General features: G+C 41.2%; 1 protein-coding gene across 2 annotated transcripts; it reads left to right on the forward strand.

Annotated features, from left to right (window-relative positions):
• Nucleotides 1-14622: 14622 nt before the first annotated feature.
• On the forward strand, nucleotides 14623-243422 carry LOC126458270 (solute carrier family 23 member 1). Of its 2 annotated transcripts, XM_050095196.1 has the most exons (14): nucleotides 14623-14740; nucleotides 156311-156454; nucleotides 162827-162984; nucleotides 182275-182480; nucleotides 198219-198345; nucleotides 202811-202931; nucleotides 208033-208174; nucleotides 217987-218100; nucleotides 222956-223095; nucleotides 223183-223330; nucleotides 234859-234938; nucleotides 235565-235706; nucleotides 235799-235919; nucleotides 243063-243422. In XM_050095196.1, exons 1-14 carry the CDS (start codon nucleotides 14636-14638, stop codon nucleotides 243145-243147), a joined length of 1833 nt encoding a protein of 610 aa, XP_049951153.1. In that variant the 5' UTR covers nucleotides 14623-14635; the 3' UTR covers nucleotides 243148-243422. The 2 variants fall into 2 exon arrangements, 1 of the variants encoding a protein (XP_049951153.1); XR_007585605.1 differs by lacking the exons at nucleotides 235799-235919; nucleotides 243063-243422 and adding an exon at nucleotides 231099-231253 and having other exon boundaries at nucleotides 235565-235580.
• The last annotated feature ends 371 nt before the right edge of the window (nucleotides 243423-243793 follow it).

A 243793-nucleotide genomic window follows, 5' to 3' on the forward strand; every position in this document is an offset into this window, starting at 1 on the left:
CATCTATGTCTGTGGAGAAAGCTAATAATCATCGAAGTCAAGTCAGAGCTATAAGCTGGATGTTCAAAAACTTCCCACATAGACTACCGAAGCAAATTCTTTGTCTACGCAGCAGAATACGGAAATAACACAATACTGCTTGACAACAATCCACGTCGTTGGTTTTGAACGGTACGGCGTAGTCGGTGAAAGCTCTGGGTGGGCAATAGGACGCAGCATTTATGACCTCTCTTCTGCACATAAAGTCGATGAGTGGGCCGCCCTTTAGATCCCAAAACACTGAGGCCATATCCTTTTTGGAGCTTGGATTTTTATTTCGGTACGTTGGAGGGGGGTGGGGGGGACGATCTTGAATGATGCCATTCACATTCCATTGACTGGCGCACTGTTTCCGGACTTTTATGTGAAATCCAGGTCTCGTCACCATAACAACTGATAAGTAAGTAAGGGCCCAGTATCACTGCTTAACACATGTATTGATTATTACAACTGTTTCGGAAGATTTCCATTTTCAAGTCCCTGTGTATACAAAGTTCAAGAACTACAACGTACAATTTTCTATAGGAATTTTAGACTTAATTTTTTATAAGTGAAGAATTTCGTGAATTACTGAAGCATAATAAACTGCAGTCATAATTTTCACTAACACGAATTACACAAAGAACTATGTTGTAATTAATTTTTATATTTCTAAATTATGTAAGTAAGAGGTGTGTCTGTAACTGTTGACTGTCCTCGTTATAATTCACGTGAAATTGAAGACATGCGCGGAAAAACGTGCTAACCCTCAAATGATAAAACTTAAAGATAAGTGTTGTCATCTGTTGCTGGGTAGGGGGACTATCAAAATTGACATTGGATGTTTAGTGGTGGCGCCAATTTCAATTTTGATAGTTCCCGTACGCGGCAACAGATGGCAACACGTCTCTCTTAAGATTTACATTTGAAGGTTAGCCCTTTTTTTCGCGCATGTCTTCAATCCTAAAATATCGATTTCAAGTCGATCTGTGCTGTTTTATATAGTGTGGTGTAAGATTTTGATTTCAAATTGTAAATATTTACTGTAATTTCTTGACAGTTCACGCCATAGATGTTTTACATTTACATAGTAACTAACTATGGCCAGGGGAGATTATATCTTTATGTATTTCATGTATGTGTAGCCTATCTTTAGTTCTCAACTTATGTGACCTTTGTTCTGACGTATAAATAAATCTGGTGTGTCTGTTATTGCTACATGCGGTGCAAAAACTCCTCGGCAACCTTGTCGTTTCGAGTGAGATAAGTTGGTGCAGCTCCCATTCGTAGTTTTTTTTTTCCTTGTTCACCTATCAAACGCCGAGAAACCCACCTGGCACACACGTATCCTCATTCCACTAACAATATGTTAATTAAGTAATCGTATAATATGAGGAAATCACAAACTCTATTCCGTTTACCTGAATCCTTGATTTGAGTTCGTCAGTTATAACTGACAGTCGGCGTGATTGTTCGTATATGCATTCTTCCACGATTAATCTTGATGCACCATTTTATAACTGAAGCTATATTCATCACATTTCCCTAAACGTCGGTTATCTGTATGTAAATTTCTATAGTACATGCTCTTTTGTTTTAATTTACTAATTTTGAACCGCAAGGTTCGATGTGTGATTGTGTATAGGGAAGATACACTTCTTTGCCAAGATCGCTAATAATAACTTGTATTCTCGACAAATCGTTTCGGTAGTCAGTGTTACCATCTTCAGATCTCGACGGACAGGTAATTGCATATTTCTTGAAACAGCACTAAAAGATCTGTTTCTCATGAATTGGCGTACGTGAAAGACTAAAAGACTGATGCAATGGGATCTATTTTACGAAATATAGAATAACTTGTCCGTCGAGATCTGCAGACGGTAACATCGAGTACCGAAACCGGCTATCGATAATACAAGATATTATTAGCGATCTTGGCAAAGAAGTTTATCTTCTCTAATACACATATACTCTTTCTTGCGCCAGCGGTTAAAAAGCTCTGTGACACGGCGGTTGGGGTGGGGGAGAACTGCGCCTTGCATCAGATCGTCTTTTTTTTTTAGGTACTGGGAGATGAAGAAGCTTGCACAGGATAGGGTAGCATGGAGAGCTGCATCAAACCAGTCTCAGGACTGAAGACCACAACAACAACAACAACTTTTAAAATCATCCTAGTAGAACTTTGTCTCGGATTTCATCTGAGGCGCTGCCGTACTGCGTGCCGCGATGATTGAAGGGTGTTGTCTGTGGGTCAGACGCGCGATTAGTGTCAATTGGAGTAGTTACAGCTGTTCGATTCCGGCCCAGGCTAACCGTTCTCCAGACATAAACGCCGAACACACTTGATCTTCACGCACAGTACTTTTCCATAATTAGCGTAGAAAGCACTAAATCTCTATGTTTTAGCGCTTTCAGTATTCACGTTACTTCAGAATTGTTAGTCGTTGTCTAAGTATTCTGGGATGTAAATAATGCTAACTGTGCATTGCACTTGTTTCATTCAGGTCGGCTAGTAATCATTATAAGAATATACGTCTGGTTTACCAAAATTGTCGCCCTATTGATCTGCCGATCGTATTTCTATTGAAATATTTCCAACTTCCCTGTGATTGTCAAAATATTCCCTGTTTTTGGGTTCTTTGCCTCAGTCTGTGTAAACGCCTTACGGAATCGCTTTGTTGTCCATTTGACTGTCTGTGCGGCTGTCCGACAGTTAAGAACCCTGTTTCTCAGAAATCAACCGGCGTATCGATTTCAAATTATGACACATATTAAGGTCTCTGGTCCCTTGGTGGAGTAAAAATTTTAAGTTTCTAAGTCAGTTTAAGCAAAAGACGCGGCCATTTATGTCACATATTTTGATACTCGAAAACTCACTTATCGGAACCTATAGGGTTTTTATTGTATTGTATTGAACTGGGGACCGAGAAACGACGGAGAGGCTTCGTCCCCGCCGTAGCCGCAGTGGTACTCAACCCCACAACAGGCTACAGCAGTCCACTCATCCCACCGCCGCCCTCACACCCAACCCAGGGCTATTGTGCGGTTCGGCCCCCAGTGGAATAGGCATACAAACTCCATCGACATAACGTTTTGTAAGTAGGCTGTTTAGGTTTTTATGTTGGTAACGCCATGTAGCGCTCTATATGAAAATCACTGACTGTGCTGCGTGAAGGCTGTGGTTGGTTTGCATTGTTGGAGTAATATTCGCCGTTTTAGTGTTGGGCAGTTGGCTGTTAACAGCGCGCAGCGTTGCGCAGTTGGAGGTGAGCCGCCAGCAGTGGTGGATGTGGGGAGAGAAAAGGCGGTGTTTTGAGAGCGGATGATGTGGACGTGTGTCCATCAGAGACAGTAAATTTGTAAGACTGGATGTCATGAACTGCTATATATATTATGGCTTTTGAACACTATTAAGGTAAATACATTGTTTGTTCTCTACCAAAATCTTTCATTTGCTAACTATGCCCATCAGTAGTTAGTGCCTTCAGTAGTTTGAATCTTTTATTTAGCTGGCATCAGTGGCGCTCGCTGTATTGCAGTAGTTCGAGTAACGAAGATTTTTGTGAGGTAAGTGATTTGTGAAAGGTATAGGTTAATGTTAGTCAGGGCCATTCTTTTGTAGGGATTATTGAAAGTCAGATTGCGTTGCGCTAAAAGTATTGTGTCAGTTTAGTGTTGATCAGAATAGGTAAAGAGCGAAATGTCTGAGTACGTTCAGTTCTGCTCAGCTGTTTGAAAATCAAATAATGTAAGAGGTTTATGAGCACAGTAATTCATTAAGTTTTCTAAGGGAACGTTTCATAGTTTCATTTATTGTTGTTGTTGTTGTTGTTGAAGGTAGGCGACATGCTACGCAGGCAGGAGAACTGTACAGAGAGCGATAAGCTGACAAGAACCCACCTTCCCGACGGATGTTTTCTCGTCTTTATAAAAGACATCATATTTACGCCAATGACTGTAACAATTTCTTTATTTCACGATTGCAATTTCGGCCTTAGGCCATTATCAAGTGTAGATTTTTGTGGCTTTAAGCCATGTCAACTTAAAATGAGCTGACACATTTATATGTCGTTTTCATTACTATTAAATACATTCGTGATGCTGTTACATATAGCGAACAGCGTCACGAATGTATTTAATAGTAATGACAACGATATATAAATGTGTCAGCTTATTTTAAGGTGACATGGCTTAAAACCACAAAAATCTGCAGTTGATAATGGCCTAAGGCCGAAACTGCAATCGTGAAATAAAGGAAGTGTTACAGTCACTGGCGTAAATATGATGTCGTTTAAAAAGTTCTTCATGACTGTGAATCCCAGGTATAACAGTTAATTTTCTCATCTTGTTGCGACGCTTCAGGGAACGGGAAGTTTCAACCCACGACAACGCAGTCGTCGTAGCACTCGCAAAGACGAAGCTGCCGAAGTTACTGTTCTCGCTTCCGTCGCTATGAATCCACAAGTAAGCACACGACAGCTTGAACTCGAGATTTGGCATTCCTAATACCAGTTTACATCGTATTCTTACACGTCGCCGCTTCCACCCTTACCATGTACACCTACATCAAGAATTGCATGGGAATGATTTCCAGAATCATGTACAGTTCTGTCAGTGAGCACAGCAGCAAATCCTCGCCAATCCGAACGTCTTCTCCAATGTTCTATTTACTGATGAATGTTCCTTCTCAAACAAAGGACAGGTAAATACAAGGAACATGCATTATTGGTCCAGGGACAGCCCACGATGGCTTAGACAGGTGGAACATCAGCGTCAGTGGAGAGTTAACGTCTGGTGTGGGATGCTTGGTACTACAATTATTGGCCCTAAATGCGACAGTATATGCCAGCTTCCTCAGACGAATTCTTCCTCCTCTTCTGGATGAAGTGCCGCTACGAACCAGAATGCTTACGTGGTATCAACACAATGGATGTTCAGCACATAATGCCTTGCGTGCACGTCGTGTTCTGAACCGAAGGTATCCTGCCTGATGGATTGGTCGAGTAGGAACAGTTACTTGGCCTGATTGGTCTCCGATTTAAATCCTCTGGACTTTCTTCTTTGGGGATGCATTAAAGACGTTGTCTATCGCGATATTCCAACAACTCCAGAGAACATGCGGGAACATATCGTGCTTGCTCGTAATTCTCTTTAGCAGGCAACATTGGAAGCAGTAAATAATTCTTTCATTCAACGAGTGCACCAGTGTATCGGTGTCTAGGGTCACCACTTTGAGCACCTTTGAATGTTCTACTCCTGGGTAATAGTACAGGAGAGTCAAAGTCAATTTTGTGTTATGTTTTTACTTAGTTTTCACTTGTTTTCTGACAACTCCAGCAAGTGGACGAGTTTGTGATCCCGGGCTCAAAGTCAATATTGTGTTATGTAATTAGTAACACTGTGTTTCAGTGAATGGTACACAGTGATACATTTTTGAATAGATCTTTAGGAGAGGAAATGAATTACCGAATAAAAAAATGCAGGGTACCATTTAAATAAATCATATAGCTGTTTTTTTACAAAGATTTTACAAAAATTTTACAAAGATATGTCTTTGCAAAAAAAAACAAGGCTACAACAAAGGCAATCATGCTGATTGATGTCCCCTGACGGCTAAAGAACATTTGCTTGAAACATTTTGTAATTTGCATCTGGACAAACAGTTATCTAGGGTGGTCAAGATAAATGGAACCCTCAGTGCGTGAGTCCTACTCACATTGCCCAATTTTTTTTCTATCAGAGCCCCGCCTCATTGCGACTGCGCTGGTTTACTGCATTTCATTTGAATTGTCTGTTAAAGAGAGGAAACGTTTTATGCATTCCACTCCGATTAGGTTTCTTAATTTCAGAATCGTTGCCTTATTTTTTCATCTCTTAAGCCTACTCTCACACGGTCAAAGCTAGATGTGAATAATTAATAATCTATAAAACTGAGTTCCAGTGTGAAGAAATAAAACAGCTTACTGACGATGTCACAATAGCTGCAGCAAAACATGTCAGGATGAACTTAAATACGTAAACCTTTGTTTAGCGTAAGGCGAACACAATATCCTACCCATCGTTACAGACAAATACGGAGAAAGCTGTGTGCACTAGTACAGACGTTCAATATTAAATTTGTACGGCAGTGACAGCTAACATGATTTCAGAAATCGTTGATAAAAGCTTTTACAGTTGCAGTGAAACTCATTTTGCCTCACATTCTCACTCAAATTGTATGCTCGCAAACCTTCTTCAGTAGCTATGTGTAGACATTGAGGTTCCTTGCTCTTGATCCTGCTCATCTGATCGACTTAGCTCGCTGTTCTTCCTCTTGTTTTCTTGCGTCGTATTTCTACTTGTAAGATGATATTTTCAATATTATTTCGGTCTCCTGTTATCGTGGAAAGGTAAACAGACGGGTCTTTGGTTTGACAGTAATAATAGCTGCTCTTATGATCTCCCACAACTGCAACAGTAACCTTTTTTTCGATGCAAGACAACCAAAACTTTCTATATACTGCCTAGGTAGGCGACGTCAAGGTAACGCTCTTGGGGTGTGTCGCTCGCTAAGGGACAGACGGTTCGAACCCTATTTGCAGAAATAATTTGAATTGTCAATCCTTCTCCGTAAAGGAGAGGAGAGATAGCACCGTAACGTATCGATCACCAGATTGCGCGCAGTGTAATCGGGCGGATCTACCAAGCTTTGGCGCTGCACTAGGTACTGGTTGGGAGGACAAGGCTATGTGCCGGATACCGGGTTTCACCCTCTCTCCTCTCTCTGATCACTAACTGGGACACAGCACTGCACTACAAACGCACCCTACGTAATCAACCGCCCCAAACATTCTTGCTTGCGGCGACTAACACAGAAGTTGCCGAAATCTCAACTAGGAAGCTTTACACTTGACCTCGAATCTTGTGAAATAATAGTAATAACAGATTTTTAATGAGATATCAAAAGGAAATATATTCCTGTAAATGTGTGATTTACAGAAAAGAAACATCTAAAAATACTGAAGGTGTATTTCGTAACATTTGTTATTGTTCTGTCTTCTTCAGTTTCACCATGTGTCCACTGTACACCATCTACTAATAATCATTTGTGTCTAAACTCCTGTCTCCTCCATAACGACCTGCCGTAATTGCGCCTAAAAACTTGTTTCTGGAGTCTGCTCTTTCATACACAGTAATTTTGATTGAGACATTCTGACAAAGAAACAGCACTCCAATAGACAATTTTAGTTGCTATTACTTGTACAGCTCTATCCGCCGGTGTAAACGTCCACAAACTATTATCTTACAAATTACTCCTCCGTCTCATGGAAAAATAATGATAATGACATAACATTCTAGGTGAAGTGACATAATACAAGGTACAGAGTTCTGTTGCGATCATTTTGTGGACTATGTTTTTGTTCTTCGAGTTGCGACGCAAACCGTTGCTAGCGGCTGCATGGTGAAAGGCGAGAAACGAACCTGTTTTTCCCAAGTGAGGGCTAATTTTCAGTAACTGCTTCCTTAGTGAGGCGCCGATATCAATTCTTCGCGTCTCACAGTTCAGGGAACTAGCTTCAGTGAGGAAAATCGTTGGACAGTTTGACGTGTTACGTCACGCGTAATAACATCATTTATAACGCAATGAAAATTTCTCACAGAGGTTTCTGTCTTTTCCTTTCTTGCAAGAAAACAGGAAGATAATAAACTTACTGATGACGACATGGTTACTACCGTAACCGTCTCTGGTAGATAAAATCGGGCTCCCCTCACTTTTTTTTTATTAATACACAATGTTGCATATCGAACACTGTGTTTCAATTAAAAGTGCTGTTTACGCCCATACCATACTCTTATAATATTTTTCGATCATTTCTGTCCAACGTTACGAAATTATTCTTGAGCCACCACAGTTTTTATGTCAATTTAAGAATTATTTTAAAGATATTTGCATGTACAGCTGAAAGGATACTTTTTGCGAGTACATTAGTGTGCTGCTGTACTCACACAACTCTTGCATTGACACGTACACACATTTTTTTCCATTAACGTTTGTGATTCAAGGACATCTCGTAGAGTTTCCTTCACTATGGATTCAAAAGTCTTACTCATAACCGTCGCTTAATATAAGTATGATTCGTAATGAGGTCACGAAATATCGGGTAACATCGGACACGTAAGCTTTTGCGAAACTGTAAAAACTTCTTGAAAGTTGTACTGGAACGTCTTCACACTACATAACACGATGATACGTATCTTAATTCAATTATAATATATCAATTATAAAATTGTTTCATTTGATGCAGATGTTACTGAGGAACTACCGTTTGCTGAGTCCCAGAGTTTATTTGGTCACATTTTCCATAAGAACTTGTTTTGTGTACTATTTAGGGAGCAATGCGTAAGTTAACAACGGATTTTTCAAAAGTCAAGAAACGTGGCATCAGTTTAGGCTCTGTCCTTGTCTACCTTCGTCGTTTTCTATGCAAAGATGTGCCGTTTCTGATTCCTGAAGTACAGCATTTAACAATTTCCGCAAACTGATCTGCATTTGAACGAGAAAAAAAACACAATATCTACCGATTAGTGAACAGATCAAACAGACGTTTCCATGATCATCAATTGCGTCATATTCACAATAGGCAAATGTTTGAAACAACCGAGAGCCTTTTTATTCAATATGGATTAAATGGTATAAATCGCACATAGCAATCACTGAAGTGGCCGTTTACAGCTGCTCGCACTCTGTGAAAGTACAACACTTAACCCTATAAATTTCAGAACGTGCCTCTGTCACTAAGTAATTGTGCTAGTGACGGTGTCAGGATATGAGAGTCTAACTTTACGACAGAAATAACACGAAAAACTGCTAGTAATTGCAAAAAACGCATAAAACCAGACTTTTAAATGCGTTATCGTTGAGCGCTTCCTGGAGTGAATAATCAAGAACCATGAAACATAGTGCTGCACAGTCAACACAATTCAGGGCGACCATATAAAAATTGGTGCACAATGTGTTTATGGCACTTCGTGAAGTAATCTAAGCAACAAAGAGACCATTCGATTGCATCAGACAGAATATGGAGTAACAGTTCGTACCACACGAACTCATGAGGTGGTCAGTGAGAACAGGACAGATAGCGAAGGCAGTAACGTTTCCCGGCCTCTATGGTCGACTGTTCTCTCTCCCCGTGATTTTTACCTGTGAGATAAGTTGAAGGGCCGGGTGTGCTCAAATAATCCCCACACACTGGAAGAGCCTCAGCAGTACACTGCAACCACTTCTGCTACCATCCCCAAGGGAGATGTGCTAGGTGCCTCACAGTTTCACGAACCGTAGACAGTGCTGCATCGACGTCAACTGGGGTCATTCCCAGCATCTACTCTAAAGAACAATAACCCTGTTCATTAACATTACTTACGAAGATATGAACAGCAGAGCGTTCTTTTTAAATAGCATCCTATATTTTATTCGGCAGCCCACATACTCACCTCAAGACCTAGTGACAGAAACCAAATGGGAACACAAGGAAAATGTCACAAGTCACTAAGTTAACCGTCTTTTTAGCAAAACAATAATTACAATAAAACGTTTAAGAGATATGCACTGAGGTGACAAAAGTCACGTGATACCTCCTAATATCGAATCGGATCTTCTTTTGCCTGCTGTTGTGCACGAACTTGACGTGGCATGGACTCACCAAGTCGCTCGAAGACCCCTGCAGGAATGTTGAGCCATGCTCCCTGTATAGCCGTCCATAATTTTGAAAATATTGCTGGTGCAGGATTTTGCGCACGACCTCCCCTCTCGATCGGAACTTATCTAACGACGTAAATTTTCTCCAGTCGTCTAGGGTCCAACCGATATGATCACGAACGAATAAGCAGGCGATGTTGTGCTCTTAGCAAAGGCACTCGCACCAATCGTTTGCTGTCGTAGCCCATTAACGACAAATTTCGCCGTAATGTCCTAATGGATACATTCGTCGTACCTCCAATATCGATTTCTGCGGTTATTCCACGGAGTGTTGCTTGTCCGTTAGCACTGAGAACTCTACGCAAACGCCGCTGCTCTCTGTCGTTAAGTGAAGGCCGTCGGCCACTGCGTTGTCTGTGGTGAGAGGTAATGGCTGAAATTTGGTATTCTCGGCATACTCTTGACACTGTGGATCTCGGAATTTTGAATTCCCTAGCGATTTCCGAAATGGAATGTCCCATTCGTCTGGCTTCAACAACCATTCCGCGTTCAAATCTTGTTAATTCTCGCCGTGCGGCCATAATCGCGCTCGAAACCTTTTCACATGAATGACCTGAGTACAAATGACGGCTTTGTCAACGCACTGCACGCGATACCATAGCCATTTGTATGTGTGCGTATCGCTGTCCCTTGACTTTTGTCACCTCGGTGTATTGTGGACAGTAGATTGATTAAAAACTGCATCATAATTACTTTTCTTTCATTGGGGTTGAAGGTAGGCGAAATAATAAACAGGGGAGCCCACAGCGGCTGTGGCTACTCATCGGCTAACTTGGATTCTCCATGAATGAGTAGCATTTCTACATCCTCTTAGCTGGTGTACATCATGTAGATATTCAAGCTAAGACTGTTGTGTCCTAGAACAGGGAAATCAAAGTCAGTTTTGTGTTAAGGTTTTAGTAACGTTGTGTTCGAGTGAATGGTGCACTGTCATCCCTGCCTGATCAATTCTCTAGAAGAAGAAGTGGATTATCGATTAAAAAATACAGTATGTTACTTAAAGAGACGTTAAGCTATTCATATCTTTGTGAGGAAAAAAGTCACATGATAGATAATAACCCTCGTTAATGTGCCCCTGGGAGCTCAACACCATTCAATTCTTTTTTTGAGGTGTTACATATAGTGACGTAAGAGGCATGTGACCATTTTATTCATACGGGGATACCTTATACATTGCTGCTATGGTCGCTGGATACAAATTTAATTTGGGTTGTAGAACGCATTGAGCGCTAGCTTATGCTGCTATTCACATCACCTGTTGGCTACGTTTGTAACTTTGTACGTAACCTCATATTCTCTCAATCAGTTGTGCTCTGGTGTTGCTACCTGTACATGACATCACACCATGTGAGTGAAGCATCCTACCTCCTTTGGTATGTTCATTTTTTGTCAATTTTATTATTTGGTCGGCTGGTCCCGGCGGAGGTTCGAGTCCTCCCTCGGGCATGGGTGTGTGTGTGTTTGTCCTTAGGATAATTTAGGTTAAGTAGCGTGTAAGCTTAGGGACTGATGACCTTAGCAATTAAGTCCCATAAGATCTCACACACATTTGAACATTTTTTTATTATTTGGTAATTACTTTAAAAAAAAGCTGTGTTCCTCATACCATCTGAAACATTTCTATAGATATTCTGAAGATGAGTTTGCTCTAAACGTGTCCATAAAGTTCAGTTGCTGAACTCAGTTTTATTATTTGGTAATTACTTTAAAAGAAAGCTGTGTTACTCATGCCTTCAATAAAATTTTACAGATATTGTGAAGGTGAGTTTACTCGAAACGCGTTAATACAGCTGACTTGTTGAATATCAAGTGACTACATTTTTTTCTTCAGTGACCATAACAGCAGTGTATCTAAAATCTCTACTTTCAGTTATGTTTTATCATGTATGCAAGGAAGAAACTCTGTCTTTGCAACTGAATGTTTTTATTTGTGTGCACCAAGTATGTTTCGTCTATTTATGTTAAGCATCTTAAGTGATTTGTAATGTAAACAAAATTATTTAATTACACATATTTTGATATGAGATCTCTAGTAACTCTTGGCAGCGCAATTAAATTATCGATTTATAAATTTTTTTGTAATCTATATTTGTGTTTACTGTAATTTAGAACTAACTGCTTATAAACTTATAAGTGATAAGCAAGCACACAATACAATGTATGGAAATTCGTTTAATCAAGAGAGCCTCGAAACTTCTTTTGTTGGCGACACTTCATGTCCACATGCACAAATAAGCAACAACAGTAATGCAGGGCACAGGAATGATTCTACTTAAAGGAATAAACACACCACAAACCTATAACAGTCTGGGTGAAAACAATGGCAGATATGGAAATGTCCTTTTCATATACCCATCTGTTCCTCTGTTTGTATTAGGTGGACATAGTACAGGTTTCTTCCAATTGATAGGTCACATTTAAACATTTCACTGCATATAATCTATACTGCAGTACTTTGCACAAGTTATTGTTCACATGCTTTAAGGCTGATTGAAGGAGCACGGGAGCTGTAGAGGCTGAGATTAGAGCGGGTTGTTGAGATTGGGACCAGGGTTGGAGGGGGGGTGGACGATGTGGCGCTGTTTGTGTGTGTGTGTGTGTGTGTGTGTGTGTGTGTGTGTGTGTGTGTGTGTGTGAAATTTTTGTTTGTTGCTATTTTTATGGTAGACTGTGAATTGATTCGAATATTATTGTTGTTCTTTTTCCGTTATTGCTGTTTTGGTTATTGAGCATATTTTCATATTTATTTACAGCCTTTGTGACAAAACAAGATTGGGCCACACCACCCTACTTTATCTACAAAAACATAATTTGTAAGTTAAAGCATATATATATATATATATATATATATATATATATATATATATATATATATATATATATATATATGCTATTACTCTTATTCACACTTTAATGTTAGTACTAATATAGTTAAAAATATTAATTAATTATTTTGTGTGAAGAAAACTTATGTTAAAGTAACACCTTCCACATCATTACGAAATGTTGTATTCATGATCATCTATGGAACAAGTATTAATGTACAAGTATGTATGTATGTGAGCACATGTTGCACAAAATTTTCCCTTCAAAACCTTATTAGTCAGGTTAAGCTATTTACTGTTCTGAGTTTGTTGCAATAATTAATTTCAGTAGAAATACAGTAGTTCAAAAGTTATAGCAGCTATAACGGTTCATACAGACAGCTATCCATAAAAACATTGTGAGCTAATGCGTTAAATCTAATGAAAAGACCGCATTCACCACAAAGAGTTATTTCCACTGATATCAGTTATCTAATTATGTTTCTCCAAACTTAATTAGTTTATCAGGTGTTGTTAATTAAATATTTCAACTAGTCCAAACTTTCGAAACAGATTATGACCAAAGTACTGTAGCATTCCAGGATCTGGCCACATACTTCCGTTAATCTGAAGTTTCTGCATCCAGTGACGCCAATATTATGTGACAACCTTCACTAATAAAGAATTAAGTAATTTTCAGTAACTACATTGCATCATTCTATGTGTAATCCAGTGCGTCGCAGTGCGTATACAAATTTGGTTCTGTACATTCTAATAGCTACTGCTCGTATCCAATATTCGTTAAACCAAATTTGATTATAGTTTCAGCTACCAATTAGGAATGAAGGGAGTTTCAAACCATCACTGAACAACCAATTTGCTCAATATTCTAACGCGAGTCTTAAAGACCAAAGCTGGCGCCATTTGAGTGAAATCTACTTTGAGTACACGTTAGTAAACGTTCACTTTTGGCTTTGACTTATTTCGGTCAGTATGCGTTGAGTCTCAGCTTTGCTTTCACAAATCTTAGCATTGCATCGATCACGCCATTGGTTTACGTTTGTTATTCCTTCGGCACCACGGTTCCGTTAGAGAAAAGCATGCATTACGATTTGTATTCGGGTTCATTTACATCAGCCTCTGGAACCGTTAAATTACAATAGAATATTGCATAAGCAATAGTTTGTGATCTCATCTGCAGGTAGTGAGCAGTATCATTTAGAATGCGAGTAAAACTCTTGAGTATATGTATAGTTATTGCCACTGTATATTGTCGGAAGATTATTTAATACTTCACTTGCTTGTAAGATACTTCAGAACTGCTCAGATGGTTGTTAATGAGCTGCTATTGCGACTGTTAGTAAGAATTTGTAATAGTAACTTTTGTAAAGACTAGCAGACAACGTGACATTTAATGTTCTTTCGCGTGATTCTCAAATGTCCGTTTCCCTTACCTGTTAGATTCAGACTGTATGAGACCTGGTCATCATCTATAGGAAATCAGTGACATTCATAAAAGTAGAAAGAACTTTCAGCCTTAAACTATAATCCAATCGTTTGACTTTTCATGTAGTTGGACATAGAATTCTGTCACGTAAGTTTCCTCGTGGTGAACCAACGTGTGTGTCCGCAACTACCGAGTGCGGATGCTCCTACAGGTAAGTGCCGAAATGTGACGCCTTCTGTGTGAAATATCCTTCCTGTAGTGTGAGAATCCGCTTTCTTTTGTTATAGCAGCTGAGGAAAAATGGCTGCAGATATTAGTAATACAAACTAAATTCGTTCGATACTTTTTTTTATTTTGCTTCTGGACAAAAAAGTTATTTATGGTGGTCAAGATCGATGAGACACAGCTTGTGCTATCCACATGAGAGAAATCGGCTGCGCCAAGGTACGAAGCTCCCTACGAAACTGTAGATCGTAGCATGCGAAAATGCGGCGAGGTCACGGTCGCCCTTGACCCGTCGAAGTTCTCCAGGCTGGCGCCCCTCTTTGTCCCGTGCGGCCAATGACGTAGCAGCCAGCCGGTCTCGGCAGCCACCGCTGGCTCGCCATTCAGTGCGGCCCGGCGACCGGTATGGCAACATCAGCATCGCGCTCCAGCCAGACCGGCACCGGCGTGGACGCCGACCCGGCGGTCCGCAGCCCACTCCTCGCCGCTCACCGACACACACACGCGCAGGTAGGGCCGAACGCTTTAGTCATTGGAGTGCAACGGGATCTCAGGAGCAGGACAGCAGCCTACACACGTTTCGTTCGGCTCTGGCTCGGCTGTACGACTTATTCTGGATCCAGTGCTCCGTACTACAGAAATTCGTTGTGAAAGTCACTGTTTTCCTCAGTATCACTCGACAATCGCTACACTGTAGCTCTTTGCCAGCATAATACGAATGAAGGCGCTCAAGATTTATCGGGGGAAGATGGATATATTACCGCCCAAACTGACTAAAATAATCAAAAATATTTGTCAGGAAATTAGGAGAAACTGACTGCCTTCCAGAGCAAGAGCTACACGTACAAAAGAATTTCCGATTGTGTGTCTCCTGATGAACCATTCGTGGGTACATACTTCTGTTGTGCTTCTCGTGTCCGAGACTCATTTCCAGGGTTTTGACATCTGTGGTCTGCTTATTTCTTAAAATGAAGTTATTCCTGTGCCATACACCCACTGTATCTGTTTATTTGTGCACACGGATATCAAGCGTAACCACCATACGACGTTTCGAGACTGTCTTGCTTAAATCAATTTCCATATATGTTTCTGTGGGCTTGATTATCATGTATGTGTATCCACTTGTGTGTATCTGTGCCAAAAGTCATGTCTCCTCTTCATTTGTATTCATTCTAAGTCAAAACGCTCTGCTTATGTAATTTTATTAGTGGCATCATGAGTGGTATATATGCAGTCTTCATGGGTAGCGTCTTCGTCTCGTAGCAACGTTTCGATGGAATGCATCTCCACCATCTTCAGGCGAATTGGTGGAGACGCATTCCATCGAAACGTTGCTACGAGACGACGACGCTACTCGGCTGACAACCCGTGAAGACTTCATGTACGAAATTCGCCGAGAATGCCTGCACTCACATGCATCATGAGTGGTGTCCGAGATGTTCAAATGGCTCTGAGCACTATGGGACTTAACATCTGAGGTCATCAGTCCCCTAGAACTTAGAACTACTTAAACCTAACTAACCTAAGGACATCACATACATCCATGCCCGAGGCAGGATTCGAACCTGCGACCGTAGCGGTCGTGCGTTTCCAGACTGAAGCGCCTAGAACCGCTCGGCCACTCCGGCCGCCATCCGAGATGTACTCATAGTCTGCGTTGGAGCTCCAAGTCCGTACTTTTTACAGTGCCGAGTTCGATCGCTTATGTCTTACTGGAAATTAAATGCACATTCATCATCGTCTTTGGATCTGTACAAGAGCAAGATTTATGTGCAGTGTGATAAGTTTCTGTGCAGTTTTAACGTTCCTGCCATAGGATGGAATAGCAGGCCACATGTCGCAAGGTCATGTCTTGCACGACACTTAGCAAAAAAAAAAAAAAAAAAAAACTGTTTTTTCCCTTATAAATCATGTTCATTGTGTTTACACACGCAGCACGCACTAGCGTTATTTCCGGTGCAAACGAAACAAACAAGACGTGTAGGATCCGATACCGCATTGTGGTAGGAAGGTTAATTGAAAAGAAGGCACTGTCTATTTTGAAACTGGCTAGAGCGCCGTTAGTGTCGCAAAAGTAGTCAGGGAATCTGACATAGTATCACACTTTGAGGACTGTGTACAGTAGGAAAAGTATATTCTTTTGAGTAGTGATAGTATTAGTGATTCTGAACAAAAAACTTCGTACGTACATTTGCTCTATTCCGAATGGTTTCCGACATAGAACACATTTAATTTACATTTTTATTTATTTTCTGTATTATTCAAACATTGTAATTGTTTACAACTTACCACAGTGGTGTGGAGAAAGTTGAGACGAATAATTTGATACAGCACGCTTGTTGACCATCAAGTCGGGAAACTACAGTCAGTTCCACAAGAAAGCGAACGACATAATTGTAAATCTAACGTCCGCAGCGACATCTCTGGTAGTTGTCTCGAATCTGTGATCAATGCGCTTTTGCACAAGCAGTGTGAGAGTTGAAGACAATGTTCCTTGTAAGTCATCCAAAGGGACTAAAGCTATCATATGGAGCTTCTGCTAAAATTCTTAGAAAGTCAAAGACATTCGTTGCGAAATGGGTCAAACGATATTTAGTGGTGGATGATTAACCGGAGAGAGGGTTATGTTCCCAAGATATAACAGATAATGGCGGCGATCGGATTAACTATTAGGTAATTGTCGAATTAGCAAAGCAGGTATTTATATTTAAACATATATTTATTAAAGTGTTTTATTTTATACAGATAACGACGTACATTTTCTTATGGAACTGACTGTACCTCAAAGTGGCCTGCAAAAACTATCGAAGCTACAGCGCATGCGCGTCGCTCGAGATTTTCGGTATTGTCACGTTCTCTTGGGTCCTAGAGAAAAGATGAATAGGGCCTTTTCTGTAGGAATTTTAGTGCAGTTTTCGTTGGAGGGTGCGGTTTGAGAGTTATTCCAGAAAAACGTACAAAAGTGATATTAAATGTGTTCTATCTCGAAAACCATTCGGAATATGGCATATGTCTCATATGTAGATTTTTCTTCACAATCACTAACACTTTTGAACAATAATTTCTGTAGCTACCACGTTTCTCGAGATGTTAGTCTTATTTATATGCACTTTCTCCGTAACTTTTACTGTCTTGTTTCGCACTTATATACAATACCCACACAAAATCAACTTCATTGATATACGGCAGTGATGCAGCGCAGAATTCACCCTGTTGTCGACTTAAAGAGTACAAAAGGGGTCTGGTAGTTGTATTTCTTGAAGTAATTCAATCCACAGCCACACTCGATCTATCGTGGATAAATTACTGTTAATAGGTCTGTTTCTAGGACACTGCCGCCTTTTGTCCGAGTCATTCCTGTTTCGTTTGCAGACAGATCTCACTTATGCAGTTATCCAAAGCTGACACACAGCCGTCTGAACGCTCTTCTAGGGTACGCCATCGTCTGGACTCTTCGCTTAACGATCTAATTCCAGTTTGTGTACCACGTAGGTCAAAAACAATTTTAAGTATAAAAGTATCAAAGTTCCTTCTGCCATTGTAGCAGCAGTAACCGATCCAACAACTGCGCCGCACACTTATTGTCTTATATAGACGTTGCAGACCGCAGCGCCCTGTTCTGCCTTTTTACGTATCTCAGTATCCGTGCATGCCTACACCAGTTTCTTTGGCGCATCAGTGTATTGGAAAGTACACAATGCAAGGCTTATTGCACTGACAAGTCTAGCACATTAACAAGATTTGACATTGCCGTGAATTAACGTTAAGTTCGATAAGCAAACAATATAACTAACGTTAAACAGTAAGCAATGTGTGACAACTTGCAACAATGTTTTGAGTTCCCACTGCAGCGGATCTGCTCCACAGAAAAATTCACAAATCCGATTCGTTTATTACGACATGAAGTTGTAATTTGGGAGCGTATGAAGAATGGTGGGCTATGTTGTATTAGAATGTGGGAATGACATTGTTAAACAGTGGAATGTAATTTAAGAGGTACGACTGGAGCAGACGAAAATTTAGGCTACGGGCGATCCGGTAGCCTGAACGTTTAAAGCGGATTGCAGTATTTTAGTACCCGCGAATGTATTTGTGAATGCGGATCTCACTTCTCTTACCCGCACACACCTCTATCTACAGTACTTCAGAAAGCTACTTGTAACTGCGAACGGAGCGCTGGAAATGTGTGTGTGTATTCGGCCGGCAAGTGTCCTTATCTCCTACTTTGCCGTTATGATCCTTACGTGGGCACACGAGGCTCATTTCAAACTTCCTGGCCCGAGCGCATGAGCATCTGTCAGCAGTGGAACGATTTCCTCGCGCTAAGCGTAGGTTGTGAACCAAACTTCCGACTGTCTCAGTGGCATGATAATTTGTGTTTTGAGTGTTATATTCTGATCTGAGACGGCGATCACATGGTCTTATATATCAAAAATAAAATTCACAACGCTCTAGTTGCGAAGCTTAGTGTCACGATCAACCTGGTAACTGCTACAGACTAAAGGTTCGCTATTGACAACATTTTGTAAGAATATTGACGCAAAATATGTGAAGATACTGCAAATGAAGTAAACATAGCTGTCTGTTCAGAATCGTAACGAAGAAACTACAAAAAAGAAAAGTCGCTGCATAATGGATTTCTCGTTATCTGATGAAGAACATACCGCAGGAGAATACAGAAATTGCTTCATCGGTACGAGACAGAGGAAGATCAGTTTTTACAGAGGATTATTGCTGTAGTTGAACAATGGATTGGAGATTTCGAGCCAGAAGTGAAATCACAGTTCTCCCAGTGCAAAAATTTAACTCTCCCTATTTAAAAAAAAAAAAAAAAAGGAGAGAGTTCCGTCGCCAATAGTCCAAAGTCAAACTTATGACTTTATGGCTTATGACAAGAATGAAGTAATAGCAACAGTGCTCTAGGGAACCACTACCACAGAGCGATACAACATCGACTTTCTGCGAAATGATTTGCGGCCAAACATTCGCCAAAGAAGGTCCGACACTTAAGTAGCTGTTGTGCTCTTTCTGCATGACAACACGTGACCGCATACTGCCTGACCCCTACAGAGTTTTGGAGATTTTGGATGGGAAATTCTTTCCCGATCTACCCTACAGTCCAGACATGAGCCCAAGGAATCACTCCAAGGGAAACGTTTTCGCACCACTTAGGATGCTTCTGAACACAGTGGCCAAATAACCAGACAGATCAACAAAGATGGCCTCCTAACGAGAATACAAGACCTGCCGAAATGACGGGCCACTGTTACTGAGAAGAATGGAGGTTAAACTGAAGCCTGTAAAGTCGTCCTATGACAAAAACTTTTTTGAACCATAATTTTACGGTGTGAAGAATTTTTCAAATGACCATCGTGTGATGAAGGCAGTAGTTTAATTTGATAATCTCTATCTTTCAGCCAGCCCCGGTGGCCCAGCGGTTCTAGGCGCTTCAGTCCGGATCCGCGCTACTGCTTAGGTCGCAGGTTCGAATCCTGCCTCGGGCATGGATGTATGTGTTGTCTTTAGGTTAGTAAGGTTTAAGTAGTTGTAAGTTCTAGGGGTCTGATGACCTCAGATGTTAAGCCCCATACTACTCTGAGCCATTGAGTCTCGCTTTCATGTTGCAGGTGCATTTCACGAACATTCCCTCCCCTAAAAAATTCCGTTTAAGACCTCTGAATACCCTGGTACTGACAATGGGCTACTTACAAATGGAGCATTAAGGCTCTGTATTCCTTAGATTTCATCATTTAATACATCCCAGTGAAGCTACCAAACGCTCAAGCTTTCCCAAGGAAAAGTCATATAAGAGTCTTGTACGCGGTATCCTTTCCACAAGCACTAAACTTTCTGTCCATTGGTCAGAAATTCAATGTACTTCAACAGAAACGGCAATAAAAACGAGTGACGGATGAGAGTCCGTTGTCATTTGCTATGGTGTTTGTTAGTTTTCATTACTGCTATTATTACTCTTGCTTGTGTCCTAATGGTCCACACTATCGACCACAAGTGGCAGTTCCAGAGTTTTGTTTTGGCTTTCGTTAGTCTCCATGTTACTTTCGTTATCTCACAATTGGCTCTTTTTCGCTCGTCAGACCAAGCCGATCTAGTCTTCTAGTGTTTTCCTGCCAGGCCAAGTGTCCAGTCGTCATTTCCTGCCTACAAACTGTTCTGTTTGTTATTTCACGTTGTGTAGTGCCTGTTTCTCTCATGTCTTCGCTTAAGTGCACCGATTCATGTTATTGTTTCAGTTATAGCTTTACTGCGTTAATCGTAGAATTCCACAACCTCACCAGTTTGTCAGGTTTGCTTCATTATTATAATATGCTTATAAAATTTTAACCTACACATATTCATGTCTGAATATGTCGCTATTCTTTTCAAGTCAGTCTCCACGTTCTATCTTCAGTATAGCTTGGACCTAAACTTTTTCTAATGTCTTTTCGTTCTCTCTGTTTAGATTTCTTTAGTGTCCTCTTTCCTGTTTAAAATGAATGTTGCATCCCCATAAAGACGTTGTTGTTTGATGACTGTGCTCAGCGTCTCAGTTCTGCGTACATTTTTTTGTTATAGATATCTTTTGTGCGTCTGTTTGCTTTATGTGGCAACGAATTTCGTAGCTAATCCCTCCCCGCCCAATCTCCTGAAGGATTTAACCGAAATATTTGAACTGAGAAATGGTCTCAATTTTTCCGTATTTAAGCTTTTCGAATTTTGTGTGTCAGGTTGTTGCGCGACATATACTTTGTTTCGTCAGTTTATATTTGGAGACCTACTCTTTCTGCTATTTCTCTGAGAATTTGATATTTATTTTTATGCTGTTTATATGTTCTGGTATAAAATCGCCATGTTGTCTCCAAAAGCTAAGCCGTCTATCCTAGCATTGGTTCTTCCTTGTTAATTTTTATTAAAAGTAAAGATCATTTTTGTGTTTTTCCTGAGAAATGTGTTCCAAAGCTACATCTTTTTATTATTGCTATTTGGCCTCGTCGTTGAGCTTCCTTAAACCATACAAGAAGACGCAAAAGCAACCCTCTATCCCTTCCACTCCCCTTTACGAGCCTGGTATATTATGCGTCTTTCTCTACTCTCCGCGCATTGACAGAACATCATAATGTACGAATAATAAATAAATACGGTGCAGCTACAATGACTCATTGCATTTTAAAATTGTCGAAAGCGGTACACGCGTTGAAACCTGAACATAAAACGAACTGGGGACGTTCTGCATTTCACGTAAGGCACAACACAAGTTAACTCAGCTGCGGTTGCGTTACTGAAAAGGCTTGTTTCCTGTCGTAATGATGTTGACCTGTTTCCCAGTTAAGCGTTCAGAAGATAGAGCAGCATCTTTCTCCGACGAATGAGAGTACTGTGGAATTATCGCCAGTCACGGAGCGCAAAGGGAATACCTTGTGGCAACAAAAACTTTCTGGCGGGACTGGGGGAGGGGAGACAGAGAGAGAGAGAGAGAGAGAGAGAGAGAGAGTGAGTGAGTGAGAGAGAGGGAGCCAATCTCGCAAAAACAAAGAAAAGCACGTACTTCGAATTCCAGCAAGCCGCGCTGGTTTGCTAACGTCGGTAGCAGTCCACCTTTACAGCTAAAGACAGAACTATGTCGTGCGTTAGCAGCTACGGAACTCTGGACCTTACAGTCAGTATGACATTTGGCGACGAAGCAACAATTCAGCCATTAGAATTGACCTGACCGCACAAAACTATTGTCTAAAGTAGTGAACCGCCCCTTGTAGTTGAAGTACTTGAACGAGTTTTAGTGGAAGTAAATTTATTCTGTAAAACATCGCAGATAAATTAGTCTGCGACATTTGTTTCAGCAATTGCTAACATCTAGTCATTACTTCGAGCTTGAACGTAGTTCTAGTTTCCCTAAATCGTTTATAGCAAATTACTGAATGGTTCCTTTGAAAAGGATGGCATAGATCTCTTTCACACATCTGTATCTACATAGAGACTCCGCAACGCACCACACGGTGTACCACCCGACAATAATTCTAGCATATGAACTATTTTCATCTGAAAATATAAAATTGACACGATCGATTGCATTTAGAAATTGAGTTAACAAAGCACAGCATGCTAAAACGCGCGCATTCCAGTCTGTATCCGATAACTCGTATACGAAAGTAGGTCGAAAAGGTCTGAGGTTAAGGTCTTTTTTTCTTGTGATCTCGGCTTCACGAGCGACTGCCACCTGCCCGCGGCTTATTGTCCACTGTGCGGCAGCCACGCGCCTCATGGTTCTTGTTCATCTGAAGCCGGTTGTTATTGAAATAATAAAACTATTTACAACTTATGCGGATTGTTATATGATCCCACGATGTTCAGTTGTGGATGTCCTGTTAACGAAATATTACCAACAAGTGTCTAGCCAATTGTTAAATCGATTACTGCTGTTGCAATGGCAGGTTATCAAGATTAAAGAGAGTTTGAATGTGGTGTTATAGTCCACGCACGAGCGGTGGGACACAGCATCTTCGAGGTAAAGATGAAGTGCGGACTTCCCCGTACGACTATTTCACGAGTCTGCCCTGAATATCAGGAATCGGTAAAACATCAAATGTCTGACTTCGCTGCGGCCGGAAAAAGATCCTGCAAGAACGGGACGAACGACGACTGAAGAGAATCGTTCAGCCTGACGGAAGCGCTACTCTTCGGCAAATTTCTGCAGATTTCAATTCTGGGTCATCAGAAAGTGTCAGTGTGCGAACCATTCCACGAAAAATCATCGAAGGCCCACTCCTACACCCTTGATGACTGCACGACACAAAGCTTAACGCCTAGCCTGGGCCCGTCAACACCGACATTCGACTGTTATTGATTGGAAACATGTTGCCTGGTTGGACTAGTCTCGTTTCAAATTCTATCGAGCGGATGGACGTTCACAGGTATGGGCACAATCTCATGGTTCCATGGACCCTGCATTTTAGCAGGGGACTGTTCAAGCTGGTGGAGGCTCTGTAATGATGTGGTGCGTGTGCAGTTCGAGTGATATGGGACCCCTGATACATCTAGATACGACCCTGACAGATGACACGGTCGTAAGCATCCCGTCTGGTCACCTGCCTCCATTCATACCCATTGTGTATTCCGACGGACTTGGGCGATTCCAGCAGGATAATGCGACACCCCACACGTCCATTAACGCTACAGAGCTGCTCCAGGAACACTGTTCTGAGTTTAAACACTTCCGCTGGCCACCAAACTCCCCAGACATGAATATTATTGAGCGTATCTGGGATGTCTTGCAACGTGCTGTTCGGAAGAGATCTCCACCCCCTCGTATTCGTACGGATTTATGGACAGCCCTGCAGGATTCATGGTATGAATTCCCTCCATTACTACTTCAGACATCATTTGAGTCCGTGTTGCGGCACTTAAGCGTGCTCGCGTGTGCCCTACACGATTTAGGCAGAGATACCAGTTTCTTTGGCTCTTCAGTGTATAAATCGTCTTGCTGCGGTCACCTCAGAACGGAGATACGTATTTGGGAGGATAAGGGGGTGTTGCATGCTGTTTCTCTTTCAAGTCCTTCGATTTACTAATGCTGCTTCGTTTCTGTATGAGTTGTAAGTAACCTTTCGATCTCTGTATTTTATTCCCACTACGACGAGAATTTTAAAGAGCTGGCGTCAACTCAGCGTTGTACTGTCAAAAGCTTTCTCTAAATCTACAAATTCAATAGACGTAGGTTTGCGTTTCTTAAACCTGTCGCCGGCCGCTGAGGCCGAGCGGTTCTAGGCGCTTAAGTCCGGAACCGCCCTGCTGCTACGGTCGCAGGTTCGAATCCTGCCTCGGGATAGATGTGTGTGATGTCCTTAGGGTAGTTAGGTTTAAGTAGTTCTAAGTCTAGGGGACTGATGACCTCAGATGTTAAGTCCCATAGTGCTTAGAGCCATTTTTTAAACCTGTCTTCTAAGGCAAGTTTTAGCATCAGTATTGTCTTGCGTGCTGCTATATTTCTTCGGAATAGAAACTCATTTTCTTCGAGGTCAGACACGAGTTTTTCCATTCTTTGATAAATATTTCTTGTTAGTGTTTTGCGACCATGATTTGCTAAACTGGTGGTTCGGTAGTAATCACACCTGCCTTCTTTGGGACTGGTCTTATTACATTTTTCATGAAGTCTGCTCCCATATCACCTAAGAATTTAATCACAAATTCTTCCCACTATATTCTACATGCCAAGCAGAGTAAAATTTTATTCTTGGTTGTTCATCCTGGCGTTGCAATTTCAAGTTCATATCAGATTGCTGATCGTCGCAACATTACCTGCGTGACGCAGAACAACAACGACTGCTAAGATATGCTTGACGGGAAGGCTGGCTTGTCTTGTGAGAGAGCAACGGCCGCTAGCTGAGCAGGGGAGGTGTTCGCATGCCAGCTCCCACGCCGCGTCAGCAGCTGACCGTGGCGTCTGGCTGACCAGCGACGTCAGCAGCACCACATGGCGTTACGCTACCTGCTCCTTCGTCACGGTCTCATGTACAGAGCTCTCCTGTTAGAGCTGTCGGATTTGAAAGTGCCGTATTTTGTAACTCATTACTCATCCAGTACTAACTGATACAGTAAAAGAACCAAAGACTTTCCAAGCCTTTTTCATACACTACAGGTTTTAAGGCCATAGAACTATGGTATTTTCTGAACGTACTTTTGGCCAAAAAGTGAGTCTAGTAGCTGGAGTCGGAAGTTTTTGTTACCCCTGCCTTTTTAGTTCTTCTGGTGATATTTCCACAGAAACTTCCATATTTCTTTATTTCTAACCGAGATAACGAAATATTTTCATAAAAACTTTCATTCCTATTTCGCTCCTTAAGGTTGAATCCCCAAAAATACTGAAACATGATATTATGTAAAATAAAATTTGTCATAGATCTATCCTTAAAATCCCTGCAGTAGTTCTTTAATAATTTACTTTCAAAAAAGTGTCATCTTCTATTTCACCTCCTTAGGGGTTGGTGAAAGATGTATTTTTTTTTCTGACCGAGAACCCAAATACCAATTTCGGTAGTTCTAACTTCGAAATTGCCTCAATAGCGATACACGCTATCAAAAACTAAATTTTTATTCTTAGTGGTTTGGACTGGGCTTTTATGAGTCAGTCAGTCACGGGCCATTTCCGATGTCAGAATACACGCTGTGTTTATCAGTCAAGAAAGGTACCCAAGTTCGAGCTGTGGCACTGTACAAAATTTTACCATCACGTACAGTGAACTTCATTATGTTTAGCGCTTGGCATGACGTTGTAGTCTTGGTCATGCAATCCCGATCTCGCCGTCATATGTTCGCAGATAGTAATCAAGAAACTTTGAAGCTCTGTCAGACGACGAGAGAGTGCGTGGGCAACGACTACGCCTCAGCTGATTAACACAGGGAGGACCAGACTTTGTGGGCCTATTGGACAGACTACCGGTCAGTTTACACACGAAGACGGCGTACCCAGCAATGATCCTTCCGATCGTTCAGTCATTGGTGAGATTTATACTGCAAATTAAAAAGAAAGAAGACCATTAGTGGCATGAAATAAGTTTTGAAAGCTATTTTGCCACCAAAAAGAACACTACTGTTTCTTATTCTAACACCCTATCCTTGTCCGTCCACGGTAGCTGAGTGGTTTCGGTCAGAGTGTTTAGCTACCCTCTGTAATAAAAAAGCTGAGTGAACGGATCAACGAACAACCTGAACGGGTGTTAGCGGACATCCGCCATGAACGAATACAACGACCAATATAGAACAATATGAGATTAAAAAAAATAAATAAATAAATAAATAATAAAAAAAGTGGTCAGCGCGATAGAATGTCAATCCTAAGGGCCCGGGTTCGATTCCTGGCTGGGTCGAAGATTTTCTCCGTTCAGGGACTGGATGTTGTGTTGTCCTAGTCTTCATCATTCCATACTCCTCGACGCGCAAGTCGCCGAAGTGGCGTCAAATCGATAAGACTTGCGCCCGGCGAACGGTCTGCCCGACAGGAGGTCCTAGTCACACGACATTCACATTTTTACCGTATCCTTGATGCCGAAGCCGTCGCAAACACTATGGAAACTGAAACACTCCGACGTAGTATTTACCTTCTCTGTCTCCGCCATCGTGCACATTACCGCACAGAGGTGACACTCGGTTCTGTAGAAATTTTCTACATTTCTGTGGATTATCCGCAAGACTACCTTTCCTTTCCTCTCGTGAAAGATATGCCTCGTACATCTCATAACCTCTATTGCTCTTTTACACAGCCCACGAGAAAGCCAATATAATAATCAGAATTGTTTCACAATCAGTATCGAGTATTCTTATACTTTCATTGCACGTATTTCACTAGAAAAATAATAAATGGTGTACAGGTTTTGAGCCTCCATCTCCTGGATCAAATAATAAGCCTGTGTCATCCGTCACTGAGTCAGGTATGGAACATTGTTAACGGGGAAACGTCCGTCGTATGAAGACGTGAAGCTGTGCAGACACTTCGACCTTCACTATGAAATACAAGAGGGACTACACTTCACTATTTCAGTGGTTCTCGCGACATTCAGGAAAATAAGTCACTACGTTCGACAGGAAGAAGGAAGGAATGTTACTACTGTTTAACGGCTCGCCGGCGATGAGACCGTTATTCTTTACGTACAAAGTGATCTAACGGACGTGGTGAGGAGCAGCCTGCGACTGTTTGCTGATGACACTGTGGTGCACGGGAAATTGTCATCGTTGAGTGATTGTAAATGGAACTTCTGTTTGCTGTGATGGATGGCAACTTAACCCAAATGCAGAAATATGTTATTTAATGCAGATTACGCGGTAAAGCGATGTTCTAATGTTCTAAAACAGTATTAGTGGTGTGCTGCTGACATGGTCATGTCGATTAACTATCTAAGCGTAACGTTACAAAGCTGTATGAGATGGAACGAGCACTTAAGGTCGGTAGTGGGAAGGAGATTGGCTGACCACGGTTTATCGGTAGAATTGTAAGTAAGTGTAGCTCAGCCATAAAGGAGGCCGTGCATGGAAGACTAGTGCGACTCTTTCTTGAGTACTGGTTGAGTGGTTGGAATCCGCTCGAGTCAAAGAAAGATACCGAAGCAATTTGAAGGTTCGATTGACACGTCGGTAGTACAGAGATGCTTCGTGAACTCAAATGGGAACCCTGGAGCGAAGACTACGCTCTTTACGCGAAATACTACTGAGAAAATTTAGAGAGCGACCGGCCTTCGCGGCTGAATGCAGAACCATTGTACTGCCCAAAACGTACATTTTGTGTAAGGACCACGAGACTAGGTAAGAGAAATAAGGGCTCTTATGGAGGTACATAGGCACTATGCGACTTAACTTCGGAGGTCATCAGTCGCCTAGAACTTAGAACTAATTAAACCTAACTAACCTAAGGACATCACACACATCCATGCCCGAGGCAGGAATCGAACCTGCGACGGTAGCGGTCGTTCGGCTCCAGACTGTAGCGCCCAGAACCGCACGGCCACTCCGGCCGGCTGAACAGAACCCTACGTGGAAACAGTGGGCGTGTCGATGCAGCGGTGCAGGAACGACGTGCAGTAGGCACGCGTTGAGGAAAATCGTCTGGATCCATAGCGTGTACCCTTTTTAAGAGGTACAGATGTAATTCTATCGTCCCAGACGATACTGTGACAAACATCCACTGCATGTGCAGCTGTTCGAGTACTCGTTGAAGGGTTTTCTTCAACAAGATGCAGTACATCTTCTTCAAATTAGGACGTGAGGTGTTGCCGTGGAACACCATTGTCCTGCCTCCTCGTAGTGAAGGTACCTGTTTCTCGGAGCCGCTGCGTAATTTGAGCAAAACGTTTCTATGGTGACATGCTACGTTGCATGAAAAGTACGTGATGCAGCTGACTCAAAGCTTTTCCATGTCATTGAGCTTCATCATGCACAAGAAGCATGTCTGTGTATTCCGAAAACGTCTACCGTACCATGTTTACCGTGTTGGAGACGCACAGGCATCGAATAGATGTCGGAGCAAGGAAGACGTTAAGGGACGTCAGGTGACCGTCTGACGTAGTACACGTCATCCTGTCTACCCTACTGAATACCAGGACAAGCAACTCAGACATCCCTCTTTCCCTCAGCAGACGTAGCCGCGTTACACATCTGAACTGAAACCGTAAGTTTTCGGACACGGGTTCCTGTTCAGAATATTATGTACCTCTTCCTCTCCACAAGTCCTACATGATTGTAACGCGAATTTCGGAACACTCTGTATACAGGGTGTCTCTCCTAAGAGTCATCAGACGCATTTGGTCTCGCGTTTCGCTAGATATTTGCAGCCCCGCCCTACCTCACGCTGACTGCTACTGCCACGCAGGTGCGCGCTGCTCCGTCGCTGCTGAAGTGCTGATTATTTTCCGTGTTTTACTGTTCCCCTTGATACATACCGATAAAGCGAATATCGTACTATTCTGAGACCACTCTGTCGAATGTACACGTAAAATATCGCTCTAGAAGTCATTTTATTTGTAATGACAAACAAACCGACGTTTTCCGTCGACGCTGGGTGTCGTAACAAAGACGTGATGACCAATTTTTATTTGGGCTGACCCCAGCCAGACGTCACAAAATCGAAACTGCAAATACCGGGCGAAACACCAGACAAAATGCATTTGACGACTCTTGGGAGAGAGAGCCGGTACAAAGAGGGTAAGAGTGGTCCTGTCATACTTCCCTGGGGCACTCTCGACGACACCCTTGTTCGTGATGAACAATCGCCGTCGAGGACGACGTACTGGGTTTTGTTGCTAAAGAAGTCGGTCCTCTCACATATCTGGGAACCTCGTAGCTTCGTTAACACTCTGCAGTGGGGAATAGTGTCAAATACCTCTCAGAAATCTAGAAATATGGAATAGGGCTTCATCTGTGGTTCCTAGATTATCATGTGAGAAAAGGATTATATGCAGAGTTTCGCACGAGCGATGCTTCGTAAATCCGCGCTGATTTGTGAACAAAAGTTTTCCGTCTCAAGGAAATCTATTACATTTTAACTGAGAATATGTCAAAGAATTCTGCTGCAAAACCAATGATAAGGACATTGGACTGTAATTACGGTGCTCCGTTCTTTTACGCTTCTTATGTACCGGAGCAAGGGGAAATTACAGCCGTAATTTTTCCCGAGGACATGCAGCTTTACTGTATCATTAAATGATGATGGCGTCCTCTTGGGTAAAATATTCCGGAGGTAAAATAGTCCCCCATTCGGATCTCCGGGCGGGGACTACTCAAGAGGACGTCGTTATCAGGAGAAAGAAAACTGGCGTTCTACGGATCGGAGCGTGGAATGTCAGATCCCTTAATCGGGCAGGTAGGTTAGAAAATTTAAAAAGGGAAATGGATAGGTTAAAGTTAGATATAGTGGGATTAGTGAAGTTCGGTGGCAGGAGGAACAAGACTTTTGGTCAGGTGATTACAGGGTTACAAATACAAAATCAAATAGGGGTAATGCAGGAGTAGGTTTAAAAATGAATAAAAAAATAGGAGTGCGGGTTAGCTACTACAAACAGCATAGTGAACGCATTATTGTGGCCAAGATAGACACAAAGCCCATGCCTACTACAGTAGTACAAGTTTATATGCCAACTAGCTCTGCAGATGATGAAGAAATAGATGAAATGTATGACGAGATAAAAGAAATTATTCAGGTAGTGAAGGGAGACGAAAATTTAATAGTCATGGGTGACTGGAATTCGTCAGTAGGAAAAGGGAGAGAAGGAAACATAGTAGGTGAATATGGATTGGGGGGAAGAAATGAAAGAGGAAGCCGCCTTGTAGAATTTTGCACAGAGCATAACTTAATCATAGCTAACACTTGGTTCAAGAATCATAAAAGAAGGTTGTATACGTGGAAGAATCCTGGAGATACTAGTAGGTATCAGATAGATTATATAATGGTAAGACAGAGATTTAGGAACCAGGTTTTAAATTGTAAGACATTTCCAGGGGCAGATGTGGACTCTGACCACAATCTATTGGTTATGACCTGTAGATTAAAACCGAAGAAACTGCAAAAAGGTGGGAATTTAAGGAGATGTGACCTGGATAAACTGAAAGAACCTGAGATTGTACAGAGTTTCAGGGAGAGCATAAGGGAACAATTGACAGGAATGGGGGAAAGAAATACAGTAGAAGAAGAATGGGTAGCTTTGAGGGATGAAGTAGTGAAGGCAGCAGAGGATCAAGTAGGTAAAAAGGCGAGGGCTAATAGAAATCCTTGGGTAACAGAAGAAATATTGAATTTAATTGATGAAAGGAGAAAATATAAAAATGCAGTAAATGAAGCAGGCAAAAAGGAATACAAACGTCTCAAAAATGAGATCGACAGGAAGTGCAAAATGGCTAAGCAGGGATGGCTAGAGGACAAATGTAAGGATGTAGAGGCTTGTCTCACTAGGGGTAAGATAGATACTGCCTACAGAAAAATTTAAGAGACCTTTGGAGAGAAGAGAACCACTTGTATGAATATCAAGAGCTCAGATGGCAACCCAGTTCTGAGCAAAGAAGGGAAGGCAGAAAGGTGGAAGGAGTATAAAGAGGGTTTATACAAGGGCGATGTACTTGAGGACAATATTATGGAAATGGAAGAGGATGTAGATGAAGACGAAATGGGAGATAAGATACTGCGTGAAGAGTTTGACAGAGCACTGAAAGACCTGAGTCGAAACAAGGCCCCGGGTGTAGACAACATTCCATTAGAACTACTGACGGCCTTGGGAGAGCCAGTAATGACAAAACTCTACCATCTGGTGAGCAAGATGTATGAGACAGGTGAAATACCCTCAGACTTCAAGAAGAATATAATAATTCCAATCCCAAAGAAAGCAGGTGTTGACAGATGTAAAAATTACCGAACTATCAGTTTAATAAGTCACAGGTGCAAAATACTAACGCGAATTCTGTACAGAGGAATGGAAAAACTGGTAGAAACGGACCTCGGGGAAGATCAGTTAGGATTCCGTAGAAATGTTGGAACACGTGAGGCAATAATAACCTTACGACTTATCTTAGAAGAAAGATTAAGAAAAGGCAAACCTACGTTTCTAGCATTTGTAGACTTAGAGAAAGCTTTTGACAATGTTAACTGGAATACTCTCTTTCAAATTCTGAAGGTGGCAGGTATAAAATACAGGGAGCGAAAGGCTACTTACAATTTGTACAGAAATCAGATGGCAGTTATAAGAGTCGAGGGGCATGAAAGGGAAGCAGTGGTTGGGAAAGGAGTGAGACAGGGTTGTAGCCTCTCCCCGATGTTATTCAATCTGTATATTGAGCAAGCAGTAAAGGAAACAAAAGAAAAATTTGGAGTAGGTATTAAAATCCATGGAGAAGAAATAAAAACTTTGAGGTTCGCCGATGACATTGTAATTCTGTCAGAGACAGCAAAGGATTTGGAAGAGCAGTTGAACGGAATGGACAGTGTCTTGAAAGGAGGATATAAGATGAACATCAACAAAAGCAAAACGAGGATAATGGAATGTAGTCAAATTAAATCGGGTGATGCTGAGGGAATTAGATTAGGAAATGAGACACTTAAAGTAGTAAAGGAGTTTTGCTATTTAGGGAGTAAAATAACTGATGATGGTCGAAGTAGAGAGAATATAAAATGTAGACTGGCAATGGCAAGGAAATCGTTTCTGAAAAGGAGAAATTTGTTAACATCGAATATAGATTTAAGTGTCAGGAAGTCGTTTCTGAAAGTATTTGTATGGAGTGTAGCCATGTATGGAAGTGAAACATGGACGATAACTAGTTTGGACAAGAAGAGAATAGAAGCTTTCGAAATGTGGTGCTACGGAAGAATGCTGAAGATAAGGTGGGTAGATCACGTAACTAATGAGGAGGTATTGAATAGGATTGGGGAGAAGAGAAGTTTGTGGCACAGTTTGACTAGAAGAAGGGATCGGTTGGTAGGACATGTTTTGAGGCATCAAGGGCTCACAAATTTAGCATTGGAGGGCAGCATGGAGGGTAAAAATCGTAGAGGGAGACCAAGAGATGAATACACTAAGCAGATTCAGAAGGATGTAGGTTGCAGTAGGTACTGGGAGATGAAGAAGCTTGCACAGGATAGAGTAGCATGGAGAGCTGCATCAAACCAGTCTCAGGACTGAAGACCACAACAACAACAACATGTACCGGAGTCACCTGTGTCTTTTTCCAGTCGCTTGGGACTTTGCGCTGAGCGAGAGATTCGCGATAAATGCAAAGTAAGTAAGGGGCCAACACCTTAGAGTATTCTCTGCTAAACCGAACTGGGATTCCGTACGTTTTCTATCCAGCTGCGTGAGTGCTCCAAGGACCAGTCCTATCCCCAGTGCTACAGGGTGACAGTAATTGAACTATATGAAAAAGAAACGTAAATTAGTTACAAACTACGGCGTGCACACACTTTATTCAACATGTGATAGTCACTACAGGTTTTCGGATTTAGGTTATAACACATTCAGCATGCCTGCCATCCTTGGCGATGTGGCTCAGACGAACAGCGAAGTTCTGCATGACCCGCTGAAGTGTCGGAACATCGATGCTGTCGATGGCCTCCCGAATGGCTGTTTTCAGCTCAGCTGTGGTTTTGTGGTTATTGCTGTACACTTTGTCTTTAATATAGCCCCCACGAAAAGGAGTCGCATGTGTTCATATCCGGAGAATATGGCGGCCAATCGAGGCCCATGCCAGTAGCATCTGGGAACCCCAGAGCCAGAATGCGGTACCCAAAGTGATCCTACAGGACATCAAACACTCTCCCGCTTCGATGTGGTCGAGCTCCGTCTTGCATGAACCACACCTTGTCAAAATCAGAGTAGCTTTGGATAAAGGGGTTGAAATCATCTTCCAAAATCTTCTCGTACTGTTCCGCAGTCACCGTGATATCAAAGAACATTACACCGATTATTCCGTGGCTGGACACTGCACACCACACAGTCACCGGTTGCGGGTGAAGAGGCTTCTCGATTGCAAAATGCGGATTCTCAGTCCCCCAAATGTGCCAATTTTGCTAATTGATGAACCCATCCAAATGAAAGTGGGCTTTGTCGCTAAACCAAACCAAACAGCGCCCCATACTAATTCCCACCATTCCCCAATGCCAACCTTGCAGTTTGAACGTCCTAAGGCAAACAGTTCAGGAGTGATGACGATTTTATTTCATATAGTTCAATAATTGTCTTCCTGTATATACCCTACACTCAGTCGGCATGCCTAAAACACACCTTCCCACCACCAGCCCTACTTCCAAAGATCACATTTTTCCATATAAAAAAAAATTCTCGTCATGATGCAACCTATGCTACTTAGCAGTCGATCACGCCAAAAACAAGGCAATAATAATTTGATAAAGCAATTCCGCGTTCCTGACACGCAACTAATCATACGAAATTATATCATCCAAGTTTACTAAAACAACAGAATAGATGGGGCTAACGTGCAACTACATAAACGGAAAATCCCATTTACGAATAATCCACAAAAAAGCCTACAATGGACTAAAAGTACTAATGCTCCCAAAATGAGTATTATACCTTTCCACTGTCATTTGCACCTTCCAAATTCTTATCTGATCAATCATTATCTTCGGTAACTTTGCTTGGATTTCTGTTCCTCTTAAACTTTATCAATCCCTACTAGTCTTTGAAAATCACAATCACTGTCTTATTTCCTTGTCTGTATTTTGTCCACTTGTGGAGCGGCGGGTTTAAATTATTATTATTAATGATTGTGATGGTTGTTGTTGTTCGCCGTCTTTCTCACGTGAGCCTGGCAGCTAATTTTATGGTCAGCAGAAAGCAATGGAGAACATACTGACCTAAGTTTCCAGTCTGCACGGCCACATTCTACTCCATCCCACTGAAAGAAATGTTTCTATTCACTTTCTACTTAGCGGTATCAGGACTATGATTATAAATGGAGGTATAAAGCTCTAGTTCACACATATATTGAGTAAAGTAACTCACGTACAACACTTTTAATGTCACTATGTTCAATTGACAGTAAATCTCTCTATTCTAACCATCACTTTTATCAGTTCAGAGGCGATATCTACGGTACGTTTCTACCAAATAGTCATTTGCCCTGACTACTAATACTCAAATAAATGTTCAAAATAAATGCTCGGCACAAACATGAAATAATAGTCACCAATTGCCATGCAGATTAGTAATTATCACGGACAGCACACTAACAGTTACTTTAGCAAAATCTAAGCGATACAGGACGCTGTACAGTCCTCGCGAATTCACTCTCAGTTATAACAGAAAATACCCGTCTTGTCACAGCCCGTCTCTGACGTCATCCGATGCAGAGCGCGATCCGGCATTTAACACACGTGAATCTACCAGTGGCTGAATGCGAAGTGAACCTGTTTCCAGCCTCTCGGGCTTTATTTATATATGTGCCGCAGCTGACGGCCGAGGAAACATCTGTTGTTATCTGCCTTCTGCACACGGCAGCAGCCTCAGAACGACCGCTTTCTCGGACACATAATCTTTAATAACAAAGTTATGAATTAATTTAGCATCTTCTTAATTTTTATGTGTATTCTGGTAAATTGGCTGAAGGCACAGAAAAAGTTTCAGCTCGCTTGAATAAAAACTTTGCCTTCTAGAATTTTTGTAGTGGAACTAACGGTAGATCGTTACCTCTGAACTATACCTGTAATAGAACTTGTATTGGATGTTATTACTATTACGGTTCTAAAATTTGGTATGGTTCTATTATTTAGTAGATTTTATCATGTGCTGAAACCAAAATTTTCTATCATTAAAATTGCAGATACTTTATCTACTACATATGGATATATTTTAGGTATAAATTTGGCTTTCCTTAAATTACTCCAAAACTATGGGTTAGCTTAACGTGGTCTCTTAGTTATTATTTTCAGGGTGAACCGGAGCATAAAATAAATTTATACGTTTCTAATTCCAATATTTAGCGCCATCACTTAAAAAAAAACGTGAATTCAGGCTGTAATTTTAATTCTTTTGCTTTGAAAATTGCAGCACTTATTTCTGACCTCCATAGGCACGTACTGACAAAATTTTAGCTTTCTAGCTTTATTATTTAGCGCCACTTATTTTTCTTAAGACTGCATTTTTATGGAAACTATTGGTTTAACTACATTAAGACTTGATATTTAAAACGTTATTACAATGAAATACATGTTGACAGATTATGAAATGGGAACTTTGACTTTTAATTTTTATACTTAATTATGGTGCAATACTTGTGCGCTAAGGGCAGACGCGTTAAGGTGACGTGGTGCTACCAGCAGTGAACTGGGGTAAGTACCGACACACTCGTTCGCTTCTGTATTTCATACACGATACAGCGCTTGTTTGCTTCACACTACATACATCTTTTACTAGGTGATTAAGTTTCTATCCTTTCTTAAATACCTAAAAGCCCTCTGGAAATCTTAAACTTGTCAGCTTGATCAGCAGAATATCATTATGTCCCCATACTCCACGCAACCACGACCATAGTCTACACCTCAACCAACACATCCCACCTTTTCATTACTTCCCCGCACTTGACTTCCTTTCGTTTCCCAAGTTAACACGAACCATAACCGATTTTCTATCCTTAAATCTGTATATAAATGTATCATTCCTACTGCCTACATTCCCCCTTTCCTCTCTCTTCCATAAATAAATATACCTCCAAGTCTCACTCCACGCATTCAACTCCCATGGCATATCTCCAACATCCACACACAACTTCCTTTCTCACCCTCTCAGCTACCCACCTTACTTCATAAGTCCTACACTTGCTTCATTGACTCACTATAGGCAACTTTCTCTTTAGATTAGCAGGAGGTTTAGCCCGCAGAGCCACCAGGCCGCATCCGAAGTCGCGGTGCGCAGTGGTCATAATGTTTCGGCTTGTGAGTGTACGAGGGCTATTAAGAAAGTAACGTCCGATCGTGCACGAAATGGGTGACCGCAGATGGGTTCGACAGTCTTCATTGTGCCCATCGATCGCGTCACGTCGCTCTTTTCGGTTCTGAGTGCACAGTGAGCACATAAAGACGCCTAGAAAACAGTGTCTTCCACCAAGTATGCGGGCCTGGTGAGAGATTTCGCCTGACGTCATGCAGCCCACATAACGTAACTGTCAAGCGTTTCCTTTTTCATGACAATTCTCCGCCGCACTCTGCAGAGGCAGTGTAGATGCTCCTGCAGTGTTTTCGATGGGAAGTGTTTATCACCCACAATACAACCCTTAATTGGCTGTCCTTGAGTTTCATCTCTGCTCATATGAATCATTGGCTATGAAGACAACATTTTGGCACAGAAGACGAGATACAGTTCAGCGTAAAGAATAGAAGGAAAGCACAGGCGCCTGCCTTCTATGACTAGGGTACTGGAAAATTAGTACGACGCTACGACAAATGTCAAAAGTCGAACTAGCTGCAAGGCGTAGCTAACTGTTGCAAATAATACATTTTTGATTTTCACAGTGCTTTCCATATCGCAACCGATCGTGCCTTACTTTCTGAATAGCCCACGTAATCTGTAGACAGTAGTGGCCCTAGAACACTCCGTTGGGGGTACTCCCGAAATTACCTGTACATCTGTCGATTTTGTTCCGTTACCAACGACGTGTTGAGTTCTGTCTGCCGTGATGTCACGAATCCAGTCACATATCACCCGATACTCGATAAGCTCGTATTTTGTTCGCTAAACGACAGTGGGGAACTGTACTGAATGCTTTCCGGAAGTCAAGTAATACGGCATCAACGTAGGCGACTTTTCTACGGCGATCTGGACGTCGTGTGCGAACAGAACGAGCTGAGTTTCGCAAAATCTCTGTCTGCAACCCATATTAATTTTTAGTGACCATAGTTTCGTTTTCCAACAAAGTCATAAAGGCTAAGAAAAAACCCATGTTCCATAATTCTACAACGGACCTACAGAGATAAAGGTCTCTTTATGGGCGTCTGTTCGATAGCCTTTCTTGGAAATGGGGATGACCTGCGCTTTGTCCAATCGCTAGGTACTCTTCGTTGTCCAAGTGACCTATCGTAACCTACTGCTAGACGGCAGTAAATTCTTTCGCATGATGTCTGTAGAAACCCTCAGGTATTCCATCAAGTCGTGCATTTTCCCATTGGTGAGCGATTTTACTTGATTTTCCATTCCATGCACGCTTATCTCAATATCTGCCCTTTCGGCATTCGTGCGAAATTTGCAAGTAGGAATCAGTCTTCTGCTGTGAAACAATTTCGGAAAACCGAATTCAGTATTTCGCCCTTCACTCCGCCCTCTTCTCTCGGTGCCAGTTTGATCACTGAGTCATTGAATAAATGATTTCGACCCCCCTCCTGTCTTTCCATAAGACCAAATCTCATTAGGAATTTTAGTCAGATCATTTGTCAAAACTTTACTTTGAAATTGATTGAACGTTTCTCGCATCACCTTTCTCAAGTTCATTTTAGCTCCATTCGGCTTGTGTTCCCCTACCAGGTTTTAAAAACAATCACCGTCCTAACAGGCCTCGAAAGCCCAACGGTACCGACCGGCCGCCGCGTCATCGTCAGCCCACAGGTATCACCGGATGCGGATGTAGAGGGGCATTTGGTCAGCACAGCACTCTCCCCACTGTTGTTAGTTTTCGTGAACGGTGCCGCTACATCTCAGTCAAGTTGACCCTCAATTGGCCTCAGAAGGGCTGAGTGCATCCCGCTTGCCAACAGCACTTGGCAGACCCGGATGGTGGCCCATCCAAGTGCTAGACAAACCTGACGGGGCATAATGTCGGTGATCTGACGGGAACCGGTGCTACCATAGCGGCAAGGCCGTTGCCCCTACCAGGTTTTTTCTTCGCTGAAATCGGAGATGATGCTCTGTTTCCTTTTGCAGCAACTTTTTAACGCTCTTATTGAACCATATTGCTCAGCACGTACTTTTCTGAGATACTGTACAATGTTTTTGAATTTTGCGCTTGTTCTCCACAGAGCGGAATATCTGATGATGAATAAACTGATACGCTGCTATTTGTCTTCTGTTACTCTTGCCACCCAAAATTATTTTCCCACCATTTTTTTTTAACGTCCGTTGTAATACCAGCAGCAACTGATGTTACTAAGGTTACGATCACTGTTTCCCCCTTTGGCGTTCACTGTTTCTCATAGGTTAGGTGTTCTAATTGCTAGGAGGTCTAAGACATTGCCCTCGTGCGTTCGTCATTTAACTACCTGCTCGAAGTAATTTTCAGACAAGGCGTTCAGGACAATCTCCCACGAATCCCTTTCTCGGGCACCAGTTCACGGCACTCACTTCCAGTGGCCATGGAATAGAAGGTCCAAGGATTACTATTAACTGATACAGCTCATATAACGAATCATTACCGGTGGTGCCTTTGGGAACTAACCACGTGAGTTGCGAAGAAAGAGCATATGCGGGAATGGGAGTGTGTTAGCATGCTGAGTGCGGTAGATATTGACTTTGTGCACTACTGCGCTTGGTATGGCACAGTGCTGTTACTACTCACTAGATAATCATTCGATACATCTCAGCGAACGAAATTTGAATAGATATAAAGAAGATTTAACCTGTGGTGGCAGCTGTTCATTTCTCAGGACAAGTTTACGCCACATCTCACGATATTTTCCCCAATGTGCTTGCTTTCTCAAGCAGCAGCTTCCACAGGCTGATATCTTCAAGCTCCAGCCGTCCCGTCGTTTCTTGTTACACTCGCCAAGGCATCGCTAGCGGCACAGCCAACACGCAACTCGTGCAACTGCTCAAGGACGAAGCAATTGGGCGCTATGTTTTCATTTTATGACATCTCAAAAGTCACGGCTCTTCATAGAATCACTTGGCCGAACTATGGTTACTACAGCAGCTCAGTAAAGTCGCAGAGTAATGAAAAACATTTATCTCTTCCGTACATACCTGAAAATGTTACAGAAACAATAGTTTTTGAATCTTGCTGAGCAACTGTGTTGACAATAAAACGACCCTGCAGTATGTACCAAGACTCCAATAACGTAAACTGAAATTACTTCTTATTTAATCTTGAGTATATAGCGCTCTTAACACGCCATTAAAATACGAGACAGTTGCTTAATGACGCTGCCATAGAAACATCTACTTCGCCTTTGAATGAGTTCAGAAGAAAGTGGCAAATAAATATAAATGTAACATCTTCGCAGGAATCAAATTTATTTTATGTTTGACTACTGCCAACATTATGTCAAATTATTCCAATTTTCCAACAGATTTATTAATTTAAAGTAAAAATTCACTACAGTCGACATAATCGTCTTGAGAGATTCAGCAGCTGATAATTAAGATAATTCTCATTTATCGTTCCGTCTCAGCTGCACATTTTTAATTAGGTTACATGTTTCGATCACTCTTGATTATCTTCATATCCAAAACAAAACAAAACTAAATATGTATCACCTAATATTTTACAATAAGTAGAAAAGTCAAGAATTATGCATATACGCAGAATTTATCTAAGTAGTTACGGCAGCAACCCGTCTTGTTTACTCAGAGCCACATATCGGAGTATTATGTTTTGTAACTGCGATAATTTTAAATAGGTATATGCTGGAGTTAGGGGGAGCGTGGAAGGAGGGGATGGAAGAAGGGGAAATGGAGTGAGATTGATTGGGAGGGAGGAAGGAAAGCACGGAATGGGTGGTGAGGATGTCATGCTAAAATTGTAAAACGTGTAATTATGTAAAAATTCTCGTTGAAAGACTAACTGTGTAGAGCATGGGTATGTAAAATGTAAACGGCATAAAATAGTGAAATGGTAAAAAGTTGCGAAGGGGAGTTGTCTTTTCTAGTTATTGTAAAATATTAGATGGTGCACAGTTAGTTTTACTTCGTTTTACATCTGAAAATGATCCACAGTAATCGAAACATGTAATCTAATTAAAAATGTACAACTGAGACGGAACAATAAATAATTACCTTAAAGTAAAATTAAAAGCTCCGGCATAAATTAACACTTACAGCGAAGCAGTAACATGCGAGGGATTATTTTCAGAATCCCACTTGGCAAAAATTTACATACAGTTTGTCCTTCCTGCGATACTAAATTTTGTTACTCGTTTTTTTTTTTTTTTTTTCGTGTTCTCACAGCAGACTAGCATCTCCTTCCTTATCTTGAGTACAAAGAAAAAAGCGCACGAATAAAACTGTTGCGTGCATTGAACTGTGATGACGGCACTGTAAATCGTTAAACGACACAAGGTAGACGCACAGAGTCTCCCGAGCATTGTATACGTGAGAAATGATTAGCTCATCTTCACATCCGTAGTCAGTCAAAGCTGAATCCTGAGTGCGGTTCGCGAGGGAGGATCACACGGAAGTTTTGGCAAGTCATACGGGTTTCCCTTTGCACACCTCTAACCAGTTGTGAAGAGCGACTTGCTTATCGGCACCGTTTTAGATTACACTGGATGTACTTTTTGCTCCATAGATCCGTAGGAGGAGATCCTCGAGGATGTAGGACATATCAGCAAACAAAAATGCACAATACATATTTACAAAAAAACAAAAAAAGACAGAAATGTTCCACCCACAGGTACTTAATGAATGGTCGTCAAGGATGGTGAATAATCAAAAAAACTTAAATACACTGAAGAGCCAAAGAAGCTGGTACACCTGCCTAATATTGTGTAGGGCCTCCACGAACACGCACAACTGCCGCAACACGACGTGGCATGGGCTCGACTAATGTCTGAATCAGTGCTGGAGGGAAATGACACCATGAATCCTGCAGGGCTGTCCATAAATCAGTAAGAGTGAGAAGGCGTGGAAGTTTCTTCTGAACAGCACGTTGCAAGGCATCCCAGATATGCTCAATCATGTTCATGTCTGGGGAGTTTGGTGGCCTGCGGAAATGTTTAAACACAGAACAGTGTGTCTGCAGCCACTCTGTAGCAATTCTAGACGTGATAATTGACAATACGTTAACTATTGTGAAATACAGAAGTCTCGCAAGCAATGGGCAACAGACCAATAAGAAGTTTCTTCAGTATATACAATTCGCAATACAAGTGAAACAATACAAGTCCTAAGTCACTGCTGAGCGTTCGCAGAACGGCTCGTCTTCCTCTGGGCCATGGCCAGGTGGGGCAGCGCTTACGTCCTCTCTTCGCGTAGATGGCGCTACTGTCTCGTTGTCGTCCTAGAGAGAGTTCGGTCAGCGTACTATTGGTTGACGTCGTCTCATAGCCCTCTCTCCTCTAACATTCTTGCCCGTCGTGTCGGCGCTTGATTTTACGCCAGAACATTCCTCCTCCTCCCTCCCCCCCGAAAGCGATGGACGGTCGTCGTGCAGGGAAAGCGACAACGGTGGGGGAGGGGGGGGAGAGGGGGGCAGGAGTGTTGATGCTGCGCTGGACTAGAAGCTGTGGCTGCGGGGGTCGTCAGGCTTCCGGTCGTACCCCGCCATCCGGCTTTCGCTCAGGCAAAAACGTCCCCCGGAAAACGACTAGAAGGGTACGCGTCCACCTCCTGAGGCCCATGCAACATGTCGAAGGCGTCGGCTGTTGCGGCGTGGACGCGTCCAGCTCCATCGGTAGGACGAGAGGAGGTGGAGGCGGCGTAGGCTCTGTCTCCACAGGGCCGTCCCGCGGTATCGTGATGACACCCTCTGGCAGCTGCTGTGGCTGCACTACCCTCGGGGTCCGTGAATCTAGGGGGAGAGACACCGAAGGATCGCCGTGACATGACAGTGACGAGTTTGATTGTGATGTCGGCGCTGCAATCCGTCGGGGCCTGAAATGAGATACATGCATGCGACAAGTCGACGAACGAACTCGCCTCGCGCCCACCGTCTGCTGCCGCTAAAAACCCTGTAAACACAATATCATGTGGCGCCGGATGCTGAGGAGGGTGGAGCAGGTGGAGCAGTGTCCGATGGCGGCGGCCGTGAAGCAATTCCTCCAGCGATGGTCCATCTCATGGGTGTGAACGATAGGAGGCGAGAAACAGTTGCAATACTTGATCCCTGGTGTGTGGGCCATCTGCTGCTTGAAGGTTTTGACAAAATTTCCGCTTCGGAGAAGAAAATGATCCTGAATGTGTAGAAGACAGAATGTGATTTACATCAAACAATAATATCAGGAATTGTTGCTAAAACTCCATATTCCACTGGGGTCAGGGGCTCGTCCGTATAACTTCTTCGCCAACATAAAGCTAATCTGACCTTGAAATCACAAAAAAAGAACTCAATATGTTGACTTCGACAGAAATGCCTTGAGGAGGAAAGTGCACCAGTCTTTCCTTCGCAATGAGCTGCCTACCATTAACGAAGATCCTTATCTGCTGTACTTCAAAAGAACAACATTTCACTCTTTATTGAAGGAGATAAATTTCAGGTACATTAATCGCTGACGTAAAAGCGTGCTAAGCGACATAGAAGAGATCATTCTATGGAGGAGGCGTTATTTAAGGACAATAAGGTCAGCACGCCAGAAAGGTAGGAAAATTTATAACTTGGACTAGACCTGGCAAAATGCAGGCCATACGCGTAATAAAATTTGGATACATGATTCACTATTATCAGCTAAGGAAACCTTTCTGTCTGGGATGTCTTCAGGAAACAAAGTACCATCTGGGGAAGTAAAGCGACTGATAATAACGCATACTGGGAGCGAGGCAGGTTTTGTGGACGAGTGTTTGTGGACTTCAGAGCCGAAAAAGACAGGTGACTATCACGAGGAAATGAACGCCAAATCTCTCGAACCTTGGTTTTTCAAAGTTCTTCCTCGTCTTGAGGATCATTATTGTATATGATAATGCAACATATTATGACATCTCCCTTACTTTATGAATGCATATGATTTATTTACCGGTGCGTCAATATAATTACTTATATGTTTGCACCTGGAGTGGACGTAAGTAAGGGCGATGCATAACGAAGTACTTTTGTTGTACTTATCTTGTAATTTGCCTGAGTCAGGTAGCTGGTGATTCCTTCTAATTAATACTCCAGGTCATACAATTTGCGGAGGTTTATTTGTTGATGATAACATTTTTCCAACGTCCTAGCAGAATACATCAAACTTCACATATAGTCTCTTTGACACTCAAACAGCTGAAAGATTGACTTATTGACCGAAAAGACTTCACTACAAAGTACGCCCCTAGGCGAACTGACGCTGCTTTGCCGCGTTTGCTTATATATATTCCAAACAATGAGTGTTCATTACTTCAATTATTACACCATCGTGAAATTAATAGTTACAATTAAAAGTTACAAATATACAAAAGGTTGACAATCAGATTACTTACAGTATAAAATATTAGTTCATTACAGATGAGTTTTAGGTTAGAAATTGTACAATTTAAGATTGAAAATTAAATATGGCTTTTTTACAATAATGCAGTTCATTAATTTAATAAATACAAATCAATTATCGATCGGAAAATATTGCTAACATTTACGTAATATACACACAAGTTGTTTAACCACTTTAATGGCTCATAACTTTGAAATATGCATCCAAACGTAAGTAATGGAGTTAATTACATGTGCTAACAATGATTAATCAATTATTTTAGTAATGGTATTAATTCCGGTTTACAAATTTGGGTTTGAAATTACATATCACTTAAAATTACGTGAAATTAAATTTGGTTCTTGTTTTTTGATCGATTTACAGTAACGTTTTACAAACTAAACTTTCGAGATCTAATTGCAGTTAATTAACGAAAGTAATAACGATACTAACACTTATAACTATTCTAATCAAATGAATTACATCCTGATTATTATAGTTCTGAGTAAATGTTGGTGGTTCATAGTGATTATTATGTTACATATTTACATATTATTTAATTATTCGTAAATTTTGTTTAAATGGTTCAAATGGCTCTGAGCACTGTGGGACTTAACATCGGAGGTCATCAGCCCCTAGAACTTAGAACTACTTAAACCTAACTAACCTAAGGATATCATACACATCCATGCCCGAGGCAGGATTCGAACCTGCGACGTAGCAGTCGCGCGCTTCCGGACTGAAGCGCCTAGAACCGCTCGGCCACCGCGGCCGGCTTTGTTTAAATATCATTCATAGTATTATATAGTACAATTACATAACAGGAAAAGGTGCTATAGTGGCATGATTTTTATTCTTTGTGTAACTGAAAGTACCGATACCCGGCTACAAATTCCGGGGTATAGTTATGGTATGTTTCTGAGTGCTTCCAATTTTTCGAATCAGGTACTGTTCCTTGTGGAGACACAATGTGTCCTAAGAACTTGACTCTTTCTTGCCAAATTTTGACAAACGGCGTCTAGCGCAGCGATAAATACTCCTGCACTGGCATTCAGTCCGAATGATAGTACTCGAAACTGACAGCTTCTCCCTTCAAATATAAATACTGTATATTCACGTGAACAGTCTGCGAGCTCGACTTGCCAAAATTAACATTTTAAACAGACTGCAATGAGACATTTAACTCCAAAGAATATCTGAAATTGTTCCTCTAAACTTTAATAATGATTTTATTTGTATCCCGTGCGTCCAACATAAATCTCACACTACGCCCCTGGTTTTGAAACCACTAGCAGAGAGTACTACATGGTGTGAAAGGGGGTTCTACAATCTCCCATTCTACGATTCATCTTATTTCTTTGATAACTTCCTCACGCCGGGCCCACGGAATAAATAGAGTGGCAGTATGCCGCGCGTGCTCTAACTCCCGTTTTATGGATATAGCCCTTTATGACACCAAGTTTTTCGTTGAATACTTTAGTGTACCTATAGAACAGATCCGTTAATTCAGTTTGTTGCTCAAAATGTCGACTCTGCAGTTTTTTCTTAAATTGATCCTTCCGTGCCTGCACATCACTATCTTTTCTTATCTGAACTCATGTCCTCTGAAAAGCAAGGAAACTTGGTGTATTTAGACATCACCTCAGTACCTACGAATCTTATCCTGACTCCATAACACAACCCACCGTGTCCTGCTTTACTCTTTGTAAGTGGTAAGATTATTACTTTCCTACCTACGTGTGATATACATTGTGCATTTGTCTCCTGCAGAAAATCTGTCCCCAATATGCAGCTCACTAATAAATTCTCACTGACCAGGAACGTGCTTGATATAGCTCCATTACCTGTCTCGACTAAAACTTGAGTCTGCACACGGAAAATTTTAGACTTGTTGCCCACAGCCCCTAATGTTTTACAGATTTAGACAGGAAGGGTATATGGTGTGTATGTTTCTGAAATCTTTTTACGTAGTTCAAAGGACATGGCATTTGTAGCGGCTCCAGATGTCTGTAATGACAGTAGTTTTGGTATGCCTCCCACTGTAGTATCAGTATTCGGACTTTCACATTATTCAGTTTCGTTACATAATTCTTCTCCGGTATCCATTCCGTTTTCCGTGTCACGGAGCTTGCCCCCTACTCCTTCCGTGACCGTCATCCGAGGGCACAATGTGGTCGGAGTTGTCGCACCCGAGGTGCTGGGTATGTTATCCTCCGCCACTTCGATCAGTCTGACAGGCGCGTGTTGTCGCCATTTCTGATCCCCCGTATAGTTGGGTGCAGGCGCGTTCTGCCTCGCATTCGCATTACCAGCTGACGTGAGCGTACAGTGTTCCCCACGTATTGTTGCCAGTCACTTCGCTGACTATTTTGCCATTGATTCTGATGATTATTTCCGTACTGGAAATGACCAGGATCGTATCTAGTATCTTGCTACCTGCGTTTACTAAAAGATGACGAATTTCCGCCATCTGTTATTTTCACCATTATGATGCTGTGTCGACACTTTATTGTTCTTTCAATTATGGTTTGTAATTATTATGTGATTGTTACTGTTCGTAACATGTCCACCACTTCTGTAACCATTACTCGATTTCGTTTCTTCATGTAGTACATCAACTGAGTCAAGAGTTGACACAAAAGGATTTACAGCAGAGCCATGTACATGTATTAATTTCTCTTTAATATGTGTTGGCAATTTGGATTTTAAGAGCCACATTACTTCTTGTTGCGACATGGGCTCATCCCAATACCGGGTTTTAATAATATATTTTTCAAAATATTTCCGGTGGGTCAATTTTTGCTGTTATGTGGTTCAGGGTAGTACACCCTCTCGTCGCAGTCGTTCTTAATCTCTGTTTGTCCAATATTTAATCATAAACGCTTTTTCGAAATGTGTATATGTTTGACAGAAATCTACTATGTCATTTGCCCACAATACAAATGGTTCAAATGGCTCTGAGCACTATGGGACTCAACTGCTGAGGTTATTAGTCCCCTACAACTTAGAACTAGTTAAACCTAACTAACCTAAGGACATCACAAACATCCATGCCCAAGGCAGGATTCGAACCTGCGACCGTAGCGGTCTTGCGGTTCCAGACTGCAGCGCCTTTAACCGCACGGCCACTTCGGCCGGCCCCCACAATACACCATCCCCTTAAAGATACATGTGGACTCGAATTGACTTTTTTGCATTACACCCGGAAAACTTTCTATAAAAATCACTCGGTGTGGGCCATTTTTGTCTGGTGTGAATGTCTGAGATTGTCTGAACTTTTCTCAGCAAGTATGGACGATAGAGTGTTTGCCGCCCCCACGTCACGAGCTATGCTATTTCACAGCTGCTTATCTTCGCTGCACGCAGCGAAACAGTATGTGTTTCAACAGTGCTGTACGTAACAGGCTTGGTAACTTTAACCATATTCTTTACTGCTGAAAGTTCCTATTCGATTATCTCCACTTCTTCAATTACCTTATCATGTTATTGCGACTTTGTGTTATCTACTTCGGTTAGTTCCTTTACATTCTAACAAACCTTCGTTTGTAGTTCGCTGTACTAGCAGCGGTAGCTCCTTTTACAAACACTCCCTCACCCGATCATCCTTCTGGTTCGAGCAGCGGACAAAGGCAAGGATAATCGTTTTACTTTTGTCTTCAAATTTTCCTTGAATCTAGTTGTCTTTCTCTAAATCAAGGTTTTGCACTTGTCCAGCAATCTGCTGAACAGTGTCTTCCATTGTTCCCTGCGCAGTTCTGATTTTTTCGACCTGCCGAGACAAATTATGTACAGTCGCCAGCAAATCTTTTTATGCTTTCTTTAGTTCGGTAAATTCCGTTCTAATACTCTGAAAGTTTTGTTTTAAGTGAAAATTAATTCTTGTACCTAATTCAGATGTTACAGGTTCAAACTTCGTATTCATAGCTGAATTTTACTGTGCAGTTAGTTTTGTATACAATTCAATGCCATACGTTCAAAGTTTGCATACAGTTGCTTTGTTTGGTTAAAAGTGATGTCTTAAAAAATTTACGAAAATTAGTAACCGACCCGGGTACCGTTTGAGCGTTTCGCTTGGATTCTGCCAGCATTTCTTTTCCAGTTACGACAGAATTCAAATTTTTGATTGATGTGCCCATTATTTCTTCTGCATCAACCTCCGATGCTACAACGATATTGTCCGTGGTAATTGTTTCTTTTGGTTTTCATATTTTTCGCATTTTTAGTTAAACAAACAGGTTTTATTGAAATCGAATATCTACTGTTGCCTTAACGGTCCTGCTAAAGTAATATTTATCATCTGTCTTGATTTAATATTTATTAGCGGGCAGTGTATTATCAGACAATCTAGCAGCGCTTTGCCATTTGTGCTACAGTTCGGCCAAGTTGCCGACTTCGATTTTGGCAGAAAATTCCTATCTATCATGGGTTCAAAAAGCTTGAAAATTAATCGACGCTAATGTGGAACACGATTCTTCAGTTTATACTCCATATCCGGACGATGCAGACAGAGATAAGCGAAAACAGTGATTTCCTTACCTTTCGTTGCTTACAGCAGCCAAGCAGTACGGGATTTATATCTTTCGAAACTTTTGAAAGAATTCTTTTCTTTTTAGTTGTTTTCTGCGTTTTATCTCCTTTTTCGTTCTTTATCTGTTGTTGCACTCTCTCTCATGCGATTGTTGCACATAGAAAACAAAACACAAATTTTAAGTATACAGTAATAAAAGACATAAAATTACCTTTTAAATAAAAAGTAATAGGTCCCGCCACAGTCGTCACTCTACTGTTTGGCTCGTATGCTGCAATATCTGTAGTTCCCACCTCTTTACTAATTGAAATTCACATTAAGGTGGATAGCCAACAAAAGATTTAAAAAATAATGTTCCCCGCTGCATTTGCTACAGTCGGATGTGCAATGGCTTGTACATGCTTTTAATTATTTTAATAAAGATTTTATTTTCTTGAAATTCTTTCTAGCGTATATTCATATTCATAGCTAGGTTCGTCGTTGTCTGGTATCGATTCGTTTTGAAATTGCATACACACGCCGTTACAAAATGATAAACTGTGGAAAAGAAATTGATCTGAAAAGCAGTCGGACTTCTTTTACAAAATATGGCATGTTCTATTTCGTTAATACTAAGAAACTGAAAATGGACCAAAATGACGCTCAACAATGTCTTCGTTAAAATTTACGAATCGATACGTTTTGTGAAAGACGACCACATTTACATTTATTCAAAAAAGGGAGGCCAACTTTAAATCAGTAACACGACACATATTTTAAAAAATCCATTATTATTTCAATAAAACTAATCACTTACACAAAAGATGACACCAAAGACAGTACAAGAACCTGATCAGCTTTACAGCCAGAGTCGGAGACACATCAACATTGATAGTGTTATCGGTTTTATTTGTGTGTAGTACAGTTACATGTACTCTGATTCTCTATTATCTCTTTCAGTTTATTACATTGACTATTGTCGTATGATGAGTGTGTGTGCAAGTCACACAGCATCATCATTATTCACACGGTAATGTTAAGCCCTCATTTACTATTCACTCGCCGCTATACGAAAATATAAGCTAATATAACTACTTAGAATACTTACATTATGAAAACTACAGCAATTTATGTTGTGTCTTCGTTGTAGGAGTGACTAAGATATACGACTGAGGGTAGATACAGAATTATTTCAATAGTGCGTAGCTTTGACATTTAAACGTATACTGTATTAGCAATGAGTGCCTCTGCCTAAGCAGTTTTCGGTCCAGCGCACAATCAGATCACTTCATACACTAAATTTTTCGAAAAACCATTGTTGCGATATTGCGTTTATCGCTCATTTTTGTGAATTGGTAAGGTGACAATAGTTGGGGTCAGGAACGATGGCGATCGAGTTTAGGAGTTTAGGCTTGTACTGCACACCTATGTCACGCATTTTCCGGAAGCCAATGAGCATTCAGTAGCATTGTGAGCGCCCTGCTGTTAATGCCGTAGCTAATGCGAGCAGCCGCGCGGGGTAGCCACGTGGTCAAGGGCGCCTTACCACGGTTCTCGCGGCTCCTCCCGTCGCAGGTTCGAGTCCTCCCTCGGACATGGGTGTGTGTGTTGTCCTTAGCTTAAGTTAGTTTAAGTTACATTAAGTAGTGGTCAGTACGACGAAAAATCAGTTCAAAGTTGCAAATTACACTATTTTTATTCACTTGATGACTAGTTTCGGGCCGAGACCCATTTTCAGATCGTTGTAACAGTCAAACATTGTATTTCTGAAGATGTGAAATGTTGCACATTTTGACATGGTTTTCACATTTTCGGAAATACCATTTTTTACTATGTTACGATGATTTGAACATGGGTCTCGGTCCGAAACTAGTCTTAGAGTGAATAAAAAAGTGAAATTTGCGATACTGGACTGGTTTTTCGTTTTACTGACTAACAGATGTTGCTGACCCACAGATATTCCTGCACGTCGGAAGCTGGCAATACTTCTTCAGTTTGCAATTTGCAGCTTGTCCTGCGTTTTAATATTTACAGGAAGCCAAAATTCCAGAATAACACGCAACCTACGGCGTCATCGCCAATCCTACATTCTGTCTTGAGAATGGATAACTCGTTTGGTAGCAACGTGAGGCGTACATTTCGTTATACAGTCCCAGTTGTTCTTGACATAGTCAGCAAATGAGAGCAGCTAGTTGTTGAACATTTTGTAGGAGGCGCCGCGCGTCTGTTACAAATGACGTTACTAAAACCAGCAAACAGTTCGAGAGTTGTTGTGAATAGAATCTCGTGCATCAAATCGTTCCGTTTCAAATAAAAGGAAAAACGTGAAAAATATCGTATTCCACTTTTCAAAGTTTGCAAGTTAAAGTGCGAGAGTAAATTTTTACGTATCTGGTCATTAATTCTTATGTAATGTAATTAATGTTGCAGTAAAGTCCAATGATAGAGAAAGAAACAAAACATACTGTACTCACACGCAGCATTCAGTATTCGATGTTTCTTCCATTGCTGATGCCTAACCTGTTCTACTACTACAACAGCACTTACCAACTTAGCTAGTTGGAAACATAATTTATATAGTAATGATCAGAGTAGCTCTAAATTATCGTGGCACTTTCGCGTAGTAAATGGTAGAAAGTGGATGACATTATTTCATATTTTACTGCTTTAGCCAGCACATCTATTGCATTCATCCAGAAATAAATTTATGTTCGAAATTGTGTCTACAGTCGGCATTAATTTTCTTTATACTGGCTATTGCACAATAATACTGATCGTTTGTGTATTATATTAAAGAAGACCACAGCGCTTTAAAAATACTGACGCTCGCTCAGTATACTGTACCGTGTAAGGGCGATATTGTGCAATACACGGTAGTTCCTGCCGAGACTTCGTGATTTGCGCACATACAGATAACTGATACAGCGACGCAATACGAATGAATACATCAGGGAAAAGTGATGAAAAAAGACTCATCTAATGAAGTGCATTCAGGGGAGTAATTATATTACATATTTAAGACTTATTCAGTAATTCAGTGTCGAAACGTTCGATAAAAGTGTTTGAATGCAGGGAAACAACACTGCAACTGCTTATTTATTCGTTTCAAAAGACTGGATTATTTATTCTAGAAATACATAACGATACTACCTACCGATTCTCCACAATAACGTATCTTACTCTTTTCGGGTTATAGATTGCTCCCAGCATTGTGGAAAATGAAATCCGACGAGAAGAAAACAGTATGTTTCCTGTGTAATTGAGGTGTAACTAAGTTCACCAAATCGTTAAAAGATTCTTCGTTGATACATAAAATATTCCGATAGTCATCTGGTTCTGCTGTTTTCTTGGTGTGGTAGTATGGCGTGAGTAAAACGCCTTCCAAGCCAGTTTTTCGCCTATCGCTGCTTCCTCTAGCTTTCCTTTTCACAGCACGTAGCGCCTGCATGCGAGTTCTATATCGACAACCGACATGTACGAAGGCAGAGTTCTAACTGACGCGTCCCGAGCATAAATATTGCGCAGTAATGCTGTGCCGTTCTTGGCCTCGCACTTTCGCGCAGTAAATATTTGGCGAACGAGATGCCCTTGTGGGAGTGGTCAAGAGATCAAGCCTTACCTCCGGCAATGTAGCCACTACACGTGTGTTTTGTGGGTCATAACAAACATTAGCCTCGCTACATTTAAGAATGGCTCCTACAATGATCCTTCACAAACTGATGTTTGACCTCTAGGATTGAGACCGACACAAAAAAAGAAAATAATGGCCTGCAAATGTATGGCTTACGTCATTTCACAACTGGGGGAACTAGGAACCCAAGAAAAGTGCACACACTGTACTGCGGCCCAACTACAACCCTCAGTATATGTAATGCTTACAGTAGTGGAAATCAGTACAAAGGCAGGGTTCCTATGACAGTTACAGTACGTTGTTCGCAGCATATTGTATCGAATTAATTATGAAAGTAGTAGATACATATAAGACATAAGGAATCATGATGGAATTACGTCGTTTCTTTCCTGGGTGGAAAGTGGTATAAAGAACTCACTGTCTTGCTGTGTTATTGCATTTTTTTCATTCTTCCTAATTACCTCAAAAATTCTCTTCACCATTTATTTTGATAGGGTTTGTAGTTCTTGCAGCAAAATTGTGGCCCACTCTTCTCGTATAGCATTTATCAGCTCACATTCAGCCTCAGACTGCCTACCATTGCGATAAGCACGCCTTGCAAGTATTCCCCAAAGGTTTCTAAGGTGTTCATAACCGGGCTACCTGCAGGTCAGGGCGAACCACTTTTTGCTCGTAGCACAGATGCATTGTTTTGTAGAAACATTAGGCTTTCGCTCCCTCGGCTCTCATATATTCTAATCAGTTCAGTCTCTAGCATCCCAGTGAGTTCATCGTAGTATTCAGCCAACCAATACGTGATTTACCTTTATTACTGCAGAAGGCTACCCAAATAATAACACTTCCACCACCAAAATTTCTGCTCATTCTTACCTGCTGATCTGTTCTCAGATCATGCCAATAGTACTGAAATCCATCCGCCCCATACAAATTAAACTTCTTGTCGTCACTTAAGATCACTTTATCCTTTTCTAAGTCCATGACATTTTTTTCAGCACACTCCAATCCATTCTGTTTATGTTCATGTGTTAGAGCACCTTTCTGCAGTCGTTTCTTGAATGCAACAGTCTGTCACTTGAAAAAAATTTCTGCTTAGCCCTTATCGTCTGCCCGACCTAACGAAATGATCTATCACTGTGCTCGAGCATTTCAACTTCTTGGCTATTTGACGATTAGAGAGTCCCATTTCCATTTAACCACCGATTTTTGCTTTTTTCATCTCATTATAGCTATTTTCCGCGGGGCTTTGTCACAATCATTGTTTATTTACGCAACACGGAGTGTCGCTAGTTGTTTCGGCAGTAGAGGGACATATGCACACAGTAACACCACAAAGAGCCGACTGACTTTATACTGTGTCCCACCGTCTACTCTCTGAATCGATATCTTGTTATATGCTTTGAAACTGGCATCAAATGCGATACCATTTGACTACATTGGACAATATACTATGGGGAACTCATACTATTGCATATACACTGTGCACAACTATTTCAGCCGATGATGTTAATTATCCTACAATTTACCTTTATACTGATTTCCACTACTTTATTTAGGAACGACCTACATTAGACAGTGCTTTTTACTGTTCATTTGGGTCATTCATCACGAATGAGAAAATATAGCAAATTAAGCGGAAATGAAAGACTTCTATGAGCACTCTCCTCACGAGGGCCATGAATCAAATAATAGCTTCAACGAAAAATATGGAAGAAATAAGTGGAAGAGATAATATTACGAGATGAATAACACATTACGCATAAATGTGCTGTTGTCAAACTCATAAAAAACAAAAACTATGTTAAATGTTTTTTATTCCAGTCTCTGATCACAATATCAATTCTTTAGACGATGACCGGGTTTAGTCCGTAATGACCATCCTCAGATCTTTTTTACACCATGTCCTAAAGTGATAAGGCCATAATATGTTAAATGAATAAATGTAATGAATGATATACTTACTTTTCTTGCAACAAAGAAGATAAACTGACTGCAAATACATTTAAAAATAGGTGTGACGAAAAAATATCTTGATATGATCTCGTTGACTTTCACGGCTAGTTTATTTTAGGATGGGCCAAAAAAAATAATCAAATTCCTTTTTCCAAACCGTAATAGTGTGGAAAAGACGAACTAGAGATATGAACTAAACAGAAAAAAGAAATCAAATCGATTAATTTATTCCGGTTGCGTATGCAATTTAAAATTTTCGAAAAATTGCAAAAATTCAAACTTTTACGATAATTTTTAATTTTTTCAACTTCCCACCATCTGAATATAACAACTCAAATTGCTATTTATTGGAACCACACAAAATGTTGTTAAAATACGAGTGTTGGGGCAAAAGTCATCGTAACTATTTCATTTCTTGCAGATGCTTGAGCGGATGACAAACTTCTATTTGTCGCGTGTAAGTGTTGCATGCATATTGTGTATTCACAACAGATGGCCTGTGATTTCTGGTAGGAGCACAGAGTATGGCGTGAAATCTGTTTTGTGGTGAAGGGAATGGAAGTAACCCATGTCGAGCAGCCCGCATACATCCAAATAATTGCTCTTCGAGAAAGAAATGCAAGAGTGTAACAGCGAACTGGTGGACGCCCCTGTGGTTAATTTGCTCCCATACCGTACAGTAGCATGGTGGGTAGGAAAGTTTCAGGAAGGACGTGAGGCAACCCGTGATCAGCAACACTCGGGAAGACCTAGGGAGGGGGAGGGGGAAGTGTCCCTTCAATAATATTTAAAAATCAGGCCAATTTTATGAGTCTTGGTTGAGGAAAATTGAGACCACTGAACGAATGTATCCAAGCTTCATTAATTACACATATTAAAAGCTCTTGTGCAGTAAGAATTATTGGCGTTCAGAATTTATACGGTAAATCACATCCACTTATCACAAAAAAGACAATATTACAAGTTTTAATGAATTTTGCTGTCCCGCGCCCGGGTTCCCGGGTTCGATTCACGGCGGGGTCAGGGATTTTCTCTGCCTCGTGATGACTGGATGTTGTATGATGTCCTTAGGTTAGTTAGGTTTAAGTAGTTCTAAGTTCTAGGGGACTGATGACCATGGATGTTAAGTCTCATAGTGCTCAGAGCCATTTGAACCATTTGAATTTTGCTTGGGCACGACTACGATGATGAGTCTGCTTGGTTTTTAGTTGTAAGTCTGTATGAGGGATGGCCAAGAGGTAGACGGCTAAAAGTCGAAAGCCACACGCTCAAATTGGCACTCTTTAGTTTTAAGTGCCATTGAAATACGTGGTCTGAGGCATTCAGAATGATCCAAAAAGTGGTTTTAGGCCTTACTTTCTTCAACTTTTTTCAAGATGATCTCCCGTTTAGACCCCATTGCGAGCTATAACCTATCTATTGAGTCATATCCGCTCCCCCCCCCCCAAAAAAAAGTGTGCTGGTGACGACCAGGAGTGTGCGAACCAACGTGGCACGTGCTATCATCGAGCAACTCCTGAAGGAAAACAGACGATGGACGCCACTGCAGTTGGAGAGGGCAAGTGGCATCGAGAACCGCACCATTCACAGGATATTACGGACGGAAGTTCGACAGCGGACACGACATACAATAGCAACTGCAACTGTGCAGAATTGTAGCGCGGTGGGTACCGCACGAACTGACTGCAGTTCGACGGTAGACGTGATAAGCAATACGCGCGGATCACCTAGCCACGCTGGCAAGAGCACGGCGACCAATTCCTGTAACGAATCATTACCATCGATGATTTTTAGGCCAGGGAATACGAACCGTAATTCAAACATCAGTCTACGAAGTGTAAACATTTCGCTCCATGAACTGTACACTAACGTAATGCGAGGGTTGGATCTTAAATAGTGGCAACTATTTATTCCTGACCGATACAAAAGAGTTACGTGTTTGCACCTGTTAATGTCCTCCAAAGTAGTTACCAGCGCTGTGTAGAACCAGTTGCCAGCGATGTGCAGAGCCTAAAAAATGGTTCAAATGGCTCTGAGCACTATGGGACTTAACAGCTGCGGTTATCAGTCCCCTAGAACTTAGAACTACTTAAACGCAACTAACCTAAGGACATCACACACTTCCATGCCCGAGGCAGGATTCGAACCTGCGACCGTAGCAGTCGCGCTGTTAGCAGAGCCTGTCCATTTGATGGTGCGTAACAGTAACACGTGCAAATATGTAACTCTTTTGTATCGGTTGTGAATAAATAGTTGCCACTATTTAAGTTTCAACCTTCGTAAATATGTGACACTCAATATTCGCGTGTTCTTCAATGTCCACCCATGTAGTCTCCACCTTGTCCTTCCATCTGTCTTTGTCGCCTTTTTAACCGGTATGGTATGTGTAAGAAGAAAAAAAGTTGCAGTGACTTTTGCCCCAATCCTCACATTATTTGAATTTGTCAACATCTTTCGATCGCCCTTGAAAGTTCGTAGTAAAACGGAAAAAGGTTAAACTAAAAGAAGATACTTCACAATTAAGGGATAAAATTGTTAACAAATAACAGGAGTTTTTCTCCTTTCAAAATAACTTATCTTAGAAACTCAGTAGCATTGTTAGGCAACAATTGTTTTTATTTTAAATATAGAAAGAGCTATGGTTTTTTTACCAGAGAAAAGTCCAGCAAAACAACGATGAACCTCTTCGCTTTATTATTTATTCCAAGCCGAAGGTACTTGGTAAACGTGCTTCCTTGCTGAAACTGGACTTCGCCAATCTTGACAGTAGCGTCGTTCTAATGAAACTGTCCCTAGACTCAGCTCCGCAAACCATTCCCGGTGCTTTCGTCAAGAGTTTCGCACACTTTCGAACGCCTGTGTGTGAACCGGGAATTTTTTAATCATCGTATCTTAAGTTGGACAGAGGCACGTTGAGTATGTCATTTAATCTCACCGTCACTGATTTCTCTCAATAATGGGGGAAAATATAAATCACAGTCCATCTAATTGATCATTTCTGGGGAGTCTTGACCTTGGAAATTGAGTTTTGGTGACATGAATGTTCTGACAGTTTTCCTCTCTCTATTTAACTGTATCGCCTCTAAAATTCGTGAAAGACCGACGTCTCTGATTTGTTTTATCTTGTGTCATGGCCATGACGAACACTGAAATGTTCTGGCTGGGCAAAAAAGATTATTGCGATCGACTACGGGTCAATAATAAGTCAATCTTCTCTAAGGTATCGTGAAACCTGTACTGACTGATACAAAGATTTTCGGCCGTCTGTAAAGTATTTACTTGTTTTAATATTACACCAAATAAATACAACTCGTTCTTGAAGTTGGGATGTGAGACTTTCTACGCGCAAGTTCAATCTAAGAGTTCTATCTGCTGCTGGCAATCACCTGGAGTGTGACAAAGCACTATACTCACGCACAGCCAGATCTTCTCTGCAGCTTCCTGGCTTAATTGCCATGGAAACAGCGAGTAGATATTGTCAGTCCTTACATAGTATATTTCTGTCTGTTTTGGAGATCTGGAAATCGGTACTCTTGAAGCCAGTAACTGGACATTTTTCGCAGTCACTCAAGTTTCACCCACAGGCGTTCTTAAAGTTTTCTGACCTCTTCATACTGGTCCGCCATTCAGGTAACGAAATAGATGACGGGATGGCAGCTCATTAAAATGAAGAAAACAAACCACCTATTGTATTGATTTTCCCCAATGTACAGTATTTCGATACGAAAAATCAAACCGTTTTTCTGACCTGCGCCCAACCGGTCAGAGAAGAAATAATAGAAGTGACGATGTTTTTAGTACTTCCAAAAGGAGTAGCATGGCTGATTTAGACTGACGCAGGTTTTTGAATTAGGCAATAATGCTCTTCTTTTTTAACTCTATGATATATTTTCGAATGAGCTAAATCTATCATCAACTTATTGCCTCTGCACGTATCCAAATTATACCTTGCAGCGGTAGTTCGTCAGGTCCACTGCGTTGTCCAGTTGTAAAATGTTGTTTTTCCGTCCTTATCACTAACACGCAATGAATCAGAATCAGTAATTAATCCAAAGTCGTGCTAAACATTGGATGTAACTGCAGTAGTAGCGCGATCTAAGAGTCCACAACAATCAATTTCTAATGCAGTAAGTTTGAGCTGCATTCTCATCTGCCAGTTAGAGGAAACTTAATTTGCCACTTTAAAATTTGTCGCTATTTCTATCTTCAGCAGAAGGCTGTTTCTCTTCAATTTCAACAACATTCACATCAGAATGTGAGCAAGACGGTTTCGAAACATCATTCAATGTCAAGTGTCTGTTAAGTGCTTATCTTTCTAATGTTTTATTACGTGTTTTTTTCTGACAAGTCTACTCCTCCAGTTTTCCCTGTTCCGAATTCTTTGTGAGTTTATAAACCTTTGCACAGCAACCGGCATTTTCTTTGACATTTCACAGTCACGTTTGAAAGTAATACCGCATTTACATAAATTAAGGGTTTTGATACAAATACAATTTACAACAGTGGTCCATCTGTGAGCTGCTGAGTCAAAAATCAACGAATATTTTTGCTTAAATTCGTCAATTTTTCGTCAAAAAAATTTTTTATGCTTATCTCTTTGGTATGATTTTCGTAGACGATACTTATCATACATGCATGTGTAGTACGAGTCTGCTCCTTGTAATGGAAAGTATGTTTACTTTCTGAAATATTTATTATTATACTAACTAGCTATAGCTGGCCACGATTTGCAGTGGTTCAGTATGCTTAAACGGAAAAGAAAGAGATGAGAAAGCACACATTTCTCAAAAATATGGGAATTGGATATACGTCCTAATCTCCTTTTTCTCTCCTGTCTCTGTCCATTTTCCCGTCCCCCTTCCTTCGTCCGTCTTCTCTTTCTTCCCCCCCTCTGTGTCCATTACCTCCTCCCACTCTCTCTGTCCATCTTCTCCTCCAACCCGTCACTCCATCTCCTCCTGCCCACTCTCTGTTCATCACTTACCCCTCCCTTTCTCTATCCATCTTCTCCTCCCCATCTCCTCCTTTCAGTTTTCTATGTCCTTTTCCTCCCAACCATCTGTCCATCTCCTCTTCCCCCCTCTCTCTGACCTTGAGCCCTGTTTATTGTTGTTGCAAATTCAGATTCTACGTGGTAGTATTCTAATCATAAGCCAATAAGCCTTAAATACAACTTTCTTGTTTGCTAACAACGTTTCACTATTGCACACTTTATAACGGTTCCCTATCATTGCCGGTCGGAGTGGCCGTGCGGTTCTAGGCGCTACAGTCTGGAGCCAAGCGACCGCTGCGATCGCAGGTTCGAATCCTGCCTCGGGCATGGACGTGTGTGATGTCCTTAGGTTAGTTAGGTTTAATTAGTTCTAAGTTCTAGGCGACTGATGACCTCAGAAGTTAAGTCGCATAGTGCTCAGGGCCATTTGAACCATCCCTATCATTAAATCTATGTATTACTCATGCGTGTTTAAAAATAGGTAAATAAAAACAAGCGCGTATACCGCTGGAAGGTTGTCTCAGAATTTCAAAGCAATAGGTCAAAAACTTCCGGACGTTAACGATTTTGAACAAACCAACATTTACATTTTTGTAACGTTTCCCCTTTTACTGCGTTTGTATTACGTATATACTAGATGTCATTCCAGTAGGTAGGCAGAAAGACATGAGTATTTGAATGCAACTTTGTGTCAAAATTTCAAAGCAATCCATGAAGAACTTTCTGAGGTTTGAGATTTTGAAGAAACGAGATTTACGTTTGTACTTATACAGAAAACGTAGATGTTCCCAGTCGCCAGTATCCGAAAGTTCTTGACCGACTATTTTGAAATTTTGACACAACGTTGCGTTTGAACACGCATGTGGTTTTATATGCCTACTGTTTAATATATGTGATGTATAAATTTTTATAAATTTAATAATAGGGAAACGTTGTTACTAAAATTTCAGAAAGTTACTTATATACATATTGTGTCATACGAGGTCTGTTCAGAAACTTCCGAAACTTCGTCCACAAAATTTTTCTACGCTTACCGTTCACTTATTGTGCATGGTCTCCTTCGAAATACTCTCCTCCACAACTGACATATAGCTCCCAACGCCGTTTCCTCTTACAGAAACAGTCTTCGTACGTCTGTTGCTGGATCGCGCGAAGCGCCATCTGCGAATTTTCTTTTATTTCGTCTATCGTTGCAGATCTTCGTCCTCTCAACGGAGTTTTCTACTTCGGAAATAAAAAAAAAAAAAAAATCCGCAGGGACCATGTCTGGAGAGTATGGACGATGAGGTACCACAGTGATTTCGTTTTCTGTGCAATACCCAGGCACTAACAGAGAAGAATGTGCGGGTGTCTTATCGTGATGTAAGAGCCATGAAGGCGTCGCGACACGTCCCGATAGTACCATCGATCAACAGTTTGTTCCTGTGGCAAGAATTCATGATGAACTAATCCTTCAAAGTCAAAGAAACTATTAGCATGGCTTTGACATTGACCTGACGAGCTTTTTGGTCTTGGAGAACCTTGCCAGATCCACTGTGAAGATTGAACCTTGGTCTCAACATCATAACCGTAGACCACCGTCTCATCATTGCCAGTTATGATTCTCTTTGTCCGCATTTGCGCGATCCAAAAGTTCTTCACAGATTGCGAGGCGAAGGTTTTTCTCGTCTTGACTCATGAGCCGTGGGACGAACTTGGTGGTAACACAATGCATTCCAAGATGCTGTGACAGGATTTCATGGCATGATCCAACTGAAATTCTACATTCTTCTGCAGCCTCTCGGACAGCCAGTATTCAATTGGCATGCACAGTTTCGTTGACGTTCCTGAAATGAGCGTCGTCGGTAGATGTCCAAGGGCCTTCTGACTGAGGGTCACCTTTAACTTCCTAAACTGTGTGGATCATTCGTAACACCGAGTGCATCTTAAGCACTCATCATCGTAGCCTTCCTGCATCATTTGGCGTGTCTCTGTAAAGATTTTGTTGAGCTTTACGCAAAATTTAATGCAGACGCGTTGCTCTTCTAATTCTGCCATCTCTAAATTTGCAAATTGTGCGACACAAGGTACTACTACAGCACCGATCAATATCTAACAGACATACAACGATGAAACCTGCGGCAGTTATACATTAAACAAAGGCGTGTGCAGGGATGCCAACAGCATTTCGCTTCAAAACACCAATGGCGCGTAATTACGAATGTTCCGGAATTTTTTGAACAGACGTCGTATATTAAAGAAATAAGTTTTGTATTGTTATTTTTATTGTATTTCAGTGTTTTATAGACAAGATCAGCATGCGCTGAAATGTTTATTGAAACTAAACTCGCCTTGTGTATATGTGCCTGTGTGTTCCGTCGTGTGATTTCTTGTTGCGTACTCTTGAGTCCGTTGAAAGTCGCCGTGTTCATTTGCAGGTTCGTTCGCCGAGCTCCCCAGCGTCTCTCCAACACCACGTCGACGTAGTGTAGCTGAAACTTTCTATAGTAATTGGAATGACTAGGAAGAGTAATATTTACGTTCAGTCTCACCTAATTATTTATCAGAGATGAGAACTCGTTTATTTCTTCCTTGAATACAACTGTTATTCTTACTATCGAATTGTAATATGTTATACCTACAATTATAAATTCCCTTCATCTTTATAGGAGCAAGAACAAAATCAACGTCGCAGATAACAAAAATCAGAGATAATGCAACGATAATGTCCGCTTTCTTATGCAAGGAGTAACTTCTTTGCTTCCTACACATAGCACAGTATCCGACACAGTTATTTCTCTAATAAAATGTGATATTACAGTAGCTAAATACACGCCTGTATTAGAATGCAACGTTGTGTCAAAATTTCAAAGCGATTGGTCGATAACTTTCGAAGAGAACGATTCTGAACACATAAATATTTACATTTTTATTTATATAGATAATAATACTGTAACACCGTTGTGTCTGTATACTGATCATGTTTGGCAAAAACTGATTTCAGGTGATTTTGGGAGTCTAACACAATACAATAACACTGTTTTTAGCAGAAGTATTTTCAAAAGTATACACGAGTGACAGAATTAAATGCTGCAATCTTATCTTTACAAATTCAAAATAACATCGAACTTATTTCGCTAGGATACACGAATTTACTGATTTCACTTTGTGTATTGAAAATGTATCGAAATTGCTTTGAGTCTTTCGGTACGTTTTATTTATATTTGTGTTATTCGCTAGGAAAAACGAATTTATTGAGTTTTCTTTATGATTTGGGCACCTAATTATTATACTTTGATTTAATTCTGTTTGCAAATAGAAATGCCAAGAAAAACGTCTTTCTCATTACACTAGAATGGATGATGCACTAAGGACTGTGTGGTCTCTAGAATCCAATCAAGACTGTGAGGTGAGACTTGAAGTGTCTTGAGAACATCAGGCTTTAGCTCTCTCATTGGAAACTCCTTCCAAATGTGAGACATGAAGTAACTCTGACATGGAGCGTCGTGCATTATCTCGCTCCTCACTATAAGTAATAAACAAGTCGTCCGGCCATAGATACTTAGTGCCACCTGTACAAAGCTTGGGCGGGTCACTAGTAATACATAAGTTACAACCTGACAACAAGTGATAATTTCTACGCTAATTGGGCGAGTGATTAAAATACACATAAAACGTGAGGAACAAGAGCCGACTGACAGCACAATGGCGCCGAACGATGGATTGAGAGTAAAGGTAAGGGTCACCACTTCCTTGACTTAACCCATTGTGCATGGGTGTGAGGTTCTGCTTATATTTCCCGGGAATTTGTTAAAATTGACAGCTGCTGTGTGAGCAGAAAACATCGGCTGATTTAAGCCACTCTTTTTTCTAGTTCTTTATCGGTTCGCATAATAATCGACTAGAAATATTACATTTATGTACTTTGTGGTAACTTAAATAGTACCGACAGTTACCTTAGTAAAAATGTGGTTATTTTGCCAATTTCCGCAAACGTAGAGCGCATACGCGACCAGAAGGTCTGAATCGATTTGATGCCTTTCACCTTTCTTTTAATTTGCATCTTTTATGCAATATTAAGATTTGGAGGAAAAAGGATTAGTATCTAGTATACGTACCTTGTTCAGATAGTGATGGTGACACTGAGGTTTAAATCTCCATTAACGGTAGTACACTTTATTTGTTCACTGCCACAGTGATGTAAAAAGAAAATAATGAAAAATTCTTACCACAAATGTTGACAACTGCTATCGGTTGAGGGGTTGAAAACTCACCTGCCTGTAATTCTGCAGTTTTACCACAGACACATTATTTCTGAGGTGTGATTGTGCTTTACAAAAAGACAACGATTTCAAATTAATCGCCGTTAAATCGAACTAATATTGCAACCGAAAATCTGCGTTTTCACTTCTCTTCCTCAATCGGGATACAATGAAAATAAATTAACTTCAGTTTAGCTGCTTTGTGAAGTTACAGCCTTCTCAATCAGAGTGCTCAAATGAATAAGAGACTTCGCATATTAGTTGCGAAAACTGACATTTCCCGAATACAAGAAAGAAAAAATAACTGCTATACTTCACCAACTACCTAAACAAGCACAAAACACTTGACTACAAGAATTATCTTACTGTAAACTGAATTTGAACAGATGAGTCTGTTTCTTTGCCAAACATTGGCTCCACAGCAACGACTGTACGTTAATGAAACATTCATTGACGAAAGTCAGTTAAATATATTATAAATAGATAACATTAATACACTCTTTTAGAAAAAACTTGGTGATGGTTCCCTTACCACCGTTCACCGTAATATTTGGATGTATACAAATTTACATATACGCTGACGGAAAAAAAACTTCAATACTAACAAAGAGTTGTGCTACATAAACGTAAGTTGGAAGGCGCGTTTCTACTTCTGAAAGATGATGTCTGTTCAAATTTTGTGCCAGTCGCGTAAGACTGGCGCTAGTAGCGCCACAGTGAAGATGCAAATCAGGTTTGCTTTAAATTACACGCTGTAACGGTCGTGAGCTATTTACCTTTGAGATTGGACGTCGCAAGTTGATGTTAGTCAAGAATTCCTTCAAAGGCATCATTATCAACATTTCACTGAGTTTGAACGATGTCGTGTAATAGGGCTACGAGAAGCTGGATGTTCCTCCTGTGATATTGCAGAAAGATTTGGCAAGAAAGCGCCACCGTACATGATTGCTGGCAATGGTGGTCACGTGAATGTACGGCCTCAAGAAGACCGGGCTCCGGACGGACACGTGGCACTGCCGTGAGGGAAGGCCGTCGTGTTTGGCGTGCGCCTCTGGTGCATCATACTGCATCTGCAGCAGAAATATAAGCAGCAGTTGGCACCACAGTGACACAATGAACTGTTACAAATCGGTTACTTCAAGGACAGCTCCTACCCATCCGTCCAATAGCGTGCATTCCACCGGCCTCAAACCATCGCCATTTGCGACTTCAGTGGTGTCATGCCAGATGTCATTGGAGGGCAGAGTGGAAGTCTGTTGTGTTTTCTGATGTAAGCTGGTTCTACCTTGGAGCTAGTTATGGCCGTGTGCTAGTTAGAAGGAGGCCAGTTGAGGGCATGCAACCAGCCAGTCTGTGTGCTAGACACGCTGGACCTACACCTGGAGCTATGGTCTGGGGTACGATTTCGCATGGCAGCAGGAGCACTCTCGTGGTTATCCCCTGAGACTAAAGAGTTGCACGTCATTCTGATGATTCGGGCTGTTGTGTTGCCATTCAAGAACAGCATTCCAGTGAGTGTTTTCCAACAGGACAAAGCTCGCACAAATACCGCTGTTGTAATCCAACATGCTCTACATAGTTTCGACATGTTGCTTTGTCCTGCTCCATCATCAGGTCTGTCTCCAATCGAGCAAATTTGGGACATCATGGGACAACAACTCCAGCGTCATCCGCGAACAGAATTGACCATCTTTGTATTGACCGACCAAGTGCAACAAGCAACGAACTCCAGCCCAGAAACTGACATCTTGTACCCGTAAGAAACAATGCGCGCACGTTTGCATGCTTGCATACAACATTTTTATGGTCGAAGCAGTTATTAATGTACCGGGATTTCACATTTACAGTGGCTTATCTCGCGGTTACATTAACTTGTGGTCTTACAATGTTAATCACTTAAATATGTTACTTAGACAAATGTATTCCCGTAATCACATTGCATAGATGCTACACACATCAAAAAAAGTTTTGTATCACCCCGGTTCCCAGAACTCCTTAAGATGGACGTTGACTGTGGATATTATATCACAGACACAGTCCCTTTGACTGTTCAGAGATGTCACTAAACCCGCCCAAAGATGTAAACAACCATGCATGAGCAGCGCCCATTAGACCGAGGGGTCCGACAGCCGATCAGTTCCAGTCATTCCACCAGGAAGGAGGTACACGGCTCGTGTTGTCTGTAGTTCAACCATGCTTAGACGGTCAGTACCGCGGTTCGATCGCGTCCGCATTGTTACTTTGTGCCGGGGAGGCTTTCAACAATTGAAGTGTCCAGGAGTCTCGGAGTGAACCAAACCGTTATGTTGTTCAGACAAGAAGGAGATACAGAGAGACAGGAACTGTCGATGACACACCTCGCTCAGGCCGCCCAAGGGCTACTATTGCAGTGGATGGCCGCTACCTACGGTTTATGGCTCGGAGGAACCCTGACAGCAACGCCACCATGTTGAATAATGCTTTTCGTGCAGCCACAGGACGTCGTGTTACGACTCAAACTGTGCGCAATAGGCTGCATGATGCGCAACTTCACTCCCGACGTCCATGGTGAGGTCCATCTTTGCAACCACGTCACCATGTAGCGCGGTACAGATGGATCGCGTATTATGTTCTCTTCACTGATGAGTGTCGCATATGCCTTAACTCGGAGATGTATTTGGAGGCAACTCGGTCAGGATGAACGCCTTAGACACACTGTCTAGCGAGTGCAACAAGGTCGAGGTTGCCTGGTGCTTTGTGGATGGCATTATGTGGGGCCGACGTACGCCGCTGGTGGTCATGGAAGGCGCCGTAACGGCTGTACGATACGTGAATGCCATCTTCCGACCGATAGAGCAACCATATCGGCAGCATATTGGCGAGGCATTCGTTTTCATGGACGACAATTCGTGCCCCCATCGTGCACATCTTGCGTACGACTTCGTTCAGGATAACGAAATCGCTCGACTAGAGTGGCCAGCATGTTCTCCAGACATGAACCCTATCGAACATGCCTGGGATAGATTGAAAAGGGTTTTTTATGGACGTCGTGACCCACTAACCACTCTGAGGGATCTACGCCGAATCGCCGTTGAGGAGTGGGGCAGTCTGGACCAACAGTGCGTTGATGAACTTGTGGATAGTATGCCACGACGAATACAGGCATGCATCAATGCAAGAGGACGTACTACTAGGTATTAGAGGTACCGGTGTGTACAGCAAACTGTACCACCACCTCTGAAGATCTCGCTGTATGGTGGTACAACATGTAATGTGTGGTTTTCTTGAGGAATAAAAAGGGCGGAATCCATGTTTTTGTTTATCTCTATTCCAGTTTTCTTTACAGGTTCCGGAACTCTTGGAACCGAGGTGATGCAGCACTTTTCTTGATGTGTGTATAATTAGGCCTGTTGTAGTTTCTGCTTCAGGTAACTGAATTTGGTTGGTTACACCACTGTTTTTTTTCAGATTTGAAGATGGCAATGGCCAAAACTGGTAATTGTGAATTGTAGAATTTATGTGATCAAGACTAATGTTTACAAATAAAGTGACATAACATGATCGCCGACTCATTTACAGACTTTATGTCTTCAATTGATCAGTCACATATCTGGCATCCTACTAGGTAAACTCGTATGCTAAATACAGCGACGAAACGTTTCTGCTGTCTCCCGGAAGCCAGGGAACACAGCATCCACCTAGCGCCATTTCCTCCTACTGCACTCTTACCGAGCGTGTAAGTTTCCTAAAACCTGTGTTTGCGGAATCCATGTTGATTTTTATAGAGGAGAGCATGAAACATGTTCCAATATTCTAAAACATACGTCAGCAATACAGGACTTATTATGCATGTCAGACGACCCGTCTTTAAAACGGGAATGATGTGCAGCTTTTCCAGTCCCCTTGCACTCTCGGCCGCTCCAGCGGCCTGTGTGTTCTGTAGAATCTCATAGTTATCCGGTGCTGATATCTTTTCTGTGTTGAGCAAGTTTAGTTGATTTTCTATTCCGCGATTGAAAGAAGGAATCGAATTCAGTACTTCAGCCTTCTTTCTGTCGTGTTTCGTTCCGCTGCCAGTTTTATCACTGAACGACTGAAGAGATGATTTCGGCCCACTTACTGATATTACGAAAAACAATAAGTTAAGCTTTGTAGTCAGATTGGCTGGAAAAATTTTACTGATAAGTTCAGTTGTAAGTAGGCTGTTTAGGTTTTTATGTTGCGAACGCCACGTTGTGCTCTGTATGACAATCGCTGACTGCGCGTATGCAGTCTGTGGCTGGTTGGACTCATTGTTGGAATATTCGCTTGTGTAGTGTTGGGCTGTTGGATGTGAACAGAGCTTAGCGTTGGGCAGGTGGAGGTGAGCCGCCAGCAGTGGTAAATGTGGGGAGAGTTTTGAGAGGTTAGTATTTGTGGACGATCTGGACGTGTGTGCGTCAGAAAAAGGAAATTTGTTTAATTGGATGTCACAAAATTATATATATATATATATATATATATATATATATATATATATATATAAAGACTTTTGAACGCTATTAAGGTAAATACATTGTTCGTTCACCATCAAAATCTTTCATTTGGTAACTATGCCTATCAATAGTTAGTGCCTTCAGTAGTTAGAAACTTTTATTTAGCTGGCAGTATTGGCGCTCGCTGTATTACAGTAGTTCGAGTCACAAAGATTTTTGTAAGGTAAGTGATTCATGAAAGGTATAAGTTATTGTTAGTCAGGGCCATTCTTTTGTGGGGTTTATTGAAAGTCAGATTGTGTTGCGCTAAAATACTGTGTGTCCTTTAGCGATGATCAGAATAAGTAAAGAGAAAACAGTACGTTCAGTTTTACTCAGCTATTTCAGTATCAAATAACGTAGAAGTTTACCGGCACAGTCATTCTTTACATACAAAGGGGAAGTTTCATATGTCGAACGAATTTCCTTTTTCTGACGGACACACATCCAGATCGCATAGTAACCTCTCAAAACTCTGGCATCTCCCCACATCCACCACTGCTGGCGGCTCACCTCCAACTGCCCAACGCTACGCGCTGTTCACATCCTACAGCCCAACACTACACAAGCGAATATTCCAACGAGCCACAGACTGCACACAGCGCAGTCAGCGATTTTCATACACAGCACTAAGTGGCGTTACCAACATAAAACCCTAAACAGCCTACTTACACAGTGATGCTTCTCGCTTGACTCATCGTGGGGCCATTTTGACTACGTTCAGCTTTTGTTTCACAGCGATACTTAGACATCATTTGATCTTTGATTTAGTTGCAACTTTATAATGCGGCTATTGAACCTCGGAGAATATTTCCCATCCCTTAAAGGCTTAAAACCTTGCTCAGCAGAGATTTGTCTAGTGCATATTGAACAATGTCTTTCTTCGTCCTCAGAAATTGATATTTGATGCTGACTACCCAGATATTCTGTAGTTTGAATCCCGTCGGTCTCGCTAAGCTAAAATACGAGGGGCATTCAATAAGTAATGCTACACATTTTTTCTCTGCGAATTTTGGTCGAAAAAAGGCGGAATTTGTAGTGGGACCGTGAAATATTCCTGCTTCAGACCCTATAGTTTCATGTAGTTCTGATAGGAGGTGGTGCTATATGTAGCCTTCAAAATGGCGTATGTAACGGAGGTGCGTTTGGAGCATGGAGCTATCACTGAGTTTCTTTTGGAGGAAAGGCAGCGCTTTCAGCATGTCTACGGAGACTGAGCAGCGATGTGGCCGAGCGGTTCTAGGCAATTCAGTCGGGAACCGCGCTGCTGCTACGGTTGCAGGTTCGAATCTTGCCTCGGGCATGGATGTGTGTGATGTCCTTAGATTAGTTAGGTTTAAGTAGTTCTAAGTCTAGGGGACTGATGACCTCAGATGTTAAGTCCCATAGTGCTTAGAGCCATTTTTTTTAAATTTAGTGGCGAACAAAAACACGGTGAGTCGTTGAGCGAGGCGTCTGTCATCATCGCATCAGGATCGCACAAACCTGTCCCATCTCCTGCGTGCCACCTGGCCACACACAACTGTGACTGTTACATTGTTGGAACGTGCGGACACCCTCACTCGGAGTGATCGACGTATCACTATCAAAGACCTCTCTGCAAAACTGGACAACTCTGTTGGTCGTGCTGACACACTTTTCCATCAGTTGGGGTACTCAAAGGTGTGTGCCCGCTGGGATCCTCGCCGCCAAATCAGAAGATCGTAAAGAGCAAAGAAGGACCATCTGTGCGGAATTGCTTGCGCTTTACGAGGCTGATGGTTACAAGTTTCCGTCGAACAACGCGACATTTGATGAAGCATGGATTCACCGGAAACAAAACGGCAATCCATGGAGTGACGCCTCACCAGCTCTGCTCCGAATAAAAAGTTCAAAGTCGCACCCACAGCCGGTAGTCATGGCGAGGGTCTTCTGGGACTCTGAAGGGGTTGTTCTGTTTGATGACTACCGTCATGATGCAACGATCTACTCTGAAGTGTGTTGTGCAGTCCTCACGAAAACGAACAAACGACTTCTACGTATTCGCCTCCACAAAAATGCAAACTAACTTTTCATTCTCCACAAAAACGCCAGGCCTCAAACAAGTCTGCGCAGCCGAGAGGATCTCAGAAAATTTCATTTCACTGTTCTTCCTCATCCACCCTACAGCCCGGATCTCGCACCTTCCGACTTCCATTTCTTTGGCCCAATGAAGGATGCACTCCGCGGGAAGCAGCACATGGATGAATGGAAGGTTATTGATGTAGCAAGACGTTGGCTCCGACGTCGAAGAGTAGAGTGGTACAATTCGGGCAATCAAGCCATCCCAGTAAGGTGGTTCAAACGGTTCACATGGCTCTGAGCACTATGGCACTTAACATCTGAGATCACCAGTCCCCTAGAACTTAGAACTACTTAAACCTAACTAACCTAAGGACATCACACACATTCGTGCCCGAGGCAGGATTCGAACTTGCGACTGTAACAGTCACGCGGTTCTGGACTGAAGCGCCTAGAAGCGCTCGGCCACCGCGGCCAGCAGTAAGGTGGTGTAAGGCCGTCGCGCTGAGCGGAGATTGTGCAGTAAAATGGAGGTTTTTAACCAAAAGAGTGGGAAGCGACACTGTGTATTGGAATTCTGAATAAAACTAACCTGTTTTTTTTTTCATTGCTTCTTGAACGCTCCCCGTATTTTTCTGCCTTTCTTCAGTTTCTTTGTTATGTCTGTAGTCACTGACGCTATAATAGCCTCATGATAAGTGATACCTGTATCTACACGACTGGCCATTAAAATCGCTACACCACGAAGATGACGTGCTACAGACGCGAAATTTAACCGACAGGAAGATGATGCTGTGATGGCACCGGTGGCGACACCTACAACGTGCTGATATGAGGACAGTTTCCAACCGATTTCTCATACACAAACAGCAGTTGACCGGCGTTGCCTGGAGAAACGTTGTTGTTTTGCCTCGTGTAAGGAGCAGAAATACGTACCATCACGTTTCCGACTTTGATAAATACACGCTTCCAATGTGCGTTCACCGTGATGTCGCCAAACACGGATACGAGCATCATGATGCTGTAAACAGAACCTGCGAAAAAATCGCCTATCGCCTATCGCGATTGCGGTTTATCGTATCGCGACGTTGCTGCTCGCGTTGGTCGAGATCCAATGACTGTAAGCAGAATATGGAATCCGTGGGTTCAGGAGGGTAATACGGAACGCCGTGCTGAATCCCAACGGCCTCGTATCACTAGCAGTCGAGATGACAGGCATCTTATCCGCATGGATGTAACGGAACGTGCAGCTACGTCTCGATCCCTGAGTCAACAGATGGGGACGTTTGCAAGGCAACAACCATCTGCACGAACAGTTCGACGACATATGCAGCAGCATGGACTATCAGCTCGGAGACCATGGCTGCGGTTACCCTTGACGCTGCATCACAGACGGAGCGCCTGCGATGGTGTACTCAATGACGAACCTGGGTGCACGAATGGCCAAACGTCATTTTTTCGGATGAATCCAGGTTCTGTTTACAGCATCATGATGCTCGTATCCGTGTTTGGCGACATCACGGTGAACGCACATTGGAAGCGTGTATTCGTCATCGCCATACTGGCGTATCACCCGGCGTGATGGTACGGGGTGCCACTGGTTACACGTCTCGGTCACCTGTTGTTCGCATTGACGGCACTTTGAACAGTGGACGTTACATTTCAGATGTATTACGACCCGTGGCTCTACCCTTCATTCAGTCCATGCGAAACCCTATATTTCAGCAGGATAATGCACGACCTCATGTTACAGATGCTGTACGGGCCTTTCTGGATGCAGAAAATGTTCGACTGCTGCCCTGGCCATCACATTCTCCAGATCTCTCACCAATTGAAAACGTCTGGTGAATGGTGACCGAGCAACTGGCTCGTCACAATACGCCAGTCACTACTCTTGATGAACAGTGGTATCGTGTTGAAGCTGCATGGGCAGGTGTACCTGTACACGCCATCCAAGCTCTGTTTGACTCAATGCCCAGGCGTATCAAGGCCGTTATTACGGCCAGAGGTGGTTGTTCTATGTACGAATTTCTCAGGATATATGCACCCAAACTACGTGAAATTGTAATCACATGTCAGTTATAGTATAATATATTTGTTCAATGAATACCCGTTTATCATCTGCATTTCTTCTTGGTGTAGCAATTTTAATGGCCAGTAGTGTACAGTAACTGTTTTAAAAAGTTCGTTTCTGGGACGTCTAAGACGTTCACCTCGCGTCGCAGCTCTCTGTCTGCTAGAAGTAATTTTCAGATAGTACATTTAGAACGACTCACATTAATCCCTGTCTCCGGCACCAGTTTTAATTGTGTGATTCACCCATTCTGTAAACTAGCAAACTGCAGTTAGAAAACGTACACGCCCTATTCTCCAAGTCCTCTCTGGACCGCTCTGTCAGTACAGCTCCTGCGGCAAATACGCTACAAAAGCACCTGGTTAACATATATCACCGACCTTTGTATTCCAATCTTAATTCAGGATATCACTGCCGTTTACTTTCGATTTCCGCCAGGTGTATGTTCCTAATAGAGTGCAACATGGATTTTACCACAATTAAAAATCGAGCTTAGTTTGGTACTTTACTATTGATTCTGCGGCAGTTCACAAATGCCAAGATAATATTTCCTCCTTCTGATGTGCAAGAACGAAAGTTCTCCTCCGCGAGTAACGTGGTGGCTAATCTTTCTCCGGTTACGGCAAGTAATTAAATAACGACGATGTGAGGATCACCAGTCTCTGTACCAGAGGTGTACACATTCCGCTTTTAACCTGCCTAAGCATGCCTTTTCGCTAGGCAGGCAAGGTGCAGCGGAACGGCTGGCTGTTTTTCGCCGGCCGTTGTGGTCTAGCGGTTCTAGGCGCTCAGTCCGGAACCGCGCGACTGCTACGGTCGCAGGTTCGAATCCTGCCTCGGCCATGGATGTGTGTGATGTCATTAGGTTAGTTAGGTTTAAGTAGTTCTAAGTTCTAGGGGACTGATGACCACAGATGTTAAGTCCCATAGTGCTCAGAGCCATTTGAACCATTTGAATTTGGCTGTTTTTCTCTCATCCAAGTCAAGCTGTATCCAGCCCAAACACACTGAAGGGATGTTCCCAGAATGAGATTTTCACTCTGCAGCGGAGTGTGCGCTGATATGAAACTTCCTGGCAGATTAAAACTGTGTGCCCGACCGAGACTCGAACTCGGGACCTTTTGCCTTTCGCGGGCAAGTGCTCTACCATCTGAGCTACCGAAGCACGACTTACGCCCGGTACTCACAGGCTTTACTTCTGCCAGTATCTCGTCTCCTACCTTCCAAACTTTACAGAAGCTCTCCTGCGAACCTTGCAGGACAGCTTCTGTAAAGTTTGGAAGGTAGGAGACGAGATACTGGCAGAAGTAAAGCTGTGAGTACCGGGCGTGATTCGTGCTTCGGTAGCTCAGATGGTAGAGCACTTGCCCGCGAAAGGCAAAAGGTCCCGAGTTCGAGTCTCGGTCGAGCACACAGTTTTAATCTGCCAGGAAGTTTCACACTGAAGGGATCTTGCTTGCTTGCTACGACACGTGACAGTTTATTCCGTACGCTTTCATTATATAATGTTGTGAGTAGGGTTCGAAAGTTGATGAAAAGTATCACAAGACGAATCTAAACGAAGTATATGTTCCTTATGGGCCACTGTAGGACAGAAAAATTGTCAATTTATTCCTTTTCGGCGTATTTTGGACTTATTCATTTATTTCGATATGAACGGTTTCTTCTGTTCCTTCACTCTCTTTCGACTAGTACTAGCTATTCTCAATTCGAGCCACATGAACAACATGCTGAGAGAAAGGAAGTTCAGGGTCAAATTAAATGGTGAAACCAGCACGTGCCATTCCCTAAAAAGTGGTCTTCCACAAGGATCAGTCTTAGCTCCCAGGCTCTTCAACATCTATATAGCAGATTTGCCTGATCTGCACTCTCGTAAATTTGCCTACGCAGATGATTTAGCTATTACACCGCAAAGTAACTCGTTTGAAAACCTGGAATCAACAGTAAATGAAGATATAGCTACACTGAAAAAATACTATGACACATTGCATCTAAAAATCAATGTGACAAAAACAGTAAGCACAGTCATGCATCTAAACAACAAGGAAGCGAGAAGGGAACTGCGCCTGGTTATAAATGGTAAAGCTGTCAGCCACGAGAATTTCCCAAAATATTTCGGTATTAAACTAGATCGCAGCATGACTTTCAGACAACACCTAACAGATACTGCCCAAAAGCTAAAGACGAGAAATAACCTGCTCAACAGACTGGCAGGCACCACTTGGGGTTGTGATGCTGCCATTCTACGAACTGCTGCACTGGCACTGGTGTATAGCACTGCAGAATACTGTGCCCCAGTCTGGAGCAGAAGCCCGCATGCCAAAAAAGTGGATGTACAACTAAATGCCACTCTGAGAACCGTCAGCGGCACTCTCAGGCCAACCCCCGTCGAGTGGCTTCCGGTGCTGGTAAACATCGCTCCTGCTTCCATACGTAGAGAGAAAGGAACCCAGGACATAGTAGAAAAAATTGAAGCAAACCCAATGCTACCCATACATGCCGACATGGGAGGACCCACGAGACTCAAGTCCAGGAAACCTATCGCCTGGAGCAGAACATTGGGCACAGAGGGTCTCGATGCTGAATGGAAGAATGCATAGCAGGGTCTGAGAAGAGGCGTCGTGGAAAACCATCACCTAATCCACGACCCAACCAAAAGGGTTAAAAGCTTCAATCTCAACAGGAAACATTGGTCGGCTCTAAACAGGTTTCGCACGGGAGTTGGACGATGCAGACAGCAAACAACCAAATGGGGCTATACCGACGATTCGTGTTGTGACTGTGGCGAGGTACAAACAATGGACCACTTCTGGTTTGTAACATTCGTAGCATCAGAGATGGCTCTCTGATGTCGCTCCACAAGTTAAAGGACAGTGATTTTTGTTCCATTTAATGTAATAATGTAGTTTCCCTGACATAATTATAATGTAATAACTGATATAATTTGTTTCCACATTGTAAGTTCCAACGTTTATTGTGATTTATATTAATCTTATCTGTTCTTTGTAAAATGTATCTGGCAGATCGAACGAGAAATAATAATCAATTCAAGCGATCATCAGGTCACCTCTCACACATGTTTTCCGTAGTAACGAGAAGCATCTATGAAACTCGAGATCCTTTGCACCTAAGAACCTGAAAATGTTTATTATTCTGGAAAGCCAACTAAAGTAAGGTTTTGGAAGTCTAGTTTCTGTAACCATAGTGTGTTTCAGCCAAATCTGACCCCAGTTATATAACTTTTAATTACTTTTTGCAGCTTACATATTGCGAGTTCGCAGAATTCTTTTAAGTGGACAAAATAATTCATTCATTTTAGCGAACATGAAGTTTGTTTTTGATATTACGTTAATCTAAAAAGTACTTGTCTGAAAGAAGGAACTTCTCTTTTATACTAAACTTTCTTTACACTACGTTGCATACCACAAGAATGTGATTTTTAATATCCACTGAGCCATTTTTTTTTCTTTTTTCAGTCTATGTAGTGCTAAATGGCCTCAAGTCCTTAGCACACTTTTTCACACACACTTGTCAGCCACTAATCTTTGTGTCTTTCAAAATATTTATGTAGTGAGGAAACTACTCGTCGAAGTTACAAATATGTCGTAACATACTCAAGGTTCCCGAACGAGTGTTTAGTAGCTTTTACACTATTGGCGTTGCGAGACACCTACTAAGCACACGAAAACTTTTCGCCCACCCGTACCTGGGCTCTGTTCCGAAACTAGTATATATCCTCTTCTACTTAATCTGTCCTGAATCTTCTTTCAGTTGGTTTGTTCATTTTGCTGCTCCGCCTTTAAGATAAATGAACTACAGTGAAACTACCTACGCAATCATATACCTGGCTAGTCTCGTTGGATTGATAGTGCAACCTGTTTGTCAGATGTGGCAGGCTGAATGCGTCCCATGAAGCTTGCCGGTTTTGCGTACCTTAAAGTTGGCCTGCTTCGCTTCAGCCACTGTGCTTCAGCACTCTTGTATCTCCCTTGGGGCAGGTTGAGCTGCTGTAATGGTTGTGGCGGAGATAGGGGAGGCAGACTGGCAGGAGAATTTCTACACCTCTAATCTGTGCACGTCACACATACTGTGATACTCAGATAGACGCTTCCTCTACGTCTACATCTACATCTACATAGATATTCTGCAAATTGCGCTTAAGTGCCTGGCAAAGGGTTCACCGAACCACGTTCGCAATAATTCTCTGTCATTCCAGTCTCGAACAGTACCCGTAAAAAAACGAACACCAGTATCTTCCCGTCGGTGTTCTGATTTCGCTTATTTTATTGTGATGATCATTTCTCCTTGTGTAGGTCGGCGTCAGAAAAATATTTCCGAACTCGGAGGGGAAACGTGACGGTTGAAACTTCATGAGAAGATCCCGTCGCAACGAGAAACGTCTTTGTGTCAACTCCAAATCCTGTATCATGTCCGTGACATTCTGCCTCCTATTTCTCGATAATACAGAAGATGCTGCCCTTCTCTGAACTTTCTGGACGTACTCTGTCAGTCCTGTCTGGCAAGGATCTCACACCTCGCAGCAGTACTCCAAAAAGAGGACGGACAAACGTTGTGTAGGAAGTCTCTATAGTGGGTCTGTTGCATCTTCTAACTTTACGCCAGTAAAATGCAATGATTAGATCGCCTTCCCCACAGCATTTTCTATATGTTCTTCCCAATTTCAATTGTTCTTAATTGTAATTTTTATGTATTTAGTTGAATTTACCGCCTTTAGATTTGACGTATAACCGACGTTTAATAAATTCTTTTCAGCACTCATGCGGATGACCTCACTCTTTTCATTATTTAGGGTCAACTCCCAATTTTCACACCATACAGAAATCTTTTCTAAATTGTTTTGCAATTTGTTTGATCTTCTGCTGACTTTACAAGACGATAAACGACAGCATCATCTGCAAACAACCTAAGACTGCTGCTCAGAATGTCTCCTAAATAGTTTATATAGATAAGGAACAGCAGAGGGTCTATAACACTACCTTGGGGAACGCCAGAAATCATTTCTGTTTTTCCCAATGACCGTGCGTCAGTTACTACGAACTGTAACCTCTCTGACAGGAAATTACGAATACAGTCATGTAGCTGAGACGTTATTCCATAAGCACGGAATTTGATTACAAGCCGCTTGTGAGGTACGGTGTCGAAAGCCTTCTGGAAATCTAGAAATACGGAATTCATTTGAAATCCCTAATTTCGTTCTCTTGGTCGTTTTCTGTGTACTTAGTAATACAACAATGTCAAAAGTCACAGCAGCTTCAGGAACAGAAAAAATAAAATATAAAATAGGCATAAATATTTTTACACAGCTGTGTTATTTGTGTCACAGTGTAAAACTTTAGTCACATTATATTTTATCTTTCACTCATTTGTGTAGAGGAAGCTTTCTTATGGGCATGCTGTAATGGACACAACTGTCACACAGTTGAAGTTCGTATGCAAAATGAGATAAATGCAACCATTATGCTGGTCTTGTCACCGTACCACATTAACATACATTAGCTTCACATAAACTACACACGATGTGGTCAGCATGTTAAAGCTGTAGGATTTTTGTACGTGAAGGATGCACGTTAGTTTACGATACAGGTGTTTCAGAGTCGGCGCTGTCAGTCATGCTCGAGGAAGCTGCGTTATGACGCCGTGCAGTTGTTGTGTATGAGTTCATCATGGTGCGGTGGACAGCATCATTCTGCCTCCAGGAAGTTTACTCGCTTACAGTGGCTGGACAATAATATGAAAATACCGTGAGAAACGCATGGTTGAACGTAAACGCAGATGTTAGACAAACCTGCAGCTTGCACAGTTGTATTTGACGACGAACGGTCCCTGTGCAATTGTCGCGTCCAGCGAGCGGTCTACGCTCTCAATGACACTGGATACTGGAGAAGTCCGTCCAGTCAGCTAACAGAGAGACGGCTAACTGGATGTTTGAATTATGGAACTCGATCGGAAAATAATCTAGCAAAGACAAGACTTGAATAATTACAATATTTAATTGCTCATCTGAGCAAGAATAGGAAAACGACTTCAATGGAAGTACATACTCCTGATTTCAAAATGCCATGGAGGTATGCGGCTAAGTATATGCACGAGCAGAGCCAGAGCGAGTACTACAAGTCCAGGTCCCGGGCATTTACTTATTTTTATCATTTAACACTGACCTACGGAATTTTCTCTGAAAAAGAGAACACAAGTTTAACCTATTTATTTGTTACCCGCATTATACAGGCCCAACGCAATCTGACTGCTATAGAGCCAACATAACTTCCAATAATTAACGCAAAAGAATGGCCCTGAATTGCAAGAAATCCTAACAATAATAAAACTCCAAAAAAATATGAAATTAAAGAAACATGAAACTACCCCCAATTCTGTTAATTGCTAAATTCATTTCAATCACGAACCCCATATTATTTTATAAGTCAGTTACCTCATAGAAAATCTTCATAGCCAGCCGGTGTGGCCGAGCGGTTCTAGGCGCTTCAGTCTGGAACCGCGCGACCGCTACGGTCGTAGGTTCGAATCCTGCCTCGGGCATGGATGTCTGTGATGTCCTTAGGTTAGTTAGGTTTAAGTAGTTCTAAGTTCTAGGGGACTGATGACCTCGGATGTTAAGTCCCATAGTGCTCAGAGCCATTTGAACCAAAATCTTCACAACACGAATTACAGCAATTACAGCAAGCAGCAACTACAGCCAGCTAAATAAAAAGATTGTAACTACTATAGGCTCTGACTACTAGGAGGCATGTGGTTAGCAAAAGAAAGATCCTGTTGGAGAGCAAACAACGTATTTAGGAAATTTTACCTTATTCATGTGACACCCAGTTTTAAAAAATATATAGTTGTCAATAATTCCACAACCCAAACATTACCAACAACATCCACCCTCATTTTACATTTCCTTGCGTCTCATTTTACAATGCATGTCCTATCAACACCGAGTCTCAACTAATAAAAAAACATGTCCATACACTTCTCTATCCTCTCGCTAACTGCTAGTCCGTCCAACCACAGAATCTCTTGCCGAGGGCGCAGAGCGCTGTCAGCGATATTAACACAGTCTATAGCGCTGCCAACGTACAAACAGGCTACTTACAAGAAGTCCCTGCTTGACTGCTGTCTGTACTGAACTCTTACATGGCGGCGGCGGCGCGTAATATGTCTGAACAATTGTATGCGTAATTTCAAGGTGTAGAAGACTGTGCCTAACGTCTTCCGTCTAAGATAGGGTTTGAACATGAGGGTTTCCTTACATGTGTTCTCTTTTTTGGATTTTGTGTTTGGTATGTTTTTGTATGTCGTCCTACTATGAAGTGCATGTTATGATCGGAATTGGCGAGTAATAATATTTCTAGGGTGCTTGTAGTTGATATGATTTGCGTCTGTACGCAGAGATGAGACGAGATGAAATGGATATGTGACTGTTTTGTTGTCTAGTGATTGTGTGTGCTTTTGTGTGACTGGCGTGATGGATGGCATGTTTGTGTCTTGGGGTATGTGTGTGTTGGGAACTAACCAGGGTGTATCTGTTATAACCGTAAGTGCTTTATTTTGGAGCACTTGCAGTTTGTGGCGGTGAGTGTCAGACCTCACAGCCAGATAATATAACAGGAAAGACTATCGCCTTCCAAATTAGTAGTTTGGCTTCGGTTGTCAGCCTGTTGCCCTTGAGCAGTGGGTATAACTGCTGTAGTCTACCCAAACCCTGATTATATGCATCGCTAATGTGTGGACACCAAAGGAGTTTGTCATCAATATAGCGGCCTAAATATTTTACCGATTCGCACCAGGGGAGATCCCTCCCATCTAGAGAGAGCTGACGGGTTGGTGGTCTCCTCCTGGTAGTCTACATGATGGCGTTGCATTTTTCGGCATTTATTTTGGTCTTCCAAAGGTTGCATCATTGAGTAATTTGCTCAAGGTGTCGTTGCAGGCGCATGACGATGTAATTGGGGTTTCAGTGACTGGCATAGACATCTGTATCATTCGCAAAGAGTGCGCGATGAGTGCTGTCTAGCTTAGGGATATCGTTTGCATATATGCTACACACACACACTAAATAAGTTTTGCATCACCCCAGTCCCCAGAACTCCTGAAGATGTACGTTGACTGTGGGTATTGTATCACAAACACAGTCTCTTTGACTGTTCAGAGATGTCACTAAACCCGCCCAAAGATGTAAACAACCATGCACGAGGAGCGCCTATTAGAAGGAGGGGGTCCGACAGCCGATCAGTTCCAGTCATTCCATCAGAAATGAGGTACACAGCTCGTGTTGTCTGTAGTTCAACCATGCCTAGACGGTCAATTCCGCGGTTCGATCGTGTCCACATTGTTACTTTGTGCCACGGAGTCTCTCAACATGGGAAGTTTCCAGGCGTCTCGGAGTGAACCAAAGCGATGTTGTTCGGACATGAAGGAGATACAGACAGACAGGAACTCTCGATGATATACCTCGCTCAGGCGGCCCAAGGGCTACTACTGGAGTGGATGACCGCTACCTACGGATTATGGCTCGGAGGAACCCTGACAGCAACGCCACCATGTTCAATAATGCTTTTCGCGCAGCCACAGGACGTCGTATTACGACTCACTTTGCGCAAAACGCTGCATGATGCGGAACTTCACTCCTGACTTCCATGGCGAGGTCCATCTTTGCAACCACGACACCATGCAGTGCGGTACAAATGGCCCAAACAAGATGCCGAATGGACCGCTCATCACGTTCTATTCACTGATGAGTGTGTCATATGCCTTCAACCGGACAATCGTCGGTAACGTGTTTGGAGGCAACCCGAACAGGCTGAACGCCTTAGACACACAGTCCAGCGAGTGCAGCAAGGTGGAGGTTCCCTGATGTTTTGTGGTGGCATTATGTGGGGTCGACGTACGGCGCTGGTGATCATGGAAGGCGCTGTAACGGCTGTATGATACGTGAATGCCTCCCTCCGACCGATAGTGTAACTATATCGATAGCATATTGGCGAGGCATTCGTTTTCATGAACGACAGTTCGCACCCCCATCGTATACATCCTGTGAATGACTTCTTTCAGGATAACGACATCGCTCGACCAGAGTGGCCAGATGTTCTCCAGACATGAAACCTATCGAACATGCCTGGGATAGATTGAAAAGGGCTGTTTATGGACGATGTGACCCACTAACCACTCTGAGGGATCTACGCTGAATCGCCGTTGAGCAGTGGGGCAATCTGGACCAACAGTGGCTTGATGAACTTGTGGATAGTATGCCACTACGAATACAGGCATGCATCAGTGCTACCGGGTATTAGAGGTACCGGTGTGTACAGCAATCTGGACCACCACCTCTGAAGGTCTCGCTGTATGGTGGTACAACATGCAATGTGTGGTTTTCATGAGCAATAAAAAGGGCGGAAATGATGATTATGTTGGTCTCTATTCCAATTTTCTGTACAAGTTCCGGAACTCTTGGAACCGAGATGATGCAAAACTTCCTTTGACGTGTGTGTATAGTAAAGGGTCCAGGACAGATCCCTGAGGAACCTCCGCTTCTACAGGTCTACATTGCTTTTACTCTTTTCTAAACTAACAAAAAACTTCCTGTTATCTAAAAAGAATGCCAGAGTTTTGATTATGTGGAGTGGACACTGTCTCTCATACGGGCTACGCCGCTTCCGCCTTTATACTCTGCGACAGGCCACGCCGTCCCGTCCACTTTGGCCCTTCTGGGCACCGTCCTGCAGGGCCTCCTGTGTGACAATATGTGGTCACCACCAACGCTCTCCAACACTTCGCGGCTCTCAAAGTGAGCTCAGGTGGTGCCTTGTGAGGCTATGTAACATTTCCGGCCAACACCCATACCAACGTCCTTCCTGTGGCGTCTCCTTTGTACTCTGAGGTCTGTCTAGAAAACTTGTACGTTGCTGCTGTTCCGTTGCCTTTCAGTCCTTTCAGTTTTGAAATATGCAATATACACTCCTGGAAATTGAAATAAGAACACCGTGAATTCATTGTCCCAGGAAGGGGAAACTTTATTGACACATTTCTGGGGTCAGATACATCACATGATCACACTGACAGAACCACAGGCACATAGACACAGGCAACAGAGCATGCACAATGTCGGCACTAGTACAGTGTATATCCACCTTTCGCAGCAATGCAGGCTGCTATTCTCCCATGGAGACGATCGTAGAGATGCTGGATGTAGTCCTGTGGAACGGCTTGCCATGCCATTTCCACCTGGCGCCTCAGTTGGACCAGCGTTGGTGCTGGTCGTGCAGACCGCGTGAGACGACGCTTCATCCAGTCCCAAACATGCTCAATGGGGGACAGATCCGGAGATCTTGCTGGCCAGGGTAGTTGACTTACACCTTCTAGAGCACGTTGGGTGGCACGGGATACATGCGGACGTGCATTGTCCTGTTGGAACAGCAAGTTCCCTTGCCGGTCTAGGAATGGTAGAACGATGGATTCGATGACGTTTTGGATGTACCGTGCACTATTCAGTGTCCCCTCGACGATCACCAGTGGTGTACGGCCAGTGTAGGAGATCGCTCCCCACACCATGATGCCGGGTGTTGGTCCTGTGTGCCTCGGTCGTATGCAGTCCTGATTGTGGCGCTCACCTGCACGGCGCCAAACACGCATACGACCATCATTGGCACCAAGGCAGAAGCGACTCTCATCGCTGAAGACGACACGTCTCCATTCGTCCCTCCATTCACGCCTGTCGCGACACCACTGGAGGCGGGCTGCACGAAGTTGGGGCGTGAGCGGAAGACGGCCTAACGGTGTGCGGGATCGTAGCCCAGCTTCATGGAGACGTTTGCGAATGGTCCTCTCCGATACCCCAGGAGCAACAGTGTCCCTAATTTGCTGGGAAGTGGCGGTGCGGTCCCCTACGGCACTGCGTAGGATCCTACGGTCTTGGCGTGCATCCGTGCGTCGCTGCGGTCCGGTCCCTGGTCGACGGGCACGTGCACCTTCCGCCGACCACTGGCGACAACATCGATGTACTGTGGAGACCTCACGCCCCATGTGTTGAGCAATTCGGCGGTACGTCCACCCGGCCTCCCGCATGCCCACTATACGCCCTCGCTCAAAGTCCGTCAACTGCACATACGGTTCACGTCCACGCTGTCGCGGCATGCTACCAGTGTTGAAGACTGCGATGGAGCTCCGTATGCCAAGGCAAACTGGCTGACACTGACGGCGGCGGTGCACAAATGCTGCGCAGCTAGCGCCATTCGACGGCCAACACCGCGGTTCCTGGTGTGTCCGCTGTGCCGTGCGTGTGATCATTGCTTGTACAGCCCTCTCGCAGCGTCCGGAGCAAGTATGGTGGGTCTGACACACCGGTGTCAATGTGTTCTTTTTTCCATTTCCAGGAGTGTAGTATTCTCAATACGGTGCACGTGTCACTCGTGGGCAGAACAGTATTTTGTGTAGCTGCGAGTGTATTACGTCGGAGCTAAGTGAATTCTAACTGTTGGTGATCGTGTGGTTGGTTCCTCTGTAACCAAGGCAGCGAAGTACTTGTTGTTTCAAGAGGCACCGAATCGAAGATTTATACCGCATACAGGGAAAGGAAAAAGACATCATCTGCTAAATCAGAATGCGGACGAACGTGTGTGTCGAGTGATCGTGACGAACGGTCATTGGAGAGGATTGTGACGAAAAATACGAGGACGACAGCTGCAAAAGTCACTGCAGAACTTAATGTCGCACTCGCGAATCCCGTCAGCACGAAAACAAGTCGAATGGAGCTTTATAAGCAAGGAATTGCAGGGCGAACTGGAATTCCAAAACCACTCGTCACTGATGGTAATGCCCCTAACAGGGAAAACGTGGTGCTGAAGGCATATAACGTGGATTACAGAGCAGTGGAAGAATGTCATTTGGTCGCATGAATCTTGTTTGGCACTGTTTCTAACTTCTGGCCGAATTTACGGCCCAACAGTGAAATTTGGCGGGGGCTCGGTGATAATTTGGGCAGCCATATCGTTATACTCCATGGGCGACATCATTATTTTGCAAAGTCACGTGACCACCAAGTTTTATGTGACCTACAACGTTTGATCCCCAAAGGACGCGTTGTGTTATAAGACGACAGGTCCCCAATTCTCACAGCTCACATCGTCCAGGACTGGTTTTGGGAGGACGAGGATGAATTGTTGCATCTCCCTGGCCACCAGAGTCACCAGATCTCACTGTTGTTGAATCTTTGTTGTCTATTTGGCAAAGAAGGGTGCATGATCGCTATCCACCTCCATCATAGTTATCTGAACTTGTCACTATTTTGCAGAAAGAATGGTATACCCTTTAAAACCATGCAGGACCTGTATTCATCTATTCCGAGACCACTAGAAGCTGTTTTGCAAGCAAATGGGTTTCCTTCACTTTATTAGGCTTGGTAATGTGTTGCGTTTTTGGTTTTTCCATACTTTCGCCAACCCTCCACACCACCTTCTAGGAACCATGGCCTGCCCCGAAGCGACGTATAATGTAATTCAGCCTGCAAAAGCTCTTTAAAAGAGCACGTGTTGGGACGCGCGGTTTGAGGCTTGATGTCACGGACTGCGCGGCCCCTCCCACCGGAAGTTGGAGTCCTCCCTCGGACATGGGTGTGTGTGTTGTTCTTAGCATAAGTTAGTTTAAGTAGTAGGTAAGTATAGAGACCGTTGATCTCTCCCTTAGGAATTCACACACATTTTATACGTGTTGGCAGGGTGCATAAAACGTTCTTTTTTTTCTGCTGTAAACAGAGTTCATTATAACGGGCCTGACTGAAGCTATTGAATGAAACAAGTTCCGGCCTAAAATGTCTGTGCTATATTCTCGTTTTAGCGATATTCATGCTAACGGGCATCAAGTTCGCCCTAATACACAGACCTTGACTTAAATACTTATACTCATTATTATTTGTGTTATCATGTTCACTCACGTAGCACATTCTCTCAGTAATAGGCTGTGTACATACAGAACTTGCCACCTGCTGTCCCAAGAATCGCAGCTTTTACTAGTCAACGAATAGTTTGAAAGTTCAGTCGACGGTTATCAGTGTCGGTACATCCGCTCAATACCGAACAGTTCAATAATATTCAATAATATGAAATTTCAGAACTTCGAGAGCGTATCACGGCATGCAGAATTTTTTCATCTCAACGAAAGAAATTCACAAAATTCTCTACAATCCTCAAAACATTGTTTACGCCAGAGACCGTCATTTTTCTGAACACTCTCCTCCTTACCAGCAGTAATTTACAACATTTTTTTCCAAAATACAAAACTAAGTCCCCATGCTATTGAAGCTGAATTATAACTCATCGTGACGAGCGTGCACAAATCTTTCCCCGTGCCTGAACGTGCCATTCTCAATTCTGATAGGCTGGAACATACTGCAGCCAATCAGCTTCACAGCTCTTCGCTGACAGCACAGAAATTTCCCTCCTTGGCCAACTTCGTACGTTCCAAAAAAAAAAAATCCCATCTTTACTAGTCTTCACGACAGAAGTAAAGATTTTGCTTCCAGAATCGTTAAACTGGCTGCAGTGCATTAACCATGCCATGCCATGTATCTGATTCACTGCTCGACTACACTTCGACTCGCATTCGGGAGGACGACGCTTCAAATCCACATTTGGCCATCCAAATTTTGGTTGTCCTTGCTTTCCTTAAATCACTTAAGGGAAATGGCGGGATGGTTCCATTGAAAGGCCATGGCCCATTACCTTCTCCGTTCTTCCCTAATCCGAGCTTGTGCTCCGTCTCTAATGACCTCGTTGTCGACTGGACCTTAAACACTAGTCTCGTCCTTCTCTTCCTCCTCCTCCTCCTCCTCAGTTACATAACATGATTCACAGGTTCATTCGTTAATTATTAACGAAGTTCAAGGTTCATACGCCCGATAGATGCTCCATTCTCACCCCCCACTTACTCTAACAGGATAAAAAATTAAAATAATAATATCAAACAACTGAATATAGTAGTTACTACTTCAGAAGTGAGACCTTACGCAGCTTTCACTGTTACAAACAAAATACTGTCTAATTAACTATTACTCAACCACTTTATTATTGCACTTGGTTGTTATCGAAAGCTGGCCGGAGTGGCCGTGCGGTTCTAGGCGCTACAGTCTGGAGCTGAGAGACCGCTACGGTCGCAGGTTCGAATCCTGCCTCGGGCATGGATGTGTGTCTTAGGTTAGTTAGGTTTAATTAGTTCTAAGTTCTAGGGGACTGATGACCTCGGATGTTAAGTCCCATAATGCTCAGAGCCATTTGAACCATTTGAACACCCCCATAAACAAACGCTTTTCATAGTAGGTGGATTGTGCTGCCACCTACTGCAAGGTACTCCGTGTCAGCGACCTCAGTAGTCATTACACGTCGTGAAAAAGCGGAAGGGGTGCTCCGTGGAACTCATGGACATCGAATGTGGTCAGGTGACTGGGTGTCACTTGCGTCACACGTCTGTACGCGAGATTTCCACACTCCTAAACATCCCTAAGTCCACTGTTTCCGGTGTGATATTGAAGTGGAAACGTGACGGGACACGTACAGCGCAAAAGCGTACAGGCCGACCTCGTCTGTTGACTGATCGCCGACAGTTGAAGAGGACCGTAATGTGTAATAGGCAGATATCTATCCACACCACCACACGGGAATTCCAGACTGCATCAGGATCCACTGCAAGTATTATGACAGTTAGGTGGGAGGTGAGAAAACTTGGATTTCATGGTCGAGTGGCTGCTCATCAGCCACAAATCACGCCGGTAAATGCCAAACGACGCCTCGCTTGGTGTAAGGAGAGTAAACATTGGACGATTGAACAGTGCAAAAACGTTGTGTAGACTGACGAATCACAGTACACAATGTGGCGATCCGATGGCAGGGTGTGGCGAATAGCCAGTGAACGTCATCTGCCAGCGTGTGTAGTGCAAGAGTAAAGTTCGGAGGCGGTGGTGTTATGGTGTGGTCGTGTTTTTCATGGAGGGGGCTTGCACCCCTTGTTGTTTTGCGTGGCACTATCACAGCACAGGTCTACATTGATGTTTTAAGCATCTTATTGCTTCCGAATGTTGAAGAGCAATTCGGGGATGGCGATTGCATCTTTCAACATGATCGAGCACCTGTTGATAACGCACGGCCTGTGGCGGAGTGGCTACACGTCAATAACATTCCTATAATGGACTGGCCTGCACAGGGCACTGACCTGGACCCTATAGAACACCTTTGGGATTTTTCGGAATGCCGACTTTGTGCCAGGCCTCACTGACCGACATCGATACCTCTTCTCAGTGCAGCACTCCGTGAAGAATGGGCTGCCATTCCCCAAGAAACCTTCCAGCACCTGATTGAACGTATGCCTGCGAGAGTGGAAACTGTCATCAAGGCTAAGGGTGGGCCAACACCATATCCAATTCCAGCATTACCAGTGGAGGGCGCCACGAACTTGTAAGTCATTTTCAGCGAGGTGTCCGGGTACTTTTGATCACGTAGTGTACTACTAACCCCGATTACGCGCAGACTCACGATAAGCCGACTTGAGCGCCTTATTCCCACTTTCAATAATACTGCGGTCGACTGACATGTAGCAACGAAGTGTTTAGTTCAGATGAGTATTTGCGGAATTACACTGCCCAATAAAAAAATAGAAGCACCCAGAAGAAATTTTCGGGTATCAGTCTAACTTCGTAAACGTGCACATCATCGGCATGTATGTAACTGATCATAGTTGGGATTCTCTGTGAACAACCACCAGAGTACATTTCTTGTTTAGTTTTGTTACCAGGCCTGGTAGGGTATAAAAGGGGCGTGAACAGCGTCAGATGTTGAGTGATCGCTATGAAGGAGATGCCACATACTCGAGCGAGACAGCGTTACCAGTACCTGACAGAGTCTGAGACCGGCTTCGTTGTGAGTTAGCGTAGGCCGGCTAGTCGAATCGTGTAATATCCAGATACGTGGAGCTTTCGAATATGACAGTGGCATGAGAATGTGAGGGCAGGCATACCTGTTGTCAAGCTTCCGGTCAATCACGTCTGACAACCACAGGAGAAGATCACCGTATTGTGAACTATGCACGGAGAGCAAGTAATGGATTCCCTGCAATACTCGGTGTCGTTCTGTACTATTAGTGGGAGACTAGCGGCAAACGGACTAGGGAATTACCGTCCCAGGTGTAGGCTGCCTTTCCACCACGACACAAACGGCCGCTTTTTGAGTGGTGCCGTGGCCAGGAATCATGGACTGTTGATGAATGGTGTTGCACTGTGGTCAGCGATGAATCGCAGTTCAACACTATCCTGGATGACCATCGTCAGCGACCTGCAGGAAGGTCCTGTTGTTACAATATTTTGGAGGGGGAGAGCGATATCACTCCTGATGTCATGATGTGGGAAGCCGTCGGGTATAACTTCAGGTCACGGCTGATAGTGACTGACGGAACTCTGACGGCACAACGGTATGTCATGAACATCCTCCGTACTAATGTGTTACCTCTCATCTGACAGTATCGTGGTGCCATTTTTCATCAAGACGATGGTCGTCCCAACATGGCACGTGTCTCTATGAACTGCCTGCCTGATGTCGAGGTACTACCATAGTCAGCAGGATCCCCAGATCTGTCCCTGATGGAACGCATCTGGGACCATCTAACATGACATCCCAGTGCCAGTATCCAGCACATCAACGACCAGTTACATCTGTTGGTCGTCTTGTCTCAGGGGAGGATACAGCTGATGAATGACACATTTCCCAGCTGAATCAATACAGGCATTCCATACAGGCATTCCGGCCAGAGGGGGTGCAACGTCGTACCGATAAGTGGAATCATGCTACGAAGTTGTTTGTAAATATGACCCGATACTGTATTCACATCACATACCCTTTCACCTCGCAAAAAGTTTCATTTCGTTTCCCCCTCCCTTTTGTTTGATGTATTTGTCACGCAGTGTATTTGTACCGTGGAACGGAAAGAGATAAACGGTTGACTACTCTTATTCTGAAACAGCGCATACGAGGATGATTCAAATGAAAACCTTAAAAGTTCCATAAAATTTCGAAAAGTTGCGTGATGGAGTTGGTAGGTGGCAACTGCGTCCCGTGAGGTTCAGAAAGTGACCAATAGGTGGCAGAGTGATGCTACAACGCAGGAGAAGGCAGCAGCATCCACGACTAGATGGCCACTCCACAATCAACATGCACTGCGATTGAGCAGCGATCTGTGATGTGCTTTTTGTGTAGTGAAGCTGTCAAAACAATCGAAATTCATTGCAGAATGACAGCGGCGTACGGGGATTCGTGTTTGTCGTTGCAGCAACTGTACAACTGTTGTAGGAAGTTCAAAAGCGGTTTAGTTCTGTGGAAGATGCTCCAAGATAAGGGCAGGCTCACCGCATAGTGGCAGACGAGTACATTGGGTTAATGGAGGAGCTTCTAAAGGAGAACAGATATGTAACTCTGAACGAAGTAGCCACAAATTTGAAGATTAGTATTGGTTCCACGCAGAATATTGTTCACAATGTACTGCACTTAACTAAGATGTATGCAAGATGCGTGCCACGTCAGTTGACTGCCTGTGAAGAAAATTTGCATCAATTCCACGTTGAAGGTGATGCATTTCGGGGAATAACTGTTACAGCTGGTGAGACTTGGATGCACTATCAACACCCAGAAAGAAAAAGTCAAGCAAGGAAGAGCGCCACAGCTCATCGCCAAAACTCAAAAAATTCCGCACTCAACCGTTTGCTGGTTAAGTCGTGCTCATTCTCTTCTGGAATGCAAATTGAGTAATTTTGGGGCATTACACGGATAGCAGAGTGACAGCAACCAGTACTTTTTATTCAGACGTGTTGAAAACCCAAATTCGCCCTGATATCATGAGTAAACAATACGAATTCTGACTTCCGGAGTATTGCTACAGCATGACAACGTCCGACGGCATACAGCCCATAAAATGATTGAGACCATTCAGGAAATTAAATTTGAGTGGTTGGTATGTCCTCCTTATTTACCAGACCTCGCTCCTAGTGACTTTAATCTATTCGGTGGCCTCAAAGAAACAATGGGAGGCAGGCATGTTATAAGTGATGGTTCAAAAGGTTTAAATGGCTATGAGCACTATGGGACTTAACATCTGAGGTCATCAGTCCCCTAGAACTTAGAACTACTTAAACCTAACTAACCTAAGGACATCACACACATCCATGCCCTAGGCAGTATTGGAACCTGCGACCGTAGCGGTCGCTTGGTTCCAGACTGTAGCGCCTAGAACCACTCGGCTACCTTAGAAGTGATGAAGAGGTGAAAACTGCGGTGCACCACTGGTTACACAGACGCTACCAAATCAATTCTTTCATCGTGGTATCTATGCACTTCCAGAGTGGAGGAATACGTACATTCAACGTCAGGGAGACTACGTCGAAAAATGACATTTAAGTTTTTTGTTCATTGTTACTATTAAAAATACTGTAGCACTTTTAAGGGGACTTGTACGTGAATAACGGTCAAAAAATCTATTTTTTTTAATTTTTGTCTTAAAACATTCTATGCAATTTTCTGAACGAGAAAAAGTTTACTTCCAGAAAAATGGACCACAGAAAGTACCAAAATTAGAGGAATTTGAAAGTGACTGCACGCACCACGACGTCCCCTTGGCTCACAATCAGCTCTGTTAAAAATATAGTTTTCCTCTCATTTGTTTCGTTTTTATGACTTTGCAGTCCCTTGAGCTGGTTAACCTGTGAAAGCTTTACAGTAGCTTTCTTTTGTTTAAAAAGAGGGTTTAGTCATTTTTTGCTGCTGTTTTGGCGGGAATATTTTGTTTACAGGGAAGTAGTTGTGTGCGTGAGTTTCTTATTCCACTTGAAAGCAATGGGAAGAATTAAGAAGTTCGGTGTTAAGCAATGTAAATTTTAAGGAAATCGGTCAACCATTCGGATTAACTCTGCTAATACTGAAATACAGCGTGATACAACGCTTGAATCAGCTTTAACTCTGCTAATACTGAAATACAGCGTGATACAACACTTGAATCAGCTTTAACTACTCCAAGTGCTTCGAAGCTAAAACTGAAATGTTTGGACAATGCTTTTGACAGTATTAATGCTGATAATATAGAGACGCCAATTATTGATCCAGGTTGTGTTATTGTTGAACTCTCTGTTCTATATGACCTAATTAGTAAAGATTTGCTCTGTAAGGAATGTGGCAATAGTGGTGTTAAAGTAGTTGAAGAGATATGTGCTAGAAGAGGTTGTGCATCAATTGTTTGTTTGTAATTTTTGTGATTTAGGCGAATGTGGTTATACTTGTGGTGTAACTAAACAGAGAATGTATGACACAAATATTAAACTTGCTTATGCTATAAGGTGTAAAGGCAAAGGGTACAGAAGTGCACAAATTTTCTATGCACTTATGGACTAACCTCCCCTTACCGGTTTTGACAGGTACAATAAAATTATTCTACAGACTGTAGAAGAAGTAGCAAACGATAGTATGAAAAATGTTGTTCGGGGAAGTGTAGACATGAAACAGCAATATATGTATATCTGCAGTCCTGGATGCATCCTGGCAACAAAGAGCCCGTAGTACTCTAAACGGTGTTGTGACAGCTACTTCCTTGGACAATGGTAAAGTCATTGATGTGGAATGTATGACCAAGTACTGTCATCGCTGTACTAGTGGAACTGTAAATCATAACCGTTTGATTAATTGTTGTGGTTATTGTGGAGGGATGGAATCTGAAAGTGTTGTGAAGATATTTCACTGGTAGTGGAGAAATATGGTGTGACACATACATGAAGACTCAAAAGGGTACCAAAAAGTTTGTGAATCCAGATCATATGCTGACACAAAAATTGAAAAAATGGAATGTGTTAGACATGTCCAGAAAAGGTTATGGACAAGATTAAGGAACTTGTAGAGGAGTTTGACGGGAAAGAAATTAGGTGATATAAGTGCATCAGCAGATGTTGTCGGCTTACAGACGAAGAAATAGGTTGCAGTATTATTATGGACAAGCTATAAGACAAAATAAAAATGACCTTGAGGGAATGAAAAAGGCAGTAAGGACTACTTTCTTTATAAATCCTCCACACATGACAACCCATGTCATGCGCCCTCCCCACCTGGCAGTGATTGATGATGTGGCTGTCAAAGGGCTGTTACTCAAGGTGAGACCTACAACCATAAGCATTCTTTGCCTTTTGCTATAATGGAAATTATGAAACTTACATATATAGGGATCTTGGTGACACAAGATTATTAGAGAAATGTTTACATGGTAGGACTGAAAATCAAAGTCAAATGTTCAAATGGCTGTGGGCACTATGGGACTTAACATACACTCCTGGAAATTGAAATAAGAACACCGTGAATTCATTGTCCCAGGAAGGGGAAACTTTATTGACACATTCCTGGGGTCAGATACATCACATGATCACACTGACAGAACCACAGGCACATAGACACAGGCAACAGAGCATGCACAATGTCGGCACTAGTACAGTGTATATCCACCTTTCGCAGCAATGCAGGTTGCTATTCTCCCATGGAGACGATCGTAGAGATGCTGGATGTAGCCCTGTGGAACAGCTTGCCATGCCATTTCCACCTGGCGCCTCAGTTGGACCAGCGTTCGTGCTGGACGTGCAGACCGCGTGAGACGACACTTCATCCAGTTCCAAACATGCTCAATGGGGGATGGATCCGGAGATCTTGCTGGCCAGGGTAGTTGACTTACACCTTCTAGAGCACGTTGGGTGGCACGGGATACATGCGGACGTGCATTGTCCTGTTGGAACAGCAAGTTCCCTTGCCGGTCTAGGAATGGTAGAACGATGGGTTCGATGACGGTTTGGATGTACCGTGCACTATTCAGTGTCCCCTCGACGATCACCAGTGGTGTACGGCCAGTGTAGGAGATCGCTCCCCACACCATGATGCCGGGTGTTGGCCCTGTGTGCCTCGGTCGTATGCAGTCCTGATTGTGGCGCTCACCTGCACGGCGCCAAACACGCATACGACCATCATTGGCACCAAGGCAGAAGCGACTCTCATCGCTGAAGACGACACGTCTCCATTCGTCCCTCCATTCACGCCTGTCGCGACACCACTGGAGGCGGGCTGCACGATGTTGGGGCGTGAGCGGAAGACGGCCTAACGGTGTGCGGGACCGTAGTCCAGCTTCATGGAGACGGTTGCGAATGGTCCTCGCCGATACCCCAGGAGCAACAGTGTCCCTAATTTGCTGGGAAGTGGCGGTGCGGTCCCCTACGGCACTGCGTTGGATCCTACGGTCTTGGCGTGCATCCGTGCGTCGCTGCGGTCCGGTCCCAGGTCGACGGGCACGTGCACCTTCCGCCGACCACTGGCGACCACATCGATGTACTGTGGAGACCTCACGTCCCACGTGTTGAGCAATTCGGCGGTACGTCCACCCGGCCTCCCGCATGCCCACTATACGCCCTCGCTCAAAGTCCGTCAACTGCACATACGGTTCACGTCCACGCTGTCGCGGCATGCTACCAGTGTTAAAGACTGCGATGGAGCTCCGTATGCCACGGCAAACTGGCTGACACTGACGGCGGCGGTGCACAAATGCTGCGCAGCTAGCGCCATTCGACGGCCAACACCGCGGTTCCTGGTGTGTCCGCTGTGCCGTGCGTGTGATCATTGCTTGTACAGCCCTCTCGCAGCGTCCGGAGCAAGTATGGTGGGTCTGACACACCGGTGTCAATGTGTTCTTTTTTCCATTTCCAGGAGTGTATATGGCTCTGAGTACTATGGGACTTAACATCTGTGGTCGTCAGTCCCCTAGAACTTAGAACTACTTAAACCTAACTAACCTAAGGACACCACGCACATCCATGCCCGAGGCAGGATTTGAACCTGCGACCGTAGCGGTGACGCGGTTCCAGACTGATGCGCCTAGAACCGCATGGCCACACTGGCTGGCTGGGACTTAACAGCTGAGGTCATCAGTCCCCTAGACTTAGAACTACTTAAACCTAACTAACCTGAGGACATCACACACAACCATGCCTGAGGCAGGATTCGAACCTGGGACTGAAGTGCCTAGAACCGCTCGGCCACAGCGGCCGGCGACTCAAAATCCAAATGAAAGTTTCAACAATCGTATACGGGAACAGATACCAGAAAGAGTTCTAGTAGGACTAAATACTTTGAAAATAGGTGTACTAGATGCTGTTCTGTGTTTCTCTGACGGTGAAGTGTCAAGGCTTAATGTTACAGAACTGATGGGAGTGCCTGGTGGACTAAATATGCATAGAGCTCTAATAGCCATTGACCAAAAGAGATTCTTCGAAGCAGAAAAATCAGTGTTGGAAGCCACCAAAGAAGGAAGAATAAGTAGAAGTGTGAAAAAGAGAAGGACGGAAGAACAACACAGGAAACAAGATGAATATGGATCGGGGATGCATTAGTGCCGTGCAAGTTTAATACAGAAAAAGCAAGTTTCAAATTTAACTTGAATTTCCCGAAAGTTAAATTATTTCATATTCTGGTACACTTTGGCTAAAAACTATTAAAGATCGAGAGCTGAACTTTTGTATGTTGTCATAAAACACGCTTAACTACAAAGTAGACTGCTCTTGTGACTTAACTTTGAAAATAAAATGCTTATTTGAAAAAAAACCTAAATTCATTTCCAAAAATTTTTTTATGATCATACTTAAAAGCTTTATATACCTCAATCCGTGACAGCGCTATCTTTTCAGTAGTCTGCTTTAAAGATAATAATGTAAAGACCTTACAGGAAAAAAATAAACCTTCTACTTTGTTCCTAATTTGAGTAATGTGTATCTATGATACACATAAATAATTAGAGTGGTTTATTTCACTTACAACAAAAAGATACAATTTTAAAAAAGTGTGAGAGCTAAAGCTGTGGTTTATACATAAAATCGTTCCCAAAAGATGTCTTAAAAGATGGTAAGCATTATATAGGCTTACAAATCTTATTGAATTATAACAGTGGCAGTTTTTCAAGGTTTCCCCTGGAATTCACGGAGCAGTACCCTTAAGGTTTTCGTTTGAATCACACTCGTAAAATATTGCCTCGACTGGTGTATATCGCTACATCACAATGGCATGAGTCGAGGACTCGGCTGTGTACCGTAACGCAATAGTTTCGGTTATCGACTCGGTTGTGAATCCCCTTGCAGTGACACCAGTATCTGTACGCGTGACCACCCTCTCTAGAGGTTTCTCAGGTGACAGCCCGACTGCACGGAAATTAGTCTTAATGTTTAGGCTAACGACGTGCGGGAGGTACTATATTGCTCGTCAGCGAGTTTGGCAGCTAATGGCGCGCGACGCGCACGCGCCGGCGGTGTGTTTGCCGGGGAATTAAGAGCCGGGGGACCTTGCTGCAGCGCGCCGGCGGGAGAGACCAGGGCGGCGTTCATTCAGTAGTGACGGAGCGGCGAGGCGGCAGCGATGCAACTCCAGGGCAGCACCGAGGCGGTACGTAGCCGGCGAGCGCCTACGTCACACCGCGCACGAACTCCACTCGTCTGCTCTCCAGTGCACGGCTAACGAAGAGGAGGAAATTTGTGAAAGTACACTTTCTAGAGGGTTTCAGAAATGTGAATCTACAATTTGGCAGTGCTGTTGTTGTTGTGGTCTTCAGTCCTGAGACTGGTTTGATGCAGCTCTCCATGCTACTCTATCCTGTGCAAGGTTCTTCATCTCCCAGTACCTACTGCAACCTACATCCTTCTGAATCTGCTTAGTGTATTCATCTCTTGGTCTTCCTCTGCGATTTTTACCCTCCACGCTGCCCTCCAGTACTAAATTGGTGATCCCTTGATGCCTCGGAACATGCCCTACCAACCGATCCCTTGCTCTAGTCAAGTTGTGCCACAAATTTCACTTCTCTCCAATTCTTTTCAATACCTCCTCATTATTTATGTGATCTACCCATCTAATCTTCAGCATTCTTCTGTAGCACCACATTTCGAAAGCTTCTATTCTCTTCTTGTCTAAACTATTTACCGTCTATGTTTTACTTCCATACATGGCTACCCTCCATACAAATACTTTCAGGAACGACTTCCCGACACTTAAATCAGTACTCGATGTTAACAAATTTCTCTTCTTCAGAAACGCCTTCCTTGCCATTGCCAGTCTACATTTTGTTTACTCTCTACTTCGAACCATCATCAGTTATTTTCCTTCCCAAAAAGCAAAACTCCTTTAGTACTTTAAGCGTCTCATTTCCTAATCTAATTCCCGCAGCATCACCCGACTTAATTCGACTACATTCCATTATCCTCGTTTTTCTTTTGCTGATGTTCATCTTATATCCTCCCTTCAAGACACTGTCCATTCCGTTCAACTGCTGTTCCAAGTCCTTTGCTGTCTCTGACAGAATTACAATGTTATCGGCGAACCTCAAAGTTTTTATTTCTTCTCCATGGATTTTAATTCCGACTCCAAATTTTTCTTTTGTTTCCTTTACTGCTTGCTCAATATACAGATTGAATAACATCGGGGAGAGGCTACAACCCTGTCTCACTCCCTTCCCAACCACTGCTTCCCTTTCGTACACCTCGACTCTTATAACTGCCCTCTGGTTGCTGTACAAATTGTAAATAGCATTTCACTCCCTGTATTTTACCCCTGCCACCTTCAGAATTTGGAAAAGAGTATTCCAGTCAACATTGTCAAAAGCTTTCTCTAAGTCTACAAATGCTAGAAACATAGGTTGGACGTTCCTTAATCTATTTTCTAAGATAAGTTGCAGAGTCAAAAATGGTTCAAATGGCTCTGAGCACTATGGGACTTAACAACTGTGGTCATCAGTCCCCTAGAACTTAGAACTACTTAAACCTAACTAACCTAAAAACATCACACACATCCATGCCCGAGGCAGGATTCGAACCTGCGACCGTAGCAGTCACGCGGTTCCGGACTGCGCGCCTAGAACCGCGAGACCATCGCGGCCGGCTGCAGGGTCAGTACTGCCTCACGTGTTCCAACATTTTTACGGAGTCCAAACTGATCTTCCCCGAGGTCGGCCTCTACCAGTTTTTCCATTCATCTGTAAAGAATTCGCGTTAGTATTTTGCAGCAGTGACTTATTAAACTGATAGTTCGGTAATTTTCACATCTTTCAACACCTGCTTTCTTTGGGATTGGAATTATTATATTCTTTTTGAAGTCTGAGGGTATTTCGCCTGGCTCATACATCTTGCTCACCAGATGGTAGAGTTTTGTCAGGACTGGCTCTCGCAAGGCTGTCAGTAGTTCTAATGGAATGTTGTCTACTCCCGGGGCCTTGTTTCGACTTACGTCTTTCAGTGCTCTGTCAAACTCTTCAAGCAGTATAATACCTCCCATTTCATCATCATCTACATTCTCTTCCATTTCTATAATATTGTCCTTAAGACTTGGCGGTGCTAACAAGATTATATTTATCAGCGGGCAAAGTGACGAGGAAAAACCGTCATGATATGATATTAAATTGCGCTTACGTGTATAACTATTTATTACAAGGCGTGCACATCAGTCATCACGAATTCTGAGAAAGACAGCTTGAAATTTCACAAAACCTGCAATTTATTTCATTGTTTACGCGACACTAGTTTTCAGTCAGAGGGCTCGTCTGACACCATACGATCGCTTCATAAGTATAACCTACACAAGCTTCTTCGTCTCTGAATATCTACTGGAACCCACATCAACTTCCATCATTTTACTGTAGTTTAGCCTTGATATCACACAATTTATAGCCCCAAATTTCCTACCATAACCTAACTGACTACTCCTCGATGATGCAAGATGTGTCCCATCAACCGATATCTTCTTGTAATCAGGTTGTGACGTGAATTTCCTGTTTCCTCAGTTCGTTTCAGCACCACCTCAATAAAAAATGTTTCAAATGGCTCTGAGCACTATGGGACTTAACTTCTGAGGTCACCAGTCCCCTAGAACGTAGAACTACTTAAACCTAACTAACCGAAGGACATCACACACATCCATGCCTGAGGCAGGATTCGGACCTGCGGCCGTAGCAGTCGCGCGGTTCCGGACTGAAGCGCCTAGAACCGCTCGGTCACCGCGGGCGGCTCCTCCTCCATATTTACTCAGTGTACTCATATAATCTTAAGCATTCTTCTGTGACACTACATTTCAAAAGCTTCTGTTACATCACTGTCTGGGTTGTTTATCGTTATTTCCGCTAACATATAATATTCACTCTAAGACAAAAAGAAAAAAAAGAAAGAAAAAAATGCGCCTTGAAGGAATTGTCATAATGTGACGGAAATCAGTAAATGTGATGTACATGTACAGAGAAATGGAAATGATCGTATGGCGTCAGTGGCCGGGAGATCCCAGATGGGAAGTTCGGCCGCCAAGTGCACGTCTTATTGAGTGCGACGCCACATTGGGTGACTTGCGCGTCGACAATGGGGATGAAATGATGATGAGGACAGCACAACACCTAGTCCCTGAGGGGAGAAAATCTCCCACCCCAGCCTGGAATGAACCCAGGCCCCCGTGCGTGGCATTCCAACGCGCTGACCATTCAGCTAATGGGGCGGACTATGTACAGCGAAATAAACGACTACAATAGAAAAATTGGATCATTTATTCGAGAGAGAGCTTCACAAGTTGGTCAAGTCAATAACGCGTTGGTTCAACTCCGTCCCTAATGGAATGAGTTATTCAGCTTGGCATTCATTGATACAGTCGTTCGATGTCCTTCTGAGGGATATCGTGCCAAATTCCTCCCAAATGGCGCCTGAGTTCATCAAAAACCCGGGATGGTTAGAGTGCCCTGCCCATAAAGTTCCAAACGTACTCAGTTCGGGAGAGATCCGATGACCTTGCTGGCCAAGCCAATGTTTGGCACGAACGAAGACGAGCAGTGGAAATCCTCGCCGTGTACGGGAGAGCATTATCTGCCGAAAAGTGCGCTCAGTGTGGTTTGCCACGAAGGGCAATAGAACTAGCATAGAATATCGCCCACATACGGCTGTGCTGTTAGGGTGCCGGGGTCCTGGTACGGAAAGGAATGGCACCCCAGTCCAGGACTCCTCGTTGTCGGGCCATACGTTGGGCGACAGTCGACCTCGAATGCCACCACTCTACCGCTTGTCTTCGTGCTTGGCAACCCTACCTTGGCAGCAAGGTCGCCGGATCTCTCCCCAATTCAGAGCGTTTGGAGCATTATGGGCAGCGCCCTCCAACCATCTCGCGAGTTTGATGATATAACGCGCCAATGGGACAGAATTTGGCACGCTGTCCCTCAGGAAGACACTCAACAAATCTATCAGTGAATCCCAAGCCGAATAGCTGCTTGCCTAAAGGCCAGAGGTGGACCAACACGTTATTGACTTGCCCAGTTTGTGAAGCTCTTTCTCTTGAATAAATCATCCAGTTTTCCTGTCCGCCCCGATAGCTGAGTGGTCAGCATGACGGATTGCCGTCCTACGGGCCCGGGTTCGATTCCCGGCTGGGTCGGAGATTTTCTCCGCTCAAGGACTGGGTGTTGTGCTGTCTTCATTATCATTTCATCCCCATCTGGCGCGCAGATCGCCTAATGTGGCGACGAATGTAATAAGACCTGCACGCAGGCGGCCGGACCTGCTCCACAAGGGGCCTCCCGGCCAATGACACCAAACGCTCATTTCCGTTTCATCCAGTTTTCCTGAAATTGTAATCATCTGATTGTCTATACATGTACATCACATCTACCTCTTTCCGCCCCATTCGGATAATTGCTTCGTGATTCGTCGTTTCTTTAGAGCATATTTTAGTAAAATCTGTATTACATTTTCCTCAACAGAGCTGAGTAGCATGGCTTATTCTTTCTCTTAATAACTACTTCCTCCAATCCAGAAAAACAAAAACTAAATGTTGTGGAAAAAAACAGCGTCTGCGCGTTGTCATGGAAAACATTCAGAAAAAGATTTCCTGGCTAAGAAATCTACGTTTGATGCTAACAAATATCTCTTTTTTCCGAAACGTTGTTCTTACTACTGACAGTTTATTTCGGCCACATACATTTTGCTACACAGATAGCGAAACCCATCTACTGCTTTTAGTTTCTCGTCTCCTAATCTATTTCCCTCACCCCCGCCTCATTTTATGCTTCCTCTAAACCTGCAAATGCTATGAACGTACGTTGTTTGCCTGTCTTCAGTCTCCTAAGGTAAGTCGTACGGGCAGTAGTGTCTAGCGCGCTTCTACATTTCCACAATGTTTTTTAGAATGAGAAAATATGACTTGTGATGATTCGATCTGTGCAAACGGTAGCAGAAAACAACAGAACCAAAGTTGCGGATAGCGCTCCTCCTGCTTCGGTCAGTCAAAAAAGCATTCGGATAACGTCTGGTAAACCCAAAATCTTACAGCAGCTCTAATTCTCCATCACGATATTCGAATGATCTATGGACAATTGCGGGTTATTTCTGCACTCTCTCTCAAGAAGTGAACTCGTCGATTGTCAGATGCGACTATAAGGGAACACGTAAGTTTCCTCCTAAACTTATTTACATGACCATGATCAAATAACTCACGCATTATTTCCGGTTGTTCATTGCATCTTTCAAGCCAACAATGCACACACTCACACGACTAGAAATGTCCAAGATAGGTTCAACGAGAGTATAACAATAAAGAAATAAAACGTCTTCCCTGCTGTCTACTGTCACCAGATTTAAATATTATAGATTCTCGTTATTTGTATTTCGGACACTAGAGGCTGTTTCTTTCCGTGACCATATATTTGACATGTCATATATCGTAATATCCCCAAGAAAGGAACAGAAAATCCCCTTCACAAGGAATTTGTTCTTGAAATGCTTGCGAGGATTGTTCGTAACGCTCACGTCCTAACCACAGAAGTGACTTTGAATTTAATAGTCTATCGGAGCATATTTGGCACAATTTTTTTTTTCTTACAGCTAGTGTCAAAACGCTGCCAGTTAAAGAGAATGACAACACAGCTAAGTGCGGGTGTAAATTATGAAGACTTGTCGTTTCGCATATTATCACGCGACTGGGATTAGCATACGCATTACGGATACGAACTTCAGCTCTTAAAGAGCGACGGCGCAGCTAATGTGTTAGCATCTTGCGGCATAACAGTATAACCGTTAGTCAGGGGTTTTTCAGCACAAAACACTACTGCTATCGGTCTGGATGTTTGGTGTCTTTGTGTGAAACCAAGGCAGAATGACCTGGCATTCTCATGAGACAGGGAACTAACTACAAATTTATTGGGAGACAGAACTTGCTACGGTATTCAGTCCCCGTGGAAAAAAAAAAGGCTGAAGGTACAACGAATTATGCACTTTCGGTGTAAAACACACCGTGGCACTATAGATAAAGAAACGGTAAATGAAACATATGAAGCTTCAGTCACTCTTATCGAAAGACCTCCAACAAAACCCAAATAAAACCTTGGTATGTGTGAAGACTGACAGTGGCTCCAAAGTTATCCAACAGACATTCATGGAAGAGAAAAGAACTGAAATTGAAGCTAACAAAATAGAAATTCTGAACTCTGTTATCAAATGTTTCTTCAAGGAGTACTGTCTCGGTTCAATTCTCGCAACATTACAAAGATGAGTGATTTACGTATTAGTGTCAGAGGCCCTGAGAAACAACTGAAATGGCTAAATTTGAACAAAGTTCCGGGACTCGATGTAATCCCTGTCAGATTCCGTGCAGAATTTTCGGCTAGGTTAGACTCTATTTTAATCGTAATGTACCAACGATCCCTCGAACAAGATGTGTACCTAGTAGTTAGAATAAAGCGTAGAGTAGCACAAAAATAGCGTCCAGTATCTTTTACATCTGCCTGCTGTAGAATCCTAAAAAATATTGTCCAGCCAAACGTAAAGAGATACTTGGAACAATATGATCTTCTCCACGTCGAATAGAGTAGATTCCGAAAACGTCGATCATGCGTAACTCAATTTACTGAAAGCCATAGATCAAGGCAGACACGTAGATGCGTATTTTTTTGCCTTCCGAAAAGCTTTTGTCTCAGTAGTATTCAAACGTTCATTAACAAAACGAAACTTGTAACTGGATTGGGTAATTGTTGGCAGAGAGGACGCAGCATGTTATGTTGGCTATAGAATCGTCAACAGACTTAGAAGTAATTTGTGATGTGTCCCAGGAAGTAATCCGTGCTGTCCACGTTGTATATTAAAGACCTGCGAGACAATTTTAATAATAACCTACAAATTGATGCAGGTGGTACAGCCATCTTTAATGAAATGCTATCCAAAAAAATCTGTATAGATATGTAATCAGATCTTGATAAAATTTCGAAGTGGTGCAAAGACTGACAACTTGCTTTTCATATTTAGAAATGTAAAACTGTGCTCTCCACAAAAGGAGAAAACATAATAACCTGTGACTATAATACCAACGATCTACAGTTGGACTCAATCAGCGCCTACAAAAACCTGACTTGTGGCAGTCTGTAAGGATATGAAATGGAATGGTCACAGGCTCAGTAATAGGCAAAGCAGGTGGCAGACTTTGGTTCATTGGTAGGATACTGGAAAAGTGCACTTGTGCGTCCCATCCTAGAATACTGCTAAAGAGTTATGCATAAAAAGGACAAATGGAGGACAGTGAACGTAAAGACAGCCAACACGAATGTTCACAGGTTTATTTAACACTCAGGAGAAACTCAAAGATATTCTGGGAAAAACTGAACTGCCGGTTACCTGAAGACAGGCTTAAACTACCCCGTTATAGCCTACTTATCCCGTGATAGCTTAGTTGCAAAGTTTCCAGGAACGGGCTTTAATCGAGAAATCCAGAAATATACTACAATTCCCTTCGTATCACACCCGTAGGTACCACGAAGACGATATCAGACTACACTACTAGCCATTGAAATTGCTACACCAAGAAGAAATGCAGATGATAAACGGGTATTCATTGGGCAAATATATTTTACCAGAACTGACATGTGATTACATTTTCACGCAATTTGGGTGCATAGATCCTGAGAAATCAGTACCCAGTACAACCACCTCTGTCCGTAATAACGGCCTCGACACGCCTGGGCATTTAGTCAAACAGAGCTTGGATGGCGTGTACAGGTACAGCTGCCCATGCAGCTTCAACACAATACCACAGTTCATCAAGAGTACTGACTGGCATATTGTGACGAGCCAGGTGCTCGGCCACCATAGAACAGACGTTTTCATTTGGTGAGAGATCTGGAGAATGTGCTGGCCAGGACAGCAGTCGAACATTTTCTGTATCCAGAAAGGCCCGTACGGGACCTGCAACATGCGGTCGTGCATTATCCTGCTGAAATGTAGGGTTTCGCAGGGATGGAATGAAGGGTAAAGCCACGGGTCGTAACACATCTGAAATGTAACGTCCACTGTTCCGAGTGCCGTCAATGCGAATAAGGGGTGACCGAGACGTGTAACCAATGGCACCCCATACCATCACGCCGGGTGATACGCCAGTGTGGCGATGACGAATACACGCTTACAATGTGCGTTCACCACGATGTCGCCAAACACTGATGCGACCATCATGATGCTGTAAACAGAACCTGGATTCATCCGAAAAAAGACGTTTTTGCCATTCGTGCACCCAGGTTCGTCGTTTAGTACACCATCGCAGGCGCTCATGTCTGTGATCCAGCGTCAAGGGTAACCGCAGCCATGGTCTCCGAGCTGATAGTCCATACTGCTGCAAACGTCGTCGAACTGTTCGTGCAGATGATTGTTGTCTTGCAAATGTCCCCATCTGTTGACTCAGGGATCGAGACGTGGCTGCACGATCCGTTATAGCCATGAGGATAAGATGCCTGTCATCTCGACTGCTAGTGATAAGTGGCCGTTGGGATCCAGCACGGCGTTCCGTATTACCCTCGTGAACCCACCGATTCCATATTCTAACAGTCATTGGATCTCGACCAACAAGAACAGCAATGTCGCGATACGATAAACCGCAATCGTGATGGGCTACAATCCCATCTGTATCAAAGTCGGAAACGTGATGGTACGCATTTCTCCTCCTTACACGAGGCATCACAACAACGTTTCACCAGGCAATGCCGGTCATCTGCTGTTTATGAATGAAAAATCGGTTGGAAACTTTCCTCATGTCAGCACGTTGTAGGTGTCGCCACCGGCGCCAACTTTGTGTGAATGCTCTGAAAAGCTAATCATTTGCATATCACAGCATCTTCTTCCCGTCGGTTAAATTTCGCGTCTGTAGCACGTCATCTTCGTGGTGTAGCAATTTTAATGGCCAGTAGTGTAATTACAGCTCTCACAGGGGCGCCTGCGCATTCTTCCCATACTGAATACGCGAATGGAGGGGGACGAGCTCTAATAAGTCGCACAATGGGAAGTGCCCTCTGCGATGCACTTGCGACTCACAGTGGTTTTTGCGGAGTATATACGTAGACGTAGATGTGATACTTCCGACTGAAAAGTGGAGGGTAGCAAACGCTATGGACCGATGAGCTGTGCTCACTCATGTCAATTTCAGTGACAAGGTTCCGTGACAAAAAATAATTTGGCACCCTTCTGGTAACATTTCGTAGACGACGCTTTGTCGGCAGATACATCGAATGCGATAATAATGATAGTGAAATGTAGATAAATCTGTGGAATAAATCAGTGTTCTCTTATGTGTCATGGTATCAGAAGACCAGTTTCAGACACCAATGTTACGACCCGAGCTGGCGGTTTGGTGTCATCAGGTTTTCGAACAGTGAGCGGAGGTGAGTGATCCTTTAGAGCGCCGGGACGGTAATGAAACTTTATTGAATTAACAATCGTTTATTGGTTCAAATGCCTCTGAGCGCTATGGGGCTTAACTTCTGAGGTCATCAGTCCCCTAGAACTTAGAACTACTTAAACCTAACTAACCTAAGGACATCACACACATCCATGCCCGAGGCAGGATTCGAACCTGCGGCCGTAGCGGTCGCGCAGTTCCAGACTAAAGCGCCTAAAACCGCTCGGCCACCTCGGCCGGCTAATCGTTTATTGTCGAGAGTTTTGCAATCACTCCATCTTCTTTCCGGAGCTGTCTACCGGCAACCGTGCAGAGTCCACTCTGCTTGAAAGGTGTACGTGGCAGGTCTAGCGTTGCCTGTGGTCAGTGCTACGGCCCAGTCGCTGGAGGATGCGGCGGTCGTGCGTCCCCGCAGCCTGGCTAGCCCTGGGACGTCTGCCACATCCTCAGCGCTCTCGATGAGTGAAGCTGCGCTTAGACTCCGCCCCAGAAATCTGCATGCCTCTGTGGTCGGTTGTCGAGATGGCGTGTGGGTGGAAGACCCAGCAGAAACATGAAGGACAGCCCAGCATAAAGCCAGTAAGGCGGTGCCTGGACTGCCCCAGAGGTGGCGACAACAGAGTGTTCAGCACCGAAGTTGAACAGCTTTCAGTAGGGTAGATCGGTCTGTCGTCCACAGAAGATCGGACCGGCTCCCATCCTCAGTCACCTTGTGACGGGGAGAAAGGCGGCTTACCGATCAGAAGTTCCCTTCCGCACTTCCGCAACTGAACGTCTGCAGCAATGGACTCCAAGTTGGCGACAGCTTATAGACACTTATTGACTGTACCAGAGCATCCAGTAATAGAGTTGGCCTTCCACCGGTATCCGTAATACAGATGGAATGACCTAACTCTGAGAACGAGCTTGAGGAGGGCGGGGTTTTTTATAGCAGGCAATAATATGAACCCCCCCCCCCCCACAATGGTGACCGAATGTACTCCCATTTTCTGAGCCTGTCAGTGCTCTCAGTTGCTCCAGCGTTTAACTTCAGGATTTCAAAGCGTTCCTTTATGCAATGTTTGCATCTTGAAAGACGTTCTTGTGACATCTCTAAATGAAGTTACTGCATTTAGCCTTGTTGCAGTAGCACGCTCTTTCTTTTCCGCACTGTTGTTGAAGTGCTGTATCAGTTGTTTTCGGATTCCGTCTCTCATGGTATAATGAAATGAGCTCACAGCTTGTTTGTACTTCGGGCCACGCGTTTTCACATTCAGTTACGACTCTATTGTGTAACCGGCCGACGTACCCCACTTAGCCATCTCCGTCGGTTCTTAACAAAATTTTATCCCTATCCTTCGTCTGCGCGTCTGACTGCATGCAGTGGTGCCAGGTTTGATTCCCGGCAGGGACGGAGATTTTCTCTGCTCAGAGACCGGGCGTTGTGTTGTCCTCATCGTCATTTCATAATCATCGCCACGCAAGTCACCCAGCATGGCGTCACCTGAAAATATTTGCAACTCGGCGGCCGGATTTTCCCAGGTGGGGACTCCCGGCCATCAATGCCCATACTTACTATTCCTGCCCTTACTTACTATTCTATTGTGCAACAGTTCTATCCTGAAAGTGGTGGCCAACTGTAGATATAGCGAATACTACTGGAGATTTAAATTTTATGCCGAGGTAAATCACTAGCTACAGCCAAATGAGTGAAGTGCAATGGAGGAGAAAATTCTCAGAGCGAGGTAGTGGTCAGCGTCATTACTCTTATTACCCATCAGCTTACGTGACGAGATATCTGGCGTGTAATTCAGAGTAGAAACACGAATTTGTAGCATCGTTACCAGAACTACACTCCTGGAAATGGAAAAAAGAACACATTGACACCGGTGTGTCAGACCCACCATACTTGCTCCGGACACTGCGAGAGGGCTGTACAAGCAATGATCACACGCACGGCACAGCGGACACACCAGGAACCGCGGTGTTGGCCGTCGAATGGCGCTAGCTGCGCAGCATTTGTGCACCGCCGCCGTCAGTGTCAGCCAGTTTGCCGTGGCATACGGAGCTCCATCGCAGTCTTTAACACTGGTAGCATGCCGCGACAGCGTGGACGTGAACCGTATGTGCAGTTGACGGACTTTGAGCGAGGGCGTATAGTGGGCATGCGGGAGGCCGGGTGGACGTACCGCCGAATTGCTCAACACGTGGGGCGTGAGGTCTCCACAGTACATCGATGTTGTCGCCAGTGGTCGGCGGAAGGTGCACGTGCCCGTCGACCTGGGACCGGACCGCAGCGACGCACGGATGCACGCCAAGACCGTAGGATCCTACGCAGTGCCGTAGGGGACCGCACCGCCACTTCCCAGCAAATTAGGGACACTGTTGCTCCTGGGGTATCGGCGAGGACCATTCGCAACCGTCTCCATGAAGCTGGGCTACGGTCCCGCACGCCGTTAGGCCGTCTTCCGCTCACGCCCCAACGTCGTGCAGCCCGCCTCCAGTGGTGTCGCGACAGGCGTGAATGGAGGGACGAATGGAGACGTGTCGTCTTCAGCGATGAGAGTCGCTTCTGCCTTGGTGCCAATGATGGTCGTATGCGTGTTTGGCGCCGTGCAGGTGAGCGCCACAATCAGGACTGCATACGACCGAGGCACACAGGGCCAACACCCGGCATCATGGTGTGGGGAGCGATCTCCTACACTGGCCGTACACCACTGGTGATCGTCGAGGGGACACTGAATAGTGCACGGTACATCCAAACCGTCATCGAACCCATCGTTCTACCATTCCTAGACCGGCAGGGGAACTTGCTGTTCCAACAGGACAATGCACGTCCACATGTATCCCGTGCCACCCAACGTGCTCTAGAAGGTGTAAGTCAACTACCCTGGCCAGCAAGATCTCCGGATCTGTCCCCCATTGAGCATGTTTGGGACTGGATGAAGCGTCGTCTCACGCGGTCTGCATGTCCAGCACGAACGCTGGTCCAACTGAGGCGCCAGGTGGAAATGGCATGGCAAGCCGTTCCACAGGACTACATCCAGCATCTCTACGATCGTCTCCATGGGAGAATAGCAGCCTGCATTGCTGCGAAAGGGTGATATACACTGTACTAGTGCCGACATTGTGCATGCTCTGTTGCCTGTGTCTATGTACCTGTGGTTCTGTCAGTGTGATCATGTGATGTATCTGACCCCAGGAATGCGTCAATAAAGTTTCCCCTTCCTCGAACAATGAATTCACGGTGTTCTTATTTCAATTTCCAGGAGTGTATTTTCTGGTTTGAAGCCTAATGGAAAGCTTAACCTATAAATGAAGATGACGATGCAACGATCCCGGCTGTAGATTTTATCACCTGCGTTATCGCTTGGAAAATTATTGTAGAACTCCATAAATAGGTTAGGCTTCTTCACAGTATTTATGTTTGTTTGCAGTTGAGGATAGTCAAATGGCTCTGAGCACTATGCGACTTAACTTCTGAGGTCATCAGTCGCCTAGAACTTAGAACTAATTAAACCTAACTAACCTAAGGACATCACACACATCCATGCCCGAGGCCGGATTCGAACCTGCGACCGTAGCGGTCGCTCGGTTCCAGACTGCAGCGCCTAGAACCGCACGGCCACTCCGGCCGGCGAGGGTATTCAGCCGCCAAATAATTATTAAAATTCATGGTGAAACCTTCAGCTGTCATTTATTTTGCAGAATTCGCTACTAGTTTAGGTCAATGACCATTATCAGGCTTAGGTGGCATAAACGGCAGAAAAGTTATGCCATAATTTGAAGAGAAGTAATTTTCACTTTTAAGCCCACCATTGCACGCAAAAAATTTCTCACAATAATAACTGTGTACGATAAACTTTCGTCAAGAAGCAAGTCCGCATCGACGGCTAGTAACACATTACTAGCTGTCGATGTGGACTAGCTTCTTGACGAAAGTTTATCGTACACAGTTATTATTGTGAGAAATTTTTTACGTCCAACGGTGGGCTTAAAAGAGCAAATTACTTTTGTTCAAATTATGGTATACCTTTCCTGCCCTCTATATCAGCTAAGCTGACATTGACCGAAACTAGTAGCGAACTGTGCAAAATAAACGACAGCTGTAGGTTTCATCATGAATTTTAACAATTCTTCACAGTAAGCAGCTAGTGAAATAGATCAGTAACTACGTCACGTACATACGTATGATTGTTCTGTAGGATTCCGTACCTTAGTCGGTAAAAATGGAATCCTTATACGATCACTCCGTTGTCCGCCTATCCATCTGTCTGACTGTCCGGCTGTTTAAGATCCGTTTTTCACAGGACCGGGTGGACGTATCAAGTTGAAATTTATGTCAAATACTAAAGTATACGGCCTCTTGGAGGTGCAAATAATTTAAGATTCTAAGTCAGCCCGAGCAAAAGATACTACTATATATGTCATTTTGATACTCGCAAACTCACTCATTTAAACCTATAAATGAACTGCACATACACATGTCAGGCCTGGTGGTCCTGCGCTCTGTGTCCGTTCTTTCCTGCCGCTTCAAGGACAAAAAAAGCGTAGTGTGTAGAGGCATCATGTCATAGTGCAGAGATTAGGTCGCTATAGGGTTCGACTCCTGTTATATCTAATCATTTTTCTTCACCTTCCTGACAATTTTTTTTTTTTAAAGAAGTAGCTCAGTGAGTCAACGCAATGCCGCTGGGAACGGACATGCGGACAGGAGGATGTTCGAGTCGCATTCACGCCCAAACTCTTTTTTTTTTCTTTCAGTTAAAGTACAAACAAAAAAGCGGCCAGACGCAAGCCTGAAAACGCAGAGGTCACAGAATCGTATCTTGGTCGGTCCATGGGTCTTTCAGTCTTCGTTTTAACCTAACCTTCACCTCTTAACGATGTGAGGCGTCCCCAGAAACAACGCGTTGTTCGGATTCCGCGTTAAACTGTAGGTCCCCTTCCCCCAGCTCGATAACTGGAGAAGGTCAGGGACAGGCAAGTCGCGGAAGTGGCGTCCAATAGAGCAAAACGAAACAATCGTTACCTGTATATATAACTAAGTTTGTACGGAACTGTCAGAGCGCGATTCGTGTTCACACTTGTCCAACTCTTCCTTTTTTTAACGTTAGAAGTACTCCCTCATATACATTGTAATAAGGTATGTGCCGTGTAGGGAGTAGTAGCCGTAGAGCAATACAACAGTTACATTAAGTACATTCATACACATTCATGCTTGTTACGAGGTAAGAGAAAATGATAATATACTAGTAACTGCAGAAACATCCACGTTAGTGTCTCAGAATTAATCGCACTTATCAAGAGTAATTATATTCCACATAGTACTAGGTACAGAAATATTGTTGAAAACTTAAATGAATAACAGCGAAATCTTAAGTTCCGATTCGAATATATTACATTGAGGTCACAAAAGGCATACCGACACGCTAATATCGTGTTGAACTTGGCGTAGCATGGAATTAACAAGTCGTTGGAAAACCCCTCCAGAAGTGTTGAGCTGTGCTATCTCTATAACCATCCATAATTGCGAAAATGTTCCCGGCGTAGGTGTTCCGCAAAAAGTGACCTTTCGATTACGTCCCTTAAATATTCGATGGGATTCATGTCGGGCGATCCCGGTGGCCAGAATGTTTTTCAATCCAATCGCGAATAATTATGCTCATATAATTTCTGTCGTTCTTTCGGAACCTGAAGTCCATGAATGGCCACAAATAGTCTCAACGTAGCCGAACATAACCATTTCCAGTCAATGATTGGTTCAGCTGGATCGGAGTACCCAGTCCATTCTATACAAAAACAGCCCACATCATTATGTAGCTACCATCAGCTTACACAGTGCCTTGTTCACATCTTGGCTCCATGGCTTCGTAGGGTCTGCACTACACTCGAACCCTACTGTCAGCTCTCACCAACTGAAATCGGGACTCATCTGTCCAGACCACGGTTTTCCAGTCGTCTATGGTCCAACCGATGTGGTCACGAGCCCAGGAAAGGCGCAGTAGACGATGTCGTGCTGTTGGCAAAGGCACTCGCTTCGGTCGTCTGCTGCCAAATGTCAGATTTCGTCGCAGTGTCCTAGCGGATACGTTCGTCGTATGTGCAACATTGATCTCTGCGGTTATTTCACTCAGTGTTGCTTGTCTGCTAGCACTGACAACTCTACAGAAACACTGCTGATCTCGGCCGTTAAGTGAAAGCCTTCATCCACGTGTTGTCAGTGGTAAGAGACAATGCCTGAAATTTAGTATTCTCGGCACACTCTTGACACTGTGGATCTCGGAATATCGAATTCCCAAACGATTTCCGAATGGAATGTCCCATGGGTTTAGCTTCACCTCTCATTCCGAGTTCAAATTCTCTGTTAATTCTCGCCGTGCAACCATAATCACGTCGGGAATCTTTTCACATAAATCGCCTGAATATAAATGACAGCTCCGCCAATGCACTGCCCTTTTATACCTTTTGTACTCGATATTACCGCCATCTGTGTATGTGCACATCGCTGTCTCACGACTTTTTCCACCTCAGCTTTTATTGCCACGATCAATTTGGGCGTCGATGGTGCCGCCGTGTTTATTGCCGAAATCTTTCGTGAGGTTAGTACAGGTTGCAAATGCGATATAATTTTGGTGAGCATGAGCGTCAAAGATGAGACAAACGATGTAATAGGATGCTCATATGACTACGGGCTTTGGGAGCTGTAGGGGCACAAAAATACAGTGCTAAATTACCTCATTTGCTGTGTTTTTGGAGGGTGATTTACGGTTTCCTATTATCCACTCGTGGTCTCACGCGACAAGACAGGAGGAGAAATGCCAGTGAGAATGTCCTAGATGTTTTACCCGAAAATTGAGTTAAGAGTTAGGCAACTGACTCGTACAGGGGGTAGACACAAATTTGGAACACCAAAAACACAACCATTACGATGACTAATACAGTGTAGGAAAATTGTTGGTATTCAAAACACCTTCCACTTGTCTCGAAATGCACAAATACAGATTCTTTATGATTTTCAGGTGAATCTTATACCACTCTTCCTGTAGAATAGTGACAAGTTAGGTAACGATGATGGAGATGAACAGCAACCACGCACACTACTCTCCAGAGTGTACCACAAAGCAGAGATCTGGTGACTGTTGTCACCGAGGGAGATGTGACAGTTCATCCTCATGCTCACAACATCAGTCCTGGACGAGGCAAGCTGTGTGAACGGGGACCCAGTCGCCTTGGAACACAGCATCACCTGTTGGGGAACAAACATTGTATCATGGGATGGACCTGATCGGCCAATTTGCCGACTTCTGCATTCAAATACATACACCGAAAGCCACCGTATACTGCAGGGCGGAGGGTACCTTGCACCACTACTAGGCACTTCCTTCTGCTGTTCCACTACCAAATAGAGCGAGGCAAAAACGACCGTCTAAAAGCCTCCGTATGAGCCCTAATTTCTCGTATCTTATCTTCGTGGTCCTTACGCAAAATGTACGTTGGTGGCAATAGAATCGTTCAGCAGTCGGCCTCAAACGCCGCTTCTCTACATTTTCGCAATAGTACCTTGCGAAAAGAGCATTATTTTCCTCCAGTGATTTTCATTTCTTTTCCGAAGCATCTCCATAATACTTGCGTACCGTTCGAACCTATCGGCAAAAAATCTAGCAGCTTGCCTCTGAATTGATTCGATGTCTTCCTTTAATCCCACCTGGTAGGGGTTCCAAACACTAGAACAGTACTCACGAACGGGACGCACTAGCTTCTATACGCCGTTTCCTATATGGATGACCTTCACTTTCCCAAAATTCTCCCGATGAAACGAAGTCGTGCCTTCGCCTTCGTTATTACCAAGCTGACGTGCTCACTGCGTTTCATATCGCTTTGCCACAGTATGCCTAGATATTTAATCGATGTGACCGTGTCACGTTGCACACCGCTAATGCTTTATTCGAACGTTGCTCATTTTCGTACTCACGTTTATTAACTTACGTTTTTCGACATTTAGAGCAAGCTGTCGTTCATCATACCAACTAGAATTTTGTCTAAGTCATACTGTACACTCCTATACTCACTCAATGACGACACCTCCCGCACAGCGCAGCGTCATCAGCAAATATCCGTAGATTGGTGTTCAGCCTGTCCGTCAGGTCATTTATGTGTATAGAGAATACACTTTCCTGGGGCGCTCCTGGCGATACCCATGTGTCTGATGAACACTCGCCGTCGAGGACAACATACCGGGTTCTGTTACTTAAAAAGTCTTCGAGCCACTCACAGAACAGTGAACCTAAACCGTATGATGAGACCTTCGTCAAGAGTCTCCAGTGAGGCGTCGTGTCAAACGCGTTCCGGAAATCTAGGAATATGGAAAATGCCTGTTGCCCTCCATCCATGGTTTGTAGAGTAACATGTGAGAAAATGCCAAGCTGAGTTTCGCTCAATCGATGCTTTCTAAATCAGTGCACAAGAAAATTTATTATATACGGTCCCTGAATGTGTTCAAGGACTCTGCATCAAACCGATGTCAAGGTATTGGTCAATAATTTTGCGAATGTGCTCTTTTATATACAGGAGTAACTTTCGCTTTTTTCCAGTCTCTTGGAGCTTTTCTCTGGGCAACAGATTCGTGATCAGTGCAGGCTAAGTAAGTGGCCGATGCGGCACTCTGTAAAACCGAATTGGGATTCCATCTGGACCTAGTGGCTTATTTGTTTTCAACTCTTTCAACTGCTTCTTTACGCAGTGGATTCCTATTTCTATGTCCTCTGTGCGTGTGACTGTGGAGCAGTTAAACGATGGTCTATTTGTACAATCTATAAGCCCGAATGAATTCTAAAACGTGGAATTTAAAACTTCAGCTTTCCTTTTGCTGTATTCAATTGCCACCTCAGACTGGTCACGAGTGACTGGATAGAAGCCTTCTACGCGCTTAAAGTGGTTTTGCGTATGAACCTAATTTTCTCGCGTACATACTTTGGTAGTAATACTGCATTGCTGAGTAGCCATGGGGCCAATGGAATACCACAGCTTGGCTGCCCAAATCATCACCGAACCCTCGCCCTGTTTCACTCCCTGGATGTAAACTCTGCGAAGAGTTGGAAACAGTGTGAAATGTCCGCCAGATCATTTACGTATATAGAAAATAAAAGCAGTCCTATCACTTTTCCCTGGCGCCCTCCTGACAATCCCTTCCACAGCTGAATGGTAGTTTTTACATTTTTGATATGGTGGACCTGTGTTTAATTACTTGGGACAGCACCAGTTTCAACTGACATGGTCGTCACTAAAATGGCGTCAGATGAGAATATTTGCAGCGACCTGTCGGCCATTCCGGATCTATTACTTAATTATTATCAGCTGAAAAAGAACCACTTCGCTTAGTCTTTATTTTCATTTGCTTTCTAAGAAAACTGCAGATCACTCAGAAAAATCGTAAAAATGTACATTCGAAATCGTATAAATGTTAGTATTTCACACTCAAAAATACTCTCTAATGCCGAAAAATACTATTAAGTACTTTTAAATCCACTTAAGTTATGCAACAATACCTTAATCTGAAATAAAGTACTCCATTACTCACTTATTCATTTCTGAGTAGAACACCAAGAACATTCCACAATATTCGAGATTCAAAAGCATAAATATTCGAAAATATTAAAGAAAATTATTGAACTTTCTAGAAGTTGTAACACTTCCCTGATTTGTCGCTACTGAATTTCTTGCCGCCGCAGAACTGACAGACTTGATCCATTTTGCGAGTGACAACGTGTTTTAGTCTGTTGTACTCTTTAATAGGATCACAACGTAATGCTTCACCTGCAAACTTCAATCTCTGCTTCTTCTGCTTTGTACTTCTCATGCCTTTATGTTTTGTTCATGCATTTGTGATCGTTATCCTTCACGAATGTCACTTACTGTAGTAAAAAAAACCCTAACTCTAGTTAGTTCATTTTGTAATCTTGTTTCTTCATCAGTTTCTCGGTGGTTTCTGAGTGTCTCCCTCGATCTTCTTCTCGTGGTTCACCTGTTTTAATCTGGTGAAGCTAAAGGTGCTTCTTCATTCTTATCTGTTTCATTTGTTCGTTGTTCTTTCTGTTTCCTTCTTTTCGCTTCATCACTGACAAGAGTTTCCCCTCTTTTTATAAAGGCTTAATGTTAAACGTTAATATTACTTAACACACTAAAATTCCACTTAATACACTGTTCACTACCTTAATCAATTCACTTTCACTTAATTTTCTCTAACTTTCTGTCACTTTCACTTATCCTTTATCCACTCTAATCTATTTCCAAAAGTATACTGACGGATGTCTCTCGCCATCGCCTATAAATATCATTCTGAGCTAGGACGTATCCCAACCCATAACAGCATAATGGAACATTTTAGAACACTGTAAGACATTCTGGAACGTTTTAGAAGACTCTCAAACTTTCCGGAAGATTCAGTAACATTCTGCAATTCAACATTTGCGAATATTCTACAAGGATTTAGCAGTCGATTCCCATTTGTTTCACTGTCTTCCCATGAAAAGTCCATTGGTGTGATGTTCACTTTTGACACACACATCTTAGAACCCAATCCCTGCAGATCCAAAATGTAATCTTCACGATTGAGGGATAGGGGGCTACCATACCATATAACACCCATAGAGCTGTGGGAGTTGATTGTGGAGTTATAGCGGCACGCACAGAAAATTCAAGTTTACTTTTATTATACAGGGTGTTACCAAAGACCCCACAAACTTCGAGGCGTTTAGACGATATCTTGAGGAACAAATTGAGGATAGGAACCCATGACGTGAAACGTCGCCCAACGACGCTGCAGAGCGTCAAAGTTATATGCGCCAGCGCGTGCCGTTATGCCACCCCTACGGCAGCAACATGTGACTTTTTTACGCAGGCGGACCGTAGGCGGAATGTCTCGCAGTAGACCTGTGTTGTTTGTTATTCAGTGATCACTACTGGTTACAACGGTCACCAGTGGACAAAGTGGAGGATGCTGCTGTGTAGACAGGCCTTATCCACTATGAATGCGATGCTTTGTTATGCTTTGTTGCTCGTTGATAATGGTTTCAGTCATTGGTTTTCATCCGCAGTGTATTTATCTCGTGGCACCCTCCAAAATCTCCAGTGTTTTTCGGTGTACAAGATGTAACAAAAGGATACCGACAGCGTCCAAATTATAGGGCATAATGTCTGCCTATGCAATACCTGTCACCGTCTGCTTCCCTGGAATTTCCAGTAATCAGTTGCATTGAATGAATAATGGCAGAGTTTTCGACAAGTAAAGGAAATAAGAACGCAAAGGAAAGAGGAGGAAATACAATTCTCTCGGCTGCCAGTGGGGTTAGCTGTCCCTACAGTTTTGTTGTGAATTGCGTGGATGCATTTAGCGCCATCTAATGCACTGAATGCAGTCAGAAACATTGCGAGACGTTCCGCCTGCAGTCCGTCAGTAAACGAAGTCACGTTTGCTGCTGCAGGGGTGGTCTAGCGGTAGGCGCCGGCGTCTATAATTTTGACGTTCTACACCATCGTTGGATGACGTTTCTGGACACGGATTCCTGTCGTCACCCCTCGAAGCTCATCAGTATTTTTTTGTAACCCCCCTTATATAAGGCGTGATCAAAAATTTTCCTTTTGAAGGCTGTACAGTCCAGTATTGAATGTTAACCAGGCAAAATCGCCATGAGCACTGAGGCGATCATCCTACCGATGAGTGGTAAAACACTGTGTCCTGCTGTGTGAAGAAGTCTGTAACTGCCTGCTGCACGTCTTCATCCGACAGGAACCATCAACCCTTCGAGCCCATTTTTAAGAGACCAAAAGCATGATAATCGCGTGGAGAAAGACCAGGACTACAGGGAGCATGCTCGTGTGTCTCCCGCTTGAGATGGATGACGCTGACATCCCAGATCGACCTGCGTTTTGTGTCTAATCGCGACCGACAATCAACTTCGTGCATCATTCCCCAGTGGTGGTTTCCAATAGACATGTCGCGCCCCGCACACATTCTTCATGTCACCGACGTTTGTCTTCCGTCAGTCAAGAAAAGGGTAACAGCACATTGGTCCTATTTGGATGCATTTGACAATAATGTCGCCATAGTTCGTTTTGGCATTCTACAAGACATGAATGCCCCTCTGATCCCATACTTCATGTCGGTGCTTACATACCCGCATCGGAGTCGGCTACATACGCTGCTGCAACGCCCTTAAACGGAAACTTTTTGATTGTCCCCTATATAATCATTTATTTACCTATAAATATTACAACAAAATTTTGGTATATTACACAAGGTGAATCACAGTTAACAGTTATGATACAGATGAAAATATACCATAAGGAATCAAAAACTTTCCAGTAAACAGGGATACACAGAGAAGCCGTTTGCAAGATAACTATAAATCTTGATTAAATGCCTCCTACGACTTCAGTATGAAATATTGTCCTAATTAGCAGAAATGTATTTGGAAAGTTAACTTTTCAATTAAGTTCCCATGTAACTGTGCTCAAATTTGACGTAAGCCTATATGCTGTAAGTGACCCACCACCTACAGCGTTTCTCGGAGACTGTCTGCATAGGGGAAATACATGCACAACTCATTGTGCCAGAAACAATCGGTAAATGGAACAAGCATGATGCGGCACCGGCACACTCCGTTTCTGATGTGAGACCGCATCTAATGCGCCAGTGTTGTCCAAGATATATTGTTCCAGAATACAAGGTCACCTGACCTCAGTTCCCTGAATTTTCTGCCTGGGATCACGTAAAAGGTGAAGTGTAGAACATTCCCGTTAATGCAGGTAAAGACCTGGAATAGCAAACTGTACAGGCTTGTCGAGTTTACAAGATGTACGGGAGTGTTTGAACGAATTACTAACTCACTGGAGGGACGAGCGTGGTATCACCTGGCCCGCCCGGTTAGCTGTGCGATCTAACGCTCTGCTTTCCGGGCGGGAAGGCGCGCCGATCCCCGGCACGAATCCGCCCGGCGAATTAGTGTCGAGGTCGGGTGTACCGATCAGTCTGTGGATGGTTTTTTAAGGCGGTTTTCCATCTGCCTCGGCGAATGCGGGCTGGTTCCCCTTATTCCGCTTCAGTTACACTATGTCGGCGATTGCTGCGCAAACACTGTCTCCACTTACGCGTGCACCGTAATTACTCTATCACGCAAACATTTGGGGTTACACTCGTCTGGTGTGAGAGGTTCCCGAGGGTCCACTGGAGGCCGAACCGCACAATAACCCTGGGTTCGGTGTGGGTCGGCGGTGGTTTGAGTGGACTGCTGTAACCTGTTGTGGGGTTATGAACCAGTGAGGGCTACGGCGGGGACGAAGCCTCTCCGTCATTTCTAGATCCCCAGTTCAATACAATACAATACGATACAATGCAATGGTATCACCTTGAAATGTGAGGACTGCACGTTGAACACGTTCTTTAATGGATGCGAGTGTACAATAAACTATAACATGTAACGTGGTGAAGTAGCAATGTAATTCTTGTTAAATGCCTTGGGTATAATTTAACTCCAATTACCTGGAAACTTACACGAAAAGGCTACATTTCAAATGCAATTATACGAATCAGTTCGTTTGCGGACCCATGTTTCATGACATGTTTTGCTTATATTGTCGTATATTTTCACCAGTGTCAGTTTTTGCTACTCATTTTTATACACCCTGAATATAAATTTGGCGTCTGGCGTCCCGCCCAGCTTGGAGCCGTATACCAAGGGGGACGGGCGGGGGGAGGGGTATTTTATGCCAACCCTCAAAAAATTAAAGAAGATAAGTTTACCGTTACTAATGATTTAATGATGGATCCGCCTTTTCACAAGAACGCAAATTATTGTTCCGTTTGGTCATTCAAAAATGTTTCATCACAGTTGTATCTTCGGCGTTTCTTTTATTATTTTCCTGAAATACATAGATACAGGTCATTGTTAGATTGAAGAATATGACACATCAGATTTTGTTGTATTTTAAATTGTATGTGCACTTTATGTTTTATTTTATATTGTGTGTGTCCTGTGGGCCCCAATCAAAATCAACCCCACGTCTAAATTAGTACACCATGTCGACTACAAACATGAAGGATGTTAAAAAATTGTCTACATTGTATTTTTGTTTAATATACAAACTTTAAAGTGCATTCTCTGATAGAATTCGTGGTATAATTTGAAAAATTGGATAATAGACAAAAAGTTCAATGCATGCATTTTTCTAACATCCTTCATGTTTGCAGATGACATGATGTACTAATTTAGGCCTGTGAATGATTTTGATTGGCAGCCACAGGACACATACAATGTAAAATAAAAGGTAAAGTGCACTCACGATTTAAATGACTACATTATCTGGTGTATCACATTTCTTATCCTAAAAAAACTGTATTCATGTAGTACAGGAACGTAACAGAAAACCCACCAACGATGTCACAACTTTGCGAAACATGTTTGGGTGATAAAAGAAAACAATAACTTGTGTACTTGCGAAAAGGCGGACCTATACTTAATTCATTACTACGAAAGTGGGTCAAATGAAAACCTTAAATATTTTTTTAAATATTATTTATTGTGCAGAAGTGGTACAAAGCTTTTCAACATAATCTCCCCCACGCTCAATGCAAGTCCTCTAGCGCTTAAAAAGTGCCTAAATTCCTTTAGAAAAAAACTATTTTGGTAGTCCACGCAACCACGCAACCTCTTCATCAGAACGGAACTTGTTTCCTCCCATTGCGTCTTTGAGTGGTTCAAACATATGGAAATCACTTGGGGCAAGGTCTGGTGAGTATGGTGGATGAGGAAGACACTCAAAATGCATGTCTGTGATTGTTGCAACTGTTGTACGGGCAGTGTGGGGCCTTTCAGTGCCATGTTGCAAAAGGACACCTGCTGACAGCAATCCACGTTGCTTTGATTTGATTGCAGGCCGCAGATGATTTTTTAGGAGTTCTGTGTATGATGCACTGGCGACATGTAATGCTCGAAAATGATGCCTTTTTCGTCCCAAAAGAGAGTCAGCATAACTTTCCCTGCTGATGGTTCTGTTCGAAACTTCTTTGGTTTTGGCGATGAGGAATGGCGCCATTCCTTGCTCGCTCTCTTCGTTTCCCGTTGGTGGAAGTGAACCCAGGTTTCATCCTCAGTAACGATACTTGCAAGGAAACCATCACCTTCTCGTTCAAAGCGCCGAAGAAGTTCTTCACAAGCATCAACATGTCGTTCTCTCATTTCAGGAGTCAGCTGCCGTGGCACCCATCTTGCAGACACTTTGTGAAACTGGAGCACATCATGCACAGTGTGGTGTGCTGACCGATGACTAATCTGTAAAAATGCTGCAATGTCATTCAGTGTCACTCGGCGGTTTTCCTTCACTATGGCTTCAACTGCTGCAATGTTCTGTGGAGTCACAACTCGTGCCTGAGCTGGACGAGGAGCATCTTCCACTGAAGTCACACCATTTGCGAACTTCCTACTCCATTCGTAGACTTGTTGCTGTGACAAACATGCATCACCGTACTGAACCTTCATTCGTCGATGAATTTCAATAGGTTTCACACCTTTACTACCCAAAGCCCGAAAAACAGAACGCTGTTCTTCCCCGGTGCAGGTCGCAAGTGGGGCGGCCATCTTTATACTGATACTGCGACGGTATGTGTGCATCTGCACTATGCTGCCACCTACAGGCCATTCTGCACGCTGTTTGTAGCACGCTTACAAACTTACAAGATAACGGCGTGAAATTTCGATTTGTTACTACAAATTTAAGGTTTTCATTTGACTCACCCTCGTATTTTTCCGCAAGAACGGGAAATGAGCTCAAAACTCCAATGTGATAGTTCATTTATTGTTGACTTATTTACTCAAAGACCAAAAAACAAGGCAACTTGAAGGAATTACCCGAATTGAACCGAGATCGGCAGATGTGTCGTGCACATGCAGACAAAGAAATGATTACAGTTCAGAAAAAATGTATGATTTATTCAAGAGAAAGAGCTTCACAAATTGAGAAAGTCAATAATGCGTTAGTCTACCTCTGGCTCTTACGCAAGCAGCTATTCGGGTTGGCGCTGATTGATAGTGTTAGATGTCCGCCTGAGGGCTATCGTGCCAAATTTTGATCAACTGGCGCTTTAGATCGTCAAAAATCCTGAGCTGGTTGGAGGCTCTGTCCACAAAGATCCAAACGTTCTCAACTGGGGAGAAATCCGGCGACCTTGCCGGCCAAGGGGTTTAGCAAGCATGAAGACAAGCAATAGAAATCTTCGCCGCGTGTGGGAGGGCACTGTCTTGCCGAAATGTATGCCCAGGATGGCTTCGCATGGAGGGCAACAAAACGAGGTGTAGAATATAGACCTTCCACTATGTTGTAAGAGTGCAGCAGATACAACCAAACGGGTCCTGCTAGAAAATGAAGTGGCATCCCAAACTCTGGTTCTCTGGCAGCTTGACGAGCAACAGTCAGGTTCATACAATGCATGCTTTCACGACCGGTACTCACTTCACTTACAACTTCCGGACTAATAGGCCGCGGTTGATGCATAAAATTTCCCTAACGCGTCATCTCCGACTACGGTAGGCACCTCCAGAAGTAAAGCGGTGAACTGAAACCAGAACTCGCGGGAGGGCCGAATAGTATAGAGGGCACCACAGTACATCACATGACGTCAGCTGCGAGATTATTTCTGGTACTGCGAACATTCTCGAGTGAAAGTAACCGATCGTCATTCTCACGGTGCAACGTTGACATCCACATTTTATCTAATTTAGCACCCTCCTCTTTTATGTTAAAATTGTTTCGATGTTTAAAAATCTCAATAGTCTCCCCATACATGCGCGCATGTTAATACGATTGTTTAGGTATGACGTTCGTGTCACTGAATTTTATTTCATGATCACCCTCTTAGTAAACAAGTTCCGTTAGTACATCGGCCGTAGTGGAACATACACTCCTGGAAATTGAAATAAGAACACCGTGAATTCATTGTCCCAGGAAGGGGAAACTTTATTGACACGTTCCTGGGGTCAGATACATCACATGATCACACTGACAGAACCACAGGCACATAGACACAGGCAACAGAGCATGCACAATGTCGGCACTAGTACAGTGTATATCCACCTTTCGCAGCAATGCAGGCTGCTATTCTCCCATGGAGACGATCGTAGAGATGCTGGATGTAGTCCTGTGGAACGGCTTGCCATGCCATTTCCACCTGGCGCCTCAGTTGGACCACCGTTCGTGCTGGACGTGCAGACCGCGTGAGACGACGCTTCATCCAGTCCCAAACATGCTCAATGGGGGACAGATCCGGAGACCTTGCTGGCCAGGGTAGTTGACTTACACCTTCTAGAGCACGTTGGGTGGCACGGGATACATGCGGACGTGCATTGTCCTGTTGGAACAGCAAGCTCCCTTGCCGGTCTAGGAATGGTAGAACGATGGGTTCGATGACGGTTTGGATGTACCGTGCACTATTCAGTGTCCCCTCGACGATCACCAGTGGTGTACGGCCAGTGTAGGAGATCGCTCCCCACACCATGATGCCGGGTGTTGGCCCTGTGTGCCTCGGTCGTATGCAGTCCTGATTGTGGCGCTCACCTGCACGGCGCCAAACACGCATACGACCATCATTGGCACCAAGGCAGAAGCGACTCTCATCGCTGAAGACGACACGTCTCCATTCGTCCCTCCATTCACGCCTGTCGCGACACCACTGGAGGCGGGCTGCACGATGTTGGGGCGTGAGCGGAAGACGGCCTAACGGTGTGCGGGACCGTAGCCGTGCTTCATGGAGACGGTTGCGAATGGTCCTCGCCGATACCCCAGGAGCAACAGTGTCCTTAATTTGCTGGGAAGTGGCGGTGCGGTCCCCTACGGCACTGCGTAGGATCCTACGGTCTTGGCGTGCATCCGTGCGTCGCTGCGGTCCGGTCCCAGGTCGACGGGCACGTGCACCTTCCGCCGACCACTGGCGACAACATCGATGTACTGTGGAGACCTCACGCCCCACGTGTTGAGCAATTCGGCGGTACGTCCACCCGGCCTCCGCATGCCCACTATACGCCCTCGCTCAAAGTCTGTCAACTGCACATACGGTTCACGTCCACGCTGTCGCGGCATGCTACCAGTGTTAAAGACTGCGATGGAGCTCCGTATGCCACGGCAAACTGGCTGACACTGACTGCGGCGGTGCACAAATGCTGCGCAGCTAGCGCCATTCGACGGCCAACAACGCGGTTCCTGGTGTGTCCGCTGTGCCGTGCGTGTGATCATTGCTTGTACAGCCCTCTCGCAGTGTCCGGAGCAAGTATGGTGGGTCTGACACACCGGTGTCAATGTGTTCTTTTTTCCATTTCCAGGAGTGTATTTACCAACCGCGACGCCCTCACAGCACAGCAGAACGTCGACGATATTCTGCGCCCCGTTTTGTTGCCTTTCAAGGCAAGCTATCCTGGGGCTTACATTTGGGCTAGATAATGCCCGCTTGCACACTGCGAGAATTTCTACTGCTTGTCTTATTGTTTGCAGAACTCCAGCTTGACTAGCAACGTCGCTGGGTCTCTCCCCAACTAAGGACGTTTGGAGCATTATATGCAGGACCCGACAAGCATCTAGGGATTTCCACGCCATTCCGATAATTCCTTTGTGGAGCATCGTTTTTTTCCTCCCTAGAGTGTATATGGTATTTACAACACAGTTTTTAAAGAGGTACTGATGTGTAAATCGGTCTAGAAACTGAAAACGTCTTTTAGAACACTCTTAGCAATACCAACTTTCAGTAACATGTACTACCAAAGAGGGTGGGGGGAAGGTACTTCATGACAACCGCAGAAAAACAAAAAAGTTTTAAAGTGACATTGATATGTTAGTATGGTCCTGAAACTGAAAATATTAAATATGACAATGGTCGGTTACGTTTACCTGAAAAAACGTGTGTGGAATCTGGTGGAAGACTTCATTAAAAACGAGAAATACTTAAAGCCCTATCCCAGCATAAGATCAGGTTGACAGATAACGCGTCCCGAAATGAGACAGTATTCTCTACATTACAAGACCCTGTTTGTACGATACATAACCTTAGAACGAACTAAAGCACCCTCACAGGTCCAAAGATCGCCCGCGCGATACCACAGTCGATAGTCAGCGAAATTACTATGACGCGGCGTAATTTTCAGAAGGTGGGCATAAAGTACACCCGTCCTTCCCTCCCTGATGATTCGGGATTAAACCGGCTCTGGTTAGGCTACTCCACTCGCGAAACGCTCATCACTTAGTTTTATTGCCAATTGTTTTGCGGCTGCTAACAAATGCTGTCGGGTCAGCGTCCTCGTCCCTGAGCAGAGGTTTAGCGTTGTTCTCGAGACGCTTGTGCTAAGCTCTGAATGGAGCTGTCAAGGCTACCACGTATGTCGGCAACACTTAGTTGGTTTGCCCAAGCTCAGCGTGAACCGAACCGCTGCAGCACCAAGTAAACAGTTCAGATGTCTCTTTTCAGATGCAGACTCTCGCGCCAGGACACTCACTCGTCAGTGTGCCCTGCAATGAACAGAAGTTAAAGATGAATTGCGTTCAGCACAATTACATGATAATCTAGCTGAGGCATTTGACTGTATGTATCACAGTATTCTAGGTAAATTGAAGTTATATGGAATTGATGGTTCAGCCAATCAATGGATAATGTCATAGCTAACCATAAGACTGCAGAAAGTTGTACTTAATAATTCAACAAATATAATTTCGGGACGTAATTCTGACTGGGGAGAGATCATTTATGGGGTTCCCCAAGAGTCAATCCTAGGCCCTATATTGTTCTTCATATATGCAAACGATCTTCCGTCTAAAACACAACAAGCAGAGTTAGTTCTTTTTGCATACGACACTAGTATTGTAGTCAGTCTGGGTATAGATATAGAAACAGAAGAAATGGTAAACAATATTCTTAAAAGTATCATTGACTGGTTTTCTATGGCTGGTCTCACGCTCAGTTTTAAAAAGACACAAAATGCTCAGTTCTGCACATCTAGGGGTACTGCACCTATGGTAAGTGTAATACATAGTGAGGATATAATAAGTAGAGTGGGAACTTTAAATTATTTAGGTGTTCATATTGATGAGAATTTATGAACTGGAAAAAGCGTATTTTGGAACTACAGGAACAACTCAGTTCAGCCAAGTTTGCACTTAGAATCATTGCAAATCATGGGGAGAGATAAATCAGTAAGTGTTGCATATTTTCGTTCAATAACGTCATATGGAATAATGTTCTGGGGTAACTCATCCTTAAGGGAGCAAGTCTTTGTTGCCCAAAAACGTGCTTTAAGAATAACATGTGGTGCTCACCCACGATCTTCTTGCAGACATCTATTTAAGGAGTTGAGCACTCTGACTTCTGCTTCACAATATATTCACTCCCTCATGAAGTTTGTTGTGAATAGTCCACTACAGTTCAAAAGGAAGAATGATGTATATTATAATACTAGAAGGAAAAATGGCATTCATTACCCCACATCAAGGTTGTCTGTAGCACAAAAAGGAGTGCACAATGCTGCAAAAATAATTTTTGATCACTTATCGAGTCATATAAAATGTCTAACAAACAGCAGAGTAATATTTAAAAACAAACTGAGAAAGTTTCTCCTTGACAACTCCTTCTATTCCGTAGAAGAATTTCTATTATTGTAAATTGTAAGTTTGGGGAGCAGGAATTACTCTCATCTGTATATTTAAAAACAACAAATTTAGAAATATTCATCATATAGCCATATTTACATATTAATTATGAAGTTACGATGTGAATGTAAAGTTTCTCATAATTATTGCGCAAAATGATCCACGGGATATGAAACCAATTAACTAACTAATTACTGCGTAGACTTTACCTCCATGCCTAGGAACTAAGCTGACTTTTATATTCTGCTGGAAAGCACTTTGACAGCGAGATAGGTAGAATCCTTACGAATTCAAATGGAAAAACAATAAACTTAGCCATTTGCTCTAAAACTTACTTGATTACCGACATTCCGGAGTTCGTGACCCTGCTATTATAATGACAAGAATGATCATGAGCGTTTCTTTCACTCTACAGCGGATTGCGTGCTGTGTTCGTCTTAGCGGCAGATTAAAACGGTTTTTGGAAATTAAGACAAAAGTGCCGGCGGAACTAAAGCTGTGTAGGGGGGTCATGAGTCGTACTTAAATAGTTCCACGAGGAGCAAGGCTAGGCCTACGATTTCTGATCTGGCACTGTACATCTACATACACTACTGGCCATTAAAATTGCTACACCACGAAGATCACGTGCTACAGACGCGAAATTTAACCGGCATGAAGAAGATGCTGTGATATGCTAATGAGTAGCTTCTCAGAGCATTCACACAAGGTTGGCGCCTGTGGCGACACCTACAACGTGCTGGCATGAGGAAAGTTTCCAACCGGTTTCTCTTACACAAACAGTAGTTGACCGGCGTTGCCTGGTGAAACGATGTTGTGTTGTTGTGATGCCTCGTGTAAGGACGAGAAATGCGTACCATCACGTTTCCGACTTTGATAAAGGTCGGATTATAGCCTATCGCGATTGCGGTTTATCGTATCACGACATTACTGCTCGCGTTGGTCGAGATCCAATGACCGTTCGCAGAATATGGAATCGGTGGGTTCAGGAGGGTAATACGGAACGCCGTGCTGGATCCCAACGGCCTCGTATCACTAGCAGTCGAGGTGACAGGCATCTTATCCGCATGGCTGTAATGGATCGTGCACTCACGTCTCGATCCCTGAGTCAACAGATGGGGACGTCTGCAAGACAACAACCATCTGCACGAACAGTTCGGCGACGTTTGCAGCAGTATGGACTATCAGCTCGGACACCATGGTTGCGGTTACCCTTGATGCTGCATCACAGACAGGAGCGCCTGCGATGGTGTACTCAACGACGAATCCGGGTGCACGAATGGCAAAACGTCATTTTTTCAGGTGAATCCAGCTTCTGTTTACAGCATCATGATGGTCGCATCCGTGTTTGGCGACATCGCGGTGAACGTACATTGGAAGCGTGTATTCGTCATCGCCATTCTGGCGTATCACCCGGCGTGATGGCATGGGGTGCCATTGGTTACTCGTCTCGGTCACCTCTTGTTCGCATTGACGGCGCTTTGAACAGTGGACGTTACATTTCAGATGTGTTACGACCCGTGGCTCTACCCTCCATTCGATCCCTGCAAAACCCTACATTTCAGCAGGATAATGCAAGACCGCATGTTGCAGGTCCTGTACGGGCCTTTCTGGATACAGAAAATGTTCGACTGCTGCCCTGTCCAGCACAATCTCCAAATCTCTCACTAATTGAAAACGTCTGGTCAATGGTGGCCGAGCAACTGGCTAGTCACAATACGCCAGTCACTACTCTTGATGAACTGTGGTATCGTGTTGAAGCTGCATGGGCAGCTGTACCTGTACACGCCATCCAAGCTCTCTTTGACAATGCCCAGGCGTATCAAGGCCGTTATTACGGCCAGAGGTGGTTGTACTGGGTACTGATTTCTCAGGATCTATGCATCCAAATTGCGTGAAAATGTAATCACATGTCAGTTCTAGAATAATATATTTGTCCAATGAATACCTGTTTATCATCTGCATTTCTTCTTGGTGTAGCAATTTTAATGGCCAGTACTGTACATACTCGGCGAGCTACAATGCGCCGCATGGCGGAATGTGCCTCGTACGATTAATAGTCATTCCGTTTCCCGTTTCACTTGCAAATGGAACGAGAGAAAAACTGTGGTGTCACCGCCAGACACCACATTTGCTAGGTGGTAACCTTTAAATCGGCCGCGGTCCGTTAGTATACGTCGGACCTGCGTGTCGCCACTGTCAGTGATTGCAGACCGAGCGCCGCCACACGGCAGGTCTAGAGAGACGTCCTAGCACTCGCCCCAGTTGTACAGCCGACTTTGCTAGCGATGGTTCACTGACAAATTACGCTCTCATTTGCCGAGACGATAGTTAGCATAGCCTTCAGCTACGTCATTTGCTACGACCTAGCAAGGCGCCATTATCATTTGCTATTTATCTTGTGATGCATGTACCGTCAGACCGATGTTCAACAATTATGGATTAAAGTTAAGTATTCCAGAAGCTCCGTACTTTTTTGACTAGACTCAACTCCTTTAACTGTTCCAGACCTCACGCCAGCCTGCGTGAGCTTAAACGCGTGACTTTCGGCTTCACCTCCTAGTGGCTTGGCTGTCTTGCAAGTCACAACAAAAACCACTATCTATATGCCTCCGCACAAGCCCAAATTTCTGTTATCTTGTCTCCGTGATCCTGAAACGAAACATACGTTGGCGGCGTTGGAATCGTTCTGCAATCTGCCGCAAATTCCGGTTCACTAAATTTTCTCAGTCATGTGTCGGAAAGAGAACGTCGTCTTCAGTCCAGGGATTTCCACCTGAGTTCACGGAGCAGTTCCGTAATACCTGCTTGTAGATCGAGCCTACTGGTAACAAAGCTAGCAGCACGCATCTAAATTGCTTCGGTGTTGTTGTTGCTGTGGTCTTCAGTCCTGAGACTGGTTTGATGCAGCTCTCCATGCTAATCTATCCTGTGCAAGCTCCTTCATCTCCCAGTACCTACTGCAACCTACATCCTTCTGAATCTGCTTAGTGTATTCATCTCTTGGTCTCCCTCTACGATTTTTACCCTCCACGCTGCCCTCCAATACTAAACTGGTGATCCTTGATGCCTCAGGACATGTCCTACCGACCGTTCCCTTCTTCTAGTCAAGTTGTGCCACAAACTTCTCTTCTCCCCAATCCTATTCAATACCTCCTCATTAGTTACGTGATCTATCCACCTAATCTTCAACATTCTTCTGTAGCACCACATTTCGAAAGTTTCTATTCTCTTCTTGTCCATACTATTTATTGTCCATGTTTCACTTCCATACATGGCTACACTCCATACAAATACTTTCAGAAACGACTTCCTGACACTTAAATCTATACTCGATGTTAACAAATTTCTCTTCTTCAGAAACGCTTTCCTTGCCATTGCCAGTCTACATTTTATATCCTCTCTACTTCGACCATCATCAGTTATTTTGCTCCCCAAATAGCAAAACTACTTTACTGCTTTAAGTGTCTCATTTCCTAATCTAATTCCCTCAGCATCACCCGACTTAATTCGACTACATTCCATTATCCTCGTTTTACTTTTGTTGATGCTCATCTTATATCCTCCTTTCAAGACACTGTCCATTCCGTTCAACTGCTCTTCCAAGTCCTTTGCTGTCTCTGACAGAATTACAATGTCATCGGCGAACCTCAAAGTTCATTTTAATCCGACCTTGTGTGGATCCGATACCGTCCTGTATCAATCGAAAATGGGTCACACTAGTGATTTATACGCAGTCTTCTTTACAGATGAGCTACACTTTCCTAGAATAGTCGGCCGTTCGCCTCCCTTACTAGCGACGTTACGTGTTCGCTACATTTCACATCGCTTCGCAACGTTACGCCTGGATATTGAGTCAACGCGACTGTGTCAAGCGGCAAACCACTAGCATGGTATTTGATCATCATATCATTGTTTTTCCTTCTTACCTGCATCAGTTTACATTTTTCCACATTTAGAGCAAGCTGCCAAGAAATGCATCCTGTATCCTCGTACAGTCACTCGACGGAGACACTTTCCGTAACTACAGCGTCGTCAGCAAACAGCCGCAGATCGCTACCTACCCAATCCGACAGGTCGTTTGTGTCTATGGAGAACAACAGCGGTCGTATCACTCTTTCCTGGGGCACTCCTGATGATACCTCTGAGTCTGATGATAACTCCCTCCAGAACAACATAGGGTGAAGTTGGGTCAAATAGACACCTTAAGAGAATTTTTTGAAATAACTATTAAAAAATTGAATTTCAAATTTTTATTTTACATCTCTATCACACTTATACCTTAGGTCAAAACAATAGAAGTTTAATTATTTAACTAACTTTTGCTTTCAGCCCAGAAAAACTGAAATAAGTCGGTAGTGCACTGATGTCCATTTGACCCTAACTATAGTGAGAAACGGACACCTGACTTTCTAGTCACTCTCATCATTGGAACAATTCTAGCAGACAAAATAGTGATCATTTCCGTCTGAAACACACACAACATGAAACCAAAAAGAGCAATCTGACCGCTGCACCCAATTTTCGCCGTGTTTGTATAGTTTTTACACACATTGCACATATCATTCTTACTAGTATCACATTTTATATTTTTCTCTATCTTCTTGTTGCCGCCCTGGCATTTTTCTCTTTTAGATCAGTAATAAAAGATGAATCTGTCAAAATGAATGATGTTCCCATCTTTTGTTTGTTGTTGACACATCATGAAGCTGATGGTACAGGAGTGAGGTCTTTGAAACGTCTTCTCCCATTCGCAGTGTCTTTGGTGACCTCTGTTGTTGGCTAAGCCGGTAGTTCCTCCACTTGATTATTTCCTGGTACAACTGTCACTTATGGATCTGCCGTCTGATTCTCAGGATTTGGTACAGTGGAATCAGTGGGGTCTTCATGCACAGTTGCGGTTGCAAACTCTTGCTCAGTCAAGCGATTCGCCTTGAAGGGATGAATGCCACATGCATTGAAGCCATTTACAGCATTCCTAATTGTAGTTGTTCTGTTCTGTGCTTCAGCAAAAATAGCTCCAAATGCCACTTTATTAATTCCTTTCCCCGGGTTTCTTTTGACGTACACTCTGCAGCCATCATTGTAAGATGTCTAGCGGAGCGAAGAAAGAGACGTCAGGGGGCTTTAGCCCGTGAGTACTGTGTGAGGGCAAACACAACAGATGCACACTGTTGGCTACAGCCTTCTCAAGGGTTGGCGGATCTGAACTATGCGTGCCGTGGCCATCCAAAATGGGAACGACAGGTCCAATAGGCTTCACATTAATAAAATGGTTTGAGCACTGAGGGAACTATCCACATTTCACGTAGCGTCTCTCTGACAGCACTACTTTTGTACGAGGAGGTATATCTAGTTGGTAACTGTTCTTGTATCCCTTGCAGGTTGTAGACAGAAGGTTGATGACATAATTATGGAGGTTTGGGTCTGGCTGTGATGCGTGCTCGGGTAGCCAAATGATAAGGCGACCGCTCGCGATAAGCGGGAAATCCTAGGTCGAGTTCCGGTCCGGCACAAATTTTCATTGTCGTCATTCCACTATACGGCTCATGGTTGTCCATATTCGCAACTGCGAATACATTTAATGTATTTCATAATGGCTGTAGTCGCCGCAGTGCCGGTTCCTTTGGATGTGTATGCATGTCTCAAGAAACTTTGCCTCGTAATTCGTAATAACACAGGCACTGACAATCGTATTTATGCAAAGACACCAGGCAAGCTGCTTTCTAGTTCAATAATGACTACTGACATTTATTAAAATTAAAATTAGTTGTCAGTTAAAGATATTTGCGAGCCTACCGTAATAGCTTTGTTCAGAAAAATATAAAGTATCCATTGGCCCCCCACGAACAAGTGTCCACCTGCCCCCCACCCAGCACTATTTCAGTTAGTTTCGTAAAAATCCAACAGATGGCAAAACCAAAGCATTTCGTCATATTGGCACGTAGAGGGACGTGGGAGCATTCTACACGCCAAAGTAGAAACTCCATTAATTCATTGAAATACAAACAGTCCTTATATCCCAAACAATATTCTGAACAAAATAATTGCCTCCACATTAAATATTAGACTCTGGTATGCAAAACACAGCAGCCATCCGACTCACATGAACACTATTGCCAACTTCAACGAGATGATACCACACGTTTACTTACGTTGTATCCATTTGCCCCAATATCCTGCCCCAAGTGGGCTCTGTTACTTAAAAAGTCTTCTAATTACCAGACCTAAACTTGGTAGTGGCACCCCTCCCCTCCCCCAGCCCACTTGTGCGTTTGAGAAAAAAATCGATTTTTCAAAAACATATTCATTTTGTAGCACACATCTTTCTCAAGAGTTGATATATAAAACATGTATGTTCGAGGAAATGATGTTATTTGGTCTTAAGTGTGCCAAGGCGCAGTGCAATAATTCTTCACACAGCATTCTTCTATAGCACGTCACTATATTTTGCTATGTGGAATTCAAACGCGTATATTTTGTAATGGAAGCCATGAAACGTATATTCAGGACAGTCGGAATTAAAACACTCTGTGGTGCCTCTCCTGCTTCCAGTCGGCCAGTTTGACATCCTACCCGCATTAAAAAAAACTCACAATTAGTACTGGGTGGGATTATTTGTAACGGGGAGAATAAGAACTCTTTGTTGCCTATTTTGTGTGAGATAAAATTAAATGTAAGGAACATAAAACCAGTAAAGACAAGAGACAAACAAGACAGTACACTTTTCTTCTGTCCTTAGGTCCCAACATTTTTTTTCTCTATTATGTTGCTACAGCTTTACACAGCGTGCTTTCCTTTCTGCGAAAGAATTTAACACCTAATCAAAGTTCGTCAAACGTTTTGCTACACGAAAAATCAAAATTGCGTCGTTTAATACTGGAAAACTTGTTAATACGAGTAGTACCCAAGACTGGTGTGGATTCTCGATATGATTACGTCTAATTTGTCACTGTTTGTAAGATAAAACGAAACAGGCCTTTCTAATATTGTAGCAGTTGTAACACACGCCAAATAAGTGAGACTGTTTTGGCACAAATGGTCATTTTTATGCACCTCATTTACATAAATAATGCGACAGAATATAATTCACAGAGTACAAGTATCAAATGCGTATTAGGCCCACTACAGGCAAAAAGTTTAATGTTAGAAAATAGTTTCACATTTCATTCATACGCTTCAGTTTCTCATGCATGAGATCAAAAATAAGAGTACGAAATTTTTACATAAATCTGGAATCGTTATGTTCTTCCATATAATTTGTGTGATGTCCCCGTTTCTTCTCCTTCCTCATACTAACAAACAATCTCGTCATCACTAATTCGATAACTACTTGGTCCATTGTCAAAACCTATTCTCCGGTTAACTTCACTAACTCTGCAAAAAAAATTTCTGTCAAAATTTCATTTTACTGGATACACTGAGAAGATAATATGTAATCTCTCTTATCTCTTATTCCTGTTAGCCATTTCCACTCTGGTAGTCTGAACCTATGGCTTCCGCTAATGATTAGAACAACGCTGATCATTCGCACACCCAATCAACAACATAAACAAATAGCGATTGGCATTCACCCGTTCGGGTTTATTCGGTTCAGCCCACGTATAGCTCCTTCCCTTTTGTTTACGGGAAAGTCTTTTATACCGCCGGCCGCTGTGGTCGAGCGGTTCTAGGCGCTTCAGTCCGGAACCACGCGGCTGCTACGGTCGCAGGTTCGAATCCTGCCTCAGGCAAGGATGTGTGTGATATCCGTAGGTTAGTTAGGTTTAAGTAGTTGTAAGTCTAGGGGGCTGATGACCTCAGATGTTAAGTCCCATAGTGCTTAGAGCCATTTGAACCATTTTTGAAGTCTTTTATTTCTAGATGCGACGGGGATTCCCCTGGCAGAAATATCACGTACGTTATGCACGCATTCAAAAATCAATTTACGATTCGTTCAGACATCAACTTCGAATGTATTCAAAATGTTCAAGGACCAACAGGGATTATTTTCAAAATCACATAAATAATCGATATACCAATGTGCGCTGGATGTTACGCGCTTAATGAAACAAGGTAATTTTCTTCAAGAATATGATTTTGGCCCCCCGCTGAAATTGCCTCTCGGGCAGATACCCCACTTTGCTCCCCCAACAGCCAGCCGGTGTGGACGAGCGGTTCTAGGCGCTACAGTCTGAAACCGCGTGACCGCTACGGTCGCAGGTTCGAATCCTGCCTCGGTCATGGATGTGTGTGATGTCCTTAGGTTAGTTAGGTTTAAGTAGTTCTAAGTTCTAGGGGACTAATGACCTCAGAAGTTAAGTCCCATATTACTCAGAGCCATTTTTTGCTCCCCCAACATCCGAGCCTGCTAGCTACCGCATATATCTGTGAACCTATTCTGTATGCTCGGACATTCATTAACGGTCAGCAGCGGGGCACTGCGTCAAACACTTTACGGAAATGTAGGAATATGGAATCAGCCTGTTGCCCGTCACTCGCGGTTCACAGGATATCCTGCGAGAAAAGGAAAGGCTGAGTTTTGCATGAGCGAAACTTTCTAAATTGTTGTTGATTTATGGACAGAAGCTTTTCTGTCTCAGGCAAATTTATGACATTCGAACTTCAAATATCCTCCACAATTCTGCAGCAAAATTATGGCAAGTTAGTTTAAATCTAACAGTAAGAATGTTGATTCTATAACGCCCTCCTTCCTTACAGTATGAATATAACTGTTACTTGATCTTTCAAGTTTTCTCGGCATGAATGGTTAATGGAGTACTTCCGGCTGTACTGCCGAGCTGTTGTTTCCATTTTGTGTACAATATTTCGACGACCAATCCAACCGTCTTCGTCAGGAGCTGCGAGATTTGCTGTACTGTCTAACTCGCCGCCTGTACTCCAACCAGATTGTGAACTATTGTTGATCTCTATTTATGCTTGACTGTGAGTTCCATTCCCGACGTCCGCTACGTTGTTTGACACTTTCATTCTTCAGAGTGGAATGCAAATTCTCTCAGCATTTCCCAACTGTGGTGGATGTGATGGCCGGCGAGGTCTTACAAGGAAACCACGCCTATTCCTCGTTTTGGATTTCGTCCAAATTGCTGGATGTCCGGGTGTTGGCCAGAAATGAAAGCGACGTAAGTAGGAGCTCCAGACTGCCGACCGTTTAGAGAAAAACATCATTTTTGGTGCGCGCCGGTAGAGACATGAGCCATTTAACTCCTAATATCGTGTCGGACCTCGTTTTGCCCGGCATAGTGCAGCAACTCGACGTGGCGTGGACTCAGCAAATCATTGGAAGTCCCGTGCAGAAATATTGAGCCATGCTACCTCTATAACTGTCCATAATTGTGAAAGTATTGCTGGTGCAGTAGTTTGTGCACGAACTGACCTCTCGACTACGTCCCATGAATGTTCGATGGGATGCATGTCGGGCGATCCGAGTGGCCAAACTATTCGCTCGAACTGTGCAGCATCACGAACAATTGCGACCCAATGACATCACGCGTTGTCATCCATAAACATTCCATTGTTGTTTGAAACATGAAGTCCATAAACGGCTGCAAATGCTTTTCAAGTAGCCGAATATAACCATTTCCAAACGATGATCGGTTCATTCCATGAAAACACTACCCGTAGTTTTATGGAGCCACCACCAGCTTGCACAGTGCCTTGTTGACAACCTGGATAAATGACTTCGTGGGGTTTGCGTCACACACTAACCCTACAAACAGCTCTCAACAACTGAAATCAAGACTCATCTGGCGAGGCTACGATTTTCCAGTCGTCTAGAGTCCAAATGGTCATGAGCCCAGAGCAGGCTTGGAGGCGTGTCGCGTCTGTCGTCTTCTGTCGTAGCCCATTAACGCAAGTTTCGACACACTGTCCTAAGGGATACGTTCGGCGTACATCCTACATTGATTTCGGTTATTTCAGGCAGTGTTGCTTGTTTGTTAACACTGACAACTCTACGCAAATGTCACTGGTCTCGGTCGTTAAGTGAAGGCTGTCAGCCACTGTGTTGTCACTGGTGACTAAAATTTGGTATTCTCGACACAATGTTGACACTGTGGGTCTACGAATATTGAATGCCCTAATAGAATGTCCCATGGGACTATACTGGTGCTTCCCAACCTTTCTTAGACGATGACCATTACTCCTGACTGCAGTCAAGCATTAGCTATTACCCCCCCCCCCTCCCGCCCCCCTACCCCACATTGTCACCAAATGTAGCACCTAGCTGTAGAATGATATACTTTTCTTGGAACACTTTTATTTTTAAAATTATGAAAGATGAATGATTTTTTATTTGTGTGTCTGGGGGGGGGGGGGGGGGGGGTAGAATAAATAACGAAGGAATCCGTGGTGTATAGCAAGTGCGCTATCCACAACTCTTATCGGATAAGAACACTAACTATCCACAATGGGGATAGACACTAGTTACAGAACATACTTCCCCTGTATTACTGCTCTCCGTTGTGGCACTTGCTTGACCTGCACATTGCAATCCCATTTAAAGTCAACAAAGTTAATACGTGTGCACTATGTTTACTGTTCGTAAATTACTTGATTGCTGCAGTCCTTACTTCTGAACTGGCAGGTATTGGATTACTTCAGGCTGTTAATGCTTTGTGTCTCATCACAGCCACTATTAGTAGTAGTAGTACTGATAATAATAATAATAATAATAATAATGTTAACAGTACAATAGTAACACTTCTGTAGTTACTGCTACGTCGTGCCCTCAATTAACTGATTTATCTGTTACGAAGCGAGTAGTAAAGCAATTTCTGGATCATTGCAGGTACTATCTACAACCTGGAGAAGACATTTTCTTGAGATATTTAGCATTTGTTACGTGTGAGACTCATTTTTATCATCAGCGATGTACGGGCCAAAGTACAACATATGTGTCTAGTGGATGGTCTACGTGAGGAACATGTAACCTCCACCACATTAATGCTACTAATTGAGAAAAAGTAATTATTGGTCCCTATGTAAGCAATCTTAGAGTCTCCCAAAACTGGGTTAGTAACGATCTCTTGAAAAAAATTTAGTTTCGTTACTGAAACAGAATCGAATCGTTTGGTTTTTACCCATCAGAAAATGTCATTGTACACCTCAGGTACATGTCGCTATTCCGTTGTCACGGTATGACAGCGTAGTATCCAGGCAGAGTTCGGAGCAGTGGAAAGAGTAGAGAACGGTAATTTGACGGTCATAGAATATAGTCTGGCTGGGAAAACCAATCTTTCTTTTTTACTTTCTTTTTAACATTGCAAATATATCGAAATATGAGTAAAATAGCCCATTCGTGTAAAGCACATTATGCTATAACCCTTCCTGCAAAACAATCTACGTATGCTTGCAAGAGAGCATTGATTTTTGGAACAAGGATTCAAAAAACGATGGATGAGTACCCGGGAAAATATAGGAATGCCGCCATTACTTCATCAAATCTGGGTAATTCACGACAGCCTTATAGTCAAAATTTTTGACTAATGTGATGAAGCCCTACGTGCAGAAGAACAAATTTCCTCTGTTAATGGACTCATGGGGAGGATAAACAAATCCACAAGTATACGCCGAAATATTTCGAGATGTTGAAGGACTGCCATTGTGCAGTACTCAAGTGATTCTTCCAAAACCCATTCCGAGGTTTACTTTTATGGTCTTATTGACAGTTTGACCAAAAAGATTCAAAATTACGTTTATTCCATCTCGAAGATGAAGAATCACATCCAGAGAAGATCGCATCAAACTACATTCTGTTGTACTTCACCAGCTATTATCGCCAATATTCGGAGTAATTTACTGCCAAATTGTGCGATGAGGGAGAACCTATTATGAATATAAACCAAGTTTGATTTTCTGTAGATACTTTAAAAACCAGATAGTTGTAAAAATGCGTTGTTTATAAAGTGTACAAATGGTTCAAATGGCTCTGAGCACTATGGGACTTAATTTCTGAGGTCATCAGTCCCCTAGAACTTCTTAAACCTAACTAACCTAAGGACACCACACACATCCATGCCCGAGGCAGGATTCGAACCTGAGACCGTAGCGGTCGCGCGGTTCCAGACTGTAGCGCCTGGAACCGCTCGGCCACTCCGGCCAGCTAAAGTGTGCAAGATGACGAGAAAATTACTGCTTCCCCTGTTTTTATTGGAAAAATCACGCCTGGAACGTGTAAATCAACTGTAAAATCATAAAAGTAAATTTATGTACAAAGTTCTTGTGAACGCCAAACAATCCCTTTCTGGTAATTTATTTGCAATGCCACATTTCCCTATGCCTTTGCTTTTCATAAATTTTATGAAAACATTTAATAAATAACATGTATTGAGTATTACTTCGGTTTATCTGCAGTGTAAGTAACGTTAAAAAGAAAAAAAAGTTGTTTCCCCTGAGAAACTTGAACCAGCGACCCTGGGAATACCGTTTTCTACTCTTACAGCTGCCTGGAAACTACGGTAACATACATGACTCGTGTCTCACTCGACCCCACGCCAAAAATGTTACTTTTTTCTAAACGCTCAGCCGTCTGGAGCTTCTGTCACTTTCATGCCTGGCCGAGTTCTACACATACCACAAATTTGGATGAAATCAGTGGTGACGTGCAGGCGTAGCACCCTATTAGTAAATGGAGTGCTGGACCCCAAGCCTTATTTGAATTGAAATCTCCATCCCTATTTATTAGTTTTTCCGACTTAATTTGTTTCTTTGTATATCTCCGTTATCAGAGAGTCGTTTTAGAGTTATAATTCTCTTGATTTATAACTATACAATTTTCAGGTAAAAGTGCAACTTATAATTAAGAGGAGGTAGGATACAATAGATTTTTTGTTTATAACGGTAAATTTTGCGATAGACTCCTGTTCGATGGCAGTGCGGCTAAGGCAGTAACCACAAACATTAAACATTTATTAACACGTACAGAACACAGAAGAAGATATTGTCGAGATTTGTCTCCACTCATAAAGAAGTTCTCTCACTATCACTTTCATGGAAAAGTTGCAAGAAACAAAGAGAACAAGTCAACCACTGAGGCTGAACAGAAGCGCCTCTGACGACTGCTGCGCAAACCTTTTGACAGCTGCGAAACGCGGACACAGTAATGAAAATGTTCAAATATGTTTGAATTCCTAAGGGACCAAACTGCTGAGGCCATCGGTCCCTAGACTTACACACTACTTAAACGAACTTATACTAAGAACAACACACACACACCCATGCCCGAGGGAGGACTCGAACCTTCGGCGGGAGTGGCCGCACAGTCCGTAACATGGTGCATCAAACCGCGCGGCCATTCCGCGTGGCAACTCAGTAGTCGACGATCTTGGCTGCTACATCAGCCCTCTAGGCAGAAGCGAAGTGTCGTCCAAAAATCTTCCAGGAAAGTCCGCTCGACGCCTGGAATCTGTTCTTCGTTCAGGTAACGAGTCAGCCCGAGGCTGAGATTGGTTTTGCAGTGCGAGTTTAGTGTCGTGACACATCAGCGCAGCCTTTAAAGAATAGTGCCTGTGGTGTAGTCCAAAGAGTGAAGTGCCAAGACAAGGTTGGTAGCTCGCAACGGAATCACAAGTAAGTCGCTGCCAGAAGCAACAATGAATGAAAGATGAGCATTGTCTCTCTACCGAACCAGCTGTGCAACAATTGTATGAGACGGAATGCTGCAAAAATTTTTATTGTCTGCTCTACTCTGTAAGAAAAGGCTAGTATCATCTTCTATATTAACCTATACCTAAATATTCAGTAACCGTAATAAATGCTCATGACATTCCTATGGTCATGGATTGTAACAAAGTTAAGTATTTTATCTTGTTCAAGCTGTAATAAAGCGATCTGATATTTTATGTCTGCAGTATCACCATCGGCCCCTTATAACAATACCTCCACTAACAGTTAATTAGTTCAAAATTTATCATGTCGCACACACAAAGTATGATCTTTTTACTGCGCAACTAAAAGGTTTTTAATGTGACAGGTATTGCTACATCAATTGATTACAGTCATTGAAGAAAATTAACAATAATATCACTTATCTTGTATTTTTAATCCAACGACGATCTCGCTCTGGCTTTGGCTCGAAATTGAAAATGTTATCTAGGTAGCATGACTATCACTGTTGGTGCGAAAGGCACTTGGATGTTAATTAGGTCGACTTGAATAACTTTCAAATGGCTCTGAGCACTATGGGACTTAACATCTATGGTCATCAGTCCCCTAGAACTTAGAACTACTTAAACCTAACTAACCTAAGGACATCACACAACACCCAGCCATCACGAGGCAGAGAAAATCCCTGACCTCGCCGGGAATCGAACCCGGGAACCCGGGCGTGGGAACTTGAATAACTCACGAAGACAATCTTTCATGATTAATTTGATGATTTATGTTTTTCATTGTAATGTGCTTCATACTTTTTTAAACAATGGTTACTTGAAAATAATTTTTGACACTCACTTTTCACAAAAATTCACAGTTATTAAACTTTTTATACTTTCGCATGTTCAAAACATTACTTTATCATACAATTTCGCAGCCGTTACTGCTCTTAATAAAACTCACAACATTTTTCATTGTCCACAACTCAGCACATCTTTTCATTTCCAACACAAAGTCAAGACTGTTCATATTCAACACAAAAACTTGACTACCCTGTACGCTTCCGCGCCAAAAGCCAAAAGTCAGCATCATAAATAGCAATAAGTACAAAGATATTCACACTAGATATTATATCGATTTCAACATCTCAAAATATCGACGTACATACATATAACAATGAAACCAAATTTGAATAGAGTGAAATATATGAGACATTACGTAGAAAAATATTCATTATCTACGGTATCGAAAAATAGGGTTGGCAGGTGGTAATGGTTTCGCAAATAAAGAAGCATTACACCCTCCAGGAGTAAAACTAAGAACCCACTACAGTACTGACGAGTGTTATTTCGTCTGGTACAACGTTCGATCATGCCGTTGCTCGCTGGGCGGTAACTGGTTGCCTTATGAGAGAGAGCGTCGCAGAACTCAATGAGTTGAGTAAAATAAGCCAAACTCAGTTATCGGCTGCAGTGGACAGCTGAAGCATGAAACCCAATGTGGCACAAAAGGCAAACGCTAGCGTTTCCCCAATATGTTATAGACAGTTATAACTTCTGACCACGAGGTGAAACAATTAGTTGCTGTCAGTATACAGTGTTGACGTTTGAACAGTCGAAGTGGACCTGCTACATCGATACGCACAGGCGTGAAGAGTGTTGTTATGTCTGGAAAATATCCAACTGGCACACACACACACTCACACACGCGCGCGCGCGCCAGGCCCGACAAAACGTTTTGAAACCATGAGACAGACTATGAGACAGACTATGGTTTTGATATCTGGGTGAGACAGGCTGTGGATTTGGTTGAAAATCAGATGGTACATTATTTCTAACACTAACAGCGGAATCCTGTAAAGTGAAAGATTGCAGAGGATTGGCATATCAGTCTCTGTGACAGTGTGTCACCCAGTTCATAGGCCAGTATTCTGGTTGCACATCAACTCTGCAATACTAGTTTCGTTGTGCTGGTTGGTGGCTAGTTTCTCTTATTCGAGTGGACAACAATGAGGTTGTGAGCTCCATGCAGGTGTCGTATATCCTTAGCATCGGGAGCTGACATCCTTCGATGCCTGCCGTGTGGCATCGACTGTGGTCTGTAAACGCTGTAACTTGGCGCCCTGTGATATCTTCAAAGTACCTCACAACCTTGTAAATGGCAAGGAGTTCTCAGTCTAAGGTCGACCATTTGCCTTGAGGGGATGTAGGTTTCTGGGAGAGGAATTGGAGGGCTTGTACCTCCCGAGCCACTACTTGTTGCAGAACTGTGCCAATCGCAGTGTTGTCTGCGGTAACTGTGAGCTGCTTTTCTGGCATTGGGTGTGTCAACGCGATTGTGTGTGCAAGCCAGTCCTTAGCGAGGTCGAAAGCATCCTTCATCTTTGCAGTCCACTCAGTCTTCAATTTCCCTTGCTTGTTAGACCATGCTACTGCATTGCGAGTGGTGCTTGTAAAGCCATGGTTTGTGGCAAGTGCTGTTGGTAATGACTCAGATTTCCTAAGAAGTAATGGCACTTGTGATATTTCAGGGGAAGGAGAAGTTGTTTGACAGTGTGGCTCAGTCCAGGGTTGATCTGACCCCTGTGGCACTAACTATATATCCGAGGAAGATAAATTCTGGTTTTTGTAACTGCGATTTGTCCTTATTGTTCACCACACTTCCATTATTTAGGGTAGTGAGAACTTGTTCAGGATGTCGATTGTGGCCTTTGGGCATAGAAGTTGTCTGATAGTGTCGGCTCAGTCTGGGGTAGGTCTGATCCCTCCCCAAGGAAGATAACTTCTGGTTTCCATAACTAAGATTTTTTCTTGTTTCCCACCACACTTCCGTCATTCACGGCAGTGAGAACTTGTTCAAGGTATCATTTATGATCATCAGGCATAGCTGAAAAAGTGAGTATGTCATGTAAATAGGTGCAGCAAAAAATGAAATGAAAAAGTATCCTGACAAGTCTGATTTGCGTTTCTCAACCTGTGTGACTTAAAAAGATATTCAAAGATACTGAATGGTGTGATAATTGCAGTTTTTGCAATATCGTCTTTGGGCTTGGGGAACTGAAGGTAAACTTTTTTACAGTCACCCACACTGAATATAGTAGTGCTTGCTCGTGACTCTGAGAAATCTAGTATGTTGGGTACCCCCGTAGCTGCTGTACACTGTATGGGTGTTGAGAACTGTGTAGTCACCACAGGGTCTCAAAGTTCCAACTTGTTTTTATACTGATTTGATCAGTGACGCCATCAGACCATTGGGTGGACGAACTATGCCTGCCTGTAGTAGTTTGTAAGCCATCGCCTTAGTGATGCGTGAGCTAGCTAGGCCTGTTGGTGTGGCTTGTGATGTACTGGCAGCCTGGTGGTTGTTAAGAAGTGATGCACTGTGCCATTATTTAGTGCACAAGTTTGTGCTTGTGTACAAGAGTGAGGAGAGAGGGCAGTGAGGCTTACATCCAAGGCACTGTGCATCAAGAGAGAGAGTGCTGTACTAAATTTTGAGTTGCACTGTGTGCCCAGGGTCTTTGGCCATGCTGGTGTTGGTGTGTGGTCGGAGGGACATGGTCGGTCGGCGAGGGTGAGGCCGTGTGCACTTCCTTACACTCATCAGAGCGGCAGGAGTGTGAGATGACCTTAAGATGCTCGTGCGCTAGTGTGAGTGCAACGGATGAGCCCTTGATGCGTTGTAGGAGATATCACTCTCAGTGTGGATTGTGTTGGAAGCTGCACAACAATTTTAATAATGCTGATGTGCTAACAGCAGTTTTTCTGCTGTCATGACACACTCCCGAGTGTGTTAACGCGTGAAAAATTATCGTTCTGATGCCCAGATGGGCAGCGTATTGTGCCGTGTAGGAATGGGATTGTCAGTGGAAATAGCCCTGGGATAAGCAGCCTGTAACATGGTGCAGCAACAAAGCATGTTGTATTTCCAGAGAGAGATGAAAGTGATGCAAGAGGTCAGTTCCCACTACCGATTCCCTTATGTGGTTGGTTCTGAGCGCTATGGGACTTAACATCTGTGGTCATCAGTCCCCTAGAACTTAAAACTACTTAAACCTAACTAACCTAAGGACATCACACACATCCATGCCCGAGGCAGGATTCGAACCTGTGACCGTAGCAGTCGTGCGGTTCCGGACTGCGCGCTTAGAACCGCTAGACCACCGCGGCTGGTGATTCCCTTATGTCTGTGACATAAAATGTCCATGTGAGTTGATGATGACAGTTATAAGGTGCTTGTGGTAGATCTGTGCACCATTATCTTTGAATTACTAGCCATGAGAAATTGTAGCACTGATGTTTTGTCGAAAGTCGATATGCTCTACAGTGGTGCTGAGCTGACGGATTTGATTTAGGTTAGTGTTTTTTAACGTCCCGTCGACAACGAGGTCATTAGAGACGAAGCACAAGCTCGGGTTAGGGAAGGATGGCGAAGGAAATCGGCCGTGCCCTTTCAAAGGAACCATCCCGGCATTTGCCTGAAAAGATTTAGGGAAATCACGGAAAACCTAAATCAGGATGGCTGGAGACGGGATTGAACCGTCGGCCTCCCGAATGTGAGTCCAGTGTGCTAACCACTGCGCCACCTCGCTCGGTGACGGATTTGATGTCCAGCAAAAAGTGACTGTGCAGGTGCTGGGTGTGTGGGTGTGCAGTCAAGGGGGCATGTGTTTGAGTCACCCGTAATGACTGTCAGTGACTTGACATCTGTGCACGAGCTGATGCACCTATGAGAGCCTATGTCTTAAGTTTGGTGACGTGCACGCAGAACGACAGCTGCATTCACCATTGACAAACCGTGCATGGAACCAGCGGTTAGTGACCTTGAGACAATGACAGCAGTCAGTGTTGTGTTGTCCATTGTGGGAATGCTTCCTCACATAAAGCCTGCCAGTCAGTTCCTGGGTTTGACCGAGTGAGGTGACACAGTGTTAGCTTATTGGACTTGTTTTCGGGAGGATGACAAATCAAACTTGTGTCTGACCAGCCAGATTAAGGCAAATGCTGGGGTAGTTCCTTTGAAAGGGCATGATCGATTTCCTTCTCCATCCTTAACACCATTCAAGCTTGTGCTCCATCTCTAATGACCTCCATGTCAATGGGAGCATTAAACCCTATCTTCCTTCCTTCTTCCTTGAATTTACAGGCTTGAGCTGGTGAAATCACTGCCGGCCATCCAAGGCTCTGCTTGGGGGAATCCAAAGCAGGAGGCAAGCAGCCGAGTGGTAGCATGCTGTGATGGTACTGTGTCCTTTCACTTTATATGGTGTCTGTGTTGTAGAATGTCAACATTCTGTTTTTTCAGTGGTTCAGTTTTATGTGTTATCTTTGCCAGTTTTAATTATGACTGAAATTTGGCGTTCCAGAGCTTCCAAAAGGTGGTATGTGGCATGAGATTAATGTCCAGTGTAGATCGGTGTCATAACCAAAGCTGGGATGGTGTTCTGTCGTCAACATGTTCGTCATAGATAGCGTGTATCATTGTTGCTTGGGTGTCCAAGAAAGCTGTTTTAGCAGTGCAGATTTAGCTGTGTCACATCTGTTGTAGGTAGGCGGCACTACAGTGTCATCACTGGTTATTTCGGCGTATTCTGCCAGATGTTAAATCAAGGTGTGAATCAGATATTATCTAAAATGTTTAATGACTCAAATATACACTGCCTGGTGGTAAACTATGATGGTGGGTTGTTCAGTTTGGAATGGTGGCAGTTTAGGTTGGGAGCTGAGTCTGTGAGGTAGATACTGGCTGTACTAAAGCACAGTTACAGTTGGCCAAGCTGGTATTGACAATGAGACAATGAGAGAATGTGCTGAAATGGCAGTGTGGTAAGGAATATGGTTCCCAGTACACTGCCATGTCTTACAGGCTGTGTAGGAATGTGTCAAATGTATGGATGCCAGGTCACATTATACACCATTGGTGTCATGGTTGAGTCATATGGCATAGTCCAGTTTGAAATAAGTACCATTTGCTGACTGTGTGTGCAATATTGAGTTGGCAATAGATTACTGTTCAAAGTTCAGCAACAAATTGTCTGTTGCCTGTCACTATCATGGTGTAGTAGAAGTTCTGTTGTTCAATAACATATCACTCACACTCATGTACACCCATGTTTTATCACAGGTCAATGACCTGTACAATGATTGTACTGTTGGTACATTTCGCTTGGTTTAATTCCAGATGTAGTGTTCCTCAGAGCTCTGTTCACAATAAAGGATGGTCACATTGTTAAGGCACATTAAGACCATTCTTACGAAAACTTGCACAACACATTTTGCGGTTGAGACGGGATCACCAGTACAGAATTATTCCCTACTAGGTGGTGGGGGAAGTGATTAACTGCACATTTATTTTATTATTTTATTCAAGAAGCGTGATACATAACATGTGCACAATGTATCACGACTAGGAACACACAGAAGTCTTCAGCTCATCCACAGATATTCCTCTCCTCACTCGCCAGCGATATGTGTCGCCGTGGATACTCCCACAAACTTTATAGCATGTACAATATGAAACATATCTGCAATAATGTATAATCAGTTTGAAGACAGCCTAGACAAGTCAGTGCTTGCAACAGCGGCAGGGGCTCCCATACGATAGTTTATAGCAGTGTGAAGGAGGAAGAGGGGTGGGGGGGTGCTAGACCTGGGAGGTATGGAGTATATTTAATATTTTGGAAGACAAATGGTGACTTTTAAGTAGCCATAAAAAGTTCAAGTTTTGTTCCTGGTAAAAACCTGTGTAATGTTGTAGTTGTGGTCTTCAGTCCTGAGACTGGTTTGATGCAGCTCTCCATGCTAATCTATCCTGTGCAAGCTCCTTCATCTCCCAGTACCTACTGCAACCTACATCCTTCTGAATCTGCTTAGTGTATTCATCTCTTGGTCTCCCTCTATGATTTTTACCCTCCACACTGCCCTCCAATGCTAAATTGTGATCCCTTGATGCCTCAGGACATGTCCTACCAACCGATCCCTTCTTCTAGTCAAGTTGTGCCACAAAATTCTCTTCTCCCCAATCCTATTCAATACCTCCTCATCAGTTATGTGATCTACCCACCTAATCTTCAACATTCTTCTGTAGCACCACATTTCGAAAGCTTCTATTCTCTCCTTGTCCAAACTACTTATTGTCCATGTTTCACTTCCATACATGGCTACACTCCATACAAATACTTTCAGAAACGACTTCCTGACACTTAAATCTATACTCGATGTTAACAAATTTCTCTTCTTCAGAAACGCTTTCCTTGCCATTGCCAGTCTACATTTTATATCCTCTCTACTTCGACCATCATCAGTTATTTTGCTCCCCAAATAGCAAAACTCATTTACTACTTTCAGTGTCCCATTTTCTAATCTAATTCCCTCAGCATAACCCGACTTAATTCGACTACATTCCATTATCCTTGTTTTGATTTTGTTGATGTTAATCTTATATCCTCCTTTCAAGACACTGTCCATTCCGTTCAACTGCTCTTCCAAGTCCTGTCTCTGACAGAATTACAATGTCATCGGCGAACCTCAAAGTTTTTATTACCTGCTTAATAACTAATTTGAAATCATGTTCTTGAGAGAAAATCACCTGACTACACAGTATTTTTTTCTTTCCCATAGAGACTGGAGGGAGGTGGGGGACTGCAAGCCCCTCTTGCCCCCAGGTATTAGCGCCCTTGAAAGGCATACTAGCGTACTATAATGTCACTTCCGCTTCCTGGTGATTCGATCTGTGGTAAAAACCTAGAACAGGAGTAACCTTCCTCTTTCTACTTAGTGAAAATTACAGAGTAAGAGTGCCTTGGTCACTTGATCATTGTAAGTATGATGTCAGCAGGTACTGATCCAGCAATTTTATTTTAGTTTTATAGTGGAGAGACTTAGTCATGAACACTGAGTTTTCCCAGGCTATGTGTCTGGAACTAATAACAGTCAACTGTGAATGACAGTTTCAGTGTATTAAATTACATTGATTACATTGTTCGAATAATGGTTCAAAAATCAAGGTGCACAGCTTCTGTTAGTCCTCAAGCTGTAATATTTGTGAATTCTCTGCATTCAGTGTATGCTTACTTCGTGATTTCTTGTTACAGTAACAAGAGATATATATCACTGAATCTGTCTCATTGAGATCTGCTATTCTGATGGCAAGAAGTTGCACAGTTCCATAAGAAAATAAAGTTGATGCCTGTATCTAGGTTATTAACGAAGTTGCGAGAATACTTTGCTGTTTGTTTCATGAGCCATTGATCACTAGTCGTTGAAGTGAAATTTTTTTTAAAAATTACATTAATGAGACAGAAGTAGGTGGTGAAAAAGTTAGGCATCTCATCCTGAGTATACTAAACAGAGGCAGTTTATCCATGTACATAGGGACTTCAGAAAGTAAGTTACACACATAATCCACATCACCTAAGCCATTGCACAACAAGAGTGGCGTATTTGTCGGAAGGGATCCAACTTTCCTGCAGACACAGCTCAGCTGCATCAGTATTTTGATAATTACAGTGCTGAATATTATCAAGATGATTACAATATTTGAGCATTTATAACTTTATTCTGATGTCGGATTTGAAACCAAATCTCCTACCTTCCGAGAGATTGTGTCAATTAGACCACCTGAGCACTGTATCAGATAGATTTAAATTTCACATGTGGTTGGTTCAAATTTTTCATGGATATATGTTCAGCACTGACGACCTTCTATCTTCAAGTCAAATAATACAGTATTTACAAAATATTCTAAATGGGATGGAGATGATAATCAAACGATGATGTTGTTTATGTGTGGAGCTGTTTTATTAAATAACTCAATGGAACTGACAAGGAGAAGTCCCCAGGGGTTGGATCAACTTTGTTAAACCATCTATACTGTGGTATAGGTTATGGTCCAAGGTATAACACCATTCAGGGTGTAATACCTTGGAAATACTTAGGGTCCAGCAGGGTGAATGGTTACAGAGTGCCATGCCTTTAACCCTAACCTACACCATGATATAGGTGATTTAACCTTTGCAGACCTGAATTTTGTCTGGAGGAAGGAAAATTTTTCTTTAAGTGGTAATGCTCTTATACAACTTTTTTATGAACTTAGATACAAGATTTATACAAGTAATTTGTAAAAATCTGACTCTTTCAATATCCAGATATATATTCTCATATTGATCTACAGGACTTGAAATAAATAAATAAAATAAATAAATAAAACAAAAATATGGAACCCATTTCCAAACATACTTTGTACACTTGACTTCATTTTAGTGACTAAAATAACTCATTATAAAATATTCTCGTATTCAGTTATACAGAGGAATGTATTGTACAAACCACATGCATGTATTCTGGTGGTCACGATTTCCTGCACACTGCTACATTGACTTGCAGATGTTTTCAAAGTGATGCCCAACAGTTCGCAACCCTTGTGCATGATGGAAAGATTGATTATTCAAAAATGTGTACCTCAGGTTTCCTTTAGGAAAACGCTTCTGTTGCAGCTAAGACACAATAAAAGAAATGTACATAATTGTAGCCAGAGGGTCTGAAAGCATTAAAAAATTCGTTTCCACCCCTGGGGACCTCCTCTAGTGACTAAACTCGACTGCACTTAGAAAGCAATCATTCATAAGTAGCATAGTAGTGAAGAAAATATTTTGAGTGTCTTTTGGAGTCACAATATAGATAATTTCATACTTTTGGTAGAATTCATTTCCCTTTATGTCAAAGTGTTGTGTACTGTTACTTCATCTGTGTCACAATGCTTCACAAGGAGTTAGCTGTGTGGACCACAGCAGATATACATACCACAGTATTTGTAGTAGGTGAATTTTCCAAAGCGACAGAAATAATCTTTTGCTTAAAGAAAGGCAGCATTATGTTGCCAGGAGAAAAATGATCTTTTATTATGCATTCATAGCACAAACTAACAACATACTCTGGCTTCGCTTTGATAGTACAAAGTATCCATTGCTAGAAAACCTGTGTGGTGTAGCAGCAACAGATTATACACACAAAACATCCTTGTGAATCGGTCTATATGTTGGTGAAAACCATATCAAGATCCTTACTGTAGTTCCTCAGATTATCCTTAACATACAGACAGAAACTATGGCAGGGAACTTTATAATAGGAATCGATGTTGTGTATTACCTGTTTAAAAACACTGATGGTGAGTTTACCTTCCCTAAAGTGAACTGATCAGAATGTATCAGGTCCTAAACTATGTATTCCATTCTTCTGTATATTACTATTATTATTATTATCAAATATTTGGGTGCACAGATGTTAATCTGACTATGCATTAGTTTTCACATATATCTGCCTTTATTATCTAAGGGATTTTAAGGATGATATTCTTCCAAAAATCTGCTGGTATGTCTCAAAAAGCTCATAGATTTTACACATTAACTTGAATAATCATTTGGTTGCCCCTTCCCCTGAATGATTTTTGAAATTCAAAAGGAAAGTTATCTATGCCTTCACCCACATTCCCACAGGCAACCAAATCTTGCACATGCACCCTCACACCAATGCCTTCAAAGGTCAGTAATTTTTCTGCTCTGCAGATTATTAAGAGACTGAAAAAATGTATCATTATCTAAAACAAGTTATTCAGTATGTTTAGTATTAAGGGATACACAATTTATTTGTGATATGGGACTGGATTTTGATAGTTGGGAAAGAAGAAAAGGGAAAGTGCACTGTAAGGATGGGTTGGAGAAAAGAAATGAATGGGGGGAAACTGCTGGCATAATTTTGCACAGAGCACAATTTAATCAGTGCTAACACATGCGTTATGAACCATGAAAGCCAACTGAATGCATGTAAGACACTGGAAGGTTTCAGACGGTCTGAGGTATCCCACTCTGCAACCATTCAGCCTGGTTTATAGTGAGACAGACATTTTGAAACCAGATTTTGAGTTGTTGAACATTTCCTGGACCAGATGTGGACTTTGGCTATAGTTTATTAGTTGTGAAATGTAGTCTGAAACTGAAGAAATTGGCAAGAAATATTAAGAATTAAGAACATGGTATTGGGATAAATTGGAACAACTAGAGATGGTGAAGAGTTTCAGAGAGGGCACTAGGCAGCAACAAACTGGAACAGGAGAATGAAATACTGTAGATGATGAATTGGAGACTGTGAGGTGTGTGATAGTGAAGGCACTGAGAAAAACTGGCCAACAAGGCAAGGCACAGCAAAAAATCCTTAGATAAAATGATACATATCAAATGAAACTGGCGAGAGCAGAAAATACATAGATTTAGCAAAAGAAGCAAGTGAAAGGAGATATACATGTCTAAAAAATGACATTGGTCAAAAATACAAAGTGGCAAAGTAGGAATGGCTAGAGGAGAAATTCAGAACTGCAGAAGAATGAATGACTAGAAAAAAGATGGCAAAATGAATGAATCTTGGTAGAAAAGCAGTTTTATGAAAATAAGCACAGATGGTAAGTCAGAACTAAGCAGAGAAGAGAAGGCTGAAAGATGGAAAAAATATGTAGAAGGGCTATGTAAAGGAAATAAAGTTGAAGACAATATTTTGGTAAGGAATGAGAAAGTGAATGCAGATGAGTTGGGCGATGTAATGCTGTAAGAAGAGTAGACTAGAGCACTAAAAGACCTAAGCTGAAACAAGCCATGTGGAGTAGACTACATTCCCTCAGTCTCTTGGGAGAATGAACTGTTCCAGCTGGTATGCAGGATATACGAGACAGCTTAAATTCCCTCAGACTTTTCTTGAATTTAATTATCCCACTCCAGATATGATACCTGCTAACACATGAATATTATTGACCTGTAAATTTGATACAGTAGAAGACAAAATGGTAGCTCTGAGAGAAGAAATAGTAAAGGCAGCAGAGGATCAAGTAGGTAAAAAAAAGGCCTAACAGAAATCCTCGAATATCACAGGAGATATTGCATTTAACTGACAGAAGGAGAAAATGTAAAAATGAAGTGGGTGAAATGGAATAAAAACTTCTAAAATATGAGATCGACATGAAGTGCAAAATGGTTAAGCATGAGTGGCTAGAGAACAAGTGTAAGGATTTAGAAGCATATTTAACTAGGGGAAAGACAGATACCGCTTACGGGAAAATTAAAGAGGCCTCTGGAAAAAAGCAACTGTATGAATATCTTGTAGGGAGCACATTGTGCTCATGTGGGAGCGATCTAGATGCTTGTAAAACAATAAACTGGTAGCCAAGATTGCAGGAATTCTTTTTATTCCATGATTACCAGTTTCTTCTAAACTAAAGCCGCCATCATCAGATCTAGGGAGCACAGAAAACACTATAAAAATGGGCTTGGATTTCACTTATATAACATGTATACATATAAATTTAGTTACATACCTTAGGACATACATAGGTTACAACATCAAGTCCAACAACGGTGATATTAATAGTTGCCTACAACATGCGGGCCTTACAAAATTGTCATAAGTAGCATATAGGCATCCAATACAGTAATCTCTAGAATTATGTACAAGCCCTAATGATATAGTGTTACCACACACTCAGAGCCTGTTATGACGCGAGCTGTGACATTCATTGGCGCCTCTTCTGCTAGTGCCATCTTGCGATGTGTCCTGTAGTGTAAGAACAGAGCCAGAGTTGTTGTAGTACCTAGATTGCACTTGTATGTGATGCAGACACTTAACATTTATCATGTCATCTCTCTTGGATGCCTATGTGTTACTTAGGACAATTTTGTAAGGCCTACGTGCTGTAGGCAACTATTAATATCACCATTGTTGGCCTTGATGTTGTAGCCTGTATGTGTACTAAGGAATGTAACTAAATTTATTTGTATACATGTTATATAAGTGGAATCCAAGCCCACTTTTATAGTTTTTTCTGTCCTCCCTAGACCCAATGATGGTGGCTTTAATTTCACCGAAACCAGTAATCATGGAATAAAAAGAATTGCTGCAGTCTTGGCTACCAGTTTATTGTTTTACATGTATGAATATGAACAGCTCAGATGGAAGACCAGTCCTAAGTGAAGAAGGGAAAAAAGTGGAAGGGGTGTATAGAGGGTCTACATAAGGGAGATAAACTTGAAGGCAGTTTTATAGATATGGATGAGGACGCAGATGAAGATGAAATGGGAGTATGATACTGTGAGAAGAATTTGACAGACGATTGAAAGACCTAAGTTGAAACAAGGCCCCAAAAGTAGATGACATTCCGAAAGACGTACCTAGCCTTGGGAGAGCCAGCCGTGACAAAACTATTCCATCTGGTGTGCAAGAGGTACGAGACAGGTGAAATACCCTTAGACTTCAATAAGAATGTAATAATTCCAATTTCAAAGAATTCATGTGCCAACAGGTATGAATATTACTGAACTATCAGTTTAATAAGTCATGGTTGCAAAATACTTTACGGAAGAATGGAAAACCGGTAGAAGCCAACCTCTCAGAAGAGCAGTTTGGATTCCAGAGAAATGTAGGAACATGCAAGGCAGTACTGACCCTAAGACTTCTCTTCAAAGATAGGTTAAGGAAAGGCAAACCTATGTTGGTAGCATTTATAGACTTGACTGGAATACTTTCTTCGAAGTTATGAAGGTAGTAGGGGTAAAATACAGGTAGCAAAAGGCTGTTTACAACTTGTACAGAAACCATTCAGCAGTTATTAAAATCAATGGGCGTGAAAAGGAAGCAGTGATTGAGAAAGGAGTAAGACAGGGTTGTAGCCTATTGTCAATGTTATTCAATATCTGTACTGAGCAAGCAATAAAGGAAATCAAAGAAAAATTTGGAGTGGGAATTAAAGTTCAGGTAGAAGGAAAAAGATCTTTGAGGTTTTCCTGATGACAATATAATTCTGTGAGGTTTGCTGATGACAATGTTATTCAGTCAGAAACAGCAAAGGACTTGGAAGAGCAGTTGAACGAATGGACAGCATCTTGAAAGGAGGATATAAGATGAATATCAACAACAGAGAAACAAGGATAATGGAATGTAGTTAAATTAAATCAGATGATGTTGACGGAATTACATCAGGAAACAAGACGCTAAAAGTAGTAGACAAGTTTTGCTATTTTTTGGTAGCAAAATAACTGATGATTGCTGAAGTAGAGAGGATATTGATATATCCACAAGTAGCCAGATATTGGTGCACATGTAAGAAAAAAGAAGGAGAGAAATGATAATGATGCAAGGTGGGAAGACCACGTACACTGGGGTTGAGCAACAGAACTAACTGAACGGTGAGTCTGACACAAGAGCAAGTCAATAGCAAACTATGCAACAATGAAAGTGCAATGAACTTTCGACACAGCACTGTCAACATCTCAGGTGCAAACCACAGTCCAAATTGAGACCAAAGAGGAAAACCAATATGAAAGCAAAGTTGTTGACAAGTAGTCAGCAGTATGGTGGAGATAGTAACAAACGCTATCCAACAAAATACATGACTGGCCGTGCAGTGATGGTATTTATGCCAGCTGCAAGGGATGTTATTGGCCAGAGGATTCACACAGTGTGATGGTGGTGCACTAACTGGGTGAGTGCAGCATTGCGGGACATTGCCCTCTATTGCCAATTGAGGTCCATTTCCTCCAGAGGGCATTCAGCTTCCATGGAGCCTGCACCAAAGGTAAAAAATGTAGACTGACAATGGCAAGAAAAGCGTTTCTGAAGAGGAGAAATTTGTTATCATCAGATGTAGATTTAAGAGCTAAAAAATGTTTTCTGAAGGTATTCATCTGGAGTGTGGTCATGTATGGAAGTTAAACATGGACTATAAACAGTTCAGACAAGAAGGGAGTTGTAGCTTTTGAAATGTGATACTACAGAAGAATGCAAAAGATTAGATGGTTAGATAGTGTAACAAATGAGGAGATGCTGAATAAAACTGGGGAGATAAGAAATTTGTGCCACAGTTTCACTAAAAGGAGGGATTGCTTGATAGGACACATTCTGACACATCAAGGGAACATCAATTTAGTGTGGAAGGGAAGTGTGGGGGGTAAACATTATAGAGGGAGACTAAGAGATGAACACAGTAGCAGATGTAGATTGTAGTAGTTATTTTGATATGAAAAGCCTTGCACAGGATAGATCAGCATGAAAAGTTGCATCAAACCAGTCTTTGAACTGAAGACCATAACATCAAGTTTGACCAGTCAGGGTAGTAAAATACCAACACGTATTATATAAGGAAGGAAGACATAGCTGCAACAATCTAACCTGGAGAATATATCAGTTCAGGTTTCAGAAAAATCTAGGAACATGCAAGCAATACTGATCCGTTGACTTATCTTAGAAGCTAGCTTGAATAAAGATTAATCTAAATTTATCATATTCATGTATTTAGTGTAATTTTGAACAATGTTGACTGAAAACACTCTGTACTTTCGAAATTGTTTGGTAGAAAACACAGGGAGCAAAAGTAATCTACAGTTGAAGTTCTAAGAGTGAAAGGACGAGAAAGGGAGGCAGTAATTGAAAAGGGAGGGAGATATGGCTGCAACTTATCCTCCCTCTTATTCTTCTTGTGTATAGAACAAGCAGTAAAGGAAACTAAGGAGAAATTTTGAAATACAGTTACAGACAGGAAGAAGAAATGGTGACTTCAAGGATTCTGATGACACTATAATCAGAGATTTCATGTGACTTGGGAGATCAGTTGAATGGAATGTATAGTTTCTTAAAAAGATTTTTTTCTTATGCACACAGATAAAAGTAAAACAAGGATAATGGAATGTACTGGTAGTTGAATTGAAGCACATTAGATTAGGACATCATAAACTCAAAGTTGTAAATGAAATATATTGTTTGTACAGCAAAATAACTGACAATAGGAGCAATGAAGAGGGTATAAAATGCAGACAGGTAATAGCAAGAAAAGAAAAAGAGAAATCTATTAATACTGAATAAAAATTGACATTTTTGGCAATCTCTTATGAAAGTATGGTGTTGATAGGTCATATCTTTGAGACTCAGGTTGCTCATCGGAGCCGCCATGTTAATTCAGTCTGTTCTTATACCTTGTACTATGTACATGTGTATGATAATTGTCGAAATATATGTATGTGCAGATATTAGTGAGGACAGTTTATTCTGTATACTGCTGTTCATATCTTGTTCCCATAAAAGTATTCATTTGGAGTGTAGCCTTGTACAGACATGAAACATGGGCATTAAACAGCACATACAACAAGAGAACAGAAGCATTTGAAAAGTGATTGATTCAAAATAATCATGTTGCTGAAACCAAGAGCTATTGAATTGAACCAGCAGAAGAATGCTTTATGGCAGAACTTTGCTAAAAGACCATATCCTGAAGCAACTGAAAACAATTAACTTGGTAAAGGAAGCAAGTATGTGTATGTGTGGGAGGGGAGGGGATGTTCAGGGAGGGGTAAAACTACCAGAGGGACTCTAAAGGTTGAATAAAGTAAGGAAGTTCAAAATAATGTAAATTGCAACTGTTTTATAGTGATACTGAAACTTTTGCAGAATAGGTGAGTGCTGTGAGCTTCATCAAATCTGTATTTAGAGTGAATATGACAATAACAGCAACAAGTGAAGAAAGTAACTGTTCTGAAAGAACAGATACCAATGATGACCATGCAGCCTCTCTAGAAGGAAATGATAATTAATCGAAACACTCAGCTGCCAAAAGGTGTTGTTGATATATGCGTGCCACGACCGGGACTCGAACCCGGGATCGCCTGCTTATGTGGCAGACGTTCTATCCATCTGAGCCACTGAGGGCACAGAGGATAGTGCAACTGCAGGGACTTATACCTTGCATGCTTCCCGTGAGACCCACATTCCCAACTGTCCACAACCTACATTCGTAATGTTTCTAAAGGATATTTGCCCATTCACTCATTGCTCACACCAACTAATGTGACAATTCCCGTAAGAATTCGGACAAAGTGTGCCCATTCACACAGAAGAAGGTCAATGGCTGGGTAGCCTTTAACTATATGAAGAAAGTAACTGTTCTGAAAGAACAGATACCAGTGATGACCATGCAGCTTCTCTAGAAAGAAAGGTAATTAATCAAAACCCTCAGCTTCCACCAGGTGTTGTTGATATGCCTCTGCACTGCAAATGTGCATTGCAAAAGGTGGTTATTCAGGCATTTGACAGGTGGTTACATTAACTGACTGAACAGTGTATTTTGACAAGCAGATGCTGCAGTTCTGAGTGTTGATTTGAGATTAAATAATTTGAAGTTTTGTTACAATAGTAAGATAGTGAAACAAAATACAAAGCGAATTTATCAGATTGCAGATGTTTAGCCTCAAAGAACACAAACAGAGCATATTTAACTGGTCACAGAGAAAGAGGGATGATTAAAAGTGTAAAGTAGTGTCTTCTCAAAATGGCAAAAATCTGCCTGAAATGAGAGGGTGAAAGCAAGGAAAATGTAGGTAAACTGCATGTAATTGAATGGTAATATCACTTACTCGTGGGAAATGTTGGGAGAGGGCATCTGTATGGTGAGAGAATTGAAGTTAAAGTCACCAATGACATACAATGTATGCTCAGTCTGAAAATTATGCCCAGTGACAGATAAGTGAAAAAATTCATGCAACTCTCATTGATTGATTTTAATCCTTTTATTCTTGAAGTGTTAGATGTTTTATTAGTTTTTCACTTTTGAAATTCATGCATATATTTTATATCAAATTGTTAAATGTGGATGTCATACTAGCAAAAGTAGTGAATACTCTTTGTGATAAAATGCATTTGGATACTTGAGTAAAAACAAATAACTTATCCATTTGCCAAAAAAAATGTGATGACATTAGTATTAATTGACATACAACCTTCATTGGCTATTTCTTCATTTTTAGACTCTAACAGTTTCTGACATCTTGCAGATTGTAGGTGTGGATGCAGATGTTCGTGAACAAGCCAATGGGGAAGTTGGTACAAATGAGGCAAGCAAGAAAGAGAAAAGTGGCATATCTTATGGAATTGATGATGTTCCACCCTGGTACTTATGTATATTTATGGCATTGCAGGTATTTTCACTTAATGTAATTCTTTGATAATTTGTATGTAAGAGCCCTAACTGCATGGCTTACTTTTCTGTTTGTATCTGCTGGATTGATATTTAGTCTCTACTGTCTTTTCACTTTCTACTCAGGAATTGTGCAAAAAATTAGCTGGACCCAAAACACTAAGTACATAATAATAATTAATGTCATGTTGTTCATGTTTAATGAATGCAGTCCAAATTTTAAAAACATGTAGCCATCTTATGAATGGGTTTTTAAAAATAGTTTTCTGATGAAAAATGATTTATTTTATGACAAAATTTCATTTACATTCTTGCTAATATATATGCTGGGTTTTACTTGCAAATATTCTTTAACTGGCGTTAAGTCTTTCTAGCTATACAGACAAAGGATATATTGTAGAAGGAATTATGTTTTTAGTTGTTAAAAAGTGTCTTAAGGGAAGTAACTATCACAATAGTGCATTCCATCAGGAGTCAGTGATCATACTGGATAGAAAGTTGGCATGTATATAGAAGAGGTGAGACGCATGCACAGAAAGTCACAATTAAAGAGCAAATCCAGGTTATTCATGTAGTGGTGGATAGTTGTATACAGGTGTGCATAGAAAATGGGAGGATGGGAGGATGGAGGGGGGGGGGGGGGAAGATGGAGATGCACAAGGTTTAGAGGGGCACATCCAGAGAGACTGCTAAGAAAACATACCTTAAAGAAGGGGTCCAAGGAGAATAATACATAGGTTTGCAAATATAACTTATGTGAAGGCCAGAGAGCAGTCTGCAGGTAGGCAAAAGGGTAAAGAAAATGGGTGGTAACAGGGGAAGGCAATGTAAAAAAGAGGACTAAGAATGGTGTAGAACAGGGATTGAGAAAAAAAATAAGACAGAGAGAACTGCAGGACTGAAAGCGAGCAAGTTCTCCCAGAAACTGGTGATGGTGTTGTTGGTGATGGAGGAAAGATGGATTGCACATTTTGTGAAGCAACTGTTGAATTTTGGTCACAATTTGACAAACAACATGCTCTTGCAACAGTTTGGCATTAGTCACACTTCAGTTGCTCGCATTCACATTGGTGATTAGCTGCATGATTACCATTCTCATATTAAGGGGATCCAGAATGATGAAAATGACAAAATTAATGTTTTTTGGTTTTTTTCATTGTAAAATTATTCGGAGTTATCTGAATAAAACAAATCAAGTTTCACCCTTCTAAGTGAAATCTAAGTGTGTTTTTTATTGCTACAAAGTTGACACGCAGCATAAACAGTTGTAGCGATTTGGTGTGTCACCTCTGACGGCGCCGCTCGCTGGCTGCAAGCAGGGTATCTTTTCAGAATTTGACAGTGTTTTGTTTTCCAACGTTGTATGGCTTTATCTCTGTGATAAGTGACTGTTCATATTGGTAAACATAAATGTTATACCGTGTGTGTTGACTTGTGGAGTTTGCTTTGTGTTGTTTATCTGTTCAATTTTGCGTATTTGATGAATTTTGCTCGTACCTGTTTTACATATTTGGTTTGTGGATATCAATATGCCCTGTTTCAGCAATTGAGTGTTTAAGAAAAGACACAATGAGTGGAAGAACAAATCTTTTGTTGTTTCAATGGGAGAGTCTGCTCAAACTGCTTCACCGACTACTCAAATGAATGTGATAGAAATACTTCGAGCAAGAAACTTTGTGCCAGCAAAGAAAAATTTGAAAACTACGAAAGTGACAGTAATGATGTGAATGAAATAATTAACATTTTCTTGCTCTCTAATATTTTGAAACATAATGTATTGTGCCATGTTTGTAAAGAAAGAGGACTGGATTTGGAAATAACTTCACAAATTGGTTTGGCATGTAAAATGTTATTGAAGTGTAACAAATGCACTGCAGAAGTTTCGTTTACTAATTCTAACAGTATTCCTTGTAGTGGTAATAGTGGAAAGAAGGTGTATGATATAAATGTTAGGCTAGTGTATGGCTTGCGTTGCAATGGCAAGGGCAGTGCTGCAGGGACAGTGTTATGAGGAATTATGAACTTGCCAAAACCACCAACCATGTTTGGATTTTATAATGAATGGGTGGACCTTCTGCTGAAGATATTGCTCAAGCAACAGTGAAGAAAACAGTTGAAGAAGCTGTGACAGATAATGGGAATTGTAGAGATTTAACAGTTGCTTTATATGGATCATGGCAATGTAGAAGTCATAAATCCCTAAATGGAGTTGTGACAGCTACCAGTGGAGACTGTTGCAAAGTAATTGATGTTGCTATTCTCTCAAAATATGGTAGATGTAAGGGCAGTACCAAAGACAAACATAGTGAAAGCTGTGAAGCAAATTTTCACTGCATGAGTGGAGTGATTGAAGTAGAGGGAGTGAAAGCACTTTTTTCCAGATCACAGGAGGGAGGAGCACACCACAGAACTATTGAAGCATCTTAACAAATCTCTATTTGCAATGTGAATTGTGTCAGACATAGGGGATATAAAAATGAAAAAGCTGGCATACTATGCTTACTTTCATTCCATAATGTCATATGGGATTATTTTTTGGGGTAATTCATCAAGCCAAGCTAAAGTTTTCTGGGCACAAAATCGTGCATTAAGAGTTATATGTGGTGTGAACTCAAGAACATCCTGCAGAAGCTTGTTTAAGGAACTAGGGATACTAACTACTGCTTCCCAATATATTTATTCCTTAATGAAATTTATCATTCAAATATATCACTTTTTCAACAGTACAATTCATAGAATCAATACTAGAAATAAGAATAATCTTCACAAGGATGTAAAGTCACTTACTCTTGTACAAAAAGGTGTGCGTTATTCAGGAACGCACATTTTCAATAACTTGCCAGCAGCCATAAAAAGCTTAACAACTAATGAAATTCAGTTTAAGAGAAGCCAAAAGAATTTATTGGTGGACAACTCCTTCTACTCCATTGATGAATTTCTCAGTAGAACCAACTGATTTTGTGTGTGTGTGTGTGTGTGTGTGTGTGTGTGTGTGTGTTTCTTTCACATCATGTTCATTAAAAAAATGACGATCATTCCATTTGGGACCTGTGGAAGGTACATTAGCTTATTTGATTCAGTTGTAAATATTTGTCATGTTGTATTGTTTTTCTGACATGTTCTACATCTTGGAGGGCCTCCTCACTATGGATCAATTGGATTGAAAGTAAATCTAATCTAATCTAAAAAAGTTTGGAAGGTAGGAGACGAGGTACTGGCAGAAGTAAAGCTGTGAGTACCGGGCGTGAGTCGTGCTTCGGTAGCTCAGTTGGTAGAGCACTTGCCCGCGAAAGGCAAAGGTCCCGAGTTCGAGTGTCGGTCGGGCACACAGTTTTAATCTGCCAGGAAGTTTCATATCAGCGCACACTCCGCTGCAGAGTGAAAATCTCATTCTGGAAACATCCCCCAGGCTGTGGCTAAGCCATGTCTCCGCAATATCCTTTCTTTCAGGAGTGCTAGTTCTGCAAGGTTCGCAGGAGAGCTTCTGTAAAGTTTGGAAGGTAGGAGACGAGGTACTGGCAGAAGTAAAGCTGTGAGCACCGGGCGTGAGTCGTGCTTCGGTAGCTCAGTTGGTAGAGCACTTGCCCGCGAAAGGCAAAGGTCCCGAGTTCGAGTCTCGGTCGGGCACACAATTTTAATCTGCCAGGAAGTTTCATATCAGCGCACACTCCGCTGCAGAGTGAAAATCTCATTCTGGAAACATCCCCCAGGCTGTGGCTAAGCCATGTCTCCGCAATATCCTTTCTTTCAGGAGTGCTAGTTCTGCAAGGTTCGCAGGAGAGCTTCTGTAAAGTTTGGAAGGTAGGAGACGAGGTACTGGCAGAAGTAAAGCTGTGAGTACCGGGCGTGAGTCGTGCTTCGGTAGCTCAGTTGGTAGAGCACTTGCCCGCGAAAGGCAAAGGTCCCGAGTTCGAGTCTCGGTCGGGCACACAGTTTTAATCTGCCACGAAGTTTCATATCAGCGCACACTCCGCTGCAGAGTGAAAATCTCATTCTGGAAACATCCCCCAGGCTGTGGCTAAGCCATGTCTCCGCAATATCCTTTCTTTCAGGAGTGCTAGTTCTGCAAGGTTCGCAGGAGAGCTTCTGTAAAGTTTGGAAGGTAGGAGACGAGGTACTGGCAGAAGTAAAGCTGTGAGTACCGGGCGTGAGTCGTGCTTCAGTAGCTCAGTTGGTAGAGCACTTGCCCGCGAAAGGCAAAGGTCCTGAGTTCGAGTCTCAGTCGGGCACACAGTTTTAATCTGCCAGGAAGTTTCATATCAGCGCACACTCCGCTGCAGAGTGAAAATCTCATTCTCTAATCTAATCTAATCTAAACGATACACTAACTATCTAGGAGATGGTGATTCTATGGGATATAAAGCTGTAGAGGAACTCAAACCTTATGGCAATGAAACTCACATTAAAAAAACAGGAGTGCATTGGACATGTGCAGAAGTGCATGGGGGATCGCTTGCACAAACTAAAGCAGACATTAGGATCCCAGAAGCTTAGTGATGGTAAGACCCTTGGAGGAAGAGGAAGATTGACAGATGAAGCAATTGATAGATTGTAGAGGTATTATGGGAGTCAATTAGGCAAAATACAAGAAGCATTGAGCATATGAGGAGAGCAGTATGGATATCATTTTTTCTATAGTGCATCAACAAATGAGCACCCTCAACATGCACTGTGCCCCACAGGTAATGACTCATGGTGTAAGTACCAGTCAGGAAAGGAATTTGCCCATAAAAACAGTTTGCCAAATGCTGTAATTAAGCACATATTCAGAGATTTATCACAGGCAAGTTTATTGGAAAAATGTTTACATGGGTAAACACAAAATCCAAATGAAAGTGCAAATAATTTAATTTGGATTAGGATTCCCACGAGCATGTTTGTACAGATAAAAACATTGCATTTTGGAGTGTATGATGCAGTGGCAACATACAATTAAGGAAACATTATCAAATGTGATGTGCTGAAACATTTAGGTTTCCAACCAGGACACAACACCATTTTCACAATGCGCCTAATTGATGAAGAAAGGCTAAGAGGTGCAGGAAGAAGAGACAAAAGCGTACAACATGCAGCAAAGAAAAGACCAGTGAAAAGGAAACTAACACTGGGAAAAGAAGAGGATGCTGATAGTCCATCATATGGGGCAGGAATGTATTAAGAAGCTTTGGAAGCCATTTCCTGTAACTTTAAAATTTTCATCTTTGTGGAACATTTTCTCAAAAACTGCTAACAGTATATCAATGAAATTTAGACACAATATTGTTTACTTTGATGGGGAAGTTTGGGTTGGTTACACCAAACAACACTCCCATTTTGCACTAGTTCGTTTATTCATCTGAACACATCAAAGACTTACAAAGAACTAACATGGCAGAACTGCCCAAAGATAATCTTAGCTTAGTTCAAAGACGATACTCAGATCGATGCTGGTGTTGACCTCATCGGTGCCACATACTTCCTTTTCCTTCATTTTTATAACAAATTGTAAAAAAATATTGTATAATTCAAGAGTTATAGAAGAAAAAGTGCAAAATTTTAGAGAAAAAAATAAGCATCTGTTTTAAAAAATTGTAAAACAAAAACCAATAAATATTTCTTAACATGGCATTATAACTTTGTAGAAAAATATTCACTGAACATGTAGTCCAAATTTCAGAGCAATATGTTTAATGGCTTTAGAAAAAATGTTCGTTCTATTTGCAAAAATTAACATGGAGGAGATGGATAGTTCCGGCTCCCCTTAAAAGACAGTGCAGTTGTTGCAGAAGACTATATGTATGTGTGATATGACTTTTTACAAATGATTTAATCTGATAATTATTTTTTCATGATTAATTCTGTGGGATACAAAGTGTTACACAGTAACTTAGTTCATTAAAATATTGGAACAATTGGGATAGCACTGTCATACCTCATTATTACTGGTGCTCTCTTGTTCACTGTGTTTTGATATGTGGTTTACAGTGAGTCTCTCTTCACTCCAGTAACTCTACAGTTTTTCAGTTTTCTTGTTTACTATATACTTTTTTCTTAACAAAGAAATTTTAAAGCTTTTTTTTTTTTTAAAAAAGAAATCTGTATCCATTTTTACACTTGTGTGTGTGATAGTGTGCTCCACTTTTCCCCTTTACACAGTTCATATGTTGGTGCTCCTTTTCTATATGGCATAGTGTCAGTTTAAGTGACAAATTATTTGTGAAACTCTAATATCAGCTGTTAGATCTATCAGTCACAGTTCTGAAGCAATAACTGAAATGTACTTCATATTTGTAATAATATGGATAGCAGCAAATGAAATTTCAAGCAAAGTGTAACTAACATAATGTCTCCCAAAAAGTATTATTTTCTTGAATTGAATCCTTCTCATTTTCAGCATTACTTAACAATGATTGGAGCTATAGTATCAATTCCTTTTATTCTATGTCCTGCACTCTGCATGAAAGAAGACGATCCTGCAAGGGGACACATAATATCCACAATGATATTTGTTACTGGAATAGTAACATTCCTGCAGACAACGTTTGGCTGTCGGTAAGAATCTGATAGCTTCAGCTCTCTAATTACATTGAGTGTAATGTAAAGAAATTTGTGTTAGTGTCTTTCATTGGACTGAAATGTAATATGGGGTGCTAACAACTGCAATTTAATGAAATTCTTCTTGTCATATTTCGACAGTTATTGATTTGGCAGGGTTTTGGGTAAGGTAATGAAGAAGTCACAGTGCATGGGAGTAGAAATATGACTCTTTACTGTTACTGATTTTCATACATTTAAGTACAGTACAGTTCTTCAGATTCATTAAAATGGGACAAATCATCACAACAGAGTGACAGTTGTTCAGAAGATTGCAAAAGTGGAGAGAGTCTGTCTGCATGAGCTATACATGAATTATTAGTTATCATGTCCAGCTCATAATCAGAGGTTGTTATGTGTGGCCTTAAACATAGATTATTTGTAAGTAATAAAGTATGACACACTGTAGCATATTTTCTTTAAACAGTATTAAATAAGCAGAATGAAGAACTCACAGAAAGAAGGTCACTTGGTGGCCTTTTGCACCACATAATTATCTCTCACATGGAACATATCATAACTAAGAGACTGATGAAAACCATGTAGGCTTGCAGGAGTGAACTAAGCAAGTGCTAACAGCAAACCATGAAATGTAATGATATGTATAGAAAAAGAAATCTGTGAGGAAACAGTCACTATAATCTTGGGAGCCATGTCATTAATGGAATGCCATAAGAAGATAGGTGTTTGATCATAAAATGCAGGCTTTAATTTCCAGTTTTTATGTCCTTGATAGCATCAGGTGTTTTCTGAATGTGGGCTAAAGCACATTTTTGTGCCTCACGTTTCATCTCTTACTGTGGTAGGAGACTACATCGCAGGTACTAATATACAACTTAGACTACAGTCCAGTTCCCATGTAAACAATTTCCCCAAGGCCTGGTGTTGTCTGATATGATTCATCAGCAACAGTTGCACAAAGAATTGTTAACTAATATTTTGTAGGTTACTCTTGGCTCTAAATCATTAATGTCACAAGTTCAGAAACATAACATTAGATTACATATAAACCTTTATGTGACCCATACTAATTCTAAACTCCGCCAGAAAAGAATATTTCATATGGCCTTGACAGGTTTACGTTAACTACTGAAAACCCTTTTCTGCAACCTACACTGAATGAGATTCTCGTTGAACAGTGCTCAGGTTCACACTCACATTCAGTAGAACATGAGCTGCTCAAAGCAGTGCTTAGGTTCGAATCCAAAACCACTAAATGCCAATGAAGTAGTTAGAAAATGTAAAGGTTATATTCAGTGTTTGTACCTGCCAGAAAATGGGAACTAGTGACTTCACTGAAGAAGTTATGGTACAACCATTTTGTAAACACAGCAAAGTCCATAAACAACAGAATATGAGCCATCCAGTGAAAAATCCATACAACACTGGGCTATCATGATGCATTCCAGCTGCCAGAGGCTGTGGTCATGTGTGCGTGAGTTGCGCGCGCGCGCGTGCGTGTGTGTGTGTGTGTGTGTGTGTGTGTGTGTGTGTGTGTGTGTGTGTTGTCTATTTTCAACGAAGGCCTTGTTGGTCAAAAGCTCATTTTATGTTTTTACATAGTTTGCAATCAGAAGTCCCGTATCTTCCCACATAAAATTGGTGTCACAAAGTGTGCAACCAGTCAGACTAGATAAAGATGTAACCCAGACATATGTGATATTCCTCTCAGACAATTCAGCCAATGTGCCCAAAGATTTCTTGCAAAGTTCTTGTCATGGAACCAGCAACCACCCAGCCCTCCTCCCGCAATATTAGTAACATTGCTATATTTTATGATTTCCTTAAGAAGCAGGTTTTGGTGCAGACAGTATAGGCTAAAATTGACAATGTAATGTTATTGTTACAATTGTTCTATCTGCAAAAAAATTGAGCTATGCTTTGGTAGAGAAGTCCCTTATTCTACAACACATAACAAATTGAATCAGGCTAAAGTTAAATAAACTTGCAATGCCCATTGTTAAACTGAACATAATTTTGTTCCTGTTATCTCTAAACACACACTTCAGCATGTCTACACCTCATGAGTATTTCCTACTAAATTTAGATATGTATTTCATATATTGTGCCCAACGCAGATGCAACAATAGTTCATAAAACTGTGTAGGCAGGTAAAGACTCAGTTTACAGCTGGAAACAGTTTAACCAGATGCATAACTGTTGGTATTTCATGACTCTGTGACGTTCATCAGCTTTATTTCTTCATTAATTGTCCTCAGTGTCGACATACTGCATTGTTATACTGGCTGAAAAATGGGGGACGGAAGTTCAGTATTGACTACTTATTAAATCATGTAGCTGACAATTACACAATTTTGTTTCACGGTTCTTTACTTCTACAGCTCACAACCCCCCTCCCCCCCTGCTCCCCATTGCACCAGTTCACTATTGATAAATGTTGATAAGCCTCATTAACAGATTTCAGGCAAACATCAGCATTCTGCTACAATAGTTTGCTGTTGAACATCTATGAGCAGTAAAGAACATAACCACACAGTTAACAGTTCTTGCAGAATAATATGGTACGTGTGACACTATTTCTCAAATAAATTGAACAGACATTGTCATTAATTGTTTTAACACATGGTCTATTTGTGTTACACTTATTCCACTGTTAAGTTGATGCAGTGTTGTTAATTTAACCAATACACAATTCCCGTCTATAAATCGGCCATGGACTGACTGTCTTGGGCCCAAAAATCAGTTGTTTAGATATCTTCACAATAATGGGCACTGAAACTATACATTGTTTGGTGTTTAAGTTACAGAAATCACACTTAAAACAAAACTCATTCAATTAACTGAATACATCAAAGATTTCCTTCTTTTTGATATTTTCTTCTATTACAAAGATTAGGCTGAATTATTTGTTTAAATAATGAAATTAACAGATTTAGTTATACAAACAATACTTTTGACAAACCTGGTAATTATTTTGGAATTAATTAAGGGCTGATTGTGCTAATATGTTTTCGAATAGAGACAAATAAATACCTTAAGAATCCTCATAGCTCCTCTTCCAAATGTTTATAACAAGCACAGAATTTATATTTGTTTATAAGTCAATATTAGAATTAGACCTGATGGTGTATTCCTTAAGACTGAGGACCAATCTTTCTCTTTCATAGAAATGCAGATTATACTCATGCATGTTAATGGTAATTAGGCAAAAATGGCAAATAAATGAATTTAAGGAGGCAGATGGCAAAACAAGACAGGAAGTAGAGAGATCCCAGCCTGCTTTGTCACAACTCAAGATGCAGCCACAGAAAACAAGCAAAAAAAGGTGCCCAAAACTGTAAAAAACTATGATGTGTAAGGATATAGGATCCCCTCAATGTCTTAATTTGAACTCTGATGTCTCTTTATATACAGGGTGTTTCACAATTCATGTTACACACTCCTAGAGGTAGAAGAGGGAACTTAGTAGATGAAGTTTCACATGAGAACCCATGTCCAGAAACCTTTAATTTTCACGTTCCAAGGAAAATAAGAGCTACTCAGTCACACGCTAGATGCTGCTTAGACAGTTCACCTGTTATGGTGTGCTACCCGCATTCATGAATGGTATGATGATGTGATGTTGTGTGATGTACTCTGTTTCCATCTGCCTTGTTTCCATGCTTCCCGGTGACACATAAGTTGACATTATGGTAAGCAGTATTGCGGTAAAAAGATGCCCAAGTAAATGTTCGCAGAGTAAACCGATGTGTTGTTAATTTACAGTGAAGCTCATTGTAATGGAAGAGAAGCTCAGCATCTGTACCACAAATACTTTCCAAATCGTGTGTCTCTACCTCGTCCCATGTTTGTCAGAGTAGAACAACAGCTGCAGGAAAGTTGAGAATTCACAAAAGACAATGCACTGTCATATTGGAACCGGAAATGTTTCATCAAGTTGAGGAGAGCCCATTGAGGAGTACTCAAGCCATTGCACATGACTTGCATGTGTCTCACTGATCTGTTTGGTGTGTTTGGTGTGTTCCATATGAACAGCAACTCCACCCATATCACCCTCAGAAAGTACACGCCATGTTCTCAGTGTATTTTGTCCCATGTGACAATTTCTGTACTTGGCTTTTACACCATTGTGTGGCTTTTTCTCAGTTTCCAAGGTGAATTTTGTTCCCTGCTGAAGCACATTTCAAAAGGGAAGGTGTTTTGAATCCTCAGAATAGCCACATTTGGCAGTGAGACAACCCCAAAGCCACGTGAGCACAAAGATTTCAGCACACCTTTAGCATCTGTGTCTGGAGAGGTATCTGAAATGGTCATGTGATTGGGCTGTACAGCCTTCCTTCCCACCTAACAAGTGCCAGGTACTTGATGTTTCTACAACTGCTAGTGGAGTTTTTGGAAGATGTGCCCTTGGACAGCATAATAGTGCAGCAATACATTTTGCAATTTGCTTTTAGAATCATCTGAACATAGTTTATGGGGACAGGTGGATCGATTCAGGTGGATGATATGCTAAGCCACCAAGATCCCCAAATTTAATCCCTTTAGACTTCTTCTTGTGGGGCCACATGAAGAGTCTTGTTAATGAGACGCCTGTCCATTAGGAGGAAGATCTGGTTGCACTGATCATGGCTGTCGCAGATATGATTAGCCATATGCCATGCATATTGGACAGAGTTTATGCAATTCTACTGCCCAGATACATTGTGTACCCCAACTTTATGATTGTCATATTGAACAGCTGTTGTAAAATCTCAATAAATAGGAGTGAAATCTGTATATTATCTTTTCTTTGTAACATGAAAATGAACCATTTCCAGAGATGGATTCCTATGTAAAACTTGATACGTTCCCTGTACAACCTCTAGAAGTGTTTAACATGAGCTCTGAAATACAATATATAATTGCCCATGAGATGTGTGGCTAATAGTACAGCCTTGTTTAAAAATAACTGTGGTATTCATTAGATGAAGAAACAAGAATGAAATCCACTTCTTCACTAATCAGCTGTTATTCAGCTGGCTCTGATGATGTTTCAAACAGATTATTAAAAACTGTTTTTTGAATGGCCCACACCAGAGCTCAGCATGTTTTACTGACAAAATGTAGCAATGCTTGTCTATGGAACTGGCAATAAGAATACCACTTGTAATTACAGACTCATTTCTCTCATTGGAGTCATTTCATAAATCTTTGAGAAAGTGGCCTACATTAATTTACTGACTGATTTATATGAGTAGAAATTGTTAACTGCTTCTCAGTTCAACTCTTATGTAGGATTCTCCACAGAGAAATCCATATAACACCTCACAAATGGACTCATGGTAGAACTAAACAAGAAAAATTAAACTGTGACCTTTTCAAAGCCTTTGATCACTAAACTCTACTCATCAGATTAAACTTTTATTGCATTATTGACATCTCTACAGCGTGAATGGAGTCTTACCTTCACAACAGAAAGCAGAATGTCACATTGACAGACTGTGTCACAGTAATAAAACCATTCTGAGACTGGGGGAACATAACATTTTGGGTCCCACAATGATCAGTGATGGGTTCACATAATTGTGCAAGTACTCTTCCAATGTTTCTAAAGGGTGGTTAAAAACTTTGGTGTTGTTGATGACATAAGTATACTGTAATACTCTTCTCAAGCTAGATCTGTCACTCTGTTATAGGCTAGTTGAGAGTAATGAACATATACACGAAGTGGAGTGAGTGCTATCCCTACTGCAAGGCATATGAGGAGTGTTATTAATGGTGAATGCTCAGCATCCGACTTTATACTTGCCCACTTGAAATATGAGTCAGCATTGGTGCACTTGTTGCATATTAAAAACCAATGTTGCACATTGAGATTATTATTGGGAAGCAATTCTTACAAATTTTTAATAGTACTGCTTACCTTTTCTCCTGGTGTGAATAATAATTATTTACCATTGGCACCAGCATCTATATCAAAACACAACTTTTGTGTATTTATTTGTTGTTTTATATTCTTCCAAAAGGACATCAATAATAATTGTAGATGACAGGCCTTCCTGTATATTCAAAACATTGCCCATATTGAAAACGGCATACTGACTTTGCAATACAGATGCTGAACTGAAATTAAAGACTCAAAAAATGTATACATGAGAGAGACAAATAGATGAAGTTTACATGTCTAAAAGGAAGTGTCACTCACCACCACCTGCATTTGGCACACTTTTTGTCCATAGATTCTATTTCACATGTGAAAGTTCTAGAAATTTATAGTTTTCTAATTGAAAAGTAAACTTTTACAAAATTATTTATTTTTGGAGTCTGCTATTTTATTGTTATGAAATGGTATTTGTATTCTGAAACTTACATTGTAATTTATTATGGAAAATTCCAGAAAACAAAACTTTTGTTTCTTTATTTATTCCAGAAAACAAAACTTTTGTTTCTTTATTTACAAACTGATTTTGATGATTTTTCTTTAAATTTAACATGTTAGATTCAGAAGATATGTAATTAAGTACTGAACAATAAGCTCATTTCAGAAACTTCTAAATAAAGTCTTCATAATTTTGGAGATGTTTCTCATTAAGTGTCCATCAGAAAAGAAAAACAAATGATTGTTTGCATCAACAACACATACTTTTACCCTTTTCAGTTTCAAACTGAATTAATAATAATAATAATGAAATGAAGAACTTCGTGGAATAAAACATTCTTACACAACATTTGAACTAACTTTCTCCTGAATTACTAAACTAAAAAAGTAAAATCAAAAAATGGAAAATCCAGGATAGAATGTAACAATATTATGAAAAGGACAGTTGCTACTCACCATATAGAAGAGATGCGAAGTTGCAGATAAGATACAATTAGTGCTTGGTATCATACATTTCATATTCAGAATTTAGCCACTCCTTTTATGCTTTACAACCTGATGACTAGTTGGACAGTTGAAATATTGTTGAAATATTGTGTCAGCTTGACTTGAAGATCCAGCTGCAAACCCAAGAAGAGTGTCACAAGATATTTTGCTGGGAAAGCTTATTAAGTCACATAAAGATACTAGTCAAAGATCTAAACATAGACTTAGCAGAAACAGCTGAGATAATAACTGAATTGGTCTACAAGTGGTTCACAGCAAGATGATTGTCTTAATACTCAGAAAGACTCATATTATGCTATTTAAGAGATACATTAATGATGTGCTAGCACAGAAGTAGACATTATTGAACATACACCAGATGTAGCAAATGTGCAAAATTCCTTGTCAACCATCTGGATAACATGTTACATCAGAGTGATCACATAGATAAACTAACCAAAAAGCTCAGTTCTGCATGTTTTACTCTTAGAAATACCACCCATTACATGAAGCTGAAAATATGAGTGTTGGATTATTTTGCATATCTTTCACCTATGTTCTTTCTGCCTTGTGGGATCATCTTCTGGAGCAATGCAACTAAAGTCAGGAAAGTCTTTCAGAAGCTTTTGATTGTGTATACCACAAAATATTATTAGAAAACATTAAATGTTCTGGCATACGGGGGAAAGTGGCAGATAACATAAAATCATTCATGGAAAATAGAGAGCAGTGTGTAAAAATAAAACAAAATGTGAACAACACTATTACAAATGGTTGCTCAAATTTGTCTTTGTTAAATATGTTGTACATATAGAAAGAGCCTGGAGATACAAGACGGTATCAGATAGATTATATAATTGTAAGAGAGAGCTTTAGGAACCAGGTTTTAAAATGTAAGACATTTTCAGGGGCAGATTTGGACTCTGACCACAATCCATTGGTTATGAACTGTAGATTAAAACTGAAGAAACTGCAGAAAGGTGGGAATTTAAGGAGATGGGACCTGGATAAACTGACTAAACCAGAGGTTGTACAGAGTTCCAGGGAGAGCATAAGGGAACAATTGACAGGAATGGGGGAAAGAAATACAGTAGAAGAAGAATGGGTAGCTTTGAAGGCTGAAATAGTGAAGGCAGCAGAGGATCAAGTAGGTAAAAAGACGAGGGCTAATAGTAATCCTTGGGTAACAGAAGAAATATTGAATTTAATTGACGAAAGAAGAAAATATAAAAATGCAGTATATGAAGCAGGCAAAAAGGAATACAAACGTCTCAAAAATGAGATCAACAGGAAGTGCAAAATGGCTAAGCAGGCATGGCTAGAGGACAAATGTAAGGATGTAGAGGCTTATCTCACTAGGGGTAAGGTATATACTGCCTACAGGAAAATTAAAGAGACTTTTGGAGAAAAGAGAACCACTTGTATGAATATCAAGAGGTCAGATTGAAACCCAGTTCTAAGCAAAGAAGGGAAAGCAGAAAGATGGAAGAAGTATATAGAGGGTCTATACAAGAGCGATGTTCTCGAGGACAATATTATGGAAATGTAAGAGGATGTAGATGAAGATGAAATAGGAGATATGATACTGTGTGAAGAGTTTGACAGAGCACTGAAAGACCTAAGTTGAAACAAGGCCCTGGGAGTAGACAACATTCCATTACAATTACTGACAGCCTTGGGAGATCCAGTCCTGACAAAACTCTACCATCTGGTGAGCAAGATGTATGAGACAGGCGAAATACCCTCAGACTTCAAGAAGAATATAATAATTCCAATCCTAAAGAAAGCAGGTGTTGACAGATGTGAAAATTACTGCACTGTCAGTTTAATAAGTCACAGCTGCAAAATACTAACACAAATTTCTTGCAGACGAATGGAAAAACTGGTAGAAGCTGACCTCGGGGAAGATCAGTTTGGATTCCATAGAAATATTGGAACACATGAGGCAGTACTGACCCTGCAACTTATCTTAGAAAATAGATTAAGGAATATTGACTGGAATACTCTCTTCCAAATTCTGAAGGTGGCAGGGGTAAAATACAGGGAGCAAAAGGCTATTTACAATTTGTACAGAAACCAGATGGCAGTTATAAGAGTTGAGGGACATGAAAGGGAAGCAGTGGTTGAGAAGGGAGTGAGACAGGGTTTTAGCCTCTCCCCGATGTTATTCAATCTGTATATTGAGCCAGCAGTAAAGGAAACAAAATAAAAATTCAGAGTAGGTATTAAAATCCATGGAGAAGAAATAATAACTTTGAGGTATGCTGATGACATTGTAATTCTGTCAGAGACAGCAAAGGACTTGGAAGAGCAGTTGAACGGAATGGACAGTGTCTTGAAAGGAGGATATAAGATGAACATCAACAAAAGCAAAATGAGGATAAAGGAATGTAGTCAAATTAAGTCAGGTGATAAAGAGGGAATTAGATTAGGAAATGAGACACTTTAAGTAGTAAATGAGTTTTGCTATTTGGGGAGCAAAATATCTAGTGATGGTCAAAGTAGGGGATATATAAAATGTAGACTGGCAATGGCAAGGAAAGCGTTTCTGAAGAAGAAGAATTTGTTAACATCGAGTATAAATTTAAGTGTCAGGAAGTCATTTCTGAAAGTATTTGTATGGAGTGTAGTCATGTATGGAAGTGAAACATTGATGATAAACAGTTTGGACAAGAAGAGAATAGAAGCTTTTGAAATGTGGTGCTACAGAAGAATGCTGAAGATCAGATGGGTAGATCACATAACTAATGAGGAGGTATTGAATAGAATTGGGGAGAAGAGGAGTTTGTGGCACAACTTGACTAGAATAAGGGATCCATTGGTAGGACATGTTCTTAGGCCTCAAGGAATCACTAATTTAGTATTGGAGAGCAGTGTGGAGGGTTAAAAATTGTAGGGTGAGACCAAGAGATGAATACACTAAGCAGATTCAGAAGGATGTAGGTTGCAGTAGTTACTTGGAGATGAAGAAGCTTGCACAGGATAGAGTAGCATGGAGAGCTGCATCAAACCAGTCTGAGGTCTGAAGACCACAGCAACAACAAATATGGAGTGGTTCAAGGATTAGTGCTGGCACCACTACTTTTTTATGATAAATGTAAATGATATGCTTAAAATAGTGGGTGGAAATGCTGTCATATATGCAGATGACACTTCATTTGTTATAAGTAGTATTTCAACAGACGACTTACAAAAGGATGATCCTCTAAATGCTGCCTTGAAAGCAGATGACACTTCATTTGTTATAAGTAGTATGTGTCTTACATCTACATCTACACTCTGCAAACCACCATGAGTTGCATGGCAGAGGGTGTGTCCCATTAGAGTTTCTGCCTTCTTTATTCATGTATGGATCATGGGAAGTATGATTGTTTGATGCTGCTGTGCCTGCAGTAATTATTCTAGTCTTATCCTCATGATCCCTATGTGAGTGATACTTAGAGGGTTGTAGTATATTCCTAGAGTAATCATTTAAAGCTGGTTCTCGAAACTTTGTTAATAGTCTTTCTCAGGATAGTTTACATATGTCTTTAAGAGTCTTTCAGTTCAGCCCCTTCCACAGATTAAACAACCTGTGACTACTTGTGCTGCCCTTCTCTGTATACATTCAATATCTCCTGTTGGTCCTATCAGGAACAGGTCCCACACACTTCAGCAACATTCTACAACTGGTTGTGTGAGTGATTTGTAAGCAATCTCCTTTGTAGAATGATTGCAATTTCCCAGCATTCTACCAATAAATCAAAGTCTGACACCTGCTTTACCAATGACTGAACTTATGTGACCATTCCATTTCATATCCCTACAAAGTATAACACCCAGAATGAGATTTTCACTCTGCAGCAGAGTGTGCGCTGATATGAAACTTCCTGGCAGATTAAAACTGTATGCTGGACTGAGGCTCGAACTCAGGACCTTTGCCTTTCACAGGCAAGTGCTCTACCAACTGAGCTACCCAAGCTTGGCTCATGCCCTGTCCTCACAGCTCTACTTCTGCCAGTATCTCGTCTCCTACCTTCCAAACTTTACAGAAGCTCTCCTGCGAACCCAGGTTTTTTTTTTTTTTTTTTTTTGTATTAATATTGTCTGCAAGGTCATTAATATACAACGTGAACAGCAAGGATCTCCACATACTTCCCCAGGGCACATCTGAAGTTCTTCTAGATCTAATGATGATTCTCCATCCAAGATAACATGCTGTGTCTTTCTTACCAAAAAGTCCTCAGTCCAGACACAAATTTCACTTGATATGCCATATATTCATACATTTGCAATAAGTGTAGGTGTGGTACTGAGTGAAATGCTTTTTGGAAATCAAAAAATACAGCATCTTTCTGATTGCCTTGATCCAAAGATTTCAGTATGTCATGTGTGAAAAGTTCAAGTAGTGTTTCACATGATCGATGTTTTTGAAATCCAGCTGGTTGGCATTGAGTAGATCATTCTGTTCAAGATACCTCATTATGTTTGAACTCAGAATATCTCCTAACATTCTATAACAAATCAATGTCAAGGATATTGGATGGTAGTTTTGCAGACCACTTCTATTATCCTTCTTGTGGACAGGTGTGATCTGTGCCTTTTCTCAAGAACTGGTCATGGATTTTTGTTTGATTGATCTACAATATAGATCATAGTTAGAATAGGGCTAACTCAGCTGAAAATTCAGTATGGGGATTCAATCGGACCCTGGAGCTTTGTTCAATTTTAACAATTTGAGCTATTTCTCAACACCACTGATAGTAATACTTACTTCATTCATTGTTTCAGTGGTACAAGGATTAAATTGGGGTAATTCTCCTGGGTTTTCCTATGTAAAGGAACATTTGAAAAAAGTGTTCAGCATTTCAGCTTTTTCTTTGCAACCCTCAATTTCAGTTCCTGTCTCATTCACTAGGAACTGGACGCTAACTTGGTTCCCCTAACAGCCTTATACATATGTCCAGAATTTCTTTTGGTTCTGTGATAGATCACTTGACAATATTCTGCTACAGTAGTCATTGAAGGAATCATGCATTGCTCTGATGACAACCAAATGTGTTTCATTCAGCATCTCTCTGTCTGTAGCCTATGTTTTATTTTACACTATTATGCAGCAATCTCTGTTTCTTTAGAAGTTTCTTTACAGTGACTGTGTACCATGGAGGTTCCCTTCCATTATGAACTGTTCTACTGGGTACGTATCTGTCCAGTGCATGGTCAACTATTCTTTTAAATGTGATCCAGAGTTCCTCTATGTGCTCCTGCACTGTGCTGAGTGTTTCAAGTTCCACATTGATATAAGACGCTATTTTTTATGTAGTTTACTGTACGAAATTCCAGAACTTTCTCCACAAAATTTTTCTGTGCTTCTCTGTTACTTATTGTGGATGTTATCCTTTGAAATAGTCTCCTCCACAATTGATACACTACTCCCAATGCTGTTCCCACTTCCGGAAGCAGTCTTGGTATGCCTCTTTCTGGATAGCACAAAGTGCCAACTGAGAATTTTCTTTCCATCTCGTCCATCATTGCAAATCTTCACCTTTTCAACAGTGGTTTCAGCTTTTAGCCAGGTCTGAAGAATGCAGAGGATGAGGCAGCACAGTGTTTTCATTTATTGTGCATTAGTCACGCACCAAAAGTTCACCTTTTCAACAGTGGTTTCAGCTTTTAGCCAGGTCTGAAGAATGCAGAGGATGAGGCAGCACAGTGTTTTCGTTTATTGTGCATTAGTCACGCAACAAAAGGGATGAACATGTGGGTGGGTTATTGTGTTTCAAGAGTCATGAATTGTCTCACCACGTTTCAGGCATTTCCTTCTCACATTTTCCTGCAGGCATTGCAACACATGCCAGTGGTAGCATCAATTGACAGTCTGTCCCTGTGGCATGAATTCATGATGAACTAATTCTTCAAAGTCAAAGAAAACTTGAGCTGACCTGACGAGATTTTTTGGTCTTGGAGAACTTTCTCTGACCCATTGTGAAGACTGAATCTTGATCTCAACATCATAACCATAGATCCATAACTCTTCATCAGTTATGATTCTCTTAAGGGATATCTTGTTCTCACTTATGTAATCCAAAAGCTCTCCACAGGTTGCTAGGCAAAGGTTTTTCAGTCTTGACTTGTGAGCCATGTGACTAACGTAGGGGCAACATGATGCATTCCAAGATGCTGTGTCAGGACTTCATAACATGATCCAACTGAAATGTTACATTCTTCTGCAATCTCTTGGAAGTCAATTTTGATTGGCACACACAATTTCATTGATATCCTGACATGAGCACTGTCAGTAAACATCAAAGGACATCCTGAATAAGGGTCAACCTTAACTTTCATCTGACCATTTTTAAATCATGTGAACCATTTGTTACACCGAGTACAGCTTAAGCACTCATCACCGTAGACTCCCTGCATCATTTGGTGTGTCTCTGTAAGGGTTTCTTGAGTTTCACATAAAATTTAATCCAGGCACATTGCTCCTCTAACTCTGTCATTTTGAAGTTTGCAAACTGTTGACACAATGTTCTACTCATATACACAATGTAACACTCAATACAGCACTGAACAATAACTATCAGACATGCAATAATGAAACTTCCAGCAGATACACATTAAACACAGGTGGGTGCAGGGATGCCAACTGCACTTCATTCCAACACCCCATTGGTGCAAAATTATCACAACCACTTCATGGTCACTGATACCAGTTTTGACGTGGACATCCTCAATGATATCAGATCTATATGTTGCCATTAAATCCAACATATTTCCATCATGAGTGGGGTTCCTAACTATCTGTTACAGGTAGTTTTCAGAGGAGGCATTTAGTAAAGATTCACAGGATGTCTTGCCACACCCGCCACTAACAAAACTAATTTTCCCAATTAATTGGTGGATGACTCCACTAACAATTATAGTATGATTGGGAAACTTGATATGAGGTTTTCTCTAAAGTTTTTGGTTACATTGGGAGATGAGTCTGGTGGGCAACAGAAGGATCCAATTATCATTTTATGCCCATCCCCGATACTGAGTCTTGCCAAACAGTCCCACATGCAGCTTCAATTTTTAGCTCAGTGGATTTGATTTTCTTGTCTACTGTGACAAATACACCACTAACATCTCCCATTTGCCTATTTTTACCATATACACTTAAATTTTCCCCAAAAATCTCACAACTACCAATTTCAAGTTTCAGCCAGCTTTCTGCACCTAGTATTATGTGAGCTTCACTGCTTTTCATGAATGACTCAAACTCTGGCACTTTGTTGTTGTTTGCTTTGGCAGTTTACCATCAGGATTTTAATACTCTGACCTGTGCGAGGCATTTCTTTCAATCTTACCCTGATATTTCAGAGTGTCCTACAGCTATCATTATCTGGACTGCATGGATAGTCAAGTAACCCAAAACCCCTAGTGGGCACCCCAAACATAGTCAGCTATCTGATTAGCAGCCTCTAATGTGTAGTGCACAACTTACCCATTTAGGGAGACTCTGCAGTTCTCAGCTCCATGGTGCAAGACCAGGAAGTAGCAGCTTAGGTTGTCATAGAACTTTTGAAGTCTCTGGTTCAGTCCTTACACTTGTCTCAGAAACAAAGGCAACAATGTGGCAAGTTGTGAACTTCATTGAACCTTCACGTGCAAGGCTGGTCTTCTCAACCTATTCTGGCAGTCACTGGAATGACCCCCTCAGAGCCCAGCCAGCTGGTACCATTTGTTCCAGCGGGCACCACAGTCTGCAGTTTCACCCTGTTCTGTCAGTGGTTGCTAGAGTAGCCTCTTCAAACATGCTGAATGAGGCCCCCAGACATACACACTGAGTGCACCTAGTGTCCTGTCACTTGCTGCCATTTCCCTAAGGGGTACCATCATTCACTGTATGTTTAAACTGCTGATGATTAATAGACCTCTACCCTTTTGCATTTTCCTCCTTCTGATTCCAGACAAAACCAATTTCCCCAAAATGAGTGAATCAATCGCACTGGCTAAGTTTCAGTTTCAGTGAAAGGCAGCACCTCAAACTTGTTGGTTAGGGGGTCAGTACAACACCCTGAGTCCTGCCTCGTCCTCGTCTACCCTCTACAGGACGCCTAGGTCTACTATTGACATGCCAGTTTCAGTCAAGTGGATGAGTAATGACAGATCCTGTGCTTTCTGCAGAGGGGACAGGATTTACAGGAGAGGATAGCCCTTGAGGTACCACTTATATAGGTATCACAGATACACGGCTCTCCGGAGCTCTTCCAACACATCAATTTGTAGCAGCTGCCAATCATTTGACAGTGGTCAGAGCGATTTCCAGCTGCTTATGGACATCAACCAATTCATCCCATGTTCGAGAACAACATTCACAATGGGGCTGGATTATGGCTCGTGCAGTGCATTACAAGGCAGTGAACAAATAACTTTAACTTAAGCTCACTGATTTTTAATCTGTTAAGCTAAATATTTGCTAATTCCCTATAAGAATTGAAGCAAATACACAACACGGGATTTCTATCAGGGCAACACAAAAACCTGTGGCAAATCTTACTGGTTTCTTAAAACATTTTGATGTTAATTATAGTTATCAGCAAACTCAAAAACAGAGTTAGTTTATGATTAATGCTGATAATATATAGGGCTACTCTTCTTCAGGGGAAAACTCAATGTAATGTAATATCTTAGTTAGAAAATCTAATACAGCAACTAAATCACAAATGCCGATTTGCTACAAACAAAAGCTTCTCTAAATCTGGAAAAAAAAAAATTATTTCAGAGGAAACAATCTTTTTATAAATGTAAATAAAAGCACATATATGCAAATACATGTAGACAAAACACCTGATGTGAGCAACATTACTGTCAATCTTGGAGACTTGGAACTAAAAGAGACAGAAAATTATAAGTTCCTGGGTTTGGCAGTGGATAACTGTTTGACATGGGGGAAGCATATAAATAATATTTGTTGTATAAAGTGAGTTCAAGTATATTTCTAATGAGAAAAATGTTACAGACAATAAACACACAAATGCTGCTAACAATGTAATAATGGACTAGCTCATTCACAAATTTCATATGGTATCCCACTCTTGTGAAATTCTGGAAATACGCACATAAAAAGAGTACTAAAGCTACAAAAAAAGGCTGTAAGATGCATAACAAAATTACCTCCAAGAGATTCCTGCAGAAGTAAATTCAGGGAGCTAAACATATTAACAGTAGTGTCACTACACCCACAGGAAACAATTATTTATGTAAAAAGTAACTATGCTGCATTCTTAAACAGAAATACCCATAACTATAACACAAGAAATAAAACTGATAATGATATTGAAGTAAATCAGTTCAAATTAATTGACAAAGAGCCTATAAAAACAGGATGCCCTATATACAGCAGATTTCCAAATTAAAATGTCATTTCATTCAAATTTGTCCATACAGTGTAAAAGCATACCTCAAAGCAAAAAATTGATGTAATGGTTATTATGTAACTGTGCAAATATGTAAAAAACTTTCAGACAGGATAAAGTGACTTTTGTAATTATGTATGTATATCAATATTTTTTTGGATGTTTGTATTTTAGACCCTCTTTTAGAAAAAATCAGTCATTTTACTGATGTATGCATGTAGTTATGAATTTTTGAAATTTGCAATTCATTAAACTTGCTGTAAATCATCTGTAAACCAGTTCAATACCAATGTGCAGAATTGTCCACAGACATACATAAATAAATGAAAATAGGCACATGAATTCTATCAATTTTTTGCAGTCAGATGTTAGATTATTTCCTTTATTATTATTGTTATTTCTTTCCTTTCTCAGACGTTATGTCTGGTTAAAAATGGAAAGTGATGCGGACCTTGATCAAGCTTGACTTGCATTTACTGTATGGTATATGTTACATTGCATTTATGAACTTTCGGGTAATTGAAGATGTATCAATAATTACAGATTTCTGTAGTTGTATATATACGTTTGGATGTAGCTGTATTGCGTTGATGTACTGGTGGATATTGTGTGGTATGACTCCTGTAGTTGATAGTATAATTGGTATAATGTCAACTTTATCCTGATGCCACATGTCCTTGACTACCTCAGCCAGTTGGATGTATTTTTCAATTTTTTCTCCTGTTTTCTTCTGTATATTTGTTGTATTGGGTATGGATATTTCGATTAGTTGTGTTAATTTCTTCTTTTTATTGGTGAGTATGATGTCAGGTTTGTTATGTGGTGTTGTTTTATCTGTTATAATCGTTCTGATCCAGTATAATTTGTATTCATCATTCTCCAGTACATTTTATGGTGCATACTTGTATGTGGGAACATGTTGTTTCATTAGTTTATGTTTTATGGCAAGTTGTTGATGTATTATTTTTGCTACATTGTCATGTCTTCTGGTGTATTTTGTATTTGCTAGTATTGTACATCTGCTTGTGATGTAATCTACTGTTTCTATTTATTGTTTGCAAAGCCTGCATTTATATGTTGTGGTATTGGGAGCTTTAATAATATGCCTGCTGTAATATCTGGTGTTTATTGTTTGATCCTGTATTGCCATCATGAATCCTTCCATCTCATTGTATATATTGCCTTTTCTTAGCCATGTGCTGCATGCATCGTGATCGATGTGTGGCTGTGTTAGATGATACGGGTGCTTGCCATGTAGTGTTTTCTTTTTCCAATTTACTTTCTTTGTATCTGTTGATGTTATGTGATCTAAAGGGTTGTAGAAGTGGTTATGAAATTGCAATGGTGCAGCCGATGTATTTATATGAGTGATTGCTTTGTGTATTTTGCTAGTTTCTGCTCGTTCTATAAAGAATTTTCTTAAATTGTCTACCTGTCCATAATGTAGGTTTTTTTATGTCGATAAATCCCCTTCCTCCTTCCTTTCTGCTTAATGTGAATCTTTCTGTTGCTGAATGTATGTGATGTATTCTATATTTGTGGCATTGTGATCATGTAAGTGTATTGAGTGCTTCTAGTTCTGTGTTACTCCATTTCACTACTCCAAATGAATATGTCAATATTGGTATAGTGTAAGTATTTATAGCTTTTGTCTTGTTTCTTGCTGTCAGTTCTGTTTTCAGTATTTTTGTCAGTCTTTGTCTATATTTTTCTTTTAGGTCTTCTTTAATATTTGTATTATCTATTCCTATTTTTTGCCTGTATCCTAGATATTTATAGGCATCTGTTTTTTCCATCGCTTCTATGCAGTCGCTGTGGTTATCCAATAAGTAATCTTCTTGTGTAGTGTGTTTTCCCTTGACTATGCTATTTTTCTTACATTTGTCTGTTGTGAAAGCCATATTTATATCATTGCTGAATACTTCTGTTATCTTTAGTAATTGGTTGAGTTGTTGATTTGTTTCTGCCAGTAGTTTTAGATCATCCATGTATAGCAAATGTGTGATTTTATGTTGATATGTTCCAGTAATATTATATCCATAATTTGTATTACTTAGCATGTTGGATAGTGGGTTCAGAGCAAGGCAGAACCAGAAAGGACTTAATGAGTCTCCTTGGTATATTATACCTTAATCTGTATTGGCTGTGATGTGATATTATTTGAGTTTATTTGGATGTTAAGTGTGGTTTTCCAATTTTTCATTACTATGTTTAGGAACTGTATCAATTTAGGATCTACTTTGTATATTTACAATATCTGTAGTAACCATGAGTGGGGTACACTATCAAAAGCTTTTTGGTAATCAATATATGCGTAGTGTAGCAACTTTTGTTTAGTTTTAGCTTGATATGTCACCTCTGCATCTATTATCAGTTGCCCTTTACATCCTCTTGCTCCTTTGCAACAGCCTTTTTGTTCTTCATTTATAATTTTGTTCTGTGTTGTATGTGTCATTAATTTCTGTGTAATGACTGAAGTTAATATTTTGTATATTGTTGGTAGGCATGTTACGGGGCGATTTTTTGCTGGGTTTGCTGTGTCTGCTTGATCTTTAGGTTTCAGATAAGTTATTCCTTGTGTAAGTGTATCAGGGACTCTGTATCATTTTCCATGTGGCTAGCAGTGTCCTTACCATTGTGGACGGGCATAGGGTTCAAGCGTCATCCCCGCCCATGACAGCACTTGTCCGAGGCTTCATTAGTTCTGTCCTGAACCAACTAATCACACTAAAAGTGGGGTTAGCCCTATTAGTGGTTTGTTCTTTTCGTCGCCTTTTACGACTGGCAGAACATACCGGAGGCTGTTCTTTTCCCGGGCCTTCACGGGTTTTATTATTATTATTATTTCTTTCCTTTCTCAGATGTTATGTCTGGTTAAAAATGGAAAGTGATGCAGACCTTGATCAAGCGTGACTTCCTTTTAACTGTACGGTATATGCTACATTGCATTTAGGAACTGTGGGTTATTGAACATGTATCAATAATTAAGATTTCTGTAGTTGTATATAATTATAATTAATATTATTATTGATTATTATTATTACTATTATTAAATTTCAGGCTACCAATAGTGCAGGGAGGAACTATATCATTTTTGGTTCCTACACTTGCTATTTTGAGCCTTCCAACATGGAAGTGTCCGTCAGAAGAATTCATTACTTCTTTAAGTCCTGATGGACGGCAAGAACTTTGGCAAGTTCGAATGAGAGAGCTTTCTGGTGCAATAGCAGTATCTGCCTTGGTACAAGTTTTTATTGGTTATTTTGGTAAGTTATGTTTTTTATAAATGAAAAAATGTTTTTTTGTTATATTTTGTCTGTGTGTGTTGTATATTGAAAGATTTAAATTTGAGATAATAACTAGTTTCATTCCCAGACCTAACTTACTATCAACAGTAACACTTTAATACAGTAGCTGCTCCCAGTCTAAGATTCAATGGATGAATGAACCTGACTTACAAGTGATATGTTCTACACTAAATGCTTGTTCTATTGGGAAACATTGTCTGAGGTGAATTTGCAGCCATATATGGGTAGAATAAATACTTAATAGGTGATGTTAAACTGTGCCCACACACACAGAGTGACCTTCAGTATAAGTGGACAACCCCCCCCCCCCCCCCCCCCACTATCAAGTGCCAAAGGCCTCCTCAGAGACAGTGGATGAGTGCATAGGGCATAGGGCACCCTCTTTCTATTGGAGTGGAAAACTGCCTCTAAAGGAGGAGCAGCCACTAGATGTCCAGTGGCATAATGATCAAGAAGGCAAGTGGAGACCACCTGATTAAAATCCAATGATTGCAACATGAAAAGGCAAGAAATGAAAAATGTCATCAGCATCAGTTTAAGTCCAGGCCAAACAATGTGATATGTGTGACCTGAAGCACAGAAGTGAATGATCAGGCTCTGCATGGTCAATTTACTACTGGTCAACTAAGGACAGACTAATTTCACAAATGTAAAGCAATAGCTACATGGAATGTCAGTGGGTTACTTCAGAAAGGGTAACTTCACACTGTGGAACAAGAATTACAGAAGTATCAAAGTGACAGCTTTGGCTTGTCAGAAACTCACTGGAAAGGCTGTGGACATTTTGAAATGGAGAATCATGTCTTATACTTTGCCAGGGCAGATGTTACTGGTCAGAATGGAATCGCATTTCTTGTCAACCAGCATACGGCCCAATGTGTTGAGACATACAGATCCATCAACAAGAGAATATTGATGTCCATCCTCAACACCAAACCTTATAAATTATGTCTTATCCAGGTAAATCTACCCACCATTGTTTTGGATGACCAAGAAATTGAAGACTTCTATGCAAACAAAGAAGACACCATTACAGCCCTACAATAATGGGGAATTATGATTATTTTGAGATATTTCAATATGACCGTCAGACCCATTTAAATGGAAAACCACTTGTGAGAGATTGTGAGACAATATGGCCTCAGATTACACAATGAATGATGCAACTGATTGCTACTGTTTGCAACAGACAACAACTTTTCCGTAATGAACACCTTGTTTAAACATGACAAACATCATTTCTTTATGCAGACCTCCCCAAATGGACATTACAAGAACCACATTGACTAATCCTTGTTGAAAAGAGATGGAAACCTCTTTCCACAGAGTCAAAACAAAACCTAGTGCTGAATGCAGATATGATCACTGTCTACTGTGGCCCTACCTGAAAATTAAGTTGAGTAAACCACTGACTAAAATAAAGTCAAAAAGGCTGAAAACCCCTGATCCAATAATCTTCCAAGAAGTACTTTGAAGCACTGGACCACCTGACCTAGAGGGAAACTGTGACATAACTGGGATGAGGGCCAGAAAATGGGTCACAGATGCAGTAAACAAGATCACAAAAATGCAAAGATTAATATCACAGTGAAGCAACGACACTAGATGTCGAACTAAGCTTTGGCTCTGATTGGAAGATAACTTAACATCCAACTCACAGATCCAGAACAACAAGAACAACTTATGAAAAACATGAATAACAGAATTAAACATGCTTGCAGGAAAGACAAGAATAACAATATTAAGGAAATTTGACTAGAGCTAGAGGCACATGTAATGGAGAATGACAGTTCACAACTATACAACAAGTTGAAATACTTGGTGAGGGAGCTTTCAGCCAGGACTCAGATTATCAAAGATGACCAAGGGAATATCGTCACAGACACAAAAGGCATTGCCAAAGTATGGAGAGATTACTGTGGCAAGCTGTTCGCTGAATACTGCAGCCAATGTCAAGATAAGAGAACACGACAGACACTGAACTAGCAACCCTTAGAGAAGAAGTAGATCATGCACTGGGGCACCAGATCAGGAGACAATTGTCACTGAAATCCTAAAAAGCATGGGTAACCTGGATGTGGACATCCTGCATAGGCTGTGTCAGGAGATCTGGATGTCTGGAAACTGGCCAGACAAATCATGCCACTCCATTTTCATAACACTCTTCAAGAAAAGTGCACCACTTGACTGTGAGAACTATCAAATGATAGTCCTATTCTCCCATACCAGTGAAATCGAGCTCACTATATTGAATGAGAGGCTGAAGATCATCTTACTTTCACAAATGTCAGATGAACAAACTGAGTTTATTCCAGGCAATGGAACCCCTTGAACAGATCATCCTTGTTGTTACTGATGTCAAAGGGACATTTTTTTTAGATTAGAATCAGCATTCAGGCACCTGGTCTTGAAAGAAGCAAAAATAGCAGAATGGTCCCACAGAATGCTTAAGAATGCACAAAAAGTATGGTTAGCTTACGAGGTCTGTTCAAAAAATTCCAGTACATTCAAAATTTTGTGCCAATGGTGTGTTGGAGCAAAATGCAGTTGTCATCCCTGCACATGCCAGTGTTTAATTTGTAACTGCTGAAAGTTTCATTTTTGTAAGCCTGTTAGTTATTGCTCAGTGCTATTTTGAGTAGAACGTTGTCTCTCACTGTTTACGAATTTCAAGATGGCAGAGTTAGACAAGCAATGTGTCAGTATTACATTTTGTGTGGAGCTCAAGAAGCACTTTACAGAGACACACCAAATGATGCAGGAAGCCTATGGTGATGAGTGCTTAAGCCATACTTGGTGTTACGAATGGATCACATACTTTAAAAATCGCCAGACAGAAGTCAAAGATGGCTCTTGTTCAGGATGCCCTTTGACGTCTACCGATGATGCTCATGTCAAGAAATTCAATGAAATTGTGCATGCCAGTCACAGACTGACTGTCTGAGAGATTGCAGAAGAATATAATATTTCAGCTGGATCATGTCATGAAATCCTGATTCAGTATCTTGGAGCGCATTGTGCTGCCACCAAATTCATACCACAATTCATGAATCAAGACCAAGAAGACCTTCACCTCGCAATCTGTGAAGAGATTTTAGATCACACAAATGAGAATGAGATGTTCCTTAAGAGAATCGTAACTGATGATGAGATTTGGATTTATGGTTATGATGTTGAGACCAAGGTTCAATCCTCACAATGGGTCAGGAAAGGTTCTCCAAGACCGAGAAAAGCACACTGGGTTAGGTCAAATGTCAAAGCCACGCTGATAGTTTCCTTTGACTTTGAAGGATAAGTTCATCATGAATGTGTGCCAAAAGAACAAACTGTTATCAATGGTATTATTAGGACTTGTTGTGGCACCTGTGAGAAAGAAATGACCTGAAATGTGGTGAGACAATTCATGGCTCTTGCATCACAATAATGCACCCACACATTTACCCCTGTTGATGTGTGACTATTGCATAAAAAACTAAATCTCTGTGCTGCCTCATCCTCCATACTCTCCAGACCTGACCCCTGCAGACTTTTATTTTCAAGGGTGAAAACCCCATTCAAAGGACAAAGATTTGCAATGAAAGCCAAGATAAAAGAAAACTTGCAGATGGCACTTTGCATGATCCAGCGAGAGGCGTACCAAGACTGCTTCCAGAAGTCAAAACACCTTTTAGTTATTGATACACAGTTCCAAATGCTAAACATAGAAAAATTTTATGGACAGAGTTTCAGAATTTTCTGAACAGGTCTCATATTTCATCAAAATATTAGAGGATTGAGTAATAAGGTAGAAGAGCTTTCTGTCTATTTGGAAAATTTAGAGAGTTCTGAAAAGATAGACTTCATGTGCCTGTCTGAGCACTACATGATCACATGGATAGAAAAAGTTACATATGAAAGATTACACTATTGTAGCTTACTCATACAGAACTAACATAGCGAAAGGAGGAATTGTTACGTGTATTAAGACAGAACACAAGTTTTAAAAAAATTTGAGACAAGAAGATTTTTTAGTGATCGACACATATAAGTGTGCACTTGTGAATTACTACTAAAAAACAGTTCACTTGTAATTGTAACTATGCACAGATCATCACTGGGAAATTTTGAACTATTATGAGGAATCTGGATTCCTTACTGTGCTACCTGTCAGCAGCAAGCAGTGGGTAGTCTGTGGTGACTTCAGTGTAGATTTTCGAAAGAATTCTGATAAGCAAAATGATCTGGAAACTTTATTTGGCTCCTACAATTTGTTGTCAGTAATTAAATTTCCAACAAGGATGGATAAAGACAATAGGAGCCTAATAGATAATGTTTTATTTGATGAAGCTCAAGGAAAGAAAATAACTGTTTACCCAGGAACAAATGTCCTCTCTGGTCATGAAGCACATTTAATTAGGATAAATAACATAGTGCCTTACAGCATGGCTTCTTATCATTGGTAATCAGTTAGAATAATTAATTACTCCAGGACAAATGTTTTTAAGAATAGTTTACAGGAGATGACTTGGGATGTAATTAATAGTGAACCAAATTCTAACATAAAATTTCATCTGTTACATGATAAATTTACACCATTATTTGAAAATAGCTTTTCACATAAGCTAATGAGAAAGGACACTAAAAGGCCATTAAAAAATAATGGGTCACTAGATGAATTAAGTATCTTGTAAAAGGAAAAGGGAAATGTATCGTTTGGCAAGAACTAGTAGGGACCCCACAGTAGTTGCACACTACAAAAACTACTCAATATTACTAAGAAAGATTATTAAAAAATCAAGGAACGTGAACATAATGTCAGAAATCAGTACTTCTGGAAACAGACTTAAGGCAGCCAAAACCTCTCAGACAAACAGAAGCTAAACAATGTCAAAGTTAGAGAAAGGAGGGCTATGCGTGAAGCGTTCAGTGAATTCGAAAGTAAAATTCTATGTACCGACTTGACAGAAAATCCTCGGAAGTTCTGGTCTTACGTTAAATCAGTAAGTGGCTCGAAACAGCATATCCAGACACTCCGGGATGATGATGGCATTGAAACAGAGGATGACACGCATAAAGCTGAAATACTAAACACCTTTTTCCAAAGCTGTTTCACAGAGGAAGACCGCACTGCAGTTCCTTCTCTAAATCCTCGCACAAATGAAAAAATGGCTGACATCGAAATAAGTGTCCAAGGAATAGAAAAGCAACTGGAATCACTCAACAGAGGAAAGTCCACTGGACCTGACGGGATACCAATTTGATTCTACATAGAGTACGCGAAAGAACTTGCCCCCCTTCTAACAGCCGTGTACCGCAAGTCTCTAGAGGAACGGAAGGTTCCAAATGATTGGAATAGAGCACAGGCAGTCCCAGTCTTCAAGAAGGGTCGTCGAGCAGATGCGCAAAACTATAGACCTATATCTCTGACGTCGATATGTTGTAGAATTTTAGAATACGTTTTTTGCTCGAGTATCATGTTGTTTTTGGAAACCCAGAATCTACTATGTAGGAATCAACATGGATTCCGGAAACAGCGATCGTGTGAGACCCAACTCGCTTTATTTGTTCATGAGACCCAGAAAATATTAGATACAGGCTCCCAGGTAGATGCTATTTTTCTTGACTTCCGGAAGGCGTTCGATACAGTTCCGCACTGTCGCCTGATAAACAAAGTAAGAGCCTATGGAATATCAGACCAGCTGTGTGGCTGGATTGAAGAGTTTTTAGCAAACAGAACACAGCATGTTGTTATCAATGGAGAGATGTCTACAGACGTTAAAGTAACCTCTGGTGTGCCACAGGGGAGTGTTATGGGACCATTGCTTTTCACAATATATATAAATGACCTAGTAGATAGTGTCGGAAGTTCCATGCGGTTTTTCGCGGATGATGCTGTAGTATACAGAGAAGTTGCAGCATTAGAAAATTGTAGCGAAATGCAGGAAGATCTGCAGCGGATAGGCACTTGGTGCAGGGAGTGGCAACTGACCCTTAACATAGACAAATGTAATGTATTGCGAATACATAGAAAGAAGGATCCTTTATTGTATGATTATATGATAGCGGAACAAACACTGGTAGCAGTTACTTCTGTAAAATATCTGGGAGTATGCATGCGGAACGATTTGAAGTGGAATGATCATATAAAATTAATTGTTGGTAAGGCGGGTACCAGGTTGAGATTAATTGGGAGAGTCCTTAGAAAATGTAGTCCATCAACAAAGGAGGTGGCTTACAAAACACTCGTTCACCTACACTTGAGTATTGCTCATCAGTGTGGGATCCATACCAGATCGGGTTGACGGAGGAGATAGAGAAGATCCAAAGAAGAGTGGCGCGTTTCGTCACTGGGTTATTTGGTAACTGTGATAGCGTTATGGAGATGTTTAACAAACTCAAGTGGCAGACTCTGCAAGAGAGGTGCTCTGCATCGTGGTGTAGCTTGCTCGCCAGGTTTCGAGAGGGTGCATTTCTGGATGAGGTATCGAATATATTGCTTCCCCCTCCTTATACCTCCCGAGGAGATCACGAATGTAAAATTAGAGAGATTAGAGTGCGCACGGAGGCTTTCAGACAGTTGTTCTTCCCGCGAACCATACGCGACTGGAACAGGAAAGGGAGGTAATGACAGTGGCACGTAAAGTGCCCTCCGCCACACACCGTTGGGTGGCTTGTGGAGTATAAATGTAGATGTAGTTGTAGATGTAGAATGTAGTGAAATGAGAGACAGAACAATCAGCCACAGAAGAAGACAACATCTCTATTGAACTGAATGCAAGTGCTGTAAATGATGTGTCACAGATAGCAGATGAATTAATAATCATTTCTCAAATATAGTAGGAAGCATAGGGACAAAAAGTTCAAGAGCAAAATCACAGCAGTATGTTGAAAATGTAATTCTCATGCAATTCAGTCATATGAATGTATCACCAACTTTTCCTTCTGAAATTAAGAAAATGATCTCTCAAAAATAAAACCTCATCAGGTTTTGATGGTGTTTCCAATAGAGTACTAAAGATTGGTTCCCATGTAATAATCTCACTCTTATGTGAAATGTGTAATTTATCTCTAAATCAAGGCATTTTTCGAGAATATCCCTCTTTAAGTATGGCGAGAAGAAAGATGTCAATAATTACTGATCTCTTTCACTCCTGACACCAGTCTCCAAAATTTTGACAGGGTGATGTATTCTAGAATAGTATCTCAACTTAGCAACAATAGTAACCTTAGAAAATCACAGTTTGGGTTTCAGAAGTGTTGCTCTGCTGAGAACACCATTTACATGTTCACTCTCCAGATTTCACAAGCATTAAATAATAAAATGGCACTGGTTAGTATTTTCTGTGACATCTCTAAAGCATTTGACTATGTGAATCACAGTATTCTCCTAAATATATTGATATTTTGTGGGATTGATGGCGTAGCCATCCAACAGATGATGTCATATCTAACCAAAAGAATGCAAAAAGTTGTACTTAGTAGTTCAAGCAATATAGTCCAGGGACATAATTCTGACTCGGAAGAAATCACGTATGGGATTCCCCAAGGTTCAACCTTAGGTCCACTACTGGTCCTCATATATGTAAACAATCTTCTGTCTAATATACAACTGTGATGCCTAAAAGGTGGCTGGTAGGAATTACTAATTCACATCTCTATATCTTTTTTCATCTTGTAATAAAAAAATGAAAATAAAAAAAACTTAGAAATGTTCGGAATGTAACTGTACAAATTAATTTACAACATGAATGCAAAATGTCTCATTCCACATCATTACAATCTATCATGTAAAATAATTCATGGAACACGTAACTAACTAGCTAACTAACTAATCTTAAAGCTCTCCACCCCTCCTCTTTCCTGGATCTCCCAGTCTCCCCCTTCACTGTGTCCCACATTGTTTTCATTTTTCGGCTGATAAATCGGCTGATGTAATGACAACTAAAAGATGTGGCAGTGAAATGGGTTATTTTAAACCTCTACCAGCAATTCAAATTTATTTGTAGTGATATAAAAGAAATACAATATGAATTTACAATGTTTGCAATTTGAAATGCCTATTACTTGAAAATGACACCACATTGGTGACCACCATTTTGCTTCACAAACTGGAATTTGATTAATTTCCTCTCATGTTTGATCCTGCAATTGCTGGATGGTGTGTGGTTTGTTCTCACCAGAAGATCTGAGGTTTTTAATGACCTTGAATTAAGAAATCACTCACTGAAAGGTCAGGGAATCTTGCGAGGCTAGAAAACGTCCCAGTTCTTGGAGATGAGATGACTGGGAAAGCTGTAGCATGTTAATGGAATGCCACAAGGTATGGCATGTAGCCCCATCTTGATGGAAGAATGTGACTGCAGTTACAGAAGATCAGCAGTCTGCCTCAGTAGGAAGTGGTTTAATATGTGAACAAAAGAGTAACAATATTGTTGCAATTGTATTCGAAAACAGAAGGCCCTGTGATTCCAAATGATGATACACTGCAGCAGTTCCTTTTACACTGCTGAAGAGTATTTTCACAGAAACTCTTAAAATTAGTGTGTTAGGTTATAGTATAATTAATATTAGTATTACAATACTACAAAGACTTGTTAAGTTAATTCATTTTATTGTGCTGTACTTAAATAAAATATACACCAATGACATCTTTCTACATCCCAGAAATGTCTCTGTAAGGAGTCCATGAAATAAAATTCACATAACATAATGTAATTTGTGCTCGAAAAGCCTTCAATTTAGTCTCTCACACAGTTAATGAAAAAGCTAGGGCTTCACAGAAGCCTACTGTTTATTTAATTATATTTTTCAGATTTTTTCCTCTAGTACCTCATATTTAACATTTACATGAGAATTATGGTTACTGTTAAAGCATAGGTTATTATGTACTACAAAAGTTATATATATATATATATATATATATATATATATATATATATATATATATATATATATATATATATATATATATATATATATATATATATATATATATATATATGCAAGAAGGAATGAGTTTGGTTTTAGAAGCAGAGTGTATTTTATTGTTCTTTACACTGCAGGCACATCTTACTGTGGTAACTTTTTGTCTTTTTCTTTAAGTTTTACGGTTCCTTGTTTACTCACATTCTTGTCATTATAAATTTTCCTAACTGTGTCCGCCTGCTTGGCTGAGTGGTAACATGCTTGTATCCCATGCAGCAAGCCCGGGTTTGATTACCGGCCGGGTTGGAGATTTTCTCCCCTCGTGGACTGGGTGTTGTGTTGTCCTCATCATCATTTCATCCTCATCACTGGTACGCAAGTCACCCAATGTGGCATCGACTGAAGTAAGACTTGCACTGGGCGGTCGAACTTCCCCGGATGGGGCCTCCCAGCCAACAATGCCACACGCTCATTTCAATTTTTTCTTAACTGTGTGTAAAATAAATCAATTAAACCAAATATTGCTTGCTCATTGTATCAGTATTATCGAATAATGGATGATTACTATAAAATAGTGAACACTGGAAAACTGAAAAGCATAGACACCCCAGGAAAGGTGCAAAGCCAAATTGTGACTTTGTGTCAAAATGCCAAATGGGTTCAGATAAAGATGCAGTTGTTACAGCTACAAGAAGATCAACAAAACAAAATAGATTACCTTCCAGTTCAAATCAGGTCATGAAGGGACACAAAATTATCTCAGCAAATGATGGGACAATCTGAAAATAAGGCAAGCAACTTGCTCAATGAGTCTAACACAGTTTGTTACCCACAAACGAAAATGCAGATTCCAAAGTTTCTGCTGGAAAAGCCATAGTTGTGGTTCAGTGTTTGACTTGACATTTATGCAAAATAACATTATGAATGCCTGCATGAATTTTGCTGAAGCGGTCAACAATGTAGATGCCCAGGCAGTGGCAATGATCTCAGGTATTATATTGAAACTACCTTCAGAGCAACAATACCTCCATTTGAGGAAAATGCTAGTTAGCTGAACATGCAAATTGTTACATAAAACTGCAGCAGCTATTACAGAGTGAGCATGTTGGTGACACAATGCTGTGGGAGTTCTGGTATCACTCAAAGAGCATTGTTGGAGAATAGGCAATATTTAATGTGACACCACATCATGTATGGTTGATGCAGCTGCCATTACTGGAAAAAACAGCAGTGGCAGCTTGTGGGAGAAGTGACAACAACTCGGTACTTACAGTAATGGACAAGGTGTATGTGAATATACATAAGACAGCATGTCTGTAATGACGCAAGCAGCCAGTGATTGTCAGCTTGGGGGAATCAGCAGGTATTCAGAAGAAGTAACAAATAAATGTTAGGGATCAGCTTGGAAGTTTAAAATTCCAAGCAGACTCAGCACTGACGGTTGATGAGTGGACCTATACCAGACAAATTGAAAAAGACAGGCATCCATCATTTCAGAAGAAGGAAGCAGACTGACAAATAGCACAAGAGAAGCAATGCAACCTGGTGTGCTGATATCACAGGCGTTTTGGTGACTGAGTCACAAGATTCATGTCTTCATGCGCATACTCAAATGGGCTTAGTGGCGTGTAGTAGGTGCAACAAGCAACAAAATTCCACAAGAGCACCAAGTTCTAATTAAAGGAAACAACACGGGTCCTGAAAGCAATATCAAGCACATAAGAGAATTTAATCAATGCACAGCATTCAAGATTGAGCAAATAATTAATGCCAGCTTGGCCATACATGCAGAGAATCAGTCATGCCCTTACATTATCAAGCTGGTTGTATCTGAGGAACAAAAGCAAAACATTGCTATATGATTGACTTGTGTTCTGATGTTAGGATGCTACCAGTCAGACAGGATACAAACACAATTGTAGCCATGCCTATCCATATAGTGGCAGCCAATAATTCACCCATAACAGTGTATGGTGATTGCAAAGTGGAAGTTGACCTGGGTTTCAGCAGTGGAAGTTGTTGTTCTCAAATGTATTTGAACTAATATTAGGAGTGAACTTTTTAGTCATTAAAGGCTGTACATAAATCTCAGTGCAATGCAATTTACAGTGGACAGTGAAATCATTACAGGTACTATAGGCAGAGGTTCTACAAATACTACCTTCTCACCCTATAACTTGTACAGGAGACCAGACAGGAAGCTGATAGCCAACCAGGTAAAGTGCAAAAAATCACAGTGCATCATATTAAAAAAGCAACTGGCCAACTAGTTTCTCAATGGCCAAGAAGATTGGTATCTTACCATTTCACTCCAGCAAAAGCAGAGTTTGAACAGATAATGCAACTGGCACTATACACAGACTGGGCAGTCCTTGGGCACCACCATAGCATTTGGTAAAAAAGAAAGACAGCACTTGGAGGCCCTGTGAAGATAAAATGCATGTACCATCCCAGACCCTTAAAATAAAAACTAAACTAAACTCCATCCGAACAGGCCATGAAGATCCAACTGTACCGACCGGCTGCCGTATCATCCTCAACCCACAGGCATCACTGGATGCGGATATGGAGGGGCGTGTGGTCAGCACACCGCTCTCCCAGCCGTTTGTCAGTTTACGAGGCTGGAGCCGCTACTTCTCAATCAAGTAGCTCCTAAGTTTGCCTCACAAGGGCTCAGTGCACCCTACTTGCCAACAACACTCGGCAGAGCAGATGGTCACCCATCCAAGTGCTAGCCCAGCCCAACAGCGCTGAACTTCAGTGATCTGATGGGAACCGGTGTTACCATTGCAGCAAGACTGTTGTCAGACCCCTAACATAAGGGGTTACACAATATACTAGCTGGAGCTATGATCTTCAGCATGGTCAGTTGCAGAAAGGCTTACAATCAGATACCAACAGCAGAAGATAACATACCCAAAACTGCAATAATAACACTGTTTGTTCTTTTAAAATATCTATGTATGCCATTTGGTTTAAGAAAATGCCACCTAGACATGATAGAGCTTTGTAGTCAAGGTGATAGTTTCTGTTTCTTTTATCTGATGAACTATCTCTCTCTAAAAAAAGATAAAGTTTGTTTTAGCTACATTATGAATGAATTGGGAAACATAGCCATTTAGAAATTTGAAAGCAATTGCAATCTGGCACTGTCTTCTATTTAACCTCTGCTTGCATAAATCATAATGTATGTAATTTTTGGCCACATTTACAGTGACCAGTGCAATTGTAATCTCATTATTTGCTACTCTACCAATCTTGTCTATGTAACCTATCTGATTATGTCAACAATTTGGAAGTTCAATGTACAAGTAACGCCATTTATTCCTGTTAAATGTAAAATGGGCAATGTTACCAAATGATGCCAGTTCAACTGTAATGATAAAATGAGTATGGTAAAGTGACTAGATCTTGATAATTTTGTCAGCACCTAAAATACTGGGCAGTTTGTTAATGGTGACTCATTAGATTTAACTTCTTTTGAAATACTGCTGATGGCAAAAGGAAACAAAGTGTTACAAATGATGAATGCTAGAATATGGAATAATCATATTATTATTCAGCACACACTTAATTGCACAATAAGTGAGACAATGGTCCTAGCATGTGCAATTATAACTATCATCATTCAGCTTCATATTCTAGAAGAAAAGGCAAGACAAAGTTGGCCATGTGATTTCATTTTTAACAATCTAATTACAGAATGAAGATTGAAATAGCGTTAAACTGATGCTATTGTAATGAACATTGGGTCTCTGGAATTGTCTTACAGCTTAGCAAAAATTTATAACTTTATACATGATGTTAGACTGCTGTATACTTTGATATAAAAATGATATTAGATAACCAAATATATATTTCACTGGATTATATCTAGATATTTTTGCAAATGACAGTATTGCAGGAGGTACACCTCAGAGCACTGTTCAGCAGGACACACAAGTATGGTGTACTAATAAATGAAGAAAACTGTGTTTTGCACCAGAAGCAGGTAGTATTCCTCAAGCATACAGTTTTGGCAGAGAGAAGATCAGGGTCATTAAGGATATTCCATGCCAATTAGATTCCCAGAAATTAAGAAGATGCCTTGAAATCATTAATTTGTGTCAGCAACACCTACAGGACCAGCAGACATTGAAGCACTGCTGACAGCAGGACTGTCAGATGATATCAGCACTCAGTTTGAGATATGCCATAAGCAATAGTGGTAGACAGTAGCCAACAGGCTATCAGGACAGTTCTTCACCATTACGTCAAAAAGGAATTGGAAACACTTGGGTTTTCTCTCCTGTAAACTCATGGAAGCTCAGACCGAATGGAGTGCATACGATGAAGAGCTGTTACCCATACATAAAGCTGTGCAGCATATCTGCCCTTACATGGAGGTCAGACCATTCGTAATATATACAGATCACAAATCAGTCACATTTTCTTTTAGAAAATTCAAGTATGGGTGATCTCTATGACAATTTACTCACTAGAATAATTTAGCAGCCAGTTTACAACAGACATGTGGCACATAAAAGGTGCATAAATTGTGCAAGCTGATTCATTTTCAAGAACTGGTGCTATCTTGTATACTGTTAATTGTAGGGGACTCAGTGCAGTGCAGGCTATGGGTAAGCAGCTGCAAGAATGTATTCAGAACAATTCAACTGCTCTTCTGCTAAGAAACAGGGTGGTGATTCTTCTGGAAAAACTGAAATTCTCAGGGAATTACATTTTACCTGGAAAAAATTAGGGAAATCTCAGGGGTTTTCATGAATTTAATAAAATTTCAGGAATTCTGTGTTTTGAACCACGCATAGAAATTTGGTTTTATTGAGTTTTATGAGTCACAAATTTCTGAATGCTTAATATTTCAAAGTTTGTTAATCTTATGACTATTATTCCACATAAATTACCAGTATTTAATAACTGCAATTAAACTACTGTTTATAAGTAGTATATCTCACTGGAGAGGAAAGAACCCCCCCTCCAACTGACCATTAATTTATCAGGAGCTTCTTGACACCATCTTCCTCTCCACACTTGGAATTCTCAGATTTTCCTTTCGCCCCAAGTTTGTATAGCAGTTAGTTAGTGCAGTTGTTGGTACTGAGGACATTATTTGATGTGATGTTCCCAGACCTACCCCAATACCCTTTGTGCCTGGAACACTATGAAAAACAGTTTTCGACAGTATCGATAACCTCATTCACCCTAACACAAAAGCAATCATCAAGCTGATGACAGAGAGGTTAGTTTGGCCTGGTATAAAGAAAACTGTTATCAATGGCGAGAACGTGCGTAGTGTGACAACCTTATAAAATGCTCAGACGAGTACATAAGTCACTGGGAGAATTCCCAGAGATGACAAGGCATTTCTCCCACATCCCTTTAGATAACATTGGTCCACTAGTGCCACCAGAAGGGTATTGCTATATATTTACCATGGCCAATAGACACATTTGGTGGGCAGAGGCAATTCCAATTAGTGATATCTCAGCAGAGACAACAGCAAGAGACTTTTTAACAGCCTGAGTATCCCATTTTTGCTGTCCAGCTGAGGCCATAATGGGTCAGGGATGTCACTTCAAGTTGATACTGTCCCTTAAGCTTTCCAAGTAATGCAGTTTCCAATGTCAACTAACAACCAGATACCACCCAGCAAGCAATGGGATGGTGGAGCACTGGTGCAGAACCTTAAAAACTGCACTTACAAGTCATGGAAACAGGCGGACCTCTGTATTGCCACTGGTTTTACTGGGCCAGTGCACAACATGTAAGCCAGATCTCAGAGCATTGACAGCAGTTATAGTTTGTGGAGAAACATTACAGCTACCATCAGAGTTTCTTTAGCTACCAGTCAAGACAGAACTGCCATATTTACTGTAGCACATCAAAGTCTAAATATCTCAGCATCCTGCCATGGGGAGCACCAAGACCTTAAAACACCCTTTCACATAATGTTAAGAAATGATGCCCTGTTCCACCATACTCTGGGCTGTCCAGAATTTTATAGTATGATAATGTGTAAAGACAAGCTACTGATGGTGCCACACAAATCTGGCATATTTGCTAACACTGGGCACTCCAGTAGAACAACAGGAAACCAAGGACTCTGCATCGGCAACTTCAGGTCAGACTTGTGGTAAGACTGGGCATACAATCTGAAGTCTCATCCTCACTGCAGATAACAAACCTGCAAGAAATCCTGGAGATGCCAGCAGTCTACACCTGAGCAGGCTGACAAGTGCATTATGAGTACCCTCACCTTCCAGAGGCTCCAATGTACCGCAGTGGGCTTTAGATTAAGATCCAAAAATTATTTTATCTTTTTTTTGGAATGCAAGTGTAGCTTATTGTCATATTTTCTCTTTGCCTTTACGTTTTACAGTTCCTTGAGTACTCATGTTCTTATAAAGTTGTTTTCCAATACTGTGAAACAAATCAGTTAAATCAAATATCACTGACTCATTGGATCAATATTATTGATAATTTATGATTACTATTGATAATTCATTGTTAATGTATGAAATGGAAACAGTTCATAAAATTCGATTCTCAATATTAATACATTACTAGGCTTACTATAAATCTGTGAATGGTTTCCTCCATTTTGCAGAACATGGTATGTAATTTACTTTTAGGAAGAAAAAGATAGGACCCATCAGATCTTTGGTCAACTAAGGCAATAATTTTGTGCTAATACTGTTCACTAATTATGCTTTGCATAACGTGATTTTTAATTTTTAAAATTTTAAATGTGGTGTTCTGCTTGTCAATTAATTTGAGTCTTAACTATTTCAGGCATAATTGGTGTTATCCTCAAATATGTTACACCTCTCACCATTGTACCAACAGTCTCATTAGTTGGTTTGTCCCTCTTTGAGAATGCTGCTGATGCAGCATCACAACACTGGGGAATATCTATGGGGTAAGACATTAACCAGCACTTTTTTTTTCTATACAGTGCTCTGAATATTCTTGATGTTGGTTTCTTCTTGTCATTAGTCAGTTCAAGATCTTGGAATCTCTCCTTAATTTTTTAGGGATAACATTTTAACTCTGGGATAGAAAGCTAACACTCACAGATGAGAATGATATGTTTCAAAAATGTTACAGAACTGTGAACCTAGCACTGTAAAGGAATTTTAAAATTATTGTCAGATAGTTTTCTCATTAGCACAAACAATTTTTCCATTGAAATTAGAATGCTTTTCAGTGTTGCAGTAGCATTTTTTCATATCTTAATGGCATTTAAAACAGTATAATGATTTCTACTATTTTAAACAGTAAACAAATTTCAGAAAAACAACCCGTTCATTTGCAACAAGTATGCTGAGAGAAAAGGACATCATATTTGCTGTTGTCTGTAGAAATGATTTATTTCACAATTTCAGTTTTGGCCATAGGGCCATTATCAAGTGGTACTGCAAAAGCTAAAAAATATGAAAAACAAAGTACATTATAAAAATGGTGAAAATAACACATCACTTACATGTTACTTCAGAACATGTCAAAATATAAAATCCTCTGACATGTCATCATCAGAACCAAGCCTTTTTACTGTAGGAATACAATAACATCAAACAAGCACAAAGCTCTGTACATTGTGAAATTATATTAATTACATGAAGCTTACCAACGTTAATGTGCTTAACGTAAATTGCTATAAATTAATGTTCCGGACTTCAGATGTTGTGGCAGGCATTGAGATGGGGAGATGTCTACTAACAGTAATTCCACCTCAGTTTACCTATCTTCATCATCTGTTGTCTTTGGCAGAAAATCCTCATCTGTATCCAATAAGTCACTTCCTGATTCAAGATTTGCATTCTCCAGAATCTGAAAAATCCCTTCATTAGTAAGACCAGGTCAACACAACATAAATGAAAACTCTTGTCACAGGTAACAAATAGTATGTAACTGGTAAGCTGAGTAACAGCAGTAGCACTGCAAATATGACCAAAAAGTTACGTTACAATGTCCAGCTTTGAGATAGTGATTGTTGGCCAGAGCAAATTGCAGTGCAGGTACCACTGTAATTACGAGAACAACAGTATTTGATAAAGGAGTTGAAATTTCTATTACATCATGAAAATTCAGAAAGTTACCTACTGTATTGTCAAAAAAATTGGTGAATGCCAAGCAGGCTTTAGACCAAATGGATCCTGTTGAGGAAAAATTCTTAATTTAAAACTAATCCGTAGGCACCAAAGGATTTCTAGTAACAATATTGTATATACATTTGTGGATTTTAAAAAGGTCAACAGCTTAGCTAATTGTGAATTTCTTTTCCAAATATGAAAGGAACAGTGGCTAGATAAAAAAACTCTAACACTGATTAAGGAAACATTAAATTCATGGTACAAATTTCTGAACAATTTGATATAAAGACCTCTCCCCATTGCTGTCTAACTGTGTTTTGGAAAAGGTAATTATGGAATGGCCAGAGCAGAACTCGAGTCAAAATACAGAACAATCAATCAATTTAAATAGAAGTAATATCAGAGCAGGTTGCCTCACCTTTGCAGATGATCTGGCAGTTTTAACTAGGGATATTAGAACAACTCAAAAACAAATTTAAATTCTTAAAGAAGTTGCAGAAAAAGTAGGACTACAAATATCACTCGAAAAAATGGAATATATGAGATGCAACAAACAAACACCAAAGTTCTTGACCATGAAATATGGCAAAATAAAAAGTGTTTCTCAATTTAAATGCTTGGGGGAAATTGTACAAGAGAACGGTCTGGAAAAATCTGCAAACAAAGTTCGCTGTCAAAAAATGGCAATTGCATTCAACTTAACACAAAATATTTACAATAAAAAAATCGCTTTCTAACTTAGGCATTATAGCACTGTAATCAAACCTGAATGTTTTTATAGAGCAGGAGCAGAAACTTTTAAATAGAAAGATGGATATTTAAAAAATTCAAAAGAAAGAAATAAGGATTATTAGGCCCCAAAATTACTGATGGAGAGACTTATAGGCTGAGAAGTAATAAGGAAATAGAAGAATACGCAGACATACATGGTGACATGAGAAAATGAAGGCTTAAATGTTATGAGCACATTAAAAGAATAGCACCCACTTGGTTGACAAAACAATAGTAGAATGCTACAAAAACAGAGGTAAGGCCAAACCTGGGCCAATTAAAAGGATCGATGCAACATCATTTCATGATGAAAACTGTGCAGTGGATATATCAAATATGCAACTAACTTCCTTTTCTGACTATGATTACTGCACATAAATGGAATATAACATTATCTGATATTACAAATGAACAGCAGTGATGAGAAAAACAGCTCTCAGTTATGATCTTTGTCTGTCTTATATCCAAATATTACAATAATTCATCCTCTTTACTGAACTGAATCTCCTCAAACTTCTACAGCATTACATTTGAGACAAAAATAGATTTCTACACTTAAAACTTTTACAATTTTTATGTAAATATACACAGATAATGAAGATTGTTGTTATATTTTACTGAATTTCTTCCTAATCTTTTTCAGTGAAGATACCACTGCTGTCTACTGTGTTAGTCATACTGCTGAGATAAGTGTTTTGTAATGAACCTATGCAAAAGTTTCATTTGAAAGTTAACATTCATTCTTCTGTCTGTCTCTGTGTGTGTGTGTGTGTGTGTGTTTTTCATAATGTTCTGTGGAGATAAAACACATTTTCATCATGCCTTTAATTTTGGTTTATCTCATCAAGAAATCCGTGGTGCTTTTTTCCACATTTTAAAAGTATTCCATTTCAGCATTTTTTCTCATCTTAGTTTCTTATATACACCATTGTCTGGTATGACTTTCTGTTATCAAAGTATTCTTTTTCATACAATATAAAAACTGACAAGGAACCCTTTGAGTGTGAGCTCATGAAAGGCCAATGATGTTTACTGCATTCGGTGCCCCATATATTGTATACCATTCAACCGCAATATTGGCTCCTAATGACAATGGAGGACAGGACTGTGCACTCTACCCTTCCCTCAGATCATTTGTTGATTGTCACTGACTTCAAAATTAACGCTTTTAATACGCTTCAAGAGGAGTAAGATTTACAATAAGCTTTTTTTACTTATCTTATTTTCTTGTAGTTGGCTCCAGTTCTTCATGTCTAGGGGCTGATTTTTTAAGCTGAAGTTTTTGACTTTATAGGTTCTCATGGTTCTGATTGATGTAGTAACTACTGAAGATACCTAGCTGAATGTCTTGCACAGTTTGTAACTCCCAAGGAATTCACCTTTCGGCTTGATGGTGTGAACCTTTGTGACTACATCCATTTTGTGAAATGTAATACACACATTTCGTAGACAGTTGATGTCTGCATCTCCCAACCATTCATTTTATGTGACCCCCCCCCCCAACACACATGGTGAGCCATAAGCAGCTAATATTTTTCCTGTTATAGTGTTAACACAACATGCTCAAATAAGCCTTACAAAAGATTGTACTTGTGACCTCACACTCAAGTTGTTCCTTGTGAATGTTAAAATTATTAATGTGCTTCAAATGCACATGTCTCAATAATAATATATTAACAATGTTCATTAAAAAGACAAGTCTGTGTACTTACCTTTCTACCAAGAAGCTGCAGTGATTATAGTTTTCTGTAATCTTATCTCTCTTGTCAAATTATGATCTATTCCTTATATCATTTCAGTTTATTTCATTTGTGTCATGCTTTTTAAAAAAGGTAAGACATTTATACAGGGTGATTCCATGATGATGTTCCAAATTTCAGGAATGATGCAGAAGGGTAAATGTAGCAGTTTGTGGTAAAGGACTTGGTCCAGAAACAACCAAGTCAAAAGTTGTAAGTGAAAACCACTCTGACACCTCTAACAGCACATCTCCTCTAATGAAAGCCTTTTTCCTGCCATATTTGGGAGGAGTTGGTACAGACCAAAAACAAAAAGAAATCCCATAAGCATGGGCTCTAAAGTGTATACCTTAAGTGCTAGCCTTTATTCAGTAGAAGAGATGTGTTTCACAGTAATGAAGATGATGAAGCACTCATAGCTCTTGAAGTGTTAATTTTAGAGACCATGTTTTCTGGACATTTTTTTCTTGTTTTGGTTCATACTACCTCCTCCCAAAATATGGAAAGCAACAAAGTGCTTGCAGTAGAAGAGATCCACTGTGAGAGTTATCTGAACAATTTTCACTTAAAACTTTCAATTGAGCCATTTTTGAACATGTGTTCCATATCTGAAATTGATGCAGTTATCCTTTGCAATCATTCCTGAAAGTGTGTAACATCATCACAGAATCAACCTGTATATAAAAAATATTCAATTTTCATTACAGACACCTAATGAAAAACAAGCCCCAAAATGTAAAACTTTCTTAATTTTGATGATATCTTTTTATTGTTATTACAGGACTATCATCATGCTGACTGTATTCTCTCAGTGCATGCGATCAGTCAGTGTTCCTGGAATCAGTTATAAAAGAGGTCAAGGACTATCTTTGGTCTGGTTCCCATTGTTCAAGCTTTTCCCAGTAAGTCACTGTATTTATCGCTGGAAGCAGTTTGTGATAGTCTTGAATATAATACTTTAATAAAAAACGGAAGAAAAGATAATGGCCATAAATTAAATTTAAGGGATCTTACATATTATTCTTGTATCATAAGAATTTTTAGGTCTCTAATACTATGTCATCTTCAGTTACTATTTCAATTGTTTCAAAGCTCTTGCTTTATGAGGTATCCTTAATTTTATTATACTTTTCATACTGACATGACACCTTTGTTGTCATCTTACAAAATGAGAATATCTTACATTTTTCTGTAGTGGCAGCTATCATTTAGTGGCCTAGTGGTATCTTGGATCTAGATATTTTTCTAAAATAACCTGGTTTGCCTTGATGATACACTAGTATTATTGACATTAAAGCATTGTGCATGTTCTTCATGGAGTTTGGACACTGCTGACATCACAAACTGTTAGAAGCATGTGTATCATTAATCTTCTTTAACCATTCCTTGATCTTACTAGTGAACTCTCCTATAAGTCATTGTTAGGAACCATTATTAAATGTTTTTTTATTGGATATGCAAAATTGTTTATAAGTATTCCCTGTGAGTAAATACCCACTCTGCAGAATTCCTTTATTTACTTCAGCAATTACCTCATCTTTCTCAGGAAGATGACAATGTTTTTCAATGACATGAGCATCCTAAACAAAGCTCATGACAATGTTTTTCAATGACATGAGCATTCTAAATATAGTTCATAATGAACATAGGCAGCAAATGTAGTTGAGTTAAATACAAAATATTTACTCAAGAAAGGTTCACTGCACATTATTAAAATATATTGTGTAGAAAGCAATGTTATTTGATTCCAGGTAGTCATAGGACAAAGTGTCCTGTATTAAACAGTACCAAGCAAAAATTATCTCAAAAAGTTACCAGAACATTTCAATGTACAAGTAGTTGCTCAATCTCTCAAAAAATTAAGGTGAATGGATTCTTGAAGAAGTAATGCCAGCTGAGCATTGACAGACAATTGTCATATAATGCAGAATAGTTCTTTTTTTTATACAATATAGTGACAATTGCATAAAATTGAGAGTTTATGTAGTACAAGAGAGAGCAGGGACATTTTGTGATATTAGCACTGGAAACTACTAACAAGTCAACTTATTCATCACAGTAATCATTTGGTACATGAATTAATCATATTCAGTCTTGTTTTAATCACTGTGGAATTGTTTACACCAGCTCCTCAATCTCTTTTGACCTTCACCCAATTTCTTCCTACAGCAATAATATTCTAAAATCCTGAATACAACTTTTACATTAATTCAGGACTCAGCATTCCACTTAGTTTCTGTATGTGTTAAACATCATACATTTTATGGTGAAGGACTGTTGCAGTTAATTGTCATGCATTCAGTAAATAAGTCACCAATAGATCCCAGATGCTTTGTTTTTTTCTATTCTATTTATCTCCTTCTACATAAATAATTAAAAATAAGTGATTATGTTCTTGGTTGAATGCTACATGCAGAAAATGATAACTTCACCACAAATGATGTCAGAATTTATCAGTGGAGCTCATATTCTCAATTATCTGATATAGAATTATTTGTACAATAAGTAGAAAGACTAATTGAGTTCTGTGACAAGTTTCAGCTAGCAATAGTGAATACTCTGTTCAAGAATCACAAGAGGAGGAGGTATGCTTGGAAACGACTGGGTGATACAGGAAGATTTCAGTTAGATTACATCATAGTCAGACAGAGATTCTGAAATTAGATAAGGTATACCCAGGAGCAGATATAGACTCAGTTCACAATATAGCAGTGATGAAGAGTAGGCTGAAATGTAAGACATTAGTAAGGAAAAATCAATATGCAAAGAAGTGGGATACGGAAGTACTAAGGAATGACGAGATACGGTTGAAATTCTCTAAGGTTATAGATACAGCAATACAGAATAGCTCAGTAGGCAGTGCAGTTGAAGAGGAATGGACATCTCTAAAAAGGGCCATCACAGAATTTGGGAAGGAAAACATAGGTACAAAGAAGATAACCGTGAAGAAACCATGAGTAACAGAAGAAATGCTTCAATTGATCAATGAAAGGAGGAAGTACAAAAATGTTTCAGGAAACTCAGGAATACAGAAATACAAGTCACTCAGGAATGAAATAAACAGGAAGTTCAGGGAAGCTAAGATGAAATCACTGCAGGAAAAATACGAAGACATCGAAAAAGAAATGATTGTCGGAAGGACAGACTCAGCGTACAGGAAAGTCAGACCAACCTTCATTGACATTAAAAGCAAGGGTGATAACATTAAGAGTGCAACAGTAATTCCACTATCAAATGCAGAGGAGAGAGTGATTAGGTGGAAAGAATACATTGAAAGCCTCTATGAAGGGGAAAATTTGTCTGATGTGATAGAAGAAGAAAAAAAAGAGTCAATTTAGAAGAGATAGGGGATCCAGTATTAGAATCAGAATTTAAAAGGACTTTGGAGGACTTAAGATCAAATAAGGCAGAAGGGATAGATAACACGCCATCAGAATTTCTAAAATCACTGGGGGAAGTGGCAATAAAACAATTATTCACGTTGAATGTAGAATTTATAAGTCTGGCGACATACCATCTGACTTTCTGAAAAGCATCATCCACACAATTCCAAAGACAGCAAGAGCTGACAAGTCCAAGAATTATTGCACAATCAGCTTAACATCTCATGCATCCAAGTTGCTTACGAAAATATTATACAGAAGAATGGAAAAGAAAATTGAGGATGCGCTAGACAACGATCAGTTTGGGTTTAGGAAAGGTAAAGGCACGAGAGAGAGGCAATTCTGACTTTGTAGTTAATAATGGAAGCAAGACTAAAGAAAAATCAAGACATGTTCATAGGATTTGTTAACCTGGAAAAAGCTTTCAACAATGTAAAATGGTGCAGGAGTTCAAAATTCTGAAAAATGTAGGGGTAAGTTACAGGGAGAGATGGGTCATATACATATGTACAACAGCCAAGAGGGAATAATAAGAATGGACAACCAACAATGAAGTGATCATATTAAAAAGGGTGTAAGACAAGGATGTAGCCTTTCGCTCCTACTGTTCAATCTGTAAATTGAGGAAGCAATGATGGAAATAAAAGAAAGGTGCAGGAACAGAACTAAAATTCAAGGTGAAAAGATATCGATGATACGATTCGCTGATGACATTGCTGTCTTGAGTGAAAGTGAAGAAGAATTATATGATCTACTAAACAGAATGAACAGTCTAATGAGTACAGAGTATGGATTGAGAGTAAATTGAAGAAAGATGATGGTAATGAGAAGTAGTAGAAATGAGAACAGCAAGAAACTTAACATCAGGATTGATGGTCATGAAGTAGATGAAGTTAAGGAATTCTGCTGCCTAGGCAGAAAAATAACCAATGATGGATGGAGCACAGAGGTATTCAAATGCAGATTATCAAGGCAAAAAGGGCATTCCTGGCCAAGAGAACTCTACTAATATCAAATAATGGCCTTAATTTGAGGAAGAAATTTCTGAGAATGTACATCTGGAGTACAACACTGTATGGTAGTGAAACCAGGACTGTGGGAAAACCAGAACAGAAGAGAATTGAAGCATTTGAGACGTGATGCTATGGACAAATGTTGAAGATTAGGTGGAATGATAAGGTAAGGAGTGAGGAGGTTCTGTGCAGAATCAGAGAGGAAAGGAACATGTGGAAAACATGGATAAGGAGAAGGGACAGGATGATAGGGCATCTGTTAAGACATGAGGGGATGACTTCCATGGTACTAGAGGGAGCTGTAGAGGGCAAAAACTGTACAGGAAGACAGAGATTTAAATACATCCAGCAAATAATTGAGGATGCAGGTTGCAAGTGCTACTCTGAGATGAAGAGGTTAGCACAGGAGAGGAATTCGTGGCAGGCTGCATGAAACCAGTCAGAAGACTGATGACCAAACAAAAAAAAAAGGGGGGGGGATTTTAATGTCCATTTGATTAAAAATTAAAAGAAACAGTGGAAAGTTGAAGATGGAATAAAAACGATATTATGACAAGAATAGATTGCTACTCACCCAATTCCCAAAGAAGGCCTTTTGGCTGAAAGCTCAAATTGTTAGTAGCATTTTCATTGTGCCAGTCTGCAATGCAATGCCTCCTCTATGTGGTGAATAGCAATCTATCCATCCTATAATATTTCTGATTAAAAAGTAAAACATTATGACCTAAAGTAAATATGGTATCTTCTTTTGTTCATTTCACATATATAAAACAGATCCATTTATAGTGGCCAGAACCCATATAAACAGAAACTTTTATGGCCAAATTAACAGCTAAGTTTTTGAATATGAGGAACATTAGCGTAACAAATATCTGAAGCAAACATAAACTTTACAGTTTGTCTTTGTATTTGGAAATATCACAAGTGTCAGCACAAAGATTCAGTATTGTCAGCTCTTCTGAAAGCAACATCAGTTCTGTGTGGCACACTTGTTGCTATGTTGTTACATGATACTGTATTACATAGAAGTATTTCAGTATTTATGCTGTTTGCCTCATCTCCTCTTGTTACTTTATGTAGCTGTTTTATTTAATAAATTTCTAAACACATACTTATCTTTCTTCCCATGTATCTTGCTTCAGTTTTATGTGCAACTGGAATTTGGTTCTACCTATGTTCACTGTCAACTAGCTAAGCTCATTCATACCCATAAAAATAGTGAATCTCTTTGGCTATTGAATTCATTTACCATAACACTTTTTTAGTGTTCTGTACTTTTTACTCTTGATCTATTGTTTGAACTAACTTATCCGACTCTTTTCCTCATTTTATGTTATCTCCTTTTTCACCTTAGTTCTAGAGAAATGGTTAAGGATTCAACATTACATTCCTGCTCACACATTATTAAGAAACAATACGTGATAGCTTCATTCTAACTATAAAAATGATCATCAGGTTTCCATCTCTATGAATTTATTATTTGCTCTCAATAGCTTGTGAAAATTTTAACTTTTCACTGAAACAAGTATTAATGAATGCTAAGTAGGGGTCTAATGTGCAAAATTTTTATATATTGCTAGGCTGCTTTTCATTCTTCATTATTGCAGGTTCTTCTTACAATCTTAATAATGTGGGGTATCTGTGGCTTGCTGACCTTATTTAACGTACTTGAAATAGGCCATCCTGCCAGAACTGACACAAAGATACAAATTCTAATGGATTCACCTTGGTTTCGGTTCCCTTATCCAGGTATTGTATTAGACTAGTAGCCACTGTTTTATGATTATCTATATTCTTACATCAGCTGCCTTCGTTTATTTCTCTTTTAGAAGTGAAAGGGAAAAATTATATTACTTAGTTAAGAGGATAGGATGTTGTTATCACATTTTGAAAGAAAAATAACACATTGAATGTCATTCAGTCTTATAATGGATGTTTCTTGTTTAACTGCAAAGAATTGTGTGATAGCAACATGCTGAGGTTTTAGTGCCAGGCTCCACATGGTCACTTATGTTCTCTAGACTTTTCTATTGTTGAGCTAAGGTAATTCAAAACTCTTCTTACATATATTTTACATTAATTTTACTATTCATCATGTTTATTGCTGGTGTGAATGAAACATTCTTTAAAATGGCAAATACGTTTAATTTGAAACTCAAATAACCAAAGAAAACAAAGGTGGTAATAGTTTGTTACAGCAACACACACACAAATGTAATTTGTAATAGGAAATCCAGGATGGAACAATGACAGTATAATGAAAAGGATAGTTGTTACTCACCATATAGCACAGATGTTGATCACATATAGGCACAACAAAAAAACTTTCAAAAAAAGTTTTTAGCCAAACAGGCCTTCATAAGAATTAGACAGCATACCCACACACACTCACACAAATGCAACTCACAGACACATGATCATGGTCTCTGGCTGCCAAGGTCAGACTCAGTTTAGTGACAGAAATCAATAACTATTATTAACAAACCCTTCGGCACTTCGACTAAGTTGAATTTTTGACAGAAATAGCTTCACCCTGTAAATTTCCTTCCCTTGATGAGCAATATTATTGAAATATTTGATTTCAGATTCTTTAACAACACTGACAACGCCCCCATGTAGGTATGCCATAACCAGAATCAAGTCCAAACCCAAAGGCAGGCTCGTTAATGAAATACAGTGCTTAGCATTGAAAGCACATTTATTACGAACACGAACATGCCACCAGAACAAAGCTCACCCCCTCAAGAGGAGAGCAATTATTCATGGAAACATCATGTTGTTGCATCCTCTTCACTATGATGAGCATCAAAGGTAGACCTTCCCATTACGATTGTCAAATGAATCTTCAGTTTCCTTGAACCTCACCATCACTGATCTGCAACTCTGGGCTATAGCAGAGCTTTATATGGAAGACATGAATGACATCTCTGCTCTTTTGCCTTCATATGTGATCTCTGACAAGTGAAAGAGGTTAACACTGTGGCTGAAAGAAGTGCTTTAGTAACTTTTCTGGTAGTCTCACTTCCCCCACAGGCATAAAAATTAATACTGTGTCTCATGAACCACATCTCACTGGTCAGTGCTTGATGGTATAGTGCCCTAGGTCTGTCTCCTGAGTGGATAGGATCTATATGCGAGCCATCTGCCTTGCTTCTTTGGTTCTGGTGATGACATGTTTCATGTAAGCATCCTGAGTATCATCTGCTTGAAATTGGAAATGTGTATCCAGTGTCATTTCCACCTCACAACTATGGAGCAGAAATAACGATGGGAAACCTGTAAAATCTTCCTTATCTTACTTTTCCATGTTGTATGTGAACATCATGATAGGCAGTATTTTATCCTAATCTGTTTGACATGAACATACATCTGGAGCATATCTACCATTGTCTTCTTAAAGCATTCTGTGAGGCCATTTGTCTGTGGGTGGCAGGCAATTGTCATCCTAGGGGATGTCACAATGTGAAAATTATCTCTTATACTAAGTCTTGACAGGAAGACTTTTCCGTGATCAAAGATAATTGCTTGATGTGCTCCATACGTCAAAATGATATATTCCACAAGGAATTTTACAGTTTCTGGAGCTTCAGCATTCTGCACAGCTTTGGTGACCACATAGTGAGTGAGGTAGTCAGTGCATTACCACTATCCATCAATTTCCATTTGTCGACTTGGGAAAGCTCCTTAAGAAGTTATTACCAATCCAGTAGAATGGTTCTGCTAAAGATATTACTGGTATCACATGCCCCAGAGATAAATGCAGCATGTTCTTACATCAATGTCATTCCTTATGGTGGCTTGCATAGTGTCTAATGGTTTGCTAGAGACCCAGCCAGCAAGACCTGTGCCCGATTCCCTCTAACATCTTCATGAATTCCAGGTCACCAAGTCAGTGCATCATGGAACTACTTGACAGATCATTGACTTCTGATGAGCTGTGTTGGTAAGCAGCCTTTTCCACTCCATCATACAACAGTTACTGTTATACAATGTTCCATTTATTAATTGGAATTGTCCTTTGGTCAGTTCCTCATTTGTCAAGGCTTTTATGATTTTTGTCATTGCTGCTGTGTTCTGCCAAAGGAGTCCTTGAAAGTCATTCAGCATCCTTGTGTTTGCATCTGTTTTTGTATACCATTGTGATGATGCACTCATGAAGCATCAGTGCCCATCTGAACACATCCTTCAGGCCACTCAGCCAGCATTCAGGTGATGATACGTCACTTTAGTGATTGATTTGCCAAACTTGTTAATGGCCCAGCCAACTGCAAGGCACTGTTTCTTGGTTATAGGATATTTGATCTGTGGAGAGTATTCTGGAAGCAGAAACTATTACCTTTTCAGCATCTTCCTGAATTTTTACTAGAACTGCCACTATCCCAAAACATCTAGCATCATTGTGAAGTTCTGTCTTAGCATTCTTGTCATATAATGCTAGAAAAGAAACGCCTCCTTAAGGACAAGAAAAGATCTTTCTTGCACCTTCCACTACCACCTACTCCAGTCTGGCCAAAAGTGTCACCTATCCCATCAAAGGTAGAACTTCCTGTGAAACCACTCATGTAAATCTACAAGCAAAGCTGCAACCACTGCTACATTCTATGTAGGCATGACAACCAACAAACTGTCTATCCACATGAATGTCCACAGACAAACAGTGGCCAAGAAATAGCTGGCCACCCAGTTTCTGAGCACACCATCCAACAATATGTTCTTCATTTCAGTGACTGCTTCACAGGATGTGTCATCTAGATCCTTTCCACCAACAGCATCTTTTGCAAATTGCGCTGGTCGGAACTCTAACTGCAATTTATCCTACATTTACCCTCTTGACCACAACCTTAGTTAGTTGTTGTGCTAACACATCAGCCCCTTCTCTGTTCCCATCCCAGTACTACAGAGCCCTCTATTCCACCAATGCACCTTTCACTTCTCTCCTTTCCTGCTACCCCCCCCCCCCCCCTCCACCTCACCCCCGTCCTCCATATAACTTCCAGACTGCACCTAGCTGCCCTACCCTCTCTCTACCTCGTCCCTACACACTCCCCAGCAGCACTTCAACTTCACTGTCCCCCACCCCTACCCTGCTATCCCTCTCCCTCCCCATCCCAGCCTCCTCCTTGCCCCCCCCCCCCCCCCCCCTCTCCCCCTACTCCAGTTGCATTTCCCATCGTTTACTACTACTCGCAGTCTGGCCTCAGCAGCCAGAGGCTATGGTCATGCGTGTGTGAGTTGCATTTGTGTGAATGTTTATGTGTACGTTGTCTATTTCCAACGAAGACCTTGTTGACCAAGAGCATCCTTTCTGACAGTATTTTTATTGTGCCTCTCTGCAACTCAGCATCTTCACTATATGGTGAGTAGTAACTACCCTTATCATAATATTGTCATATTCCATACTGGATTTTCTATTGTTTGATTGTATGTACGTTATGTGATAAGCATAATTAGTCATTTTTTCAGTGCATTTACTTATATTTTTGTTGGTAATTTCATTGTGTGGCACACAGAGCACAGTAACAAGAACATCACAACTTAACACTTTCACAATAATTTGTTTGCATCAATCCAAAGAGTCTTAAAAGATAAACTAGTTTATAGTACTAAAACAGTCGTACACAGTGAAGATGGAGTATTTATATCTAGATGTGTTTATTTCATGGCAAATATTAGATGAGTAGTTGGTAAAGATGATTTTTTTCTCACTCAGTGAAACTGTCCTTCAGCTCTGGAAATTTTCTGAAGAAGTTAACGTTATTACTTACAGATTTACCATTTAATAACATAGCTCCATGTACTGTGTCTTGAATGGATATTCCCAATTCTTCATGTAAGTCCTTTTGGTGTCCCCTGTCCTTTTTATGTAATATATGAATACCACACGCAATATCATGGAATGGGTGACGTGTTTCTTATGTGGGTGGCTATTACTGATTTGTTATAGTTGTTAATGTGTTAGGTATTTATATATTTTGTTGTGTCTTTTTATGGAAGTCTTGCCCTGTTTGGCCTACATAGAGGGCTTTACAGTACTACAAGCTACTGTGCATCCATGAAGTCTCTCCACAGTGCCAAGCATTGTGTGTCTCACCTTGCAGGACATGTAATGTTGGAAGCACAGTCTGTCACTGTATAAGGTTGGGGCCACATTTCACTGTTAGTGGTTGCAGTTATGCTGGGAGATCGGATTCAACACTGTTACAATTGATTGGATTCAACACTGTTACAATTGAAACCCTTAAATTAATTAACTATATTAATTACAGTTAAATACACAGTACACACCAATATCATGGTAGGTGCTGGAAATGTTTTCCTCATTCTTGAAGGCATACTTAAACATATTTACATTCATTTATGAACACTTTTACCAATGTTCCACATACAAACAAATGCAGATATTCAATTATTGCAGTCTTCACTTCATCTATTGCCTTTGGGTTTTTTGATACACAAATGTTTTAGCCACACCCCAAAGGAAATAGTCGGGTAAGGACAGATCTGGTGAGTGTGGGGGCCAAAGACTGTACATAATTACTCTGTCTACAAAGATTTCATATAAAAGCTATAGGGACTGATGTACTGTATGAGCAGTAGCATTGTCTTGTTGGAAAAATGAATGATTGATTTCAGTTTCTTTGAGCAGGGCAATAAATGGATAAATTATCCGGTAACAACAGAGATTAAGAGTGACAGACATATCGAAAACATCTTCCCTATAATTCGAACTTGTGTTAGGGCAACCTGGACTCCAATTGTCTCTATATGCAATGACATTTCTCTTAAGGCTTGTGGATTTTCTGTTGACCAAATTTAGTTAATTTTGTGAATTAATGGAGCCAGATAGGGAAACCTAGCCTCATAAGTGAAAAAGGTTCAATCTAAAACACCAACTCCAACTGATTAACAAATTGCTGAAACCATTCACAATACACTATTCATTTCACATGGCCTCTACAATGAAATTGTTGAACAGCAATAATTTTACATGGATACAGCTCCAGTTCTTTGGTTATGGCCTTATTTGCTGTCATACAAGAGGCTATAGCTACTTGTGATAGTCCCCTCACGGATTTTGTTGGACTTCTCAACATGGTGCCCAAAATGTCACCAAGCTTCCAGTCCATTAAAATAGCAAGCTTACCAGTTGTGGTGCATCATGAACTGAAACTGTTGTCTGGAATTTGTGAATTAAATCACATATAGTTTCACAATATGGACACCTTGAAGCAGGAAAATGCAATCTAAGCTGACACCTCACCTGCTCTGTAAAGTTTTTTCCCACACGGAAAACCTCTTCCACTAAAAATGCATATCTGCAATAGTAAGCATTCTCACTGCACTCAGATTTCACAAGAACAAGACAACAACACAACCAACAACTGCGATGCACCCATAACACTGCTACCCCCAACCTATCCCTGCAAGTCCATGGAACACATGCAGGCAAGACTTAAATGTACTGCCAACCTTATGCACCCTTCAAGGCAAGACATGTGAAGCTTGCTGCTGTGGAGAGACCTTGTGGACATCCTGTATTTTATAAATGCCTGATTATGAGTGTTTATCTATATAGGTATGTACAAAAAGATGAAAGGAAATGCAGACATGTGTGACAAGTTGTGTGCTGTTTCCAGTTGTGCAAGACACACTTGCTGATGGCCTATGGTCATATTTTATTCCCCTCTGACTGTCGGAGGTATCAGTTCTTAAGTAATTCATGCTGCTAACAACCAAGACAGCTGTACTCAATGAAGAGATTTGCTGCACATGTTGTCTTTTTGCTTCTTTCAGAATGCTTGCATGTCCAAGCTGCCATTAAAATTTAAACATAGTAAATTAATATGTTCACAGGTACTTTGTTGATTTTTGTTTGTAAATCTATGTTTATCTAGATGCAGACCAACAGTCTGCAGCAACTCTTAATGATGTGAAAAAAGGCATGACTACTGTAAGGTTATGGTGTGCAATGTATTGCTTGATTTTGTGAGTGAGCTATGGCAGTTTTTGTCTGTAGGCATTTGGGACAGCTCTGTGAAGTCTGCTGGAAGAGTGAGTGGTTCTACCTCAAGGAGTTCCACCAGAGACAGGCAGAGGTCTTCTTTATAAGAGAAATGTACACCCAAAAGAACCCACAGTAGGGCATCTTTTCATTCTGTTCCATGAAGCTTGAGAGCTGATTTAACACTTTTGGAGGCCAGGCACTTAGAAGAATATCAAGCCTAGGAAAGTGACCATTTATGTCATAACTGGCACATATGTAATTTATAATTCTTCAAGTGTAATAATACTAAAAAAGGACCAAGCTTCAAGATTTATTTTCTATATTTAGTGTAGTTCTTTCATAGACCACAAATTTTAAAATAATGATGACAGGAAGTATAATTACCCTCCAAGAAAAAAGTGGGATGTGATTTATTGAGCTTCCGAAATTTCTGGCCCACCTCAGCAAGTGTGACTTATTTGTAGCAGAACTACAGAAATCTGTGAAACCTAATAAGTACACACACAAAATTACATTGGTGTGATTATATTGGCTCAGCCATTCACATCAGCAGCTGTTATATTTGTTAATGTTTATTTTAAAATAATTCTTGAGATTGACAACAGAAGGCAGTACCAATCAAGGGACAGGTAGCGAGAGGTTGGGTTGTTTGGGGGAAGAGACCAAACAGCGAGGTCATCGGTCTCATCAGATTAGGGAAGGATTGGGAATGAAGTCGGCCATGCCCTTTCAAAGGAACTATCCCGGCATTTGCCTAGAGTGATTTAGGGAAATCACAGAAAACGTAAACCAGGATGGCCGGATGCAGGATTGAACCATCATCCTCCCAAATGCGAGTCCAGTGCCTAACCACTATGCCACCTCACTCAGTCAGGTAGCCAGACATCTGTTCATTGTTCTCATAAGAAATGAGTGCAGTCTTCAAGCAATCAGTGGTTCATGCATAGAGAAAATTGCAGCCAATCTATAATCGGCTGCACTCTTCTTAACACAAAGCTGTGGTCCATGCATTGTTCAGGCTTGATCTTCAAAGTGTTACATGTGCAGTACCCGCACTAAACTAGTCCATTTCTTTGTGGATGCTAGGTTGTTGTTCAGAATGGCTGAACACAGCATAAGTGACATAGTTCAGTAAAAAAATGCTGACTCAAAATATCTACCTTGACCTGTCTTTATTGCGGTGAAGCATCCAAAACACGAAATCCATAGAATGACAAATGCTTTTGTGATGGTCTCAGCAGTTATGTCCAGAATTGATGTAGCCTTGACCCAGCATGTTAGCCTGTAAGTACTGAAAGACTATATTGATAACCATTTGAATCGGGGAGGTGTTTAACGGGGTCTAAGTGGATGTGCTGGAAATGGTCATGTTGTGGTTGTACATGCCATTCTATTTTAGTGTGTTGGCAGACACTACATGCTTGTGTCCAGTATTTACAGTCTTTCTTGATGAAGTGGTCTGTGATAAGCTTCATTGTAGGTTGGATCCCAGGGTGTGATAGTTTGTGTCATGTATGGCTCACCTCATGAACAAACTAGTGAACAAAGGTGGTTTTGTGGAACATTGCATAGTACTTAGTTGAAGAGCCAGGAAAATCACAGTGTGTAGGAATAATTGTGCATCCTGAAACCACTTTTGCAAGATTGTCAAAATCAGTGTCTACTGAGAGAGCATTGATCTGTGAAAGGAAATCAGCTATGAAATTGTCTGCACCATGAGTCCAAATTGTGAAATTGCTAAAACAAACTTATTTAAAATGGCAGTTAAAAACTACTTATCAAGAAATACATTCTATACCTTGAAGTATTGAGTAGGGGTTTGTAAAAAATGTAACACAAATAAATAATAATAACAATAGTAAAACCTCTATTATTCAACATAATGCTTTCTTGCTATATTTTTCCTTTTTTTTATTTTTATTTTTTCCTTTTCTGGAAAATCTTACTTCCAAAGCTATGCAATGTATAAGACAAACACCTTATCCTCTATGTGAGCTCAACATCTCAGTTGTTACAGAGGGATGCCGACTCACTTTCTCAGGCTAACAAATGGGAAGTTGCGGTGTACGAAATGGTCCTGGTGTCAGCTAATAGTGGGTGTAGTGTTGTGAAGCAATGTGTGTATAGTATGTGGAGTGAATGAAGTGAGTAAAAGTGAGAAGTGAGTGAACAGTGTTGCATAAGTCTTTTAGATTGTTAAGTAACTTAATTTTAAAACAGCATTGAACACTAGGAGTAAACCAAATGAGACAGTACTGTTTCTAACAGAGTGGCCTTCACGGTAGGGGCTCCAATATTAATCCAGGCATCCTGATTTATGTTTTCTGTTGTCTCACTAAATTACTTCAGACAAATACCAGGATGGTTCCCACTAAGAGCACAGCTGACCACATGTTCCATTCTTGTCAAACTAGACCAGTGCCCCCACAGGCGGGTGCGCCTGAGCATAAAGTGCTGAACAACAAATAACATTGTCTTTTACCATTCCGTTGTTGTTTTACAGTTTTGAGCCCATACCTATTCCTTCCTTTGTGCTTCATCTCACACACTGACAAGTTGTGTTGTCATACATCCAAGTAAACAGCAGTAGTATAAAAAAAAACAGCAAAATCGATAGAAAAAATTTATGATCCATGCAAGAAAATGTCCCATATTCTGAACTAGACCACCATCCCACAATGAGGTAGTTGTCTATGAGATAATTAATAATTGAGTAAGCATATTTCTGGGATCTGATACTACTGCAGCATTTAATGCTTCGAGTGGTTCATTACTGTGGGGTAACACTTTTGTGCAGCAACAGAGTGACATAATGAAAGTTTATTTTATTATTGTTTAATTAAACAATGATTTAACTCACGTGATATAAGTTTATTTTATTGTTGTTCAATTAAACTAAGATTAAACTGATTTTGCTCATAAATGTTTACTGTGGTAACATAAAAATAGCTATTCATTACATGTGTACAAAGTATGCCATGGGCCCACTCATCTTACAAAAATCAACATGCCCGCTCAAGGGTTAAGTATGTAAATAACTGTTATATGTGAATTGCTTTAATTTTGTAAGGAGACCACTAACTGAAAGAAGTGATGAATTGTCCATAGGCACACACAAAAAGAAAAAAAAAAAAAAAAAACTTGCCAAGTTTCGGAGTAATCCTCTTTTGGGCTAGAATACAAATACTCTCTCTCTCTGACTGGACACATAATGCTTTGGTGGGTAAGATAATCCTGTGACAGGACTAGAGTAGCAAGAGCCAGGTGGGGGGGATTAGGCAGATTAGGCATGTCTGTCATAGGGATATGACCCCTGTGGCAAGGGGCTTGGAATGAAAGAGGCATCTACCTGAACTTTCGTACAGAATTATTTTTGTTGTTCTTCAGTTGTAATACCAAGACATGTCCAATATCCTTGTAAGAGAGATCTATGGGTGAATAAAACTACTGCTACTATTACTACTACTACTGCTGCTGCTGCTGCTGCTGCTCCTACCACTACTAACAGTTTATAATCAGGTTCATTAATGAAAACCAACCCTCCTCATTTCTTTAGGTCAGTGGGGAATTCCAACAGTCAGTGCAGCTGGTGTGTTAGGAATGCTTGCTGGTGTGTTAGCTTGTACAGTTGAATCAATTAGTTACTACCCTACAACAGCTAGAATGTGTGGTAAGTCATTTTCACAAACAAAAGGAAACTTCATATATAACATTTCTTACTACACATGAAATGTAACTTAAATGAAACTATTATGTTGATAACTTATTTACAACAATGTCTTTCACTGGTTTTAAGTCTCTTCCGTTGCACTGGCATATAATCAAAAGTGTTAGCATATTGTGCAGAGTTTCAGTTTCGATTGTGCTAAAAGATAAGACAAGGGCAACATAGAAAAATAAATAAAATATATTTTGTGCAAATGCAAGTTGAAAAAGATTGTGTAAAATAAATTATTGAAAATTACACAGAACATACATTGGTAATGTCCTTGTCTTCCCTATGGTATTTATTGTTTAGATTAATGGTTCTCTTGCTATTTGCCTAGCAGTATAAATCAGATCATTAAGAAATTCTTACATGCCAAGATTAGTAACTTTTTATGTGCAGGTGAGTACCGATTTTAGTGATAAAAATTTCGAAAGTTTAACTTTCATTTACAGGGTGGGGCAAATAAAAGTGGCCCGGGAAACTGAGTTCCAGGGTACAAAGAAACATAGCTGAGGAAAGGAAATACAGTACTAACCTGCCTATAGCAGAAGTTGAAAGTGACCCCATTCATCTCTTTGCACTTTTGGTGCCTGGTCAGCAAGTTGCTGAAGGTGGACTGAAGCTGGACTGCTGGAATTTCTGCAGTCTCATCCAAAATGTTCTGTTGCGGTTATTAAAGACTATGAGGGTTGTTGCAGTACATCTTAGACTTGAGGGCTCCCCACACAAAGTAATTGCACACTGATAGGTCAGGTAACTTTCCACAATGAACACCTGCTACTCCACTGTGAGTACCATAATCCCCTTTGCACTGCTCTATTGACACTGACACAGCCCACACCACGCTCTGAACTAGTGTGGATCACATGGTGAGAGTACATTTGGTGTGCATGTCACGGGGTATGGTTATACGCATATATTCACGTCCAATGGTATCCAGTCATCCAGCCACTTTTATTTGCCCCGCCCTGTATTAATTTAGAGAAATAATGCATCTGCTCATAGTCATTTAATACTCATGCACAGGAGTGGACAGTAAGGAATAAATGTGGTTTACACACACTCTTATGCACTTAGGTGTACTAATGACTGTCTTTTAATACACTCCTGGAAATGGAAAAAAGAACACATTGACACCGGTGTGTCAGACCCACCATACTTGCTCCGGACACTGCGAGAGGGCTGTACAAGCAATGATCACACGCACGGCACAGCGGACACACCAGGAACCGCGGTGTTGGCTGTCGAATGGCGCTAGCTGCGCAGCATTTGTGCACCGCCGCCGTCAGTGTCAGCCAGTTTGCCGTGGCATACGGAGCTCCATCGCAGTCTATAACACTGGTAGCATGCCGCGACAGCGTGGAAGTGAACCGTATGTGCAGTTGACGGACTTTGAGCGAGGGCGTATAGTGGGCATGCGGGAGACCGGGTGGACGTACCGCCGAATTGCTCAACACGTGGGGCGTGAGGTCTCCACAGTACATCGATGTTGTCGCCAGTGGTCGGCGGAAGGTGCACGTGCCCGTTGACCTGGGACCGGACCGCAGCGACGCACGGATGCACGCCAAGACCGTAGGATCCTACGCAGTGCCGTAGGGGACCGCACCGCCACTTCCCAGCAAATTAGGGACACTGTTGCTCCTGGGGTATCGGCGAGGACCATTCGCAACCGTCTCCATGAAGCTGGGCTACTGTCCCGCACACCGTTAGGCCGTCTTCCGCTCACACCCCAACATCGTGCAGCCCGCCTCTAGTGGTGTCGCGACAGGCGTGAATGGAGGGACGAATGGAGACGTGTCGTCTTCAGCGATGAGAGTCGCTTCTGCCTTGGTGCCAATGATGGTCGTATGCGTGTTTGGCGCCGTGCAGGTGAGCGCCACAATCAGGACTGCATACGACCGAGGCACACAGGGCCAACACCCAGCATCATGGTGTGGGGAGCGATCTCCTACACTGGCCGTACACCACTGGTGATCGTCGAGGGGACACTGAATAGTGCACGGTACATCCAAACCGTCATCGAACCCATCGTTCTACCATTCCTAGACCGGCAAGGGAACTTGCTGTTCCAACAGGACAATGCACGTCCGCATGTATCCCGTGCCACCCAACATGCTCTAGAAGGTGTAAGTCAACTACCCTGGCCAGCAAGATCTCCGGATCTGTCCCCCATTGAGCATGTTTGGAACTGGATGAAGCATCGTCTCACGCGGTCTGCACGTCCAGCACGAACGCTGGTCCAACTGAGGCGCCAGGTGGAAATGGCATGGCAAGCCATTCCACAGGACTACATCCAGCATCTCTACGATCGTCTCCATGGGAGAATAGCAGCCTGCATTGCTGCGAAAGGTGGATATACACTGTACTAGTGCCGACATTGTGCATGCTCTGTTGCCTGTGTCTATGTGCCTGTAGTTCTGTCAGTGTGATCATGTGATGTATCTGACCCCAGGAATGTGTCAATAAAGTTTCCCCTTCCTGGGACAATGAATTCACGGTGTTCTTATTTCAATTTCCAGGAGTGTACATTCAATTAATTACATTAATGTACATCATAATATTTCAATGCATCTAATACATTAATAATTACATTAATGCATTTAATACACTCAAAATTACAAAGAACTGGAACTGCTGTCCAGTACCTACATGTCACTTCCAAAGGAACTGTGAGGATACAATTAGATGAATTACAGGAAGCACATAAGCATTGAAACAGTCATTCTTCTCATGCGCCATATGTGCTTGGAACAGGAAGTAGAAATCCTAATAACTGATAGAATGGGACATACCCTCTGCTGTGCACTTCATAGTGGTTCACAGATTATAGATGTAGATGTACCTTCAGATGGCAAATTCCAGTACAGCCAATAGACACATTTAAAAGTGAAAAAATGCTGTTCCCATCTATCAGAATTATTAATTCCTTCCTCACTGTGGGAAGAAGTACAGGTTGTGGGAAGTCAGAAAGGAAGGACAGGTTCTTTAGACTCTAACGTGAGAGAAATGAGCCTCTTATGAGCACTAGTCATTTATGATAATTTGCATACCAACTGCTAAAATATGATAACAACAGTGGTATTGATAAATGTAAACTAGGAATAAAACTGACTTCCGCTATACACATAGACTATTTTATCACTGTATTAACACTTTCTACATTTATCACCATGTAATATGACACTTTCTGCTTTTTCATTACTGTATAAGTTGTCATACTCTGTGACGTAGATATTCAGTAAGAAAGAAGGGAAGTTAGTGTTTAACCTCTCATTGTAAATAGGTTATTAGAGGCAGAGCACAAACTCAGATTCCAAAAAAAGTAGCAAATTAAATCACTTGGATCATTTTCACAGAAATCATCCCAGTATCATATTTAAGCAGTTTAGGGGAACTGCAGAAAATCTGGATGTCCTGATGGGATCTGAACCCCAATGAATGGAAATACAGTGTTTTTACAACATTTACATCTACGTATATACTTTGCAGACCATTGTGAAGTGAATGGTGGAGGGTATGATCCATTAGTTATTAGGGCTTTTTATCTTTCCATTTATGTGTGGAGTGCAGGAAGAATGAGTGCTTCAATATCCCTGTGCATTCTGTAATTAGTATAATCTCATCTTCATGAGCCCTATGGGAGCAATACATAGCAGGTTGTGATATATTTCTACATTCATTAGTTTAAGTTGGTTCTAGAAACTTTCTAAGTAGATTTTTGTGGGATGGGTTATGTTTATCTTCAAGCATATGTCAATTCAGTTCCTTCAGCATCTTCAAAACACTCTCCCATGGCTCAAATGAATCTGTGACCTTTAGTGCTACCCTTCATTGTATCCTTTCAACATCCACTGCTGGTCCTCTCTGGTGTGGGTATCACACATTTCAGCAGTATTCTAGGATGGGTTCCATGAGTGCTTCATATGCAGTTTTCTTTGTAGCTTGATTGCATTTTACTAGTATTCTACCAATGAACTACAGTCTACCATCTGCATTGCCTATGACTGAGCCTATGTAATTGTTCCATTTCATCTCTCTACAAATTGTTGACACAGATCTTTGTATGAGTTGCCCAATTTGATACTGTAGTCATATGAAATGCAAAATTTCACATTCATGAACATTTAAAGCAAGTTGTCAAACTTGGCACCACTCAAAACCTTATCAAGATCTGACTGAGTATTTGTGCAACTTATTGCACTACAGATAACCACATCATCTGTGATAAATCTGCAAGGTCATTTATATACAATATAAACAGCAAGGGTCCCAGCACATTTCTCTGGGGCACACCTGAAGTTACTTATACCTTTGTCAATGTATCTCCATCCAAGAAACGGTAACTTACCACATCCTCTGTACCAAAAAGTTCTCAATCCAGTCACAAATTTCACTTGATACCCCATATGATCAAACTTTTGACAATAAGCATAGGTGTGGTACTGAGTCAAATGCTTTTCAGAAATTAAAAAATACTGTGTCAACCTTCTCTGCTTCCTCCTGTCCTGAGCTAAAAGTTTCAAGTTCCTTATTGAGATATGACACTACAGCTTCAGCATCTTTACCTAGTTTACTTAATATATACAACTATTGTACCACCTTCAGTATTAAAGATATGCAGTCATCACGTTAATGAATTAAAGACAGTGATAGACAGATGTAAATGAAGTCTATTCCTGTAATGGTTTACATATAGCCATACTTATTTGTTCATAGAGAGGGTGGTAACTTACTGACTTGTTTCACATCATACTGGAGCACCCTCAACCTATGAACATGAAACCATCTCAAACACACATATATGAGTATGTTTCAGCTGCTCCACCTCCACCTGTACATGCAGTGAACAGAGGAATAGGCACAGAAGGACTGGGAACAGTGCTAGCAGGTCTCTGGGGTAGTGGTAATGGGACGAATACATTTGGTGAAAATGTAGGAGCAATTGGCGTTACTAAGGTAGGTGTAGAATTTATATGTACATGTGTTACATGTTGCAAATTAAGTGGCACTTTTAACTGTGCTTTGAATGTTATTTACTTTCAGATTGGCAGCCGAAGGGTTATACAGTATGCCTGTGTATTAATGTTATTGCAAGGCATCATTAGTAAATTTGGAGCAGTTTTTATCATCATCCCAGAGCCCGTTGTTGGTGGTATATTTTGTGTTATGTTTGGAATGATAGCAGCTTTTGGTAAGTTTCATAACAAAGTTTATTTTTGATTTGAGCACGAAAAAACTCTGATGATTAGAGACATTGTTTCTCCGAGTAGAAAAATTCTTGTCAGATAAATGACACAGCACATACTTAATCTTATTTACATGCCTGGTACCTAGTTAATGGCAAAATAAAATCATAAAATCATGTAACCTCATTGTCACCATATTTGTTATTAATTTATTTTAAAGTGTATGCTGTACATATTAATCTCTTTGTCATACAGTACAGTCTTCTCTCACAATTTGTTGGTTTATGACTTAAGATCTGTTATGAGTGGTGTAGACTGCTATAATGTGTTCATAAAGCAGACATAAATGGAGGTTGTATGAGTGTACAAATGGAAAGTTGTTTATTTGTAACCTAAATGTTGAAAGTGGGGTGACAGGTATAGGACCTTATCAAGCATCTTAGTTGTAATATATTTGCAGTAGTTTCTGCTGTTACCATTCGAGTCTGTCCATGATACTGAAGGAAAATGTGTGGAACAAACTTGGCAATTCATTTGCATAGATATACAAACTGGTGAACCCTTGCTACTAAACAAAGAATCCAAGCCAACATGCGGTAATGCTGACAGATAGGAGTTAGTGAAAATTTTTATGTCTATAAAAAAGATTGATGCATGAAGCACTGAAGCACATATACATTATACATTAGCTATAGATCTTGCCAAGAATCGTACAAAATTCTGGTCCAGCGTAAAATCACTAAGCAATTTAAAGGTTTCTATTCAATCACTCAGTAATCAATCTAGTGTGACAATACAGGACAGCACAAAGAAAGCTGAAGTTTTTAATTTCATGATAAAAAATTTGTGTTGAGTGCAATGTCAGTTGAGACAACCTACCTTAGTATTTGACATGGCAGTTGTTCTCTACAGAATTTAATCCAATGTAATTCGTGATGCTTTCATTGTTGTTGTTGTCTTGAGTTTGTGCTCTGGTTTGATGCAACTCTCCATACTTGTCTGTTCCCTTCATCTCTGAATAACTACTGCAACCTACATTCACTTGAACCTTCTTACTGTATTAATCTTAGCAGTGACGTGTGCGCGTACTTTCAAAAGCCTGCACCGGCAGGAGTGCCTGTCACCCACAGAGGGTACCTCTCAGACTTGTGTGTGTGTGTGTGTGTGTGTGTGTGTGTGTGTGTGTGAGAGAGAGAGAGAGAGAGAGAGAGAGAGAGAGGGGGGGGGGGGGGGGAGAGAGAGAGAGAGAGAGAGAGAGAGAGAGAGAGAGAGAGAGAGAGAGAGAGAGAGTGTGTGCGTGTGTGTGTGTGTGTGTGTGTGTGTGTGTGTGTGTAGTCGGCGTGCTCCTCCATTCGTGTCACCCCCTGTTTTGCCCTCCACAGCCCTCATGGTTTATCCACCTCCCTTTTCTACAAATGATGAGTTCATTGAAGAATTGGGCACATAAGGGAAATGTCTGTGACAACACTTTAAGTTTTTAAGATTACTGATGCTATTTTATGCCATGCCTTGTTCCTTTCATGGATATCACCAAGAATGTATCAAGTCCTATGTCATCTCTCCCATTTGCAGGGTCCATCTTCTTTAATGTTTGACCATATGTGGGAACTTCTTTCAAAATACTGCTGTAAGTGCATCCATGTTATTGCATCCCAGCTTGAGTTTTCCCGCTGTAGGAAACAACCACAATAATCCTATCGAGCGTGGGTAGCTGAACTACATGGGTTAATTTGTCATTGTCATTTTGTGTCTGATGTGAATAAAGAGCTGAACACTGATAGGATGGTGAGAGACACTATCATTCATTTAGCTTCAGACTGTGAGGTGTGAGAGCGTGCCCTACAGTGTGAAAATCCATCCCTCTCTGAGGTTTTAGCTATTTCACAGTCATTTGAGGTGTCATCAGCTGCAGGTAACCAAACTGACTCATCAGCAATCCAACCCTCTCCTCCACAGCATTCTTCAGGTAGTTTGTAGGGGTAGACGTCATTGCGGTGCTCTGCACATGATCTGAGGATCAAGGTGCCACCCTCACTCCCAGCAGCCGCACCATCAAAGTAAACAGGCCAGTAAACAGGAAAAATTCCATGCTCCTGTCCTGCCCTTATTGCTTCATTAACTATGAGTGCCCAGACTGCCCAAAATGCTGGGCTACCTCTCATAATTGCAACAAAAAATATCACATTGCTTCTATTTGCAATGCAAAAATTCAGCACAACGATCCTGTTGTGGATATAGATGTAAATGTTTTATTTGTTGTGCTGCCAAACAAGCTTTTCATTTATGTTACAGTTTTCATAAAGTTCTGCATGTGCAAGTGGATACAGGAGCTGTGGTAACCTTGTTAAACTCACAAACTTATATGGACTTGGGCTCCCCTCTTCTTCCTGTGTCACAAAAGTTAATGAATCATGACAAACCAATAATTCCTATTCTTGGCCAGTACATTTCTTGTTGTAGATAACACATGTATGGAGAATCTTTTTGGATTGGATGCATTTGAGTTGTCTGGTTTTACCTTTTCAGATGAAGTGGATTTAGTGCCTGAACAAGTGCCGTACACACCGTTACAAGCATTATGTTCAAAGTTTTCCACTTTGTTCTCCTGTGGCTTGGGGCATGCCAACAATTTTCAAGTGCACATTAAAACCTTCTACTCAGCCTCATTTTTTCCAGGCTCATCTGGTTTCAGTGGCACTCAGGGAACAAGTCAAAGATGAATTAGATCACCTCACAGAATGTGGCATTGTTTGACCTATTGTATCAAGTGAATGGTCTACCCCCTTAGTTACAGTAAATAAACTGTTGGGCTGGTTATATGTCTGCAGCAATTTTAAGGTTTCTGTGAACACACAATCCATAATGGATACATACCTGATACCGCACCCAGATGAACTCTTTGTGTGGTTATAATGTGGTCAGCATTTCTCAAAAATTGACTTTTCAGGTGCCTGTTTACAACTCCCTTTAGATACAGAGTCACAACATATGTTAGTTGACATTACCTCGTTTGCACTGTACCAATACTTGCACTTGCCTTTTGGAGTCACCAGTGCTCCCACTATTATTCAACATTTTTTGGAACAATTTATAGCGTCAATTTATAGCATCATCTGCACCAGGTTGTAAAACTATTTGGAATACATTACAGTTTGCAGTGCCTCCGCTGAGGAGCATTTACACAATCTCTGTAGTCTTTTTTCTGTCCTCCAAGCAGCCAGGTTGAAGTGTATTTAGAAAATGGGCAACAACAAACACACAGTCATGACATGTGTTACTATGCAAAGGGACTCAGTTTCGCTGTTTGCTGGCCTGTGAAACCACATTTTCAACCCTTAAGACCTTGTAGCAGTCTGTACCCTGCTTAGTGATGTATCAATCAGGCTTCCACTTGGTCCTTGTGATGGACACTTCACAGTTCAGGTTGAGGGTGGTACGGGCTCATAGATATCCCAAAAGCTCCAAGCAGCCTATTGCTTTTGCCTCACACACACTGAATCCTGCTCAAACTAGGTACTCTCAGATAGAAAAGGAAGCATTGGCCACTGTATATGCTGTGCAGAAATTCCATATTTTCCTCTATGGTACCAAATTCCACCAGGTCACCGATCACAAACCATTGGTTTCCTTATTCAGTCCTTTTGCATCATTACCAGATAAAGTGGCACATGACACCCAACATTGGGCTCTTTTCCTTTTTGCATTACAACTCCAAGATTCATTTTCACCCTATGAATCAACTCACAAATGCTGATACTTTGTCCCACCTGCTGACCAGTCTGGACCCACGATTTGATCAGGAGGAACTGTTGAGTTTCCACATTGATGCCACCACACAGCAGACAGTTGATGGCTCAGTGCACCATGATCAGCATTGCTTCAAATGGACAGCTGGGCACCCCATGATGTCACACCATTCCCTCTGAGCCTGCCCATGTCAGGCATCATATCACCTACTGTTGCTGGTTCCCGACTCCTGCGCAGGCAGGGGCATCCATTCTTGGTTGCCAAACCAGCAGTTCCTCTATTGCTTCTGACACTGTTGTCAGAAATTCTGTCACCTGTTCCTGAGCAACTGCTGATATCAGTATCATCAGCACTGCGAACACAGTCACTGGAGCCAATGCCAGAGGCTGACACAGAAACTGCCCTGGTGTTGCCATTTTTGCCATATGGTTTGTCATGGGAAGGTGGGCACAGAATGTTTCCCTGCCTGAAGCACTTCAGACTGTATGCTCCCATTGCAGCATGCCATTTTAGCCAGAGCCCAGTGAACAAGGAGGACAGCAGGACCTCTCAAGAATCCATGAACTCCCTAAGAGATGAGTAATACAGTGACACGCCCACTTACTTTAAAGAGAGCACATGTGCAACAGTGCTATGTCATCCACAGAGGATGCCTCAGACTTCTTCATGTGAGATTGCCATCAGAGCCCACCATGGGCCCCAGTCTATTTGAGGCTATTCAAGATTTGCTCGGCCTTAGTTCTGTATGCGTATTGCTACAGCTCCTCATATATGTAACTGGTTCCTGGTCAATGTTGTACCATAAATTATTTATTTTCTGCCCAATTCTGTTCAGTACCTCCTCATTAGTTACACGATCTACCCCTTTAATCTTCAGCAATCTTCTACAGAGCCAAATTTCAAAACCTTATTCTCAATTCTGTCCTTGTCTGAAATGTTTGTCATCCACTTTTCTTTTTTTACAAAGCTACACTCCTGGCAAATATCTTCAGAAATGACTTCCTAACATTTATATTTATATTCAGTGTTAATAAAGTCCTAATTTTTTTTAAATACTTTCCTTGCTACAGCCAGTCTGCATTTTACATCCTCTCTACACCATCCATCATCAGTTATTTTACTGACCAAATAGCAAAACTCATCTATTACTTTTTGTGTCTCAGTTCCTTATCTAACTCCCTCAGCATTGCCTGATGTAATTTGACTACATTCCATTATCCTTGTTTTACTTTACTGATTGTCATTTTGTAACTTCTTCCCAAGACACTATTCATTCCACTTAACTGCACTTACAAGCCCTTTGCTGTCTCTGATGTCATCAGGGAATCCGTCTCTCAATTTTTCTTCAGTTTCTTTTACTGTTTGCACCATCTATGGATTGAATAACATCAGGGATAGACTACTACTATGCATTACTACCTCCTCAACTGCTACTTCCCTTTTATGTCCTTTGACTCCTGTAATTACAGTCTGGTTTCTGCACAAGCTGTGTATTACCTTTCTTTCAGGATTTTATCCCTGTTTCCCTCAGAATTTCAAAGTATGTTTCCCAGTCAACCTTGTCAAAAGCTCTAAGTCTATGAATGTATAAACATAGGTTTGCACTTCTTTAACCTGCCTTCTAAGGGAAGTTGTTGGGTGTATTGTCTTACAAGTTCCTGCAGGTCTCCATAACCCAAACTGATCTTCTCCAAGATTGGTTTCTAGAATTTTTCCATTCTTCTGCAAATAATTTGGGGCAGTACTTTGCAAATATGACTTATTAAACTGATGAGTTGGTAATGTTCACTTCTGTCATCATCTGCTTTCTTTGGAATTGGAATTATTGCTTTATTCTTAAAATCTGAGAATATTTCGCCTGTATTATATATCTTGCACATCAGGTGGAATAGTCTTGTCATGGATGCTTTTCGTAAGGATCTCAATAATTCTGAGGGAATATCATTAACTCCAGAGGCCTTGTTTCAACTTAGATCTTTCATTACTCCACCAAATTCTTCTTGCAGCACTAAATCTCCAGTATCATATTCAGTTACTTTCTTTCCTCTAATTATACATCTCTCATGACCTTACTTTTGTCCTCTGGCAATTCCTGATGAGCCATTTTGCATTTCCAATCAGTCTAATTTTTTATGCATTTATGGTCCCTTTCACCTGCTTCATTTGGTTAATTTTCATATTTTCTCCTTTCATCAATTAGATGCAATATCTTCTGTGGTGTCCAACAATTTTGACTATGTGTGGTCTTTTTACCCATTTGATTCTCTGCTGCCTTTCGGTATTTCATCTCTCAAAGCTACACATTCATACTCTACTGTATTCACTTTGCTTTTTCAGTTGAACATTGCCTAATGCTGCTTATGAAACTCTCAATAGCCTCTGGTCCTTTCTCCTGTACCAAACCAAATGAATTCCAAAAGTGCATCATGAGATGAATAATTCAGAATTCACAATTAAACCAAGTGTTACCCATGATTAAATTACATTCTGTGCAAAAGTCTACCAGGCAGGTTCCTCTTTCATTCCTTTCCCCCAGTCCAGATTATCCTACTATTTTTCTTTTCCTTCCATTCATTTCCTGTCACCAATCCTGAAGGGCTAAGGGTCATATAAAATTGTACTAGTGTGGTGGATATTGGCTTCATGAGTATCTTAGCTACAATGAAGCTTTTGTTATTGTGTTCATATTAGTTTACCTACATTCTTATTTTCTTCTTCATTATTAGACCTATTCCTGCATTAGAGGCCATCCAATAATTATGTCACACATTAAAAGGGAGGCGGGAGCGGGAGTCAACAAAGTGTGACACTGTGTTATTTGGGAAGGGAGGGGGGGGGGGGGGGGGACTAGTCATAAGCTTTGTGACATTAACTCTATAAATATTTGTTTTGTATTATAACTCAACTTCAACTCTAACAAAAAACTTTAAAACATTGTCAATTCTGTCACTATTATTTACTAAGGTTTAAATTTGTTTGTATCACTTTTTGGCATGTGGCAACTACACAGTGTGATTGTTGTTCACACTTGCTGTACTTACGGTGTTGCATATTGGCTGCCTCCGACATATGACAAAAGTCAATACTGCCATTGAGGCTGCCCATGTTCAATATTTTACATGCTTACTTTTAATCGTATGAAGAAACCAAATGGGACATACAAGAAGATGCTAAAGATATTAGTATGCAACTGAGTGGAAGCCAATTACCTCAAACAGTACCTAAATCAGCGCCTAGTCAGAACGCTACAGGAATAAAATTGTGATATTAGACTCTGGGATTAATGGCATGCTGTTAGCATGCGATGCGGACATGATGACGGATGTAGCAACAAAAAGAATGGCAGCATTAAGTAAAGACGTTCAACAGGAAAGAAACATACTGAAGACAAGGATCAGTGCAGTAAAGTGACAGAAAAAGTTGTTATTCTAAAATTTGTGAAAGTAATTCCAATTTAGCAGCAGCTCTTAAAATTTGAAATACAGTTGGTAGACCTAGAGTAGAAGAAATTCAATCTGGTTTATGTGAAGTCACAAAGAAAATTGCAGTTTTTGGTGGTGCAACTGATGATCAATGTCACACTGAAATTATAAGGTACTGCAAAACGATGGACGACTTACAAGCTAAATATGTACACAAGGCTATACTAGCAGTCGATCAGGGTTATGTTTAAGACTCCTTCCCAAACGTTTCAATACAGCAGGGGGGGGGGGCGGGGCGGAGGGGGGGGGGGGGGGGAATGTGGTAACTGTTCCTCTTAAATTGTGCAAACCAGAATCTACATTTCATGTAAATCATAAATATGGGAAATTCTGTATAATTGCTATAAGAAACCTTGAATCTTGAGCTTCAATTTTTGGCTCCAACCAAATATTCTTTTTATCTATGGATGATAAAGCATGTGTGATACTACAGCAGAAAATGCTCAAACATCAATATTAATGCACCTTGACTACTGTGTGAAATTACGAGATCATGATTTCAAGGTCACTGAAGAACTTAAACTTATTCCCTCTGTTTATGCAGGTACTGTAATAAAGAAAGATGGTGAAGGAAAACCTGAAGCTGGGACAGACTGTGGGCCTACATTCTTAGTGATTCATAGTGGAAAATGTTCTTCCTCTAATGCAGAGACTCATGCCACAGAAATACAAAGACTTTCTGAATTACAGCTTTGACTGGTAAGTTGAATGACTGAAGGAAGATACAAGCGAGTTAGACAGAATTTCCATTTTGTGTTTTGAATGGCAGCTAGCCCTAAATGTGGAAAAATGTAAGTCAATGGGAATGATTAGGAAGAAGAAACCTGTAATGTTCAGATACAGTATTACTAGTGTCCTGTTTGACACAGCTAAGTCATTTAAATATCTGGGTGTAATACTGCAAAACAATATGAGATGGAATGAGCATGTGAGAAACCTGGTAGGGAAGGCAAATGGTTGACTTCTGTTTATTGGAAGAATTGGAAGAATTTCACCTTTGAAGGAGACCACATACCTGTATAGCACACTGATGCAACCTATTCTTGAGTACTGCTTGAGTGTATGGGATCTGTACCAGATCAGATTGAAGCAATTCAGAGGTGAGCTAGTAGATTTGTTACCAGTATGTTTGAACAACATGTAAGTGTTACCGAGATGCTTCAGGAACTCAAATAGGAATGCCTGGAGGGAAGTGACATCCTTTTTGAGAAACACTGTTGAGAAAATTTAGTGAACTGGCATTTGAAGCCGACAGCTGAACGATTCTCTGACACCAAAATATGTTATGTGTAAGGAGCATGAAGAAAATATACAAGAAATTCATGTGGAGGCATATAGACAGTCATTTTTCCCTCGCTCTATTTGTGAGTGAAACAGGTAAGGAAATGACTACTGGTGGTACAGGGTACTCTTCGCCATGTACTGTACGGTGGTATGTTGAGTATGTATGTGGATGTAGATGTAGGAATCTGTGTGCCACTCTGGGACGAGTGAGTCATAGTTTCAGTAGTACAACATTTTAAAGATTTTGACTTGGATGCTATTTACATTGAAACAAATATTCCAGGAAGAAGTGCATTTAATAGAGTGGATCAACTGATGGCAACTCTTAGTTGCGAAATTAGTGGTGTTGTTTCAAAACAAGACAGCTTCAGTTCACACCTTGATTCCAGTAATTCAACTACTGACTTGAAGCTATAGAAACAGAACTTTGAGAGTGCAGGCATCATGATGGTTATTATTTGGAGCCAATTGGTCATTGGCTACTATCCTGTGGTTGTGAAATGCACTGTGCCAACGGATATCAGACTGGATATCATATAAGCTAGGACATTGAAAAATGATGCTACTTGGTATGCAAATCATGTATGTGAATTACAATATTTTTTACAATAATAATAATAATAATAATAATAATAATAATAATAATACAAAGTGAGTTTGTCACATGTTGCGGTGTGCAGCTATCTAGCCTGTGATGATTATTATGAGAGGGATTTGTTACAACCACCTGTTTTGATTAAGCAGACTTCAGACAGATACCCAGCCACAGGAAATGATGACTCTAAAGGTAAATTTGCTGCACTATTACTGCAGCTACCTTTGGATCTCCAAGAGTCATCACATTTGAACCAAATTCTGATTGTGGGCTATTGCTCCAGTGTCAAGGCGCACTTATCTAAATGATTGTGTGGCATCTGTGGCCTATATTTTTCATCAGACAAAAACACTAACTGACACATGGAATCACATAAGAGCCAGTAAGAGGTTTTCCCCATCATGAAGATTCATCGTCGAAGAACTGCAACTAGATGGGCCAGGGAAGTCCTTTGTTTGATGAACAATGACTGTTCTATATGGCTGGATGAAGACAGTGTGGACACATTGAATGTTACCAACACTATCCAAATCAAGAAGTAAGTGACTGGTATGCCAATCATAAATAATATAAAGGAATGGGTTCAAAGACCCTGGGGAGGAGCTCCAAAACAATCATGAAAATGTGTGAATTGTGTCGATGGCCCCTTACTCCTAGTTAATTTTATTTAGTCATTTGGCCAGAAGTCCTGTTCTTCATGTCACTACATTTAATTTAAGCCTATACATTTTCTTTTTAATTATCTGTCCTTTCCTGATTAAGAAATCTAGCACTCCATATTGTGACCTGTAGAAGGCTAGTTTTGTTTTTCATGATGAGTATATCCTCTTGAGTAGTCCCCTCCCAGAGATCTGAATGAGGCTTATTTTACCTCCAGAATATTTTACCAAAAAGGATGCCATCATCATTTAACCATGTAGAAGAGCTGTATTCCCTCGGGAAAAACAACAGCTTGGTTCCAGCCATTCATAATACAACAAGGCCATGTTGTCTGTTGTTTTAAGGTGAGATCAGTCAGTCATCCAGACTATTGCTGTTATGACCATACAGATATACAGACAAAATAGCAACCAAGTAGACAGAAAATTATAACTTGTTTATTCTGGAATGACATTACTTATACGCATCTCAGTAAGACATCCAACTGTGGTGAATTAGTTACAGAAGCATAGGAAGACTCCTAAAGGTAGCATGAGGACTGCTGTCTGACAGTAGACTATCATGGCTAGTCCCATTGAAGATTCATTGTGAAGCAGTAACACAGTAAGGTGTAGCACAAGGCCTAAGTCTGGACTAAGATGGTTATCCATTAAGCACAAGGAATAAAGTCTAGCTAGTTTAACCACAAGTCTGGTGACTGTGTCTGCCAAGATGAAAGTTGCTTACCGTATTGGTGATAAGCACAAGTGTACCACAAATGAGGAACTTTGGAGCAGTCGGCATAAAGCCTGGAGTGTACCCCTATGAGCACTGGCTGGCTTGGTGGCTGTACGCAGTGCGGACTATTTTCAGGCACGTGATCTTCATTGGGGTAAATAGTTCCACACTGTCTGAGCCTCCTGTCATTAAAATAAAGGCCACCTATCGGTGAGGGGAGCATCTGCAGTAGTAGCATTCTGATATTCTGCTGATAATAACCCGTTGTTGTTGTTGTTGTTGTTGTTGTTGTTGTCCTGCCCTGCTTTGTGATGTGATCACCCAGAATTGTTGTGCCCATTTCTCATTGATGTGGCACTCTCAGGCTCATGAGTCAGCAACCCATTGCTTTGCTGTCAGACTGCTCATCAGACTGTAACAATTGAACCTGCACCTATCAAAAAGGCTGCTGCCTCTCTTCAGGGACCACATGTTTGTCTGGTCTCTTCACAGATACTCCCTTCTGTTATTGTTGTTGCACTTGTGCTACATCTGTCAGTATAATTCAGGCACTCAGGCCACCTCACCTTAGCATGGTCCATGACTCATAACTTAATACTTAAGTTATGGAAGCTCATTGTCACAGTTCCAGTATGTAATGAACACTAGTTCACTGCATGCTGACAGACAATGAAACACAAGTATATGTATTACAGTACTATATTCAAAACTGCTGAAGATGGCATTAAGTCTCACCACAAGAACTATGAGCTACAAAGAATGAAAACAATAAATAAAAATAATGAGACCTGTTTTTAAGACATGAATTTGCACTACCAAACTTCTTACAACCACACTTGAAAGCTATTTCACTAAGGGTGTCACTGAAACTGGTTCACTGCACATGAGCAGAAAGTGAATCAAATTATGAGATTGTAATAAAATTGGGTAGCAGCATCCAAAACTTTTAATATAGAGATTATCATAGGTCATTAGCTCTATAAGTATTTTTAAGTGTGTTCCATGTGATAAAGCTTATGACTTCAACTAAAATGCTATATTGTTTCAGGGTTGTCTGCACTTCAGTATGTAGATCTAAATTCATCAAGAAATCTATATATTCTGGGATTTTCTATCTTTTTCCCATTGGTACGTGTACAGAATGAAGAATTATGTTTTTAAAATGTTAAGTTTCATTTAGTGAAGTTAACAGTTATTAATATAGAATGAAATTTTCACTCTGCATGGGAGTGTGTGTTGATATGATGATTTGGAAGGTAGGAGATGAGGTACTGGCAGAAGTGAGGCTGTGAGGACAGGTGCTTGGGTTGCTGAGATGGTAGAGCACTTCCCGCGAAAGGCAAAGTTTCTGAGTTTGAGTCTCGGTGTGGTACACAATTTTAATCTGCCGGGAAGTTTCATATCGGCACACACTTCACTGCAGACTGAAAAGTTCATTCTGGAAACATCCCCCAGGTTGTGGCTAAGCCATGTCTCTGCAGTATCCTTTCTTCCAGGAGTGCTAGTTCTGCAAGGTTTGCAGGAGAGCTTCTGTAAAGCTTGGAAGGTAGGGATGAGGTACTGGCAGAAGTGAGGCTGTGAGGACAGGGCATGAGTCGTGTCTGGGTAACTCAGATGGTAGAGCACTTTCCCGCAAAAGTCAAAGGTTCTGAGTTCGAGTCTCAGTCCAACACACAGTTTTAATCTGCCAGGAAGTTTTAGTTACTAATATGTTTCTAAAGAACACTGTACTTTGTATGTGTTGCATGTTACAGGTGCTTTCAAAATGGATGGTAAAGCAGACAAATGCTATTCAGACAGGAAGTGAAGTTGCTGACAGCATATTTACAGTGTTATGTAGCACAAGTATTTTGGTTGGTGGTTTTGTAGGCTGCTTTCTTGACAACACAATTCCAGGTAAAGCAACAACTGGGAACTATTTATATTGTCTGGCTTTAATCCATTTGTTCATGGAACTAATATGATCAATATTTGGTGTTAAATGGCAGGTACACCAGAAGAAAGGGGACTGATTGCTTGGCAAGCTGAAATGAATCTTTCAGCAGAAGGCAGTGACAGTGATGCACCCAGTACATACGATTTCCCAATTGGTATGAGTGTCTTGAGGAGGTAATTTACCAGTTTTCTTAAACATTTTATGAGACTGCTAATTTGGTAAATATAACATTCCATGAAGTTCAGACTTTGCACTTCCAGACTTCATATATGTCTTATCAGCTTACAAATGATTGAATAGTTTCTCAGTAACAATAGTTAATATCTCACAATCTGGTTCATATTTCTGTAGTGTTTACAATTTGATTCACAGTCTTTGCTTGGAAGCACATCTACAGATTTTTTTCACTAGTGCAGATAGACAGAAATGCCAGTATGTGTTTCAATCTGTTCTTCGAGAACCTTGAGGAAGCCTCACCACAGTATGTGTTTTCATGTATTATTTTCATTCCAGAATTAATTTTCACTGTGCAGTAGAGTGTACACTGGTAGGAACTTCCTAGCAGATTAAAACTGTATGCCAGACTGGAACTCAAACATGGGACCTTTTTCTCTTACGGGCAAGTACTCTACCAACTGAGGTATCCAAACACAACTCATGACCTTTCACCAATACCTCACTCTTATCTTCTAAACTTCCACAAAATAAATCTGTGCGGGTGGTTCATGAATCATGCTTGGATAGCTTAGTCAGTAGAGCACTTTTCTACAAAAGGTAAAGGCCCCAACACTGAGTCACAGTCAGGCACACAGTTTTATTCTTCCAGGAAATCTCATTATCTTAACTGCTCATTTTTGTAAAACATGTTTTCTTTACTTCCACTGTAATAATATGATAACAGACAACAATGAGTGGATCTACATAAAATAAAACAACATTTTTATTAGTGTTACATACAGAGACAGTACTGTACCCATCCAAACGTCTTTCAGAAGTGAGCTACATGGTGCAGTGGATTTGAAACCCATCCAGCCATCTAGATTCAGATTTCCTGTGATTTTACTAAAGAACTTAAGGCAAATAATAGGTTAGTTCCTTTGAAAATAATACGGCCGATTTCATTTTTCATCCTTCTCTAGTCTGAGATTGTACTCAGTCTCTGACAACTTAATTTTTTATGTAACAATAAATCCTAATCTGCTTTCCTTATTTACTTACTTTCTTTTGGGAAGAATATTATGAAGTGATTCACATGGACAATTGGTAGGAGCAAGCAGAGCATAGGCATTTCTGTAATTTCCAGAACAAGTGAGGCATTCTTGTTATCATGTTGTATATACTTTTCAAGTAAAATTTTGATTTCATCCAGTTGCTTTCTACCTTTCCTCTTTCATATTTTTATTATTATTTTCTGTTGTACACTGTAATTTTCACCTAAATCTCCTTTGCATATGTTATTATTCCCTATCTTTCTCTTATTTTCTTAACTTCATTCCACTAACCCACTTGAGAATAGTTATTTATGCATGAAAAGTACAGACAAATTTTGTGTAGTTTAGCTCTGTCCTCAAAGCTGCGCATCACACAAATGTGAGCAAGGCTGTTGGTTTAGTACTTAAGGGTCTGATGCAGCAGTCAAACATTAGGTATGATGGAAGGATGAGCTTGAGAGACTTCTCCCCTCCTCCCCCTCCTCTTCTTCTTCTTCTTCTTCTTCTTCTTCCTTGCCTCTTCCCTTGTCCCTACATTGTCAGCATTTCTGTATGGGTCTCAGCAATATTAGTGATAGTTGGTGACTAGATACCCTTCCTGTTACCACAAAGATGTTGAGAGAATAAAAGATTACAGTTCCAGATCAACATATTTAAGGTCATGTGGATATCTGAGCTTTAAGGAAATGAATTAATATGCATTCCAAAAGAGGTAAAGTATCAGTAACACAATTCATTTTCTATGGTACTGTAAAACCCTCTAATGTAATAAATATGTACTAATAAAATGGAAATTAGCTATCAGTAAAATACATAGTATATGTCAATAATAGTAAACCGCCGGCCAGAGTGGCCGTGCGGTTCTAGGAGCTACAGTCTGGAGCTGAGTGACCGCTACAGTCGCAGGTTCGAATCCTGCCTCGGGCATGGATGTGTGTGGTGTCCTTAGGTTAGTTAGGTTTAATTAGTTCTAAGCGACTGATGACCTCAGAAGTTAAGTCATATAGTGCTCAGAGCCATTTGAACCAATAATAAACCTCTAGGATGGAAGAAAAGAAAACAAATGAAAAAAAGATCTTGGAGAAATACTATGCACAAAATTGGCAAGAATAAACTAAAATTTGACTTTTTTTTAAAAAAGAAAGCAGCTATTGTGGAAAAGCTTAAGGACATCAAAGGGAATATATACCTTGTGTTCAAGCAGGACTAATCAGGAGAATTTAGTGAGAAACAAAAGTTTGTTGCACACCATTTCTTAGCCATACTGTTTTAGCATCCATTGTTGACACAGATATCACAAATGTTTCCAGAAGAATGAATGGTGTCCTGCAAATGATATACTTCAGAAATACCAATTAACTATTGCACTTCACACTATGCCAAACAATAGCAGAAAAATAGGGCACTTTACATTTTGACACACTCATTCAATGCAAGAACGTCATATCATTATTACTCTCTTAATACTCTCAATTATTGACGAAATTATTTAATTGGATGGATAAAAAAATCTACTCACCAAATAGCGGCAGAACATACACATAAAAGATGGTTGTAATTGGCAAGCTTTCAGAGCCAGTGGCTTCTTCTTCTAGCAGAATGTCTGAAGGGGAAGGAAGAGGAGTGAAGAGAGGTCTAGGAGATTTCGGGAAAGTAATCCAGAACGGGTCAGGGGAGACATACCGTATGGGATGAGAAGGAAAGACAGATTGTTGGGGACTGCATTGTATGAGATTTGAAAACCCAGCAGTTTAAAGATGGAAGACAGGGTAATATGCAGACAGAGATTACTGCTTAAACATCATGCATGAGTTAACATGAGTGAAAAGCTAAAAGCATTGTGCATAACAGAGGTGGGAGGGGGGCAGTGAAAAAAATAGATGGGAATGACAATGAAAGATGTAGAAAACTAAAAGGGAGTGAAGCAAAGAGTAGTTACAGTTAAGAAATGCTGAGATGGAAGAAATTAATGTAAATTGAGGCCAGGTGGGTGGTAGGAGCCAAGGACACATTGTAGTGCTAGTTCCCACCTGCAGAGTTCTGAGAAACCTGGTGTCTGGGGGAAGAATCCAGATGGCACATGTGATGATACAGGTGCCAAGGTCAAGAATGTTGTATTGTAGAGAATGCTCTGCAACAGGATATTGCGAGTTGCCGCTATACACCCTCTGCATATGCCCATTAATCCTAATTGATAATTTAGTGGCAGTCATGCCGATGTAGAAGGCTGAACAGTGTTTATGTAACAGCTGGTATATGACATGTGTCATTCTGCAGGTGGCTCTTCCTTTGATAGTGTGTTTTGCCAGTCACAGAGAGCTGTTGTAGTTGGTGGAAAGAGGGTGTATAGGGCAAGTCTTGCAGTGGGGACGATCACAGGATTAGGAGCCATAGGGTAGGGAGATATGTGCAGAAGGAGCATAGGGTATGACAAGAAAATTGTGGAGATTGGGAGGGTGACGGAAAGCTATTCTAGGTGTGGTGGGAAGAATTTCAGACAGAATGGATCTCATTTCAGGGGATGATTTTAGGAAGTCAAGGCCCTGTCAAAGTAGCTGGTTAACACATTTCAGAGCAGGATAATACTGAGTCACCAATGATGTACTCTGAAGTTGTTTTTTGGAGGGATCAGCAGTACCAGGATTGGGGGATAATTACGTGCAGTAAAGGCTGAGGTGAGAATGGTTGTGCATTGCGGTAAAGAGTTTCCAGCCAAACAAAAATGTTTGCCTCAGATGCCAGGGCTGTGTGGGAGGGAACATTTGACATGGAAAGGATGGCAACTGTCAAAATATAAGTAATGTTTTTTGTTGGTAGGTTTAATATGGACAGACGTGTGAAATTTATCTGGGAGAAGGTATTCAGAGATTCCAGGAATTTTAACAGGTCAGCCTCACCATGAGTCCATATGGTAAAGATGTCATCAGTGTATCTAAACCAAACCAGGGGCTGAAGACTTATGGATCCTAGGAAAGCTCCTTCCAAGCAACCCATGAAAAGGTTGGCAAAAGAAGGCCATGGCCATACGCCTGATCTGTTTGTATGTCTGCTCTTCTCCCACCTTTGTTACATACAATGCACTTTTCACTCTTATTAACTCATGCATGATGTTTAAGCAGTAATCTCTGTCTGCATATTATCCTTTCTTCCGCTTTTAAGCTCTCAGGTTTTCAAGTCTCATCTGATGCAGTCCCCAACAATCAGTCCTTCCTTCTCATCCCGTACAGTAAGCCTCCCCTGACTTGCAGTTCTGGATGACTTTCTCGAAATCTACCCCCTTTCCTAGACCTCTCCAGTCCTTTTCCTTCACCACTCTTCCTTCCCCTTCAACCCTTCTACCTGAAGAAGGAGCCACTGGCTCCAAAAGCTTGCCAATTATGGTTGGTTGGTTTGTGGGGGCTGAAGGGCCCAACTACAAAGGCCATTGGTCCCTTGCGAATTACAACCATATTTCATGTGTGTGTTCTGCTACTGCTTGGTGAGTAGATTTTATTATCTATCCAATTAAATAATTTTCTCTTAATATTTTGCCAGATTTAACTTTAACTGAACTCTTGCATCAGCAACTTTTCTCTAAACTCTTCAGTGTTCTTCCCCCAATCCCCCCTCCCCCCCCCCCCCCCTTTTCCCATCATCAAAGTATGAATAATTATTGTTGTTCTCCTTCATTTTGCAATTATTGTTTCTTCCTCTTCTCCTCCTCCTCCTCCATCTCCTCCTCATTTTCTCTACCTGTTCTCCTATAATTACTGTTTCTGTTTGTTAAGATCTAATTCCAAATTCCTAAGTCAACATGCAACTTATTTTTCCTTCTAGCTGCTCCTTGTACATATCTTGCTGTTGTAGCTTCTGAGACATATATCCCCTTTTCTTCTACAGTTTTAAATATCTGTTGTATGATTTTTTTTTTCTTTTAAGATACTAAAATGGAAATAATAGACCCAACTCATTAGGATTCTTAAAACTTAGAAAGCTGCTGTCAGCTACACTTCCAGAAACATTTTTTTTAAATTTCTGTAGTGTATATAGAAATAATATGACTTAAATATCATGAAGAGCATCCTGAATGGAAGAATAAAAATGCAGATGAAATAAAAAATAAACTGAAATAAATTCAGCTACTTTAAAGAAAAATAAAGAGAGCGAGTTGATTCAGTAATTAACACGTTAGAGTCATAGTTGGGAGGAGTAGGGGTCAGATACCTATTTGGCTATACAAATTTAGGTTTCCCATTGTGTCTCAAAATCAGTTAAGCCAAATGTTGGAATGGTTCCATTAAAAAGACCACAAGTAATTTCTTTTTTATATTTGTCCATTCTCAACTGATAATCTGTAACTAGCTACCGTATCACTGACATTTAATTGACAATCTTACATAGTATCCTTTCATGCAAGACAATACAGTTGGAATAGATAATGAATCATGTAAAAATAAAATGTAGTGGGTAAGAAGCATATTTGCTACAGTTAGACTATAGAAAGATGACAATGAATTCTGAAAATGAATAACAAGTTTGTCATTAGATTGGTAAAAATCAGAAATTCAGGTAAATATACGAGGTGCATTCAAGTTCTAAGGCCTCCGATTTTTTTTCTCCGGACTGGAAAGAGATAGAAACATGCACATTGTTTTAAAATGAGGCCGCGTTCATTGTCAATACGTCCCAGAGATGGCAGCACCGTATGACAGATGGAATTTTACCGCCAGCGGCGAGAATGAGAACTGTTTTAAATGCTTAAAATGGTGACGTTTTCCTTACTTGAACAGCGTGCAATCATTCGTTTTCTGAATTTGCATGGTGTGAAACCAATTGAAATTCATCAACAGTTGAAGGAGACATGTGGTGATGGAGTTATGGATGTGTCGAAAGTGCGTTCATGGGTGCGACAGTTTAATGAAGGCAGAACATCGTGTGACAACAAACCAAAACAACCTTGGGCTCGCACAAGCCGGCCTGACGACATGATCGAGAAAGTGGAGAGAATTGTTTTGGGGGATCGCCAAATGACTGTTGAACAGACCGCCTCCAGAGTTGGCATTTCTGTGGGTTCTGTGCACACAATCCTGCATGATGACCTGAAAATGCGAAAAGTGTCATCCAGGTGGGTGCCATGAATGCTGACAGACGACCACATGGCTGCCTGTGTGGCACGTTGCCAAGCAATGTTGATGCGCAACGACAGCATGAATGGGACTTCCTTTTCATCGGTTGTGACAATGGATGAGATGTGGATGCCATTTTTCAATCCAGAAACAAAGCGCCAGTCAGCTCAATGGAAGCACGCAGATTCACCGCCACCAAAAAAATTTCGGGTAACCGCCAGTGCTGAAAAAATGATGGTGTCCATGTTCTGGGACAGCGAGAGCGTAATCCTTACCCATTGCGTTCCAAAGGGCACTACGGTAACAGGTACATCCTATGAGAATGTTTTGAAGAACAAATTCCTTCCTGCACTGCAACAAAAACGTCCGGGAAGGGCTGCGCGTGTGCTGTTTCACCAAGACAATGCACCCGCACATGGAGCTAACTTTACGCAACAGTTTCTTCGTGATAACAACTTTGAAGTGATTCCTCATGCTCCCTACTCACCTGACCTGGCTCCTAGTGACTTTTGGCTTTTTCCAACAATGAAAGATACTCTCCGTGGCTGCACATTCACCAGCTGTGCTGCTATTGCTTCAGCGATTTTCCAGTGGTCAAAACAGACTCCTAAAGAAGCCTTCGCCGCTGCCATGGAATCATGGCGTCAGCGTTGTGAAAAATGTGTACATCTGCAGGGTGATTACGTCGAGAAGTAAAGGCAATTTCATCGATTTCGGGTGAGTAGTTAATTAGAAAAAAAATCGGAGGCCTTAGAACTCGAATGCACCTCGTAGCGTATTTTACTGGAAATGCTTCACATGTACCTTATTAAAATCACTCTTTCTCTCTCCTTCTTTTTTCTTTCTGGAATTTACCTAGCAAAATTATATTATCACAATAAAACAAGTTCTTAAATGTTAATTGCATTAACAGGCATCACAAAATGAATAAAATGAAATTGCTTAAACAACGAAATCTTGATTCCAGACAAAATGTGTAATTATTATATTTCTTTTACAGGTGGACTTGGACATCCTATTTGCCATTTTCGCCCACATACAAACCAAGAACTTCTAAAATATGCAGCAGGAATAAAATCTACTAATGGCACCCTGAAGTTCATCTCCGATGCTTCAAACAGACTGAAATCTTTTATTACCATCTCCATTTTCTTGCATTTAGATATATTGTTAAGTAAAACTCTGCACTAAGACAATGCTCAATTGAACATGACGTCAAGCCACTAATTTATAATACAGACGAATGTGTGAATCATGATTTATTATGTTCGACAACTACGTACTCGCTTATGGAGGAATAACTTTGTTACCTAAGATAGTATGAAACCTTGATTTCAAAAATAAATAAGAGTACAAGTTATTAAGTAGTTTTTCTTGTAGCATAATAAATAGTGAACGGACTTAAGTTTTGCATAGATGAACTTTTCATTTCTTTTCTCCTACAAAAACAATGTTCAAATGAGTGTGCAATTAATGCAGATAAGCAGGAAAAACAATCCTACAATATACTCTTCTGATATCAGCAGCATGGGAGTGACCTGCATTATTATGAACACTGAATAAATTTTCAACTGCCAGGATCACTAAAATCACTTATTCATACAGATGACCAGATCTGTCAATTCTCTGTTGCCATCTTCAGATCTGCAAAAGATGGGATGGAAAATACTAGGATACAGCAGCTAACATAACAGCACATATAATTATACCCAAAATTTGCAATACACGGAA

This window comes from Schistocerca serialis, chromosome 2, assembly GCF_023864345.2.
Source record: "Schistocerca serialis cubense isolate TAMUIC-IGC-003099 chromosome 2, iqSchSeri2.2, whole genome shotgun sequence".
Lineage (NCBI taxonomy): Eukaryota > Metazoa > Arthropoda > Insecta > Orthoptera > Acrididae > Schistocerca > Schistocerca serialis.

Bases quoted from the DNA above. Each gene is read 5' to 3' on its own strand.
- LOC126458270 (XM_050095196.1), top strand. From the start codon at position 14,636: ATGGCAACATCAGCATCGCGCTCCAGCCAGACCGGCACCGGCGTGGAC. The intron at 162,985-182,274 runs GTAAGAATCTGA...ATTAAATTTCAG, and splicing joins CAGACAACGTTTGGCTGTCG to GCTACCAATAGTGCAGGGAG. The intron at 235,707-235,798 runs GTAAAGCAACAA...GTTAAATGGCAG, and splicing joins TCTTGACAACACAATTCCAG to GTACACCAGAAGAAAGGGGA.